The sequence below is a fragment of the Molothrus aeneus genome, chromosome 3, assembly GCF_037042795.1.
Source record: "Molothrus aeneus isolate 106 chromosome 3, BPBGC_Maene_1.0, whole genome shotgun sequence".
Lineage (NCBI taxonomy): Eukaryota > Metazoa > Chordata > Aves > Passeriformes > Icteridae > Molothrus > Molothrus aeneus.
Window position 1 is genome coordinate 17,541,460 of NC_089648.1, and position 284,620 is coordinate 17,826,079.

General features: G+C 43.5%; 10 protein-coding genes and 1 long non-coding RNA gene across 24 annotated transcripts; 5 read left to right on the forward strand and 6 right to left on the reverse strand.

The window, feature by feature from the left end:
* Nucleotides 1-7,552: 7,552 nt before the first annotated feature.
* HNRNPLL (heterogeneous nuclear ribonucleoprotein L like) lies at nucleotides 7,553-34,969 on the reverse strand. The gene is made up of 13 exons (XM_066546394.1): nucleotides 34,666-34,969; nucleotides 25,713-25,831; nucleotides 25,362-25,599; nucleotides 22,081-22,166; nucleotides 20,142-20,238; nucleotides 19,980-20,052; nucleotides 15,970-16,041; nucleotides 14,238-14,455; nucleotides 13,952-14,073; nucleotides 13,107-13,308; nucleotides 12,168-12,225; nucleotides 11,956-12,054; nucleotides 7,553-10,802 (listed from the first exon to the last, which is right to left on the reverse strand). Exons 1-13 carry the CDS (start codon nucleotides 34,867-34,869, stop codon nucleotides 10,747-10,749), a joined length of 1,644 nt encoding a protein of 547 aa, XP_066402491.1. The 5' UTR covers nucleotides 34,870-34,969; the 3' UTR covers nucleotides 7,553-10,746.
* Nucleotides 34,970-41,834: 6,865 nt separating this feature from the next.
* On the forward strand, nucleotides 41,835-62,420 carry GALM (galactose mutarotase). Of its 4 annotated transcripts, none has more exons than XM_066546401.1 (9): nucleotides 41,835-42,857; nucleotides 46,537-46,779; nucleotides 48,699-48,853; nucleotides 51,719-51,925; nucleotides 53,288-53,369; nucleotides 54,070-54,211; nucleotides 54,304-54,478; nucleotides 54,959-55,070; nucleotides 58,290-58,470. In XM_066546401.1, the coding sequence occupies exons 2-8, from the start codon at nucleotides 46,749-46,751 to the stop codon at nucleotides 55,034-55,036; spliced, it is 870 nt and encodes a 289-aa protein (XP_066402498.1). In that variant the 5' UTR covers nucleotides 41,835-42,857; nucleotides 46,537-46,748; the 3' UTR covers nucleotides 55,037-55,070; nucleotides 58,290-58,470. The 4 variants fall into 4 exon arrangements, with proteins under 4 accessions (XP_066402498.1, XP_066402497.1, XP_066402496.1 ...); XM_066546400.1 differs by lacking the exon at nucleotides 41,835-42,857 and adding an exon at nucleotides 44,441-44,818; XM_066546399.1 differs by lacking the exons at nucleotides 41,835-42,857; nucleotides 46,537-46,779; nucleotides 58,290-58,470 and adding exons at nucleotides 47,812-48,210; nucleotides 61,918-62,420.
* On the reverse strand, nucleotides 45,064-47,571 carry LOC136554444 (uncharacterized). The gene is made up of 2 exons (XR_010783332.1): nucleotides 46,100-47,571; nucleotides 45,064-45,917 (listed from the first exon to the last, which is right to left on the reverse strand). It is a non-coding gene; the product is annotated as an uncharacterized lncRNA (long non-coding RNA).
* LOC136554442 (serine/arginine-rich splicing factor 7) lies at nucleotides 57,001-63,951 on the reverse strand. Its single transcript, XM_066546402.1, has 9 exons — nucleotides 63,883-63,951; nucleotides 63,366-63,546; nucleotides 63,058-63,234; nucleotides 62,095-62,169; nucleotides 61,903-62,004; nucleotides 61,487-61,540; nucleotides 59,851-59,895; nucleotides 59,248-59,283; nucleotides 57,001-58,327 (listed from the first exon to the last, which is right to left on the reverse strand). The coding sequence occupies exons 1-9, from the start codon at nucleotides 63,908-63,910 to the stop codon at nucleotides 58,273-58,275; spliced, it is 753 nt and encodes a 250-aa protein (XP_066402499.1). The 5' UTR covers nucleotides 63,911-63,951; the 3' UTR covers nucleotides 57,001-58,272.
* A 45-nt stretch (nucleotides 63,952-63,996) lies between these two features.
* GEMIN6 (gem nuclear organelle associated protein 6) lies at nucleotides 63,997-69,084 on the forward strand. Of its 5 annotated transcripts, none has more exons than XM_066547833.1 (3): nucleotides 63,997-64,142; nucleotides 66,350-66,495; nucleotides 68,339-69,084. In XM_066547833.1, the coding sequence occupies exons 1-3, from the start codon at nucleotides 64,137-64,139 to the stop codon at nucleotides 68,712-68,714; spliced, it is 528 nt and encodes a 175-aa protein (XP_066403930.1). In that variant the 5' UTR covers nucleotides 63,997-64,136; the 3' UTR covers nucleotides 68,715-69,084. The 5 variants fall into 5 exon arrangements, with proteins under 5 accessions (XP_066403930.1, XP_066403933.1, XP_066403934.1 ...); XM_066547836.1 differs by having other exon boundaries at nucleotides 64,011-64,121; XM_066547837.1 differs by lacking the exon at nucleotides 63,997-64,142 and adding an exon at nucleotides 64,149-64,260.
* A 1,169-nt stretch (nucleotides 69,085-70,253) lies between these two features.
* LOC136554443 (serine/arginine-rich splicing factor 7-like) lies at nucleotides 70,254-76,478 on the forward strand. 3 transcript variants are annotated; one of them, XM_066546404.1, is made up of 9 exons: nucleotides 70,254-70,327; nucleotides 70,678-70,858; nucleotides 70,999-71,175; nucleotides 72,131-72,205; nucleotides 72,328-72,429; nucleotides 72,906-72,959; nucleotides 74,237-74,281; nucleotides 74,907-74,942; nucleotides 75,592-76,478. In XM_066546404.1, exons 1-9 carry the CDS (start codon nucleotides 70,306-70,308, stop codon nucleotides 75,614-75,616), a joined length of 717 nt encoding a protein of 238 aa, XP_066402501.1. In that variant the 5' UTR covers nucleotides 70,254-70,305; the 3' UTR covers nucleotides 75,617-76,478. The 3 variants fall into 3 exon arrangements, 2 of the variants coding, with proteins under 2 accessions (XP_066402501.1, XP_066402502.1); XM_066546405.1 differs by lacking the exon at nucleotides 74,237-74,281; XR_010783331.1 differs by lacking the exons at nucleotides 72,906-72,959; nucleotides 74,237-74,281; nucleotides 74,907-74,942; nucleotides 75,592-76,478 and having other exon boundaries at nucleotides 70,999-71,822; nucleotides 72,328-72,364.
* Nucleotides 76,479-77,533: 1,055 nt separating this feature from the next.
* DHX57 (DExH-box helicase 57) lies at nucleotides 77,534-93,326 on the reverse strand. Of its 3 annotated transcripts, XM_066546396.1 has the most exons (24): nucleotides 93,258-93,326; nucleotides 91,825-92,023; nucleotides 90,971-91,123; nucleotides 90,527-90,691; nucleotides 89,377-90,179; nucleotides 87,846-88,036; nucleotides 87,594-87,715; nucleotides 87,138-87,333; nucleotides 86,282-86,406; nucleotides 85,067-85,200; nucleotides 84,219-84,273; nucleotides 83,734-83,930; nucleotides 83,170-83,286; nucleotides 82,759-82,855; nucleotides 82,150-82,323; nucleotides 81,420-81,620; nucleotides 80,693-80,969; nucleotides 80,040-80,135; nucleotides 79,857-79,940; nucleotides 79,602-79,739; nucleotides 79,113-79,187; nucleotides 78,566-78,700; nucleotides 78,020-78,220; nucleotides 77,534-77,923 (listed from the first exon to the last, which is right to left on the reverse strand). In XM_066546396.1, exons 2-24 carry the CDS (start codon nucleotides 92,016-92,018, stop codon nucleotides 77,780-77,782), a joined length of 4,074 nt encoding a protein of 1,357 aa, XP_066402493.1. In that variant the 5' UTR covers nucleotides 92,019-92,023; nucleotides 93,258-93,326; the 3' UTR covers nucleotides 77,534-77,779. The 3 variants fall into 3 exon arrangements, with proteins under 3 accessions (XP_066402493.1, XP_066402492.1, XP_066402494.1); XM_066546395.1 differs by lacking the exon at nucleotides 93,258-93,326 and having other exon boundaries at nucleotides 91,825-92,560; XM_066546397.1 differs by lacking the exons at nucleotides 91,825-92,023; nucleotides 93,258-93,326 and having other exon boundaries at nucleotides 90,527-90,686; nucleotides 90,971-91,032.
* Nucleotides 93,327-99,741: 6,415 nt separating this feature from the next.
* ARHGEF33 (Rho guanine nucleotide exchange factor 33) lies at nucleotides 99,742-122,183 on the forward strand. Its single transcript, XM_066545762.1, has 15 exons — nucleotides 99,742-99,763; nucleotides 103,046-103,095; nucleotides 108,087-108,251; nucleotides 109,861-109,982; nucleotides 110,814-110,956; nucleotides 111,982-112,041; nucleotides 112,656-112,871; nucleotides 113,486-113,615; nucleotides 114,342-114,474; nucleotides 115,189-115,272; nucleotides 116,027-116,110; nucleotides 116,847-116,995; nucleotides 117,891-118,049; nucleotides 119,719-120,480; nucleotides 122,045-122,183. The coding sequence occupies exons 1-15, from the start codon at nucleotides 99,742-99,744 to the stop codon at nucleotides 122,181-122,183; spliced, it is 2,418 nt and encodes an 805-aa protein (XP_066401859.1).
* Nucleotides 122,184-128,029: 5,846 nt separating this feature from the next.
* On the reverse strand, nucleotides 128,030-171,113 carry SOS1 (SOS Ras/Rac guanine nucleotide exchange factor 1). Its single transcript, XM_066546406.1, has 22 exons — nucleotides 171,027-171,113; nucleotides 162,650-162,775; nucleotides 160,333-160,464; nucleotides 159,590-159,754; nucleotides 157,968-158,177; nucleotides 157,380-157,523; nucleotides 155,549-155,659; nucleotides 155,341-155,439; nucleotides 144,478-144,605; nucleotides 143,042-143,697; nucleotides 138,646-138,727; nucleotides 138,298-138,420; nucleotides 138,036-138,139; nucleotides 136,620-136,842; nucleotides 135,842-135,961; nucleotides 135,365-135,527; nucleotides 134,911-135,028; nucleotides 133,486-133,658; nucleotides 132,446-132,562; nucleotides 132,022-132,286; nucleotides 130,850-130,968; nucleotides 128,030-129,617 (listed from the first exon to the last, which is right to left on the reverse strand). The coding sequence occupies exons 1-22, from the start codon at nucleotides 171,111-171,113 to the stop codon at nucleotides 129,114-129,116; spliced, it is 3,969 nt and encodes a 1,322-aa protein (XP_066402503.1). The 3' UTR covers nucleotides 128,030-129,113.
* Nucleotides 171,114-174,140: 3,027 nt separating this feature from the next.
* On the reverse strand, nucleotides 174,141-239,787 carry MAP4K3 (mitogen-activated protein kinase kinase kinase kinase 3). Of its 3 annotated transcripts, none has more exons than XM_066546408.1 (34): nucleotides 239,587-239,787; nucleotides 231,645-231,702; nucleotides 229,434-229,524; nucleotides 226,715-226,779; nucleotides 224,414-224,469; nucleotides 221,579-221,626; nucleotides 219,441-219,483; nucleotides 218,719-218,791; nucleotides 216,238-216,369; nucleotides 215,875-215,937; nucleotides 215,712-215,793; nucleotides 215,497-215,607; nucleotides 211,434-211,509; nucleotides 210,427-210,485; nucleotides 207,801-207,863; nucleotides 200,336-200,394; nucleotides 199,166-199,204; nucleotides 198,832-198,885; nucleotides 195,737-195,779; nucleotides 195,362-195,524; nucleotides 194,267-194,376; nucleotides 193,242-193,283; nucleotides 192,925-193,009; nucleotides 191,810-191,889; nucleotides 189,257-189,317; nucleotides 189,054-189,165; nucleotides 187,149-187,207; nucleotides 185,183-185,286; nucleotides 184,262-184,433; nucleotides 182,094-182,162; nucleotides 181,884-181,976; nucleotides 180,193-180,263; nucleotides 177,724-177,779; nucleotides 174,141-175,643 (listed from the first exon to the last, which is right to left on the reverse strand). In XM_066546408.1, exons 1-34 carry the CDS (start codon nucleotides 239,695-239,697, stop codon nucleotides 175,556-175,558), a joined length of 2,691 nt encoding a protein of 896 aa, XP_066402505.1. In that variant the 5' UTR covers nucleotides 239,698-239,787; the 3' UTR covers nucleotides 174,141-175,555. The 3 variants fall into 3 exon arrangements, with proteins under 3 accessions (XP_066402505.1, XP_066402504.1, XP_066402506.1); XM_066546407.1 differs by having other exon boundaries at nucleotides 189,054-189,171; XM_066546409.1 differs by lacking the exon at nucleotides 207,801-207,863 and having other exon boundaries at nucleotides 189,054-189,171.
* Nucleotides 239,788-253,812: 14,025 nt separating this feature from the next.
* LOC136553990 (serine/threonine-protein kinase pim-1-like) lies at nucleotides 253,813-257,723 on the forward strand. Its single transcript, XM_066545773.1, is given in 7 exon segments — nucleotides 253,813-254,325; nucleotides 254,415-254,456; nucleotides 254,666-254,890; nucleotides 254,892-255,033; nucleotides 255,248-255,424; nucleotides 255,702-256,670; nucleotides 257,162-257,723. Coding segments are annotated over 6 exon segments (1,239 nt in total). The 3' UTR covers nucleotides 255,842-256,670; nucleotides 257,162-257,723.
* Nucleotides 257,724-284,620: the final 26,897 nt, after the last annotated feature.

The following is a 284,620-nucleotide window of genomic DNA, read 5'->3' on the forward strand; positions in this document are numbered from 1 at the left end:
CCCATGGCACAAGGATCAGGGATGTCCTGGAATGGAACAGGCTGAGATCCCGGGCCCTGGGTCTCTCCCAGGCCAGAAGGACAAGTACCATGGAGTTCACTGCCTGACACAGCTGTGGGAGTGGGAATGCCAGCAGCTGCCCTGCATTTTCAGGCTACTCCTGTCCCCAGCAAGGCAGCAGGGATGGCACAGAGAGCAGCCTGGAATCTGAAGAGAGAGGGCTGCCAAAAATACCAAACCAAGGTTGGTTGTTGGTTCTTCTCCCCACAAGTGTTACAAAATCCATGGCTGAGTTTAAACATCGAAGAGACTGTGACCTCTGGCTCTAGGCAGACCCTTGGAAACATGTGCCCTAGCCTGAAAGAAAGGAGCATAAACAACAGAAGAACCCAAAAGGAGCAAATCCAGAAGGAAAGCATTGCAGAAACAAGCCCAGCTGAAGCCAAGAGGGGAGGGCAAAGGAACAGCTTTAGGCACAACTACGCAACTGCTCTACGACTGTTGCAACATTCCTGTTCTGAAATGCCATCTAAAGCAAATTTTTCTTACATGTAATGAGGACAGAAACCAAAAAGAAGGTGGAAAATTCCCAAAATAACCAGTGTGGTTAATGTGGTATCAAAACAACTGTTTTGCTCTGGGTAGAAGTGGACTGTCTCCAAGTTTGAAGCTGCCCCCACCCTCTCCCAGGAGTTAAGATAACACTAGGGAGTCCAGAGAACAGCCAGAGCTTGACAGCACACGGCTGGCAGGACCAAGACTTTGCCCAGCTCCTGCTTTGGCCCATGGCAGCCTCCACCAGTGTTAGGGCTTCTCCTTCACCTATGTCTTCCTTCTGCAGCTCATCATTATGGAAATATGAGGCCCACAGCCTCTCCCTCCCAGCCCAGTCTCTCTTTTGAATCTCCCACTTGTTTTGCCGATGTGTCAGAGGCAGTAAAGTTCCTGAAGGCCCCCTGCCCCCCCCCCACCCCCCACACCCTCTATGGTCTCAGCATCCTTCCAACCCAGCTCTCACCTCCTGCTGTGTGTGTGGTGAGAGGGGGTGTCTCTACCCCGTGACCATCTGAAAACAGGCTCCTCCTTGAAAAAAGCCACCAAAGACCTCATCAGGTAGGCTGGGCTTGCTGCTCCCTGCGTGGGGGTAAGCTCCAGACAGAGCCCGCAGGGCATGGCTCAGGAGTGGCACCCTCCAGCAGCCAGGCAGGAGCCAGGGAGACAGTCACAGCCCCACCTCTGCCATTATTTCCCTGATGCCCCCACCGTGAGAAGTGGGAGAAGCAGAGCCCAAAGGAAAAGCAGAAGGAAAGGGATGGGACCCAGTCCCACCCTCTCCCTGAATCTCTTTTGTGAGCCCTTTGAGGCAGATGTCTCACCCCACGGGGGACCCTCCAAGCTGCACCTATGCTGCCATGGCAGTCACTTTTTCATGCCTTTCACTGCCTCATTGCATTTATTTAATTACTACTCTTCAGGAGTAGCATTGCTCACACCTTTGGCCATTGGATCCTTTCCCATTCTGTCCCCCCAGTGGAAGCAATCACACTTGTCTTGCAAGATCTGTTCTTGCTAAGCCAGGCTGCCATTTATCCATTATTATTGAAGTATCAAAGGCATTTGCACATGTTCAGAAGCACACCAGCTCCCTCAAGGAGGAGGGATGAAATATCACCTCTTGCCTGATAAATTGCTTACACAAGTGGAACCAAACCCAGGTTTCTGGATTATCCAGTGGGATTCTTTTGCAATGCTCCTCTTAGGAACAGGGGTTGTGGAGATGTCTTAGCTCATACCCCAGAGCTGGTAAGACTGCAGGAGAGATTCAGACATGGAGTTTTCCACCTTGGCTGCCTCTTGGTCACGCAGAGGAGATTCTGACGTCAAGGATGGGTTTCTGCAGAAACAATCTTACACGCTGCCCTCTCCAAAGCACAGCTGTGTTCAGCCACATGTGCTTGCTGCCCTTGGCTGTGCCCTACATAGTCTCTCTCCTTACCCACAGACAGCTCAGCAAATTCTGGAGTGGCCATTCTGGTGAATGAGAGTCCAAACTCAAGCACCTGGGAGTCCTTCTGCACGTCTTGGCAGGTCCTTGAGGGTGATCCAGTGCAGACGCTGCAGGACAGCATCCCATGACCTCACACAGACCCCGAGCACGTGCCAGATCTACTTCAGAGAGTTTGTCTAAGATTTCACTGTCCCCAGTTCAGCAGAAGCCAGCACAGCAGTCCCCGGTGCTGAACTCAGACCCAAGGGACGTGGATTTCTTGCTGCCACCTGCTGTCCCATATCAGCAGGGCAGGCCCTGCCCTGCTCCCTGCCAGCTCTGCCCCAGAGCCTCCGCCTGGATCCAGGGAGGAAACAGCAGGACCCCCTGAGCCTGTCCCCCAGGCCCCGTTCCCTGGGAAGTACTAGACAGACCCAAAGCCTGGATATGTACAGAAACACAAAAGCAGTGGTCTGTGTGTCCTGATTCTCCTGGTTACAAGAACACTCCAAAACTACAGTTGTGCCTGATTTTCCCCCTGGAGGACACAGCCCTGGGGAACAGTGTCCCACCTTTGCTCTTAGCCAGGACAGGCCCACAGGGGAGCTCCCTCCCTCCTAACTCAGCCCATCACAGGGAGGGAGGGAAGGTGACCGCTGCAGACATGGAAGAAATAACAACAATAATAATAACAACAACAACATAATCTATGCCTGCTACTTTGAGATAGTAAGTTTCCTGCTTCAACTGACAGAAAAGTAAGTTGAGTGGATGCCAGGACACATTTCGGATGATCAGGTGTATGGTCCAGCGATGCAAATCAGGTAAAATGCTGCAGAAACCTGACAACAGCAGAGCTGCAGGTGCTTGGTTTTGCAGGACCCTGCCCTTTCCTCCACGGCAGCCTTCTGTATTTCAGATAAACAGGGCAACCCAGGATTTTATCACCTGGGCTGTGCCTGGCATAAAAGGAATTTTTGACAACACATCATCTAAGACAATTTTTTCATTCTTGTTTAAAATATTGTATCATTTATTTCTAGGCAGAACTACAGGCCATGAAAGGAACCAGGAGAGGCAGGAGAGGCAGAGGTCTGTTGTGAAAGGTCTGTGGAGACGTAGTTGATAAATGTCTTTGTATAAGGCAGCAATAGCTGCCTTATACTTCACTGAGCTCATGTCCTCACTCTCACCAGATTCCTGGCAGAAACTGGCACCCCCTGGCCTTACAAAGCCCTGCAGGCAAAACCCAGGCACAGGTAGGTTATTCAGTGTCACCTCCACACAATGCACAACCAGTCCAGTGACATTCCCCAGCAAAGTCTGGACTTGTGGGAGGACAAGGACAGGCACTTGGCTGTGTACCTGTGAGGACCAATGCAATCTCCAAGGTCAAGCAAGCTGCATGGGCACACTGCAGGGGCAAGCTGCTCCATTTCATCAGGAAACCAGGAGGAACTGGCAAGAAAACAGGGAACTCAAAGATCCTGGGCCTCATGTATTCACCATGTGCAAGCCAGGTGCCACAGAGCTACCTTGTACCAAACCCAAAGCTATCTAAACTGCATACATAAAATCCATTTTGCCACAATCAATCTACCAGCCACCTGTGTGTAAACTCAGCCTGGCTCTGAAAGCTTCTCTGCTTTACAGGCCAGCAGCACAGGCACTGGTGTCAGTTCTGTGCTGCTGCCACAACCAGGAGCCAAAGGTGTGCTCGTGTTCCCCCTGCTCCTTTGCTCAACTGCCTGTTCACAGAGCAGATAAAAACGCTATCTCCCAGGTGAACACAGCTCAGCCTCTCCACCCACCCTTCCCCCAGATCTCAGCAGGGAAACTTGGTCTGGGCTTGGAAAGGACACAAAGCAAAATGCAGTTGTTATCAGCTTGGCCTCCGTGTTGCAAAGCCCTGGGTACAAGGCTGATTCAGGGTTCTTGGCAGGGTGTTTGGCTAAAGGCAAACAGACTCCTCAGCAAGCTGCAGGACAGGTGTGGACAAGTGTCTGAGCTCCCAGTGAAACCTGGAGCACTGGGCAATTTGTTTTTAGGGCTCTTTTGCCCTAAAATGTAAGAGCAAACTCCCACCCTCCTTGGCTCAGGAGCCAACCTCACAGCTGGCAAGCCTAAGCTCACCCCACACACACAACTCAAAGCAGGCACTTCAGTGAGTGACTCTTTGGAATACTGATCTAGAGTCCTTAACAGGAACCAGGCTAATGCAAGGTACAGGCAGTCACACAGTGACTGGGGAAATGGGGAATATCAGCATCTCAAGAGGACTACAAGATAGAAGCAGGTTAAGTGCTTGCAAAATGGCTTAAGAGCAGCTTCACATGGAAAGTGACTGCTGCTTAAGCAGTTTAAAGACGAGCCCCTCTCAAACATTGGTCAGCTATGAGCAGCTTAGTGCAGCAAGGGCTCCTGCCAAGGCTGCTGGGATGGCAGCATGCCACAGGAGAGAAACAAGTGTCCCCTTGGAGCAGGGAGCCTCACCCCACACATTCCACCCATGAATGTGTGCCATCCTGGCCTCGGAGCCGCTCTGTCCTCCCTGTGAAAGGAGCCTTGTCCTTGGCTGGATGTTCTCTGGAAAGGTCCACAAAGCAGAGTTCCTGGAAAGCTGAGTCTGCTTTCAGTAATTAAAAAAAAAAAAAAAAAAAAAAAAATTGCATTAAAAAAAAATAAAATAAGAAATTAAAATAAACTAGAAATAAAAATTAAAAAATAAATTAAAATAAAAATAATAAAATAAAGTAAATAAAAATTAAAAACTTTAAAAATAAATAAATTAAATTAAAAATAAAAATAAGATGTAAATAAAAATAAAATAAAAATAGAAATTAATAAAATTAAATAGAAATAAAAAATTAAATAAAATAGAAAACAAAATAAAATAAAAATTAAAAAATAAAATAAAAATAATAAAATAAAAATTAAAAAAATAAAATTAAAATTAAAAAAAAAGAAAATTAAAATAAAATAAAATGGCAGCTGTGCTGGCAGTCTCAGGCCAGGAGCTCCAACTCGCTTCTTCCTGCCAGTTTCAAAGAGTAAGATTAGGTTCTGTTATCCTTGCATCCTTGAATATCCCTGCCCTATTTCTTGGGAGTTTTCAAATTGTGCAGAAGACAGAAGAACAAGCTTCGTTTGAAGCTATGGGAGATAAAGAGGAAAGCCTCAATTTCTTCTTCTTTTTGTTTTTTTTTCTGCAATGCCAGGGTCATCAAAGGTGGGAGCACTGGAGGTAATGGCAGGGGCAGATTGAAGCAGCACTCGAACATGAACGTGTTATTTGCCTGTGGTGAAGAAAGCAAGAAAAGCGGAGCTGCACTCAGCTGTGAACTTGGGGACCACATACTCGAAGACCTGGTGAAGTGTTATCACCTTTTTTTTCTTCATGAGAGAAGCCTGCCCTTCAGACTACTTCAGGTAGGGTTGTTTTTATTATTATTGTTGTTGTTATTACATGAAAGAGCTGAAAAAAGTAAGACTAGAGAACATGTTACTTTGAAATAAACCAATAGCTTAGTCCTAATCTGGAATCCTCTGGCTAGCTCTCATTGCTTCCTGTTAAAAGGACACAAAAAGGAGGAGTTAGGAGCATATAAAGGATCCTTATCAAGGCACAGACAGGTCTTTGCCCATACAGCAATAAAGAGATGGAAAAAGCACTACAGAAATCTTGGGCAAGGGAAACATAATTAAGTGTAACTAAAATACTCCAGTTTGAGCTCTATCCTCAGAATTCAGGAGTTTGTTTTGGATTTAAAGTGCACCCCAAGAAGATAAGAGAACGAGAAGTTCAGTAAGTGGGATTCCCACCTTCAGCTACTGAAGTTTTAAATTACTGTGGTTCAATTAGAAGCCATGCAGCAACTTCAAAAAAAGATTGCCAGGTCACTGTCTGACCAGGCTATTTCTTAGACACTTCTGAAGCCTTTTGACAGGATGGTTATCTAAAGCTCGCTGATTTAATCTGATTTAGCAGTTACAGTGCTGTGGTTAACAGAAGAGAAAATAGAAGCATAATCTATATTACATACAAATCCCTGCATCCATGCCATTCAGTTTAAAATGCCCAGAAGTTTGCACTTTGCTGATAGAGAAAGCATCACCAAAATACAAACCATGCTTCCTGAAACATCCAAAGTCTATTGTATTAACAGCCTAAGAGACAGAAAATTTAGGATTTTCAGTAAGAAGCACTCTAATAACTTCTGGAGGCTTATTTGACTACTACCCACTTGAATTTTGAATGGAGCACAAGCAATTTAATTTTTTTAGTAGCTTGAAGAAAGATGAAACCACAAATGGAAAGAAAAGATGGCAAGAGAAAATAAACAGATAATGGCTTATATGAAATTGAGTAATTACATCCTGCATTGTGCTTCAACTGCCATCCTCAGCCATCCCCCATCCTACAATCCCATTCCAGTGTTTAATTCTGAATACTGCTATACTGCCCCTGCCAGGATTAATTTGTTTTCCTGGATCCCAGATGCTTTGGAAAAGAGGGTTAATTATCATGCCATAGTTGCTGGCTTCCTGGCACATTCCTGCAGGACTCACTCCCTTGCATGAAGACCCACTGAGGCTGCAGCTGCTTCATGAACACCCGAGAAGGAAAAGTTAAATAAATCATGCCAGAAATTAAGACCACGCTTCAGCAGCTGCAGCAGTGACAACGAAGAGCAGGGAACTCATCTGAAGTTGTATGGCTCCAACCCACGGAGCTGGCTGGGAAAGGCCAGGACAGGAAAGCTTGGCACAGGGCAGATAAAGCTTTCTGAATACAAGAAAAGGGACTGAGGGAGGTTACTTCCTTCAAAGAGCCATGGTCAAAGCACAGCACAAGTAATCTGGCTGCATTAGGTTCCTCCACATCCTGTGAGAATTACAGTCCTTGGAGGAAGAAATCCTCTATTTTTAACAGGGAAAGGCCATTATGCATTAGGAGACTAAACAGAACACAAATATTTTGCTCTTTTAACTTGATCATGCAGCTGTCTAGAAATGGATTGACCCTTTATCAAATCAGATGCTTTAGCAGTAGAACTTGGGGGCCTCATCATCCCAAAAACCCTGAACACCTATTTGGTTCAGGTTATTTTTATCTGACTCTGGTTTTAAGGAAACCAAATGGCAGCCTAGAAACATCACATTATCACAGGAGCAAGCACATCTGATCACCTCTCCTCACAAGTGTCAATATTAATGGTGCAACTGAGAAGATATTTGAATTTCACAACAAATCAGGCATGCAGCATACTTCTCTCTAACTGGTTTGACATAAAATAGACACAAAACCCTGGAATGGCTAAAAAACCCACATGTAGCTACAGATGTGGAAATGCCAGGTATTTTCAAAAAAAAAAAAAGGAACACACAAAAGAATCCCAAATATGTTTAAACACATCCCTGAGATGAAAAAAATAATTAAGCAAAAAGTGTTCATGTTCCCAGACCTTGATGCATTATTGAACAGAAGAGACTGAATATCTCCTGCTAAGCCACCAGCACATTCAAACAAGTTCAAGAGCTGTTCACAAGAAAACACACAGCAGGAAAAGGAGCAAGTTGCATTTAATTACAACAAAAGGGTTTCAGGCAGTAACAAGCCAGCTTGCCTCAAACATTATCCCTTTCTAAAAGACGGACTTAGTGACACCACATCCAGTTGTATCATTCCTTTCACAAAGTGGGACACCCAAACACGACCTCCACGTTTTCTTTTAACTCTTCTCTTTCATCACCCTAGCAATACACTCTATCTTGCTGTGGTGGTATAGAAAGTCAAAAACAACTCTTTATGTTTCTTGCATATAAGGAAAAATAAATATAAACAAGAATTAGAGTATGGTGAGAAGAGGAACATATCTCTACCTGAACACATCTTTACCCCCAATGAAAGATGATCAATTGGAAAAACAAACCAAACATTGTCAAAAAACAAAACCCAACAAAACAAACAGTGGGACAGACATGAAGATATTACATTGTGAATGACAGCTGCTTCCAAGCAGGGAACGTGCATAGCAATGTTCAATGTTTTGCTTGTGTGACTTAGGCAAAAGAGACAGGAAAAAACCCCTGCATTAAGAGACCTTGAAGGTTTAATTTCAATCTAACAAGTATGGTAATACCACTGCCAAATGAGAGACAAACTTCATTCCCTATGGAGCAACTGATTCCCCACCTGCCCCACTGTTTGGGCTCTGGTCTAAAGAGCAAGATTAAAGGTGAACACAGATCTCATGTGCGGAAGAATAACAACCTCATTCCTTCCTGAGGACAAGCATCCACTCTTGTAGGCCCAAGAGAAAACATTATTTTCTTTTAACAGCAAAACACCAACAAAAAAATCTGTCTTGTTCTCATGAAGACATGAATAAGATGATTACTTTGTGGAGAAAGAAGCTTGCACAATTCTTCACTCTCCTCTCTTTTCTGCCTTACATGTCACAGGCTACTCATTTTGCATGTGGGCCTTCCAGCTGCTATCAAGTTCTCTGTGATGCACCCAGAACCATGCTCCATTTGATCTGGGAAGACACAGGAAAGATGCCTTTCACCTGAACATCTTAGGCACTGAATGCTGTGATCCTCTGAGGAAACCAAAACAATAAAGTGCATTTCTTTTTCTTTTTTTGTTTCATGAAACCTGAATCTTTTAAGGGTCACTCATCCCACACTGCAATTTGAAAACAGACTGCTTTTAATGCTCAACTACAAACGACTTCTGAAACATTAACACAACCAGCAATGGAAATTGTGACAGAAGAAACAGGGTTCCACACAACATTCAAAGTGATAAAAGAGAAATGAGAGATTAGGAGAGATCTTTTACAGTTAAAACACTAAGCAGCAGAGAGCATTTCACCAGCAGCAAGTTATGGCACGTGGATTCTGCGCTGGAGCTGTCTGGAAGCAATTTCTGGGGAACGAGCACTGAGGCTGAAAGAGTCTCAGCAGTACCCCTAAAATGAAAGTCTCATTGCTAGCTCACAAACAGGAGGCTGGGATTATTCCAAACCCTGTGCTGGAAAGACCTGCCAAAGAGCAGCTGGTTTTCAGTTCCCAGTTCAGACATATGAAAAGCCCGATGGGAATACCTAAAACACTCGTTACCTGAAGCATGAACAACATGGAGGTACACAGGGCAAAAATGAATCAGTGTTGATGAGAAAACCTGAAAGACATCTGACATATTTTCCCTTGTATGATAAGGAATATTTGCCTTGAAATTAAGAATGGGGAAAATCCAGTCTATTGAAAGATGTGCAATGCTCACAGCCTGTAAACATCCTACAACATAACCTCTCAAGGACAAGCACTCTGCACAAATCACCTTGCATAAAGGATGGATATAGATAAATCCATAAAGACAGAACAAAGAACTTGTAGGAGAAAGCATAAAATAGCTGATAAAGTAACTTCTCTGCAATGACTAAGAACAGACCTGAAAGAAGCCCTCAGCAATCCACTGCAAATTCAGAAAGGAGAACACACACAGAGCCTAGGACAACAGCTCCCAGACTCCACTGCTTGGATTCCTCTTTCTGGGGGCTTAGCCCAAACAAGACAACTCCAGTTCCAGAAGAGAGGTTTCAAAGTACTGGGACAGAACAAATCATCTTCTCCAAAGTGAAAGATTTCTCACCTCATTAATTTCACATCACACAGTCAGTTACTTTACCTGAATCCCTCTGAGATTAACTCATCTTAAGCTACAGACAAGCCAAGACTATTCACTCAATGAATTCTTTCATGGTCATAATAAATGGTTAAGGTAAATCAGACAGAAGAAAACGTTGAATAAACTGTCCAGGTATGAAAGGATATGGTGGGGGTTTTCTTTTTGTTTAAATATTTTTACCACCTTGTTTTCTATTGTGATCCATGTTGTCACCTCCCCCATGACTTTTACCATTTAGTATGTCATAACCACTGCTTTAAAAACAGAGTCAGAAGGATATGTTAAACACCAAAGATTTAAGCTTAAATCATGGAAAATGAGGATGAACACATTGATACAGGCTTGCAATTTTAATCTTTAAAAGGCCCCTACGGTGGGACTAGCTGTAGATGGCATCATGCTAATGCAAATGGAAAATAGGATTAAAAAAAAAAAAAACCAAACAAAACCACTTTAAATAAGTATGAATTCATACCATACACGTGTACATACTTAATAATTTTCTACGTTAGCTCTGTTTGAAACTATAAATCAAGTCTGTACTACTAAAAGTTCAGTATGTGCAACATTAACCCAATCAAAGCATTTTATAAATACAAGCTCCTTTTTAGTATTGCAACATACTTCACTACTTAACATACTGAAAAACAAGTTCTACATTTAAAATTCTGCTAGAATAGTTCTATCTGCCAATTAAGACTACAAATGGAAAAATACTTGCTAATCTTTAACATTTTGAAAATGCAAATATATTTCATTTTTTGAAAAGAAACAATCTTGTTTATCCTACTGGTGCTTCTTTAGACATTTGAAGATACTACACTAACAAAATACAAACTTTGTAGTAAGCTTACAACATGTACTTCTCAGAGGCAAAAATAAAAAAAAATCTGGTTTGTATTTATGAAGGAACATCCATTTATTATAAAACAAGATAAAAGATATTAGAATTAAGTTGAAACAAGGCAACATTAGAACAACCACTTTAGAGCTTTGTGAACGAAGTGTAGTTTTTAACTTGCAAATCCAGGTGAACGTAGCTCTTAACATGCTGTCCTCTTCTCTATAAATGGGATGAAGTAGAGAAGCAAAGCTTCAAGGTGTAAGGGTTGGAGCCATCTGTGAGGAGACAACACAGAACACACCGTGGGCGCAGCTCTCCTGCTGATCCACCTTCCATACCCTGGCACGTTCACCAGTTCTGTGTGTTGCACACTCACACATCCTCTGGGGTTTGCCTTTTCACATTGAAAGAGAAAGCTTTTCTGCTGCTACCAACTCTCCAAACTGAGATAAAACTGAAATTGTGAACAGTGTGCTATCCATACTATCTTCAAAAATATCCTGCCCTTAAGGTCCATTATTAAGAAGGTGGACCAAAGGTGTGGGGGAATAGAAAAGATTTAACCTGTTAACATTTCACAGGGAGACAAATTCATAACAGTTAGGAGGAGGTAATTTAAAATAATATTAGACACTGGCCTGGATTCAATATTATGTCTGGGAACACTTGGAAAGATTCCATTTAATTCAGTAAACTATCTTAATTGTTCAGTGCAAATCTGGCCTGTTGTGTACTTGTTTAGCAGGTGAACTCACCCCACTCTATTCTTGCTAGTTTGGACCTAAATTCAGCTTGGCTTCACAATTTCTGGCTTCAAAGGGAACGTGCTACAGGAGCAGTAAATTGAGAGCAATGAGCTGAGTAACTTAAAGAATCCTCTGTTCAAGACATTGCAGATTTCTCTGTATTTATTGTGAAAGAATCACAGAAGGGTTTGGTTGGAAGGGATCATCTCATTGGATCATCCCATTCGAACCTCCTGCCTTGGGCAGGGATGCCACACACTAGACCAGGTTGCTCAGAGCCCCATCCAGCCTGGCCTTGAACGCTTCAAGGGATGGGGCATCCACAGCTTCTCTGGACAACCTGTGCCAGTGCCTCACCAGCCTCAGAGTCAGGAAAATCTTCCTAACATCTAAAACCTCAATCTCTCTGAGTTTAAAACCCTTACCCCTTCTCCTATCACTACTTGGCCATGTCAAAAGTCACTCTCCCTCTTTTTACAGGCCCACTTTTAAAGCACTGAAAGGCCACCATAAGGTCGTCCTGGAGCCTTCTCTTCTCCAAGCTGAACAACCTCAGCTCTCTCAGCCTTTCCTCACAGGAGAGGTGCTCCAGCCCTCTGATCATTGTCCTGGCTACCAGAACCCTCAACTCCTTCTCCACAGAAAAAAAATTCCAGCAGTAAGATCAGGAAAATTTACTTACTTGGGACTCTTATCTGGTAGTGATTAAGTACAGTGAGAGCTTCCACTGCATCTGTCTTACATTCCCATTCCAACAGCCCAGACAGTGTTTTGGCAGAAGCTGTCAAAATGAGAAACAAAAACGGAAAGGGGGGGATCAGTAACGTCTGACAGTGGATACTCAGATCAAAACTGGAATCAAGGCACTTCCCAAACAGGTCAAATTTTACTTACGTTTTGGGTCAAACACTTTGTATTTAATAAAGCTGAGAACTTCATGATCCTCACATAACTGTCACAAAAATAAAATAAGATATAAAACTCCAGCAAAAGTGCACATAAACAAATTAGCAAAAATTCCAAGTTCCTGGAAGAGACACACAAAAAGGAAGATTCTAACTTTTTAAGAGAGTTTGCAAGAATTTACAGCAAATCATTAAAAAAATATGTTTCGATTGGTAACTCTTTAGAATACCATTCTGTAGTATGTAAAACAAGGCCACTGTATCTGTGATATCACTGCTATCTCCAAAAACATATTAATATAATAACAAGTTCTCCTTTTTGGCACTCCTACTCCAATATAGTAGCTCTGAAGTTGTTCATACAAGGACACCACTTGGGAACCAGAGTTCACTTTCAGATAGAGTTGGAAAAACATATTTTATGGAACTGAAAAAGAACTCACTCAACTGTCAGCAATCTTGCCACTGCCTCCACTTAAAGAGGCCCAGTATTGCATGTTTTAAGCATCCAGAGTTCCTTCAGGATACAACTGTGCCAAGGGTCCCAGGTGCATGCTTGTCTCCATCCCAAAACATCCTAGCAGTCATTACAGGCAGTCAGTAAATCCTTTGTGAGTTGTAGTCCTAACTTTCATGTATTTGGCTTTGTGTCTTTTCCCTTTCCTCCAAAAAACCCCCAAATTAAGCTCCTCAACTCTATTTTCAAGATTTTGTTTCTCACATTAAAAAAAATATAAATAAATAAAATTAAGACAGTAACTCCAGAATTGTAAACATATCCAGATGGGCTATAAATATATTTTAAGGAACAGCTCTCTTCCAGTGGCTCTGCTACAAGCCTCCCAGTTACTTGTTTTTAAAAGCAGCACCAGGAAAAACCAGGACAGGGCCCAGAGAGCACTGCATGTCAGTCAGTCCAAGTGCTTACCTTTACAAATGTTTCCTCAGTCACACACAGGGGAACATTGTAATAATGCAGCACACAGGAGGGTGGCTGGATGATGTTCTTGGATGCTTGGCCAGCACTGGTGAAGCGATTGTTCTTACTCATGGCAAAATCCTTGTAACTACTCGTGCCATCCTCCAGTTCAAATATCTGGCTTGGAACTACTGAGTGCTGCTTGGAAACACTGGAATTTAAGGATAAAATTTCTTAAATAATTAGGGCTATCATACTTTGCAGGTTATTATCTAACTAGAAAAGACCTGATGTTTCTTTATAATAATTTGAAATAAATAAAGTAAGAACATGATGGGTTGGATTTGACACCTTCCTTAAAAAATGCAGAAAGAATGGGTAAGACACATTAGGGAATACAGTTTATCAGTGGCCAATCCATGTAATGACAATATGCTTTATGAATAAATAAAATAAATAAATAAAATTTTAAATAGTAAAAAATTTTAGAGTGGCTGGGGTTGAAAGGGACCCTAAAGATGAACTCCTTCCAACCCCCCTGCCATGAGCAGGAACAGCTTCTCCTAGACCAGGTTGATCAAATCCCCCTCCAACCTGGCCTTGAGCACTTCCAGGGATTGTGCATCCTCAGCTTCTCTGGACAATCTGTGTCAGTGCCTCACCACCCTCACAGTAAAGAATTTCTTCGTAACATCTGACCTAAATTCACCTCCTTCAGCTGAAAGCCAAAATAAACAGTTGCAAATTGGAAATCATAACTCCAACAATGATAACAGAGTAGTGTGATATTGTCCCTTTGAAACCTCATTCCATCTGCCCACTGGTGGACTATTAATCTGATAAAACATATTTACCAGACATTGAGTCTCTTTCCAAATAGCTTGACATTATTGAGATGTGTGACCGCTCTTTCTACAGCATATTCATCACCCATTTCAACCAGTGCTGTGCCCGGAATAGTCTTCATAAATTTCACCTAAGACAGATAAGGTAAAAAAAATATATATATACATTGCAACAAAGAACTCAACCAATAGTTTTATAAAACATTATATTTTTAGACAACCTCAGGCATGCTTTTTCCAAAGCATTTGAAAGAACTATAGCAGTTTCCAAGTTTCTAATCAATTATGCCTTTACCTTCTCAATGTTTCCATACAAGCAGAACAGGTTGAATACCCTTGAGCAGTTCATCTTGAGCTGATGCAACCCACTAACCATGACAACTGACCCAGAAGGATTTCCACCGTGCATGTAAGAGGAGGATGCCTGTGGCAATGGGTAAGCAACGAGTTCGGGAGTGTCCCGAGATCCCATTCGGTACCGGCTTGGCAAGGGCAACAAAGGACCATGGGAGCCTAAGGAGATGAGAGACCATGTTTTTATGTTGTTTGAAATCATTTGCACTACTTAATCATGCATCAAAGCCCACATACATAATGTATATTTAAAGGAGGGGTAGAAGGTTACAGCAAATGCTGAAAAAAGATATTCCACTAATTACAAAAATCATTATCTTCCCTGCAGTGTGCAAAATATTTGAACATAAAAACATATCAGAGGAAATAATTAAAATCAACATTCAGAAATATTCCCACCTAGTTACAGAGCTACATGGCACCAAGAAAGAATATTACAAAGTCAGAATAACAAACCAAAAGGAGCGAGACAAAGGTCAGGAGATGACACAGCTCTTTTTCCCCGAGACATGAGATTAAGTCAGAAGCCTGCCTTTATACAAAATGCTCATTTGGAAGAAACAGGAATACTTAAACCTCCACACTAATGCAAAATGAAGTGGTCCTATTTTCCACTATAGATAAAGTGACAAGTTTCAGTGAAATAGGTAATTTCTTTTTTTTTTCCTTTTAGTGATGAGACACTACTAGTAAGCAATACCTCTGTTCATAGAAAATGTAAGTATTACAGACCAAGGGGAGGATCCCTGTTTTTCTGAGACAAAAATAATGTGAAACTCACATAAGCCAAGTATAAAAGGAAGCTTTTGTCTTTTTTTTTTTCAGCAAAAAGCAGTAATGACAGGGAAAGAGTGGTATAGGAGGAGATGGACACATTACTTAAGGTAGAAGGATGTATCAGAAGAATGAAAAAAGAACTCCACTGAATCAAGGTGGGACTTGGAAATGCTGGAGATTTGAAGAACCTTTGGAAGGAGTAGGTAGAATATCAACCTAGATTGTAAAATATCATAAATACCTTTGCAAAGAAAGAGGCAAGACAAATCACATTGCACCTGACAGCTGAGAGTAACTAACTAGAGAAGTCACATGTGAGTGGGGACATTTGTTTCTCCACCCTGAGGTCTTGGCTCAGCACATGTAAGTGACAGCAGGTCTTGCCTTACAGAGTAGTGGTAACAAACACAGTACTTTATAGTACTGATTCCAAAACATCATTCCTCTAGAGTCACATAGCTGTACCTTTTCTGAATCACCTAAATTAGGTGCAGATGCCAACAATTCATAGCTTTGCATGCAAAAACATCAGAGCTCTCTGTTGTACCAAAGCACTGTTCACACTATGTTGCCATTTTTTAGAAGAAAACTGCTTTCCCAATCCAGATATCATTTTCTACCCATTGCCACAGTGATGGCAACTGAAAGGAAACTTTCTTCCAAGGAATAAACCTGTAGAACTGAATGCTTTGGGTGACAAGAAGAGGTGAGGCAATGAGTGCATATGGATTTCACTGAACCAGCAGTGTTTCAGTAGGCAGACTGACAGCACTGCAGGTATGCAGACTGCAGAACTGCTCATGCTGAAGGGAACCACAGCCAAGCATTGATTAAATATTTAGAATTCCACAGAGCATGTAAGAAATCATAACCAGCTGTCACCCCATGTTACTTACCATAGCCATCATGTCTAAAGGATGATGGGTGCTCTCCCAAAATAGCTTGTCTCTGCCGGCCCTTCCCTCTGTCTAACGTGGGAAGGGAAAGAAATCAGTTTAGTATGCACAACCAGGCACTTGATTTCTCCAGTTAAGACACAAAGCTTCTAGTTAAGAAGTGAAAAAGTAATTTGAGTCCTTGTTAATTTTATAAACGATTTCTCATTCACTCTATGTCTAAAAATACAAGCTGTAGCCCTGGGACACCAAAATTAAAAGACTGCCATCTGTATAACAAATTGCACTTAAGTTGATTGGGGGCAGTGGCCAATGAGGAGGTGCAGACATTTAAAGTTTATGGAGATACCCAATAGTTCTCCTAAACAGACATCACACATTAGTATAGAAAACACCATACAGCAGGATTTACCCATGTGTCTCTTAAAACAAATTTGAAATGCAGTACTTTTGAAAGACAGTACCTGAATCATAATATTAGCTTCAACAGCAACACATTTTCAAAGTGGGCTTCTTTCAAGAAGTTTCAGCATAAGCCAACAACAACCTGTATTACATGGTTTCATAATCAGTAAACAGAGAGCATTACATATGTGTACATATATATTTACAGAACACCTACTGATGTATGGGCGTGCTGAAAGGATTGTACATTGTGGCATTACCAGCAGCACATAACAGTTCAACTGGGGGAAAGCATCACTGAGTAATGCACTTACGCAACAGTCAATCCTTTAAGAAAACCCAGTTCTCTAGGATATAAAGTTAAGCAAGGGGTCTACATTAATGGAGGGAAGCAATGCCTCACAGCCAAAGCTGTATTTTCCAATCAGATCCATGCTGCATGACAAAATAAAAAATCTAAACTACCAGATTTCTTTATGGTAAGCAACAATTCTTTTCTTAAAATTAAAAAAAAAAAAAGCCACATTGAAAAGATGGGGCAAGGCATTTATCAGTTTTTATCAGTTTACAACAATTCTCAGGAAATTTGAGTATGACTGCTGAAAAGAGTGACTCCAGCCCAAAGCATTTGGAGGTATTTTCCCCAAAAACCAGGAACTATTTGATTACACAACAGTGGTAGATGAAAACACATGTGGCCCTCTCTGCTCAGGATTTTGAGGCCAGGTTCCAAGTCAGATATTTACTTTGGCAATAAAATCTGAAGAGAGAGCAGTCCTGAATACTTTCAAATCTATAGAAGAAAGATTACTGTTGTCAAGTTTACTATTCCACTTGCTTTTCAGGGTAACGGCTCTGGTTCTTGGCTCTAAAAAGCAAATAGCAGTCAGATCAAGTATTCTGAGCATTTAAACTGTATCCACTAATTATCTTTCAGAAAAATCAGTTTTGTAATTCCAATCTGTGGAATGAAACTAAATGCTTTGAAACTGCCCACAGTAAAATACAGTCAAGAATCACATTCTTCAAATAAAGAATTCTGTGAGAAAAGTTTGACAAATATTTCCTCCTCATGGTGGTGCAAGTCTCTCCTTGCCCCATGCTTATTCCTTCTTTGAACAAAGCCCCTGGATTGTGCCAGTACAAATACTTGTGTAAACAAGCACTGAAACACAAGAACCAACCTGTGTTAAAAATAATTTTGAAAGGAAAGGTTATTTATGATCTTCTTTAAGCTTGGGTTCCTTGATTTTTAGTTTTGTTTTTACATCAGGTCCTTGAGTCACTGAGCAAGCTGGTATTAGCACCAAAAGAAATGCTCCAAATGCCAGTTAGAGATTTCTGGCTAAAGACCAGTAGAATACTAAGTCAGGTGGGTTTATTTCATTCGATCTAATGCAATATGTGTTCACAGCAGCAGGCACATGTTAGGAAGTTTACTTTAGTGGAGAAAGATTATGGGCAATTTATTACCATAAAAAATTAAAAACAGTTCTTAAAAGAAATCATTAGTAAAATGCATTTCCTTCCTAACATTTGAAGGGCAGGTGTGAAATTCTGAAAGGATTTATTGGCATGTCTGTCCTTGGAATGAAATTCCCTTGGGATAAGATCTTTGCTGCAGTGAGAGCCCTACAGCTCAGGTCACTCTATGTCCAAAACCCAAATAGTGCTGTTGCAAGAGTGAGTTGAAGGACAAATACATAAACTCTTTCAAAGAAAATCCCAACTCCTGGATTACTTTATGAGCAAAACTGCTCTAGATGCCTGTTTTGTCAAGTACATTTTACTGTTCATTCAACAATTTGTATTCCCATTGTCCACATAAATGGATGTGGATCATAGTAAATGAAAAATCATACTACATACAATATGTAATGATTGAGATAGATATATATATAAAATACAAGTCTAATTTTTTTCCTCTTATGTGTAGTAGGGTGCTTATGTATAGAGAATAGAGGCAGTAATAAAAGAAAAACAAAAGAGCAGAGTTCTTGAAAAGAACAAGCCACACCTATCCTAAGTTTTTCATTTTCCACTGTTTGCTCAAGTTTGGGGACGTTTCAGTTCATACAGTCATACCTATCTGCAGGCCAATTACATAATGCATTTAGATGCACAGTGTTACAAGTCAGCCTCCAAACACTGCAATTATCAAAGGATACAAGGGTAAAATTAATCCTTTCAATTTTTCAAAATCATACCCTTAGATTTTTTTTTCTTGCCCTTGGATTTCTTCAGAATCCCTTTTCTTTGGCTCAAAAATTTGATAAAAAAAATTTAATCCCAATACAAATAGTCATAATCTAGAAGCTGCAACCAATACTGTAGCTCCCTTGTTAACTTTTTACAAGAACTTCATTTTGAAAAGCCAAGCCCTAAGTTTTTAGTTGTACAACAGTTTCACAAGCCCAGTGTCTCTGCAGAATTACTCTGAAAGTGCAAATCTCTTGAGACAGCCAAAGCCCTGGTTTTCATGTAGCCTTTGATAAGTAGATATTCTATCTTGGTCACATTGTCTTCACTTTTCTAACTTTACATTGAACATATTATTGTACATAGGTTACTGAACACTGCACTCAGTAGTTACAGATTTTTGGTTATTTTTAAATAAACACTTAACAGGAGTTAGGCTAGACAGCAGTTTGACTGTACATATATAATCATAGTTTCCACTGACATGAGTTAAGCCCTGAGAATTTTACAGCTGAGTACTCAAGAGACAGTATGCCTGTACCAATTATGAATTTCCCTATTTTATTACTTAAGTATAGCTGAGGGGACTTATTGGCATTGCACTGCTCAGTTCCAATTATCTGCATAAAAGGATTGAATTTCCCTACTACTAAACAATAGTTACACTGTTAAGTCTGAATGCAACTCTCATATACAGCAAGTAATAAAAAGATTACAACGTCAATGATATCAACAAAAGGTTCTTAATGTTGTAGGTTCTCGATTTTTCAGTGGTAATTTTAAGGGAAATAAGACCAGCATACATACAAACTTCAACAGAATGGGTACAGTCTATCATGTTATTCATCCCACACAAATCTGAAGTACTGAAAATGTCCTCCTTTAAAAACTTGTGGTGGTGGTGCATGCAGTATGCAGACAAGGTGAACTGCAAGTCTGAGGTTTTTCAGAGGGTTTTTTTTGTTTGTTTGGGGTTTTTTTGCTGATGCCGATGTGGTGCATGATGAAGTGTAGAGTCAGCCTGCTGAAGTCCTCTATCCTTCTTAATGCCTTGTCCAACATAGGGGAAAAGAGTCCTTTCGAAGGAGAAGCAGTGTGCAAGTTTGTAGTTTATAAGGAATAGTCTGTGCCAGGTTTCCTCTCCTCCAAAGAGAGAGAGCTGCTTGGAGAAATGCAAGTCCTTGAGAACTGCGAAGGTGCTTGGAGGTGTGGGCTCCTTGTTGCACTAAGTGGCTCAAGCACACGGCAGTAGGGGGCACTAGGGCTCAGGGTTAATTCCCTGCGGTGGCACAGCCTCCAGCAGCACTGGCCTGCTTTGGAAGGACTGCTGCCACACGGCCTGACACGTGTGAAGGGCTGGCATTAGTACAGTCAAAGAGCTACAGGGAGAATGGATCAGAACCTACCTCGGCGGCCCAGATATGGCTTAGTGTAGTCCCAACTATCGTTGTCGTTCCTAATGACATTAAGTCGAGTTGGCTGTTCAAATAAAGTAAAAGTGAAAGAGGTTAAGCCTTGACTATATGTATTTTTTTTAGTAAAATTAAAAGAGAAGGTCCAAGCATTACCCTTGCATATTCAATTTTTAGTGTGCAGCATCCTGCATAGATATCTGCTCCATTGAGTGCAGCCTTCGCCTTCTGGGCACAAAACACTGATTCAAACATACACACCATGTTAAGGATCTTTTTCCCCAGGTATCTCATTCACGTCCCTTTTATCTGATAGGGCCTTTTTACTTTTGTAGCCTGCAGGTATTTCACTAGTGTATACACTACAAGAACTCCACAGAGGCTCATCACAGTAACTTTACATCAAAAAGGATTAAGTGTACACCCTTTTTAACTCATTAGCCAAAAAACCCCACATAACTAAAAGAGAAACTTGGAGTGAACAAATACTCATCTTGCCTAAAAAAAATACAACAGGCAGATGCATGTACCAGGCTCCAACACCCAGGTTATTTCATATGCTGCTCATACTCCAAGATTAGTTTTGTGATTAGCAGAAAAATGTGCCTGAGCCTTGGCACATCACAACCCATGACCTCACCCATACTCAATAACATATGGTGTCAGAAAGCCTGAACTTTGCAGCAGAACAGACCTTTTGCACCATGTCTTGATATCATTTTGTGACATTTTAGAAAAAGTCTGAAACAACAGGATGTGCCTTGGTTTTACCACATTCCTGCTGCCTAGCTTCTTCCAAAGTGACGCAGGTTCACTGGGGAACTTAAAAATTAGGAAAATTAAGCTTCCCAGACCTATAAGGAACTGACACTGGCCAGAACTGGAGAAATAATGGGTACTTCAAGTACCATTTAAATTTGAGCAAATTTTTGAACTTTTCAGATAAGGCTTGTCTTGAAGCTCACTTTCCTTACCACCCCCAACTGTTTACCTTGCTGCTGCATTACTTCACTCACATTTGTGAGTTTTCTTTCAATTGCTGGCTGGTTTCATTTTCAATAAAAGGCATGTTACAGAATTTAATTCACAGAACATAAGGATGGTAGTTTCTGAGTGTGTGCAGGACCCTCCCCAAACTTCCCTAATCTCTCACAAGATGAAGAATAACCCCCAGTTGTGCAAGTCATCTGATGGGACAATTCCATTTATGACAAACTTAACATATACAGTAAGTCAAATTATTGTCTGTTAGGACACACAGTTTAAGTTTTCCACATAGACAAATAGCAATTAGTTTGATTTAATATAAGTTAGGTAGTTCCCCTTGCCTGGAAAATCATCACAGGAGCCATCACATTGATAGCATCTGAAATCACAAAATAATGCCAAATAATTTGGCAAATTCTGTCCAGATAACAGTTCAAAAATGGATGTAAATAAAGCTTTAGGAAGAGGACTGACAGAGTTTCATAAATTAAGGCCTAATCATATCAGACTTTGGACTTCACAAACCACAGCAACACACCACAATTCTGAACATTCAATCCAAGAATGACTTAAGACTGCAAATAGAGTAAACAGTAGGATAATAGAGCAGGGAATTTCTTCAACACATGATGCCCAAGAATCAAGGTCAAGGATGCCTAAGTTAGCATTTGCTTTATGAAGTCAAAATAGCAAGACAAGCAGTACATACTGGGACTATTTTAGAAGAGTCTGAAGAAGACAAAAGGCAACTCTGCAATCCCTTACCCATTCCTTGAGTATCAACACAGGCAGAAGCCATGAAACTTTTGTGTAGAAAAGTGCATATAAGGGGTTGTCAAATCTATGATATAAGTCATGTCTGTAATTATTAGGCCTGAGGGACTATAAACATGGTTATCAACCACTGTTGACAATGCCATTTTCCTAAAAAGATGGTATGTGCAACTACTACTTTGTCTTATAGACATACAAAAATTAGAAGTTACCATATCTTAGACAGAAATTAAGAAATTATTTGGCAAAATCACATTTTTCTGACATTTGCACGTTAAACCAATTTGGAGTCAAGAACCTACAGAAAAAAAAAAATCACACTCAAAAAGGATATTCAACCATGGCTTGTATTCCATTTCTCTTGAATATAACAATGCGCTGAACTTTCCCAACAGGGTTGCACACAGTGTACAAAACATCCTAAGGAAGAAGGGAAAAAAATTTTAGTCAGATGTGAAATTCCAATCACTTATGGTCCACAGAACATTCTCCTGCAGTGGCATTTAAGTGCCAAAGAGCAAAGAAAAGGCTTGTTAACTTTCTATTTCTTATTTCCCCCTCTACAATTAATACATTCATGATTGGCATTTTTATCAATCATACTACAGGCAATCAAATCTGAAAACCAGGAAAAGACTTCCATAAGAAGTACTCAAGCAAATACTGGTTTAACAAGTATCTTCAAGTGTGTCAAAACCCAGTAACTGCATCCACATCTCAAGCTCTGCTACCTTTGAAGCACTGCCCTGCAGTAGTTCTACCACAGCAGAGAGACAAAGTGACACTTGTAGTTGTAACACATTTCGTAGGTTTCCAGCAGCTGAGCTCATGTTCTTTTTCAGAGAGTAACCAGAAATAGTTCAAAATGTAAACTTAGCTTATCAAAATGAGCATTTCAACAGTTTTCATCCACCTGAAGCACGTGGGTGCTATGCTCCTTCCTTTCTTTTTATCTAACCCAAATACCTCCAGAATTATCATTCCGAGATTTTGGTGTACATCCTCAAGTTTATTTGGGGGTCCAGAGGGAGAAGTGGCAAAGGAAGTAGGTATAATATTTATTATTATGTTTTTCAGAGTAGAGGAGCAAGTGGGAGGCAAAGGAATAGAGGGCATGTGGATTTCTTAAAACTAAAACAAACACAGCCCACACAGCCTGAACCCATAAAAAATTAGACCTGTGACATCGCTTACAGCACTCTTGGCAGCACAAAAGGCTACCCACCATCTCTCCTGTTTGGGAGAAAAGATTCCTAGAAACTTTTCAGCTCCAGGTGACAATAATTTTCATATGACTTTCCTTCACAGTTTGTCCCTCAAAAAATTTCTTCACAGCCACTTAATTAAAACCAAAAAAATTGTCTTTCAAAACATAAGGTCTACTCAAAACCCTATCAGTGTCACTAGCCAGCAGTCACACACACAGCTGGATTTTTTAAATTATGTTTCATAATTCAGCTACTTTGTATTACCAAATCAATCAAGTGGTTCACCCAGACACAGTAACGAGGGCTATTTATTAAGAATTTAAGCACTTGTATTATATACACACTAGAATTTCATAATTCAGTTCCAAGGTACATCACACCTTCCTCATGAATGTGGGAAAGTCTCTTTGAATAGACAAATCTCAGAAAAACTTCTGCCCACAGGTAAGGAAAAAAGGAAACTGAACTTCAAAGACCTGTACATGACATCTTGGGCAAAACTCTTCAAAACACCAACACCCACTATCACATAGGGATGAAACGCAATTAGGAATTAATTACAGTTAGTTTTCCCTTCTTGCCCTTTGCTGTTACAGCCCTCAAAAAAACCCAAAAATGTTCTGTGAGAGAGACAAGCTGATCACAATTGTAATTTTAGGACTATTTTGCTTCTGCCACAAGAGGCCTCTAAACAGACCAATTTCTCTCCAAAAACTCAATCTTGTTTTTAAATTAAAGCTCGTAAAAACTTTACAACAGTTTACTGCAGATATTCAGACTTACCACTTAAAACTGGTTGCAATTTTTCATCTCTTTTTTCTAACTCTAGTTCAAATTTAAGAAGAGTGTTGAAGAGGAAGAAGCAGTATTGGGCTTTGTGGGTTTTTTTTTTTTTGAGAGGGAATGATGTTTTGCTGATTTTTGTTTTTTGTTGGGGGTGGGTTTTTTAAATAATGCAGACTTTGCCTGAGGCATTCTTAAATTTAACTAGTTTTTAACCCACTGGACAAGTGCAAAATTTGTATTTTTCTCATCACATTTTTAGCTGTTATGGGCACAGCTGCTCTCCCCAGTTGCTGTGACTATGCTGCCTTCAATGAGCTCTGCTGCTTGCCAGTAATTCTGGAAATGTGCCTGCTCCCAGCACTCATTTGTATATGCTAAAGAAACAGCTAGGGGCAGTGGGAAGGAAGAGGTTAGGGGTGGGTTGTTTGTTTTTAAAAGGGAGCTACTGTGCCAGAGGCTTCATCCTCAGAATTCCCATGGAATTCTCCTAGCCCAGAACCAGGCTTCTGCTCCCAGTTTCTTCAAGCATCCACCTTTAACTGAGCAGCTTATGCAAGGCAAATTTAAAATGTGTGAATGAAACAGAGTTTCCAAAATTTGTATTACAGTGATGCGCAAAGAGTACTTTAACTCAGTGGATTTGTTCACACAGCTCAGAGCAGGTTTGTTTTTAAACACTAAAAAGCAACTCATACCATGGCATGCTTTTCTATAAAGAAAATTGACAGGAAAAACAAAATTCATCATTCACTGATGAATCAACAGACAAAAAGGTACCGATACTCACAAGAGAGTGAAGCAGAAAGCACGACTGGAACTGACTACTTGAGGTAATTTCAGGAATACTAAGTTGCAGTCAATTTGCTCTCATAATATACAGCACATTAAATAAAACTTAATGCTTGCATTAAGTTACTTGGTTCCACACACCCCAAACACTATGACTGATCCACACCATCCTACATCCCTAAGAAAAGTGACTCATACTTGTATCATAGTACACAATTTAATTTTTTTTCCTGAAATATTTCTGTGCAATTTAACATCTACTATAAAATCTCCTATGAAAAATATAAGCATTTAATGCATGATAAAACATAAATACTTAAATAATAATAACAACAACAACAACAAAGACCCCTGTGTCTTAAAAAACCATGTACACGTGCCATTAATAAATGGCAATAAATTAGGATGCAACTGTATAAATGGTACAACCTGAAATACTAAAAAGGAAAATATGTTGGCCCAAATAAAAGTGAGGAAGATTCCATCAAGCTGGAGCTGATCAGCAGAAGATAAAGGTTTCACCTTTCTGCAAAGGAAATACTTAAGAAGGACTGCAGTAAAATAACCCCTCCCTACTGTAAAAAATCCTTGCTCTTTAAACATACACCACTCAGAGCCTAAAGGCTCAATAACAATCTTGATGTTGTAGCAACACATTTGGAGGTATTCCAGAAGCATGCAGCAACTTAAACATTTCAAAATCCTCACTTCCAAAGTCTTCAAATGTAGTGCAAAACATCTGTATGAGACTGAATTGTCTTTATTTAAGAATATGTGTGCTACCTGTGTGAATATACAAAAAAAGTAAACAAAAGAAGAAGACAAAACATACCACTGTAATTGGGTAGAGAGGATTCTGAATTGACAACAGGAGAACTTTATTCCCACCAGATGGGTCATCAGTGTTCCCTGGCCGAGTGATCCTCTTGCTTGTGGAGTAGTTGAAGAAGGCCTGCTGCCCAGCAATGTACACAGGCTCATCTGCTGCAAAGGTCACACATTTCTTTGCACTCTCCACGTTTTCAAACTCCACCAGAGCCTGGCGCTTGAACGGCATCATCATGACATAGCTGGTGAGGGAAACATCACACTAAGGTTTCCTGCTCACCCAAAACAACTGCCAGGCCCCATGATGGTCATTTATGACATGTTTTTCTCCAAACCATTCCCAACAAAGACATACCATATGGTTCCAAACTTCTCAAGAGCTTCCACGAGATCTGCTTCCACGACAGATTCACACAGCCCTCGGACATGGACAACAGGAGAAACAGAGACTTTGTGATGACTTCCCCCGGCATCCTAGCAACAAAATGACATTTTAAAATTCAACACAGAGCAAGAAACACTCCTATCATTAATTAAAATTAAATACTTGGTAGACACTACACTGGGTCCAGAAGCAGCCATCTAAATGCACAATCTAAGCAAGTGTTAAATAATTTAACTTTCCTTTCCAAATGGATTGCCAAGTTCACTTGCTGAAGTCTACTTAAAATAAAAAGCTTTTCAGACTTAATTAATCTGTTTGCACACACTGGATTTTTCTTGGATTAAAAAAAAAAGCAGCCATTTAACACTGATTGAATTGCAGGGGGTCTTACATACACCCTATTCATTAGAAGCATTAAAAAAAAAATTAGGACATCTCCAACAGCTAAAATATTTCTGACACTCTGCTTACTGATGCTGGTAATTTTTTTGAGACAGGCTAGGAGAATAAAAAAGCAAGAACAAACAAGGGCCATCCCCCCATTGTAAACTGAACACAAATTGAGAATTTTTCCAATGCTCCACAATGCAAGAAAATGCCAGCTCTGGATTACAGTTGAAATAAACCCAACCTCCCTTCTAATTCTGAACACACATTTTTAAAAACTCACAGTTTCTGTACATATGGGGCTCTTTTCACCCCACGGCTGACTATTATTAATGGATCCAGACATCATACATTAGCACACAGAGTTCCCACCTTAAATATTTTTCAGAGCTACTTTCAGACAGGCTCAATTCTATGCAGCTGAAGAATTTGGGCTGGAATCAGCTTATCTTTCCATGAAAACCCTGAAGTAAGGCTGAATTTTACCTTAAATATTCTAGGACACAGAGGGGAAAAAAAAAAGCCAATAATGAGAGATGGTCAAAAAAAGATCAGAGATAATAAAGGGCACACTAAAATATACTGCAAATACCCAGCACCCAAATTTCATATTCGTAACAGCAGTGTGAAGTTGACGTACTCAAATTTAGTGACTACATCAATGTGTTCCCATCTAACAGATCAAGTCTTGTTGATTTTTCACTTAAGCAGGCAGCACATCTTCTGGAACATGAGAGAGATTCTCATTTGTAGCACAAAGGAGCATTGAGCTCCAATAATTAAGTAACCACAATGATTGCTATTACTGTTAGACATTCCTCTCTTCTCTGTCCATTTGAACTACAGATGCCAGGAAAAAACATTCCAGATAACTACAAATTGAGTCTTGTGTGTTTAACTCCTGTGGTTCCATGCACAGTTGTCACTGAACAATTACAGATTTTTCTTCTAAATCAAGGATTTGACCATTCTGTTTGAATCAAAAACCAGCACTTCAGGCTTCCTCGCATCAGAACAATCAGCTGTGTAATATTTTAAGCTTACCTTACATTTTATTTGTTTGCAGTAGGAAAGCATTTTAAGTGGCAACACATTTCTTTGAATAAGAACTGTGGCAATGCTGGGAGAACAGCACTGGTGATATTTGTATAAGTTACCTTGTATCCTGAATCAATCAGCTCCAGTGTACAGCAGGAGCAGTGATCAAAGTAGTCAGGAAAGGTTAATACTTTGAACTGCAAATGCTTAGGCAATTGCAGAAGGAACAGAACTACAGAGAGATTTTATTTTCAGATTGCATGTTCTTAACCCACATACACATTTTTCAAAGCTGAAAAATGCACCTGAGGAAATCTTCAAGAGAAAACTAACAATAACTACCACTTTTTTTCTGCAAACCCTATTACTCTAAGATGTTGAAATAACAGGCACCTTTATTTACAGTCTACAGAACAATCAAAAACGATTACTACAATTATTCATTGCCTTGCATACTTGCTAATATATTAAGACCCCAGTTAGTGCTAGGGGGATGCATTTTCCTTTTAGGTTCCTTTAATACACTCAAGAAATCCCATCCAATATTATGTGTGTCTAATCACATGGTGAATGATTTACTTATTGAAGCAGACTCACCACAAGGAAGAGTTACTAGCTACTTACTACCTTTTTGAACTAATATCTCCATAAATCACATCAAGTTTTTCAGAGAATGGATGCTCAGAAGAGTATTTCTCCCTTCCCTTCCCAGCTCAAACTTCTGGTTTAGTCTCAGTTCATGTTTCTTTGTTATGCACATCCCTTTGTATTTTTATCTACTAGCAGGTACTAGTAGATACAAATATTTCTAATAGTGCAAATTTTCTCAAAAATTAAGACTTTTAACTTGCATCTTCAAATCCTTTATCCATGAATTATGTGAACATATACTAGTGTCTGCACTTCTGCAGAAAATTAACAAATACAAATTTTGCTTTCTGTTATCGTTAAAGCAATGTTTGGCTTTCCAAACCAAATTTTCTTCTCACAAAACACCATACAGAAGACATTCTTTTTAGCAAGGTTTAGCAAGAGATTTAAAAAGAACCAAAACCTGCCAACAGAAGCTTGAGAAGCATGGAATTAAGAAACCCCAAAAAACTCCCCCAAAACAAACAACAGAAAAACAACCCACCCACCCCCCCAAAAAAAATGCCAAACACAAACAAGTGGTATCTTGGCCACCTGCTAAGAACTTAAGGACTTACCTACAGAGTATTTCAAAACCACTCTTATTCACAGAAAACCACTGAGGCGGCCAAATCAGAGGGGATGTGCTTTACTCCAAATAGTTTCTAGCCAGCAGCAGTGAACAGCAGCACAAGAACCAAGCACAAATCGGCCAGAAAGCCTCAAACTAACCTTCACAGAGCACATGGACTGGTGAAGGATGGGGACACAGGTGCGAGAAAAGTCTTCACAAGGGGCAGACACACATATTATTGTCAAACAAATTTTGCAGCTACAAAGCTGCAGTATCAAGCAAATCTAGAATATCTAGAATGACTCTGGATTTCCTCTATGAGGAGAAATAAAACCACCAGACCACTTGAAAAATCGAATGTGTCTGCAGAGTGTAAAGTGCACAGCTAAGGTCAGAACATTCACAGCTCATCCATCTGCTGATGGAATTTCTCCCCAGAGAAGAACAATGCAGGATTCTGACCGAGATCTCACAGCTACTGTATCTTGAAAGCTACATGTGCTACTGCTGGCACACAGACAAAGGTTACATCAAAGCATCTGCTCACACACTGACTAACAACCACCAGTATTTCTCTGCCTACAAAGGAGTCTTTCAGTAACTCAGCTCCCACCAGAGCACAAAAGCCCCATGCAAAACTCCAACACCACACTTGCACTCCACCAAAGCCAGAACAGAGTAGCCAATATTACAACTGTACCATTAATGTATACATATATATATGTGTATATATATATATCTTAAGGGGATTTGAAACCTCAGCAATGATTTATTGAAGAATCATTAGGCTGGACAGAAAACACAGTTAATTTAAATAAATAATGGAACAGACTTCCTGCTCAAGACCAGTAACAAGGACAGAAAAGGTTTCCCTCAAGAAAGAAACCAGGAGCATAAAAATCCTTACCCTGAAACAAGGCTGAGGCACAAAGGGAAGCACTGACATATCCAAGCAGATGAAGTACAAACAAGTGACTTCACATACCTAAGACTGCAACAGAGAATGGCTGTGGCATTTTAACATCCATTTTTTTGTGACCTACATACCTCTAGACAACATTTGAAATGTATCAATGGTTTCTTGCCAACTAATTACAGTTTGCCATTCCAAAAAGGAAGAAAATCATCATGGGCTGTAGGATGATGCCTATCTTGCTCATCAACTCCAGATTAGAATTTTCTCACCAACTGTTTGCACAAAAACGTGTCCTTTATCCTTTCTCCAGTCAGACACTTTCCAGTCAGTATACTCATATTAGCCCTATTAATTTGTACTACCTTTTCTTGAGTATCTGCTTCTTTGTCATTCACTATTTACCTCCTCCATCTCTCTTTTTTCCCCTCGCTGCAAAAGGATGGCACTTCTCCTTCATATTCCCTCTGCCAAGTACCTAAATATACTCTTATTTAGTTTCTCACTTAGATTATCTTATTCACTCTCAACTTTCTCCCCTCTCTGCATCCCTCTTAACTGGTCTGAAATTTGTTTTACAGATACAACCGAAATGGTGGTGGGTGGGGGGAAGTGTCTCAGAAGAACCAAGCAGACAAGACTACGTTAAGGTTCCACAGCAGTGGAAGAATCTATTGGTTTTGTATATCCTGGATTTTGCTTTTTTAATTGTTGTTGGTTGGTTTAGGGACATGGGGGGCAGGGCTACACAGAAGGGGGTTAAGATTATGCATACCCATACTCTGGAAAATTACCTGGCAATTTAGTTTTGTTTTGGATGGTTTAGGTATCATTTCTCTTTGTTCTCTACCAGTGTGTCCTTTCAACTATTTCAACTGCTACAGAAAGAATGCCTGCACTATCACCCCTCCTGTTACCTCTGAATTTGACCTAAAATGCTCAGGTATTTGGACCATATCATTGTCCCAAGTCCCTTCCAACTGAAACAGTCTATTCTATTTTCATCTCTGCTCATGACAATCTCAATATCCTTAAAAATATATAAATAAATAAAACCAAGCAAACATCATCCCAGACGAAAACCCTACACAACACAACACCATCAGGAGATTCAGCCCGAGATACTGGGAGAAGAACCAGCCTGAAGGTAATAGTTTGGATTTTTTTTTTTTTTTTTGAGGGAGGACAAACGAGGGAAAATTATTTACATTTACTCAAAAATAGCTCCTAGGATGGAGTTCATTGAAGAAATGGACAAGTCAGTACAACGTAGGTGAAGATCTGAACTCATTGCATTTAGCTGCTGTTACCACACTGCCTGTGTTAGACACGAAGCAACTGAGTTGTGTGAAAAATACGTATTTTATGATTGGCTTTTTGCAAATATTAAAATGAATATTGTATGTGTTGTGTTAGAAAGTTATGCTGTAATACTTCTCTTAAGTAGTGTGTTAAATATAATTTTAGGTTATAACATAAGGTTAAAATAGAAACTATGCTATGTAAGATACTTCTTTTAAAGAAAGAACTCACACCAAGATAGCAGCCATGGGACACCTAAATCTTTCAGAGAAAGAGAATTTATTGCCCCATTATCAGAAAAAACTGGGAACTTCTTCCTGCCTCACTCAGCCCTGAAGATGCCGTCAGGATTCAGAGGAAGAAGCTGACACTGACCAGACAGAATCCTGTGTTTGAATGGAATTTATGCATCATGTATGAGGTGTATGAATATGCAACAGGCTGCTGTTTTTAAGGGTTAATCCTCTGTTAACGTGTGTGTCCTTTTTCAGGCTTATTTTGCCCAGAAAGAGGTACCCGGATGTCTGTAATTCTTTGTTTCTGTTGTCTCATATTGTCCAAATCCAAACTGTCCAAATTATTATTACTCTAATTATATTGCTATTTTTATAACCATTTTATTATTATAAAACTTTAAAATTTTAAAAACAAGTGATTGGCGTTTTTCACAGTTGCAAAGAGAGCTGCTTTTCATTTAGCACCCAGGAGGTTTCAACAGAGTGTCTGAGAAGCTGCAAGATCACATCCCTGTTTTACCTTGCAGCAGCTGATAGCTCTGTTTGTGTATTCAGACACCACATCTCACTTCCCCAGCTGTAAGAACAGAGATAACAGATCTTCCTGACTTCACAAGAATGCTTAGGAGTATGCCAGAGACAGTGAGGGAAGTGAATGCTACAGGTGGTACAAATATGACATTAATCCATAAAACCAGCATTTAAGGGAGGAACAGGAGATGGAGCTGAAAGGCCCTCAAAATTCCCTTAAACACAGCTCTCAGCCGACATTATCCCAGTGTCCTGACCCTCTGCTACACTGCAATTCTGATTCCTCTGACAGGGCTTTACCACCACTCAACAGTGCTTCTGTAAAGGTCATTCTTCCAAATCACACTCTCTCCCACTGAATACTTCTGCAGGAACACATCCTGCTCCTTCCCTGGTCAACATCCTGGCCTGTTCCTGGCTCTCCTGGCTCCTCAGCCTGGAGATGAGCCATGAAGGAAAGGGTACACCTCTGGCTTATGAGAAGTCTCCCCACAAGTGGGAAACAGAAAATCAAAGAGCAAAATAAATGTTGGATTCCCTCTGGATCTCACATAGAGATTTCTAGGTACCCTTTTCAAAAAATCAAACCAAAACAAGCCCCACAACAACAAAAGACACAAAACAAAACAAAAAAAATAGAGGCATGAAGGGATTCTTCAGCCAAATGCAACAATCCCAGAACAGGAAACTGCCACAATAATAAATACAGCCCAGGAGGATGACCCCACCAACCTGCCAGAGGAGTCCTAGCACAAAAGAGCTTTTATACAAGGGCATATAATCCATATGAGTGTACAGTTGACTGATATTTCAGTGCATAAGTGAGGGAAAAATAAATTAAAATAAAATAAAAAATAATTAGGAAAAAAAACCCCTACCCAACAACTCATATGGCTGCCAGACTCATATCACTCTTTACCCTGATCATCCACTCCCTATCATCATTTCACCATCATTTCCCATTTCTCCTCCTAATTCCCCATTCGCTATAGTTCCTCCTACTTATTCTGCTCTCTTCTGAGGAATCCAGGACACTGACACTTCTTCCCTCCTCTCAGCCTACCTCCTTCATCTTGTATGTCTGAACCACATACAACTTTTATAAGCTGAGAACATTTCCCTGCAGAGGAATCAGTAAGATACATCACAGAATACGTAAGTTTCCTGCACATTTTTGTATCTGTTAGAGAGGAAAAAACCATGAAAATTCACATTAACTAACTCAACTTAATAGAAGTTGGCATTTTGTTATTAAAAGCTTCACATAAAATTACTAACAAAAGCATTTGGTCATTCACTTTTCATATCTCCATTTGATGTTACAGCTTATGCTTAAGAAACCAGTTCCATCTCCAGCCTCAAGACAACTCCTGCCTCTCCAACACTGAATCTGTGAATACAGTTTTGCCAATAAATTGTCAATGACACTGCCACTGACACAACCAGCTGCCGAAAACCCCTCATGTTCTCCAATTGCTGCACATTTGTTTCAGTTTCTTTACTCACAAGCCTCAGCACATGCCATACTCAAGATGCAAAAGGTGAAATCAGATTCCCCATGGTGTCATTACCATGAAGGGTAAACTTGAATAAACTGAGACATTGAGACATCATGAAGACACTCTGAGCCAGAGCCCAGAAAGAAGGAAAAGGAGACATGTAAGAGCCAGCTGATTTCGTAAAGATGCAGAAAAGAGGAAAGGTAAAAGCAGAATTTCCTTTCTACTTGAAACACTCACTGCATGGCGTTCAGCTCTCCTACATGACAAACTTCCCAAATAACTTAAGCAAGTGTAAGGATTTCTTTCAGCACTGGCCTTGAAGACAGAGCACATTACTAAGTCTTGACTGCAACAGAGATGATGCTCTGTCACAAGAAACTTGAGAGTTAAAACACTTCTCTCCGGAAATTTATTCTGTTACAGTTTATCAGGAAACTTTTGTAATAATGTGCTGCTTTGGGCTAGGGCAAAATTAATTTTCTCCATAGTAGTATGGGCAATATTTTGGATACATGCTCAAAACAGTGTTGATAATACAGAGGTTTTCCTTCCTGCTGAGTAAGAATCAAGGCTTTCTTTGCTTCTCCTGTGGCTCCACATGTGACCACAGCTGAGACAGTGACCCCAAGCGACCTAAGGGATATCCCAGACCCTATGAAATCCCACTCAGCATATAAAGTGGGGGAAGAAGAAAGGAGAGCAGGATTTTCCTCACTTGTATCCTTTTGATTCCCTCCCCCATCAGCCCGGGCAGGAGTCAGCTGCGCAGCGCTTGGTTGCAGGAGAGGGTTAAACCACGACAATAAATTTAGCAGGCACCTTCTCTATCAGTAGATTTAACTGATAGAGAAATGGTAGCAGCAAATGCTCCCTCATTAACTCATCCCAGTGATAAGCAAGTTCATGTTAACAAATCACAAAACAAGCTTTGACATTAAATCAATGTTTTCTTGATTTGGCTTATTCAAGTAAGAAACAGAAAGAGCCATCAAGGAGAAAAATGGTTGTAATTAGATGGACAATTAGTTAGATAAGGAATCAAAGAGTAGACAGAAAAGTCTCCTTAGCTCAAATTTATGGGTCAAGGACTACCTTGATGCAAATTCACGAGAAAAAGGTACGTAGCAAAAAAAAAAAAAAAAAAAAAAAAAAAACCAAAAAAAAAACCAAACAAACAACAACTCCGAAGTGAACCATCGTGCTCATAGCAGTGGGGAGGGAGAAAGTAGAATTAGAAATTAATTTTAAAAGGAGGCAAAGGTTTAAGATCAGCCTTATCGCCGTGTGGTGCCAGACACAAAGGTAGAACGGGGGATGAAAGGATCGCTCGGCCGCGGTTTCAGCCCCCGCCGCCGCTCCCCCGCCCGGTGTTTCTATAGTTACACTCAGCAACAGGGCCGGCCCTAAACTTGCAATGGCGATACCCCGAGAGGCGCCCAGCTGCCCGCGGAACGGGGGCAATCCGCGAGCCCCCGAACCCGCACCCCTCACCCCCATCCCTCCCTCGGGCTGCCGGCCCGGCCCGTGACCGCGGGCCGTGAGGAACGAGCGCACGCCGGCGGCGGGCAGCGCGGACCCGGCCCGGAGCCCCCGCCACTCCCACCCGCCGGAAGGGCCTCCATGCCTGGGAAGCGGGCGCAGGGCCCCGACCCCAGGAAGGCCTCGCGGCCGTGGGAAGCCCCCTGCCCGGGAACAGCGGCGGGGGCGGTCGCGGCCTCGCCCGCGGTAGGGGCGGGGCAGGACGGGTCCCCTCCCCCCGCCGGCAGCCTGAGGGGAGCCGCCCCCTGCCCGCCAGTCCCGCGTCCCTCACCCCGCCCGAGAAGCTGCCGCCGCCGCGCGATGCGGGGGGCTTGTCCCGCCGGCCCTCGCTCTCCTCCGCGCCGCTGTACTCGATCTCGCCTTCCTCGGCAGCGGCGCTGGGCTTCAGCCGCTTGGCCTGGCTCTCGTAGGCGCCGTCTTCCTCCTCCTCCTCCTCTTCCTCCTCGTACCGCTCTCCGGACGACGGCGACGACATGTCCGCGGGAGAGAAGGGACTGCCGGCGAGGGAGAGGACGCGGGAGCCGAGACGGAGCCGGCGGCGGCACCGAGCCCGAGCGATGCTCTGAGCCCCGGCCCCCGCTCACGGCCCGCCCCGCGCCGGCACACGGCCCCGCCTTCCCGCCCCGCAGCAGGCGTCGCGATTGGCTCTAAACAGAGGAGGGAACGGGCGCGCCACGATGATTGGTTAGTAGGCGTGTCCATCAGGCAACAGCGCTGTTCGATTGGACGGGGAGCGTGCCCGTCACCGCGCTGTGGGGCCGCCTCGGCCCAGCCCCCTCGCCGCGGTGCCTGAGGGCTCGGTCGGGGGGAGGCGGCGGGAGACGCTCGGAGGGTCCCACAGCGCCCGCCCTGCGCCCCCGGCCCCGGGGCCTCTTCCTTGCCGATCACCGCCTCCGGCTGTCCCCGCCGCCTTTGTCTCCTTCCTAGAGCCACCGGCTGATGGGGCAGCGCGGGACGCGGACCCCGGCGCTTCGGTCCGCCCCGAGCGGCGCGGCCGGTGTGTCCCGGCTGCGAGGGCCACGGCAGCCGTGAGTTAGCAAGGTCACAGAGGCCTCGGTGAGCCGTGGGACCGCTCCTCACCACCCACACCTGGCCCTCGGCCCCGAGCAAGAAGCCGGTGCTGGTTCACGTGGGCCGATGGGGGCCGGTGTCCAGCGGGTGAGAAACAGCAGCGGCCATGGCGTGGTCCCTGCGAGCTCGGTGGGCTGGAGCCCTGTCTGGACAGCTGGCACTGCAGTGCATGCACGTCTGCTTGCTGGCAAATGGTGGGGCTGGGCAGGTTCCTTCTTCAGAGCGATGTTGGTGAAGGTGGCTACAGGAGCCCCTGCCTGTCTGCACAGAATCAGAGCCATGGAACAACCCGGGCTGGAAGGGAGCTGGCAAGATCATTGGTCCGACTTTTGTGGGAGGGAGACTAGATGAGATTATCGAGCACCCTGGCAGCTTGGAAACCTCCCTAGGGTGACGGGGACCATACCACCACATCCCCGTGTTTCAGTCACTGGTTGTTCTCACCATAAGAAAATTTATGTTGTGCCTTGTTTTCTCCATGCGGTCCTTTGAGGAGAGCCTCCACCCTCTTTATAGCACTCTGGTATATTGAGATTAGCCTCCAGCCTCCAAGCCTTCTCTCCTCCAGGGAGATAAGATGTAACTCCTTTGGTCTTTCCTCACAGGGCAGGTTGTCCTCACCACCCTGTTGTGTGGTATCAGCAGCCTAGCTGAAGGTGCTTTCAAATCCATCACTCAAATCCTTGTGAAGATGAACAGCATGGAGCCCAGTGGCAATCCCAGGGAGACCCCACTTGCAGCAGGCTGCCACCCTGAGTTAAAAACATTGGTCACGACCCTCTGAGTGCAGCCTCTTGGCCAATTTTCTACCCATCTTGCAAACCACCTTGCAAAACACAGTCTGTGTCTTGCCACTTAGTCCAAGAGAAGGAAGGCTTCCTCATCAGTGGAAGCAGAGTGAGAAGATTTACAGTGTAGTAAGTGGCTTACAGGACTTCCTAGCTGAATTCGTTTCTGTGGCTGCCAAACCCAGAGGGATGTGGAGGGAACCCTGCTGGAAGTAGATCAATGGAGAATGGGTATAGGATTGCTTTTTCAGTTGAGCAGCCATAAGAGGGAGGGAAATAATTCAGAAGACAGCCAAAATAAATAATATTTTCTTCTTCCTTTGCTGTGAGTATGGGGAAAAAGTAAGAAAAAGTAACCCCCCCCCCGCCACTTGTATCAGATAAAACGTTGTTCAATCTGAAATGGTGCTTGTTAGTTTTCTGAGCTAGAAAGGAAAGCAAATGGTGTGCTGTTTACTCATTTTCAGTTATCCTGAAACACAGTAATAAAGGCACTTCTCCAAGAAGTTGGAGGAGGTTCAGTTTCCCATTTGCATCTCTGAGATAGCTCATCTCATCATCTCCTCTGCAAGCACTTACAGCTTGCTGTGTTTCTCGCCTTCTTGTTTTCTCTTTGGTCTTTGTTTTTTAGTTTGTGTTTTCCTTTCAGTATTTCTTATACTTGTACCTATTTTTATTTTAAAAAAATCAAAAAAACAATAAAACAAAAAAAACCCCAAAACAAACAAACAAACAAAAAAGACAAAAAAAAAAAAAGACAAAAAAAAAAAACCCTTGCAACTCTGAGAGCACACAGCCCACAGGGCTGGAGCTGTGCACACATCTCTTGTGGTTGAAACAGTCAATGAGGAACATGCCATCTGTGAGCACGAAGCTTTCTTTTCTTGGCACTTCTTTCCAAATACACCACTGAAATTTCTGCTACGGACAAAAATGCTTACATGCCAGATGACATTTCTAGTAAATTAGTTTTGTGTGATAGGGCCCTGGGATTTTAGCAGACAGTTTCACCATAACACTGCAAAAAATAACAGCCTGAGAAATCACAGAATGTACCAGAGTCAGAAAATTGCATTGGAACACTGCAATAATCAGATTTCCTTGAATAATTAAATTTTCTTTCCTGCGTGTTTTTAGAACTGCTTTTCTGAAAATGAGGAAATGACATACATACTGTTTGACCAAATTCTCATTTACTCAGTGTTCCCTGAAACAAAAAAGTTTCACCTGCTCCTATGCAGCATATGGGCTCCAGTGTCACTGGGCAGCAGACCCTGCTGTGCTGACTTAGTACAGTGTTTAATTATCCTGCTGTGGAGATGTTATGATATTTTAAATAAATTGCAAGATTGAGGCTTCCACTCTCAGCTACTGTGAGCAGCCTTGGAGCAGACATTCCCTCTGTCTGTGCCTCGAGCACAGGAAAGGAGGGAAGGAATATGGAAATACACCCCAATTATGTAAGTTTGAAACTGAGCAGCAGACTCAGCAGAAGGATTTCACTGTCATGTTGCTTGTCAGACCTGCTTCTTTTGTATAAAAAGAGAGGGAGAAGAAAGATGCGAAAGCTGCCTGAAATAGATCTTTTCATACAATTTTTATTACTTGGAGCTGATAAACAGAATTCATGGTTTCAGTCCACTACCCTCCAATAAGAATAACAATTAGTGTTATTTGCTTACCACCATGCAGTGAAATACAAACACATAATTGCAGAAAGAGAAGAACAATGACATGAAAAAAATTCCCCAAATCTAGTTGAAATTTAAATCACATGATTATGCTCATAGTTTGGAAGAACATGTTGTTACTAGGACATTTTTATCTCCTCTTCCTTTTGTGCCTTGTCTTTCTTACATCCTTTACTGTAATTTAAATTACATTATTAGTTCACTGTGGCAGGGAATGTGTCTTTCAATGCTGAAGCATTACACTTGCAGAGTTTTTGTTCCTTCTTTGGAATTTAGTCTCAGCAGTTTAAAAAAGCAGTGCACTGATCACCCTCCTGTTTGAAGGTAACACTGCCTCGGTGGCAGAGGGGTGGTGAAAACACCAGCATACCTGGACAAACCAAACTAGAAATGTTTTCTCAGTTTCGTTTCTTTATTATTTTCTTTTCAGTTTGTCCATGCTCTCCTCTAGGCTGGACAGCACTTACTGCTCCTTGCCACTTGCTACTTGGCATCAGACTCCAAATAACTCTGAGTTTAATTCTCTAAGTAAATTTAGTCTAGTGAGTACTTCTGGAAAAAAAAAATCCTTTGATTGCAACTGAAAAACATGATTTTTAAATGCTCCCATGCCAGGGGAAACCCAACTGCAATCAGTCCAAGTACACGATCCATAAATTCCCAAAAACCAGAACCGAGTGCCAAATAAAATTGCATTATCTGTGAAATGAGGTCGTAAGCATTCTAAATGGTCCCTAAATAAGTACATGGCTGGAACAGATCTGACCAAAAGCTGTCTACACATCACTGCTCTGCCCCTGCAGCACAGTACAGCAGCTGCTCACCTCACATGGCAGCGCTGCACTTTCCCTGAGGCAATGAAAAGTACTCCGAAGAAAACAAGGCAGCTTTACCCGAGGAGGAAAGAGCTGAGGAGCTGCTCTGGGCACGGCCTGGGCTCCCTGGCTGAGTGGGAGGAAAGCAGAGCCTGAGCTCCTCTTTGCTGCCTGGGCTCAGCCTGCTCAGCACACCCGAGGGAGGCTGAGGCCCCACCAGAAAATGAACCAATGTTTGTAAAATAAAAGTCCTTGTCACAACAAGTGAGACACGAGGGGACAAAATCAGTCTGCTTTTGCAACTTTCATCTTGTCATTTTCCATTATGTATATTTTTTGACTTTGCATGCTTTGTACTTTTTCTTTGTTATATACAGGGTGTGTGATTAACCTCTGTTAAAAGGATAAAAGGGCAACCTGTCGGGTTATCCTGTGGGATTTTTCAGATGTGAATGCAACAGAGATACAGCAGCAGATAAGAGCCACTACGCTTGTTTGTACTAGTGCAGCCACAGCAGAGGTAAAAGTCCCATTGTCACAGCTCTACCCAGGTATGGGGCCCCTCGGTGGGGGGTGGTTGTTTTTTTACCTTTTTGGTTTCTTTGGTTACCGGCATTCCTGCTTGGATGGGCAGTGTAACCACTCAGTCTTGTCAGTACTTCCTCTCTCTGGTGCATGCCACTTTTCTCTGCATAAACACTAGACACCATTTGTTGCTCAAGACACTGCAATAGCACTTTCACTTCTCCATCCAGGGATGGCTTTGCTTCTTTGGAGCTGTATAATAGAATTACTGCAGTTCTGAAATGCCTTCCTTTTGCTGGCAGGTAGGTTGCTGAATTGTCGGCATCAGTTGCATGCCTCCAGTGACATGGATGTGCTACACACGTTTCCTGTGCCCTGTGTAAGGTCAAGTGCTTGGAAAGGAACCCAAACAGCTTCCTGGCTCAGGAAATGTGGACACAGAGTGAGCAGGACATTGGGGTGATGGAGAGAAAAGAGGACTGACCCACGTGGCCTGCAGGGGTAAGAGGTCCTGGCTACCTGTCGGTGTAATGCTCTCAGGACTGCTCACACAAAATAACCCTGGGGCACCTTGTCTTGCTGTGGAAGCCAAAAACCTTCCTGTCCCATGGACACAAACCATGCCCTTAGCCAGCTCTGACCTTTGCTTACACCCTGAACTGTCATCTGTGGGGACAGTTGTATCCAGACACCCAGACTGTCCTCCCTATCTTAAAACAGCTGCTCAATTTTAAAGAGATTTTGGAAACATTTTTTTGTTCCTGAGTATTGCATCCCCAGAAGAGGAAGGGGTAACAATTCTGTACCTACATTAGGCAACAGTTCTTAAAATTATCAGTGAAGCAGGGGTTGCTTCTCAGAATCACCATTTGGTAAGCACCTGTGAAGAGCTACCAGAAAGGATACGATAGACTAAAATAGTAAATTAATTGATGTCTTTGTCTTTTAGTTTTGGTCTTTGATGGTGAAAATTTAACAAGCATTAAGCTCAGTGTCAAAGCAAGAGAATTTCTGGGGGCCAGATGCTTTCCTATGAGTTTTTCATATTTCTAATCTTGATTTCCTTTTTCTCTTTCCATTCAGGATGAAGCAGCAGTCCTGGACTACTTTGTTTGCTGTGGTAGGAACACAAACTGGAGATGGATTTTGATCTGACTGGTACACAAGGATGTCTACAGGATGAGGCTGAGTACAATACAGGGGTTTTGTCACTTTTGTGCTGGCTGGAGATGCACCACCCCAGAGCACAAGCTTGTCTTTGCTTGGGTTCCCAGGGGGATTTAATGCACATTACACAGCATGAATACTTTGTAAGACCAAAGCAGCTCTGCTTACTGATGTCCTTGATGTGGTCCATGAGGATTGGTTCTATTGATTAGCACTAAAATGCTGTCTCTGCCTATTTTTGCCTATTCCAAAGAAGGTTCTGCTGGCTAAAGCCAAACAAAACATTTTGTACCATTCCACCCAGGTAGCTGCAATAGCCTTGATGTAAATCCCTTGTGATTTCCCTATGGCATTACTTTTGCCACGTTCCTGGACTCCCTGAGCCTGACACTAAGCACAAGGATTTTGACTGTAACAAAAGGGGTGAGTTCACCAAGTATTGCTTCACAAGGAGGAAATGAAATGAAATGAAATGAAATGAAATGAAATGAAATAAAATAAAATAAATTCCCACTTGTGCTTTGCCCTAACTGACGGCGTCTAGACCTGTGACAATGACATGGCTGCTGCTGGCAGCCACAGCTGACAATGCTCTGGTGGGTGTGGAGCATCAGGCTCAGTGAGTTCATGGTAGGTATCTCTGTGGACTCAGCTTTCTCTTGTGCAATTGCAATGAAATTCACCACCTGAGCTATGCAGGACTACTCATTCAGCTGGCACAACCTCCCTGGCTGAGGAAATGCTCTTTATATGAATAAGGGCTGTGGAGCATCTTTGCTGCCCCTTCAGAGCTCCAGTGACTTGGCTAGGAAGTTGCATTTAATGAAGCATGTCCCTAAAGTGCCATTGACACACTTACTTGGGTGCCACTTGAGTTTTTCACACTCCAGGAGCATTTAGGCATTGTCCAGCTGTTGCTACACTTTTAGACAGGCTACCTGCCAAAGATAAGTCATTTTAAAGATAGATGAGACAGCAAACTTTTGAGATTTTTTTTTTCATCTTTTGCTGTCTTTGCTGGAGAAGAGTTGCTGCTGAGAAGAAATGCTTATTATGCCAGCAAGAATACTTGTCTAGCACAAACAGTTTCTCCAGTAGAGAAAAGTTTTTGCAGCCTCCGTGAATTTTTAACGTGGCTACAGCTTTTGCTCTTAATATAACAAGGCTTCCTGAAGTATATGTTCTAAGTCACTAGCAGCTCATTGCAAATGCCAAATATAAAATAATTAATAAAAAAATTTACTCCCAAATTAAAGAAAAATGTAATGGTCCAGAAATACTCTCATTAATCATTCTGTAGGCCAGTAGAAATCAAAAGTCATGAATTAGCCCTGTCCTGTTCCTCCCCTAAGCCACAGCTTAAAAGTCAGGAGTCATATTTTTGTGGTTAAATAATTCTGAATTATTTTGTTCACTTTGTGGTAACTTGAGTCTGTATCTCATAGTTGGATCATGTTTTCAATTGTGATTTGAAGTCCCCACAACAGCTGCAGATTTCCTGTTTAAGGAAAGCCAAGATTCTCCTGCACCTGACCCATTGTGGGTAAAGAAATGAATTTTGTTACTTTGCTAAAAGTGCAGGTGTTGGCTGCTGTGAATACAGGTGGTATGTTTCAAAGACAAACAATAATCTACAGAATCAAGCAATACACTGGACTGATTGTGAAATTTTATCTTCACGTGCTTTTGAATTACTTTTTTGTTTCCTAAAGCATTTTGCCAGATAAATACTCTCTTTCCCCCCTTTGCATTAAGATTTTGCATCTTAAATATTTTTTCTACTGCTGTGCTTCAGGAAAAATTTAAGTTCTTGTATGCCACAATCCACCAGGACTAAAGATGAAGCTAAAATTTCTGATACAAAAGCAGAAAACAGCCCAAGAGGTTTATGAAAAGGCCATAGGAAACCCAGCTTTAGTTGCAGCAGTATTATTAAATTCAAGCCTCAAACAGAAGAAACAGGTGGGCATAGCAAAGGGTCCTTTATCCAGCATTACCTGGGGAGAGTGAGGATGCTTGTGTAGCTCCCTGCTGCTTGAGCTCTTTTGGTACAGCACTGTGCTTCAGCTGCAGAGCTGTGCAGGCACAAACCTGGGTGTATGCTCTGCCTAAATTGGGGAGGGGGTGGGGGGCAGATCTGCACATCTACACGTGGGAAGCAAGTTATCACCTGCAGCCTGCAAGACAAGCACATCCCCCTCACACATGAAGGCCCAGTTTTGCCCTGTGGTTTCCCCAAACACCCCCCTCCCTGCATCTCTGTGTAGCTGTTGCTCAAACAGGAACTGTTTTGCCTTCACAGCCTTTTGCAGATGATGCTTTAATCTCCCTTTGGCATCTCCCTGCCAGTTGCCAATGCAGCCATGTGCACATCTGAGAGCAAATTTTCTAGGACAGCACTGGGAGGTAAAATGCTTTCCCTATTTGTTTTCTTTCTGCTTTCATCCTAGCTCCTCCTGCTCCCTTCTCTGACCCCTTTTTATACCCTCCCCACCTTTTGCTGGCCTCTGACTGCAAAAGCAAACTGGTACTTGTTGCTGGTGCTAGGACCCTTATATAGGTCAGCCCCTGTGAGTCAAGAGTCTGAGCTGCAGTCAGCCTGCAGCTGCTCCATGATGCAGGAGGGTTATTGGGCTTACCACTTCTTGTGCCACTTGCCCCTGCCTCTCTTCTGCTTCCTTGGCAGATCCAGAAGGGCCATGCTGTGCCAGCCCACCTGGCTGCAAGCTGCACAGAAATCCCTGGTTTGTCAGTCTGGGAGCCCAAAGCAACTGAAAGACCTTTCCAGAGCCACAAGCATGGGGCTTGTCCTACTGCTGGGAAATGCTTCTGCACAGTGTCCTTTCAAGCAGACATCCAGAGGTGCAGTTTAAAATATCACTTGGAAATGCTCTGTGCCTGCAGATGGAAGGGAGGAGGTGGCATCTGCCAGCTGCTGGGTTGCCCTGAAAGGCTGTTTTGTCCACTGTGAGACCCCCTTGCCCTCTCCAGAGATTCAGGTCCATACAAGAGTTGCCTCACCAGAGAGAAAAAGGTTGAATGATGCAGAGCTGCCCTCCTTGTCACGTTCCTTCTTGGCTTGCTTAGGCATTTTTGAAACTCCTCTGAGCCCCCCACACAGTGTTTTGTAGGGTCCTTAGCACTGAAAATCAGTCTCAGCATGAGCCTCAGCCCCTCTCCTATCAGCTTTCAGTAACAATAAATTGAAAGCAAATCCAAATCTTTGCCCCATCAGAAACCGCAGCTGCAAAGCTGTCCTATTGTTTCATAAGCTACTTTTATTTTTGAGCCTTCAGACCTGTGGCACATTCTCTGCAAAGGTTAAATTCAAAATTTGCTGCACAAGCATAGTGAGGAAAGTCTGTTTCTCAGCATACTTGTGAGTCCCCAACCCCCTCCAAAACAAAATGGAAGTGTCTCTGGTTCAAGGCAGCCTACATGGCAGCGAGCTGCAGGAGCTCTAAGCTATTATTTTAGTTCCCAAGAAAAGTAATTACTATAGCAACCAACAAATCCGAATGGCTCTTTGGCTGCTGCTGAGACACAAACAACTTGCACACAAAGGCACATCAGAAACATGCTGTGTAAAATGTTCTCGAGTAGCTCTGTGTTTTCCAGAGCTCTATAAAGTGTGTGTAACAGGCTTCTGAGAAATGACTGCCAAAACAACAGCGAGCAATTGTGCCGTGCCACAATCCCAAAATAACCTAATCAATGGCTCAGTATATTTGCCCCTGAAGAGATGAAGCAAAAAAAAAGCAGAGGCTCCATTTTAAGCCTGTGTGCCGGGAAGTTCCTAGCAGAGCTGAAGATACATTCAACAAACAGACAATAAAATGGTGGGGGAACGTCTCTGCTTTTGTTCTGCCCGCTGATTGCTGATTCCAATTCCCTGCAGGCTTCACGTGCCGGCTCATCCCCTTGGGCTTCTACAGAGAATATTGGAAAAGGGATTTAATTACAGCCTTGTAATGCTGGAGGGTGTGAGAAGCAATGTCTGTGTTCCTTTCTGTGTCTGTGCAGCAACCAGCCCCCACAGATCACATCTCCAGCTGCAGTGCTGGGCACAGCACTGCTGCTCTTACTGAACAAGGAAGTTTCTTGAGCAACAGCAAGCTGTAACCATTGGCATTGCTTAAGTATTACAGCGTTTGGAGTGTCTCTGTCACATTCAAATCAAAAATGCCACTGGTGTGATAACAGCTTAAGAGCTCCTGGCCTCTGCCTGCAAAGCTGCGCCACTTCATGGTGCTGAGACAAACACCGTGGGTTCCCCAAAACAAGAGATCTGGTCCAAAAAACCTGGGCCAGGAGTATTGTCAAAGTTTCCTCACAGGACACACACGCTATCACCTGTCTCGAGGATGGTGAGTGGCATTAACATCCTTCTCCTCTTCCCTTGCAGAAGGCAGCTGTGATGAAAATGGAGGTTATGGGTCTGGGTAACTCAGAACAGAGTTGGATCCTATAAGTGAGCACAGCACATCAGAAACCTGAATTGCCCTTTAAAATTATTTTCTTAATCAGTTGAGTCCTCAAATCTTGCTCTGTGTCCAGAATGAACTGAAAATCACAGCTGGATTTAACATAAAGACAAAACGAAGGAAGGAAATGTAGTGATGTAATTTATTACGGAAGTGCCTGATGATCAAATAAAAAGAGATCTCATAGAGACAGAGTTTTGGTTGACTGTAGCCTTTTAAGCAAAGTTACTTTATTTTGGATTAAAGAAAATCATGGGGGGAAAAAGCAAGTATTTTGAAAAATATATTGAAAAAATAAAGTATTCCTACAAAAATAGCATAAGCATGTATAATATCCAATGCTTCACTTCTGTTATGCAAAATGGTAGCTGCCCTGCAGGCACCTGGAATTTCCAGGCTCCTGGTCCCAGGTAAATAAATTCTCCTCTGTAATTTTTCTCATAACAACTTTATTTTGTGATAGGAGTGGACTGTATGTTAAATGGCTCCCTAAAAAAAAATTAAAAAAATAAAAAAACAAACAAAAAAAACCCAAAACAAACAACAAAAATAACAAATTTCCTTTTCACAGTGTGCCTTTTTACGAGCTTTGTGGTGGGGGAAAGACAGGATCACTCACAGGCTGACTTCCCAGCTTGCCTCTTGCACTAAACAGAAATATCTTGCCTGGTGTAGAGGAGCTGGGAGCAGTGGGACCAGGCACATAACCTATACCTGCTGTGATAGAGCAGATAAATCCTTGTTCCTCACCAGCATTTTGCATTTTGGCTTGGGAAAGGCTGCTGCATTTCCAAGTGTGAGAGAGGGCAGACAAGGACTAGAGAGCTGATGCACTACCCCGCTGTTTGTGCAGAGCTGCAAGGCAGAGAAGTGAAACCAAAGTCTGAGAGATGAATAGCAAGCTCTTCTGAGCACTCCCTGGCTGTGGAAGTGCCCTGCTGCTAATGCCAGGTGTGTTCAGGCCCAGTACTGCAGTTTTCTTCTGGAATGAAAGAGGAGAAAATGAAAGGAGCTTGCATTTGACCATCAGTCTAAGCAAAACTCAGTGTCACAGTGAAGAAGGCCCCAAAACCCCACTTTTTTAAAAGTAGGAATGACTAAAAAGAAAATCCATTGTGGTGAGATGCTGAACACGACTTGTATCCTGCCCTCCCCCTTGCTCACCTCCCCCAGTCACCAGCAGCAGAGGGGCAGGATGAATGTGAAGGTCAGCCAGGAGAAATCCTCAAAGTCATGGAGCAGGATTCTTGGAATACCTTGCTCAGATCCTAAAGCTGACATTGCTCCTTACTGTTCTCTGCAGGATTCAGGCTTGTGCAAGGTGGTTTCAAGTCTATCTGCCAGCTTGAAAATTGTGTGGTTGGTTCATGAACAGATTGGTCTCTGGTATTTCTTTTGCAAGCACACAACCTTAGATGGTCACTGGGGCTCGAGTGGTCTTGTATCTGTGAAGGGAGGTGAGAAAATCAGTGTTCATGACTGTTACATCAGACAAAGAGGTGGATCTGGAACTTTTCTGGTGTGAATCAGAGAAGTAAATCAAAATGGCACCTCCTCTTGTGTTAAAACCCCCACAGCTTAATGAAATCTTATCTTTACAGAGCAGAAATGCTTCCTGTGTCTGGAGAAGTACATTAAGAGAGAGGTGTTGAGGGAGCTGAAGTGCTAAGGAGTGAACTTCTGGAAATGCTCTGCACATGAAAACACTCCATGAATCAGTTATAAATGAGACTGACCTCTCATCCATCCATCCATCCATCCATCTGGAGCATTCCTCGCTTCAAAATTTGGGCTACTCCCTAACCTGTCTCATATGGGAGGTGCTATTGATGAGCAGAAAAAAGGTATGTTTGCTTCAAATGTTTGTGGATAGAGAGCACAGGTTGTGAAGGTGCAGAAGGAAACACAGGAACTGCCTTTGCTAACAAAGAAATGCAGATTTCCATACCATCTCTGCCCAGCCCCACATGGGAGGTTTGGTTTCTGTGTTCGCTTGGAATTCGTAGTCGGTCTTGTCAAAAGATGATGGCTGTGTTGGAAATAATTATTTAGCAAACTCTGGTTGGCTGATTAAGTTTTTTTGGTGGAAGTTATTGGTTCTTTGAACAAATTTTGAAAATGGGCCCTCATGGAAATACAACCATACCAAATTGCAGTGAGCAATTTGACCACTAGAGAGGTCAAAAATGTGCACATACATCACTTCAATGTTGCTTGGGTTTTCCCTTGTGGACTGAAAATACCTGCAAAGACAGGCAGAAGTTGGCATTTCAGAAGATGATGATTTTTAATGGAGTCTGGGTCAAAGCCACAGCTTTGATAATAACAGCACCCTGGCCAGCAAATGTCCTGAGCCTGATTTCCAGCACCATGAGCAGGTGCTGTCTTGTGTCTCTTATGGAGGGGCTAAGGGAGGGCACAAGGGGAGGAAACAGCATTTTATCGTGCCACTCTTTGCACGGGCCGTGAAAGCCGTGCCGGTGTGATGCAAGTGGGTGAGAGAAGCTGCTGGAGGAAATGCTCCGGCCCCCGAATTTGCGAGGTGGCGGCTGGGCTGCCCGGCCTGGCGGCGCCCGCAGCCTCGCTCCCTCCCCTCGGCATCCTTCCCGCTGCCCCTCGGCATCCTTCCCGCTGCCCCTCGGCATCCGTCCCGCTGCCCCCGGCACCCTTCCCGCTGCCCCTCGGCATCCTTCCCGCTGCCCCTGGCACCCTTCCCGCTGCCCCTCGGCATCCTTCCCGCTGCCCCTGGCACCCTTCCCGCTGCCCCTCGGCATCCTTCCCGCTGCCTCTCGGCATCCTTCCCGCTGCCCTCGGCATCCTTCCCTCTGCCCCCGGCCCCGTCCCGCCGGCCGCTGCCCCGCGGTGACCGACGTTGAACTGTCACAACTGTTCCGCGCTCCGCTCCGCCGGACACGGCACGGCTCCGCCCCGCACGGGAAGCGAACAAGGATTGTTCTGGCTGCCCTTTGGAGCTGGGAGTGCTCCTCTCCCGCCGCCATTGCTTCTTCGTCCTGAGCGTCCTTCCCGAGCGGGGTTGCGGCTCCCGCCGGAGGTGCCGGTGGCCGGCTTTTAGGGAGCGATGACGACGGTGCGGAGAGAGGCTTTCGGGCGGATGCCCCCGGAGGAGGGAGGCGGAGAGGTGGAGAAGTTCGTCCTACAGTCGGACAGCGTGAGAGTGGAGATCCTGTCTTTTGGGTGCATCATCACCACTCTGGAGACAAAAGACAGGGATGGGAAGTTTTCAGATATTGTCCTAGGATTTGACACTTTAGAAGGTGGGTCTTAATACGTTTCTTTGAAAAAAAAAATTAAAAACCCACAATCAGGCAGTTTAACCAGCACTTACTGGTTTATTGCCACACTGCCTGACCTGCTTGTAAGGCGCCCCCCCCTCCAATCATGGGCTGAAGAGATACAGTTTCTGGTGCCTCTCCTGGGCTCTGTGGTGGACGTCGAACAGGGACACTGATGGCAGTGTTCCATTCTGTTGGGGCAGCTCTGAGTCATTCCTTAACTGGCAGTGACAGAGGCCTTTTCTTCAAATCTGCAAAGAATACAAAATCACATCAGGCTGTGTTAATCAAAGATGCTCACGACTAATGAGCTGTGTGTCCTGTGAAACGCTGGGACTGCAGTCACCTATTTAGTGCTGGAGAGAAGCAGAGAGGGACACTTTGGGTCCATAAGCAGGATGGGCAGGTCCTGGAGACCGCCCATCCCATTCCAGTGGTTCTATTTAACTGTGTGCTGTTTCTCTGGCCAGGTTACACGGGGAAGCACCCGTTCTTTGGTACTGTCGTGGGCCGCGTTGCCAACAGGATTGCAAACGGGAAGTTCAGCGTGGACGGGAAGGAGTATCAGCTGTTCATCAACAACGGGCCCAACAGCCTGCATGGGGGAGCCAAGGGATTTGACAAGGTGAAAATCCCAGTGTCCTGTCAGCATACAACCTGTGGGGCCGTGGCAAGAGTGTGTGATGTCTGCACCCCTGAACTCTGTAGCATTTTCTGGTGGTTACTGAGTTGATCAGGTTACTGAGTTAATCAGCTCAGGAAGTGCTGTGAGTGCAGAAACAGGGGGAAGTGAGACAGATCCTGCAAGCTGCTGGGTTGGCTTGTCTTTGCCTGAGTTTTCAGGACTCACTTATGTCATCCTTGGATGCTGAGCAGAGGGTTGCTGTGCTTCCTCTGTGTGACTGCAGCCCTGAGCCTCATGAGCCCCTGAGTTCTGACAGGGTTGTTCTGGGCAAGGTGCTGCTTCTGCACAGCCTAGGCTGGGACATAACAGTGGCTGGGACCTACCCTCAGGAGCAATGGAGGCTCCCCAGGCACCAGCTGCACCACCTGGAGTGCATCATGGAGTTGTGCAAGTGCCCAAAGAAAGTGTTCTGGGGAACAGTGGTCTGTCCATGCAGACTCATTTCCACCTGCAGTTTCTTGGCTGTTACCTGCCCATAGCTCCTCCCAGAGTCAGAAGGACATGAGTTTGCAGAAACTTATCATTGTTGCTTGCCTGTGACAGCACTCCCAAGTAAGGTGAGAGCAGGGTGGTGCTGCAGGTTCAGTCATTGCACTGCCCCCTTTGGTGCCTCTTTCATCCTGCAATATGTCGCCCAGGCTCTCATTCTGACTCACAGCAGAGGGGGATTAGATCAGGCCTGCAAAATGCCCCAGGATCCAGGATCACTGTCTCTCCTTCCCAGCCCTCCCCTATGACCTCCTGTGATGAAACAACTTTTCCCTGGCCCCAGGGCACTCAGCTTTTTCTCTGTCCTCCCAAGAGCTGCTGCTCAAGTCAGGTATTTGTGTACAGATGGTAAGAGCAGTGGAGGATCTCTTCTCTTGAAAGCCTTGCTGATATCCCTGCTCCATTGCAGAGCAGGCTCAGAAGTTTCTGCTTTCCTGAAGCCTTGGGTTTTGTTGGATCAAATGCATTTGTAACCAGCAAGTAGCTGATCCACCATTTCCCCCAAAGAGCACATGAATGTGCTGGTGCAACTGCTTTCATGGGTTTAATGGGATTTTTTTTTTTTGTGAAAGGAATCCAGGCTGATGAGAAAAAAGTCAGGGTGCCTGAAAAAAAAAATCACAGTGTGAACTGGCATCAGGTTGGGATGAAATGCTCCTCAGCAGCCTTAGAAAAAAGGGAGTACTGGGAATAGCTTGGCTGTTGTACCCCCAAAGAAGACAGTTTGGTTGGTTTAAAGTTCCTTTATACAGCCTGACACCTGTGATCTGCAGCTGAAAGCATGCATTTCCTCACACCCAGGGCTTCCAGGCTGTCTTCTGCAGGCAGGGGATGCGGTCTCTGCTTCTTCACTTTGCTTGCTTGCTGAAGTCTCACCAGCTTGCTGGGGACAAGGTAGTGACATCTCCCAGCTGGAGCTTTGTGTCCTCTGGTCCACAGGGCATGCTTGGACACCTGCCCAAGACCCTCTCCAGCCAGGAAACAGTCACTGTTCAGAGACAGTGAGCCCTAACTGGTCTACCCTAACAAAGACCACATACTGGCATTTGGCTGTGATTATCTTGGTCATCTTCTGAGCTTTTCCTGATTTTGCAGACATCAGTGCTGCGGTCAGCGTGTCGTCTGATGAGAGCATCTTGCAGCTGCACTTACAGGGCTGCAGTGTGTGACCACACTGCTGGGGGATTTTTGAAAATAACTCTCTTATCTTAGAAAAAAAATAGCGATACCTGTACATTTCCTGGACTTTAATAGCTTTTTTTTCAAAGGACTTAAATAGAAACTCGTACTTAAAACCCGCAGCATCCTTACTGTAGCCATGGGAGCTGCAGTCAAACTGCACGCTGAGTAGGAGGGCCTACTCTGCAGCCAGGTGTTATTTGTCACCCTCAGATTCTGTGTTTGGTGAAAATGCTGGCTTTTGACCATGCCTCCATATTGGTGATCTCTGTGTAGGACACGAGAGGGATCAACTCAACAGCATTGAGCTGGCCCCTGTTCCTTAATCTGTCCACTGTTCCTTAATCTGTCCACAGTAACTATTCCTCAGGGAAATGTGAAGGTTCAGAGAGCCTCTTGTTGCACATCCATCCTCCCAGCATGAGGGCCATGGCCAGGGCCAAACAGGCTGTCTGGGCAGCTGTGTACAGTGTGCTGGCTTGCTTCCCTTGCCAGCATGTTTGGCTCCAAGCTGAGCACTGGTGCTGGCTGCTGGCAAGGACAAGAACCGAAGAGGTCCCAGCTCTCTGGATGTGTCTGACAGCATATCTGGTGCTGTTTAACCCAACCCCAGCCCCTGGGCAGGAGCCCCCACTGTGTTCTTACACTGTCCTAGTGCCAGTGCTGGGTGGCAGCTTGTTGAAGTGTTGTTGCATATGAGAAAATCCGTGGAAAGGGAGATAAGTCCAGCTGCAGGGCAAAAATCAAACATGTGGACTCTGAGGCATGGCATAACACAGGCTGGAACAGACCCCCTCAGACTGCCAAATTTCCTCCTTTGTTTGGCTGCTCCGTGGAAAGCTTGTTCCCTGCTGGTGGTCCTGGCTGACCAAGTGCTTGTGTTTTATTTGGAAAGGTAATTGAAAAAAGCCTTTGTTTCAGTGGAACATCCCTTGTGTGCCTTTTGTCCCTGTTTTTAGCCCATCCTGGGGCAGGAGGGAAGGGCACTGTGCTCCCATTCCTGTCCCACCAAGGCCATCCTGGGGCAGGAGGGAAGGGCACTGTGCTCCCATTCCTGTCCCACCAAGGCCATCCTGAGGCAGGAGGGAAGGGCACTGTGCTCCCATTCCTGTCCCACCAAGGCCATGCTCCATGCAGGTTCTCTGGAGCGCCGAGGTGCTCCCGAATGGCGTCCGCTTCTTCCGGCTCAGCCCCGACGGTGAGGAAGGCTACCCTGGTGACCTGAAAGTCTGGGTCACCTACACCCTTAGTGGCAGGGAGCTAGCCATCAACTACCAGGCCCAGACCAGCAAGACAACCCCCATCAGCCTGACAAACCACTCCTACTTCAACCTGGCAGGGCAGGTAAGTGTGGGGAGATGGGCCCCATGGAGACACACTGTGCACAGGAAGACAGCCTGGGGACCCATGGGATGGTCATAGGCACCAACGTGCTGGTCTGGGGACACATCATGGTTTTGGGGACACAGCAATGAAGGTTCTCTCTGTGCATCATGGGCTGCATGCAGGAACAGGACTGAATCATGTGGATCTCAGCTGAGGACACATTGTCTCAGGGCTTCTTGAACAGAGACATCCAGCTGAGCATGTTGGTTCTCCTTTTGTGTGTAACTGGGGAATTTTGCTCTCTCCTTGTCTCTTGGGAAGACTAAGGAGGAGGTGCTGAGCTGGCATGCCCTAGTGGTGGCCTGGCATTTCTTAGTTGTATTCTGTTGGCATTTCTGAGAGGGTGATGCAGGTTGAAATCAGGGCCTGGAGTGGCAGTACCAAAATACCCAGGTCAACATGGGCAGAAGAAACATCACAGAGAGGGGGTGTGAGGTAGCCAGGATTGCGGACTAGCAAGGTTGCAGCAGCAGGATGCAGAGAGCTCCCACACACCTGTACAGGGTCATGTCAACCATGCAAGTGAATTGCAGCTGTGTTTTAATCTCACAGTTTATAACTGGGCTTGGAGGAAAAGGATCTGAGAAATAAAGTGTTGCTGGGCAGAGCCATAGGATAATACAGTGCAGTCACACTTGGGTGTGAGATAAAGGCTCTTAAAAGTGTTTGTGAGACACAACTCAGCCCCTCTGAGCAGGAGCCATGCCCAGGCTGCTGCCCTGAGAATGGCTGTGCAGTTGTTGGTGCTGGTGCTCCCAGGGGTGCAGTAATACCAACACTTGCAGTGTGCAACTCAGGCGTGTTCCACAGGAACAGGAGACCTTTGGGCATGAAATTGCTGCTCAGATTACATGGTGACCTGAAGGCTCAGCTTTGAGCCTGCTCCCCTTCCAGCCCAGCAGGTTCCTTGCCAGCATTCCTGAGGCTGTGGAAGAGGAGGAGCACACCCCTGCAGCAATGCAGATGAGACAGGAGTATGGGCTGCATTACCCCCTTGCTTGCTTCCTTCCCCTTCTCCCTGCTGCTGTGTGCTCAGTACCCAGCATGTTTTGGCTAGTCAGTCTGCAAGGTGGTAGCCCTCAGTGAGGTACAAGTACAGATTGATGGCCTCATCCCTGTGGCATTTACAGCTCCTAGGGCCCATGAAGGTTTTTGCCCAGGCTAGTACCTTTGTCCTGTGCCCAAGATCAAGATGGAATGAAGGCCAGGAGGTGCTCCAGGCACTACCAGATCAGCTGGGGCACCACTGTGGACTATCACTTCACAACTGTTCTTAGGGCTGCTTGAACAGGAATCCCAGCATTTCCCATCCTCCTGCAGGGCTCCCGGGATGTCTATGACCATGAGATCTCCATTGAAGCAGATTCCTACCTGCCTGTGGATGACGCCCAGATCCCTACTGGTAGGTGGTGCTGCACTTGTGGCACCAGGTGGAGGTGATCTTTCTGAGCAATGTTGGTGGGTGTGGGGAGCAGCACTGCCTGGCAAGGGGGACACACCAGCAGCCAGGGGACCCCAGGCACAGCAGGGCCCTCACCTTTGGGTGCAGTGCCACTGCACATGTGCCCCACTTCTCCCTGCTGCTTTCACCACGGAGCTGTTTCACATCTTAGTTGTGGCCAGCTTGCTACCCCTGCCTTTTGCAGTTCCTTCTTGTGTGGGTAGTCTTAGTCTTGGGGTGAAAATAAGATTTGTGCAATTGTTAAAGACAGACTCCTTGTGTGCAATACCTGCTGTATTTTATATAAATGCCTGAATTGGAACATTTTCATTTTTTTTTCAAGGCACTTATTCTGCCCTCCATGCAAAACCCCTCACCTTTGGGTTGGGATGACTGTTTTGCAGTGGGCTTAGTATGTCCTGGGGTTGTTTGTGCTGCTTTATCACAGGACACTGTATGCCCATAGCAGTCTTAACAAGGACAAGGGAGAAAATGCTGTGTTTGTACATAAACAAACTTTCATGCGTTTTCTTGCTCCTTGTCTGTGCTTTGTCCCTGCTAAGTACAGCAGTGTCTCCAGGAGCTGCAAGCTATGCTGGGGGACAAATAGGCTTTGCTGGCATGTGGCTGAGTGGCTGAGCCTGCTGTTCCCCTTGCTTAGGGGAGGTGGCCGCTGTGCAGGGCACTGGATTTGATCTCCGGCAGCCTGTGGAGCTGGGCAAGCACTTGCAGAAGTTTCACCTGAATGGCTTTGACCACAATTTCTGCCTGCATCAGGGGCAGGATCGACGCCTTGTGGCCAGGTAGGTTGGACCTTGGCAGGAGTCCCCAACCCTGGAGCCAGGGAGTGCCCATTCAGCCAGTCCTGTGTCATCCTCCACTGGCATCTCCGCAGGGTTTTCCACCCGCCCACCGGCAGGACCATGGAGGTTCACACCACCCAGCCTGGTATCCAGTTTTACACTGGGAACTTCCTGGATGGCTCCCTGAAGGGCAAAGGTGCTGCCACATACCCCAAGCACTCGGCTTTCTGCCTGGAAACCCAGAACTGGCCCGATGCTGTTAACAAGGTGAGCTATCCATTCCCCTCCCACAGGTTACCTGGGTCCTGTGGCAGGGGACATACCCCCACCACCCTCCGTGTCTCAGGGGCCCTAAATGTAGGAACAGAGTCTGCTTGTCAAGGGAGCACTGCAGATCCCAGAAGTGAGGCAGGCACAGGTCATAGTGGCTTTAGACAGGGGTCAGTCAGTGAAGCAGGGATTGGCCTTGTGCCAGCTTCCCAAAGGTGTGGGGCCTAGAGCAGATGGCCCCACTGGGGCCTTGTCACATCCTTCATATCTGAGTCATTCCTCACGGCCTGGATTCAACCAGCCGTGGGACTCACCCACTCAGCCCACTGGCAAGTGGTGGGTGGTTACACACTGCTGCTGGAAATGGCTGGGGGGAGCTGTGGGAATATGCCTTGGGAAGAACAAAGGCATGCAGCCATGCTTGCTGGTCCCATGGAATGTGTTCAAAGTCATTGATGTGCTGCTGCTTCTCCCCAGCCTCACTTCCCCAATGCCCTGCTCCATCCGGGTGAGGAATACAACCACACCACGTGGCTTGTCTTCAACACTGCTTGAGGAGAAGGGCTGCTGACTCCCAGCACTAAGAGCGGTAAGTGCCTCCAGCAGCTGAGCCAGAAATTCTGCCAGGTGCCAAACAGAGCTTTCCAACTACCCTGGGTGAATGCATCTGATATGGGAGCCTTTATCCTCCTCTCTGTTTTTCACATGTGGTTTCTGCTGGCTTTAGCTCCTGTTGCCACCTCTGCTGCTCTCTGGTCTGTGCAAAAGTCTCACACTCTGTCCAGCCTCTCACCCTGGGCATTGGGTTTTGTTTTGCAATAAAAATGCACTGAAAACACCTTAAGGGGCATGACATCACAGCTCCAACTACAGCAGGGGAATATCTAGTAATATTCATGTGGAGCATGTGGGAAGGCTGATGCAGTTGTGGTTGTTTGTTACAACATCTGCTCCTTCCATCAAAGTGCTCTTTCCAAGTGGTGTGCAGTGCTCATGCAGGATAGCTTTAAGGAGGACAGTGTGCTGGGATTATCCCAGCTGGCTGCCATGGATGCTCTGGTTAAACTCCTATGCTCTGTCTTGGTTGCTGAAGTGGCCACACCCATTTAGTCCTGAATATACAACTGCAGGAGAAAACCCATCATCCTAACACTGTGTTTCCACATGAAATCTCCAAAATCTTTTATCAGGGAACTATGTGATGAAAACCTCCGTGTTTCTGAGGGTTCAGAAAAATTGGCACAAGCCAGGGGATGACAGGACTGTCTTATTAGGGAGCTGATAGCCCACCCCCCAGGGAAACAGGCAGACAGTCCTTGCATTAGGCACTGTGTCCCACCTTCTCCTGCCATGCTGCTGCACCCAGGGCTTGCAGCACTTCACCAAGCTTCCTCAGCTGCAGAGATGCAGGAATGCCCTTGCCCCCGGGGGAAGTGCCTGGCCACTGGGCTTGCAAATGTGGCAGCCCTGTCACAGTCAGTTCTGCCACCCTGACACCGAAAGAAGGTGGCCTGCTACTCTCCTGCCCTGCACAGGTCACATTGCCTGTGAGGGCTGGTATCCCTTGCAGAACAAAGCCCACCAACAGGGAACACCAGGTTGGAAACCAGGGGAACCCCATGTTCCCTGAGAGTGGGGTTTGCCCACCACACTGGAGACCTCAGATACACTTCCCTTGTCCCCTGCTCCCAGCCGGCCTGTGTGGGGTGTGCACATCCTGCCCAGAGGCACAGGGTCACAGCAGCACCAGTCCCACAATGCACCCCTGTGGCAGGGCATCTTTTCCAACTGCTCCCAAACACTGCGTGGAATTTGTGGTGAAATCCTTCCAAACTCAGGCCAGACCTCAATTTTGGACAGCACAGCTGCACAAAAGCACAGATGCCATCTTTGTCACTGCTCCCCCTCTGCACCTTACAAAGTGCTGGCTGTCCTTTGGAGTGGCTGCCCGCACTAGCACAGCCCCACTCCTTGCTCAGGTTCTCATGTGTGGGTTTAGAGGAACCCCAGCCCCCGCAGAGAGAGCCCAGGCTCTTCTGCTCAGTCTTCTAGTGTCTCTGGGTACTGAAAAACAGGTACCAGTAGAGCTGTCGTGTCAGTCTGCAGGTTTATTGTGGAGCAGGTTTGCCTTGAGAGTACAGAAAAGAAAAGGTGATGAAATTCCAGAGCAGGGGCGTACGTGTGCCTCTCACCAGGTACACAATGCACAACCAGTAAAATATTCCAAACACATATCACAGGCTTCAGGCATTTGGGCTAAATCACTGCAGGGTAACATTTGTGTCAGCTCTGCCACAGTGGGATTTGGTGAGTATGGCCAGAATCCGCCTGGAACACCAATGGCCATGGTGAGCCCCAGAGAGGATCCAGGCACAGTGAGGACCAGGAATAAAGGCCAGAGGATGCTGCAGCAAAACAGCACCTTCAGGATCTGGACTGTTGACTCATCCCCCAGAAAAGCTCCATGCAGTCATTAACAGGAAATCTGTTTCTTGAAAACCATGTGTTAACCCCACGTGTAACCAAATCATCTTGCAACTTTATTTAAGCTGTTGTGCTGTGGTTTACACAGTGGAAGCAAACTGCTGATAGAGTTCATTAGAAGCCCAAAGAGGCCTGGCTTTCCATTTCAGTGCTTACTTGCTGCTGAAACTGGCCTTTACTTCTGCTAGACAGCCAATCCCAGCAAGAAGATGCTTTTCACCCCTCTGCCTACCAGCTTTTTGTTCACAGTCCAACATTGTTGCCAGTCCCTTGCTGTGATCTGTGTTGAAGTGCTTTATCATGCAATTCCTTCATACAGAATGAGGACAATTTGACACATCTATACACAAATAATCACTCCTGCAGGCTGTGTATTTGCTGTAAGAAATTGGGATCATTCAACAAAGCCATCTCCAGGATAAGGGCTGCTTGACAATCATACCAGTTTCTGTGAAGCAGGTTAGAACTCCTGAAGGCAGCTGATAATCTTTAATTTTAATGATCTTCCCCTCAAAAAAGGAAAATACGCCTTGAGGTACTTTAAAGCATTTTCTTTACATCAATAGCCCAAAGAACTAAAATATGCAACAAGTGAAAAGTAGCAATTGTCAAGTTATTAATCATTCCTATTACCTTTAAAGGTTTCTGCAGATGTTATTTGTTTAGAAGATGTGTTTTGGAGGAAAGTTTATCCTTAGATTTTTGAGGCATCTGGTATCAACAGTCTAACACCAGAGATTGAGCTTTGCAGAATAAGCAGATCAGGCAGAAAAATGAATGCCCACTAAGTATCAAGAAATGAAAAGGGCATATGCAAATTTTTATCCATCTGCAGACAGAGATGGTATTTAAATTCCATTTCAAGGAGAACAGGAACTGATCCTTTCACCGAAGACCATTCAACAGTAGGTGTGAAAAGTGACTACCTTGAGAAGACACCAGCTGGGTTTAGTGATTCCCATTTTAGACATTTTTCATCCACGTTACATGGCACACAGCTAAAATTACCCAAACGTTAACAGAAGCAGCAGGGTTACTACAGAGAAGTTTTAGTTAAAAATACACATTTTATTTCAATGTGCCAATAAAAAAAGTCCCACATTTTCATATCACAGGAAGTTAATTCATACAATAAAAAGAGACCTGTGCTAGTCTATTGGTGTGACTAACTCAGAAGACCCAGATCATGCCAAATTTTAGTTTATATACTCTTCTATCTACATTCTTACATTTACAAAGACACCACAAAATCCCTTATAATAATGTAAGCAAAATAACTTTCTTCCTAAAAGATTAATTTCACAACTTTAATCCATTCTTTCAGGACTTGCACTTCGTTGAGGGCTTCCTGATGGTGAACGGCTGAAAGGAAAACAATCCACAATTAACATTTCAGTAGAAATGCTTGGGAATCACAAATACAGGAAAAAGCAACAGGAGTATACCCAGACTCTGGCTCCCTTTAAGTACTTCTTAAATAAAATAACCAGTCACTACTGACGAAAGTTAATGGGCTGATGATCTGGAGATAACACTTTTTTTCTTTACTGTTATTTTTAAAATGAGATCACTGTAAGGCCATCCTAAGGGTATTATTAATAGTGACCTCCAAAGGGGCAAGATACTTCTTCACTGTTCTGATACAGCAGCTTGTCAAAACCTATCATGGTGATCACTCAGCATTTAGGAGCACTTTTTCATGCCCTTGTGATTGTTTGACTTTAAAGTTTTAAAAATGAACTATTAAAGAATTCTAATTAGGGAAAAATGCTGCTGATTCTGTCACTCTCACATACACATTACTCTGCGCATATACACAGAGAGAGAAAACTATTTACAGACTTACTGCAAAAGAAAAAAATAATCTAACAGCAGTGAACATAACAGGCCTGATCTTCCATTCCTGACTGCTGTGGCAGGGTACTCCACTCCATCTTCCTCAATGTCAATGTAGCTTTTAATGAGACTGAAAGCTGATTTCCTACATTTATTCTATGCTTTAAGCTCATCGGTCCCTGTGCAATAAAACTGTCAGTGAACCAAAAGGAGCAGGGGAGCAGACAACAAGACACTGCTACATAACCCCGAGCATTTATCACCACATATACATATTACCATATAGAAAGCCATAACCACAACATTATTGCTGTGAAGGAGATCACAGCAAAATACCTTTCCAGTACTTTCCTACAAGCAGCAGTCAAACTCCTCAGCAGAGATCAGTGCAGACACCAAAATGCCAGCTCTATGGAGTCTATGCTATTAGTAGGAGACCAACGTACCTTCTCTTTGGAGATGCTGACCGGGACTTGGACCGGCTGCCAAAACAGAACAGCACCAATGCAGCTTCAATGTCAAATCAACTTTTATGTTTAAAAAACCCCACCTACCAGAAAGTAAATTATAGGAATCTAGCCAGGTCTTTCCAATGGTAGTTTTCAGATCAACTTTTACTCTGCCAGCGATTCTCCATTTATTTAGTGTGGAGATGCTTTTTAAGCAACTTTCTTCAGCAGACAAACGGAAAAACAAGGGGCGGTACTAAGGTGATGCTTTGAGAAAAGCAACATCACCAGACTGCTGTTTTATGAAAAGCATTAACAGAGCTCAGGTCTTTATCTGATGGATAGAAAAATGTAACAGATCTGAGTACAAAGGCACAAAAAATTAGTACTGTGTTGGAAACTACCAAGAGTTAATGAAAACCCGGAGGTAAAGAACACACCCCAAAGAGCTGCAGAGGAAATGCTGTAATTTCTGTCATATCACAAAGAGATTAGCTGGGGACCCATGTTAGGAGGATATTTTTCTAAAGGACCAGGCTCTGTTAATCATGCAAACCTAAATTTGAGATGCTACTGCAGGCTCTATGTGTGTGTGCTCACCTCTTAGCTGGCGAGCCAGACTTTGATCTGCCATGAGACCTAGACCTGCAAGAAAAAACACAGCTCAGCAGGGAAACAGAACATGCAGGTTCCCACGTTTGGGACAGCAGGATTCACACCCAGTGGATGAGCACTGTCATGCTGAGTACACAGAATCCTGCAAGTTTCCAGGGTTTTGCTGCTAAGTTTCCAAAGAAGTCTTTTTACATGGATGCTGCACATGTTGCTCTGTACTTTGGTTTGGTCCCTAGCTGATGACCAGTGTTTGCTGATGCAAGTGGGAGGAACACAGGAACAACCCAAATCCTGACCAGTATTTTCAGAGAGCTAATAAAAAGCCATGCTCTAAACTTGCAGGTTTTATTAGACTTGAGCAACATCTGCCACTGCATTTGCAGACAGCTCATTCCTAGAAGTATCTTCTCTGTGAAGTTCATCTTATATATCCACTTCAAGTATTTTTTTTAATGTTTGAACTTAATCCTTATGAAAAAAATGTGGAAAATGTCCACCTTTGAGTGAGGCTGCTGCACCACAGGAACATTAATATTGCCTGAAAGCCTCACTGAAATTTTGAGGTTCCCCAAGAAGTGTTCTACATTCCACATCCAAGGCTTCCCACAACAATTTCCAGATGTGTGTTGTGACACTGTCAAACCAGCAAATGTCATGTACTCATTTAGTTGGTCTCCCTCATGAACCCAGAGCCTGTCTCTGGATGCAATGCATTCCTTGGGCTCTTCTGTAAAGAAATAATCTTTCAATTATATAAGCACAATTCTTCTGCCACTTCTGGCTAGTTGTAGCTCTGTAACTTCCTATGCCTCAGTCACTTAATCCCTACTTACAATGCAAAGTGTCACACAACAGTCCAGAAGTGTCACTACAAGTATCCTTAACCCTGCAGAAATCCAGCATGGTACCAGAAGGAGAAAACAATGGTGCTAAAATCAAGGTGTTTTCCTCTTAGAGAGTCTTCTGACTGTAGCTGTTTCTGGCCTCATCACTGACAGTGAACAGTGGTGAGCCATGAAGCACAGGCTGCTCTTACTTACTATCAAGTGAAGTTTAAGGGAACAAATAATATCCTGTGTTCCTTCAGAATCTGACTGTTGCTTCTGTGACACGTTTATTGGTACAAAATAATTCTGACAGGTGTTTATCTCAAATCAAAATCAGCTCCTGCAGATTTACACTGATATTCAACAGAGCTGGAATTGTAGCTGTAACACTCAGGAGACCAGCAAGCCCTTCAAGACTTGCCAGGCTGCAGACAACAAAACATTAACACACCACTGGAAGGGCATCCTGCTTTCTCAGAAAAATAGTGGGAAGAATCCCAATCCTGTGTGTGCTACACAAAGAAAACGAAACTTTTGAGATTAATTCTACATTTGTTAGCTGTTGATGCAACCTGATCAAACCAGGTTTCTGATGACTATGGGGACCTAGATGTTAGTGGTGTGCAAAAGAATAAAAAGAGGAAGAACAATCTTCTGTGCTGCTTTTCAGAACTACAGACCCCTAAGTTAGTGAAGGGAAAACACATCTTTTCCCGGAAAAAAACCTTAACAGTTGTTAAGAGAGCCTAATGAGACTTCTAAGCAACTTTTGCCAACTATCTATAGTCACGTACCTGCTTCGGGGCCATGTAACAGATCTGGATCTAGATCTGGATCTTGATCTAGACCTGAAATTAAAAATTAAGATAAATTAAAAATAAATAAACTCAAGAAGCAATGACAATTACAGCACTATATAAATTAATGTCTACTTGTGAATTAAAGACATACATGATCATAGATCTACATGATCATTAGACATTTTAGCCAGAGAAATTGAATCATGGTAGACGCCACTATCTCAAGGCAAGGTCTCAAAACATTAGCACTCCTGTGAATTTAACTAGGATTATCAGAAACTTATAAAAGCATGCAGACTTCTAGAGGTCAGCATCTTTTGAAAGCTACTATCCAATACCTTTTGGAATCTAATTAAAACAAGAAAACACCAACAAAAATAAATCACACAGTAAAAATCAGCACTAATTACCTTGATCTCTTCAAGGAACCCGACCGGGACCGGCGGGGAGACACGGACCTAGACCTACGAGGAGACACGGACCTGGACCTACGATAGGAAGCTGACCTGGACCTGCAGAGAAAGCAATTCCAAGAGTTGTTCAAGTGTAGCTTTTTCTAGGCAAAAGAAGGCAACAGGAATAAAAGACAAACTCAAACACACCTCCTACCACGGCTGCGGCTGCGTGACCGGGAATACCTTCTCCCTCGGGACCTCGAGCGGGATCTAGACCGGGACCTGGGTTTAGGTTAGAAAAAACAGGTATCAGCAGACAGCTGCAGCAACCCGCACGTGTGAGGCCCTGCTGAAGTCAAAACTTTTTTCAGACAACTAAAGAACTAGCATCTGTCAGTTGGAAAAATGTCTGGGCCTACTTGTCTTGAGCATTTTTACTACCTAGAAAAATGTTAAAAGCTGAATTACATTGCAGAATTACATTAGAATAGAAAACACTGTAATGCGTATTTAAAATAAACCTTGCAAGTTTGCAGGTCGACCCTCTTTGGCCCAAGGTCTAGCAGATCTAGACGATCTAGAAGTATCTATAGGCGAGCGCTGCATCTAGGTAGGTGTTCTCTTCAATCTAACGACGATCAAACTGACAGCCCAATGAGCCAGGGTGAGGCTTGATTGACGCAAGAAGATTTTTCTAGGTGGGAATGTGGTCAATCTGGTGTTCCTCTTTCTAAACCGGAGGGGGGCCCCAATTGAAAGCCAAATTTACTGTTACGGCGGTCACCGTCTCAAATTTTCTGCCCTTAAAGAATAAGGTGAAGCTACGTGTAGATGGCTCGAGGGGATCTGGCCTCTTATGCTGATCACCTCAAGGTCTAGGAGGATCTTAAGTGTCGGATTTGCAAGGCGCCTCAGCATGAAATCTTAAGGCTCGTGACATTCTGAATCAAGGCGACTGACTCAAACGAAGAAACCTGAAAGGTTTTGACCAGGTTGATTATTAAAATAGTAACATTTGATAGAAATAGCAACAAATTGTAATATACACCTATACATTTATTCTAGCGTTAAAGTTTAAAGAAAACTGGTGTAACATTGTGTTTTTTGCTAACAAGAACTACACAAAAGCGAGCTGGCGAAGCAACGCGGCCGCCCCGACCCCGCACGTACCTGCTCCTCCTTCGCCGGCTATAGCGGTGACAGTCATAGGCATAGTGGCCTTTCTCACCACACTCGTAGCATCTGTCGTTGGGGTCGAAGGGGCGCCGGGCGGGTGGCCGATCGTAGCGGGAGCGGCGCGGCATCCCTGTGGATACTTCCACTCTGACCCTGGAGCCGCAGATCACCCTGCAACGAGTCCACGAATGGTTTGGGTTACACCTTTCAGTCCATGACAGAACTACAAAAGCACAGAAACCAGCGAGATAAACCCCGCTTCTCTCTCAGAAGCCTCGCAAACACGCGGAATGGACACGTACTTCCCGTCAAGTCCACGGACAGCATCTTCGGCATCCCGGGGATCTTCGAACTCCACGAAGGCGAACCCCGGCGGGTTCCTGGCGATCCACACGGTTCTCAGCGGTCCGTAATAGCTGAAAGCTCTCTCCAGCTCGCCTTTGCCGGCGCCCGTGCCCAGGTTGCCCACGTACACCTTGGTCTCTGCGGGGACAAGCGGACCGGGGGTCAGCGCGGGGCCGGGAGCGGGCTCGGCATCAGCCCCCGCCCCGCCCTCCCCCGGCCGCCGCCATCTTGTCCGCGCGGCCCCTTCCCGCCTTCACCGCGAGCGCCGCGCGCCCGGCCGCGCGCCCTCCCCCACGGCCGCTGACGCAAAATGGCGGCGGCGACAACAGCGGCGGCGGCCGCATCGCCTTCCTCCCCTCCCCACCGGCGCCCGCCACTCGCGAAGCTCCCCGCGGTAATCGCCTCTCTCTCAGACCCGTCTCGCCTTCCCGCCCGCGCAGCCGCCCGCCGCCCGCGGCCCCCGGGAGCTCTCACCGCCTCCATAGCGGCCGTAACGCGACATCCCGACGGCTCCGCCGCCCGCGCGCACGCGCCGCCGCACGCGCCTGCCCCCTGGCCTGCTCCCCCGCCTCCCCCGCGCCGCGCGGAGGCGCGCATGCGCCAGGGGTGGGCTTCTGAATGGGACTTGGGGCCTGAAATAGGAATTGAAGGAGTGAGTGGGAGCGCCTTTTCTTGAGAAAACGGGAGTCCCTGTTCTGCTGCTGGTGCTGCAGGTGATCATCTGCCCGATGGAGGTAAAGCCAGCGGGGCCTTTCTGTCCTGGCATCTCCTGAGTGGGAGCAATCCTTGGACGCATCCAGTATTGGAGGTGATATCCCCATCAGCTGGTGCATAGCCGTCGCTGGAGTGCAGGCCAGTGCTTATTCTTGGAGCGAAAACTATTAGATTTGCTCTCCCTGCTTTCTAATAAACGAGCTGTGACTGAAAGAAAGCAGTAGCTGAATGCAGTGGCACAAGCTATTCACACAATCCCTGTAGTACTGGAGAGGCTGAATTGAGACCCCCCAAAAAGAAAGGAAAAAAAAAAAAAGGAAATAGCTCCTTTAAGCCTCCAAAACATGATTGTCTCATTTTATACCCTTTATATTTTTTGTGTTAGCACTCACAAAACCATTGCATGTTTGCGTTCACAAATTCTTAACAAATGAGCGAATCAGTGACTAGCAGCTTGTTTGGTTCATCCCCAGGAAGCTCTGCCTGAGTGCTGCTGAAACAGAGCAAGTGTGGGGTGGGTGTTGGAATCAAGCTTCCCACCTTCACGGCGGCACGGCAAAGCCTGCTAAAAGCAACTCAACAACCAGGCAGCAAAAATACCTTATTTTTATGTAGTAGATGCACAGAGCGTGCATCTACCCCTGTTAACACACACGGACGAGGCACGGCCTGGCATGTGCAAGCCGCGCCAGCAGGAGCAACCCAGGAGCAAATCCAGCTCCAGAGGGGCCGAAGGCAGCGGCATTGAAGTGCCACACGCGCCCCGACTCCTTGTTTTGCGACCCAGCCTGATGCGTGCAAGCCTCCGTGTCATTTATGTGCCCCCCCGCAGCTGTAAAACCCCGCACGGCAGCACTTGGTGCTAACCCGGGCCGGGGAAAGGCGCTCGGCGGCGGCGCCAGGAAGCGGCGGCACCGCCCGGGGCAGATCCCAGGGGCCCTCGGCGGGAACGCGAACGGGAACTGGGGCCGGTGAGCGGGAAAGCGGGATGGGGACCGGGGCTCCTGCCCCCGCCCAGCTGGGTCGTGCAGGCTCTTCCTGCCGGGAAGGCATTCCCGGGGACAAAGCGCCCTCCAGCCCTTTGTGCTCCCCGAGCCGCGCTGCACCCGTCGCTCTGCGGCCCCGCTGGGGGGTGCTGGGCTGGGAATGCTGCCCGGGGCGAAAGGAGTGGAATGGCACTTGCTCGTGCTCCAGCGCAGGGGATGAGGAGGAGAGGGTAGGATAGCGCTTGTCCAAGGCGGCGGAAGGGCTCGGGCACCAGTGATGCGCCAGTGCCCAAAACAAAGGCGCTGAACTTTTACCTCCAAGGTTTTGTAACAAAGCAGAGCAATAGATGGAGTGTTGGATGCAACGGGAAAGCTTAATGTTACCGGAACAGTGGGGTTTGAGGCTTTGCTGTGTGCCTTTAAAAACAAGTAGACTCCATGGGGAATTACAGAAGTGCAACTTTTTACAAACCACTTGTGTGAATGTCTGCTTTAAAAAAAAAAGCAAAATTTGCCTTTTTTTTTTTTAAGACAAATCTTTACATAGCGGTAAACACAGTCCTGACGTGAAGAGTGTGAAAAATGCGTATTTTATGATTGGCTTTTTGCAAATATTAAAATGAATATGTGTTATGTTAGAAAATTAATATGCTGTATTAATTTGCTTAAGTAGTGTGTTAAATATAGTTTTAACATAAGGTTAAAATAGAAACTATGCTATGTAGGATACTTTTTTTCTAAAGAAAGGACTCGCACCAAGATAGCAGCCACAGGACGCCTAAATCTTTCAGAGAGAGAATTTATTGGCCCGTTATCAGAAGAAACGAACTTCTTCCTGCCCCGTTCAGCCATGAGACACCGTTAGGATTCAGAGGAAGAAGTTGATGATGACCAGACAGAATCCTTTATTTGAATGGAATTTATGCATCATGTATGAAGTGTATGAATATGCAACAGGCTGTTGTTTTTAAGGGTTAATGCTCTGTTAATGTGTGTCCTTTTTTGGACTTATGTTGCCCAGAAAAAGGTACCCAGACATCCATAACTCTTTGTTTCTATTGTCTCATATTGTCCTAATCCAAATTGTCCAAAATTTTTATTACTCTAATTATATTGCTATTTTTATAACCATTTTATTACTATTAAAGTTTTAAAATTTTAAAACAAGTGATTGGCGTTTTTCACAAAGAGCAAACCAAAAAGATTGACTGCATCTGCTGACTGATCTGGTTGTTTTCTAGGTCCTGGATGTAGGAAATATGAATGACTGGCAGAGAAAAAGCCCTCTAGACTGGGAAACATATGTGAACAAATTGGTCAAAGTTGTTGCAGTTGAGAAACATGAATATGAAGGATGGGTTTTAACAGTTGACCCAGTTTCTGCCACGTAAGTACCAAAGCTTTTATGAAAAGCAAGATTTTTAGGAGGAGAAAAGATTCCAAGGCTGAAGCAAACTTATTTAGAGCAAAAATGGTTTGTTATCTTGTTAAGTTGCAGTTTCTGCTGATGGCTGCAGCCTCCTTGTCTTCTGGTTTGTACTTCCTGTGCACCTCATCTCTGGCTGAGCATGGGAAACTAAAAAACCCTCGATTTAGAACAAGCCCTGCTTAGCAACAACTAAAATATCAGTGTGCTAGGAATGTTATTCTCACTGTAAATTCTAAACTCAGCACTGTGCCAGCTTCTAGGAGAATTGCTAAAAAATCAGCTCTCTACCAGTTGAATGCATGTGTTGAAGGTGAAAGTTCAGAGCTTGCAGCTAAGGCTTCAGCAAACCCAGCTACTCATGCTAAACAAGTAAAGCTAAGTGAACAGCATATTAAATCACACAGTAGTATAATTCCAAGTGACTTACTCTAATTTAAAACTTAATATTTAGCTGTACTGTTACCTCTCAACAATCCATGTGTTAAAGATTGCTTTTGGTAATATACTAAACCCTGTTTCATTAAGAGTGCTGGAGTGTTTTCAGTGCTTTAGGTGTTGAAATCCTTAGCCTTTGTCCAGAGTTCTTACATTGATGCCTGGCTTTCCACTCCAGCCAGACATCCAGGAAGGTGTCAAGGCTTCTCTGGAGAGCAAGCAGGGAAAATCAGGGACACTGAACAGAAAGTGGTATCACACATCTTTAATATCCCAAGTGAGTAACTTGAAAACAGGGTTTGAAAGGCAAAATGCACCCGGGAGTAGGCAGAAATTTGTCTCCTTGCTGCCAGAGCTCTTTCATACCTTATTGGATGTGAGCTTGTCCCACATGAACACAGGCTGGAGGCTGAAAACTAAACCATTCAGCTTCTGATGTGTTTCAGCAGACTGGTTTGCTGCTTCAGCTCTGAAGTAGCTCCAGTAATCTCCTGAAGTTTCCTATCATTTTGGTAAGGAAGGTGCATGGAGCTGTGAGTGATTCTGGTGATGGTCCAGGCCCAAATCAAGGCATATCTCACTGGACACATCCCTAAAAAAACTCATTACTTCACTAGCCTATTACTGCCACTAATGGTGGCAGTAATAGGCTAGTGAAGTGCTGGTATCAAGTTCTGGAATTTTGCTTCCCACAAGAGGAAGAAAATGGTTTCTGATGCTCTTTGTTGATATATGAGGGAGAGATCCTAGAAATATAACCAGCTGCCTTCCTACTTGCATTTTAGGAGTTCTGGGATGCAAGTGCCCTTGGGATAACACGAGGCTTCTATAATGTAAGCCTGAGCCTTCTGTAGTGTGTTCTGTTGTATTTTCATTTCATAAACTGGCAACAGTCATAAAAAAAATATTCTTTTGGCAATGATCAATAAATATTACTTTCTTCATTAAAAGGATCTGGTGTTGTTAGCTGCGTTCAGCATTCAAAGTGCTGTATGTATAAAGGTATCACTGTTTCTGAATGTTGAAATGTTTTAGGTTCTTCAGCAGTGTTGGAAAGCTGCACAAAAATATTTAGATTTCCAGACTTGTCTTTATTTTTTTTGAAGCAAAGTGTACATTAATATTCTGCTTGATAGTGTCTGGAGTAGTTTCAAATTCAAGACCAGCAATTCTCTGCAGAGCCCCACATTTTTAGTATTTTAAGGGTATAGCAGCATGCTTTTCAAAGGAAAATACTGGGTGCTGGGTATTGCCTAAGTACCTGGGTTAGGCTGATGCTAATGAGCTCTTATCTCCAAAACCTTGGAGGCTGCTTCTCAGTCTTCAGTCAAGAACAGGAACTTACACGATCTTCTTTCCTTGACAGCATTGTCCTTGCAACATTCCCAGAGAACGAGAAAGGATCCATCTCATTCGTCATGGGCCACGCTGTCCAAGAGGTGGAGGTCCTGCAGGAAGGGGACAGTGACATGGAGCAGCGCCTTGCTCGCATCCTCACGCCCGAGGAAAGCCAAGCCTACAGCGCGGAGGAGCTGGAGAGGAGGAAGAACGCCTTGAAGACGTGGCTGGAGACAAACCACATCCCTGTGGGCGAGCAGGGGGAGCTGGGCAGGACGCTGAGCGTGGCGGGGGTGCTGAGCATCGAGCCCCCGTACGGCCCCGAGCAGTGCAGCAGCACCAACGAGATCATCCTGGCCCGCGTGCAGGGCCTGCTGCAGGGCTTCCTGCAACTGCAGCGCTGAGGGCTCCTGCTGTGAGGCCTTTGGACTCCAGGAGCTCTCCTGGTTTAGGAACCATCCTCTTTTAGGAGCTCTCCTGGGTGTCAATATTCACTAGTTGCAGAAATGCTGTATTTTGGGTACTTTCATCTTGATTTTTTTGTATGTAAAGGAAGGAATAAAAAAGAATAAACTCAAAGCACAAGCATTTTTTCATGTGCTATTTTTATTAGAAGCAAACTGTTGGATAATGCTGATGTATTAAACTGATTTGTCAGTTTGTCAGTTTAGAGTTTTTGTAACAATATTGTAAAAGATGATCTATAATACATTTAAACTTTTCCCTTTAAATGTATTTAAATTTTAAATATTAAATGTTTTCCCTTTAAAACTAGTTTAATTATCTAGTGCTGAAGGCGTGTTTATTTGAACTGCTTACCAGATTCTTTCCTTTTTTTCTTTAAGAAAGAGAATGATGACACCTAGACTTCCCAAACCAACTTAAAAAAATTCAGAAAAAAAATGTTCAGAAAGCTGTTTGTTTTCCTGGCTGGTTGGTTGGTTGTTTTTCCCATTACTGTTCTCCTAGTTTAGAACATAAACTACAATGTATGTCTGAGTTCGTAAAATTATTAGGGAAGATTAGCAGGCAAGTAGCAGGTTTTAAAACGATTACCTGTCTATATTTGTTATTTTAGAACAGCAGTGCTTGGAAAAACAGTGTTCTGTAAAAGGAAAATGTGTTGCAATTCATTAAGTTTGTGTTTTTTAATGCTGTTTCTAGTTTATGCCAACATGTGATGCAGGAATCATTATGTGATTATTCTTGAGATTATTAATGCAGTGAGGAACATTAGAGCCCTCATTTATCTCAGTGTATTTGTTCTGCCTTATTAGGAGATAAGCACACTGGTATGCTCAAAAGCAGCTGGAAAGTCTGCCTAACCCTTGTTCCTAAAAGGCTCTCCTCATTCGTGCTAGGATTTACCTAAAATTACTTTTCATCTGTCAGGTTTATGTTGATTTTTAATTAAAAAATGTCTGCTGCCCATCCATTACTGTGTCTCCCTGGAAAGGCTGGGAGATGCCAACACACAACAGCTTCAGCTGCATGTCAGATACGAGGGGAGAAACCAGGGCCTGAACTCCCGAGGCTGGTTGAGATGGAGCCAAGGTGTGAGAGAGATTCGGAGCAACTTGGGGATGCCTTGTTCCAAGGGAGGCACCGCTCCTGGCCGTGGAGTAAGGACCATGGATGGCGTCAGCTCCTTCACCCTCAGCACAGGCAGAAGCCATGATGGGTCACGCATGAGGGGTGCAAAATGCAACAAGGGGCTCCCGACCGGTCTGCCCCCTCAGAGCCGGACAGGAGCTCTCACTGGGGGCTGCCGGGGGCGAGTGTGTGCCCGGGAGGAGCGGGGGCGGCCCGTGCCCGCTCACGTCCCCTCACGCCTGATGGGCCGCCATGGCCGCCGCGCGGGAACCGACTCTCGCGAGGCCCGCTCGCGCCGAGGCGCGGCCCGCCTCGCCCCGCCCCCCGCGCGGCGCGCAGGCGCAGCGACGGTTCCTCTATATAAGGGTCGCGCCTGCCCGGGCTCGCGCTGTCATCGGGAGGATGTCGCGATACGGGCGATACGGTGGGGACGGCGGCGAGCCTAGGGTGTTTCACAATCGCGTCAGGGCTTCCACTGTGGGTAGGGGGGCGAGGAGGAAGGTGGCGGGAGCGGCGGCGTTCGTGCCGCTCCGGCGGTGGAAGAAGGTGATCGTTCCCTCAGACGGCCGCTGAGAGGGATGGTGGCGAAGGGTCGGGGCACGGCGGGGGCGGCCGCCGCGGCCGCGGGGTCTGTGTAGGGCGGGCGCGGCCCGGCGGGAGCGCTCTAAGATGGACGCGGTGTCAAAGATGGCGGCGGCTGGGGGAGCGGGGGAGGGGCGGCCGCGTGCCCGACGCCGCGCGCGGCACTGACATGGCAGCCGCTTGTCCCCGCAGAGACCAAGGTGTACGTGGGCAACCTGGGCACGGGCGCCGGCAAAGGCGAGCTGGAGAGAGCTTTCAGCTATTATGGACCCCTGAGAACCGTGTGGATCGCCAGGAACCCGCCGGGGTTCGCCTTCGTGGAGTTCGAAGACCCCCGGGATGCCGAAGATGCTGTCCTTGGCCTCGATGGGAAGTACGTGCATGTCTGGAACTTCTTTGAGGGCCGCAGCCCTCGATCTCCCTATGCCACACCAATCAGAGATTTCTCATGTTCGTTGCTTGAGCGTGTCAGAGGAAAATATTCCTTTCATTAATAGCTGCTGTATCTTGCAGGATAATATGCGGCTCCAGGGTCAGAGTGGAAGTATCCACAGGGATGCCGCGCCGCTCCCGCTACGATCGGCCACCCGCCCGGCGCCCCTTCGACCCCAACGACAGATGCTACGAGTGTGGTGAGAAAGGCCACTATGCCTATGACTGTCACCGCTATAGCCGGCGAAGGAGGAGCAGGTACGTGCGGGGTCGGGGCGGCCGCGTTGCTTCGCCAGCTCGCTTTTGTGTAGTTCTTGTTAGCAAAAAACACAATGTTACACCAGTTTTAACTCTAACTGTCATAAGTCAACAGGTGTATATCACAATTTTTTTTTTGCTAATACATATAAAATGTTACTATTTTAATAATCAACCTGGTCAAAACCTTTCAGGTTTCTTCGTTTGAGTCAGTCGCCTTGATTCAGAATGTCACGAGCCTTAAGATTTCATGCTGAGGCGCCTTGCAAATCCGACACTTAAGATCCTCCTAGACCTTGAGGTGATCAGCATAAGAGGCCAGATCCCCTCGAGCCATCTACACGTAGCTTCACCTTATTCTTTAAGGGCAGAAAATTTGAGACGGTGACCGCCGTAACAGTAAATTTGGCTTTCAATTGGGGCCCCCCTCCGGTTTAGAAAGAGGAACACCAGATTGACCACATTCCCACCTAGAAAAATCTTCTTGCGTCAATCAAGCCTCACCCTGGCTCATTGGGCTGTCAGTTTGATCGTCGTTAGATTGAAGAGAACACCTACCTAGATGCAGCGCTCGCCTATAGATACTTCTAGATCGTCTAGATCTGCTAGACCTTGGGCCAAAGAGGGTCGACCTGCAAACTTGCAAGGTTTATTTTAAATACGCATTACAGTGTTTTCTATTCTAATGTAATTCTGCAATGTAATTCAGCTTTTAACATTTTTCTAGGTAGTAAAAATGCTCAAGACAAGTAGGCCCAGACATTTTTCCAACTGACAGATGCTAGTGGTGTGTTTTTGTTGTTTTATTTGGTTTGGTTTTTGGTTTTTCTTTTTTTGATTTATTTTTAAATCCTCTTTTTAGTTGTCTGAAAAAAGTTTTGACTTCAGCAGGGCCTCACACGTGCGGGTTGCTGCAGCTGTCTGCTGATACCTGTTTTTTCTAACCTAAACCCAGGTCCCGGTCTAGATCCCGCTCGAGGTCCCGAGGGAGAAGGTATTCCCGGTCACGCAGCCGCAGCCGTGGTAGGAGGTAGGGCTCTGCCTTCTGTGTGTTCATTCCCACTCCTTCCTCTGTGGGAACCTCTTTCCTTGTCTGTATTTGTTGTGAAAAGTGCCTTGCAGTGATGGGTTGGTTTTTGCTTTGTTCTGTAGATCCAGGTCAGCTTCCTACCGCCGGTCCCGGTCGATGTCTCCTCGTAGATACAGATCCTTCTCACCCCGCAGGTCCCGCTCTGGTTCTCTAAGAAGATCAAGGTATGTGGTTGCTGCTAAACCCACAGCATTGTTGACGGGCACATAAGGTGGAGCTGAAATATCAAATATCTATATATATTTATAGCATTTATAATGTAATCAGTAAGTTTGTTTTGCAGTTCACGTGTTGATAGGAACTTTTGTGTTGTTACACGCACAAGAGCTATTCTGAATACTTTGTTTAAAATCTAAGCATGTAATTTTGGAGCTGCTGTTTCTGAGATGTTACTTTTTTCTTTTTAACATTTTACCAAAGTTACAGCCTCGCTCTGTGGTTAAGGTTTCCAAATTCACCTACAAGTGTACAGGGTGTAATTGCTTAGTCCAGTAAGACAGTAGAACTCATTTTATCTGCATGGCAGTACTGACCAACAGATCAACAAAGTTCTCAGTCTTCTGGGACATTTATAAGAACTGGTTTCTGTCTCACCTGTATGAAGCATGTGGTACTAGAGCTTCCATTGTTTTCTTTCCAGATCTAGGTCCAGGTCACGCTCCAGGTCCCGGTCTGTTGTATGGCCTCGAAGCAGGTGAGACACTCATTTTGGTTCAAACCAGTAAGGGATTTGGTGTGTTGTTTGTTGTTTGGTTGTGCTGATGTGTTGTTTCTTTGTTTTGTTTTTTTTTTTTTTTCCTTCCCTGGGGGAATTTGTTTGGAAGCACTTAAAAGGCTGTCCAGTAGAGCAATATTTGCATTTAATAATTTATACCTTTTCACAGACAAAAGCAGTGGTGTACAATTTAAGGTCTGTGGCGAGAATTTTTTAAAAAAAGTTAATGCTTAGGTATGTAGTAAATTGAGGATGGTTTCATGTGCTGTGCTGCCTTCTACTTAGCAGTGGAGGAGATGCTCATGCTGCTGAGTACCAGTTCTGGGTGGTTGTGAGCATTCCCATCCTCAGTGACTGTGACCCAGTAGGAAGTTACTTATTATGAGGGGGGAAATGGGCCAGACGGCACCTCAGGAGAGTGACCAGGAAGGTTTCAAAGCAGTGGCACGTAATGTTTTGTTTAACATGTGCCAGCAGTGTCCTTGTAGTATTTTCTGTGAGGTAATAGGCCAGGTAAAGGTGAATATTGATTACCTATCAAAAACAGTTCTGAGCAGAAATAGAGTAAAAGTATTCTGCTTTTTTGGCCAAGTGTGTTGAACAGAGCATTCTGCTGTTGAGTGATAGCTTGAATTCTGACACTCTACGAAGACATTTTTTAAGTAACAACAAACATTTGAGTTGATAAAGTAACATAATAAATGTAGGAGGAAAGTTTCACTGTCCAAGTAGATTTTAATTCCTGAGATAAACTGGGAATAGTTTACTCATTAGTAGCTAGATATTGGTGGAAAATATATATTATGCTGAATAAAATTGGCATTGGGAACTTGAGCTGAGCAATGCACCAGCCGTTCAGCACACACGCTTACTTGTGGCTGATTCCAGGCTCTTAATGTGCTATTAAAATACTTTCTAAGATGATACTTGAAACTATTCTTCCCTTTCTAGAAGGGATACTTGCAGGTAGGAAGGAAGTGTGGGAGTCTGGTCTGGTGTTTTGTGGAGCTGGCAGCTGAAGCTTTGCTGGGGAGCTTCCTGTGCTTGCACTTGTGCCTTTTGATGAGTGGGGTCTCTGCAGTAGGAGCTGAGGATTCCCTTGGAAGGTCCTGGGGAAGGCCTGCAGCACCAGAGCCTTCCCCCTGTGGTTGGTGCTGCTGCCTGGGGTGAATTTGCTGTTGCTGGTGTAGCTAACTCTCCGTGTGTTTGCATGCCCACTGGCTGCTTTGCTGAGCTTTATTTTTCTCCTGTTGTAGGTCTGAGTCTCATGGTAGATCTAAATCTGGCTTACCTGCTAAAAGGTGAGCGTTCAAATACAAGTACCACTCAGTTGGTTTTTGTTTTGGTTGGTGGGGTTTTTTGTGGGGTTCTTTGGTTTTTTCCCTCATGATTCAAAATCACTGTTTGGACTGGTATTTCAGTTGCAGGGTTGTTTTTTACTTTTGTAACTGATTTCAAAAGCATTTTTCATACATTATGGGGTTTTTTTGAACAGCTGATTTTTTGTGGGACAGTAGGCAATTCTTCCAGGATTTTGCATACAGCTGTTACACACTCATTATTACAAAAAAATACTTTTGACAGATTTGGGGCATGTTTTCTCCTACCTCTGTTCTTAAGTGTCTGTAGTTCTCCCTGTCCCTAACTCTGCTCGATTCACTGCTCCTGCTTTGCAGGGTTACTGTGATTACAGCAGCTTTGAAGCTGTGTGTTGCTCTTTACCCGAGGGCTCCAGCTTCCAGCATTTTTCCTTCTCACCTGCAGCTTCTTGCTTAAAGTACCTGGGTACACTTGATACCAGCAGTGTCAATGCATTTTTAACAACATCAAATTGTTCTGGTTTTAAATGGTCAGAAGTGGGTACTGAGAGCACCCAGGTGTACCAGCCACACTGACTGGTCTGTTTGTTTGTTTGTTTTTAAACAGCCGCTCAAAGTCCAGATCACCATCTCCAAAGAGAAGGTAGGAATGTCTTAAAACTGGAGTCTGTTCTATGGTTCAATAGCACTTGAGCTTGAGCAGTTCCTAGAGAAGTTAACTTGGGCAAGGATAAAAGCTCGGGATTTTTAGTTGCCTACATCTGAACTATGAGAAGATGAATTGTTTATGGGCATTTCCTGCTGCTGGCTGTCAGAATGTTATTGTATAGCTAAGGAATAAGAATGCTGCTGCTAAGGAAACCTTTAATGAAATGTTTCTGAGGAATTTAGAATCTAGGGAACAAGTGAGTAATGTAAGGTGTAGAGCAAGCCAATGAAGTGGTGTAGGATTAAATTCCTGCTGGTGACTTGTGAAGGCTCAGGAGTTGCACAGCTGCCAAGCTGTGCTGTGCTCCATGAAGGAATAAGTTTTCCTGTGTTACCAGAGTATGTGCTGGAATTGAGATATCTGAGCAGGCTAGATGTCTCAGCTCTCTTAGTCTTCAGCTTTCAAGCTTAAAGCAGTATTTAAGTTAAAGTGTAAAATACAACACTTATTATTTAAAAACTGTAAATGAAAATAGGGGCAGAACTCCAGAGGAAGCCTGGGGTAGCATGCACAGTTTCTGTTGGTTTTACTGTAAGAGTTGTTCTTAATGGTTTGTTGTCTTTTTTTTGTTTTTTCCTTTCAGTCACTCACCATCAGGAAGCCCTTGAAGGAATGAAAATCCTAAAAGAATGGGTTCAAATTTAAGAAGTTTAGTAAAAAAAATATTTTGTTTACATTGTAAGGGATTTTGTGATGTAAGGGCTTAGCCCTAGAAGGCTGTTTCTATTGACTAGCAATTGGCATGAACCTCTATCTTCTAAAAGTCTTGTTAGCAGACTAATACAAAACTCTTCTGTTGTGTTTGTGTTCTGTGATCTGAAAATGTTGGGCTTTTTTTTTTTTATTGGTGCATTGAAATAAACTGCATTTCTAACTAAGAAATCAGTTGTGATAAGCCTGCTGTTCACAGTTGGGATGGGGAAGCAAGCAGTGTGCCCCTGGGGTGAAAAACAGCAGGCAGGTTGGGCCAGGCAGCACCAGCTAGGGGGAAAAGGTACCAGTCTGTTTGTGTGTATGCTCGATGTCCATGTCTGTATACCTTTTTTAGGAAGTTTGAGGGGGTTTGTGGAGATCACAGGTCCAAAGCACAACCTGCAGGTTGTGTTCAAGTAGCAGGATCTGTGGGGAGTTGAGAGCTCAAGTTCCTCGTGTCTGCCACGTTCCATCCTGGCAGTGAAATGTACCCAGGGGCCTTGCTGCTGTGCTGATGTGTTGTTGTTTTGGGAAACCAGACTAACCCCATCTCACCATGGATAGGTTACTGAATTAATAAAATAGTTCAGCATTTTTGCCAATTTGCTTTATCTTTGTAGCTGATAATGGCTGTTACCAGAATAGCAAGGAAATTTTGGAGTACTGGGTAATTTTAGGAATGGTAGGAAGGACAGCATGCTGCTTTCCTGGAGTGGCTGAACACCTGCCTGCCCAAGGGAAGTAGGGAATAAATTCTTTTGCTTTTGTTTTATTAAACTGTATCTCAGTGTGTGAATTTCTCATATCCCATGCTTCTCCCTCTTCCTGGTGCCAGCTCATGGAGGTGGGACAGAGGAGGGAGTGGAGCCAGCTGGGGCTAATCCATCTCAGGAGAGCTGCAGTGGCCATTCTCTGCACAGCAATGTTGGGCTTGATACTCCTGTCATCTTCCTCACAGCAGTCTGTGTTGGTGTGAAACTCCTACAAACAATTCATGTGTATTTTTTAAAAAAAACCAAACTTCTCCAAACAATGTTCCTCCCTCCACTCATCGTGCCTCAGGCCGAAGGTTACAGATCAGACTGGTGCTGGAGGCAGTGTTCACTCTGGTGACAGAAAGGTGACAGCCCAGTCCTGTCACTTAAGGCATGTAGTATTTGAGCAGCTTGGCTGCAGCAGTGCTCAGCACTGCAATTAAAAGCAAGGCCAAAGGGAGGAAATAATAGTTCGTGATTGCTACAGCATTTTACCCCACAGTGGAGCAGCCCAGTCCTCAGAGCAGGAGTTTGGCTGAAAGCTTCCAAAAGTGAGACTTCATTTCAGCTGTGCCGGGTGGCAGGAGGACTACCCCATACCAGAACATGTTAGCAATTAACAATGGCATCTGCCAGTAATTCATTTTAATGCACTACAGCAGTCCCCTCTCAGCTGTTTTACTTACAGTGCAGGCAGGGCTGGAACAGCCTCTCTCAGGGAAAATGTCCGCACTGTCTTGGAGTTTTATCTTGTCACCAGAGCAACCTGCAACTGATCCAAAACCACACTGACTGATCCAGTGCATCTCCTTACCACAGGACATTGTCTGAATTGCAGAACCTCAATGCAAATCTAAAGGTGCTCACTTGTACAAGGACTTTGAGTTGAACTGTAAACAGAGGATCCCTGGTCAGCCAAACTGCCTCAGAAAAGTCTTAGTCAAAATGCAGAAGTGAGTTTAAACCAATTTGGGAGCAGCTCCCTATGCCACATGCTGCTTCCAGCTGTGACTATTACAAGAAACAGCTGGCTAGCAGGTGTTTGTGTGACCAGAAAACACTACTACCAGGGCATAGTCCCATAAAAGACACTCAGAGGTTTCTATTCCTTCTGGAAGAGTTGTCATTTCCCCAGCATATAGTGTAAGCCACCTTAATTTCAACAAGAAAACAAACCCAAAACTCAACAGTACAGTTGCCATCTTGTTTTTCCAGAGGTCAGTGCCACATTTTGGACCAATAAATATGTCAGGACACTGATGTTACTTGGTCTGTTCTCAGGCAGCAGCCATGGGTGATGCTTTACAGAGAGCTGTTCTGATGTCACTGTGTGGTCACAAGCTTGACAATCATCCCGATGATCCGAGAGCCTCGGGGGCACATGCACAAATCCATGCTGGGATTCTTGATTTTATCCTGCAGCAGCTGGTCTAGCTCGCAGCGCAGCTCCTTCACCAGCTCAGCCACCTGGCACAGGGTAAAGCACAGAGGCAGGGGTAAGGCTCAGCTGCAGCTCAGCTCTGCAGCTCTCCCGGGATGGCCCCTCCTCCTCCTCCTCCTCACCTGGTGAGAGGCAGCCACAAAGCGGATCCAGCCATCATCCAGGGAGATGACAAAGTCCCCCTTGAGCAGCTGCATGTGCACCTGGCCGCCGCCCAGCAGCACCAGCGGGTACACGGACACCATGCTGCAGTCCCGGATGAACACACGGCTCGTCTTGATCTTCTCGTGGTACACTAGGTACGGGCTCTCAAAGTGCCTGGTCTGGGACAGGGACACCGCAGCCTGGTCAGAGTGACACTGCTCTTCCTGCCTCGGCCACACGGGCCAACTCTGCCTCTTCTGCAGCACTAACAGACCCTCCTGGAGACCCAAAAGAGCTGCCAACAACTGTTGGCTCCAGAGGCTGCAGTTTAACTCTGTGCCCAGGAGGACACTCCTAACTCAGGAATGCACCATCATTTACAGTCCTAATGCAGGAGTGTTCAGTCATTAAGATTTTTTTATTTTAAACATCAATAGGGATCCTCACTGTAATTTTAAACACTCAAGCAAAAGTGATTTCTTTTATAAAAAGAGAGCATGCTTTACAGAAAAAAGCATCCTGACCTGATAATTCACAGACGAAGGATGAATATGAACATAACCATCATTTTTAGTAACAAACTTCAGCTCTTCTGCTTTTGGTTGCATTTTGACCGCTCCTGTACTGGTCTTCTGGTATTTACCCTCTGGCTTTTTCACCTGCATGGTAAGAAAAAAGGTTATAAAAATCTGCTGCACCAGAAAACCTTTTAACTTCACGTTTTAAAGTTTTCAAAACCAGAAATTCTGTAGTAGCAACATGTCAGGTCACTGGAGACAGGTATTAGACTCCAGCTGCTGTCCAACCCTGACTTCCTTTGTAACTTCAGCCTTCTAAACAGGTGCAATTTTAAGTGGCTTCCTCACATTTCCTGCTGGCTTCTGTGTGACACTGTAATCAGCCTCTAGGAGCAGCAGCAGTCAGGCAATACAAACTGGAGCTCTGATACCACAAGCAGCAAACTTTGGCAACCCAAGCCAGGCTCAAGGCTGCCACACTGAGCCCAAATGAAAGCAAGGGTGTGTGGATATGCTAGACCAAAGAAGGGAAAATGAAAAAGCATTCTTTTACCTGGACAACATTGGGATACAGTGCAGCACACAGCATAGCTGAGATCAGCTTGATGTTCTCTGCATTCGAATTTGCCTGTGAGATAATAGGGGATCATTAGGGATCCTACAGTTCAGTCTGTGAAGGTAAAACCCTGCTCCAGGAATGACTGAATTCCTGAAACTGCTTTGCTTTTACAGCTGCACTTCTCTGCTTTGTAGAGTAGGATGAGTCACTGCCCCTGCAGCCTCAGGTTGGACTGGGCTGTGTTTCCTCCTACTATCAATGGAACAAATTGGCCACCACTGTCCTGGTGCCCAGCTGAATTGTTCTCTGACATCTGGCTACAAAGTGGCTTGCACCCTAGAGAAAGCAAGCACAAGTTGTCCCAAAGCACAGGAATCCTACAACTACCAAACCCTGATCACCCTGACCCCAGTCTTTCTGAAGACAGCCCACATGAAAAACTGCAGCAGCATTGTGAAGCACCAATGAAATGCTGTGGATTACCTCCTCTCCTGTGGCATCCAACACGCCGTCGCCTCCTTGGGACCACTTCTTCTCAATATCCCTGGCTCTCAATCCCTCCTTCACAAAGCCAATGTCAGAAAGCAGCTCTGCAAACTGCCTCTTCAGACTGGCAATTTCCTACAACACACAGAGCTGTGATGGCTGCCACACCCAGCAGAAGAGTCTTCCCCAGTGGCTCATTTCTGTCACTGGGATTCTGCCAGTCCCTGTGCCAGGCCACAAACACTGACCTACCTGAAGAACTCTTCCTGACAGAAAGTTCTCCCTGCAGTAGTTGTAGCTTGCTTGAGAGCCCTCTTTGATACTTAAACGCCATCCCTGATTGAGAGGATGAGAGGAAGCCTTTAATAAAACATTTCTGCTTGGATATCAAACACATCACAAAACCCCAAGAGAGGCTACTGAGTTTGAACCCACCTTATAGGCCTGGAGAAGAGCCAGGTAGTCACTGTTTCCTACTGCAAACTCCAGCTTCTTTTTGTTTGCTTCTTCCCTTTTATCCCATGGTGACACCTAGACAGGCAGTAACAGGTTAGTGTGTTCTTCCCCTGACCACTTGGACGAGCCGTTCTAGAGCTACATGGCACATTCTCTTTGGTATTTTCACAGCACCTCACAGGTCAGAGTGCAAATTTTCCCTGTGGATAACAGAAAATATGAGGCATTCAAAAGAGCACCTGATTCAATAGCCAAAGTGACAGTGAAGACACAGAGACCCAAACTGAGCTCTGCATTCACAGCTCAGACGTGTCAGCTCCATCCATTATCACTATTTCACAATTTATATTACCAGTTATTTTCACACCAAATTCAGACAAAATGTCTGGACTTCTTAGCTAAAAATCAAAAATAACATTCCCTGTTTCTACTGTATATAAATACCACTCTTGCCGCTACCACATGGTTTTGAACTTCTGCTTATAACTGGACTGTTTTAACAAGCACTGCATTAACCATATAAACAATTTAGGCTAAAAAGAAGAATTAAAATATCAAGTGTAGCGTACTGCAAGTCCCAACAGCATTTTGCTGCTGCACAAAAACACGGCCCTCTGGTTAAGAATACTTACAAAAGGTGACTTAAAGGCCAGGCTGGCTGCTATGGTCAGTGCAGGATCCAGGCAGCGGAAGATGGTGCCAAACAGCATGAGCTTGCCAATCCTGACATCCACAGGCAGTGAAGCCAGGTGGTATCCCAGAGGAGTGAGCTTCTCCTCCGGAGTTAACGCTCCCAGGTCCCGCAGCCGCACCTTTGATGCCTGCAAGGACTCAGTTCTGGGGGGCTCGATCAGTCGTGATAAGACAGAGTGAAGACTCTGCTCAGAAAACATCTCCAGGATCTTAATTCTTAGGAAGAGGGGAGGGAAAGTTAAAAAGACAAAACAAAGAAAGAAAAAAAGCAGCTTAGTTCCATATACAGGATAAAAACCCCAAGCTTTTGTAAAAACAGATTGATAAAAGCAAACAGAAAACATGCATTGAAGCACACGCTCCCTAGAAGAGGGCCTGTAACACAAAGCTGAAGTCAGGGAGCAATGTGGAGTACTGAGTCTGTAAGAACAGATTTCTATTTAGTACACTGAGGTTTAAAATGAAGTTTTTACTGCAAAACTGTAATTGGTGCTGCTTTGTTTCCTTTCAGTACAAAGGGGTATGCAGCGTGCAGCAGGGACAGGAAGGCCTCTTCCTTCAATGTTTGCATGATGATGGTGCTTGCTGTGGGTTGTGGCAGGTGCTCCCTGCAGCAAAGGAAGGACATTCTGCACGCTGGCGTTTTCAGGAAACACAAGAGCTCACCTTAGACAGAGCTGCTCCAAGGGCACTCTCTGTATTTCTGGCAGCTGCTGTTTTACAAGCTGATGGTTGTAGTGGTGGCTGCTGAAGAGGTGGAAGCAGACGCCCGAGGCCACACGTCCTGCCCGCCCTTTCCTCTGCAGAGCATTGGCCTTGGACACAAAGGTGTCCTCCAGACTTTCCATTCCTTTGCTTGGGTCATATCTACAGGAGAGCAAGAGACAGGCTTGTATTCACACAGCCACAGAATGGTTTGGCTTGGAAGGGACCTTAAAGATCATCCAATTTCAACTTCCTCTGCCACATGCAGGGACAGTTTCCACTAGACCAGGTTGCTCAGAGACCTCTCCAGCCTGGACTTGAACCTTCCAGGGATGGGGCAGCCACAGCTTCTCTGGAAAACCTGTGCCAGTGCCTCCCAACAGTGAAGAATTTCCTCCTAACATCCAACCTAAACCTGCCCTCTTTCAGTGTGCAGCTATTTCACCCCTTGTCCTGTCACCTGCCCTTGTAAGGAGCACACAAAGAACAGGCTGGAGGCTGAGCAGGCAGGTGCTGCCAACTTCTGTATGGATACAGTTCCCACCCCTGCACTTGGATCCGAGCTTAGACTGGCTTTTTCCACCTCACAGCAGCTTTCTACAGCCCAGGTTTCCTTCCAGTTTTTCCCAGCTCTTTGGAAAACTCAAGGCTTGAAACAGTTTACAAAACCCCAAGGAATGAATGCCAGTACCTTTTCTCTTTCATTTTTCCAGAGTCAATCACATAGACCACATCATCGATGGTGACAGATGTCTCTGCAATGTTGGTAGAGATGATGATTTTGGTAACTCCTGCAGGAGGCCTGAGGAACACAGACTGCTGTTCTTCACTGGACAGTGAGGAATGAAGTGGATAAACCACACACCTGCAAGGACAACAGGACAAGATGCTCAGGGCATCTCCAGCCTCTTCCTTCTTGGTAACAATCTGCCTGCACACACTTTTGCCTCACTGGATACTGCCCAGAGTGTTACTGCTCCTTGTAACCATCCGAGGCCAAACACAACCACAACTAAATGTAACTCAGCAAACATTCTGAGATTTCAGCAGCCTGGATCACGCAGAGCACAAAATGGAAACCACTCCTCACTAGGATCTCTGAAAACTTCAACAAGTGACCTTCTTGAGCTGAGGAGAAAAACAAAAGGAGGGAGCCAACAAGATAGAAAAGGAATTACCCTGACTGGAGTCAGCTCACACATTTAATCAAGCTAATTTATCCCTGGATAAAGGCGGGCTTTGTGCAGGAAATGACTATTTATGGGTAAAGACTGACAGTTTTGGAGCTTTTCTGCCTTACCTCTTGCTGTGCCTGTTATTAAAAAGAGCATTAGTCTGAAGCTGCTCATAAAGCATCTTGATTTCTGCTAGGCCAGGCAAAAATATCAACACAGCACCTATATATGTAGATAAAAAAAATTAAAAATCACTCAACAAAAAGGACAGCACAATATTTTATTAATGTGCAGTTCTTGTACTAAAAAAGCACACAGGCTGTAACAGTTCTTCACAAAAGACTTCTCAAAATAGACAATTTTCTCACCTTCCCCCTCTGATGTATATCACAAACTTTGGAACTCAACTAGCAATTTATTTTTTTCAATAATAGTCAGTAGCTACAGAACCTCTGCATGCAAATCATTAGCTTTGGGCTTTCCAAGAAACTTCCAAGAATCTTCTTTCATTTATCTCCCAAGGACAATGAAATTACCTGGGGGGTATGAATGTCTGCCAGCAACTATCCATTCCAGCAAGGCTTCAATTAATTCTAGATTAACTTTGTCCAAGTCCATGACAGACATTGTTTTCAACACTGCCTTGCTAACCCCTGGGAAAAAAGATATAAAAGATGCAGTAAATCCGTGTCTTGTAAAAAACATCTGCGGATGCATGGGACCAATGACAGCTTTGTTCAAAGAGCACTTGGCTTAGACCTGAAGAGGGCAGATCCATGCTGTGCCTCAAGCAAAGCTGCTTCAGCAAGAACAGATACAGAGAGCAAAGTGGAACTACGAAAGCATCTGAAAACGGATGGAAAGAGACAGTAGCTGAAAATTGTCCATTTTCAGATGCTAAGAGCTAGTTTCAGCCAAGATCTTTGCTTGTAGTTTAAGAGAACAATGGGTTCTCTTTTATTTTTTTTAAACTAGCAGGAAGTTTCTCATCTAGAACTTCACAAGTGCAAAACTCCGAATTACAGTTAAGCATTCAGCCTACAGTGATAATATCCCATGTTGTCTGCATGCCAATTTATTAAATTTAAGAAGGAGTTCACCTTTATATCGTGTAAGGAGCTGCTTCAGAGTTAACTTCTGGTCTGGATCTGAATCTCTGACCACGGTCTCAGTGGTTTCCAGAAGGCCAGCACGCCTCAGGTCTTCCTCTACTTCTTCAAATGCAGTTCTTTTGTGTCTCCCACTCTGTTCTTGCTTTACCTTCCTCCTGTAGGGACTGCTGTCCTCTAAAACATACCTGGGCAGCAAAAGAACATTTGGTAGTGTGGAAAGAAGCCTAACAGTCTCCTTCTAATAATTAACTACAAATAGGGTATCTAAAATATTTTTAAGTCTGAGAGGAATTTTGTACAAATCATAGATAATATGAAGGTCAAGGTGCTTTAGTAGAGCCCCAAGAGTGCAGGTGATGAGGGAGATCTGAGAGGATTTACTTTTAAAATAAATGCACAGAACAGTCTCAAGGTCAAAAGTGTAACCTCAACCTCGCCATCCAAATACATCTGAGAACGTGTTTATTTCACACCTTGTCATTGCAATCACATCTTCCAGAAAAAACTGGTCCACAGGAAACGTTCGACCTGAAAGAAAACACGAGAATAAATCTATCTACACAATAAATCTATCTACACAACAGCATGGAGAAAAGAGGAAAAATACCAAAGACTATTGTAATTTTATACAGGTCATTATGACATACACTGGCTGCACAGCTCTCATCTACACTGCACTCTTTAACACAATTTCTGACTAGGACAAGCAGTGGGTGTCTTCCAAGCATGGAGTGTTCAAGGCCAGGTTGGATGGGGCTTTGAGCAACCTGGTCTAGTGACAGGACATCCCTGCCCACGGCAGGAGGTGAAACTAGAGGACTTCTAAGGGCCCTTCCATCCCAAACCAATCTAGGATTCCATGGTAACATGCACAATGCACTCACACAGGCAGAGAAGGGTAGATGCACCTAGGGGAACACACCCATGTTCCCCTCCAGCTCCACATCATAACTCAGCAATTTAAAAGGCACGTTGGGCTAAACATGTACACATCCAGCTGGATCCTCTCACTGATCCTTTTCTCACAAGGATACAGGAGAGTCTTCAGCTGTGGTGAAACTAACCCAGGGAACATGTCATGTACACACCATATAATGATTGTCTTCTGAGGAGGGAAATTCTGCTGGTATACAGACAGCACAAAAATGTCAACATTCCCAAGTCCTTTCTCTCCTAAATCTCATCAGTCTCTCCCCCTAAGTCTTGAGCATCGAATTTCTGGCATACATCCTCATCTTGAATTGAGAAACACTTTGCAAGAAGAAATAGTGAAAACAAATCTCTAAAACGATGAATGACAATAAAAATGAATGGTTTTCACCTGGTATGTTAATGATTGGACAGGAGTGGAAGTACTGAGAGAAAAGCTCAGCATTCAGGGTGGCACTCATCAGTATAATGCGCAGGTCTGGCCTCTGAACCATTATATCCTTCAAAACCAGCAGCAGGAAGTCACTGAAGAAAACAGGCAAAAGAACTTGAGTGTCTTCAGCATTAACTTTCAGATTATTTTTCTCCCCTTCTGTCTACCTTCCTGGTGTTTTCAACAGTACAGCAACACCATCACAGAAGCATGAGCTTGTTGGAACTGCCTAGTGAAAAGCAATCTGCAAATCTGACTCTTTTCTGGTTGTCCCTTACTGGAGTGTCAGGATTACTTAGCAAAACCATTTAAACAAAAAGTTTTATAAATTACTTACATTAATGAAAACACAAGAACATCAGATAAGAAATTAACTCAAAGTAACAGATGAGTCCTTTTTGCTCCTCTTCTTCACTAGAAGAGTTACTACAAACTTACCCACTCTTCCCTGCTCACTGTATTTTTCCCTCTATCCCTCTATATTTATAGCTTTTGTGGCATGACTACAAGACGGGCTTGAAGTGATTTTAAATGAGAAGGAAGAGGAATCTTTGAGACACAAGCACTCTTAAGTGGCTAAAATGCCACTTGAGCTGCAGAATAATGGGTAAGAGACAAAGCCTCCTAGAAACCCATTGCACTGCAGTGTTTGACAAGGAAAACAAACAAAAGGATGCTTTCCACCTAATTTACAAAGATACTGACAGATGTTATCTTTTGCCTGTGATCAGGAGGCAAGTGAGGTAAAACTGCAGGAGGCTAGAGCAGGATAGGATGAGACTGTCTAGTAAAATCTACAGACTGGAAGGAAAGGTGAGCATTTGTCCCTTGCTCTGCTGAAGCCTTCATGTGAAGAATTACGGTATTTGATAAAAGTTGAAACAAGAAAACCGTAAGGAACAGCTTTGGTTAAAGTTACTTAACCCTCCAGCCCTATCCAAAACCTCTTTGCAACATTGCTGCAATGTGAGGGCGCTTTGGAGGCACAGCAATTTCTGAGAGATGAGCTTTCTCACAAGCTGCTGCAGCACAATTTCCTACTGCTCAAAGACAAGAACCTAAACCCAGACTCCTTCCACCATCCCATACCACTGCCACAGGATCATCTACTTGCACCTTAGCCACCTTTAACTAGGTTTCTTCATTTTGCTTACAGGGTAAGAGATTATTTACCTTTCTTCTGTTCTTTCGTGAACTTCATCAACAATAACATGAGTGACTCCCTGCAAAGTCAGATCTCCTTCCAGCCTTCTCAACAGCACACCAGTAGTGCAGTACAAAAGCCTGGTAGCTGAGGACTTGAAGGGTAAGACAAAGCATTCAGTTGACTCTGGGCAAATTAACACAGTGCAAAGAGAGTATGTGCTGCTGTAAAGCATTTGGTTTCAGCTCAGTGCCAGGTTTGACTGAGAGGGAACAAGCAAGCCCTGCTGGAGATGGATTTTTATTTCTTGACTGACACTGACAACACCTGCTTCTTACCTAGGGGCATTGCTACCTATCAAAACATATGAACTGCTTTTCCTGTGGATACAGTTTTCTGATAAACAACTCAGATCTCTCTTCCTAGGAAGATTTGGTGAATCTCTTTTTTAGCATACATCTTGGAAAAAGCAATCAGCTTGTAACACAGACAAAACTTCACTTCCAACACAGCAGTTTCTGTCTGGTTGTAGTTGCACCCTCAGTCTCCACTTGGGAGACACATGGGAATGGCAACAGCCAGAAAAGCAGACAGCAGCCTTCCAAAGGACAGCAGGATTACTCACACTCTCAAACCCCCTCACCTTGCTCAACAGAAAACAAACCCACAAGACACAGCACTGCCCTCTCATTCTGCAAAGTGAACTGTGCAACTTGAGATGAAATAAAATACAGAACATGTTTCATAGTATTTTGTAAATATAGATGATACAAACTTGCTTATGTCACTGCATGGCAGGTTTAGGGCAGAGATTCTGTACACCAGAGAAGCACTAAACACATTTTAATAGGAGTAAATGAAAACCAGCAAGCAAAGCATATGTACCTTGACACTTTCCAGACGGATCTGATATCCAACAGTGAGTCCAATCCTTTCTGTTCTTTCCTTGGCTACACGTTCAGCCACAGAAATGGCAGAGATCCTGCGAGGCTGAGTGCAGATGATGTTTGCAACTCTGCTTGGAGAGCCTTGCAATGAAGCATCCAAGATAAACTGAGGAATCTGAGTGGTTTTCCCACATCTGCACAACAAAATCAGGAATTAATTAAAAACCCCACAAATGCAACACCTTCCACCCACATAAATTGACTGCATTCCACTGGAAATTTCCTTTGTTTCATTAGTGTGATCCTTCACATGAAGTTCACCTAGGACTGCTGTCACTGGTTACACTGGTCACAGATGAGCCACCACGCCAACCTTTCCAGAACATGGACCGTATTTCATGTTATTCTGTGTATATTTGAGACATAAAGTCTGCATGTGCAATCACACTCTTACCCTGTCATGCCACTCACAACAAGAACTTGGTGGCTCTCAAGCAAACCCAGAATGTTTTCTCTCTCTTGCCATGCAGGGAGCTTCTGTCTTTCATACAGCATGGACTGAAAGTGCCTGGAAGACTGATGGACAAAGACAGCACAGCAGTAAGAACACCACTGGATGGAATAGAACCATCTGAAACAACAGCTTGTCTCTGTAATGTTTTATTTCTCTAAAGTAAGCAACAAAACTGTGTTCTGCACATTGTACCTTTTTCTGCCGAAACTGCGCGCAGATTTTAACATTTTCATTATACAGAGACTTTGCCTGCACATCATACTTTTTGGAAAGCTTCTTCTTCAAGTTCACATAACTCTCATTCTCCACAACAACTTGTTCAGGCTCTTCCTCCTCCTCTTCTGCCACCACCTCTTCTTCTTGAGGCTCTGACACTATTGAGGCTTGAGACAGAGAGTGTACAGCTAAATATTGTTATTACTAAGGAACGGGCAATGAAGGAAAGAGAGACACGTTCCAGCAGCATTTCCAACAAAGAACCTCGTTAGACTGGGCCTGTGGGTCTGCAGGGCTGTTTCTGACATGCATTTAGCTCAACACCACCAGCACACCTCCCCTCACCTCCCCAAATCACCCACAGCTTCTCCAGCCCCATCCCACTTGTCCCTACCCCTGCACCAGGGTCCGGGTGGCCACACATGGTTAAGTGGTTTGCCTTCCTGCACATTTTCCATGTGCCTCAGCTCACTTCTCCAATACACAACCACTCCTATGCAGTACAAAATGCTTATAAATTAGGGTAGTTTTAATTAATTAAGTGTTAAGTCACTGCCAAATACTTTTAAACCAAAGCTGAAACTGGACAAGCTACTTCAGCACCTTTGCCTATCAACTGAAGCAGGATTTGCTCAGACTGTCAGCCAGCCCTTGAAAGTTTTAAGGCTACTTTTACTTTAAGAAAAGGTATTTTATAGCATAAGGAATATTTTATAACTAATGAAAATAATTTGGAATCTCAGTTTCTGGAACACAGCTGTTTTGCTGCAGAGGTGTTCAAACAATGGAATACTTTGTCTTACTTCAGAAAAGCACAGTTTGTCACTATTTAAGAGCTCTAGAACTCTATGCACTTGAAAACTGTCTTGAAAAAAGCTTGCCTTAGATAAAAGTAGTTTTGGAATTGAGAGCTGGAAAGTCACCCTCCCACAAGTGACACAGACTCAACTCTCCCCCTGTGAAAACAACCTGTCTGCACCAGCATAAATAGAATGAAATGATACTTGAACAACATTCTATAACCACTTTCCACATTTACTCAGCCTTAAATCCACCTTTGTAAGTTAATTTTGAGGAGCTGCTGGTAATTTTAAGTAATCTGAAAAAAGAGGTTTCTGAATTGATGAGTTGCAGATGCAGCAAAGCTTGCAAACAACCTTTCCTGTTCCCTTCCAAGCACACTTCTCTGGTCCATTCTGGCAAGCTCACATCTCCCAGTGCTTTCCATGGATTGTGTGACAATGGGCATCACTCACTCTGCCAAAGCAAACCCTGCTCCCAGAACTCAGTTCTGGCCAGCACAAAACCTCTCTGCTGCAGCTTGATTACAAAAGGAACTTCCTGAGGCACTGACAGATCATGGATCTGGCTCACCACATGACTTCAATCTCCAGAAATAGATTTGGAACAGATGGCTGAACTGGGGGCTCTGCCTTATCTCCCTTTTTTCCTTTTAAATCTTTCTGACTGTTCTTAGCCCAGAAACCATAAAGGAGATGTGGTGTACCTTCAGCCTGTTGATTTGAAGCAGGTGCACTCTCTGTCTGTGGCTTTACAGGAGGTGCTGCCAGCAGGGAGACAGGAGGAACACTGAACTTGTGATGAGTATTGCTCAGGAGCTCACTGATCTCGTGTTCATCTTCTAAACAAGTCACCAAGGTGTACACCACCGGCTCATGAGACTCTGCAGCTGCCAAGGCCTTTCCAAAGAGGAATTCAGCAATGTGCAGACGACAAGCAAGAGGCAGATTCTCGTCAGTGGAGTAAAATGCCACAAGAGGTGCTTGAAGTGGATACTTGTTCTCATCAGGAAATCTCACTTCAAGTTCATAGATGGGACCATCACTGTCTCTGACATGAGCATCGTCTACAGAGTTCTTGGATGTGTTTAATGGATGGTTTGGGGGGAATTCATGCCTAAATCTGCATTTTGAACCAAACCTGCAGCCTCCTTGGAGGTAAAATTTACATATTTCCTTTGAAGTCTGTTTTGCCGTGTCCTTTGTACTTTTTTGTTTAGATTTACTGAACCTGTGTGCTAGGTAGTCCAATTCCAAACTGAAAGTCCAAACACGATTTTTAATCCTTTCTACAAACTTTTCTCCATAAATTGACCGGAGGGCAAAAGCTTCTTCTTGTCTCTGCTCTAAACATTCCTCTTGACTGGCTTCAGCAGCTGCTGCAGAAACCTGCATCTTCTCTCCATACTTTTCAGAGAAGCACTGCAATAGCAAATCCTCCAATGAGGCCCCAATATTACCATTGCAGGATCTCAGCACTGCCCTACAGCGCTCGCAGTCAAAACCGTACCTGCACCAAAACAGAAAGAACAGGGCAACAAGTGAGTGAGAGGCTCGTGTGAAGCAAAATAACCACAGACCTGCTTGACCAGGCTCACAGCAAGGGAGCATGCATGGCACTGCCTCACACCTCAGAATGCAGCACTTAATAGTTTCAGGGTTAGACTTCCCCACTCCACTACAGAAATTGAACCCTTCAGAAAAAGCTGTCACATATAAAAAGCTCCCAAACAAGCAAAAGTATTGAATAACTATTAACATCTGAGCAAAATGGATGAAGAACACAAGGAGGGCTTACAGAGTATTGAGACCAGGGATCTACCTCTTCATGATACAAATTATTCAGTAAAGCATCACCTGGAGAGTTTGTGCACAGCAAATGAAGACACTTCACTGTCCACAATTCTGCGCTCAGCTGGCTCAGCAGACAACCTTGGCATTGCATCAGAAGCTTCCTGTTCTGTTGACCAGCACTGTTCATCATCCAGGTAATCAGGCTCATCATCATCTTCTCCAGCTACACTGATAAAAAGAGTTATCAAGTTAAAATGAAACAAAATTAAAATGTTGAGTAGACATAAAACTCTGCCTCTGCAGTTTTAAATCCTTCATTTAAATGGTAGATTTGGCTACGCCTTTCCCAGAGTTAATACTGTAGATGAACAAAGCAGAGTCAAAACCATAGGATTTGAGATATAATTAAAAGTTAAGGGGAAAAATACTGTTTCCATTTCTAACAGTATGCCTGCTAAAGCATGCTCATGTAGAGAAGATGGAAGTAGTGCCTCCATTTCAACTAACTCTGATTCAGGTGCCAGCTCCTGTCCTTGCAGCTCTTGAAGGAGTTCTTTCACTCTTCTCTGGTTCTCTGATGTCATGTGTATGGTCTGCAGAGGCATTCTTGCTTCAGGTCTCTGCTTCATTTGCCCTCCTCTTCTGGCAGGGGCACTTGATCTGAAAATTAAAATAGGACACAACCATGAGTTATCTGCTGGCTCAAATGTTCTTTACTGAATTGGGATGTTGGGGCCCAAACTTGTAATTCAAAACAGGAAAATCAAAATAAGATAAATCCATCACCTAAGGATTATTCAGCTGGAGTCACTCTTATGCGACCATGATTTGTGAGTCTTTACATGTGCATACATGTATTGTATCCTATGTCGAATCCAAAATGATTTACTGAACACTTTGCTAGGTAAAGCTGTTCTTAGACTACAATACAACCACAAATTTCTAAGCTAGATGGGTCAGAACTCACACAGGATACTAAAATAATTCTAAATTGCTGATTTTCAGTGGCCCAGCTTCTGTTTTGTAATACACAAATATTAATATCCTGTGTTTATTAATGTGTTCTGACCACAAGTGTCCTGAAATTACTTTATGACCAAAGAAGAAAATCAGAGGCTATAATCTTTATAAAATAAAACACTTAGCTAGGTATCAAATCCATAAAACATCAATCAAAACAGACATGTAAAAACTGCTTCATACTGAAACACTTTCATCACTCTTTCGCTCTTCTCTATATTCAAACACATCCAAAAACCAGCCCCAAATGTCTATGGATGTCAACATACAAAAAGTATCTCAAATGGTCCAGAGTATCCCAAACACCTCTATGCCAGCCCCCTCCAAACCAACAGAAATACCTGGATTCTAGCCTTGGTTCCTCAAAGAGACAAAAATCATCTCCATCGTCCCAAATTTTGGTTGAACATTTCCTACTTCCACCGAGCTGAGGCTTGTTTGAATGGCCACTGCCGCCTCCTCGTTTTCCACCGCCTCCTTTGCCTCGTCCTCCTCCTCTGTTGGGCTTTCCTTTTTTCCTCGCTAACCAACTCATGTTTCCTTGGAGAAGAAGAGGAAAAAAACAGTCCTTAGTTGTGAAGGTGATTAAGCCCATCACCATGTGTATGTCTGAGCACACATTATTTGTTTTCCTATGTGACAAGGCACCCTCTCAAACCACTGTTGATTGTCTGCATGTTGGTGTGTCTGTATGCACATGGAGCAAAAAGTATTCTGGAACATTGTTTAGTGAGTTCTGTGGCTTTAGAAAATAAAAGTATTATTCCTCAGCCAAAAGCTGCAAGTTTGACAAGACTCTCTGTCAAAAGCATGAGCCTACCACTCTGATGGAACCCTCTTGGACATGGAAGCCCACAGGACAAACCTTCAAGGGAAATTTCACAGAAGCCTCTGTCCCGTCCCTTTTTAACTCAGCAGCGTGTGCAGGGCTGAGGCTAAAAGGTGGAAGGGGAGCTAAAGCCCAAGATACAATGTTTTTTTTTCACATTATCTCACACTGGGCTCCCTTCTGCAGGGAGCTGCCCATGCTGCTGAGCCTGGCCAGGGGAGTGACTGGACTTGTCCTGGCAAACAGGCGGCCTCCTCCCCTTCTCTCGGCAGCGTCTTTCCCAGCGCTGACAGCCCAGCCCATCAGCGCTGCCCAGCATTAACACATCCTCCAGCTGCACCTCATGCTAATGGGACAGGGGAGCAGCTGTGGGCAGCCCGGCAGGAATTTATTCTCTGGATCTTTGCACTGGCACCTCCACAGCCAGGAAAAGACCTGATGCGGCCGCGCACAAGTATCAGCTCAAACGAGGGCTTGGGAAAGAAGCAAGTTCCCTTTTTTGTGGCCGCTTTCCCCACTCCAGCTCCACTGGGGCTGCCCAGGAGCTCACAGCCAAGCTGACCCCGCCCAGGGCAGTTCGGCAGAAGCGAGGGAGGGAGAAGGGAGACCATGGCAGGTGCCCCGAGGGAGGGAGAAGGGAGACCATGGCAGGTCCCCCGAGGCCTCTGTCACACACGGTTCCGTCTCCTCCCTCTCAGCTCAGAGCACAGAGCCCCGGGCACGGAGCAGCTCCGCCGGCTCGTCCCGCCCTTCCCCATGGCACCTTCCCCATCCCGGCTGTCTGGGGACCTCCATCCTCTCCCAGCCCCGCGCTCCCCGGACCCCATCCCTTGCCCACCTCCCCTCAGCCGAGCCCCCGCGCAGCCCCTTCCCCTCCACCCCCGTTCTCCCCGGAATCGTGACACGCCCCGCAGCTCCACCACTCCTTTTCCTCAGCGTTCCCACCTCTCTGCCCGGTACCTCCCGGACTCCCCGATCCGGATCCGCGGCGTTTCCCTTCCGGGCCACGGCACCTCCGCCCGCCCCGGCCCGCCCCGCTCCTGCCGCTCCGCCCCGCTCCCCGCGCACAGCGCCTGGCGCTGGGAATTCCGTGTGGCTTTAGGCTGCCGTGCGTTTGAATATCTCTCTGTGTGTGGGGCTGGAACAGTGACACCGGCTGTTTGTTTGTTTCTCAGCAGGCATGCTGGTTTTTAAAGTAGCTCTCGTATTCCCGAGTGAAGACGAGAACGATGTTTGGAAATCTTGGTTGGTGCTCGCTGCACCAAGCCACAGGTTCCTGAGGGAGCTGGGTGGGGGGGGGGCTCGGCCTGGAGAAAGGAAGGCTCGGGGGGTCTTTATCACTCTCTGCAATTCCCCGACAGGAGCAGCCAAGTGGGGGTCAGCCTCCTCCCCTGGGTTACAAGTGACAGGAGGAGAGGAAACAGCCTCAAGTTGTGCCAGGGAAGGTTTAGATCGTCTACTAGGAGATGTATTAATGGAAAGGGTGGCCAGGCATTGGGCAGGCAGCCCAGGGAAGCACCATCCTTGGAAGTGTTAACTCTGGGATGTGGCACTTGGGGACAGCCATGGGTTGTTGGTGGGCCTGGCTGGGTTGGGTTAATGGCTGTACTCAGTGATCGTGGAGGTCTTCTCCAACCTTCACTGCAAAACCCAGTGTGGGACTAAAAGGGAGGAAAGTGATACCAGTTTCAGGGTGAGGGTGACATAAGTGACAAGAGCCCCCAAAGCTGTGTCACTGAGGTGGGGAAGGCCTCGCTGCAGGTCCCTGCACACACAGGGTCGCCCATGACAGCTGCCCTGCAGCACATCCTGTCAGGTCTTGACTCTATGGATGGAGACTCCACAACCCCTCCAGGCAACCTGTATCAGGTTGGAGTTTAAAGAAAAAAAAATTACACACTAGCTTGGCTGTGTAAGAACCACCACAGCCCCCAACCCAGAGACAACACCTGCCATGAGGGTGTTTCCTCAGGGTCCTTCTGCAGATGGTAGCCACAGCCACCACTCTGGTGGTCCATTTGGGTCTGCTCTGCCCCAGAGAGGCAGAGCACCCCTTCCCCACCACCCCCACAAGGGGAAGAATGGTTCATAGCAATGCTGCTGACTCACATTTCGTGCCACCCAAAAGTGCCTGATCCAGCAGGGCTTATGTGCTCCATGGACCCACCTCTGGGAACAGCCTGTCCACAGGGATGGAGACTCAGTTCTGGGAGAAGTGGTTCTCTACAGCTGAAGAAATGCATTGCATGATCTCATGGGGTTTTGCCTCTCAGATGCCTTCTTGTCTTGAAGTGAAAATACTTCTATTCTCATACATATATACACTGTTCTCATTTTCTAGAGGCGGACTGCAAAAGGACATCTGAGTTTGTGCTTGAGGGGAACAGTCAATTTTGTTCAATTTTCTTGTTTTTTACTTCTGAAATAGCCAGCTCAAAAAAACCCCCAAAAAACAACAACAACAACAACAACAACAAAAACCCTAAACCTAAGCAACAACAACAACAAAACCAAACCAAAATAAACACACACACACACCCACACCCACACACACAAAAAAAAATTACTCTGTCCTCTGTCCCTAGACTTTGACTTCATAGGTAGCAGCATCTTCCAGAGAGCTTCTGTTAACTTAAGAGCCTGTCCTTTCAGCTCCTTTGCTAGGGCTCCACATTTATCTCACCTGCACAGCAATTATACTGATTTGGGCTGTGCAGTTTCACATTTCACATTTTCTGCCTGGAGGGTATCTTTGAAGCAGATCTTTGTCTTTCAGGGAGAAATCAGTCTACCTTTTGTTACTGTGCCTCCTCCTTTATGTCTCCCTGTTCTTATGCTTCAGAGTAGCTCGTGGACTGGCCCAAGCACTGCCGGGACAGCCCTGCCCTTGGGTTACTTGCATTCTCCACATGGTCCCTTTGGGGCAAAGAGCCGTCCCCTTAGGGAAGAAATTGAGCAGGTGTGGAGGGCTGCTGCTCCCCACCCTCCAAGCCCTTATTTATTTTTACTCAAAAGAAAATTTTTCATCATCTAGCAAGACACAGAAAATACTCAAGTGCTCGTTCGTGTTGCTGCTCTCCTGCCATGGCTACTTTGGCAGCCTTGCCCTTGGCCCCTGTGCCTTCTTGGCCCTGGCATCCTTAGGAAAGCCAGGGTGTCAGCAGGCAGGGAGGAGCTGGTCCCGTTTCCCTGTCCCCAACTGGAGGCTGTCTTTTTTGGATGCCACAGGAGCTCCTTAAGGTCCTCTGGGCCTGGCAAAGCAGCACGGCCCCAGCAGCCAGCGCACAGCCCCACATGGCCCCACTGCTGTCACTTCCCAGGGCTCCTTGCCCTCCCTCCCTCCCTCCCTCCCTCCCCAGCCCTGTGCTATGCTAATTAAAAAGTCAGAAATTCTGCATCGCCTTCCTCCAAGTGCACAGTCCTGGTTTTTGCATGGGCACATGAGGATGTGACCCGAAGATTATATAATTAGAAGGTTTTTGTTATGCTTGCATTTCAAATCAGTGATTAGCATGTGACAGTCCCATCCTGGGAAACGTCAACCCACCATTGCTCTCCTCTCTCTCTCTCTCCTTTCTTGCACAGTGCTAATTCCCAGCTCTAGCAACCAGCAGTGCTGAAGGATCTTCAACTAGCCTGGGGTAAGTTTAAAATGTACTTGGCTTGGGATGAAGAGTGGGGTTAATGATGCCATTTTCATGTTATGGATAAAGCTAGAGCCATAACTAATTATATTGTGTGTGCAGCACATAAAATGATATTTAAAGTGTTTTGCATCTTCAGTGTCCACAGTTATTTTTAGCTGATTTCTTCTAAGATTCTGAATGGAGATCTAGCTTCTTAGTGTGCTGGACAATCTTGTTAGGCTGCATTTATAGTGAGGTTTCTAAAATAGTTAAAAAGGCTTTTTTTTTTTTTCTCTCACCATTTACAAGCTAAATTGAAGTGTCATGCTGAATTGACTTATTTGGATGACAACTGCATTAGAGTTAGTTGGACACAAAGTGCAAGAGTGATGAGAGTAAATAACTGATTTTTTGTTCTCTTTAGAGGACTGGGGGTTGTTCTCCAAGTGGGATATTTAAAACAGCCAGCAAGATCAGCCAGCAGCACTGAGACACTCACCAGGAAGATCCCAAGCATTTATTTAGGAAAACTGTGGATGCTTAATAACTGAAGCAGCGAAAGTGCACATGGATTCCTGCACTGTTACCCATGTCATGATTTCAGAAGCAGAATGAGGCAGGAAGCCAGATGAACAGTAACAGTTCTGCTCCAAGCTAGGCTGTGGATGCTTTACTGAACCCTGCCTGCTTGCATGCTGAAGCTTGGTGTATCCCTCAGTCCTTTTGATCCGTGATCCTCTGCACAGCTGATTGTCTCCCCCAGCTGTGCCATTCCATGTGGGGGGAGCGCTGGGAGGGGGAGCACGGTCACACAGTTGCAGTTCAGGCTGCAGGAGCTGCCTCCCCTCTCTGCACTGTGCATGGCTTGTGCAGGAACCCCACTCCTGTGCTGCCTCAAGGGCACAACTCACTGGGACCTCATCCATCCATCCATCCATCCATCCATCCATCCATCCATCCATCCATCCATCCATCCATCCATCCATCCATCCCTCCCGTTTCCCTCAGGGATCTGATGGGAAGTGGGTGCTGGCCCAGGCTCTTATTAACAGGCTGGCTGCTGTGCTGGGCAGGAGGGGCTGCAGTGCCAGCTGCTTGTGCAAGGCACCAGGGCAGGGATCTTTGCTGGCCACCAGTGGCCAGCAGCATGGCAATCACAAACAGCAGAAGTTCTTTGGTTCCAGAAGATTTGGATGCTGGAGGGGAGATAGAAACAAAAGGGGAAAATACATCTTTTTGCCATGATGGAGGAATCTGGTGGCTTTAACACCTTCAAATTATTTTCTGGGCTTTGCTCTGGAGATATTATTCTGACTAGATGAGAACTGCAGGAGTGTAAATGAGTTTTAGTGCTCAGCTCTGAAGAAACAAGCATGTCTTTGCCATTTCTTGTCCCTAAGGCAGGGGACCTGGGCTTGAATGGGAGGCCAAGACAACCTGGGAATGGCTCCCTGTGACTGGGTACTGAGCCTGGCCAGTGGGGAGCTTGCAGAGGAGCAATAACATCTCCTTGCTGATGAGGGAACTACCCTGTGCTGGCTGGCATGTCAGACAAACCTTGGATTTGCCACAGGTGGAGGCCTGGTAGTGGTTTAGGAAAGGAGCTTCATGGAGGGCTTGCACTTGCTGCTGATGTGCACAGGGAATCATGTCTGTGTATACAGGGAGGGACTTGCTCAGGATTGAGACAAAAACATGAAGGGGGGGATCCTCTCCAGCTTTTAACTGCCTCAAGGGGGCTGGAAAAGATTGAGTCCAGAATCTTCCCTGAGGTGCAGTGTAAGGCACTGGGTGAAGTGAAAGGCACTGGGTACAAGCTGCAGCTAAGGGAAACCCTGACTGGATGTAAGGAAAAATATTCTTCTTCAGGGTACTGGAGGGCCCAGAGAGGCTGTGAGGATTCCAGTGTGGGAACTATCCAGACTGGAGCTGGACTGAGTCCTGAGGAAGTTTGACATTACTCTTGATTTGAGCAGGAAGCTGAACTAGAGCCATACAAGGGCTCCTGCTCACCTTCTGTTGTGAGTTTAGCACTTGCCCACTGCCAGCAGAGGCATGGTTTGACCAAGGAGCCCCCATCCAGGGTCTTAGGGCCAAGTACCAATCTTATTCTCCAACCCATTTTTGCACCCTTTAGGCACAAGCCAGACACTGTTCAGCCAGCTCAGGCTCCCTGAAATCCTGGTCCCTGGTGAGGACAATCTTAACAGCTTCCCCGCCCACAGCTGGGGGAACAGAGGACAAACCTTCACTGCAAACCAGGGCAAGGCTCATGTTCTGTTCCAGTGATGAGGAAGGATGGTTAGTTTTGCTTCTTATATTCAGCAATTCAGTAGAACCAGGGAGAGAAAGGCAATGTTACATATTCACCAAGTACAGCAGTGGAACTAAATCCTGGAAGTAGCCAATGTTAATGCAATTATTTAACATAACAAAGAACCAAGGGGTAACTCAGGAAATTGCAGGCTGCAGATAGAGGACACACAGTTACTCTGGTAAAATAGATAAGATTTTCTGGACCCACTTAACCAAGGTCAACCTAATTTGCATTGCAGTCAGATAGCAAAACTCCTGGTTTGCCTGGAGCAGGAGGGGATGGTGGCATCCCCGGTGTCCCAGTTTCAAAGACTCACTCTTGAGCTCTGCAGAGGATTTCCAGCAAAATGCTGATTTCTTTGTTTTCAGCAAAAACAGAGGACATTCATGTTTCTTACATATCTGTTTTGTCTTTCCAACTTGTTCCTCTTCCCCCAGCATTGCAAAAGCAATTCTGAATTTTAAACTAACAGTTTCTGAATTTTTAATTTAACAGAACTTAACAGTTCTCTATTAAGCACACTGGTCCTAGTTCAACAGCCCAGTCTCAGGAATTTTCTATGGTGCTGACTAATTTAAATTGGGAGCAAAGTTTTAACAACTTTGCTAGTGAAGTTGAATTTATAAGTCTGTTTTGCTCAGAGACACACACTTAAATACCTTGTCCTCAAAACTTCTAGAGAGATTTAGCTACATTAAAAACAACTCGCAGTCTTGTCATTCTCTGGAATACTGAATACCAAAAAAGAATGTTTTTTTTTACCATGGGATTGGCTTGGGCACAGCATCATGCCCTGTTGTCCCTGGTTCCCACAGAGGCCACACCTCTGCACATCGAGGTGCCTTGCAGCACTCCTGTGCCTCTCAGTCAGGGAGGCTGTGGACAGAGAGAGCAGGTACAGCAGGACAAGTGCCTCCTAAAGTGCTGGCAGAACTGTGCAGCAGCATTCTGAAGGCAGTACTTCTGTGGCCCAAACACAGGTCTCAAGCAGATTTTGGGTGACTGGTTGCCTAGCAAAAAGCTGACCTTGGATGCAGAACACCCGTGCAAGGTGTTCATGTGCTGTTCAAACTAGAGCATATTTTGATTCTGTGTTCATACTGGAAGTATCTTGCTGAGAAAACAGTCTCTGTGGGACTTCATAGAACCTTTTAGTCACCTTTCCATGGAAGCACAAATGGCTTTGGGCTAGGAGGGAAGTGTTTGTACCAGCATCCACTCTGTGGAGGCGCTGTGAACCCAAACAGATCTTTAGGATGCTTCATTCTCTCTCAAATCCCTCCTCCTTTCTCTGTTGTCTGAACTTTGAGCAGCTCTGCTCAATAAACCCTTTCTGCATCTTTCTGCACTCAGGGTTCAGATCAGCTGACCCAGCCCAGGGCTCAGATGTGGGCAGCTCTAAGCTATGGGATGTTCCCAGTGACCAGCCAGAGCCCTCCCGAGTGAGGACAGCAGTCCCTGCGAGGACGCACACCCCATAGCAGCCATGGACACAAACAAACACGAAGGTAAAGCATCCTCTTATTTCACTTCTTGCTAGAATGAAAGGCAGCAAGAGAGAAACATGCTCTCATAGGAGCTGTCTGCTGGCCACCAGCCAGGCCCTGAGAGTACCTCTCAACCATGGCAGCTGTGGGCAAATGTTCAGTACTTTCAGTTCTTAGAAATATCTGGGGGTTGGCATTTTTATTTATTTTAGAACCATCTCCCTCTACTCTCTGGAAATACTCCTGTGGCATATGTAATGTCCAATGTGGGAAGTCATTCCTTTTCTTGCCTCGTGCCCCATTTCTGCCTTAGGATGTAGAGAGACTTCTGGCTGTCCAAAGCTGTGTTTTACATGAGGGTGCTGTGATGAGGATCTGCTTCTCTCCCCCATGTACTTTGTAGAGAGGGGTTCTTGTTCTTATCGGTGCCACAACACAAATATCTGCACCATTCCCAATCTTGCAAGCACCAAGATGTATCCAGGCCACATTGCTTGCATGCAATCAGTCCTTGCTAAGGTTGGCTGCATTCTAGAAAGTCTGAAAAGCTCAAATCCAGGGTTTTAGTGGTTACTGACTTCTTTCAGAGGAATGTGGTACTTGCTTTCCACTCCAAAGCCCTTGCATTGTGCTTTGCCTTGCCACCTCAGAGGCACTGTGTCCATATGGTGAGGAACTCTTGGAACTGTGAGCAGGGGGAGCAGCTCTAGGAGTGTCCACAGCTGTCAGCTCAGGAGAGAGGCTGGACCACCTCTTTCCCTCTTAAAAGGTGCTTGGTGGTGCCACTATGCATGGCACAGTTATCAGAAAAGTTAATTTCTCTATTATTATTAAGATTATTCTAATTTGATGAAATTAGGTCTATGTACCTAGGCCCTTACACTACAGCAGGCTGAAAAGGAAATTATCTCAGGGATTTTTTCCAATTAATTGTTATGCCCTCATGGGCTGCAGATGTTCACTGCAGAAACTGGGAGATGCACAAAGTCCCTTGTTTCCCACAGTGAGACTGTGAGGAGCCTCCTCTGCTTCAGCTCTTTGCAGTGACTTTATAGAAATGATCTGGGTTTTGACTGGGTACATTCAGAGAGTGCTCATGGCAAAGGAGGCAGTAAAGTCACAGCAGCAGTGATCCTCTCTCCAATTCCGGTCTCACTCAGGAGCAGTTCCTCACTTTTAGTAAATCCAAGGACATTACAGACTGATGCACAATCAAATCCACATGAAAGATCCCTACAGATCTCTGCAGGACATGGCTCAGGCCCTCTGTGTTATGTATCAGATTGCAAGACACCCAAAGAAAATTTGAGGAGGCTCTTCTTTGCTGTGCTATGCTTCCACCTGACACCTCCAGTCCTTCACAGAGCTCTGCACTCAATACACCCACCCATGTTGTAAAAACAGCTTCTCTTTGTCCTCCCAGCACCTGGCTTGTGTTGTACTATTAATTCAGAAACTTGTCCTCTTGCTCTCTTTGAGTCAGTCCTTACTATCCTCCAGCAAGAGCCCAACAGACCTTGCATGGGCCTCAGTTTCCATGATTCAGGAGAGTCACTGTACACACAGCCCCAGCTCCAGGCATCAGGAGAAACTTCTGGCCAAAGGTCAGTTCCTAATTCAAGTGGTTGCAGAGAAAATCTGGGAAAAAAAGAACCAGAAAGGCCAAAGCTGAAGATGAAAACAACCTGTAGTTTAAAAATTGAAATGTGGGACTTGGTGCAGGCTGGCTGATGAGTTCTGACCCCAAACAGCTGGCAGTTTGCAGTCACAGTCTCTTCTCCCAGTCAGCCTGCTGCTTATTGCTTTCCCTAGGAGGGAGCATGAGAGGATATTCCCCAGAGGCTCAGTGTCTGACCCAGCTACTCAATCCCACAGCTGAGAGAGCCACTAGCACAGGCAGGAAGTGGCACATGGGCAGAGAGGAGCACACAGCCTCTCTGCCTCTCCCTTCTGCAATTCATGGGGGAATTTGCTCTGCAATTCATGGGGGAAGTTCCTCTGAATCAGGACAAATCCTAGAGACCAGAACAGGGCCATTTCATAGGTGTCCTTGCTGGTAACCCACATTCCCCCTCAGGGGTAAAGAAAATCAGAATGGAGCTATGCCTTGTATACCTCTGACTTCCAGGCTTCAACTTTCCACTGGCTGACTGTGCAGTCCTCCCTGCATACTTTTCCAGCCTCTGCAGAACTGCATTTCCCTGGTCTTAAAGGCCCAGGTTGGAAAAGCACCAAGCACCTGTAGCCAGCATGGAAAGAAGGAGCTTGGCTTCCCTTGGAGTTGGGCATGGGGTTACTGGTAGTGTCTGTGACTTAACAGCAGAGATGAGTGAGGCAAATCCTTGGAGGCAAGAGGAAATCCATCTCCTGAAGTGGCATTCCCAAGGGGAATGAGGAACAGAGTAGCATGGTGTTTTCTGGGAGTGAGATCCAGCCAGGGAGCCTGATGGAGGGAATAACACCAAGGCCATTGGACTGCAATTGCCTCAAATGGAGCACAGCCAGAGGTGATTTCTGTTGGACAACTGAAGGTTTCTGCACAAGACATTTGGACTACATGGCCTTAAAAAGGTCCTTTCCAACTGAAATGATTCCATGATTCTAGGATTAATGCTTAGAGATAATGTCTCTGCAGTGTCCAAAACACTTCTGCAAAATAGATATAATCTCCTCCATCAGCTAAGTCTGTTTCAGCAATGTTAAGCTGCAATGTTAAGATCAGCTGGGATCACCATACCACAAATCCCCAGGGAGGACAAAACCAATGAAAAGGTGTAATTTTGGGAGGTTAGAAAAGACATCATTACTGCTTGGATTGTATTTTGACAAGATAAAACTTAAAATATACAGATAAGGTATTTTGCCTTTTGTGGAGGTAATAGAAATATGTACAGATATAGTAGAGGACAAAATTGACTCTTTCAGCAGAGAACAGATCAGTAATGCTTTAGGACAAAAAAAGTGTTACCTAAGGCTGGTACACAGAACTACACTTCACAGGGAACAATTTAGTCCTAATTGCACATACAGGCTTTCTTACTTCCTTGCATGGATCAACTCTGGCCAGACAAGGACAGCAAATAAGGTGAATTTAACATCTGAATTTAGGTGAGTCATTCGTATTTTATAATTGTAGTTTCTTTTACAAACAATATGGTGTTCAGACCTCCTAAAGTGAGACTTGAGTCCTTTAAAACTGATTTGTTCCTCAAGAGGGACTTCAAACCCTGTTCAAACTGTTCCAGTTATTAATAGCAGCCATTATAAGTCATTTTAATTGACTGAAGTTCTTTATTCCCACAGGAGGGACTGAAAGTGTGCCTGTGAGTACCCCTGCAACACAGATTTCCCAGGTAAAGATGAGCAAAATGCCCTAAATAACTCCAAGAGTTTAAAGAGTTACTAATATATAAACAGTAGTTAAAAGCTAAATTAAGTTGAAGGAAAAATGTAGGCATTTACAAGAAACATGGCAACCAAAATGTGCACACTGCATGAATAAATACCATACATCTTGGGCCTCATCTTAAAAAACCTTTCAGTAAAATTTCTCTGCTCACAACCAGTTGTATTTAGACAGGTGATTTGTGAGCTCAGCTAATTAAGCAACTGACATCATTAGCACCAACTAGAGAATGTCAATTCACTGGGCTGGGGGAGATTTCATGACTGAGCTTTGATGAGCTTTCAGCAAACCTGATGAACTGTCCCAGGAGCAACGATCTGTTGACTGACATGGGGCAGGGGTGTCTTATGCAGCTGGGGACCAAGCCTTCTGTGGGGCTTTGGGTTATCCTGGCAGCCTCCCAGCTCCTCAGACCATGGAGTGCTCTTGCCTGTTAATCCAGAGCAGCCAGAGTGTTGAGTCTTTCTGCATGTCTTTGTCTGGCCTCCCAGCTAGAAACCCTGGTGATCAGTTCCTCCTGAACTCTCTGCCTTGTCTTTGGGCTAACATTTTTGCTGCTATTGGACACCACAGATGCAGTAAGATTGTCTATGACCACAGCCCAAGGAATATCTGTCCTGTAGGATGCAGTTTCAGCCTTTCCATAGTGATGTTTCCTACTCATTTCCAGTCTGCAGGAAATGTGACAGAGTTTTAAGCACTTTAATCCCTGGTCTGGTTCAATATGGAACTGTAATCTGAGAGAGGAAACATACCCCTGAAGTGGAAATCCAGACTATTTGAGACCTCCCTTGTCACCATTGCAACACTAATGTCCATAATTGCTTGCAAGTGCACCATGGCAAGTGGAGAAGGCACTGCTTTCCATGACCTACCCAGCACTTCTGTCATCTCATCCTCTTTTCCCATCCAGACAGCTCCAGGGGTCCAGCACAGTGCATCCAGCGTGCACATGGACTGTGTGCTGGAAACACCAAGCACACATGTTGTTTTCCAGCTCACACATGGGTACCTTCATGAGTCCTTACATGTCAGTCACCAGCTGGCTCCTCCCTTCTGCTTCAGCAAAGGCCCTGTGGATGATGCAGTTACCAAAAGGGACTGCAGAGATGTGGAACAAGGGCTAATGGGTACTTGCAGCTCCCTTTAAGTCATCCTTCTCTTCTGTACTTTCTCTGCTGCTCTGACTGTATGCCTACCATCCTTGCCTAGGAATATATATGCTGGATATACTCCTAGGACCAGCTTCTTTACCACTGTAAATGACTGCAGCTCTGCTGCTTTCCTGCTGTGAGGCACTGCAAGCCTTCCTAATGCTTGGCTGTAGGAGTGCTGCCCTTAAGCACAGGAGTTAGTAGCTGTTCTAAAAATTAGTTGTTTCCTGGTAAAAGCATGCATCATGCAACTCAGAGAAATCAGATCCAGGGCTTGTGTCAAACACTGGACTTTGTGCCAGATTGGTTTCAAGCAGTGTCCTCAGGCAGCCCTCCTTTGAGAGACACAGTGTCTATTTACTTCTTCAGAGCAGCCCCAAAAGATGTGCAGTGATGGACAGTAGATAAGCTGGGGAAGCACCACAGACAGTACTCCTTCATGGCCACAGAAGGTTCTGCTCTTTTCAAGGATATATTTATAATAGCAGAATTGTTCTATGCAGTATTTCTTTATCATGAGCCTGTTTTCTACTGCGTTTGACAGGCTCCAGCTCAAGGTCCCAGACAAAAGGTCCTGTTCTAGTGTAGGACTGAGGCAGCTGCCACGGGTGCAGATGCAAATGGCCATCCCTGTGGAGACAGGGCCCTGGACAGCCTGGCCAGTGCTGGGGGAACCTGTGGGGACACAGCTACTCAGAGAAGGCAGGGCTCCTTCTTATCCTTTCAGTGGCAGCCAGGATAGTGACCCAGCTCACCAAGGCTCTGCTGCCCTCTTTCCATCCTTCCTTCCATAAACCATCCCCATCTGCTGTGCAGAACCAGCCTCCCTGGGCTGCCTCAAAGCCTGAACAAATCTTTAGGCTGCAAGGACTGTTGTTATCTTTTACTAATGTCTCAAATTGCTGGCACCCACCAAGAGAGAGGGGGGAGACTCTGCAGTTTTGCTTCCTTGGCTCCAGGAAGCAGCATCAGTCCTGTGCACCCTTTGTGAACAGCATGATTTTTCCACACAGAGCTGAAAAACATCAGGGCAGCAGGTGAAATAGGAGGCATGGGGCCCAAGAAAGACATACCTACAGACACATGGCACTGGATGCCTCACTGCTCTGCTTTGTCAGGTTTGAGGGCCACAGTCCAAAGCTAGATGGGTGCTGAAATCTGTACCTGGTACTAAACTATTTAGATGCCTAAATGCTTTTTTTGAACAGTTGTTGGACAGGTTTGAAGGACTCCCTGTGACTGTGCAGATTCATTTATCCTCTAGGCATTAGTTCAATTTAAGTTATTTTTTCTTAAATTCCACAACTTAAATGTTAAATTTCATCTTTAGTCCCATGAATAAGTGAGCCAGGGCAACACATTACGGTTTAATTGTTGCTGTATTACACAATCTGTCTTTTTTGGTATGTGTTGCACTTAGAAACTTTAGAAACACAGAGTTGGCTTGACTTTCCAGAGGGTCACAAACCTGTGAAGTACCTCTCTGGTCCTGTAGGCATAGGCCATCCCTGTGGAGACAGAGCCCTGTCACTTGGCCAAGACATGGGCAGGGCCTGATACCTCAATGGCTTCCATCTGTTTTAACAGCTTATGGGATTTAAAGGATGGTTTTCTACAGCTTGCTTTTAGAAATGAGCTCAAACTAAAATCCATAGCTACACCATGCTTGGCAAGAGTTTAAAGATAATGTGCTGTTCCTGTACCACTTCACTTGATTTTGGATCAACTCTGCATCCAATGCAACAAGAATGTATTTCCCCTCTATGCTAACCCTGACCTGCTCATGGACAGCAAACTTTCTGCAGTGGTCCACTTTTGCTGATGCTTTGCAGCTTTTCTTACTCTGAAACCTCAAGATCAGCAATGATTCCCATCCCTATACCCTTCAAAGGATCTGAGTAGTTTACCCCCTTTCTGGAAGCATCTGAGAAGGAGATGACCAGGCTTGTGGGCAGAACCATTTCATTCTCAGCTATTCTCCCCAGACCATGTTATCTCCAGGGCCAGCTCCAGGACTGCTCCACTGCTAGCAAGACTTGGGGCTGTGATATCTCCATCCTGAAGCAGATCTCTAAAATGGATAGCATAGGTTAGAATGGAATAGATATTCCAGTTGGAAGGGACAGATCTTGCAAATGAACCCTTATCACTTGGAGGGCAGTGTGTGATGCCCAGCCCTGATGCAGGCTGGCAGACAGACTGTGCCTTGGCCATGTCAGCTCAGGGGGGAAAGTCTGTCAAGCACCTGCGAGCAAGGATGGGAATATTAACATTTTGCACAGTCACAGTACTTTATAACCCTCCCTCCCCCTTCTCCAGGCACAAACGTTAGGATGTCTGATGATGCCATGACCATCTGGGCTGAGATATCAGAAGCAGTGTGGTCATTGTCTGCCCTAAGCAGCCCCTCTAACCCTTCAGGCTACATTCACAGGTCACAGGATGACACTGTGGCCAGGAGGGGTGGGGGAAAGTGTTCATCCAAGGAGTCTGGAACTCCAGCTGGCTTGGGGACTCAGGGCTTCATCCTGATGGAGGAAGATGTCCTCAGCCTCCTGCTCCCCTCTGCACTGTCCCAGTGCCTGTGGTTCCTGTCAGTCCTGCTCCTCCTACCCAGGCACTCCGGAAATGTGTGTCCAGGCAGCTCAGAGTGGGGGCTGTGGGGTGAGTGCTGGGGATGGCAGGCAGACATCCTCTGGAAAGACACTGCCAGCCTTGACCAGAGGAGGCTGGTGCGTGCCATTGCCCCGAGGTATCGGAAGCCATCTCTGCTCCATTTGCAGGACTCAAGCGCCTGAGTTCCCGGGGTGGCTCTCCGCTTACCAGCAGTGCTCCCGTTTTGGACTCAGTTTATAACCAGATGTTAGGCCGCATTTCTGTTGTAAAGGTAAAAACCTCTGTGCCGAAGCGCCTTGGGCCGCGACCTCACTGTGGGCTTTGTGCAGGCAGCACGAGCCTCGCTCACAGCACTGGGGCAGAGTCAGGCTCACCAGCCCGAGCTGCTCCCAAGAGGGAATTCCCTGCTTAGCTCTGTGCCAGCTGCTGATCCCCCTCACTGCCCACCTCCACACCTGCCTTGTCTGCTTGCTCTGCCAGCCTGGCTTGCCCCAGTCCATCTCCTGCTTCACCCAGCTATCACTGGCTGCCTCCAGCTTAGGTGGTGAGCACCAGGGCCTCTAGGGACAGAAAACAGAGAGAGTGGGCACAGTGTCACTGTATGCCAGGGGAAAACCTCCTGTTCCCCCCCCAGCACAAGTTAGAGCTGCCTCCTTCCATGGAAAGGGCCTGTGGCAAAGGACAGAGCTTCTCCACAGCCCTTGGAGAGCGAGGGTTTAGACCTGTGTGGGGAGAGTACCAGCCCCACAAGCACATGTGGGAGGAGGACTTGCTCAAAACCAGACACGTTCTTGATTGCTCAGCTGCTTTGGAGATTAATAATCTGGCTGCTGTTATTGCAAACCTTCTTGGCATGTTTCAGGCTGTCCTCTCCTACTACAGGCTGACAGGCTGCAAACTGCCAGGGAGCCTGGAAAAACTCAAAAAAGTTTTTAAAACAAGTTCTGAAAAAAGGGCACATTGATTGCCCAAGACAAACACCTCCTACTCTGTACTGAGGCTGCAGCAGGGGCCAAACCTCTCCCCATGTTTCCCAGCCATGAAAGGAGGAGGAGAAAGAGGACAGCACCTTACAGGATGGGTTACACCCAGCCTTTGTGACTCTCGGGGACACAAACACCTGAGCCTGGGAGGAGGGACTGAACCCAGCTGTTTGTGGTTGCTGTAGTTGCAGGCATTGGCCTCTGAGCTGAAGGCAGGTTTCACAGAAGCAATGCAGGAGCTGTCACGCATCCAGCATGGAGAGTATGCCCTGGAAGAGAAGGTCAAGAGCTGCCGCTGTGCCATGGAAGAGAAGGTGGCTGAGATGAAGAATTCCCTCAACACGTTCAAGGTAGGAGTGTGACCTGTGGGGAACTGCATGCATTCCACATGAGTTTGGCTGGCAGAGGGAAGCATTCCCCTGCCCCTGCTCCATCAGTGCTCCCTGTTTGCAAAGAAAATAAGTGAGCAATTGTTTAGGATACACCTGGGGTACTTCCTTTGGCTTTGGGTCTCCCCTCACTGCTCCAACTCACAAGTATCCCACACTCTGGCCTATTTAGCCTTCTTGACTAGCCATGAGGCAGTGCTAAGATTTAGCTGGGCACAAAGCAGTCCTTGCTCTGGGCTGCACATGCCATGGGTTTATGGCCTGCTCACAGGCTACTGCTGGGCTACTGTCCCACACCTCTCCCTGGGTCAGGTCTTCTGCATTTCCTGCAGGAACCAAAGCCACTGGGGAGCAGCAAATTAACACAAAACCCTAAAGCCTTTTGAAGTCGCATTTCCACATGGCTGGGAGGAAGTACAGCCTGGTTTGATCTGGCCCAAGAGGATAAAGACAAAGGGCTGGAGAGACAGCCTAGCAAGAAGGCTTGATGTACACTTTAGACCAGCGTCTCCATGCAGAAACTGGATGGCGAGGCAGGCAGAGGAACTCTTTTATAGTTTTTATTGCAAATTTTCCCAGGGGGGTTTGCTGAGTCAATAAAATTTTGTGAAGGTAAAGAGGGCTGCCTACTGAAAAGGCCCATTACTAACCCTGTGACAAGGAGACAGATGGCACCAGGCAAAAGGAGCCCTCAGTGCCAGATGAGCAAGGAAGACAACAAAAAGGGCAAGGGCATATGGGAGAGGTTTCAGAGCAACCAGACACAGGGCTACCCAGGACATTGTCATAATGGGGAGAAAAGGGGATTTAAAATGCAGATACAAAGAATTATGCAAGCAACAGGAGGGGCAAAGGCTGCTCTCCCTCTGCCTTATGCCCATGTTGGCTATTCAAACACTGAGATCCCAGTGAAGTCACCTCCTTACTTGGGGGAAATCCTTTGATTTACATGAAACTCTTGAGTATTTTTCCTCAATCCTGCTGCTCACGTTCATGGAACCTGCAGGAACTTCATGCATCAGAGCTCTACGTCTGAGTAAGGCTTGGCTGAAACTGCTTGAGGGAGGATGGACAGGGAGGATATGGAGGGCCTCATTTCCTTAGAAAACCAGGCTAAAAGGGCAGATCCATGGCCTGATAGGCAAAAGCTTATACATGTGAGTGCTCACACTGGGATCTGAAGCAGGTGCAACGTGTGAATACACATGCTGCAAAACTGCAGAGGGAAATGTGCTCCCTAAGGCCCACCTCCAAATGCCATTAAGGGCAGGAGTCTTCCCAGTGCTTTCAGCTGGTGGTGGATGAGTCTCATCTCCCACCAGTGCCTTGATCATGTGGCACCACACTGGCTTGGGTGAGTGGCCTGTAGAATTAAGGATCGCCACACTGTGCCATGTTGTGCACAGCATGTGTCACACATGCTGGCCTTGCAAAGGAACAGTGTCTAATCACAGAGCCACTCCCCAGAGCACCCTGCAGCACCTTCTGTGCACACCAGCCAGCACTCAGAGCTGTGCCACGTAGGGCTGATGGGCATCCTGGGAATGCTGTGCTTTTGCCTGTTTCTCAGGAGGAGCTCAGCGATGCAAAGTCAATGATTGAAGAAATCAGTGCCAAGCAGGAGGAAATGCAACAGAAAATTGAGCAGCTGCAGCAAGAGAAGCGGCGGGAATCACGGAAAATGAAAGCTAAGTAAGGACCCAAACTCCAGGGTCCTGAAAACGCTAATTAGCAGTGGTGTCCATTTTGTTCCTTTCTGTATAGCATAATTTCTTAATTTTTTTCCTGGCTGGATGTGTGTATCAACCCTGTTTATGACCAGAAATGCTACAGTTCATCCCAGACTCCTAGACACATACCTCACAGAGCAAAGACAAAAGAAAAATGCTAACACCTCACTGTGATTCCAACAGCAAAACAGCTCCCGGCAGCTCCTTGGAGAACCAGGGCCTGGTGGAACAGGGACCCACTAAAGACATGCTGGGGCTGTTGAAAGTCAGAAGCCTCCACCATTCAGACAACAGCACTGCAATTTCCCCTTCCAAGCTTGCAGGACTCAATGGGCTCCTGATGGTGCAGTCCTGCCCTGCTTTCCTGTCACCAGCCTTTTCACCTCTGAGCAGTCAGAGAATGTTCTCACACTGATGCTGTGATGAAGCAGACACTTGTCCAGCTTGGTCCTAATTAGCCCCCTTCTGAAAAGAGAGTTTTGATCATGAGTCTATACAGCTGCCTTGATGCAAACACTTTGCAAATCTAGGCTAGCCCCTCAGCTAATTAAGCTATTTAATTAGATGAAATATGCTCTGCAAAATAATAGATCTGAAATAACCTTCTCCTGTAGCCAGTGGAAGTTATTTCCAGAACATTGTTCATGAACTGCCAATTCCATCAAAGCCAGCTCCTTTCCTGGTCTCTGCTAGAGTTGTCCTATTTCTGACAGTGTAGGCCACAAATGTAGTGTAGGAGCTTTACCTGTAGCATTCAGACTTTCCAAGCACCTCATTCTTTGTGTTTGTACAGGAGAGCACAGAAGGATGACCATGGGTCACAGACAGTGCCAACACCTCTCCAGGGCAGCCCGTTTCGTTCCATCAACCTCCCAGAACCTGTGCTGATCAATGAAGATTTTACAAGTCTTTTACACAACATGACTTATGAAAAAGGTAGGAAACAGAATAGGCAAATGCAGTGCCTTCCTCAGGAAAAAAAAAAAAAAAAAAACAAAAAAACAGAAAAAGATCACTGGGGTAACCTGGGTTCAGGAAGTATTTGCTTTGCAAACACTGCCTCAACAGCCATTTCTTGCCTCCTCCAAGGAGAGGGATACAGGCTGGATCTTCATTCCTGTAGTGCCAGTGGCACTGATACAGAACCAAATGGGGGCTCTTGATAAAAATCCTGGTTTTGTTTCTGTGTGAGGGAGCAGGGCACAGGAAGGAGGATCACACTTTGATGAAGAAAACACTGTCAACTGCCAAACACTTGGAAGTTGGAATCAAAGAAAAGGAGATGGATCAGAGCCTTTCATTATATAATAATTAAGTCTGGAGGTCTAAGCTGGGTCACTCTCTTGCTGTTCAGATAGGAAGATAATAAAAACATATTCATTTAAAATGTCAGCAAAGGCAGAGATTAGATGAAAACCATGTGCTGTTTTCTACTCTCTTTTGCTCAGAACCTCCTAACAGTTGTGGCCCTTCTCTGCCCTATGCTCTGAGGTGGCATGTCAGCCCTCTCCCTCACACCCCTCCTACACAACCACCTTTCTCACCCACTTCTCCCACTGCTCCTTTCTTTCCAGTCTCATTCCTCTTCAGTAAGTTCCTTTCTACTCAAAATATCAGCCCTGTCTCTGTGTCAGGTCTCCATCCTCTTTGTTCTGGTGGAGTACTGTCTACCAACCTGCACCTACATGCCAGGAGCAGCCAAGACTGCTCACATTCCTCTGCAGTCACACAGCACTGAGCACAGCAGGGACCCCACATTATCTCTCTGCAGGGACTACTGAAACACAGACCTGCGACAAGAGCCCAGCAGAAAAGATCCTCCTTACAGGAGAGTCCAACAGGGGTGTTTTCATAGCAAAACTGAAAGACTGGAGGATTTTACCCTACTGACAGGGCTTGGCAGGAAGAAGCAAGCTCTACAGTTGCCTTCTGTTGCTGAAGTTCCCTTTGTTCTTCAACAGTGTCTGACACCAGGATCATGCCCATGGGAGAAGGAGGTGTGAAAGTCATAGCAGGCCCAGGTAATAAAATATCAAGCATCAAAAGACAGCAGGACAATGATTCAATTAGATTGCTTGCTTTACTGCTCTGAAGAAATGCTTTCAGAGAAGGCATTTCACAGGGATGTCTTTCACTCTGCCCTGTACCTCCACTTTCCTACTTGCAGTTGAGATATGAGGGCAGACCTGTGTCCCTGAAGTGTCTGTGGTGGTTACTGTGAAGGACTTGGCAGAGAAAGCCTTTCTGCTGTTGCTTTCTTAGATAGAATGTGCTTTTGCAGAAAGGAAGAATTGAAGCTTCTTGATGTGACAAAGAATAGTGAGAGCACCACTTTTCCCACTTGGGAAAAGAAGGTGTTTCTGCTTCTCTAACATCTGTCTAATTTTCGACCTTATTTGGCTTGGAAATAAACGCTGGAAGAGTGCAAACCTTGTTCTGCTGAAGAACTTACCAACTGCACTTCCTTTGTTAATTAATTCTACAAGGCTACAGCCCTTGTGAAGCACAAAGAATGCTCCAAATTCACCTTCTAGTGCTTCAAGTGGATGGGAACACAGCTTAGCTGCTTGTTGCAGCATAACCTGTCCGAGAGATGCTGAGATGTCAGAGTCCATAGAGCTGTCTGTCATTGCAGGAGCAGCCATAGAGACAGATGACAGCCTCAAGCCTTCCCTGGCAACAGAGGGACAGTCGAAAATGCATCTGCCATCAACAGTATGGAAGCAGCCCAAGGACACCAAGGACTGGGGAGATGAATACATTTCCAAAGAGCAACCAGAGAGAGGGAAAGATATGGGCCAAAGCAGATACAGCTCAGCAGACAACATAATATGTGAACCCTCTTTGGCTGGTAAGGAGTAGAAAACTCTGGCTAGGGAGGCTCAAAGCTGGTGTGAGCTGGCTGGTGACCAGCATCCATGAAGGGAGACACACAGGCCAGTTTCTGTTGCTGGGGGTAATCTCTCAGGGTCTCACACTCCAAGACCTCTGGAGTATCTGTTGGGCTGTGTGACTGACAGAACTACTCTGTACCCAGGACAGCCCTTCTTTCCAAGACTTGTCAGGTTCAGAGTACTGATGGGATTGCAGCAGAGTAGGTGCTTAAGTGGGTGAAAAATACAACTGCTTATTTTGCAGGGTTTCTTCAGGATGGGAAACCCTAATATGAGTTGTTTTGCCTTTGATTGCTTGTTTTGTTATTCTTAGAAAAATTTTATATTCATACGGGGAAATACATCTGCTTTGGAGCTTTCTTAGCAAACTGAGGCACTGGTCATGACTGGGGCATGCTGTAGCATCAGGGTGAAGTTTTACATTTTCAGTAAAGAAGACAGAAAAAGATGAGGCATTGATATAATTTTTAAACAAGTTTCTCCTTTCATGATCCCCTCACCAGTCTAACATGCAGCTGTCCTTGAGGTCAGTATTTTCTTATTTTTAAACTTAACCCTTATCTTCTGGAAGCTAAAAGGCAGAACATCGCCTTGGAGCTGCTGGAGTCAGAAAGGAAGTATGTCATCAACCTTTCCCTCATCCTGAAGATCAAGGCCACACTGCAAGGGCCAGATGTGAAAAGAAGCACCAAAGAGAGAAGGTATTTGATGTAATGTGCTCTCTGTCTTTTGGAGAGTTTGCTTCAGTCAATATTACTTCTGCATTATCACCTTATAAACTTTTCTTACATCCACACAGAAATCTTTGAACACTTAGTTTATTTCTAGTTGAAAACTGGAGGCACTGGGAGGTTTTTGCAGTCATTAAAGACATTCCTGCCTGTCTCTTGCATCTTGTCCACAATCTTCTTTCTGATTCTGGGTGAAATCAACATGAAGTGGCAGAAAAGCAGTAGCACATTTTGACCAGCTCTGCATCAGTGGGTTGTCTTGTGAAAGGGCCTGACAAATGGGACAACACAGAAAGCTGTGGAGCTCTCCTCCAAGCTCTCAGTGGGATGGCTCAGGGCCATGGTCCTGCATCATCAGCCACTGCAGCATTGCCTGGGGCTTTTTAGTGCTGCTAATTCTGGTCAGCTACTCAATGCATTGCAAGGAAAGCCTAAGGAGCTTTCAAAACCCTTTATTAATGGCCAGCTGGAGAGGGTATTTGTGTGTACACAGCAGCCAAAACAGGATCCCTCAATGCAGCCAGGGCGCCAGCTACAGGAGTCAGTAACACCTGTGCTATTGTAGCAATAATAGTGCAGTCAATATTACATGTGCAAGGCTGTGCTGAGCACTCAGGAATGCCCACCTCAGCAGATTTCACTTATTAGGGATGAGGTTTTACTCTGTGTAACCAGTCTGATTTGGTCTCCCATCAGCTTTTTCCCCAACTCTTTGCGGTTCCTGGTGCAGCAGCACGTGGATTTACTGCACGCTCTCCAGGAGAGAGTCCTGAGCTGGCCACGACAAGGGATCCTAGGAGACATCTTCCTGAAGCTGACAAATGATGAGGTATGTTAAAGACCTCTCCAGAATCTTCTGTCATGTTTCATTACATTTTATTGAGGTGCAGGTGGACCAAGACACCTTAAACAGAGGGGCTGTGTTGTGCAGCTGTGGTCTGAAGGGCAAGGCCTTTCAGAAACCCCCTTGGAGCACAGTCCTGGGCCATGGCAGCCCCTCTGTTGTTCAGACCCACCTATGGGCAAGCAGCCCCATAGCACAGCTCCATAAACTACATGAGACCCAGACCTGCTTGCAGGAGCCACAGGTGAGCCTTGACAGCTTGAATGGCTGTATTTCCAGTGAGGGTGTGAAAAAAGAGGGGTTCTGATGCTCCCCTGCGCCCCAGTACACCTTGCTCAGAGTTCTGACAAGCAGGTGGGCAGGCACAGGCCCACATGATTTCTTGCATTCACTTCTGTTGCCCTGGTGAGCAGCAGGGATGTGTAAAAACTCATCTGATACTTTATAAATTTTAAGAATCTTAGATAAGAAGAGCCTCTCTACCCCTCTGCACCTGCAGTAAAGCTTTATACACTGTGCTCAACAGCTGAACACATTTTGTAAAACAGACTTTCCTGACAAGTTCCAAGCCCTGAAGGAATGAAACAGCAGCTCTGCTGCATTGGTGACCTTCCAGCAGTGATGGTGGGGAATTAACAGTTTGGTTGGCTCTGTGACCAAAAATCTCAATTAAGTTTGTGTGTTCTTCTCTTTTGTAAGAATAATTTTCTGGACTACTACGTTGCTTACCTGAGGGACCTGCCAGAATGCATCTCTCTGATCCACGTGGTGATCCTGAAGGAGGTAAACTTCCTGCCTGCTTCCCAGCACATAATGGCAACATGCAAGCCTAGATCTCTCCTGTTATGCCTGCCCATGATAGGACTCTCCTGCCAATCCACTTGTCCTGTTTCCTGGAGGTTGCCGTGGCTGACTGGCACCTACAAAAGGCAGCTTTAACACCTTCCTCACTGTCTGAAATCAAAGCAGCTTTTCTGCTGTGCCATGAAACAATGTCTCAGATTAAACCTCCCAAAAGCTTGCCCATGCAGGTGCTATCCAGACCTTCTCCAGGAACTGTCTCCTGGAAAATGGAGGACTCATCCAAACAGAGGGATTGAGTCCTTTATAGAGAAAAGAGTCTTCACTTTCAGCTTCATCTATTTGGGTCTGGATTTTTGGTTTAAACTTAGAAAGTTAAATATAAAGGTAGTTTAAAGTGCAGTAACCTAACCCCATTTGCTTGCTTCCAATATATTTTAATTTAGAAGTCAATCTCATTTTGTTCGATTAATTTGAGCCTAAACTAAGAACTTCATTCTGAGCAACAGTGTCTTCTTGGGATTTCACTGAAACTTAACTAGTGCACTTTCAACGTGCCCCCCTTCTTTATTAGGCTGAGTGTCTCTAGTAGATAATTCCCAACCTAAATGCCTCGTGTGCCCCTGTGACTGTTGTAACTCCTTACAGCACAACTACTCATTAAACCACAGAACCATCGAGAAGGAGATGTGTTTTATGGGTGGAAAAGACTCTTAAGTCACTTTCTCTATTTCAGGTAGAAGAAGAAATCAAGTCTGATCTCTACATTCTGTTCTTTCATATAGTCCAGCGAATCCCTGAATACCTTATTCATCTACAGGTAGGGCCCCAGGATGGAAACTGTGCTTTGAACTCTAATCACATCAGATGACTTTTAACTCAGAGCTGGTATTTGGGCCTGTACAGGTACAGGGTCCTGACAAACCCAGTGGGTTCTTTGAAGAAAAAAAAAACAACAAAACTTTTAAAGGGAAAGCCAGCTAACAATAGGTTAAGTTTCATCTTTTTCACATGAGGCTTACTTATACTTGCCAGTTTCTCCAGTTGGCCTGACAGAAACAGCTTTTGTCCCCTGGGAAGCCAAAGGCTCTGCTGTCTGCTTCTCTGGGAAAACAGGAGGCCAGAGATGGGATGGGACACATCTGAGAGGGCTCCTAGGGCCCAACAACCTATCCTACAGAGAGATGGCTGATAAAAGGAGTTCTGGTTCACAGAAGGCTTATCTGAATTGTACTGGAACATTTCAGACAAGGCAAATATATAGAAAGCAAGCCTTAGAAAATCAAAACACTGGTTTATTCCCCCTAAGCTAAACTCAACCATTGCATCACGCACATATCTTGTGATTACATTTACAGTGATTCCTTGTGCATTTGCACTGGGCTAGTGGGAGGCAGTCCCCATCCAAATCCCTCAGAAACTCAGGGTGCCTAGCAAAGCTCCCCCAGGGCACTGCCATGAGCACTCCAGAGCGCTAATCCATGGTTCCAATAGTGCCTTCTCCCCAGAAAGGGTCAGGACAGCCTCCAAACAGCCTGCTCTCCTCTGTGCCTCAGAATGTCCTGAAGTTCACGGAGCAAGAGCACCCTGACTATTACCTGCTGCTGGTGTGCGTGCAGCGCCTCCGCGTTTTCATCTCACACTACAGCCTCCTCTTCCAGTGCAATGAAGACCTGCTGATACAGAAGAGGAAAAAGCTGAAGAAGTAAGCACAACATCAGCTCATTCTCTCTGTCACCAGGGAAAGGAGGGGTGGGGGAAGCCTGGCAAACAGGGGGTTTAGGTCCAGGCAAGATCAACAGGCACATTGCTCTGTTGAAATAAAACAAAGCCCTTTGCATCTGAATGCTGGAGAAGAACCACTATTGGCATTTGCCCTCCAAACTGAGGTCAGATTTGGGGTGGGCCCTTCTGCTTAACTCTGAGAGCAAAAGAAAAATCACTTCTAAATCCTTCTAAATTAAGCAGCCACATGTTTCATGGAATCATTTGACTCCTTAAGCTGGTGGCAAAGTCACTCCCAAGTGGGAAAACACATGGGGATTTAGTGCTGGCAGCTCCAGCCCCTGCTGAGGGTGAGGACTGTTTCCCTTATGGACTGAGACTCCAAAAGAATGATGTTATTTTATTTTTCTGGGGGAGGAAGTAGGAGAAACAAAAGCCTCCCATAACCCGTTTGAGTTGAACTATGACAGAAATTACCCTGAATGTAGATTCTCAAGTTGCAGTTCAGAACAGTTCACTGAAATCAAGGCTTTTAGTAAAAATCAGAATCTGGTTGCCTTTGCTCTTTGTGATGATTTACCTGAGGAGTAGGACAAGATCAAATTTCAAGGGAAGCTTCCAAGTATGGAGAATGGTAAAGGGCTGGAGCAGATTGCTGGGGAGGGACTGCAATCAGGAGAGGTGTTAAGAACACCACAAAAAGCAGGATGCCCTGCTGGCTGGAGCAGAATAGGTGGAACAGGCTCTTCCTTGGGGTGGGCAGAGGTGAACAGGAATATTAAGGTCCCTCCCAGTCCTGTTTTCTGTGATTCTACATGCTCGTGCTCATTCCCTGCCTTATTTCTTAGCCCGACGATGGATTTCTCCTCCCTCAGGTCATCCCTGGTGAAGCTGTACAAAGGTCTCACCTCCCAGTGCACAAGCCAGGAGGTTTCTCCAACACCCAGTGCAGCATCAATGCGGGACAGTGGGATCCACACTGAAGAGGCCATCCAGTCATTCCCAGCAGCACCTTCCTCCGGCACAACCACCCCGTAAGCCTGTGGTCCTTGTGGGCAGCTTTCAAAGTAGGCTGAAAATTCTCTCCTCACCCACCCCATGCCAGTGACACCAGGCAGCTACAGGCTGTAATTTCCAAAACCACTCCCTGTATATGGAAAGAGAGATGGAGCGCTGGCTCCATCCTGCTATCCCCTGCTGTGTGGTTTACAAGGAGGGGATGTTTCAGAGCTCTAGCCAGGGCTGCCTGCTAAGGCAGTACATGAGGAAGGACATGAATTGGTTTAGGCCTGACAGTGGTGTGCATAATAACACTGTGCATTATTCACTGTCAACATTACAAGAGCTGGGAAACAGGACCAAGGTCTCAGAGCAGGGAAAAAAAATACTTTTCCACACAGCACATAATGGAATGATGTGATTCGCTATCACAAGATACAAGTACAAAATGGGTTCCAAAAGACACAAGACTAAGACAGACAGGGCTACTGGTAACACCTGGAAATCTTCACAGAATCACAAAATATTCTGAGTTGTAAAGGACAAGAATCATTGAGTCCAACTCATGGCCTTACACAGAACCATCCTCAAGAGTCACACAGTGTGCCTGAGAGCTTTGTGCAAACACCTCTTGAACTCTGTCAGGCTGGTGCTGTGACCACTGCCCTGGGGAGCCTGTTCAGTGCCCAACCACCCCCTGGGTGAAGAAACTTTTCCTAATATCCAACCTAAACCTCCCCTGACACAACTCCAAGCCATTCCCTCAGGTCCTGTCACTGGTCACCAGAGAGAAGAGATCCATGTCTGCCCCTCTGCTGTCCCTCATGAGGAAGCTGCAAACTGCAATGAGGTCTCCCCTCAGTCTCCTCCAGGCTGAACAGACCAAGTGTCCTCAGCCACTCCTCATATGGTTCCCCTTTGGCCATTTCCAGCCCGAGAGGTGCCAAATGAGATGATGATCAGAGAAGCACTCTAGACTTACCTTTATTCTTATGCCAGCAATTTGTGGCTATTGTTCTTTCTTATCTCATTTGATACTAACAAGAGTTTGGCTGCATCATTCCCAGTCCCCCTCTGTTAGCAGTGTTATAGATCAGTCCTTAGCCTCCTTCTCCCCAGACTGCCCAAGCCAATCTCCCTCCTCTCGCACACAGATTGCTCCAGGCCTCCACCTTGGCAGCCTCAGCTGGCACCACCCCCAAATTCATCCTGAGCTGAAGACTCAGCTGGAACACATGGAGGGTAGGAGCCCTCCAAGTACTCCTGACACATTTTGGGGACAGAGTCACTTTACCCAAGGGGTAAAGACAACCAGACCACAGGAAAGTGAGGCACAGTTCCTACATTACAGAGAAAGAAGAAAAGTTAGAATATAAAATGCAGATGAGCAGGAGAGAGATGAAGCAGTTGGCTTCTCATCTCAGTTTCTATTCATTTCATGCTGTAAAATACAAAAGTCAGACAAAGCTACTGGATAAGCAGTTCTGTCTTTCCAAGTTTGGTCCTCCTAACCAGCCAGGCCATTTCTATAAGAAACACCTGTTACTGTTCTCCAAGACAGGATAGTACCTTTTGGCCATAAAATCAACACAAGGAGGGCTGGGGGAGTGGAGGGGTGGGGGGAATTTATCATGCTGTCTCTGTCATCCTTTAGTATTCCACTTCTGTCTGTTTTTTTGTTTTGCTTTGTTTTTTATTTCTAAGGCATTTGATGCCGCAGATGAAGAAACCGCAGCCAACAGTGATGGAGAATATCCAGGCTGTAAAGCCCCCTGACTGGGAGATGGAAAGCAGAAAACACGAGAGGCCAGAGAACATCCTTGCCTCCTCTCAGCTGACAGAGCAGGAACTCAAGGCCTTGACAGCCCCCTTGCAATCCATCCCTGAAATGGAGTATGAAGCGCCGCCGGCTGACGCGGTGGGGAACACCGAGAGAGCCATCAGAACCTCCGTGGAGCTGCTGCAGGATGCCAGGAACTTTGCACCAAGCTACGAAGAGTTTGACTACCCTGGGGAGGTTTTCACCATGCCAGGCCCCTATGAAGATGACACCTTCCAAAACCTTGCTCTCTTTGAGAACTGCTCCCCGGCCTCTTCCGAGTCCAGCTTGGATATTTGCTTCCTTAGGCCTGTGAACTTCACCTCAGAACCGGAGAGGACAGACCATGCCTTGCAGCCACTGCCTAAGAGCTGCACTCCCGTGAGCAGCAGCACCTACAAGCGTGAGATGTTCCACAGCAAAGGGAAGCAGCTGAGCAGGTCCCTGAAGGAGCTGCCGCGCAGCGCAGAGGGCGTGAGCACCAGACTCTACAGCACACGGAGCAGCAGTGGGAGCCGTCTGCAGCAGAAGCAGGACAGGAATGTTCAGCCTCACATGATCTCAGCCTCATCCCGAAGCTCCCAAAGGAGCTACTTCCCCCCACAGAGAGGAGCGGGTGAAAAACCGAGCTTTTTGGAAGTAAGGAGGCTTAAATAGGAGGAGGAAAAAAAAAAAATGGCACATGGTGGTGCAGCAGCAGCAGGAGAAAGATGTGAGATACAGTTAGAGTAGAACATGCCAAAACAGCTTTCAAGCCCACACATTCCAAGACCTCAACTGCTCGTTTTCACACACATCTTCCCCAGAGACAAGCATGGGTTGAGGTGCACAGCTGGCTGAGCTAGAACACCTTTGAGACAAGGTAGCCTCTTGTGTGTCTCCACTGTCACTGAGCTTCCCCCCCTCAAGGTGAATGTTCTGAGCAGGTCACAAAGTTTACACAAAGCTGTTCAAAATTAGTGCTGTGGTTGGCACCCAGTTAAACAGGTGCCTTTCCATCTGCTGTGAGGAGTGCTGGGTAAGTGCTGGATAAGTCGTGCCAGTGTAAACCAGCATGACTTGGCCAAGCTCAGCCCATTTACGCCAGCAGGGATCTGGTCCATAGGTTTTGTTTCACCTGTATTTTTTGCCTGGATTGTACAGACCTATGCAAACTCTGTGTGAGAACAGTCAGAGCCCACAACTATGTCCCTCAGATGGGGCATGGCAAGCAGCACTGTAACCCTTCAGGGACACCAGGTCCTGCAGGAGCAATGTTTCTGTAGCTTGCAGTGACTGTTCAGAGTCAGCTTTGGGCTGTCACAGCCAAGGAAGTAGAGGCCAAGGGTGCTCTGAGGTGCTTAGATATGAGGCTGTAGTTGCAGATGATGATGGGAGATAGCTTCCAACAGCCTGACTGAAAAGGCAGCAAGGAAACTTCAAAAGAAAAGTGAAAAAAAGCCTAGTGAGTGAAGGAGGTGGTAGAAGGTTGAACAGGGGAGATGAGGCAGAGGGAAGAGCCATGGGGACACAGGCACCCCAGAGAAAGGGGACAATGAGCTCTTTGGCACTCACCTGCACAGAACTATGGCCCACAGCAGGGTGCAGATGTGGAGCTTGTCCAGAATTGCAGGACATGTTCTCCCCCCAGTGCAAAGGAAATCACCATGGCAGTGGTGGGCAGCATTGGAGAAAAGGGTCTTGTCCAGAGTCTTGCTGAGAGGAACTTGGCACTCTCCCAAAGGAGGGACAGCTCTTTTAGTAGCACATTTACCACAAGGTGTGTGTCCTAATGAAGCCTTTTGCCCCAGAGATATAAAACCATGCAGCAGCAGAGCCTGTAGAAGAGTTTTTCACATTTCATCACTGCACCAAAGCCTGATGCCTCCCTGGTCTAAGGGAGAAAGGAGAGGGTGGGAAGTTCTTCCAACTGCCCATGCTGGCTTGCTCTCTCACTGGCAAAAGGATCTAATGAGCTTCCCCTAAACAAAAAGCTTAGCAAGAAAGGCTCCAGTTCCCTCTAACAATGCTTATCCTTCTATTCCTCTGTCACTGCCTCAGCCCTAGAGCCAGGAACAGGCTCTCTGCAGAGGTACCAGTGTTGCTTCCCAGCCTCGTCAGCACCTCCTCACCCACCAGGTCCCTCCTAGCGCAGACAGAGAAATAGAAAGAGAGAGAAGGGAACAAGAATGTGAGGTTGCAAATGCTGGTTAAATTGTCTTTTCCCTTTTAGGAGCTCCATGCAGAAGACAACACCAGGTTCTGCCAGAAGGATGACAATGAGCAAACATCCTTCAGCGACCACAACCCGCGGCACGAGCCCAAGGGGGGGTTCCGGAGCTCCTTCCGCAAGCTCTTCAAAAAGAAATAAGCAGCCCCAAGAGAGGCAGGCCACAGCCAAAGCACAGCAGTGCTTCCCCAGGTCCCCGAGGGTGGAGACAGACAGCAAGGCCCCAGGATCCCCCTGGCTAACACAGAGGGTGGAGGGTGGGGGAGAGGAGACTCTCACAACTGCCTTACAAATGCATCCTGCTCTTTCTAGCACAGGGCAGGGCCAGGCTTTGGGTTGCAGTGGAGCTCAACCAGCAGGTCCAATAAGCACAGGAACTTGCTAGCTTTCATCTCTACCTGACTGAACTTCCCTCAGTTTTGGAAAGCTTTGGCCGAACCCTAATATCTTCTCCTCCCCCTCATCCCCCAAACTGCTTGATTTGCCATACATCTTTGCTCTTCCAAACTCAAGGCAGGTCTTATCTGGCCTCAACCACAACAGAAAGGTTACCTTTGCAGCCCTGGCATCCTGGCCAGAAGTCTAAAATTCCCTTCTTTCCTCTACTTTCCAAGAAAATCACCATCAAAGATGCATTCCAGGAGGCCAGCTCGCATTACCCAGGTGGTTTGAGAAGGTCTTAGAAGCATCAGCTGAAGCACCTGAGCATTGCACTGCCTAATCAGCAACATCCTTTCTTTTGGACTTCCATCACTCACCAAAATCCTATTTCACCTTTTATGTGAATGCTGTTTTCCTGAATTGTGTCCTGCTGTAGGAATCACTGCTTCTGCTCTCAGAATCGCCTATGTCTCCAGGCAGGTTGGGCCCAGGGCCTGCCACATGAGACTCTTCTCCACCTTATCCCCAGTGTGGATCACTGCAGACACTGTTAGTGCCAAACAGTGTCCTGGCTCCTGGTCTGTAACACACCTGGAATACACTCTGCTCACTCTTTGCCCTGACACCCTCACGAGCAACATCACGTGCAGCTTTGGAAAGGTTCTTCCAGCTAAAAATTGAGGCATTAGGGCAGGAAAGTTGGTGGTGCACCATGTTCAGAGCCATAGCCCTCCTTGTGCAAGGACAGATCAACGAGGCCACGAACAGGCCATCCTCCTCACACCTGGACGTGACAAACCCTCAGTTCCTGATCTCTGCAGAGGACTGAGAGAAGCTCTGCTGTGATACCCGTGTCACACACCAGCAGTGAGAGCACCACTGGCTCAGTGGGTGACCAGTGCAGTCCTGGTGAGCTCTGGTGCCACCAGAAGCTGGGACCTTCTGAGGGCAGTTTCAAGTGAACTCGGGTTTTATCACCTTGTTTTGACACACCTGGGACTCTGGTCTGTCCAAAGGACAGCTTCACCTTAAAAAGTTGTGAATTGTCTCCATGGGGCCCACAGCAATGCCTTGGGGGAAATCCTGTGAGACTGGGGGCTTGGGACTCCCTGCATCAGCACAAGGGTGGTTGGTTTTGGGGCCAAGAGAAGAGCACCCACCATGCTGCATGGCTCTCCTGGCCGTGGCAGCAGGACAGGGAGTCCAGAGCAGGTGTCCATGGATGCAGTGGCCAATACCTGCTGCAGATGCAGGGCCCAGAGCTCTCCAGTGTTGACTGACCTGCACCTACCACCTGTTTTTTCCTCTTCTGCTGGAGGCAGAGGGGTGTGTGTGAAAAGGGCTATCCAGACAGACAAAATCCATCCTTTACTGCAATCAAGGTTTTCCCAACATTTCAAGAATGTGACCAAGCAAAACCCCAAAGATGAAAATGTTTTAGCTGGTCCCTCTCCTATAGATTTTAATGAAACAAATATCCACTTCTCCTCCTTACAAAAAGGAAAGAAGTACCATACTTTCCTCCCCTAGCTTTTGGAAACTACTCTGGGAAGATTTTTTTAATGTAAGGCTTTTAATAGCAAAAAAATTCCCTTCCATCTCCTTCCCTTTCCCTCACATCCTCATAAAATTACAAATTCCATGTCCCTTTCCAGTCAGGACTGCTTCATGCTGACCAGCCACTGAATCACAAGGACAGTTCCTAGGACTTGGCAGCTTTTAGTCTGATCGTGCAGGGCCAGGATAGAAATTATATAGGAAAAGTCAGATACTTATAACTGAAGCATCAGCAAAGCCTGTTTGTTCTGCACAGGAATCAGCCACAGACAGAACTGTTTGTTCATCCATGGAATGAGAACTGTATCATTATGGACAAGTGTCCATTGTAATGCACTGATGCTGTCAAGGGCTCTGATTTTTGTGGTCTCAAGTATGTAATGACACTTTAATCTCACAAAACAAACCTCCTTTTCATATTTGCCAAGCAAAATGCCAGGACAGAAACAGGACAAAGGAAAAAACCCTACCTTCTAACATCTCCTGGGTGAGGAAATCCTTCCAAAGTGGCAGACCCTTGCTTGTAAAATGCATGTGGATTTCAGCTTCTATTTTAGTGATTTAAAGCACAGTCAGAACTGATGGTTATTTCTTTTTGACTCTCTATGAGTTCTTACTTCCATGCCTATACTTACCACTTGAGATGTCCTTGTACCTGCTGCAAATGTAAACAGTATGAATGAATGATGCTCAGCACCACACACACACAACCTGTCAGAGGGTCCATTTCAAATCCATCTTTAGTGTACATGTGTGCTCTGGATTATTTTTCTTCCTTTGCCAAATAAACGTTGCCTTTAAATACTGCTGTTGCCTCCTGCACTGAATCAGCCAGAAGGTTGCATCCATTAAGATGTTTCTCTGGTCCCTCTCTGAGGCAGCATTACTTACACAATCCTCTATCCCTACAAGTCCAGCCATGCAAGCAGACTGTTCCCTACACAAAGTTCTAAGGCCCTTATTCAGAACTCAGCTGATTCACTCTCAAGTCTCTTGGTCAAGATCCTGTTGTTGGTGTAGCTCACTGTGACAGATCTTCATCTCCTTAAAGACTCTTCTAGACCACACCTTTCATAGCTACACTCCTGTTTAAGTCAGCCATCCTAGACTCAAAACAAAAAAAGGCTTACTCTGAAATAGATGCAACAAACTTGTCCAAAGCAATTCCAATAATATGTGCCCTTCATCACTTACCTTTGGTTACCTTCTTTTTAAAAATATTACAGATGTTCTGTACATTTGGCAGCTAAATTGTCATGCATCTGACAAGAGGGTTTTTATTTTATTTCTCCCTTTCAACTTTTCAGCCACCCAGTACAGGATTTCACACTTGCTGGCTAGAAAGTAAGAAAAAACCTTATTCTTTACTTCATTTCCCTCATAATGCACTATTTTCCACTGAACACAAAAGGTAAATTTGCTCTCAGTGGGCAGAAAAATGCATTTAAGGGTGGCTTGTTTTTTTTTTAATGGAAAATAAGGAATGGGATTTACAAAATAAGTTAAGAGCATTTTGTCTTTACGCCTGTATTAGGCCACAGGTTTGTCTCCCAAAGAAAGCCTTCACCTATGCACTGTATGGATTTAGAAATGACAATTCAACAATCTTTTCAATGAAGCACAATAATCTACTATGTTCAACAGTGGTACCTCCAGTGATATCACTGGGAAAATCTAATTTAAAACACACACGAAAGAAAAATGATTAAATAATCCCACAATGTCACTCTGAAACATGAAGGATCTAAAATCCAGTGCATTAGCATGCTCTTACTGAGACTAACCTCTCCCTCCCTTATGAGAGGCATATTAGAGCACCAGGTTAGCTACACTGGAAATGGCTTCTTGAGGATGGAGCACTCCAGTGCTTCCATGGCATCAACCGTGAAAGAGGACAACATTCCCCATGAGCAGACAAGTTTGCTGCAGGGGCTGCTGAATGCCATCACAATAATGTGTCACCATGGGGTCACCAGGCAGCACAACAGTGACTTCCCACATAGCAGCTAGACACAGGGAAATGCTCAGCACCTGCAAAATAACCACAGAACCATGAACAGTCTGGGTTGGATAAAAATCTTTAAAGACCTTCTAGTCCAGCCCCCTGCAATGAGCAGGGACATCTTCACCTAGAGCTGGCTGCTGAGAGCTCTTCCAGCCTGACTGAATGTTGCCAGGGATGGGGCATCTTCCACCTCTGGGCTACCTGTTCCAGTGGTTCACCACACCCACTGTAAAAAATTTCTTCCTTATACTTTGTCTAAATCTACCCTCCTTTAGTTTAAAGCCATTATTCTCTGTTCTATTGCAAGAGGCCCTGCCAAAAAAAGGCTGTCCCCAACTTTCTTATAAACCCATGAACTTCTGCTACATAACCCTGCCTAAACAGCTTGCAGTGGTTTTGGATGACTTTTAGCCATATATCAGCTCTCTACAATAATACAGCAACGCTCCAGACCTCCACACGAGCCCCTTTCATTGTCCAGGCCACACCAGACCAAATCAGGGTCATTTTACCAAGGAGACAGAGAGCATCATTAAAATTATTTAATTTTCTATCTGAAAAGTATTGTTACTAATGCAAACATGATCCAAGTAAGAAGCCATTCCAGATCAGAAATTATTAACACACAGCTGCCATGACACAAACCACACAAGTGGCTTAGCAATTGTATTCAACTCCTAAATGCTACAGGTTTGATTCTGACCCTGTCCTTCCTGTTTGCAGCTGGGTCAACACCATGATTTGTGCACTGTGACTGACCCCTGGGCTCCAAAGAACGTTTACTTTAGGTTCTTGCATGGCCTCCATTGTCACCTGTTGTCTGAGTATCTCACCAGGAAAGCACTTTTAACCTCCACCACAAACAGGGAACAGCATTCTCCATTTCACAAAGGAAAGCAGAAACCTACTGACATTTAAGAAATCTGCTGATTAGCAGAAGCCATATGAGGTCCCTCCTGACTGAGCACCCTGACCACTGGGTGGCCTGCTCTGCCTTGGCTGCAAAACAGCACAGACAAAAATGTGCTGAAGAGGAAATATAGATCAGAAAGTCTCAATTTATGGAGTTTTCCTGGTAACCCACTGAGGAGCTAATAATTTAGGTAACACTACCAACAGTATGGCCATCATAGTGTTTTTATCCAAAGAATCCATAACCCAAACTACACCTCCTGTGGCTTGACAGTTTTTATAAAGCTCCCATATAACATTGTCCTCTGAAGCCAAGGTTTTGAGATTTTCACTTTGCTTTTCTTTTGCCAGAAAAAATGTTTCAAAACAACATTGTTAAAGACATCTAAGAAGGAATACAACTGACAATTTCAAGATCTGACTTTGGTGAAAACTGCCATTTCTGTTGAGGAAATGCTTTCCCAATGTAATGACCACACCAAAGGATCAAAGGGCCCTGATCAATGGCATTGCTGAAAGCATTAAAAAAGGTGATTTCTGCCATCATTCAACTGACACTATCTGTAAGGGACTCAGCTTTCCAAGATTCTGAGGTGTGCTCTTCTTCCAAAGAGGATATGTGAGGGAATTTTACTTGCCCCATGAGCCACGTGAACTGAACATGAGACACTTTATGCTTCACATACCTTCTGTAGAGGACATTACAGAGCTCCTTTTCTTCAACAACTGCCATCCATTACTGTCCCGATCTGGTCTGGAGTTGAAGAGCAGCAAGCAGGTTTATGGATAAACCATGTCAGAATAGTTACAACATACCTGTTTTGTCATGTGTATTTTGGAAAGAAAAAGCCACTGTAAAGATTAATAGAAGTTTGATTTTTTTCTAACATGTCATACAGGACGTGGGAAACATTTCATAAGGTATAATAATTCACTTTGGGAGTAACCCAGCCTCTCAAAATATTAATGAATTATTATTTGTAACATGCCAGAAACACCTCTTTAGTCTCTCATTACTAAAATACATACACTGAACTAGGAAAAATACATACCACAAGATGGGCTTTTATCCCCCTCAGTGCTTAACTGAAAAACTAAGTTGAACATTTGTCCATTAATAATTTAACGTATGTCAGCCAAACATATCTTTATCTTTATTTCAATTAAATTAAAAACAATCTGCAAGTATATTTATGCAACATTCACTATATACACACGATTTATGCAACTGCAAGGCAATCCTATGTATGCTGATTAATCTATTGTTAGTAAAACATGACAATAGCTATGGAAGTTGACAAGTGACTGTTTTCATGGCATGACTGAAAAAGAATAGCTACTAGCCATGAAATGGATTATCAGTAAACCTTAAAAAGAACATGACATAACCTAGCAGAGATTAACAGTCTTCTAAATGTAGTATATTTGCTTCAGATGATAGTGCTGCTTTTAAAAAAAAAAATTTGCTGTCACCTTAATGATGTAAGACTTTCATCAGCTCTATCTAAAGAAAGCAATAATTAGACATTATGCTTCCTGGCAAAAATTTATTTTTGAACTGGCACCACAGTATTTCAGAAAATAATAATAAAGTACCTCTTTGGTGAAGCCTAGGTACCCCCTACTACTCATTGTAACAACTTGTAAACAGGACCGCAATACAGTGCTTTGCCTTAATTCTAGCTCGGTTAGGTACCACAGATCTTCCTCACAGTCCTTCTCATAATTTTAGGAAGGTATTTTAAAGCAGGGAGTAAGTAAAGCAAAGGAAAATTAAGAAGGATATAAAGTTCCCTGTTTGAGATTTAAAAAAAGTGCATAATGTTTTCATTCCGAAAACTGTGCCACTGTATGGAACTGATAGATACAAGACTGTTTTTCCTTCCTGTACTGGGCATTATTGATCATTACACAAACACAGTCTCTGCTCATTGGCCAAAGAAGTCTCTCCAGATTGTTTTCTGGTACAATCAGCTGTCCAATTACTTTAGAACAAAGTCCTGCATACTAAAACAAGAATAGCAAGTTAACCGGGTTTTCCACTAGAAAGTCTGTTTTTGCAATTCCATTTCTGTACACTACATTTCCAACGCATTGGAGAGTTCTTAGTGTTTGGCATACACGTCCCAACTCCTTGACACCACCAGGTTCAGTGCATCCATTGCCAGCAACAGACATAGCACCAGGAAAATGCGACTCCCAGCGCGAGGGACAGTTCAGGAGGAGGGGGCGTTCTCCAGCAAGGGCGGCCCATCCCGATGCATCGATGGGTGCGTGTGCTCCCTTTTGTAAGTTTTTGGAGGAAGCTTTGGGATATGTTGAGAAGTGCTTTGTCGTGGAGGAATGGGTGGTCCAGCAACAGAAGGGAGGTCCACATCCTGCGGTATCAAAGGCGGCGATGGCAGGTGCCTCCGTGCTACATGTGGAGAAGGTGTCTGGGGGGGAGGGGGCGTGAAGGGAGAGGGGCTGTTTGGGAAAAAGGTGTTACCAAGTTCGCTTTTTCTCCCCAGGGGTGGAGGCTGGAGGTGTAGTGGTGAGCTAGAGAAAACATCTGGAGTTCGCACAGGTTCCCGTGGCGGTAACTCGGGAGGGTTGGCAGGGGTAACACAGGAGTCAGAGATGCAGGTCCGATCAGGCACCGAGTACCTTGGAGAATACACTTTAGAGGTTGGCTGCCTAGGAGGGATTGCTGGTGGGTTGTCCAGGTGTGCAGAAGTGATCTGAGGTACACAAACACTTTGGTCAGTAAAATTCCAGAGTGGCAGCAAAGCACAGGACCCTGCTGTCAAACAGAAGCCCCCTCCTGCACTGCAGATTGCTCTTAGCCGGTCTGCAGCAACAGACGAGTGAACAGCCAAGGATGGAAGGAATGAAGATGCACAGAGAGGGACAAGGGAAAGGCAAAGAATGGTCAAAGGAACAATTTCCATGCTAGTTCCAGGTCTGCTTGCTGGGGAGGTTTGGATATCTTCCAACACTTCCCCAGTAAAAAGCACTTGGAATGGGCTAACACGCCAGGAATTTCTTCAAGAAAACTAGAAAAAGGGAGAGGCTGATGATGCTGAACAGGGAAAAAAATAAGCTATGCTCAGAAGATGGAGTTAAGTAGTCAGAACTATGGAAGTGAGCAGCTCCCAAGTTGCAGACCATACTGACAGGATAACTGATATCCAACACCGTATCACGTACACAATGTTTTGAAATATATTTTGGTAGGATTTCAGATACATTTTGGTGATGTGTCAACTTCTGCTGACTGGCAAAACAGTTGCATGTAGTCTGAAAATAACTGCTGAAGAGCCACTTATAAGCTCTCTTCAAAGACATATCTGCTCTGAAGTAATTTTGTGTAGGATTTTCAAATCTGAAGTCACAAATGAGCTTCCACTGAAATCAGGTGAAATTTGACAGTGTCTGCAACAAAGGCTGGATCAGATCCCAGTTGCCAGACAAATGCAAAAGGAAAATGTAGGAATGCCTTAAGCAGGCAGGCAGACAGGATGGGTAAAGCAAGCACTTGAGCACCACAACATCAGGATCAAATATTCTGGTGAAACTTTCCAGAGGACTGAGTTGTGTACAGCACTTTTCATCATTACTGTTCATCAGTTCTTACTCTTATTCATATTTCCTAAACCTATAGTCTGGAATAATTAATCCCAGATGGAAACACCTGCCTGAAGCCCCAAGTTCTCACAGGCAATGTAAGGGCCTGAGCATAGCACATCAGTAGATGAGACATTTCTAACCCTAAATTTAGGTCCCATCTATTTTCATTTGTCTGAGATCAAGACAGTGAGGTAGAGCTGTGAAGGCCTGAAATACATGGCTGCTTACTCTTTCACATACAGTTCTTAAAAAAATAAATGTACTATCTTTGAGAGTTACTTTTCTATCATACCCTGTCCTTCTTCTCCCAGAAAAACAAATGACCTTTTTTCTGCTTACTTACTTTTGATGGGGAGGATTCAGCTGGGGCAGATTCTGGTCTTCTTCGTGGAGGAACAGGAGGAGGGACAGGAGCATCATCTGAAGTTTTGGTAAAGTTTATGGATGACACAGAAGCAGATCCTAAGGGACATAAAAAAACCCTGTAGATAATTATGAATTTTTGGCTCAATATTGCTGCCAATTGAGGTGCCATAAATAATAAAGCAATTGCTCATAAAAAGCATCATGAATCAAGAAGTGGCAAATAAAGACAACGAAACAAGCCTCTAACTTGCAGCTGCCAGAGAAACTGCTTTTCTGAATGCAAAGATCTCTGTGGCCATCAGCTCCTGAACTTTCTTAAGTAATCCTTGAGACCAAAACCACACCACAAACTTGTTCTTATATCACAATATCACTAAAATAATATCCTGAACCTGCAGCCAATGGACCCAACAACAAAGAAATCCTTTCTCCAGAGGCTTTCCAAAGACCTGGCTTGGACATTCAGCAATGGCACAGATCTGCTAAGGAACTTCTGCCTTTAGGAAGTAATTTCACCTCCCTGTGGCAACCAGCTGAACACAGGAGTAACCTCTGAAAACCCTTGTATGTGAAAGGAGCCTACATCCATTATTAAATATTGAGGACACACCATAAAATATGAGCTTCCTTGGATGTTGGAAAATACATCCAAGGAGAAAAAGAGGTGTGGATAGATCCTGATGGATTTAAAGCAAGCAAATACTGATTTTAACTTCTGCAGGAATACCATCCACGTACACAGAAATCAGTTCCGAACTGCAGGCAGCAGAATAAGGCACCTACAAACAATTCATTTTTTATTCTCAATGTTTACCATCAGATACTCACCAAATACATTCACACAAATACATATGGCACCAAATCCCCCAAGTTTGCTTGGGACATATATGGGCCCTAGAGATTACCTCTGCCTTCAGTTTTGAAGGTCCTCCAAAGACTTGTATCAGTCCCTATGTAACACATCTAATTCTGTTCAGTTTCTCCTTTACAATAAAAACTTTTAAAGAAAAAGTGAGTAAGAAACATTGAAAGTTTTTGATGCTGCAAGGAGACAAAAGCAATGATTTTTACAGTCACTTGAGAAGGCTAGACCTGATTTCCCCTGCCTAACACCACAAAATGTGAGTGGCACGTGCTGTGAGCACCTACGTGTATGGAAAGGGCTGGAGGGGTCTGAGTCGAAGACGCTGCAGGCGTCGGTGGTGCTGGACGTGGCGGAGGCAGGGGGTGGGGTCAGCGGGGTCCGCGGCGAGTTGGGCGCCGACGCCGTCGCTTCCGTCTCGCTCTCGGGGATGCGGCTGTAGCTGATTTTCCTTGGCTCCTGCTGCAGGGGCGTGGGATGCCTCATGGTGCCTGGCCTTGGATTAGAGGGACGAACACCTGGGGACTTGAGAGGGTAGCTGTACTTCTTGGGCTGAAATGACAGAAAATATCAACCAAAATCAAAAGGCTGTGGAATCGCTTAAATGTAGCTTTGTAGTTATGAAGTCAGAGATCTGAAATTACTTCTGCCATCTATGAAAGACAAAGGTAAGCACTTTTGGAAAAATAAATGCAAAAATTGAATACTAACAAATCTTGGAGGAGGCTTGACATTTCGTGGCTCTATCTCCAGTGACTTGTTGAAGAGATAATCTGTAAATTCTGTCTCCACGCTGTTTCCCATTGGATTCAGGTTTTCAAAAAATCTCTGCAATACATGAAGGCAGACAACTTGTCAGCTAAGATGCTTTTTAATACTGCTTGTTTCTACAGCACAAATGATCCCAGCTGTTCAAGAAAAGAGAGAAAATGCTGGAGTCAGAGGTAATGACAGACTTAAGCTATTAAATCTGCTTGTCACTAGGCCTTTTCTGGACATGGCTACTGCTATGCTTGGCCTGAAAACCAGCTGTGCAAGTACCCTAAATGCTCTCTGCAGTGCAAAGTCAGACCAGGTTTGCCCAAACACTTCCAGAAAAAGCTGCAAACAATCCAACTTTACAGTGATGCATGGAAGACTGCTCCCATAATGCATTCTGTCAAAGCCTGAGGAGAACAAATAAAAAAAACCTTGCAGAATCTCTTAAGATAACCTGTCCTGTGACTCTCTGAAAGCACACATCACAAAAGATGTCAAGAAAAAAAGAAAAAAGGAAGAAAGGAAAGCAACCAGAGAAGACACTGCTTAGACAACACCTCAGACCAAGGAAAACAAGTACCATGAGAAGGAAAGAAAGATGTGAGTATCATCTCCATCAATATATAAACATAAACACAGTGCTATCAGGTAAACATGGAACATAAAGGCAGTGTAACAGAGGAGGAAAAGACAACTGGGCAAATAATTGCAACTGAGTGAAGGACAATGAGAATCTGCCAGTTTCAGTTCCTGTCTAACACTGATCAATAAGAAGATCTACCAATGTCCCAACAGATGAGAAAAATGAAACAAACCCAAGAAACTGCAAGCATTGAGCTTTCTGCCCTTTCTTACACTGAGACCCAAGAGAGGTTTTATGACAGGTCCTCTGCTCATCTCTGATTCAGTCAGACCAAATCTATGTGAATTCAGTCTGTCCTTATGGACTGTCAGCTAACAAAATCACCACAGAAGGAAATTGTGTCACTTACCCTGATGTCAAATTCCACTCTTAAACAATATGGCTGGTTCTGGTACTGCTGGATTTCCCCTGTTATCTCAGCTACCTTCCTTCTCTTGCTGAAGTTTATAAGGTCTTTCCCATGGCGCTTGAGAAATTCAGGATTGCCTTCTTCTGTTTTCAAAATGTTGGTTAAGTAAATCCCTAAACAACAACAGAAGAGGTTTTCAACACAGAGTACAAAACAAGGAGGAAGTCAGGACTGGAATGCAAGGAATTCTTAAATTAATTTGTGCACTGCAATTATTTAGAAAACCCTTTGTTAGGGTCAACAAGAGAATTGCACCTCACCTTCCAACAAGGGCAACAATTTAAATATTTTAACATGCCTTTTCCAGAAAGATGCCTTTTTGCCTCAAAGTCCCAAAGTCTGTGCACCTTTCTATGGTTTAGGAAGCTCATACAACTGAACACTACAAGGGGACACTGAACAGGAATGCTTTCTCTTAACTCCTCTTCTCCATTAGATATCGCAGCTAAACTCCAAAAATTATTTTCAAGTTTTATCTCGGTTTCATAATTGCATCAAATAATTTGAAGATTAGGAAGTAAAAAGTGCTCTCCACTTCATAGATCATGTGTCTGGAATTGTCATTATTACTTGACAGAAATAACTAAAGCTATTCATGTGATCCTGCTAACCTCTACTCATCTCTGAAGCAGGACAGAAGGTTTCTTAGTTGATCTTATCTTTCTTTGCAGAGCTCTGGAGTATATCTTTCCCCAATCTGTAAAAGGCCAAAAAACACTATTTTCTTTCAGTTTTGGCTTGAAGCCTATGTTGGACAAGTGCACTGTCCAGACTTGGAACTGATCTGTAGCAAACATTTAAGTGGATGCTTAAGAACAGGAGTGACATGTGCTTAGCATCACAATCTGCTTAATGTCAGCAATCCACTTCAAAGAAAAACTGTTAAATCTGATGATAAAGAGGATGCTTGCTTTCCAAACTCTGTTCCTACAGAAATTAGACTTTTTAATAGAAATGAAACTCTAACTGTATTTCTTGGCACCCTTGATGAGGAAGAGGACCTTTCTTTTTCTCCCAGTCAATGGCAATAATATTTCTAATGTGACCACCTTCTATTGAGAGTATATCTGGTTGTAACAGTTCAAACCACACTGTAAACCACACAAAGTAAAAATCAGCAAATATGGATATTGCATCAAATAGGATATTGCAGACATACTTATTTTTACTGCAAACAGTATCTTCCTTGAATAGTCGCTTTAGGGTTTTTTTCACATATTCATGTCTGGGCACCTAAAATTCCAACCCATCTGTCCTGTTAAAATTGACTTTTCTTTCTATTGTTCATACTCTGTTTAGTCCCTTAGCTCAATACTTTCCAAATGTTAATGTGGGACATGGCTCATCCAAACCACAGGTACTCACCAAAAAAAGGCACACAAGGAGGATTAATGGACCTGAGTTTTGCCAAGTATTTCTTATAATGGTCCTCACTCAGCTCATAAGCTTCTTCTAAGATCTTCTTCTGGCGACTTGGAATTTGCTTAAAAGAGAGATCAAACAGGTGGTTTGGAAAGAGAAGATAAAGGCATGGCCCAGCAACAGTACTGAGAGTATGGTCTCCCACTGGCACTTGAATCAGGGACCATGAGGACACTGCCCCACCATCCTGAGATGCCTTGCTTAAGTGGGGGTGGATTTCTTGCTTCTGAAACCAAGGAAAAACCCTCTCTCTTCCACCCTGGTTGATTCATTTCTTGGGGGATTTACTTTCCTTGCTCCTTGGAAGCAAATGCTTACTGACAAGACAGGCTTTCAGTGCAGCCAAGGTACCCTGCATGACACTGCCATAGCAAAAGTGGAAAACATTTCACTGTACCTCAAATGTGTGATCCAACCTATAAACTGCTGCGGAGTTCATAGCACTGACAATCTCAAGGACACCATTAAAGTTGTTTAGCTCTTGAAAAACTTGCAGGATCTCAATTATCCGGCTCACTACAATTACTCTCTCCTCTAGGTTTTCTGTTTCTACAATGCATCTAAATACACAAGAACATTGGGGTTTGTATTAAAGCACTGATGAGGTTTCCAAAGTCAAATATTAACTTGTAACACAAACAAATAGGATTTTATCAAATTACTTGAGGTAGTTCTGAAAATGTCTTAGAGATTTGAAAATATTCTAAGAATACAAAGCTTGAGACCACTATGTTAAATTTCTCACAGGGACCAGTTTTAGCATCTAAACACCAAAACAGGAATTCTCCTAGAACAGAATTTTTCACAGCATACTTGTGAATGGTCTGTAAATGTCCCAATATGGAGCAGGTGCAGATTCAGGAAAGTCACTTACTTTTCAAACCACAGAGTTAGGTTAGTTGTATGCCTTATCATTTTAAGAAGGTTGGGAGAATTAATTTCTTTATCTTCCTTTGTCCACACACTTCCAACTAGTTCTGATGGCTGCACAGCTCTGGAAAAGTAGATGTTTTACCAACAAATGTAACTAAAAGCAGTAAGGTATTATTTTTCCAAACCCTCTTGATTTTCACTGAATTTGGAATTCATATTTAGAAATAAATTCTTAAGGTATCCCTTCTACAACATTAGGCTGTCCTCATGACTAAATGATATTTCTACAGTTCTTTTTTAGACAGTAGATATTTCTTAATGTATGTCACTCTTAAGCACCTCTGTACATCTAGATGAAGAATGAAATCTCTATCTCGTTCACTCTAACAAAATGTGAGCTTCCAATGCCTGAATAATTTCTTAGCTGATGAGATCTGACACGTTCCTTAATTTGCTACACAAAGCAGGATGTGAAGAAAACTGATTTAATAATTGTTCATACTTCTCAAAGTTTGATCTACTCAGAAAATACCAAGAGAAGGCTGGAGCACAAGACAATTAACAGTATGCAGCAATCACACATACTGTACATTAACTTGGGGAGGATAAAACAAATATTGTCTTTAAGAGAGCTTCCACTGAAAAATGGAAACTAATACACACCACTGGTAAAGTCCCTTAATTTCTGTGGGGCTTCACATCAGAGGCCCACAGAAACAATTTCAGGCATGGAGAATACTTTGGTTTGTGCCACGTGTTTCTCAGTGGAGGAAAGTTACCTGTAAAAATCTGACTCCAGCAAAGTGAGCTGCCGAGCGATTTCTATGGGATGCAGAGTGAGCAAGTCAAAAGTCTCTGTGTGCCCTGGTTTGCTGATGTGCCACTCAATTGCTGGAGGGGGGCTCTCAAAAGTGATGTTGTGGCTCGGCCCAATGGCTTGTACCTGCTTTTTCCTGTTGATTATCTTTGTGATGGATTCAACCCACTTCTTCATGGCTTTGCCTGGCACACAGAGAAAATTACTATTTAGTTAATACTGTATAATCAGTATTATACAGTATTAACTGTATCAGTATAATTCAGTAATCAGTAACCCCAAAACCTAATAAATTAAAACAATCATATATTCTTTAGGATTGGCATTCTCTACACAAATGTAAAGTATTCAAAGACAGAAAGAATTCCTCAACAGCCAATGCTGAGCACAACTTTGCCCAAGCACAAATCAGAACACCCAAATTAGACTCCTGCCCTGATTTAGGTGCTTTTCTTTCTTTTTTGAGTTTACAGTGAGTTTTTGGGAACAAACCTTGTTTTGCCCAAAATGCACTTCTACAAACACCTTGAACTTTCTAGTTTGGGCAAGAGCACGTGATTACCTCAGATAACCTAGAAAGTCAAAATAACAAACAGGGAGAAGCTTCTTCCTGTACTGAATTTGCCATCAAAGCTGAGAATAAAACTGAAAGGCTAAAAGCCTTTTTAGCTCTGCATCATAAGAATTTCATGCACCAGTCCATTGAAAATTTACCAGTAACACCCACTGAATTAGCTGCCTCATTCTCCTGCTTTTTAGTGGCTAAATAACCACTAAGTACTTCTCTGACACAGTCTTTTCCTACAAATTGCTCCCATGTCTGTCTTGGCTTCATTTAAAAGGAAACAGGAAAAGTCTGTACAATCACAACAGCAAGGTGTCCTACAGTTCTAATATGCACTGTGAAGTAACTGGAAACTCTTGTTTCAAAGAAATAATGGTTTCCACCATCCAACTTTACAAAAATTACCCCTGTGTAAAGTTTAAAATGACAATCAAAGCAATTATTCTGTCCTCATCATGACTCAGTTCTTATTATTTTTCACTATTTCAGTCCCTCTACAGCAAAACTCATTTATGTAATTAACATATTTAACATTATGTAAATTTAATTCCAGTCCCTCTACAACAAAACTCAATTTATGTAAATAACAATCATTATTCTGAACAAGAGCCAGATTTTGAATAATAGTGTGTGTGTGGGCTTAATGAAAGTCCATTTCACGCTCTTTATGAAGTATTTAATAATAATAGTGTTTATTATTTAATAAGTATTTAATAATGTCCTGTTTTTCCTGAAAGCAAAAGTGATCGCACTCTGTATCTCTGAAACGGGATGCTTTAGGATAAATGTCAGCACTTAAGGAACTGTAAATACCTCTTACTGTTCCAATGAACTCCTCCAAACGTTTCAGAAGGTCAGCATCTCTTTCAAAGTCATAGAAATGGTGCTCTACCCAGTGTCGACACACATTTAATACTCTGCAAAAGCAAAGAATAAATAAACACTCTAGAGCCCAGTCTATCTTCCCTTTCAAAGCAGCTGCAAGAAAGGCCTCTGGCAGCACCAGGAGCCAGTGCAGCCAAAAGGTGGCACTTCAGAAGCAATTCAGGGTGGCTCCCAGGGATGCAGCACTCACCTTAGCTGCACAGGTTGAATGTACTCTTTCCTAAACCTTTTCAGCTCTGCACTAAGGGGTTGGTCTCCGTTCTCCATGGCAATACGGTCGGCCTCCGTGGGCTCAGGCTCTGGAATTTCAAATCTAGCACAGAAGATGGGTGTAAGCACTAGGCCACTGTTACACCAGTCTTGGGCACAAGCTTCTGGATATAAACTTGTACATTTTACTGGCAATCCTTGAATTGGACAACTTTTTAAAAGGTGTCTGAAGTGACCAAAACCAACTGGAAAGCCAGAATCTTACACACTCCAAGTACAAAGAAAAAAAATGCACTTCATAAGAACAGTATTTTTAACAGTGGCATACCTTTCTATTAGCAAACTCAGCAACTCTTGAGGTCTACAGAAGGATCTATATGTTGTGAGAAAAGTCCGAACAAAGTTGGGATCTAAGACAAAGAATAATTTTACACTTATGTCAGCAATTACCTGTTTTTTTTCTTTTACAATAACTTCAATTATCCGTTAAAATTAAGGATGTCACCCTGTCAATTTACAGAGAAGGTGATGTAAACCAAAATGGCTTTGGTAACAGTTCAAAATCTCCTAAAATTAGCAATACTAAGCAGAACTTAAAACCAATGTTCACTCTCTTGAAGGTTCACAACAATGACTTTCCCTCCCCCCCTTCAGCTGTTAAAGGACAGGATTCTTTTCCAATGACTTTGAAATTAATGAAGAGATGATTTTATTTATGAGTAAACAACTTTGGTTTTGACAGTGATTGGGACACGAGAACTCAAAAAACACATCAAGTCACTTTGCACTAGATAGAAATGGCCTCTTCCAGGGGAGAATATTTCTCCCAAACTGGCACAACTGATAACCACTCATGGTTAAGGCAGCCTAGATATTTTTTCACCTGACAGCTATGTTAGAGGTTATATTTATTTCACTTCTAGAAAATCAACTGATTTCATTTAAATTTACTAACTACACAGATATTAATTTAAAATATGAAAATGTGTCTTAAAACAATCAAAACTATCAGAAAACCAAAGTGTATCTCATAATTACAAAAGCAAACCCATTTGTTTTCAAATATGAGGAAATGTAGTGACAGCTCACTGGCACTGCACAGAGCTGACTAGAAACAAGGCTAACACTGTTATCACTGAACAGAATTAATGAGCGCATTGCAACAGCTTTGCATATTAGATCCATATCCAGATTTGAAAACCAAACCCCAGCTGGTAATTGTCCTAACACAGAGCGGCTGAAGAGGGGCTCACAGGACTTGAAGCAAGAATTCCTGTAGGCTATAACATGTAGGATAAAAAGCCTGCATTATTTGACCTATTGCTCTACTGGATTTGCTTCCTGAAATATGGATTTTTAAGAGCTGCTTTAAAATCCTCCTTAACTCTTTACCAGCATCTTGTCCATTTGAATGAACATTCCAACTTCCTTAGATCCCACTGAGTTGTTCATTTGGGCAACAGTTTACTGTGATGTGCTGCACACCGTAACTGTGCCATGTAACACAGCATTTCCTTGCAATTTTGTTGCATGATAATTCTCATTCCTTAAACAATTGGCTATTCTGCTATACATGTCCTCCATTATCCCATTTTCCTAACCATAACCCCTCTCCCACCAGTCCTTGAAACTGTACAGTCCAAAATTATTTTCAAAGGCAGAACTCCAGTATTTTTTGCCCAAAGAAGGTCATCCCTCTTCACATCATCTTCATGATGAAAATACATAAATTCTGCTGTGCTAAAGAAGCACAGTAACTCATACTTTCACAGCTTGCAATCTGTACACAGCATCTACTCTAAATAAGAGATTTTGTTGACGTGAAAAAAAGAGCTTCCATAGCAATTAAGATCTTCAGATCACTGCAAGCTCTGAGTTGTAGCTATTGCTATTTACAGGTAGGGTCAGCATATAAATCCACAATACATATTGAATTTCAAACCAAGTAGATCAGAAAATCAAATCTACCTTCATTATCTTACTAGCAACGACTGTGACTCAAAATAGCGTACAATATATGAGTAAGTGTTAAAAAAATACAGTCAACACCAGTTAGCCAGGATGTCTGCTCATGTGATAATTCTCTCTTCAATGCAGCCAATTTGAAAGCTAAAAAAGAACAATAACTGTTCTACGAGGATTTATAAATAATCACCCTTGAATTCCTTAAGAAAGGAAACGGACACTATGATGACGCACAAACACTCTTAACATATCTAAGCTTTAAAAATAGAAGAGTGCTGCCCTATAGATAAAAAAATGCCATGACTTTAAAATGTTGGTACCACCTAATCCAGCTGCTCTGAAACAAGAATTGGGCAAGAGGAGATAATGAATGCAAAAACACATGAAAGCAAGGAAAACCCACCAGAATATGCAAATAGGGTCAGAACCTGAACTTCTAATTGCAGGGCAATTTCTCTCATGTGAAAATACATGGAAAGCTGCTTTTGAGGAGATTTCTCTCTGTTTTGCTACTCCACCACAGGATAGTTTGGACAGTCTGCCACGCCTTGTGACTGGGTGGCCATCAGGGCTGTCTCTGTCTGAGCTCTTGTAGAAGCTGGATGCCTCCCACCCCTGGCAGAATTGTTTCCTTAGAGCTTTCCCTGTTGCACAGTAAAGAAATTTTGGCTGATAAAATGGTTTCTCATTTGTCAGGGGGGTGAGGGATGACAAATAAAAAGTCCAACACCCATATCTACAAATGAGGTGGACTGTGTGGATCTTCATATATTACAAAAAATTGAGACCTGATTTGACTACAGCAACAACTAAACTGCAACAAATTTGTATGACCCTTGCAAAGTGTATCTGTAATTATTTCTTACACCACTTGACCTACAAAGATAAAAACCTAGGGAAAAGCCACAGCTATAGTAAATACTGTCTTTAGACTGGCAGATCAAGGGCTGCCATAACCAGCCACACTGAATTTCAGAAAAATTGCCTCAGAAAGGTACACACTTGCTGTTCTGGCATATGAATATAAAGCCAATAAAGACTTTAAAGATCGTCATCACAGACACACAATCCTGTGTGGGGCAAGAAAAGCATTTCTACAGACTGTAACAGTTTTGGTACATATCACCAAGGCACTCTTCCCAGGTCTCCAAGCAGAGGAGAAGCCTTGAACTCAGCTGATACATGTGTGAAAGAGCTAACCTGGTACTCTGGAGAATTGCTGCCCTACTCACTGCACGTCACAAGATGCAACAAACCCCTCAATGATTTACATCACCAATGGATCATGTTTCCTGTACAACAGAGCATTTTTGGTTGAGTCACTCTATCTTTTATTTCTTTGCTGCCCTGGAAAAGACTGCACAGAATGGGGAGAAAAATGATGTTTTTCCTCACGGATAACCAATTATAAAACAGAAGGTATAGAAGATAAGAGTGTTGAGAAATTATGCACAATGTAGCAATGCAGCATCACATCCACTAAGATGATTAAGGCTACAAAGACAAGCTACATACATTATAAGACAACTATTTTTATCCTTTTGGTCAAAGTCTTTCAGGTCACCTCTCAGAACCTATATTCTCAGTTTTCTCATACAATACTTTTTGCTAATTCTTTTGCAAAGGCAATGCTAGATTAAAAAAAAACCTAATAAAAAATGTCCTCCTTTCTCTAAAGCTGAGTTGTTTGATTTTACTGTCAAGACTTATGACATAAATTATGTCATAAATCGTGCCTATAAAATACAAAGCCAAGAGCTAGAAGTTTAAAAAGGTACAAGAAAATGAAGACAGCTACAAAACTGCCCAGGTAAAAACTGCCAGCACAATATTCCATTTGGCTTTCTAGTAAACATTAGGAAAATCAAAAGAAGAGCAAGAATAGTAATGAAAAGATTAAATATAAATATTTTAAAAAGTAAACAGAGTACTAAACTACAGAAATTATATTCTTCTTACTGCTCACTTCTTTCAAATAAATATTCCTGACCTATGCACGGTATCTAGGACTGAACTGAAGAATAACATTCTACAACAATTAAGAGTGTAAAAAGGAAGAAAAAAAAAGTTGTTGAATATGAAAAGCACTAATACCAAGATGCATGAAGTTTCAGAATAACTGACATACAGACAGAATCAGAAAAAAAAATTCCAAACCCCAAACACTAGACCATGCTTTGCAGCACAGCTTATGAAAATCCTGGGCTACTATCAAGAAGAACCCCACACACTGAGGTCAGCCTGAATAACCACATAAATGTCATAACTTCAACACAAACAGAAACCTAAAGTCAAAAGTCCTTAAATCAAATCCTCACTGAAGTTCTGATTAAGGCAAAGTTCTGAGGACAAAGTAAGCAAGTGACTGCATCTATCAAGTTGCTATTGGTCCTTCCATGGCACGCCAGCATGGACATAGCTGATAGAGTACAACCTTGAACTGAAAATGCTGGGCCCATAATTCTCTCCCACAATGCTGGCCCTTCCTGTGTCAGCCAGCTTTAAAAGTCTGGAGGGAAGGCAGTTCTTGTAGCTTGGGGCACAAAGGAAAAAGTATTGTCTAGAGCTCAATTGCTGCAGGCCCCCACCCCCTCCCTTGCATGAGAATAATCTCATGCACATGTAATATCCCATGTGAACTGCCAAACATACTCCCTTTTTACTCATTTTATGTATTTTGCTGCATGTATTTAACACAGAGAGAGAAGCATGAACTAGTTACTACCTTGAGTTTTGGGTGCACAAACCAAGTGCCTCACCTGCATACATGTGGTATGTCAGCCTCTCGATGAGCTTCACAACAGTTCCTGCCTTGATGATGGGGATTCCAGATTTGGGCTGCATGTTCTCTTCAAACACAATATTCTCTTCAGAGTCGGGTTCTGCAAATCTGTAAAGCTCAGGATTTGGAAATCTCATCTGCTCCTCTTTTTCTTCCTGTAACATTGTTACATCCAACATCCTTTCCAGCGTGCTTCTATATTGCAAAGATATCAATGCTGCCATCCAGTTGTTTTTCTCTTCAGCAGATTTAGCAGCAAAAATAACACTGTTCTCATCTTTTAAGATGATTTCAAAAGCATGTCTATACTCATTAGTGTCATCTTTATCATTGATTTGTACCTTTCGCATGAAGAACTTCTCCTTGAGTCGATATTCTGCATTGCTAGCACCAGGAAGTCTTGGCTGGCCATGATTTGACTTACAGCAAATCATCAAGCCATCAAACAGGAATATGTGTCTCTCGTGCTTTGCTCCTACACGTGTGAGTGTTCCTTCCATGATGAACTCGTTACAGCACTGTCCAATGTCTTTACCCTCCCAACCATCAATATTTTTCTGGATTTCATTCATTTTCTTAATTGCTAGCTGCTTCCCCTTCATCTGCTGAGTATAGAACCGGCATGCGGATTCACTTCAGTGGAGGATGGGAAAAAGGCATCCTGTTAGTACACATGTTTTTAAAAAAACACAACCACCACTAACACAAAAGCACCAGATCATCCTTCTGAGAAGTGAGGATTTCACTGAGAATGCAATTTCATCATTCAATATCAGCACCATTGCAAAGTCTTGACTAAAGCATCTCATCTGATAAATTTTCTACTAATCTTCAGCAATAGATGTTTTACCTAAACACAAACAACCAGAGGCAGGCAAGCTGTGAGTGCTTCTTAGCCCAACAAGCCACTCACTTCCATAACCAACAGAACAATTCTAGATGGCATTAATTTGAAACAAGTACATTCAGAAAAAAAACCTGTTAAATGTATTCATGTTCAAGCCTAAAGGTTACCCTTGGCAGCACAAAAATTGTCTGGCAACAAAAATATTGAAACAATTTTAAGAGTAGTTTCAAATTCAAGAACATTCCCTTCTAACCACACAGAAAGGTACTTTTAGAATATTTTTAGGTGGATATTTATTATCTGAGCACAATTAACCTAGCAATGCCGCAACTTTCTACTTACCAGTGAATTCTCAGAACGTCTCAACTACCAGTTTGCAAGGACACATAGAAATTAGAACTGTTTTAAAACAATAACAAATTATCTTGGCTTTGATGTCACTTCCTCTGAAAAAGCAGGCTTGTCACAAACTATTTTGTTCATTGTTTACTAAAAGAGGAAACCGGGAGCCCTGGATTTATAGCAAAGCATTAAGAGCAGAGAGCAGAAAAAGCGGAAACGTTTACCTAAGCCTTCGCTTTGCAAGGCTTTTGGAGCATATCCGTTCCATACTGCTTTGAAGATTTAGCAGGGCAGTTATTGCTTGCTTCAAGCACTCCTTATCCTCTTCATCCTCACTTTTTTCTTCCAATTGCTGTGAACATTGAAAATCAAAGACAGGAAGTGTTACAAGCATTTTGGTATTTGCAAATCCAGAAGTTTGACCCAGGAAGAAGAAATCTAACCTTCTGCTGATTTTCCATGCTCCTGCTTGTTATAGAAGTTAATGGTAATAACCAGGTGTGTTACTGACACAGGTGAGAGACAACTCTCTGCTAAGAGCTTAATCTCATTAAAATACAGCACAGTCACTAAGGTCTCCCAGATACAAACACACTCAGACGTGCAGTATTTATCTCAAACTGGTCTGATTTCCCTTACAGCTCCTTATTGGAACCCATTTCAGGTGTTAAATCTTAAGAAGAACAAGAAATGAAGAAGACCTCCATACACACCATACTACAGGACAAGATCAAATCAGTCCATAACACATAAACATCCTGGAACAGGCAAGCTGGACCCAAAGCTAAGCAGAATTCCTTCATCATATTTAAAAGTAGAAGATTACAAGGTCTCTCACCTCATGAATAACAGCCTAATTAATAAATCAGGTGGAAGCAGACCTTGGAAATTATCTCAAGCCAACCTCCAGCACAACTGCAGAGCCAACACAAATCAAGTTGGCCAGAGTCACAATTAGTTTTGAATTTAAAAACTAAACTAAAACTGGATAAGAAGGATAAGAACACTTAATATTTTGTGTCTAACTATTGTTATGAGACCTGCCATGTTGAAGATTGCTTGAAGATTTGCATCTCAAATCTTCATTTAAGCACTAAAATGTTTCACATCAGAGAAAAAATAGGTGACTACAGTTGTGGCTTAGATGTCAAACTGAAATAACATTTGTAGAATTATTAACAAGACAAGCATTTTAGACTATCACACACCAAGAATTAGCTCCACACAATTGAAGAATTTGTTTTGGTGGTAGAAGTGAAACAAAGGCCAGTATGAACCAGAATGAGATGCCCTTGCCAAAAGTAAAATTGCGCTGTTTGATTCCAGTGTAAAATATAAGTATTGTCCTTCAAAATTCAACAGAGTACAACAGTCACATTTGATATTTTAATGGGTCAGAGAACAGCACTAATTTCCCCCTAACTAGAGTTAATCATTCAATGCAACAGCTGTCAATGCCAAAGACTACTTTATTTGTTTTCAGCCATAAGCATGACCACAGTTTCTTCTAGGCAGCTTTGGTTCATGTAGTGTCATCTCCTGTGCTCTCAACCTAAGCAGCATTAGGTGGGAGAGCCTGCTTGAGTAGCAACCACTGAAATAGGTCAGAGAATGCACCACAGCAAGCATTACTCCCCACAAGATCTTAGGGAGATGACATCATCCAGGAAGGAACAGACCACCCTTTTCAGATTCCTCTACTCTCCAGATTTAATGGAGGTATCATCTCCCCTTTGCTTCAGATTTGCAGATCTGGGTTCAGAGAGGATTTCAGACCAAGGAGGCAAGTCCACCACTGGCAGAAGTCTTGAAAGAAAGCTTTGAAAAAGCTGTAACTACCTCTAAGACTTTGCATATTTCCTGCACAAGGATTCAGAGAAGGCTCTTTGCCTTGTGTGCTGCCTTTTTATAAGCTTCCATCAAAACAGTCTGGCTGGGTTTCCTACAATTTTTGGGTTGCTACCCTTTAGCAGTGGAAGAGATTGTTTAAGCCTGGTCTCCTTGAAAATAAGCCTTACTAGGTCCTACAATATTCTGTACATTCTCTTGAGAAACAAACTAATGAAGATTAACATTCATTACTGCAAAGCATTCTGCTCTTATGTTGCTTTTTACAGCAACCTCTCTCCAGTTGCAAAAATGTTGGTATTTATCCATGTCCCAAAGCAAAATACATATTTACATATAGAGAAAGCAGTTAATACTTAGAAACTAAATCAAAATCCAGTGAGTGTAATTATGCTCCAAGTTTAACATTTAGAAAGTGCTGTGCAGAAATGTGTGTTGTCTTCTGTGTAACACCAACACAAATGGCAAGTCAAGCAATACTCTGAATCACTATGAAGATACTTATCTGGACACAGGAATTTGGAAGTTTATATTCCAGCATGGTACTGTACAGTTACCAAAACCAGACTTAACCAGAACTCAGTGTAAATTACAGCAATGATTTAATCTTACACTGCCCCTGGACAGTTTAGAAAAGGTGGAAAGCGAAATGGCATAACTGGAAAGCATCCAGAAAGTTTCTCTGCAAATCCCACTCATTCTTCTATAGCTGTGCAGTGCCCCCTAATGAAGAAACCAGGGAGATGCTAAGTAAGTGGTGAGGGGGTTTTGTTTGTTTGGGGGTTGTTCACTTTTGTTTGGTTTTTTACAGAAAGTGCACTATACACTACAAAAAATAGTATAATTATTATGTGAAGGAAGTGCAGACTTCTAATTATCAGTAGTATTATAGAGATTGTGGGTTTTAACAATCTTATGAGAAAATACTGGCTTATCATTCATGTGATTCACAGTACTCCAGGCACAAGACACTCTTCATTCAAGGAAGAAAACTTGGAAAATAGACTGCTAAGGAAGTCTTTAACAAAAAGAAAGTAGTCTACATTCTAGACCACAATTTCTGAAGAGACACCAAGAAGTGAAAGACAAGGTATTTTGTTCTACCTGTTGCATACCACAGGGATTACATATTTATAAATTCCAAAGAGATAGAAAATAAATCCTTCTCATGCAGTGCACAATTAGACTGTGGCAGTTAACCTCTTACACTGTTAGAGAAGCATCTCTCTGGAAATACAGTGATAGAAAATACAGAGGAGAACCATAGCAGCAGGTGTCATGACAGACAGGAAGTCTTCTTGAACTTTAGGGTTTGCATCACAACCTAGACTTCTGTCTTCTTCCCAGAAGATTAACCACTGAAATTTGTGAACTGCAAGTTCTCCAACTCCTCTGGGAATCAAGACCACAGCTTCAATACACAGAAGACAGAGCTATTTTGTAATCAACAATAAAAACCAACAGGGTTTCTTCTCTGAGCAAGGCAGGCAGGTCTGCTGGCACTTAGCCACAAACCAATCCTGGAAGGTGGCTCAACAGCACAGGTACTTGAGAGCACTCTCTGACTTTTTGTAATTCCTAAAAAACCCAAAAAACTCAGTCCAAAGCAGCAGTGTACTGGGGACAAAAGAAAGTGTTCTCATATCTAGAAGCTTTAAATTTTTAGAAAGCATCAGGAAATCATCTGGGAGGGACAACTGCAGGGAGCACCATGCACTTCTGGAAAATGCTAGCAGACTAAAAAGCAACTCACACTTGAACCTTGAAGGAAACTCCACATGCCATATTCCTGAACATACATACATAGCTTCAATACACTGAAATTTGAAAAGTCATTTTTTTCTCATATAAACTCAGACAATCTTGAGCACAGTGCAGTAAAAATAGTCATACAGTTATCTGTTTATTTAGATCTACATTAGAGCAGGAGTGTCAGTTGCATTGACAGTGGAACAGAACTTAGTATCTTACTGAAGCAATGATAAAAACCTTTTCTCCACTCAAAGTTTAATTATGTCTTCTCAGTTTAATTTTTAAAAGCTACATAAAATAGCACATGACAAATATCAAACCCCAGATATCAGATAATTAGTTACAAAAAACCTTCAGAATTCTCTTGGAAGTACATTTTAGAAGACACAGATGCTAAAAGGCCCTCATCTTTTATTTCATGTTATGTTTAACTCACAATATAAAATATGATCAACCCATTGGGAAGCATACTGGACAAGTAAAGCATCAAAACAGAGGAAAACAAAAAGCATTTCAACTTGTAGTACAAGATTCCTTGTTCCTTCACCTCTTTACTATGTGACTTAAAATAGGTCCTAAATATATGTTGAAAATTCAAGTACATCAAATGTCATCCGAGCCCAAAAAACGTAAAAACATTTGGGCTAAAGAAACATGTGAATTTAAGGAATTGTTACTTTGATTACCCAATGTGAACGTTCTTATTTGGGAAGGGGTGTGTGTGTATGTGTGAAATTAAAATAATTATGTTTCAGAATTGAATTACATTACTCTGAAGTGCAATTTTGAAAATTAGGATGGACACTGAGGAGAAGTCAGGAAGACACATTGAGAACTGCATACTACACAAGTCTGTCAGCTGATGTTTCACCAATTCAACAGATCAAAAGGTTTCTTATGTGGCCAATTTGCCATTAGCATTCCCACAAAGGGGTACAGCCTGTTAGAAGACCATATTCCACATTTCCTCCAGGGCTACAGCAACCTGCTAAAGTGTTTACCTGGTGTCTCCTCAGCAGGAAGAGGTGCAATTTTGCTCTGTTTCTGCAAGTTTGCTCTCAGTTTCTGCAGCTGGGAAGGGATTCAAGTACGCAATCAATGTTAGGTTACACACTCAGCATCTCCTTCACCAAGGAAGGGATAGAAAAGCAAAGCTTTTTTTCAAATGTCTTCTCTGAGGTTTTCATGAAACTATTTCCTAAACATTCAGACTTTTTGTAGGCTACTAGCAGCCATTTATGCATTTTACATTCCATTACTGGGAAAGGCTACTTTGCCTATAGGAGGCCTTGACTTCTCAAAGTACAGAAAACTTATTTGCTCTGCATTTTTCAGAAATATGGGGTTTGTTTTTTTTTTTTTTTTTTTTGCATGTGCTGATGTCTCCTCCACAGCAGCATCATTACCTTTCTGCAACAAATGTACAAGTTCACACAGATCCTTCCAGAGCCTTCATGCTCTGAAACTCTCTTCTCTCCTACTGTCACTTTGGTTTGTCTCATCACTATTAGCAGACCTGCAGAATACATTAGAAATTTAAAACTCATAATTTAGTTCATAACATTTAGTTAGATCAGTATTTGAAATATCACAGAATATTTACCTATGTGCTACCACACTTGTAATTGAGGTCTTCCATCTTCTTCCCCCAAATTTTCCATCAAAGTAAAGACAATGCAATTTGAAAACATCTTCCCTTTCTCTTTTGTAATTCCAAAGTGGATTAAAATCCACTTTTTCTGCTTCAAAACAATTCAAGTCCGATCTTTGCCAGAAAATTTTGCAAGGCTGTAAGCAAAACTGGATGACACCTCTCTGTTTGGACAGAAATGTATGTATTTTTGAACAGAAATGTCTGAGTATTTCGATGCTATGTAAGGTGAATGCACAATTTCAGAGATCATTCTGAGAAGCAAGGGTAGAACCCTGTTGATTTTAAGAGGAACCCTGGTGTTAAGTAATAAAACCAGCAGGTGAAATGAAATGAAACAGCAGTGACAAGAACAAACCACAAATGGTGTTTGTTGTTCCACTTGTGTGTGTTATTTCCTTCATATTTCCATCAGTTTCCATTGAATATCTCAAAGTATTGACAGAAAACATAAACCTCCACTGTTATAAGAGAAACAAAGAAAGCTGACAGTGGGACTAAATCCATAGCTCCATATCCAGAAGTATTTCCAGTGAAGTGATGCAAGCATATGAAAATGTCAACCACTGCACTACCTCTTTCCAAGGATCTGCCTTTTGTACACAAGGTGCAGGAGAAGAGGACAGGGAAATACACTACAGTTTTGAAAAGATTATGCAACAGTATCAGAGACTGTATCATGACTGCCATAGTCACAAAAACTAGGAGTTGAAAATCCCAGCTAAAATAAGCTTCTTAACATTCAGTCCTCAATGGATTTTGTCAAAATTTTTATTTAGCAGGGAAAAAAAGAATCAAAATTTGTGCAAATTCCTGTAACACCCATCCATTTTCATGGGAGTTTGGCCTTGGGTGTTCAGCACAAGCTGCTGCCATGGAAGTTGAAGTGCTCTCTACCATCACTAACAGCAGCCCCTGAAAAGTGGGAACAAATCAGTTAATAGAGCTCTTCTAACTCCCACAGGACTACAGAGCATTTGCCACGCAGGTGGCTCTGGAAAACTGATTAGAAAACAGGACTTTGGAACCCTACGGTTAAACACGCAAGTGAAGTCTCAAGTCTGGAGTTCAGGATGTGCTTCATTTGACTTCCCAAAGAAGTCTGGCCCTGTGACATCCTACTCCTGCCTCAAGGGATCAAAGTACAGCCTTTGCTGTTACAGGGCCAGCAGGATTGACTGACACAGCTCAAGTGCCACTGGGGACTGGAAGGCAAAGGGTCACAAGGAATATTTTATGCTCACTTTTGTTATATTTTATCCAGTTTTTGCGGAAAAGCAGTTTTAGAGGGATAATAGAAAAAAATATTCTCAGAGGTACCTATTTAGGAAGGAAAGAAGAGTATTAGAAATTATTAGAAAATTTCTTGGAAAGAGACATCTGCTTCTCAAAATCTCAGATACATCCTGTGTGTAAGGAAAAAACCCTACGAAGCAAAACATGCAGCCCCATTACACCTCCACAACAGATGACATAAATCACTGACAAATGAAGTGACACCCATGTGCATAGACTCATCTGATGCAAACACAGGAAACACATCAATGAGTGCCACAGCTAGAAAGAAAACTAAGGACCAATTAATTCAATTAACAATAGCCAAATTTCTGGGAAAAGCGCACACACACCCACAAATGTGTGACAAAGTTTTTTTTTCCCCTTTCAACTTCTCCCTTTTGGCTGATGAACCCACAACTGACTTAAGCCATAAACTCACTACCACTTAAAGGAGAAAAGAAATAGAAATACTGTCAATGAAACCCCACAAGCAAGAAGTAAATACAGAATCTCATTTCCTCATTTCACCTGGCTGTAATCAACTCTGGCTTCTACCCCATGACACAACTCCTGTACCTTTACAACATTCCAGTTGTAACACTAGTCTTAGCTTAACAATATGAAGTTTCCTAAATTTTTTACCTACTGTCACATTCTAGGAAACCTCTTCTTAGACTTCAATCCAAATTTTACATCACCCCAGCTTTTTCCCCTAAAAAACACCCAAATACACTGGGTAGTCCTTATCACACATTAGCAACAGTTTGGTCAAGCTACACTTTCTTTATTTAACACACAGACCTCCATCTGTCACAGAGACCCAGAACTACACATTATCTCCAGTGGATGTAATAAGTCATCCACATCTGCAGCTACATACACAGAGATATGGAAAACTTTAATACTTCTGCTTTTTATTTATTTCAAATGGTACTGTGCATACAAGTTGCTGTCCTTGGAAAGAAGCACTGAAGAAAAAGTGATTTCAGGAAGTAAAATCTTGTGCTGATATTAAGTGAATACATTCTAGAAATAATTGACAGCTTTCAAGTCCATGATTTACTGGTTTTAACAGTAATTAAGGGATACTTTGCAAATTGACTAAAGCAACAGAACCTGCTAACCACAGTGCTCTTACTGAAGACAAGCAGTCCAGACAGTGTTGTGAGACAATGATCTATAATTGCAGATATTGTAAAACCTTAGCAGACTGACAAAGTTCAACTAATTAAGACTTTGATTCTCCACCCTGGGCTGGGTTACACCACTTACAGATGGCACTCCAAACCAAATTCACTCGATTTGTTACACTCTGGAACAGGACACTGGTGAAACAAGGCTGAGAATCAAAGTGAAGTCAAAGCCCAAAACACTTTTGGATGTGCTGCCCAATAAAACACACAGCAAGAAACTCAGAGGATCAAACTTGAAATCCCCTAGTCCTAAACTAACACTGTACTACCTTGTGCCTTCTTCAGCAACATGTAACAAATTTAATACCAACAGGTTGGGAAAGGGAGAGGTTATCATCTTGAAAGACCTTGCCAAACCAAAATTATTATTTTTACCATTAGCATGGTGGAAGAGGAAGACAAAAAAGTTCAACTGAGGAGTATTTTACTTGAGCTGAATTGCCAGTCAGTAAAACTTGAAAAGTTACTCATCATCTAAGAACAAAGTTTGAAAAAAAAAAAACAAACATAATATATGCTGCTGTGAAATGAAAGTATCCTTTCTTTTAGTATAAAAAATCTTTTAGATTTTTAGTATACTATAGATAGAATTCCAATTAAAATAGAAATATTTTAAAATATTAGCATTAATTTAAAATATTAAAATATATTAGCAAAGAGATGATAGTTACCATTCCTAAGTCATGGGACTCAAGTCTGCACTTGGCTTAAAAAAATCCCAACCACACAAAATCCCTACCAAGTTCTCTTGTTGCCCAAAATATATTGTTTTATATAAGCAAAGTTTATATACGCTTTGCAGCATTTCTACTTGGAAAAGAAAGAACTTTAAAGTAATCTATTCACCCAATGAAAGAGTATCATACATGCATACAAATGTGTACCATTTGAAACAGTGCCCAATTCAATTCAAAGGTCTTGAAAAACCCATTCTTCAATTACTAAATATCATAATAATGATTCTATGATTTAGGAAAGCTCATTTATTAGCTGAACACCTGCAGAAAAGTGCAGTTTCACACAAAGCTGCTATTTTACATAGTTCCTATATAAAGTTTGAGGACTTTCAGGTTGGGTGAAGGAAAACACAGCCCTTAGTCCAATGGTAATTACCCAACAATGTAACAGCAAGAAGATTCAGCTAAAAATAGAACATGCATTTGTGCATTCCTGGTACCCTGTCCAACTTCAGGAAGGCTTTAGTTTCTAAATAGGATAACCTTTAGTGAACAGAAATTTACTTTTTTTTTTTTGTAGTCTGGATGGTTAGAAGGTAACTGAAATGCATTTAAAATAGATTACTTCAAAATATGCAACATTATACAACACAGCTCAAAGATAAATGCTAACCTCTCTATCCTTACATATATCTATATTCAAGAGAAATCAAATTTTTTTTCCACCTGCTACTTTGCCAACATTTTGTCTCTTCATAACCAGAGGTCCATTTTCATAGTATTTTAAACTTGATTATTCATAGACATGCTTGCAATCACTAACTCAGGCCTCTCACCACACAAGATAATTCAATACCTTGTATCAGTGGAACTATCAGGATGATATAATTGCACAAATATCCTTCTGTGGCAGATAAAAATCAACCTGTTCAAAGATTCTGTTCAAAGATTTCAGATATAAGGAAGAAAATGCAACTGCTAGCATAGACTATTTGAGGCAGGGATTCATACTGAATTGCACATTGATGTACTCATTGACAGCTGAAGATGCTGCCACCAGAGCTGACACCTCTCTCTTCATGTGCTCCTATTATCCCTCATTGCCTATTCTGTGTACATGACATGTGTGTGCTGACAGACCACAGTGACAGGTGTCCAACTAAAACGTGACATGTGCAACACGGTGGGAAGAAAACCTGGGAGCTTATTATCAGATACAGAATAAAATCCAGCACAATAATATCAGACTGACACAGGGTAGAGGAGCTCTGTGCGTTTGTGTGTGTAGAGCGTGAATATGAAAAGAAGAATTTTTCCCGAAGCAGAGGTCATGAGTTGCAAAAAGACTGATAAACTTTGGAGGAGAGGGGTCAGCTTAGACTCCAGCCTGCCCTAGAAAAGGCAAACACGGGCTGCTCCCTGCTCCATAGGCACACATGCTCTCCTTTCCACCCTAAAATTGCCAGTGGCAAGAAGCAAGGCCGGATGGCTGGGTGTCAGACAGCCCTAATCCTTCATGCTTTGTCCATTAGGTAATACAGTGCCATATTCACATGAAGTATGCAAAGTACTGCATTTTGAGACTGTGAGGTAACAGTGTGAGCAGAGACACCTTATGTCTGTGCAGGCGTTTACTGTACAAAATGCAAACAAGCTGTGTCAAACCTCACTTCCAATGGACTGCCATGAAAGGAAATGCTTCATATTTTAAAGATGTCTGAAGTCAGACCAAACCCATGAATGAGACAAACAGATCAGGCACACATCCCAAAGTTTTTCAAAAAGCATGTTATACAAGACATACTACGTGCCAAAGGTGTACATGTAGATCTAAATCAATAAAAATGAAGTTACAACTGTAGACGCTTATGCTCAAAGATGAACTACTGGCTTATCCAAAGACAACCAACCAAACATTCAAGGAAACACAACGCATTTCTTAAAATTGTTTTGGTTTTTTGTTTGCTAGTTTTTTTGTTTACTTCTGATCCAAATTTTCATAAATACTTCTTTGGAACACTGTATAGCTTATGAATTTCCATTAAGCCCAAAAGAAGCTCCTATGGGAACATTTTCCTCAAAATGCTTTACAGTCCTTAAGGATCATTATGCAATACTGTTAAGTGACCCAGAGTAACATTCTGCAGCTATTATATGTGTATGTTATTGCTACCCTATCAATGCAAGGTCTAATTACAAATAGCCCAAGTATAAATATTAACCAAGCCTTCCCTTTGAAGGAAAGATATCACCTTTACAATCCTGTGGGAAGTGCACTGCAAGAACACTGAAGCTTTTATTAAAATAAAATGAAGTCTGAAGGGGAATCTTGCTGTGATTTCAAATTTACAAAGTAACAGCTTGACATTTTCTGTAATACAGCCATGTGCCATCACCTCCCAACTCTGTTGAAACAGTCATTCCAAGAATATGAGTGTGTAGATCTCTACTGCTTTCTAGACTGATAGATAATTTAACAGAAATAATTATCAGCTGATATTCAGTTAATTCTAGCATCCACCTGCAGAGCACACAGCCTGCTTTTCTCTCAACACAGCAGTTTTATTATTCACATTCTAGTAAAATATTTTACAATTAACTGAGCATCCAAAGCTCTCACCTAACACTGAGAACCATGAAAAAAACCCCAAAATCTCCAAACACATCAGATTTACACAATATTCTTACTTTTAGCAGTTCAAAATAATGAAGACAGTGGTAAACAGGGGCGAGGAGGAGCCGGGGTAGAACATACTGAACAGCTTCTTTAAAGCCTTCACCTATTGACTAGAAACAAAATAAGTTTCAGTCTTAAAACAATACATGTACTGAAGCAATAAGACAATGTAATTAACACAGTAATATCAACAACATGCTTTATTTAAAGGCAAGTTACCTGTAAATAAAATGCTGCTCCTGGCTTAGACAATTGACTTAGAAAATGATCGTGAAACCCGGGTCGTAAAATATCTTGTGCATATGATTCATATGGATCAAATGCTAGTTCCTAAAAAGAGACACAGAATAACTTTACAATCACAGAATCCCAGAATGGCTTGGGTTGGAAGTGACCTTAAAGATCTTCTAGGTCCAACCCCTCTGCCATGGGTGGGCATGCCATCAGTTTACAAAACTGATTTAACAGCTAAACTTCCATATTTCTTATAGAAAATACATATACTACACATGAGAGACTTTTCTGCACACTTTTCCCAAAACACCTATAGAGAAGAATCCATACTTTTACGTGCACAGACTTGTGGATTAATTCAGCCTAAAAGAGATTTCTGGAAGTCAACTGGTCCAGTTCTTTGCTCAAAGCAGTGCCCACCTCAGGGCCAAAGACAGATCCATCATTCAAGCTGGCTTGAGAATGCTCAGGGTCTCTCATCCTGTTGAGTTCTAACTCTAAGAACAGAGGCACCAAAACCTCTCTGGGCAGCCTATCCCAACGTTCAATTGTTCTCATTGCAAATGTCCCCCTCTCCCCCCAGTATCTAATCAGGATTAATCTTTTTGCCATTTTCATGTTCTCTCACTCATCTCTCAGTTCACAACTGAGAAGAATCTGCCTTGGCCATCCTCACACCTTCCTTTCAGGTAACTAAAGACAGCAATAAGGTCTCCTGCTTCAGCCTTCTCAAGAATCAACAAACCCAGCAGTCTCAACCCTCTTTCTGCATCCTGGGCCTCAACTCCTTAATCATCATGGCAACCTTCACTACAAGTCTATCTTGCCTATCCTGAAAGCCCAGAACCAGACACAGTACACCAGATTTGGTCTCAAGTTCTACACAGAACTGCCAGTGACACATTCCCTAATACAACCCAGGAGCTAGTTAGCCTTCACATCCATCTCCAAGGATCTCCCAGCCCTGGCAAGCAGTGCTGCTCCTCAGCTGAGACATTGCATGGGGTTATTTGTTCCTAGGTGCAGAATTTCATGTTTGCCTTTACTCAGCCCTAGGAGGCTCCCATAGGTCCGTTTCTCCAGCCTGTCAGGTCCCACAAGCAGCAGCTCTGTCCTTCTGTGTGTCCCCTCACAATTTGTCAGCACCTACCAACTAGATGAGGCAGACCTCCTCCCACAACACCAATACAGAAATTAAACACTATCAAACCCTGAGGAATGCTGGTGACCTTTGTGCTGCTGATAACAATCCTTTAAAAACCTGACAGCTCAGCCAACTGCCCACGTTCTACAATCCAACCAGCTAGGCTGAATCTCCCCCATGCTATGACAGACTGTGCTGAAGGCCCTGTTTAGTTCAGATAAGAGATAATAACTGCTCTTCCCTTTGTCCATGGACACAGCCACCACTGAAAACAGTCAGCTGGACAGCTACAGTTTGTCCTTTGGAAATCTGTGCTGGCTTCTGCCAACCACCTTCTAGTCCTTCACATGGCTGGATGTGAAGTCCAGGAAGATGTGCTGATCTTCTCAGGCACTAAGGAGAGGCTGACCAGCTTCTAGTTTTACAGAAACCTCCTCATCAGTGTTGAGTTTTTTTCACCTCCACTCTCTGAACTTTAAACAGCCACTCTACAAACTGAGATTTAGAGACTAAAAAAGAGCACTTTAAAAAATGGACAGTCCCTTCATCACAGTGGGGTTGGAAGAAGAGATCTGAAACTGAAGAAAGCCAGCTGGAACAGAAATCTAATTGCAAGTAATAAAATATGAATAGCAAAAAAACCCACCAAAACCCACAACACCATTCTCTTACCTCTGCCATATCTTCAAAACAGCTGCCTACTAGTGGGTGAGGACTACCTTCATCTGTCATTTCAACAGTGTCCTCTATATGACCCAGTAACTTCACACTAAGTTCATGGATGTCTGATATACGACTAAATATATTTTCCACATCCTGCAACAAAACAAGACAAAAGTCAAACATACAAAGCTACTCTGTTCAGATGTGAAAGTCAAGAACTTCCTTAAATAGAACAAGATTTTACAGTAATTTTATAATATATTTTTTCTGTGATTTATGTAAAATCATAAAATGTATTTGAAAAATAATGAATATATAAAAATATATCAAATGTACATTACTGAAACATGACAAAGAGCAGTGACAGATATCAAAATTACAGACCTGTAAGTGAACATAAGTAAATGGGAAGGTTTCTTCCACAGTCCTACAAAACCTGCAAGTGCTCTTTTACTATTTCCATATCAGAACTCAAGAAAAGTGCTTTTTCTACTACTGATACATTAGACTCAACAAGTTAAGTTTGGGAAGTATCCACCTATATTTATAGATATGATAGGAGGTGCCTTTTGTGTTTGTGGTTTGTACAATACTTACATGAGATGAAAACAGTTTGGAGTTGGAGGCATATGGCTCTCTAAAAACTCTGATAATGAGATTCAGTTCCCTTATATACTGTCGAACTTCTGCCATAAATGACTTCACTAGGTCATAATAGGTTTGCTCCCCTGAGGTGGAGGGTTCTTCATCAGATAAAGTTAGTGCACTTAAATCTTCTACATCTTGATGGAACATATCCATTAATACCTAGGCAGCAAAGAGAGGGAAATCTGCAAAATGAGAACCTTCTCGAGATTGACTACTAAGTTACCAATAAATACAGCCTATTATTCACATGAAATCAGACTGATGAGGAATAAGATTGATGTATTATCACTGCAATCAGGTGAGCATTACAAAACCAACATCCATTGCTATGAATTTGCAAGTCATTATTTGCAGTGGCAATTTCTGAAGACTCCCAGTCACTCAGACCAATCCAGGCATCTCTCCAAGAACATGGTCCTAAAATCAATTACAATTTTAAAAGGTGAAGTACACAAAACCAATTAGCATTTAGCTGTGTTCTATTGCTCTGAATCAGCAGTACACAACCTAAGTTTCTGAAGATATTCGCTGAAGTTAAAAGTTGTGTGTATTTTGGCTTTTCAGCTTTAGCTTCACCAGGAACTCACACATGATCATGCTCAGAACCCTGTGATCTATCTGCAGTGAACACTGGCCTGTCCACAGGCTGCACATGGCCCAGTTTCTGTCCTTAACTGCTGAGCTCTCTTGTTAAAATGAACCCTTGAGGAAGGGCAGCAGCTTCAGAAACTAGTCCTGTTGCAGAACTACACACACAACAGGAACTCTAAACATTGACTACCAGAGGTGCCAATTCATACCCAAGCAAGATTTACCAAGCAATCAGTAATGTAAAGTTCTCAAGAAAAGTGGATCACTGAACACTTCCTCCAAATGTGGGGTGTGAGCCAGGACTCATTACAATGACTCTCTACAAGCAGAAAAATGCAGGACATTTTGCATGAAGCCCAACTTCTGAAGCCCTAAGAACAGAAGGTGATTCATGTTTCAGAGTCAGTGACTGTACACAGAACTTGGGTTAAAATGAGAATCCTAACTAATTCTGGGGAAGGGGACATTACAGCATCACTACTGTAGGAAATCACACAGAATAATCCAAGTATTCAAGGAGACCCCACCATTTCTAACTTTCCTTCACAGATAGAGTTCTAGCACATTGCTAGGAGATTCTAGGCTGTATTCACCAGGCCCACATCTCACTACAAAGAAAATTGAGCTGAGATGCTAATGAGATGGGGGTTTTGTTTTACCCACTGAAACACTACTTTTTATGTGAAGTACAGTCTAAAGTTAGTGCTGCTTTACAGTAATTTTTAAAGTATTCACATGTTGCTGACATTAGGCAGGTACAATCAAGAGAAAGAGAGATTTAACAAGCATAAGCAAGAGCTTTATAAGCTCAATTAGCTTTCTGGTAGTTTTGTTCCATTACTGGAACCATATTTTATGACACTAATTTCTTCTTAGAAGATATAATATTCCATGTACTCACTAAGAAAAAGATGTTGTCCACTCAAAATTACCTATAGATTTAGTTGTTTGTTAACTTGACAAACCAGAGTTGTGCTTACCTTATCAGCACACATTGCTACTTTAATATCTTGTTTTGTAATCTCATAATGTCTTATATTCCGCACATAATTCCCAACCAGTTTTAAGATGTCTGCAGAAATGTATTCTAATACTGCTACTATGTAAACAGACACTTGGTGGTCAATTTTGTAGCCTAGAACTTCCTGAAAAGGAAAAAAACAAAAGAAGAAAACAAAAAAGCATTCCACTGTTACTCCATTGATGAAACAGACATTGTAGATTACAACTCAAACCAGTCAGTAAGCTTAAAACCCTGCTCAATAAAGCTTCACCACATACCCACAGCCTATTTTAGGAATAGAAAGAGGCTGCGTATGCCTACAGGAGTGTTTAGGCCTCGAGAAGAAACAGTCATATTGGAGATGCTGTTCTATTAAATGTGCAAGTGCCAAGAGCCAACTAACTGTCCCAAAAACCTAATTTAAACATTTAGGGCTATTTCCACAAGTTTCTTGAGTGTTTTCTTAGTCATGGAAAATGAAACACAAAAAAATCAAACTTATGCAATGGGTTCTTGGCCTTGTTTGTCCAAGAGAGAATTGAGTGATTTTTAACTCAGAAATAAATATATTCCATTAACTGGAACACTTAGAACTACACAACAAACACAGATATTCTTAATTCTTTTAGTTCACAGTTCAGGCAGCACACAGCCATTACATGAAACCAAGAGGTTGACCTCTAACTGCATTCTGAATTCAAAGACTCCATCACTGCTTACCTTTAATAAGGGATGGATTTTCTCTACCGGAAGAGACAACGGATTCCTTCGTTTCCTCTTCTCAATAGCAGACTGGGCATCAGCTATTGCCCACTTATCAATAGGATGGGGGAAACTTTTTTGGACACGATCCTTAAGACAAGAAAACATGACCAAGGAATAAATGCACCATCTGAATGATCTCAGCAATGTAACTGTGTTAACAAACTCCTTTCTATTACTTAAAGAAATGGTTGCTAATATTTGTATTTCAACTATAAAAACTTATACAAGATGTGTAAATGTTATCATTTTGGTACATGCTGCTCACCATGTGCATAAGGCTGTTTCAGAGTATTATCTACTGCTCAAAATTTAAGAATTAAGCTGCAACTGAAGGCACAGTTTGCTCTCCTTGCGCCCATGCCTCATCTTTGAATACATGACTATATATCTGACACTTTATTCCCTGCACAGGATGGTCACTGAATGAAATGATAACAGGCTTTTTGTTTTGCCTTTACTGATCAGCACATGGTCCAGTCTGAACACATGCAAACTGCTCTGATGATGACAATGAACATAAGAGGAGAAGAAAATGTCCAACAGCACCCACATATTCTAAACCAGTTTCAGGCTACAGGTGGGCCAGACACGGCCCAGTTTATTTACTCCTTCCAGCAGTGCCTCAGGACACCTGCAGACTCCCATGCACTGAACAACTCTCCTGCTGGAACTCACACACAGGTCTCTGGAGGTTTAAAAGCATCACCATTCTTTTTGGTAGCCCTAGTATCCACAGATGCCAGAAATTTACTTTCTCACATAATTTTACATTTTGTTTTTTCAGACCACAGTTCCCACTGACTGTTTCAGTTGTGAGTGCTCACTTACGTAAATATGGCTCCTGTTTGAGTAACCATGAAATGAGGAAGATGAAGTTAATGACCACTTACAGAGAGCTGGCACAGGAAAAAGTACACAAACAAAAACTTTCTAACAAAAAAAAAAGTGACAGAGTACTATTCTCTAAAGGTAATACCCAACTTTCCCACGTGCAGGCTTTTTTATTTCTTCACAACACTTTGGCAAAAGGAAAGCGAGGTCCTACCAAAAAAAAGTCTGACTCACTATCTAATACCTATCTAATATACCAATTCACACTCCTAGTGTGTTGACTGAACAAGGAAGGTGTCCCAGAGGAAAAAGGAATGTGTTTGACCATATAATTAAAAACAGCATCACTGTGCATGAACAGCAATGGTGGTTGCTTGATTGTCTCTACTTTTTATATTTCTCCTGCCTTCACAGCCATAAGACTCATAATACAACACTTTGTGTCGAGGTTTTTGTCATTGTTGTTTAAAACAGCATTAAACAACCTTCCCCAAAGCTCTCGTCTCTTGAGCTGCCAGACCAGAATGATGTTGCAAAACAAGTCAGCCATTAAAGAGGACACTGGAACACCACTGGAGGTGTCAGTGCTCAAAACAGAAGAGGAAGAATGAAATTCATCAATCTTGAGCTCTAAGACAACCACATTTTTAAGGTTTTTTTGTGAGTGAGGTTTTATTTGCCATTAGTCCACTTTCTTCAGAACGTGAGGAAGTCACTTGGCACGGGCCCTGGCGCCAAGCACTGGAAACCAACAGACACACAGACTCTGTGGCCTGGCACCAAAATCTTTAAATCATGGTTAAGCACCAAGTGCTACCAAGGTATTCATGGTCCAACAAATTTAAGTGATACAGCTTCACTAATTTGTTCCTCAGATGGAAAACTCTTCAGCTCAATCTCTCTTCTTAAACATCAAGCTGCTCTGCTGAGCAGCAGAGGTTGTAGATCTTTGAAGAGGCAATGGTAAGAGATGAGGTCTTTGTACAGAGGAAAGAAGTGTTCCTAAACTCCTTCTGAAAAAGTGACTGAACTGTTTTTGTTTTAATTTCTGGGACAGCAGGGGATATATCAGCCTAAATTACCATGCTGAAAAAGCAGCACAGAGCCTCAGACTAAGCAGCTGTAGTTTGCATACAATATCAGTGGGAAAACAAAAAGGTTTTTTGAAAGGAACCAGTCAGCTTTTTGCACAAAACGTACACTCACCATCTACTGAAAATAATACAGCACACAGACAGTTTTGCTGTGCATTGAACAAAAAATTAAATTGATATGAAAATGAGCTATTAGGGAACTCAGTAGGCTTTATGCGGAAGGCTGTGCTACATAAAGATACATAATTACTGGTTTCCTTTTTGCATTGTGAAATGGTTAATATAGCAGCTTTCATGTAATAGTTCAAATTATTTGCAATAACATGTGTAATAAGTGTTCTCTATACCTCTACATCCAGAAAACTTCTTGGCTGAGCTTGACACAACATATTTAACAATTGAAGAATTAACTCCTCCACATACTGCAATGCATCTTCAGTAGAGGAAAGCTTAGGATGGACTTGCACCTGAACCTAAAGGAAAGAAGAATTCAAGATTTGAGTTTTGTTCTTCCCCAAACTACATGCTTTACTTGCAGAAAAAAAAGATGACAAAACCCAAGCCAAACAGCCCAGAAAAATACAATAATGTAGCTCTGTTAAGGTCCAACAGACAAACCTGAGTGAAACCCTCGCACCTGACAGAAATAAAAATCTCAAATGCTTTATGTACTCAAATCACTATAAATTGTATTTAATGTCAAGAAAATGCTCATTCCATTTTTTTTCCAGACAGTCATGTAACTTCTGAAACTTGAGGTATAGTTTTCCTTTGCACTTCTGTAGTTCACAAATTAGCACAGATTTAACTACCCAGGTACACAAATTTCAGGTACACAAAGCTCAGTGCTTCAGAGCTTAAACAGACAGTTTAATCTCAGTTCTAAACCGATGGCAAATATTATGCCACAGCAAGCTGACAGCTGACTTTCGCAATGCATCTGTCAAGCCCCAATTTCATCATTTTACTGTTCCCCTGCACACAACTCAAAATACCTTCAGTTCTCTCAATCACTAACATGAGAGCCTAACAACTCTGAAGCAAAACCCAACAATCTGCCTCATCCAAATGTTAAACCCCTGTCTATATTCAAATAATGCTGCCATAATTATTTAATTTCACACCTGAGTCTTAATTCCTGTTTGCAGTTATAGCAAGAACTAAATGTTATGAAGTTCAAACACACAACAGCCTCAAACAGAAATCCACCTGCCTGCTAAGGCACTCATTAGTCTGAAAGCTTCATGTCTGGGCATAGTCCTGGTGCTCACTTAACTGCTGCTGGGATTCAAATGCGCTGGATCACGCGTTTGGCTTCTTGCAGACTGCACACCCTTATTCAGCAGGTCTTAAAAAACACCTCCAGAAGTCACTGCTTTTTAAACTTAAAAGCAGTCTGGCAAAAATAGAACAGAAGAACTTCTCTCCATTTGACTAGCTAATACAACTATTTTGATTATGCCAACAGTTTCACTTTTCCTAAGAACTTCACTATGCACAGCTAGAGTGTGTTTGTGGAGCTACATGAATAACAGCATGCCAGGCAGTCCCAAACATTATTTACAATTCAAACACTGACATCTGAAATACTGTACCAGCTTGGAACACCTTAACACCAGAAATTACAGACTTGCCAAAGTGTTCTCTTAAAGAGCAGAGCTGATCTGAGCTGTCTGGCAAATGCTGCCTTTAATGTGCGCTTTTTTAAAAGCAGAACTGAACAGATTTGTGTTACAGTGTCCCTGTATTATACTCCAGAACTTTGTATTTCAAGAAGTGTTAAATTACCAAGTCAATGCAACAAAAACACTCTAAAAATACAGAGCATGATGAACTGGAGTGATGAAGAAATTTTCTCCTTTACTTAGAAAACAGACCAGACTTTAATCACCTCATTACAACTCCTTTGGTCTGTAACACACAGCCTATAAGAATAAGAACAAACAAACAAAAATACCACATCAGGCCATAACCTGAAACACTATCCACAGTCAGCCAAAACAGAGTCAACAATGATAACCTACTCCGAGTTCAGGAGATAAAAGTTTCATTTTCCCTAAGCGTTTCTGTCTGGGGACAGTGACAACATCCTTCCCAAAGGCCACTGCCCAGCTCCACTTTAACAGAACATCCACCTTGGCAGAAGAAAGCATCATGAGTTGCCAGTGGCTTGCCAACACAGCTTATCTATATTAAGTAGATGGTAAATAACCTTCATTGCTACGTGACAGTACCAGTTAGGGTTCAAAGTCATGCAAGTGAACAAAAGAAAACAACCAGACTAACAAGGAAAAGTACAGCATGGTTTGGTGCACAGTTATCACAGAAATGTGTAATTTCAGTATCTGCACTACTGTAGTACCCAAAGGCTCAGACTGAGAATGACAGAGTGTTATTTGAGGGTACTCAGTGCAAGTCCCAAGTCCATTATCTAAGACATGATGCAAGACTGGGTAAGATGCAAGATTTAGTAAAAGAAGACAAGAAATGGGAACATCTGTTAGCATAAACCATCACATGATTAGTTTCAAAAAAAAAGAGAAGATCGAATTACCAGGGGCTTTCCATCTTTCTCATAAAGTCATCTCAGATTTTAAATTAAAAAACCTGGGCCACCCTGCCTTATCACCCTTGAAAAGGGGGAGTATGGCTAGAATCCCACCAGATCCTTCAATCCCACTTAGGAAAACACAGGAAAACACATGATAAAAACAGACTAACAACTTCTGAAGTGTTGTGATGTTTAGATCAGATTCTAATCTAAACATTTAACCTCTCCCTTAAATAATGACAGAACCGTTCCCTTCCCTCCTACATACTTATGATAAGGAAATTACTAAAAAAGCAGTTTAAAAACTTTTAAAACAAGCTTCAAATCTTCAAAATACCCCATAAATTCCAAAGGGCAAATACAACCTACATCAGCTACAAATCCCTGCCACTATGGGTGTTTTCACTCAACTCATGTATTCACTTTTTGAATATCCAATCTTCTCAATCTTTCCTAATTCTCCAAAGAGAAATGGCCAGAGTTTTCGTTATTTAAAGATAAGCAGAGCCAGCATTTCTTGAACAGCTTTTCAGGATCTGCTTAAGAACATCAGCAGAGACAAACAGTGCCTGCTTAAAAAATATATAATTATATCACTTAAAGAAAATGCTACAATATGAACACATGGCTTTTTTCCTCCCTGCCTTTTTTGTCCTCTTCCCTTAAAATCCACAAAAGCAAAGGATTTCTACTAGGAACAGCAAGACCTTAAAAATTAGGCAGCCATAAATCTAAACTGGCAGAAAAAAGCCAACGAAATCAACAACAAAGAAGGAAGTGATTAATGTATAGTACAAATATAGCTGATCTTTACTTAATAACCCATAGCAGCTTATTCTACATAAAGTCTTCTCAAACCATTTTTTTTTCAAACTCTCCATAATAAATTAGAATATAAACATTCCCACAAGCCTCATGGGGAGCAGTAGGAACTTTAAACCAAACCCTGAGAAACATTTCATTTCAAAGACTGCAGATCTAACAGCTTTGGGTCAGACAGAGGCTTGGTCTCCCAACAGGTCCAACACAACAACTCCTAGGCTGGTCACAAGATGACCCAAACCCCAGCACAGAGTGACACTCAACAGCTTGTTCTGCACTAGAAAGAGCTGTTTGATAATAGACAAGGAAGGAAGACACAGTGAATTTAACAATCTGAGTGATACATCCTCAGGAACAGTTTTCAGTTACCTCTTCCTCAGTGGCCGTGAGAAAAAGCCTAACAGGTTGCTCGCTGAAAAATTCAGTTCAGGATGAAAAATCCTAGTTCCAGAAACTTCTTAAAGCAGCTTCACATTACATAAACACCAGCTTTATGCTCCCAAATAATCATTAACAATCAACACAATCAGGTTCACAGGTGCTCTTTTAAATATAGAACACACCAGGCAAATCCTGCAGCTTCCAAAAACAATATCAGACCTGAGTCCATCAGGAGCAGCAGAAGCTCCAGCAGCTTCAGAAGACAGCATAACAAAAGGAAACAATTCTAAAGGAATTCTAAAGGAAGTAATTCTAAAGCTATGTAACAAACTGAAATAAAAATGAAGAATCAACTGCAGGTTACAGATCATTTTTTCATAACTGGGCAAGACTACCCCTGTACTGCAAGAAGTGACATTATAACCAAAAAACAATTCCTGCTAAAGAACAATTGTACTTCACTGCTGAGCATGGGCTGTGCTGCCAGTCTGCCCTGGTGGCAGCTGAAGGGCTTGTAAAAAAGGGTCTAAAGGGAAAAAAGCATCATATTTAGCACATCATACTGATCATGGAAGGAGTTCTGTAATGAGACAACATGCCAAACCACCCTCCAAAGCATTATCAGAGAAGATGACACTTTACTGACTGTACGTAGTTTTCTAAACTGAAAATTTTCTAAACCTTTGGAAATGGATTATTAGTAGACATAATCCATCGTAGAAACAAATCTGGCAACAGAAGAGATCATTCTGGCAAGAATTTCCTTCAATTCAGCATCTTTGAAAGTCTTCACTAATGCTGTAACTCTCATTTTCACTCAACACATTCTTTCTTTATTTTCCCTCAATGACTAAAAAAAACCACTGACAAGCTTACCACTAAACACTCCAGGACAAAGTACTTTATGTACACCTTGCATTGATGAGTGTTCTTATAGAGTCAGCACTCCTTAAAAAGCTTTTTCTTTTATTCTTGTACATCTCTGCTGACATTTGGTAACCCTGACCATGTTTTGTTACCTTGATCAATTAAAAATACAGGAAATTAAATCAAATACAAATGTCTTGGACACTCTTCAGCAACAATTCACCAAGGATGCAGGACTCAGATTTTTGCTAACATTTCTGCTGATGTCTCAAAAGGGCAGCAGTATTACATTGCTCCACTAAGCAGGTGAAAAAAGTCATGCAGTGAAGACTTCAGCTGTAGGAGGTTCTTAGTTTTATCCTCCACAGCCATTAGAAGAACAGATGAACCAGAGTGACCAGAAATTAGGAAAGCTCAACATCTTTTCTGAAGCAATGCTAAGAGTAAGAAGTGCCATTCTGAGTAGGAAGTGGCAACTGGTTCGTCACCAATTTGAAGAGCCAGGTAATTAAAAATCAGGTAGAAATATCTTTGTTAACAGAACTCTGTAGTGACTGAAGCAGCTTTTCCCATGCCTCTTGCTCCACGAGAGGTCCAGACAATACATGGTGTCCCTGGAAGCACGCTGTCAGGAACCTTAACTGAGGAAGCAAATCCCTTCAGCTGCCAAGCCACACCAGTCCAATCATTCTGACCACAACAAATTCCAGCAGAACCCCTGGTTAATTGTTCAACTGATTCAAAACAACTTGAGGTATGCAAAAAGCAGAACATTCTTTAGTTTTTCTCCATGATCAAATGGCTTAAGGTATCCATCAGTAAGGATGACATGCTTCCTACTAAACCAATGGATCAGGAACAAGTGCATCATACACGTGCAGAGAAATTCTGGCTCCATGAACAACTTTTACCCTTGAGATAAAGTCATAAAGAATGATGTGCAAGAAAAACTATCCAAAAGGTTATGACCAGAATAAAGTGTGCAAATTCACCAGCAGAGGAACACCAGTGCTGGAAGAGGCATCACATGGCAGGTGTCACTCCTGAGTCTGTTTTCCAAGGTGCAATAAAAGCTGAATGTCTCTGTCTCCAGGTACCCAAGACCTCTGGTGTTTCAAATATCTTGAATTCTTCATCTTCAGCATCTCCCAGCATCCCACCTTCTGTTCATCCTTGCAATTACAATTTCAGACACCTGTTGTTATTCTTTCTTCCCTCCTTTTCTTGTACCTCATCGCCACGATTACTGCCTTTCACCAGCAAACAAAGATGCCTGCAACACTCCTCTTTTGCAGCTTCAAATAACTGTGATCAGGCAGAGAAGAATCTCAGTTGACATCATTTTCTTCCTAATTGAGTGCACTGGAGTCTATCTTGACAGCATCTGAAGAAGAATCAGAAGAAAAGGGATTACATTAAGATCTCAGTGGTACAAGAGCTGTTCTTTGCAAATGCAGCTGTTCAAAGCAAATGCAGCTCTACTGCTAAGGTTCATGTCTAATGAAACACAAGGCATGGTCTCCTCTAAGAACTGCCTGATGTAGGAAGAGATTTATTCTTACTCTGTATTCTTGGGCTTGCTGCTTGATAAAAAACAGAATCAAAATAATCCATTGGGGAAAAGAAAGCTATTTGCAATTATTCAACAACACCCATTTTTTAAGAAAGCAATCCTGAGGCTGTAGTTTGAGCACTGCATTAGAAGCCAGCTCACAGTTACAAAAGGGCAATGGCATTTTAATGATTCAGTCCACGTGTGGCAGCTTTCCCTGAGAGCTGCAAACACTCCATTCTGGTATATGTGCTCTTACAACGTTAACTTAAATGCCACTCTCCTCAATGGACCTATTAATTCAACACAGGTCTCCACAAACTGTTAAGTCTAATTTCCAGCTGTGAAATCATCACAGTTCTGCCTCTAGAAGCACCTGGTTTCAGGTGGAGTTCAGCTGCTGTCACTACCTGAGAATGAGTGTCAGCATCTGGTCAGCTAAGGGAGAAGTGAAGGAAAGGTTCTCCCCTAGCAACAAAGGGACATACGTGAGCTTCCAAAAATCTGACTCTCCTGAGACAGCAATGCTCTGGCAATTCAGCAAAGTCACAAGGCACCAGCTGCCCTCCAGGAAAGTCCTGCCCTTTGACCCCACCGGGAATTGCTGCCACCCTCTCCACTTTACCAGTCCCACGTGCTGGCCTGTAGGTGCAGCTCAGGTCTTTGGTGAGCTACCCAAGGGGTCACTGACTGCAATGCTGCAGTGCTGCACCTGCCTTGTGAGCCACGACAGAGGACTGAACACCTCAAGGCAAGGGGTGACAGGTTCACTACTTTAGGGGCCTTTATCAGGGCAAAACACCCTACTCAAAACTATCTGTACCTCTGTCACATTAGGAAAATACACAATGTGGTTTGTCCATTAATGAAAAAGACAGTAAGATAATAATTTAAAATTTTCATCTGTCATTTAGTTTTGCTGTAACTCAAGTATTTGGCTCCTCAGTAAAGCTAGTGACAATCTGGACAGATCCTTTATTTCTATCTTTACAAAAACAGCAGTAGCAAGTAGCAACAGCCTGAGAGAAGGTAAGAAACAGGTGGTGATCTCATGAAAAGCTGAGGTCAAAAGAGCCAACACCTGCCAGACAGTGACAAGTTTCAGTGTGAAGCCTTCAGAATTAATTCCACCTGCCTCCTCTCACCCCTCTACCCACAAAGAGAAACATAGCAGACAAAATCGAGACAACTGTACCTTGCAGGGCCAGCTCGTCATCCTTTGTAGCTTGTCCTCATTGGCCTTCTCCTCACATTGCAGAATTCCTTTTCCCACTGCAGAATTCATCCAGCTCCTTCAGGAAGCATCTTTAAAGCAGGGTGACTTCACAAATGGCTTGTCCACTAGGAAGAAATCTGGCACTTCAGATGTCACAAGTTATCCCAAACTTTTAATGCTTGCTTGCTTTGAATCCTCACTCTGGGTATTCCAGTTGTCAGCACTGAGACTCCTTCCAAATCTGACAAACATTTGCTGCACCATGGAGTAAACCATCCTCCAAAGGAACAAGCTCTCTGTGGCTGGGACCTTGGGTAGCTTCACCTTCCAAGCAGGCTTCAGTTGGATGGGTGTCCAAGCGCTCACAAGCACCACAAGTGTGGTTAGTGCTGAAGTTTCAAGGAAGCAACTATCCAGGGATAAGAAATTAACAGCACGTGCTACGGATGTACAAGCAAAAAGACTTCCAAGAACTGGACAAAGCCACACAATGCTGGAGACCTCAAAGAGCATGCCCAGAGAAGAAAGGCAATACACTGCAAGGGGAAATTAGGAAGAAATACTGCATGGGTACAACTGCAGCGCCTGAGACCTCTCAACCAGCCCATGGAAGGAGCCTTTCAGGCAAAAGTTGCAGTTAATCGCTATAACTAGACAGTAACTCAGAAAGTGCTGCCGTGCAGGACTAAACCATGTGAAGTTCTGCAATCTGAAGCCAGCTCAGGTAACAGTGTCAGAAAACCTTTTTCTTAAGCCTTCTACTTTCTGGGTTCAGGATGGAAGAGGAGCCCTCACAATTTTTTCCTCTCTTCCGAATAAATTCTTTCCATGCCACAGGCACAAGCCTCACCGTCCTGAGGGAGCAAGACTTGCTAGTTTGTCCTGATTAAGCCTTCTCAGCAAAAAGGTATTTAAACTACGAGAAGGTTAACTAAAAGCCATTAGACACGAACACTAATTAACAAAAATTCTCTCAGGAGCTGCTCATAACAATGCCCCCCCTATTCCCAGTCGTGTCACCAAGGGAGACCAGCAGCAACCCGCAGCAGCACCACTCGCGTCCCTCCGGGCCGAGGGGGGACAGGACTGGCGCGTCCATCACACGGTTCTTATCTACACGGCTCCGTCTGTCAGAGCATCGCCCCGGGGCGGCTGCCGGGCCCCTCCGCGCCGGGGCACCCACCGAGGCAGCCGCCTGCGCTGCGGGACGGCGCCGACCGACCCCCGGCAGCCCCGGAGCCGCTTCCGGAGCGCGGGGAGCCCCGCGGCCCGCCCGGCGCCCAGCCCGATCCCGCGGCCGGGCCCCCGGGGCGGGGGCACCCGGCCGCCCCTCACCTTCTTGAGGGCGGGCACCAGCAGCCCCCGCCACTTGGGCGCGTTCTCCTCGCTGAAGAACTCGTAGAGCAGCGCCTGCGCCTGCATGGTGCCGCCGGGGCGGGCCGGACGGGCCGGGAGCCGCGCGGGAGGGCCGGCAGCGCTCAGCGGGAGCCCCGGCGCTCCCCCGCCGCCGGCGGGGGCGGCAGGCCCGCAGCGGCGGGGGGGGGCGGCGGCTGCCGCATTCCCCGCCCCGGCTCGCGGGGGCGGCGGGGGGGGGGCGCGCGGCGGGACGGGGGTCGCGCGCGGGCCGCGAGGGGCGGGGTCGGAGCGCGAGCGCCGCCGCCTCCCCGGTCCCGTCCTCGCCCGCTCCGTCGGCGGCCGCGGCGCATGCGCGGAGCGGCGGCGCCCCGCGCCTGCGCCCCGCCACGCGCGGCCGCGGCCTTCCTGGCGGAAGTGACGCCGGGGCCGGGGCGGCCGCGCGCGCCCCCTGCCGGCCGGAGGGCGAATGGCCGATCCTTGGAACGGCCGGTGGCCCCGGGGCCGGGACGGGTGGGGATGGATCGGTGTCGGATACACGGGGATGGATCGGTCTGCTGGGACACGCGGGGATGGATCGGTCTGCTGGAACACGCGGGGATGGATCGGTGTGGGACACACGGGGATGGATCGGGTGGGACACGCGGGGATGGATCGGGCTGGGACACTCGGGGATGGATCAGGCTGGGACACACGAGGATGGATTCGGCTGAGACAAGAAATTGGATAAATATTCCAGGAGGCCTTGTGTGGATAGACGAGCTCTTGGACAAACTCAGACACTAAAAGGAGACCTATTGAGGGTGGAAGCAGGAGCTGAAGCCTGGCAGGAATACAGAGAGGCTGTCCGAGCAGCCAGGCATCGGGTTAGAGGAGATAAAGCTCTGAGAGAATTAAACATGGCCGGGGACATCAAGGACAAGAAGAAAAGCTTCTGCAGGTGTGTGGGTGATAAAAGGAACACTAGGAAAAATGAGGACCCTCTCTGGAAGGAAAGGGGAGACGTCATTACCCGAGACGTGGCAAAGGCTGAGGTGCTCAGTGACTTTTCTGCCCTTGCCTCCACCAGGATGTGCTCCAGCCACACTGCCCGAGCTGCAGAAGGGAAAGGTAGGGACTGGGGCACTGAAGAGTCACGTGCTGGAGAAGATCGGATTCAAGGCTATCTAAAGCACCTGAAGGTGCACAAGCCCATGGGACCTGATGAGATGTATCCACACGTCCTAAAGAACTGGTGTCTCCCTCCCCAGACAAATTTCTACAGCTTCTTCTACACCATTCATAGATGACACAGGCATTCCTGTATTTTAGGTGTGTTTCCTTGGAGGGAAGCAAGAAGTTTGGGCACACTCCCTATTTTTACCAGCTGTTTTCCCATGCAATCCTTCAAAACCCAGCAGGGCTATTGCAAAAGCTGAGCCCTGTGGGGTGTAAGAAATGTCCCCTGCCTGGGGGACACATCCACCCCCACCAGTGCTCAGCATTGCTGTGCTCCCCCAGACCCACTGCAAGCTCCCTGTGGCAAAGCTGCAGGCAGCCAGCACTGTGCTTCACCTTGCACAGCCGTTGCTTCCAGTTAAGGGCTGTGGGATGCAGAATTTGAATCTGAACCCCCTCTTTTTTATGTCACCAGATCCAGTTTCTGACACAGGCAGGCAGCACTTCATGGAGAGATGGGCGGGTAAAAGATAAAAGCAGTGTTCGTTGCCCTGTGATCCCAGCTTCCAGGAGCACTTGTGTAACACACACACAGTGCCGCTGCTTCCTTTGTTCCCTGTAAGGAGGCTCAGTTTGGCCCAAGGCCCAAACTCAGCCCCTGCACTGATCAGATTTGGCTGCCAGGCTGGTGAGTGCCTGATCCTGTGGTCACATCAACCCTCCTGCCTGCCAGCAGCTCCTTCCAATTGTTATGAACCAGCATGGAAGGGACCAGAAGGCGGAAAAGGGAAGCACAGAGGTGGTTGGAGGAGCTGTGTCCATCATCCATGGCAGAGGCCTTGCTGTAACCTCATGGTGCCTGTGATGGGGTTTTCTGGCTCTGACTGGGCTCCCAGCAGTCAGCCACACACTGATCCCAATCCTACATCAGGATTCCAGTCATAAGCTCCTACCAGGCATGGCTCAGGAGAACTTTAGTTCAAGGCAGCTGCAGGTCTAGCAAAGGAGACCTTTTGATTTACCAGACATCCAGGCTCCTGGGCTCAGCTGTCAGCAGAGCAGGGAAGCAGCCTGAGATGTAGGAAAGGCAGTTTTGTGGCACAAACCCCAAACCCACAATCCTGCAACAGGACAATTCCTCAAAAAAAGCAGAAACTCTTCACTTCTTGTCTTTGAGGCTGGAGAGCAGCATGGAAAAAGCAAAGCTGTTCTGATTATACCAATAGACTGGAAACATACCTGCCCTAGCACAATGCTCCCTTCTTCCTACATGCTGCTGCTCTGTCCTCTATCCTCAGCCTTTCCAGCTGCATCCCTGCACGCATGCTCATACCAAAAATGCCCAAGCAGAGTAAAAACCAATAGCTCTCAGCCTCTGGTGCCTATAATTCAGCAATGGCCTGGGGAACCTGGCCCCAGCTGCTACAGGACCCCCCCAGGAGGAAGCACGTTCTCAGCACCTCAGCTGTAGTGCACTCTGCTAAATCTGAGTGATTTTCTGCATGTCCAAGTGAGGAACAGTCCACAGGAGGCAGCATGGAAATTGCCCTTGGGGATTTCACAAGGGTGCTGTGAAACACACACAACTTCTCAGCTTTTCTGAGAACTCAGCTGCTCAGCAGTGAAGCTCATGCCACCACCTCTTCCCCCACAGGGTGAGGTGACACTCAGGACAAGGAACAGCCACGATGGGGCTGGCAGAAGCAGCGAGCTTGAGGCTCACAGGCAGAAAAATAAACCTGCTGAAAAAAAAGAAAAAAAATCTGTTTTGCAAGTGGAACAGCAGGAAATGGAGGGAAGAAAGCACACAAGATGGAATTTGGAAAGACTTAGCTCAAATCTACATCTCCACTGCCCAAAGGTCAAAAGGGTATTGATGCCAACCCAAACTGAGTGGAGCTCCAGCAACCTCTGTTCATACATTCAGAGACGCCCAGCTTCTGTGTTTGGCACAACCATTTAATAGCAGAATTGAAAACTCCGTATGTTCCATTTTAGTCTTATGTGGAAAATCAGTGCAGGTGATAATCTAATTGTACAACAACATGTTAAAAAAATTTATTTTACATTATATACATTAGGGAACATATTTCAAAGCATTACCCATCACAACAATAACGCAGGCCATAAATCACTTTTAATTTAGTTTGGTTTTAGTGTATATTATCACAATAAAATATAAAGAACATATACAAAAAAAGGAGTCAAATGTGTGCATTTTGCTTAAAACTTGGCATTTACACACTCCATTGGAAAATAGCAATCAAAAATACTTCTGATCAAAACTAAGTTCCCGTGATGCGTAGTAACCATTGTATTGTTTCAATGAGGTAGTAACTAAATTTTGGCCATGTGTTAACATCCTAAAATCAAGAAAAGTGTGAAAATGGTTATAAGGCCAAAAAAAAAAAGTCAAAATGGCAACATCTCTGAGCCATTTCCACAATGTGGAATGTTGCTCCTTTTCATCGTGATATGAAAATATTTAGTAAGACAAACAGTAATAACTACTTTTTATCATTGTATACACTAATAATTCAAACACCTATTGCAGAATTACAGCCAGGTACCACTAGTCTGGGACTGACACCCATCCATAAGGTATTGTTTTCAAGCATAGAGAAGTAATCATAAGGAAAGTTTTAATTAAATATAAAAATACAGGTGTTTAACTGGCTTGTTTCACAAAGGAATCTACCCAAATAAACAAAACAAAAAAGGAACTTTGAAGCCCAAGTCATATCCACAAAGTCACAGCTTACCTTTGTGACTAAATACATCACATCTCAATACATTGTGCAAACATGAACACCAGTGTGTTGTATTGAAATTAAAACAAGATTGTAATCTGATTACAGCCTTGGTTACAATTTCTAAAAGTTAATATTTATTTGTATTAGTAAATTACTTATAATAAAATACAATAGTGTTGCTAAATGTACTATATTTGTTGCTAGAATCCCACTTTATAATAAACACATGAGACGTCCTTATAATAGTACCCCAATTTAATTTCTGCATCCTCAGTGACTTTTACATCTGTACAGGTAAGACACTTGTACTTAACAGGAGGACCTCTATCTACAGAAAGTCAGTGTAGGGCTTCAGCAAGAAGTTTCACTGAAAAATACTGCATATGTACAAAGATTACATAACAGTAAATTAAGCACTTCTGTGGTATCATAATGCTTCTGTGTCCATACCACAAACAATTCTCATCTTCCTCTCATGCCACAATAAATTATAAAGTAACTGAAGTGGGGTTACTGCAGCTTTTGTGCAATTCCAGCCAGTCACGAGTGCTGCTGCAGCAGGAGTGTTCTCCTCACAGTGAGCTGCTGCCAGTGCTGCTCTCAGTAGCTGTTCTCATGCCCTGCCAGGATGTACAAATTGCTGTTGGCTGTTGGGTTGTCTGTCGGCCTGCTCTCCAGCACCACGACCCTAAAATGGAAATTAAGAAAGCCACAGTGTCAAGTGATCCTTCATTTAAAAACAACCCTGGGTTTAATTAAATATTCTTTCCTAGGATCCATGTGATTGGTTGTTATTTCTCTTTCCCTGGATGCCTTTAGTCCAAAAGCCCCTCAAACCAATGCCAACCTCAAAGCAAGCTCCTGGTCTTATCCAGACAAGGTCTCCAAGGATCTCCCAGAGCCTCTCCTCTGGGTTCCTGCCTACAGTGTTGAACCATCCTCACCAATCATGTTTATCCCCTTTATGCAGCTGGAAATTCCCTTGCTGCAGTGTATCCCTGTTGCCTCTCATCCTTTTGGTGAGGGTCCCTCACTCCCCTACCGGGCTTGTGCTTTCCTGGAGCTTTGCAAAGCAAACCCATTCATCAGGCTCCAGTTCTGAGAGCTGTTTTTCTGCCTCTTGCCACAGGAATCACAGATGAACAAAGCTGATTCTTCTGTGAGCACCTCTGGTTAATCTCTGAGGCTGTATAACCTAATCCACAGAAACTGCCTCTGCTCTGAAAGTTGCAGAGACAAAAATTTGCAGGCAAAGAGAATCCTCAAGGAAAGGACTACTATGTGAAGAGTCTTTTCTCTTACTTTTTCTTGCCACCCAGTTTGGGCCATCATTGGATACAAGAGACTGGGTTACATGGGCCTGCAACTGCAAAGATGATCAGGGGTGTCCTAGACCAGACCTTTCTCTTCAAAGAAGAGAAATTAGCCATCACAATTTTGTTTCACCAACTATTTAAATTTTTTTCATCAGGCAAGAACTGCTAAAACTGCTAAACAGACCAAGACGTTCATGATTGACTTCTCCTCCACAAACATCCTGAAGTGAAGGCAGATTGTGGAAAACCCTCTTGTGGATTCAGACAGGAAAGTTTGCTTGCTGCAAAACTAAAAAACCTGAAAAAAACTGACCTCTACTCAATGTGCTCCACAAAGGGAATGACACCTCATGCAATGAGGCAATTCCCTGCCCGTGAGGAGAAAGCAACACACAAGCTTTTATTAGACTGACATCAGGGTTTTTGCTTCTCTGAACACCAGCTCCTATGAACTGCCTAGGACAGGATCCTGTTACTGGAAAAAGGCTTCATACTCAAGCACAAAACAGGACAGAGCTCCAAGGAAAAGTGTATATGAAGAGACTGGGATTAATGTTTGTTGCAGAGCAAACTCTTTAAACATTGTCTTAGACCTGAAAACTATCAGAGCAAGCCAGAAATAGATGGGAGCATATTTGGGGAAGAGGACACTCTTACAAGGCAATTTTTTGCAATGTCATTCTAAGATGCCACATGGGTTTACTGCAGGCAGTGTAAACAAAGGCAATTCTCAAAAGAAAAGTTAAAGCCTGTCTTTGCAGTTCTTGTGAATTCATTATTGGTGAAACTGTCATATCAGCATGCACTCCCCTGAAGACAAAACAGTTGCTGCTTCTGTGGCTCCTACAGAAGTACAAAGTTCAACACCAGGGCAGAGAAAGTTGAAGAAGTCAGTGACACTCCTAAAAGAGCACTTGGGTCACACACAGACAGATTCCAAAAGCAGATGTCAAAGAACAGCTACACCAGGAGCTATCAAGAGCTCCAACAAGACCTGAACTGTCATGTTGGGAGAAGAACTGGTAGATTTCCTTTCTGGGGTCAAAGTGAGATATTTAAATTTTTAAGTATTTTTTGCACTTATCTCCAGAAGCAGATTTTGATGAGCTACTGCTGCAGAACATCTGAAAGTAAAGATTTCACCAAGCTAAACAAAGAATTACAATACAAAAATGAAAACACTCCTGGAGATTGTGACTGCAGCCAAGGAAAAGCTTCTTGCCTGGCTGAGTACTTCTAGAAGCTCACAAACACTTTTAAAGGTTTTTATTTTTTTAAATTTAAGAAAGATAAAAGTAAAAGTGAAGAACTGGAAGGGAGACCTGTATACAGAGGAATGTCTAAGATGACTAAAAAAGAATTTGCAAGAAACATGCAAAAAGAACTTTTACAAGGTAGGAAAACACACATTATTCCTTTATTTTAGTATGTCCCGTTTACTTCTCATCTTACCTGTCAGATCCCAGAAGCCTGAATATCCTTGTATTATCAGAAATTTCTTGTGTGATCTAGACAATAAAAAGAAATATTTACATGTTAAGAAAACAAGTGTTTTCATTTTGTTTTTAACATTAGTTGAGAGAAAAGAATTGACTGCGACTGATGTTAACAAATGACTGCCAATTAAAATCCAATAGAGATTATAATGCAACTGTCACTTTTAACTAAGATATAAAAGTTTTCTGTAATTCCTCTCACATTACTTGAATTCCTCTGGTAGCCACTGCAAGCAGAACAGCAGGGCTCAGCTTGGTACTTGAGTTACCAGTGTCACTCTAGAGTGTATATCCAAAAATGGGTCAGGCAAATCACACATAAAATACATTTTGTGGAAATGCTAAATTATAGTAAGAATGCATTAAGTTCATATTCTGAAAACCTCAGCAGAGAAACAATCTAATCTGTGGTACTTATGCCCACTGCAAAAAGAAAACTTCATCTTCTGACATTTCAGATGAGTGCAACAGACCTGTGTGTTCTGTTGGTGAATTGCACTTGTGTGATACATCTTTATGATTATATGAATATCAAAGCACCCAGAAAATCACCATGTTCATTAATGAAGTCAACCAAAGCCTGGTGCATACTCCAAAGGGTATTAGTCACTTTGTGATCAGGCAGCACTGTTTACAAAGCTCCTCTTCTACACAGTTGAATTTCACACTCTTGGGCAAAGTAGACATTCTTATCTCCTTTCCAGACCCTAGTAATATTAGCTGACTTAGTGAATTCACTTCTGGTGCAGAGAACTTGCAAGAGAATTTCAATTCACAGCAATGAAATCCTTCACTTTTCTAAGAAAATTAATTTCTACTTTCTGTGAGGCTAAGGCTGTACAATCTTTGCCCAAATTTTGAACTTCTTGTGTCAGAATTCACAGTTCCCTCTTTCAATTTTCACACTTGATCAAACCATGGCCTAAGGTCACAGCTGTGGAAGGAAATAACTTTGCAAGCAGCTCAAGTCATCCCCAATTGGGCCAACTTTATTAGAATAAGGAGTCTGAACTAATGATGTCTTCAAAGAAAGAAATGCTGCAAGTTAAGTCAGTCAGCTTTTTGTCCCAAGCAAAAACTTCCTACCTGCTACGTAATACAAAATTTCCCCCAAAGTAACAAATATGGTCAAGACCTGAGCCTGGCACTGAAGGCTTTCCATATTACAGCAGAAAATATATTTATTTCTTTTAGCTGCAGCTAGTGGGACAGCTAGTAGAGATAAGGAATTTAAAAAGGCCCAAAAGCTTACCCTAGATGTGTTCTACAGAGAAAAAGTTCTAGGTGGCTTGCTTTTCTGTCAACAGCCCAGTTCTGCTTTCAGTTCTTTATTTAGGTTCTGGCTTTGGCTTGACAGGAATAAAACAAGCCAGTGTCCCTGACATAAACAACAAAATGCATCCATTTGGGCTACAGCCCACTAGGACATGGTCTCTCCCATCTGGAGCAGAGCCACTGAGTGCTTTACCAATGGGTAGAGCAATGCACAAATGCCACAATAAACATTTGCACCTTGGAAATAAGAAGCAGTCTGACCCCAGCCTTTGGTTCACACAGAGCAAGCTCACTGTTAGCACAGACTGGGTCAGCTGAGGCTTTGTGCAAGTCAATGTAGTGCTGGAACAACGTGAGATATCTAAGCTTGGTGTGGTGTGACTTTATGTGTACCTTAAAATACAATTAGTCATAATGAGCTTGATTTCTCAGCCAATGAAACACTGATGGAACAACTGGTAATATTTGTAAATATTTATTAATAACCAAATTAATTAAATTCCTACAAAGTACAGCATTTTCACTAACAGGTACACAATGTTTGCAGCAAGGAAAAATAAAAACTATTGGGGAAGGTAGTTATAATGGTTTAACTCTGTCTAAAAATCACATCAAATGGGCTAAAAAAGTGACTACAAGGAGATTTTAGGAAAAAACCAAACCAACCATGTTTAGGTCAATTTGGTATTCTTCTACTGAAGATGGAAAAATATTTATTGTGAAAGCTAAAAAACATCAGGCAACTCATTTGACACTGTGACAAAAAGCTGAAGTTTAGCAGTAGAACCACTGGCAAAGCCTAGATTTTCGCATCCATATGTGAGAAGCTAAGGAACTGACAGTGGTCTTCAAAGCAATTTAAGGTGAATATTAATATCACCAAGAATTAGACTTGGATATTTTCTATGGCATCCTGGCCTGGTCTCTTGTTTCTGCTTTGCTTGTCAGATGTGAGGGGGTTCTTGTTCAGCTCCACCAATGTCTTAGAGCTTATGAAACAAGCTTAGAATGAGAATCCAGCTCCTAGGTCTAACTAGGAAGTTACTGAAATGTTTCACTCTTTTTCAGACAACAGCATAGTGCATCTCTCTTCCATATGGCTTAATGACACATTTAGAAGCCAGAATTTGAAGCAAAATGTAGTACTCACCTCATTTGATCTAAAACTCCTTCCTTGCATGCCGTGTTTCCAGAATGCTAACACACTGTCTTGTAGACAGACTGGTAAGAAAGAACACTGGAATCAGTTTTGAGGCATAAACTCAACCCTTGCTTTTAAGGCCAAAAGCACAAGACTATAGCTTTGAAATCTGTGCATGTATGTTCCATTGTATGACATCCACCCACTCAGACAGAAGAATGTCTCCCAGAAATCACTCAGCCTGCCTCAAAAGTAGCTGCATTTATACATTTATTTGTTTAATGAGCAGGGTTTAAAAACATTTCCACCTAACCAGAAGATATTCTAAATGTCTAGTCCTAAATGTGTCATTTTCTTTGAACAGGAAATTCCTTTAATACTTGCAGACAATATATATGGAATTTTAACAGAAAAGTTCCAAGAGTGTCTTTGGAGACACTGCCAGGACAGTAAAGGCCACTGGAAGCTCATTTTGTGAGAAAAAGGATGAGGACCACAGTACATGCAGAGGTCCCAGAGCAAGAAACTTCAAGTACATTGAATCCTTCTTTTCCCCCCATTCCAAATCATCAAGAGCCATAAAAGTAATGCTTTCAGTGGCCATGTTTTCTTGTCTTCTTCTCTGTGGGAGGTTATCTTTGGACAGCCTGAAACTTTAAAGCTTCTCCTCAGAAATAAACTCCCTGCAACTTCTGATGATTTTAAAACCCACTGTTCCTCCTTTACTGCTGCTACCCGTCATCTGTGCACACACCCATCCTACCCCTCTTTCAACAGCAGGTGGTGCAAACCAGGTATGTAACTACTGGAGAATTGCCAAAATAATCTATTCTTTCTGTTTCACAATTCATTCAAATTCTACACAAGGAAACAAAATTTATGCAACCTGTGACATATCATATAATTTAGTCTTTGAGCTGCTTTATAAAAATGGACAGCACAAACACACATACAAAATGAGTTATGGGTGATTTAGGTATGGGTGATTTAGAGTTTATGTAGGTTCTTTTAAGGTATTCCCTTAGAGGCTAGAAGTCTCCATCATGCTTCCAAGACATTTAGCTTGATCTAAGAAGACTCCAGGATTATTACTCCATTCCAGTTGTTCCTAGGAAAGCATATGTTGAACCTTTCACTGTGTCTTCTCACACAAAGTGAAATGAGTGAGGTAGTGCTCCAAATGCCAAAGACTAGATAAGCAGCATACCTAATTCTTTACTGTAACATCGAACAGGTTAATAATAAAAGATCTCAAGTTGGAAGGAACTCATAAGGATCACTTAGAGCATCATCCAGATGTTGCATGAGCTCTAACAGGCTTGGTGCTGTGACCACTTCTCTGGGGAGCTCAGTCTAGTGATCAATCACCTTCTGAGTAAAATGAATTCTCCTAATGTCCAACCTGAATTTTCCCATATGCAACTTCACATAAATTCCATGTCCTTACTGGTGGTCATGACCTTTGGCTGCCAGAGCACACTGCTGACTCATCTTCAGCTTGCTCTCAATCCCAACCCCAAGATCTCTTTCTGCAGAGCTGCTCTCCAGCCTCTCATCTCCCAGTTTGTACACATAACTGGGACTACCTCATCCCAGATGCAGAATCCACCACTTGCTCTTGTTAAATTTCATCCAGATGGTGATTGCCCAACTCTCTGACCTACAGGGATATTCAAGACTAATAGTGAAACCCAGCTTACCTATTGATTCAATCTGAAAGTCAAACGTGAGCTCTGATGACAGTTTGCGGCTGGATTTTAACCTGCCTTGCAGATTCACTATTTTTATGCAGCCTAGACAATAAATAAGGATATGTTAACCAAGGATTATCTTCAATACAGAACCTAATTTGAAGACAGTATGCATGTATATGCATACATGTATATATATTTAGTTGACTTTAAACTTACAATCCAAACACACCAAAATGGTATCTCTCTCCAGCTGTGTTACATGGACAACACTCGTCTCCGTAGTGTCTGTAAAAAAATGGCAGTGTTAGTTCATAACATACATTAGCATGAAATTTGAAATTCAAGTTCTAGACATTGAGACATTTTGATGGATTAGTGTGTTTTATCTACTTAAAATCATCATCTTACCAGTGACATTACTCTTCTCTTAGAGATGCATGTCCACTTATCCAACATGTTGGCTGTGACAGGAAAACTGAAGCTACAATACTGAAGTACGGATTTCATTCAGCCTTTTTTGAGCCATGTCACAAACCAAAACTGACATGTACATTGCTCTCCATTTATTCTCTCTTGGTGCAATTGAATATTGCTGTTGCAAAAAGCCAGATATATGTGATTGTCCACACCATGCTGTTTCACTGCACTTTTCTTCTGTCTTTATTTCTAAATCCTGACAGGGACTTATATACTATTACTTAATTCTTGCTGCTATTTGCAGACGTTCCATCCCCAGATATTCCAAAAACAGGGGCTTATTTCCTTCTCCAAAACTTCAAAAGAAGGGCTTTTTTTTCTCTTCTGGGTTACAGCTGCAGCAGTCTCCATCACAGCAAATGGGAATTTGACCCACAAGTGATTAGTGGACATGTGAGCTCAAAAGAGAAGTGTAGGTTTGGTCCATTTGTTTGTTAACATTAAAGTTACATACAAAGCAACTCTTACTAATTCAACATTACTGCCAGATTCTGTAGGCATCTTTCATATAGCAAAGAGAAACTCAGTAAATCCATTAGACATGAGAAATTAGAGCACATTACCTAGAACACAAAAGCAGCTTCCAGTTACAAGCATTAAAAAGAAATAAAAATCTGTTTGCATCATTGCTCTCCTGCCAGCAGGGGACAGGAACAAGCTTATGCAACAAAAGGGTTTAAATTTAATCACAAAAATAGGAGAAAACAACACACAGACACAATGTGAGAGCACACAACTAATGAAGGAAATTGTAACAAAGTATGGAAGGCATAATGCAAAAAAAGAACACAGAAGGGATTAGTACTCTTGTATTTATGCACTAATGCAGACAACATTAAGAGAGAAATGACAACAGGACATTTCTCTTCAGCATGCTTCTTTTATGGGCTGTGCTATAAATTCACACGGTTACAGGTAGGAAGGAATGAGAATAAAATGCATTGTCTGAAGTAGTAAAGCATGTTAATTGGCCATCCATTGCTCACTTTGGTATTCTAACTATGCTTTAAACTGTGTCAAAATCTGATGCACTTTTCAGCAGCAGCAAGGTCAGTGGGTATCTTCCTGGAGGAAACAGCTCTTCCTAGTGAATTCCACAGTACACACTCATCTGGACTTGTGCACATGTGTATGCCAGCACAGAGCTATGTATAAATTCACCATGAACCAACCAGGGATCTGTGACAGGCAAAACCAAACCTGTTTACTGCTTATGAACCTGCCAGCTATGACTAGCAATGGTTCCTTACTACATCTAGGTTCAGGGGGCAACTTTGTAACTCTAAAAAAGTAATTCTTAGCACACTTCCATGAAAGGATGTCTATTGTTGCTCCTCCTATGGTGGCCATGTCAGCTCATGGTGCCCACAATGGCGATGGGCAGGCACGTGGTTTCCTGCTACCAGTGGCCCTAATCCTTTTTGCTTTCCACAAACACCAGAAGAATGCTCTATCTCAGCAGGAGGTGACAACACCATTTCTACCCATAGTGACACATTGTAGGAGAGCCAAAATACATCTTCCAGAGATGTCAAAAGGAATTGCTCAGAATGCAATTTTACTAAAACATATTAAATAAACAGAAGTCATGGTGCCAGGGTAGAGCACAAACAGCACAGGGGGTAATAAAGTGCTGCCTAATATATGGAAATGCAAGAAACTATAACTCCATCCTCTGCTATACCAAAAATCTCAAGGAATCCAATCAGTTCAACAAAGAGAAACATAAAAAAAAGAAGTGCATGTGCAAGCAGGTTCAACCAGATGTTCTTCCTTTAAGCAGAGAACTTGCACTCAGTCTTAATGATTTAACCATTTACTTCCTTAGAGAAGCCTGCCTTTTAGTGCTTCAGCTGTAAGAGAAGAGCAAAGAACATTTTGGAATGCAATGACAACAGCACACAAACCTGTTTCTGTAAACCACGAAGAGGTAGAATTTGGGTTGACAGTCTCAAACTTCACCACCTGGTTGAAGTCTCTTCCTCTACTGACACCAACACAAACTAAAGGGAATTCCTGCTCAGGGACTACCAGCATTTCAAACAATCTCAGTGGACAAGGTACAGGAAAATCTATGTGCTAGATGAATAAGCAAAAATAGATATTAGAAGGGAAACAAATGTAGTCTGAGTTGCTATTAGGTATTCAAACTGTATGGTAAATTTTGTGACATACTTTGTAATGTTAGGTTTACTTCTTCAGATAACAGGAATTGGTAAATACAAAAGGCCTGAGTTAAGAAGCTTGGAGCATCTCATGCCAATTCAGTCAAAATAAAATAGCATGTCTTTATCATGTGTATCCTTTGCAGCTGCCCATGGACAACAAGAGTGCTCATCACTGCTCTCTCTGGCTACTGAGCCTCTAAGCCTCCTCTTCCAGGCTGATCAAGTTATAGCAGCTGCCTTTTTATAAACATGAGCCCATCCTGGCTCTGTCTCTTCAGGTGATGTCAGATGGGGAGATAACAAGCATTTCTGGGCACCTCAGGGTCCAAAAACATAGAATAAATGGTCACTTTCTCTCTAATATAGGAGCAAGCCCACTGTTAACCCATGTCTCAGCCTGACAGCCTCAGTTTTCTGTTGTGCAACTGAAGGGCAATGTTCACAGAGAAAAGGGCTTGGTTCTCTAACTGAAGTGCACCCCAAAAACATGAACATTTAGTTTGAGTCAGTTAATACATGACACATTTAAATAGTTATTTTCAATATAATATAACAGAAGCCAAGTGAAAAGTCTAATAAATCAAGAAATGGCTAATACTTATTCTTAACAAGTCACTACAAGATAACTAGAAGACAACATGAGAGTAATTATAATTTTACCTTGATTAACATAAATTTTTGCATTGGTTCAACCCATTCTAACAAAACAATGCTAGACTGTAGTGCTCCACAAAGGTACTTGTGGCCTGTGTAGGGATTTCTCACTGCCAAGAAAGGATAGAGAATATTAGTGTACTAAGCACATGCAAATTATAAACAATTTTCAACTATGTAACAGTCACTTTACTTTTGGAAAATACTCACTACCCTCACTCTAATCTTTTATATATTTAAAAAGTAGCTGATTGCATACACATTTGGAGTGCCTTGGGTCTCCTGTGTTGGTTTGCCTAAGCTATCTCAAAATCACCACAAGCAAGCTGTTAAAGAATGGCTTTTTCTACAACACACAGTTACCTAGCAGGCAGTGAACAGTTCAGCTGCCTTTCAAGCACTATCACAGCCAGCGTGAAATCCAGGAGCTCTGTAATTCTGACGAACAATTCTAGACATCAGGAAATCCAGTTGAAACTGAAGAACAATAGAAAAGCAGGAAGTGTTGCTCTTCCATTGTCAGAACTCAATTAAAAACTGGCAGAGAACAATAAAGTTGCAAAATTGGGCCCTGTGAAGTTTCACAACTTCAATTCTACAACACTGACAAAATTTCACTCCTTAAGCCCTGCCAACATTTCCTTTAAGACAAACAAATGTTATTTTGCACTTTGTACAAATACATCTAAAGACTAGATTTTACTGTGCAGCAAAGTGACTGTGGGCCATCAGGCAATAAACAACACCATTTAGATAACAAGCTTCTACAATCCAGAACTATCACAGAAGTGAAATATGCTCACACTACCTTATTGCCACAGAAACTTATCCCTTGGCAACCTCTTGGCACCTTAAACATCAGTGCTTTATTTCATTAATCCAAGTTCTCACTCAACATCAGACTGACTGCAAAGTGCAATAAATAATGCTTGGTGTGACCCTGAGTAAGGCTGAACTCAGCAACAGAAACCACAAAACAATCACCAACACCTGTAAGGTGCAGAAAGAAGACCAGAAGTTCTTGTCTTTTTCTGCCTCCTGTGGCACTCCTGCTGCCCCAAGGCCAAAAGCAGATTTATGTGCCAGCAGGACCGGAGACTCAAGTCACAAAAATTAAGACTCTTAGAGCCACCCTTGCTGTGTTCACAAATTATCACTCATACCTATCATGCACAAAGGGCTCCAGGCTTAGGAGGCCGAGCTATCTCTGAATATGAAGACTCCCCTCATAATGTCAAGTACCACAGCACCCCTGTTAAATTCTGTGCCTGGCAGGACAGCAATCACAGAATCACAAAGGAGCACACCACAAGGCTTCTTATTTTATGAACCTAGAAACACAGGGACTTCCAAAATTATTTTTTCTGTCAGAAAGTCAGAGTTTTTACATCCTCTGACCCCTGTCACTTCACCCCTGTTATGCCATGAGTGTTCCCTGCAGCATTCATTAACTATCTCATTGGTTTGGGTTTTTTTAATCTATCTGCCTCCCTTTTAGAACATGTCTTAACACAGTGCAGCTTTGAGACTTTGGTAGCTGGCACATTATTAAACACTTTTTATAAAGGTTTCAGAGACAACACTGTCCTCAAAGAATTAAAAATACTCTTTTGCTTTTTACTCCCCAATATTGATAACTGAAACTTCTGCTAGGAATGCAGGTGACTTAATCATGATGGCAACTTCTCTAAGTTTCTCCATCCATGGAGATTAGGTTCTGCTTGAGAAATGGTTTGAATTTTGACATCATTCTGGTTCTCTGCATTTCTTGTAAATTGTCTTTAAATCTAAAGAGCTAAATGGGAAAGTTTCTACTGCTCAAACCCAAGGACTAACTTGAATGAGCTCACCACAGCTTCATAACAATGACAAAAGTCTCTTCTCCCTTTACCTCCTACACTTGACTCAATAATCTTAATATTGCCACCATTTGTGCTGCCCCTTCACATTTATTCTCCAGATCTTCACTTACCAACACAACACTTTTGACACCATTTAGTGTCAGGAATTTTCGTAGATACTGCAAACTTCCTACAAAAGATAAACACAAAATTATTGATCAACTGAAATAATTGAGTGAATTTTCTTTTTAGACATACACTGATAGAAAAACATCTGCTACATCAAAAAACTAAAAAAATACAAGTTTAATATTTCTTGTGAAAGCATGGAAACAACAATGTGAAAATTTATCAGATAAGCCAAAATGTTATTTCCTGGTAACAGGACTCAGAGTTTCTACATGCATCAGAAGACAACAGGCACTATTGAGACTGGCCACAGTACTCTTAACAATAAAAATAGGTAATCTGATACTGTAGAAAAGATGGGAATAAATAGATTGATAGACAGATGCTGCACTCAAAGCTATGAACTGAGAAAACAGTTGTGTAACATTTCAAATGGAACTATCCAGAAGTGACTGATAATGCAAAAGGACTGAACAGCATGAAAACTGAGTACTGGCCACAAATTTTCATTGGAACAAGTCATGGAAGGTTTGAAAGGAGCTGCTCAAGGACACTCCAGGGAAAGAAGCTGGAAAGGAGACTTATCCCTGACATATTTTCTGCTACTGAATGTCTGCCTACCAAGTATCATAAACTGAGGTTAGAACATTTTGCAAATGAATATATAAACCTCACAAATTACTTCAAGTTCAATTTTTCTTTGCCTTTTTTCTACCAAACCTCTGCTTTTACCATTTTGCATGTAGCACTCACCATCACAGTATCCAGAAACTTGTTTAAGAATACACTTTATGGTCTAGTAGGAAAAATTACATTCTCTCCTACATACTTCAAATGTCTGTCTTCTGCCTGGCTAAATGTGGCTACCCTGACACCCTATAATCAGAGATAAAACAGGAAAACACATTATTTAAATTAATCTTTCCTGCCTTTGAATGACTGCCTTGGCACGCACATTCAGGTTGTGCTACATTTTTCCTGGGAAGTGACATGACTGGACAAGAAATTTTCTGAGTCCTCTGCAACTTAGGTGAGGTACCATTCCAGGAAGAATCTAGTATGGTTTTCCTAGCATGATCCTTAAGGTAATTATGGTTATTAGTCCACTGCCGATTCAGTCCTCAAGTCAAAGTCACCCACCAAAGTCAAATTTGGAAGAGAGGAGCAGAACAATAGTGCATGTACACAGAAAGTAACAATTCAAAGCACAAATTATCTCTTAGTTATTTAGAATTTCCCCTCTAGGAAGAACATAATTTTCAGACAAGTGTTACACCATTATATTTGCAGGTAACTGAACAAGAAGAAGCCTTTCCTGAACCCAAGCATTACATGTTAATAGGCCTTTAATAGAACCAAAGGTGGCAGAGAATCAAATTTTCTATAATACAATTTCCTAACAGAAATCCTATTCTATTAGAAGAACCAGTGTGTCACTATGCACTTTAAAAATCAAAGATTTTTTTGCAAACTAAATTCATATTACTACCTGCTTCTGCTGGGATTTGAATGGGCTACTACTAAGGCTTGTTTGGCAGTGTCCTGGTTCTGGACAGGACAGGGTTACTTTCTGCAGCAGCCAGGAGGGGCACGGCCAAAGCTTTTGTTCAGCATCAAATACAAGCAGGATCTACCACACTAGACTATACCTGAAAAGAGCTACACCCAGAAACAAGAAACCTTCATAACCAGAAGGTAAGGTGTACCAAAATGCATTTCTCTAACAAGAGTAATTCACATCCTGATCCGTGTAAATGTAGGGCTCAACACTCTGATTAATGCACATGAGTCATTCACTGCAATCTGTGAACAGAGCCCCCCACTATTTGGTGTTCCCAGAGCTTCACAAGCATCTCCTGAACTCCCAGAGATAAGATATTTTGATATATCCGATGATGTGTATTTACCTGGGAAGTATTCGGTCAGGGAGTTTATGTGCTGGAATAGCAACAGGTAACTTTTGCATTTGCCTTGCATAATCAAAGAGTCCTGGTAGATTATGGGAATAAAGCTGAGAAGCTTTACCTGGCAATTAGAAAACAAACCACACTTCAAATACGAAACCAAGTGTTTACCAGCGCTACCACTGAAAGATAGCACAGTAACTTACCAGATATTGATAACAAACAATTGTTCATGACATATAACCAGGTACATCTTCGAGGAAATAGCTGATAAATGGAAGGAAAAACAAAGAAGTAGCATTGAATTTGACATACACAAGACAACTATCATTTAGTATCTGCTTAGATGACAGGACAAAGCTAATATTGACTTGCTTTTTGCAGCAGAAGTAAGTTTAAGCCAAGTAATGTTTACCTGGATTCCAGAGTTAATTCAGAGTAAATCTTAGGCACACATACTATATTTAATATATGAATTAACATTTAGAGAATTAGCACATTTTATACTCAAGTCTTCAGGTATATTATATTCCATAAGATGTCATTATAAAGATCAATCAACCCTTTTCCAAAAAATTCAAAAAACACTGAATTTTCTCCTTCAAAAAAGAAAAGCTCAATAACAAACTTCAGTAAACCAAGCGTGGTCAACAAACCCTGTTCTAAACAAACCATGCCATTCTGAAGCCTGTGACAGTCCAAATCTCTTGAAACAATTAAAACTGGCACTTTGAAGGGATTCTTCACCTTCACCTGCATGATCACACATTTCCCTTAAATGATGAATGAGTGCAACAAATTTTCAAGGTGGAGCTGTTTTTTTGTCAAATCCCGCAATTCCTGAAGAGATGGGGTTGAAAGCAACAAGACATCCCTTAAAAAAACCCCAAAATCCCACAACCACTTTTTTCTTCCTCTCACCTAATTCTGGAACTTACTAACACAAGATGTCATGGAGGTGGAAAGTACCAACACAAAGAAGGGATTAGACATACTCATGTTCAAGAGGTCCAAAAGGGGACAAAAAATAGGCAGGGATCTTCTAACATCCCTGATTCAATGACTCTAGTGGAGACCAAGCTCATTGACACTTCCCACTGCCACTTTAGGACAGAGACTACTGGGCTAGATCAATCACTCAGGAGAACAACTATTTTCCTTTTAAAAAAAATCAACCACAAAAGAAAACAAAACACAACTCTTCCAAAAAAAAGCATAAAATATTAACCTTGAAGCTATTCTAACTCCTGGAAATGTGTATTATGTCTCCTTTGTCCACTGGTGAAGTGAAATACAGAGAAAAATAATCAAGGACAGTACTTTTGCTTTTATACTGAGTTGTATCAGAGTGAGAGTAAACAATGACATAAAACACAAAACTTGGAAATGCTATTAAAGCCCTACTGACTGTTATCATAAATAATGATGCAATAAATGGTTAGCACAGAGGGTGCACTTCTATTCCTGAAGTCTTCTCACAACCTAAACACACTGTAAGAAACACCTATGGTAATAATCTACCACACTGCTTGTTTCAAAATTTAACATGCAAGGTTGATTGACCTTCTGTAGGTACATGAGCATATTGTGACTCAATAGGTTTGGACCTGAGGATTAAAGAACAGCAATTCTTCAAATTAGCAGGTTAATTGACCTGTCACTCATTCCTTGTTCCACATACAACTGGCTGCATTAGCAAGCATTTCTTCTTTTCTCTGAGTGCTTATTAAAACATTTCCCTGACAGCTCACTAGGCAACACACTACACGATTTTCATTACAGCTCCTCTCCTTCCTTGCCAGTTAAACCAAACCAAAACCAAACCCCAAACAAGTAAAGAAAAAATCCAAACCCTTCCTTGGTCTGCTTGGCCTATAAAAATTATTATTACATTAGTGATCTTTCTCAGGGTAATTGTTACAACTGCAGTGCAGCAGCAGAGTGGCACCTGAGCTAAGTTTAAATCAGGTAACTCGAGCACCAGTATGATTATGGGTTACATTGAGCTCAGTTCAACTAGGCCTCCCTCTCAACAAAACAGACACCTCTAAAATGTCTGGGCCCATGGAGGATGAACAAACACCAGTGCCTCTAGCTACAGTGTGAAGGCTGTCCTTGCAAATTCCTCCATCTTGATGGCAGGTGCACAGCTCCCTATGGCAGGGAGAAGGCAGGAAAGAAACAAGTCTCTTAGAGAGTAACAAAAGAGATGGAGAATACAGAAAGGCCTGCAACTTGCATTATCTCCTCCCCAGCAACCCTTTAAAAAAAATTACTTCTTGTACGACTTTGCAAAGACAGAGCTTTAGGTGGAATTCAGTAAGCTGAGTATCATCAGCAAAGCTGCTTTTAAGACCACAAGAATGGACTCCTGTGAATAAAGGATCTCCTTTCTTCCCTGTGGCTGAATCACAATGTTTGTTGCAAAAATTCTGCATTGTAATGAAGTTTTAAGGAAAATACAAACTTTCATCCAAAATGCACCAGGAAAATTCCATACTATTTACCTAATCATTTAACTGCAGAACAAGGCACTATAATGAGGTTCAAAACACAGAATAGATGAAGATCTCCTATATAAACACTGCTCAGCCTACAAACACAAACATGACTGAAAAGTATCCTCAACAGCAAATATTTAAGGTAATTCTCAGTGTAGCCAGTGCCCATGTAAATATAGTAAAGACCATTTTTACAAGGTTTATGAAACATTAATCTGAGGGGTTAAAAATGTGATTTTTTTTAAACCAGAAATATACCTGCTCCATTGATGTTTCATGAAGTTCATTGAGGTTCAGTGTGTAAATACCTTCTTCTGCTCCAAATATCAAGTACTGATCTGCAAACACAACCAAAAGAGGTATAAATATTGATTCAGGAAGACGTGTACACCTTTACCAAAAAGCAATGTCTACATTGAAAATGGAAACAAATCAAACTATAATAGTTATGGTGTCTGAAAGCATGGAAAATTAATCCTGATAAGGAAGATTTAAATTATGAATGGGGCTGTTTTAAGTCATTAGGAAAGCTCAGAAGGTTTTTTGAGTAATAACTGAAATTTAAAAAAAAAAGGCAATTCAACCACAAGCAGGAGATCATGTGAATAATTTCAGCATATCTTACTTAGACATTTCCATATATTATGGAAATATCCATTGACTTCTTTGAGAGTACTTCTACAGCAGTAGTGACTTGAACATTTTCTCAGTAGCCTGTGGGTGTCTCACCTCTTGAACATAATCAAATCCCTGGATTGTACATAGGCATGCAAACAAGGCAGACATCTCCTATGAGATGATGTCAACTCCTAAGGATTTACCCTTCCCTAATTCCAGTTTCTAAAAAAATCCAAATATTTTCTTGCTGACCAGCTCACAAGTATGTGTACAAAGCTTATAATCAAAGGGTGTAACAGAAGGCAAAGTGAGTACAATATTACCAATTACCCCTTTTATCAGGCTAGATATTAAAGCACTAAAATTCATGCAAAAACCAGCTGTAGAATCCTGCAGGGCCAGAAAGATCTCAGCTAAGAAATCAATCTCAGCTAAGACCTCCAAAAGTCAGATTTTTTACAGATAAATTAGGATTGTCTTCTTTTGGACTAAAATGTTGAGAAGAATCTTTAACTTCAATATGTAATTTATTCTTTTTAATCAAAGCAAAAAACTTCATCCAATATATTTAAAAACAACACACCTTTAGATAGCAGTGGCATAATTAAAGAATGACTCCTGCTTATATGAATATATGTCTGTTTTAAATATATGAATATATGTCTGTCTTATATGAATATATGTCTGCTGATCTTCTAAGCACTCTTGAAATTCAAGGAGAGGACAAAATGGGTAAAATACTCATCATATAGTACCTCTTGTATCTGGATTTATCCAAGATGTTGCACAATGAATTTTTAATGGACAGCCATTGAAAACCTTTGAAAAGCAAGCACCCATCTGTAGAAGTAAAAATATTAAATACATACATATGAAAAATTAAAATGTGACCTTCCCAAAAGGATTATTTTTACTTCAAGTAGTAGCAAAAGGTTAAGAGTCATACCACTGGCTTAGCATTGCTAAGTCATATTAGGTTTTTTAAGTAAAAAAGCAAATACTACAAACATTCCAAAAATGTGCTCTTTCACCCTGCCCCCTACATGCATTTGTGTGACTCAGCAATACTCACATGTACTTTAGGTGTGGGAGGAAGGCCATTACTAATTGGTTTCTAGAAAATAAAGTTTAAAAGTATGTTTACACTCACATGCACACTATGCTTGACCATGTATATTCGCTCCCCACACACAGCATAACCACAAACATTCAGCATAATTTTCTTTTCATTAAAATCTCCACTGTGATTCCCTAATACCTGCTCATTGAATGTTTGCACAGTCTTACGCAACATTTTCACACTACAGTGGTGCCTGTAAGAATGCCATTTCCGTTACCAGAGAATTTAAGCAATATTGTAACAATTGCTCAACTCTTACAGTATTACAGCATTAAATGTTACCACTCAGTGCTACATGCACTTTCCTGGTCAGTATCAATCTCTCCTAGCACAAACAAGCTTCTGAACAAACCTCTTTTACAGGTAAACTTCTAACACACAATTTCAAATGACAAGTTCAAAGCTGTCCAGGTAACCCTATTTTTTGAAGTATTGCCAGTATTACTGACACTTCCTTAAAACAAAACAAAGACTTATCATCATGCTTCTAGTCTATTTCCTCTTCACTTCTCACAAAAAAAATTACATTTCCAGACTCACACTTGGAAGGAGCCCTCAAAGAGGGGAGTCTCATGTCACATTTCATCTAGTCTAACTACAGCATATTCCATTCCCTCATTTCCCTGTTTGCTTAAACAGTCATTGCTCAGTACAGCACAAGACATGGCACTCATTATGTCTCTCAGGTGTTGTGAAAGACCAGGAAAATTGCATAAATTTGTGATGATGTTTGTTTCTGAGGAAAATTAAACACTGACAATATGATGTTTGTTTCTGAGGAAAATTAAACACTGACAATCTTCAGACTAAGGCTGTATCACAACTAGACAATCAAGGAAAACTGTGTTTTGATTCAAAGTAAACAAGATGCCATCCAGCATAACTTCCATAGTAAAGAGCACACCTGCTCCTTTTCCTTGCACATGTAGTAAAGTAATGACAACTCTAAAAGGACACACAGAAGCTTAAATACCTACCAGTATTTCCTTCTTTTCTTTCCTTGAAAAGTTAGTGTCTCTAGCTTCATTCTGTTGATGTGGCAAATCCTCTCTTTCACCATTTAATTGCACAGAAGTGACTCCATTACCTAGAAAGATTCATTGTTAAGAATGTGTTTCTCTGCCTTCACCTCAAAGAGTAATCTAGCCTCAAAACTCTTTAAGTGGGCCAGAATTTCCAATTAAGTCAGAACATATACTATATACAGTATAGTGTAAAATACCCTAATTTATTTCTGAAGCATACATGTTCTTACATCTGCACATATCCATCAAGCCACATTCAATCTCAGTCCATGACTTTTGGTATTTAATGTAACAACTCTAACATAATAACTCAAATCTAACAACTCTAACAGGAGCACAGAAAGGGATGCAGTCACAGTTACGAGGGAAAATGTGTTGACCATACCTAAAGAAACACTTGCCAGTAGTTAACACTTCAATTATTGATTCCTTAGAATCACAGACTTGTTAGAGTCAAATCTTTAAGAGAGCAACAGCAGTACTAAGTATGAAGCAAGGAAAAGCTACCAAAGTAACAACTGAGAGGCAGACATTGAGCTTGCTTAAGAGAAGCCAGTCCAAGACAGCTCTCATGGCATCAGACTGACAAAGGCATAAAATGAACAGTCTGAGCAGACAATAAACAAACACAATTACCTCCTATACTCCCCAGCCCAGTTCATTACAAAAGCAGACTTTGAAAGCAGAACTCTGTTCTTGACATGACAAATAACAGCTGACACACTAAACCTGAAACCTACAAACATAATTTACCAGTCTTGATACTCTACATTATATAAGCCTGTTGCTTAGGAAAGCAATTGTGTCACCAATGGCATCAGCAGGAATTGTGTCAGTGGCTTGGACAGAAGGCACATTTGACCCTTTTAAGAGTTAAAGCATGCTTTTTTTCATGACTTTTGGCTTTCATGCACTTTCTGTTACTTGCCCACCATAGAAAAATTACCTCAATATCTTTTAATGTGTGCACAGCTAAGAATACAGAAATAAAATCCCATTACATTATTTAAGAAATACTGGTATACTCCTTGGGGTCACGTTTATTACCTAAAGGATTAGATTTCTGTGGAGGTAACCGAGGAGGTGGTGGTCTGGGTGGAACATGAGATGTAGATTTTGCTGGACTCTCTGATGTTGGGCATCTCTTGATTGTGCCTTGGTTTTCATTTTCAGAAGAATAAGTTTCTTGGGGGATAAATATGGATTTAGGCTGGAAGAGACATAGTAATAAACAAAACATAATCAAAAAAGATTCAAAGCACCCATGCCACTCATCAATGAGGAAAAAGCCCTACATGCAGCATTTTGATTCTGAAATTTTCACAAGTAAAGAGCCACCAATACAGTAATTTAAATATTCTCCATTTATTTGTTTATTTAAAGTGCATTTTTCTGGTGAGCAACAAAATCCCCCTCACTTACCTTTGGTGGTAAAGGAGGTGGCACTTTAGGTTTCATAGTAGCACTATAAAGAAAAGAAACAAAACAAAACAGAGAGAAAACTCAAATAGCAGTCTTCAAGAAGAGACAGGATTTTATAAATGCCATACAAATAAATACCATTAACTTGTCAAGAGCACTATTATATCCAAGTAACTGCATCAGAAATACTTTCAAACATTTTGTTATACCTCAGATACTATATAAAAACAAGGATCACATGTTCCCCTCCAGAGAGCAGAGTGTCATGAACTGATTTGTTGAAGATGCACAAACTTGTGCAGAACAAAGTAGGAAGAAACAGAAGAAGCCTGACATTTGCTCTGTTAAGAGGAGAAAGTTAAGGGTATCAGTATGCTGAAGGGGAGTTACAAGAAGACTATTGAAGACCATTCCCTGGAAAATTTACACTGATGACTTAAAACAGCCTTATACATAAAAGTAAAATCCATCTGCAGCAGACAGCTACCCTCATGTTTAGGTTGGTGGTTGATTTTTGGTTGATGAGTCTCTTTTTTTAGGGAAATCTTGGGAAAGACAACTTTTCATGCTAGAGCAGTTTGATCCAAGAGTACAAGATATTATCAGAAAACAACATAGCTGAAGCATCACAAGCATTCTTTCCCTCCTGGCTCTGTGGTTTAAAAAATATGCTGCATTTAAAAAGAAAACACTAAACTCTAAAATTTTACATGTTTTTAAAACCAATTAAAAACTGGTTCCACCGTCCTGTTTCCTACTCTTTCAGGAACATAAAAGTATTTCCACTAAATAAACTAGGAAACCTGACATTCTCCCATAGTACTTTCCTTATTTTTAAATTATGTTCAAGGTAGTAAGATATCTGCCTGTTTGTTTATAGGCCAACAACCTGTCTCCTTGGCTTCATTCTTTCCAGAAGTTTCTATCCTGGCATCTTATCTGTTGTTTGTATTTCAGAGAAGCTGGAAGGGGATTTTGAGAACAAGTTTCCCTGTGTCATGCATTACAGCTGCTTTGGTGGAAGAAATTATCTTCTCTTAGTAATATTGGGCCAAGTTTAAGTCCTCAATCATGAAGGTTCAAGCTCCATTTCCATTTCTTTTGTATTCTTCCTGCACTTCAGACAACCAATGTTACTGGGCAGCCAAAGAAAGCAAAAAGGCAACAATCTAGCATGCATGTGACAGATGTGTGTACAAAGGACTGTGTGCCCTTGTCTCAACAAGAGGGTTTAGGTGCAGTTTGTCACTGCTATTCATGCAGGGCAGTGCCCCAGTAATTGCTGCTTTCCATAACCAGGAAATTCAAGTATTGGCAGCCTTGCTGCACATGAGAGAAACTGAAATATCAAAACAATCAAAATTATTAAATGAAGAGTTATAACTTTACATTGTTCTCTGAAACATGGATTCTCTGCTGCTACTATCACTCGATTTCATTCAGTGGCACCAGTTTGGGCTGGAAGAGGTACACTGGATTCACTGGCTTTGTTCTGGATCTGAAGGGAGAAGTAACTGATGTCACATGTGCTCCTCAACTGCAGCTCCACCTCACGGAATATAGATCAAACCAAAGCCTTGAATCTTCAGTGGATTCCACAGAAAGATACTCAAGACCAGGCAGATGAACCAATAATTGCAGCAGATGAACCAATAATTGCAGCAGATCTTTGGGCTCCAGCAGATATCAAGAGAAAGGCACAGATGCAGAATTTGTCTGATCCAAGGTTGAGGGATTCAAGCTTTTATACACTGTCAGACCCTCTCTGTAGGGCAAAAGTACTTAGGATGATACATCAGAAGAAACAAACAGTACCAAGACAATTCTGGAAGACCATCAGTGACTACTGGTCCCCAGGGTCAGATGAATTAGAACCTCTCCAGAAGCTATCTCAGGTTCTTTCTTGCCTAACGTAAAAAAGAAAATCTACACAAACACAACAGCCACATAAGCAGCTGAAGCCAATGCTGTTTGAAAGTTCTGATGGAGCTCAGGCAAGGAACAAGGATCTCAAAGCACTCAAAGAAATCAGTGCTAGCACTTCAAGACAGCAGGGATCAAGAGGTTCCAAGCCCTGGAACATTACTGAATTGATGGTACTGGCTGCAAATAGAGCAAGAAGTGTGGGGGGTAAAAGAAACATTAAACAAAAATGAACAGACACAGAGCTGTACACAAAAAAACATCCAGAGGTTCATATGGATAGAGGAACCAAGCTGAGGTGGTTCACAAAAGCAGTAAAATGACTCAAAAAAGAAAAAAAAAAAAAAGAGAGGTTATAGTTTGGTTCTCTGCAAGAGAGAGATGCCAGCAATAGATAACACATGCTTTAAAGGTTTCTTGTATGAAGCAACAGCTTTCCAAATTACCCATTAACAGAAAGCAAACAAAAATTATGTCTCAGTGACATAATTCCTTTTGGTCTTTACACCAGATTTCTTTAGGAATGCAAATCTATATGTACTGGTTTTGCTTTTTAAATTGTTTCAGCTCTCATCTATAATCAAATGGAGCCCAAGAATATTTATACCAGTGGGATTTAATATGAACATCATTAATTTGACACATGCCTTTGCAGTCACAGGTGCTCTCTCTGTAACATTTGCTCTCTCTGAGTAAAGGAAGTCAGCTCTATTACAAAAACCAAGCACCCATACAAACATCCCCCTAGTTGAGAACACGGACAGAACAAACTCAAACATCAGAGAAGCCTGTAATATATATATTTCATCTACTTTTCATGAGCTTTATTTTAATATATAGTTATCAGTTATAAAGAAGGCACACTAGGACTGTAGTTGGATATATTACTGGCTCAGCATAATGATGCCAAAATTTTGTTCCATAATAGAAAATAAAAAGAAAATTGTATCACTCAAGGAACACGATTACCCCCTCCTCCTTATTTATAACAATCAGCAGAATGAGATGACTTATGGTGATGTAATCTAGCAACAACATGAAAATACCTATCTTTAAGAATGCCATTGCAAAAAGAATCCTGAGTTGTTACAGAATGTGTGATTCAGCCTTTTTTTTTAAATACTCATCTTTTCAAGAATCTGATTTTATTTATTTTTAGAAGAAAGACTTACTGTTTAGAATCATCGTCTGCATCATCATCATCTTCTAAATGTGCCACGTGCCCCCTAAGAAAATGAACAAAGTACTATGGTTGAGTGAGTTCTATTAAATTTACCTTGACTGTTGTGAAAGATTCTGAGCTCAAAATCTACCTCTTTTATAGAATTTTACTGTCTTTTCAAAAATCATTATTGTTCTTTCAAGTACAGCTACAATCTAGGCAACTATGCCTCTCTCACAGGCTCTCAGCAAGCACAGGGACAAACAAGAAGCAGTTGGGACAGACAAAAAAATCAATGCATTAATTACTTTTGAAACACAAGAGGAAAAAAGAAATAGAATTACCGCTGATGTAGTTCTTCTTCAACTGATTTTAAGAGACTCCTTCAGCATTAAATAAGAACAAGAACATGATTTAATTGTGGTACACAAGCATGATTATCAAAAGCACCTACGATTCTTTCAGTAAATAATTCAAAGTATGTTATTTCAGCTGACTTTCAGAATATTCATCCAGTATCCATATAAAAACCAACACAGCTGCAAATTTTTAAAATTTATTGTTCACACAACACCCTTTCATGTGTGCTTATTAATGTATTGCCATTAAGTGCAATGGTCCTTTTTCCTCTTACTGTAAAACAAGGACTGTGTTACTTTAATCCAATTTAAAAGAAATCCTTAAGAAAATCTTAATACTAAACAAAATAAACAGACTTTCAAGTATGAAACTACTCTTGGAATAAAATATTCTTCCCTGGTTAATTTTTTGTAACATTCTGGACTTCATACTCATGTTTTTGTCTGAAAACACAGAGAAGAATCACAGGACTAAGGAACAAGAGTATTTCAAAAATTATGAGTACTGATTTTTTCCCAATTAAAGACTGCAAAAATAGCATGCTCTATGCTTAGGTTTTCTGCATTTTTAGTATGATTTAATTTAGCAAATCAAAGGTAGGCATCCTAATTCTGGCATGCATAAATGTAATTAAGTAATTGTGTGCAAAGGGAAAATTACATGGAGGATTATTTCATATGATTAATACATCAAGATGATTAAAGGTATGAGCATGAAGTTAAAGGGCTTACTAAGAAAAGTAAGTTTTATTTTTTAACGCATCTATAACTGCATGTTCTAGTGCCCTACAAGATAAAGAAGGGCATAAAGTAATTTCAAAGAGCAGCACTGGCAGTTCCCAGATGGGGTAAAATTGTGCTCTGTGGGACCTATCATGCAGAATATTCCATAAACAAGTAGACCAAGATAACAGCTCTTAAAAGGAAGCCTATACCACCACAGACAATATGGTCAATACAGCCCCTCATAGTGCAAAGTGCTGCAATTCTCTATCATTAGAGTTAGTATTATTTTAGAAATAAATAAATGATTTTGGAATTTTAACTAATAGAAACAAGTTTGACTTATTTTACTACATCTATTTCAGCTAATGAGTCTTTATATTAAAATAGTCTTGAATGAATTAAAGACAGAAAATGCAGTTGCTTACTCACTTATTTGCACCCAAAAAGTAGCCACACTGAGGACCATGACCATATTCTAGCTGTAGATCCTAAAACATAAGAGAATCAATCTTTTAAGATGAACAGTGAGAAACCAACACACACCCTGTGCCATGCTGCTGTTATCCCCTCTGCAACATCTGAGATACCAAATAAGCTGAATTCTCTGGCCTTCCTGCCCCCAACACCACTTTCAGGCCCACTGCACCCAAAAATCTCCTCTCTGCCAGTTTGCTCCACCTCTAATTCCTTTTAACTCTGACCTTTGCCCCTTCCTTGCACACAAGAGATCCTTTGCTCAAATACAGTCAGCTGCATAAAAGGGGAAAAAAACCAATGAAACTAATATAACAGCAAGAGATGAAAAATTCAGGACTTTGCAATCTACCAAATTCCATAGAGAACCCAGCTACCCCTCAGTGGAACATTTAGTAGTCATTTCAGAAGGGGAGTAGTTCTGGTAGGGAGCCTGAAATCCTTTAGCACATGGAAACATTTAACAATAAGCAGATTACAGTAAGTGTTTTTATCACTCTGGTTATACCAGTATGTGTATATGTTAGGAAGACCTTTTCTTTGGAAAAAAAAAGCCAAAACAGAATCAACAAAGTCAAATGCTCCAGCAGTCATGGAGTGCAGACTACACAGAAAAAGATGTGCTAATAGGCCTTCAACACTATTTTTAAATAAAAACCATAATGGTATAAATATTTAATGCATTAATGGAATACAGGGACCCCATAGAAGCACAATCAAATCACTACCTGCTGGAAGAATACTGCTATAATTGCAGTCTATTTTTTTTCTTCAGGTGGATCACAACAGGAGAAATATGAGCATAAATCTGCTCCCAAAATAGTGAGTGTATTCACCAGGAGAAACAAATTATTGATCACCTAAGTTAGTGATAAATGGAGCTACACTCTTCCTTCTCAGGAAACATTTTAAAGGTCTCCCAAAGACCTTCTGTTGAACAGGCCCCTTTCAGCTGTAACCCAAATCAAAAAGTATGTCACCCTTCAGCAAGAGGCCCAGATATCCAAGCTTTAAGAGGAATAAATCTGGATTAGATGGGGATGATCTTTCAAAATAACATTTTTAAAAATGAGAGGAAAAGTCTCACACTAGATTTATCAGTCTTCCAAGCTGATGAAGTAGAAACCACTGCAGCCCTCAGTTCCAGGCTGAAGGGCAATCACATTAATACAAAGCTGTAAATATTGTTTTTTGCTTGCCGAGGAGTTTCAAGTTGTTTACTGCACCCTTTAGTCTGCCCTGCAAAGCTAAGTAGTAGTTTGCACATGGGTGTGTCTACCACAGCTGTCAGTAGCATTTGGTTGCTTCAGTGACTTTGTGTATTTTCCCAAAACAAGTGAAATACTGTGGAAAAAAACACTATGTAACTGGTAATTACTTGACATAAAAGAATGTATAGATCAGAGGGCTGAATAAAAATTGCAAATGCAAGCCTGGTGCTGGCATTTCCTGAACCATGGAAAGACTGACTTTTCAATCTCTTTATCAACTTTATTATACATCTTTATTCTAGAATTAAAAGATACCCCCACACCACCAAATTCCATCTACATCTATTGATCTGACTCCTCACCACCAGTGGATGTTCTACAATCCACCAGCAAGAAACAGATGCAGCTTTCTTTGCTCCAAGTACTTCTATTACTTCTATGCAATCTCAAAAACTTCCACCTGCAAGCACAGATATTTTGAGGATTCAGGCTCTAGAGCAGAAAATCACAAGACTGGAAACAAAGTGTCACCAGAGTCACAAGCAAATAGGTTAAACAGGTTGTGTGAATCTCTGTAACAGAACAAAGACTGGGAAACTGTTGAGATAAGTAACCCTGGAACAGTGGGGTTACTGGTGACAGAAATCTGAGATTTTTCACCTTGAAGGGACAAGCCGTCGATGTTGCAAAACGCTGGGCAGACCCAAAATGTCTGTTCATCTGAATTTACACACAGTAAATGTATGGATACAGATAGACAGATACACTGCACACCAATGACAAGGAAAATATTAAGAAAAAATAAATAAATCCACCTAAAACAAAAGGAGCCCCCCTCTGCCACCAGACCTTTTAAGAGTTACTAGAATTTTCCTTATCAAAGATGACATCTGCCAGAATTATTTATGTCTAAATGTTTTAAAGGGCAAAACCTATCTTTTGGTTCCATTTACTGTTGTGTAACATTCATTTGACTATGATTTTAATGGGACATGTATACTCTTCCTAATCCCTTTAAATACTTCTGGTTTTCTCTCCAAAGCTAGGGTCAAGTACTCCATTACCAGGGAAATTTCTCCTTTTGATCTCTTGACAAATACTGAGAGCTAGAGAGGTTTTAAAAGTGAAATATATTTTTCTTCTACCTTCTATTTCAAATACGCACAGAATTTATAATTTTATATTAACTAACTAAACCTATTCTAGCTACATATTTGATACAGAAACATTCATAAAAACTGCATGTATCCAGCAAAGCCTCCAGTGAGCTGTTACACTGCACCAGAATACCCAGAAGAAATAGATTTCTTTAAAGCCACACATAAAGCCATCAAATCTTCTAAGTTATGGATTTCTACTGGGAAGAACATATTAGCATCAATTACTAATTTATGCAAAGTTACCCATCAACTTCATCAATCTACATTAATATTTTTATTTAACACACATACATACAGTGCTGGTTAGTTAACTCAAATTCTCTGATTTTTGATCAGACAAAATTGACACTGAATAAATCTGAGTGACTAGACAGATGTATTCCAATACATCTTGAGATCTACAACCAGTAGCAATGAGAAGAGGTCTATGATCTTGGTATTGAATCAAAGATGAAACCCCAGGTTACCAACAACTCATTCCTGAAACAACTCATCCATGTGCAAGACCAGAGTGCTCTTTGCTGGTAGGGATTGCTTTGGAAAAAAAGGTAATACAGGGAATAATCATCAGCTCTTCTCAACAGCTTAGGTAACATTAAAGGAAGCTGCCATGTAGAAAGCCACATCATACCCTTAGATAAATCACATGTGCAAAGTAATCAATGACTAAAAAGAGTATTAAAAACAGTACAGAGATTTCCACAAAACATTTCATGGTAAGGCCATGCCATGAAAAAAAAAATCCAAAGGAATGATCAAATCTACAATACCTTCTGTGGCTTAAGTTTAAAAACCTGCTATTTAATGTCTGTAGAATTTCACTGTAAGCTAACTGCAACTGTATCTTTAACAGTCTTATCATCCTAATTTGTTCTATAGGGCTGGGCTGTCCTGGAAATCTATTTTTCAGTGTTCAGGCCTTCAAAAACAGAATGTATACAGCAAACCAGGAATTCACAGTTACTTCCTACATTTGCTGTTCTTGAAATCTAACAAGACCAATCAAAGTGGCAAAATTAAGAATTGAAATATACAAAATGCTGTGGGAGTAACTCTGAATTTCAAAGAAAGCAAATCACCTTTGGACTACTAACATATTAAGTAAGAAGGCATATACACATCTCTATCTCAGTAAAATGACAAAGCAATTCCTATCTCATTGCTTCATCAAAGAGGAAGTTAATTTTTAAAAGAGCCTAGCACTACCTAAGGCATATTCTATATTTTAATGCCTTTATTTCAATAAAAAGTGCATTCTTGAATTTCTCTGGACAGCCTAATGCATCAGAAAAACATCAGAAAAACCAAGTTGAATGTATTTTCTTTTTTGAACAGGCTAAATATAATTCTTCCCTGGTGGATGAGTAAGGTTTTACTGTGCATTACTGCTACACAGCTACTGTTCCCTTCTTCCTTTGTATTTCAGTTCTCCATGCATTTTGTCATCCCCTTGCCTCCTAGCAGTAAAACTGAGCATCTCATTTTCTTAATTACTTTTTCCAAGCAGAAAATACCCAAAACATAAAGGGGAGGAAAACAAAAGACCAAAAACCACTGGTACTTTTCCACCATTTCCACTTATTTTCTTCTGATCTAAGTATCATGCTCCATTTCACTACCTAAAGATGGAAAAGGTATGAAGACTCTCTGAAATCCAATACTGATAGCTGCAATATGTTTTTAGAGCTAGGTTAGCTAAAGTAGGACAGGAGTCTTCATGGCTTGCAGCAAAGGAAAAGCATATGTATGTATGTGTAGTGAGGAGAAAAATTACTTAAAATAAAGGAAAATGCTCCTGGGTAAGGTTCTCTGTTATCTATGTCAATCTCTTCAGTTCAATCTTTTCCTACCAATATTTTGGCTTTTCTGCCACACTAATTAAAAATCACAGAATAGCTATGAGAAACATTACCTTCCTAAAAGTAACTGCTACCAAAAATGATCACAAATTATTAAACCCAGAGCGTATTTATGAGGCAAAAGAAAACAAAAACCAACCATGACAAAAGTATTTAAATAGGATCAAATGTGTAAACGCACCTGGCAAGGACAACAGTGCAGACAGCATGGGAGCTGCAAACCTCTAACTGAATTCTTTGCTAAAGGAGTCCTGAATGAATGTTACATTTGTAACAAGTGAAGACAATTATAGGTTGGAACCTGAGATACCAAAGTCGAGTTTTATTCAACTCCTCTGTCACTTTAACAGTAGAATTCCACACTTTTTACTGTGTGTTATATCCTTCAGGTTAAATTACTCCAGGCCCCTAGTTTAAAAAGAAGTAAGCCAAAGAAAACCAGGGGTTCCTTCCCACTTCATCCTTTTTTTGGAATTCTCTGATGATATTTCTCACTTAATAAGGTGTGCAGAACAGTTCTCCATGTATGAACCAGAATTATTTTTCAGCTCACTACAAATGGGAAGAAAAATGTTTTCCCACAGAATTTCAATGTAGACCAGGATAAGCTAAATGAAAATATTTTCATTTGGTTCAATGTGATATTTTGTTTTGAGTCAGAAAAACAATAAGCTTTTGTGACTTGGGTTCAATAGCATAGGTTAAAAATGTCCCAGAATAAGGAACACATATTTTTAAAGGTGACTTTGATTTAGACCATTTCCTGAGCTCACTGCAAATGCAATGCTCAGCTCTGCAACTTATTTGAGCTAGGATCCAAACAACTGCTTTTAAAATATACAGAAAGATGGTGAAAAGATCTACCTTACACAAAGTCTAATGTGCACATAAGACTAAGAAGACAAAATAGGAACATGAAGAACTCTAAATGACAGGAAGTAGCATGTGCAAAAGAATCTTAAAGGATGGAAGGTACCCAAGAAAGTTTCTGAGAAACTTGTTGCCTAGTTGCAGAAAAAAGAAAAAATATCTATCCTGAAAGACAGAAGAGCCTGTATCTAGAGCAAAACAGTCTGTTATTTATTTAGCTATGAATCAAAGGAGTATATTTGTATAAGATGAAAGAGAAGCACTATCTTGTCCTTGCTGATTGCAATTTGCATTTAGGGATACTGGGGTTTGGATACAAAATTTTCTGTGCAAACAAGATCTGTACTCAATTTCTCCATTTTTTGGCAGATCCAGGTAGGTCCCTCAAAAAAGCACAGGCAGAAGGAGGGGAAGAAGAAAAAGAGAAAAATTATTTTTAAGGGGAGCCACATCATAGGCATCAAATGTTTGAAAGGTAATGTGCACAAACTGCCATATGATCAATCCAGCTGGACAAAATCCTGTACAACTTTGCTTTCAACATCAACTGTATGTGGCCCAAAATACACCTCAATCTATGGAATTTTTTTTAATGATCTTAGCTCTGCAAGGGAGTTGTTACTTATGAGGTATTTTATAAAACCAGTACAACAGCAGGGAAAGAGCCTCACAGTAGGTGATACATCATGCTTCTGAAAAAATGTAATTGTTTCCTCTTGATAACATTTGAAAAACTCACATACCACTTCTCAATCAACATATCTGAAACCAATACTGTCAGAGCAGGAGTGGGGAAAGGAAACAGAGAGAGAATCTCTGATTAGTGCATCCTACAGAAGAATGAACTAACTAGTAATTATCTCCTCTAAGGGTTAGACCTCACTGAAGAATCTCACAAATAGGTGATGCACTACCACCAACTCTAAATTCTCCACTTTGATTCAAAATAAGCACAGGAGGATGTGAAGGAAGCAGTGAAACAGACAAAGTGCTGTTGTGTGACTTTAAAAACACATCTCACGACTGTGACAACAACACTACTTGCTAAGTTTTAGAATAGTCACAATTTTTGAAGAGTGTATTGAACAGCGAGGAGTAGAAGAAGGATGGGAAAGGACAGTCCATTTATGAGACATGTTCTTATTCTGCTCTTAGACCCACAGATACCAGGCTAGCAAGATATGTGACAACACTGAAAATAGCCTTAAACAAAAAAAAAAAAAAAAAAATTAAAAAGTGTTAAACTGCAAAGAGTAAACCAAATGCAAACCAAACTGAAAAGCCAAAACCACAGTCTCAAAACGAGAGGAACTGCACAGGATGGGGTGTTGCCACCAGGTAGGGAAATCTAAGCTACTAATCTCAAAACAATTTGTGAAACATTCTTATAAGGAAGCAAGACAGAAATTTCTTTCCAAGAAAGGCAAAGACAGTCTAAGCTTTCACTAACTATGTTTCTGGCAGAATCAAGTCACACCAGGCTAACAGATGATGTAACAAATAAACAAAAAAAACCCTTAAGAACAAAAAACATCACATAAAAGCCAAGACATTCTCAAACACCCCAACCTCCCATCTTCCTCTCACTGCACTTATATTAAACATCTCACAAATCCAAGAAAGTTAGCAGATTAATCCTCTTAATTTACTACAGAATGTTTCTTCCTTTTTCTCAATAGTCTGTGCTTAATTACACAAAGAGAAATAAGAAAACTCACTTTCTAGAGTAATTTCTACAGTGTGATGCTAACAAACCAAATTTTTTAGCAGTGTAACAACAGAAAATTTGGAAAATTTATCAGACTTTAAATGAAGCCAAATGCCATTGAAAACAGTTTTGAGCACAGTTTCTGTTATTTCTATTAAGTGTATATTCATTCTGCAACAATTACCACTTGGAGAATTCACAGACTTACATAATTTTATAGTTTTGCATGGGATCATTAAAAAAAAAAAACCTACCAGACAGAAATACAAAGAAAATGTTTCTTCTATATTCAATCACCCTCCAAAAAACTAACAAATTACACACAGCATGGCAGTAAAGAAATTACAATGAATGCATGAATGCATAACACTGAGCCCCTTCTATAAGAGTGATTCAAGTAAATATGAGTACAGGTTAAATACTGTCAATGCTGCACATAATAAGAATTTCTTTCTACACTACAGAAATACACATACAGACTAATAGTTACATTTAATGATTTTTACAGATGAAAACATTACTACTACAACAACAGGACAAAACACGAACTTTGAAAAAGGAAAACAAGGACAAAACTGACACTGACAAAGAAAGGCATAAGACAAAAAATACCAGGTTAGATCTTGCAGTGTAGTATATGTCTTCTGAATTGTCCAAAAAATTGCTACTGTCAGGCTGTTCATTAGATAGAGATCAAGAAAAGCAAATTATTTATATTGTGACTGAAAGCCAGATGCACATAAAGGTAAATTTTCTTGCTAAAAAAAAAGAGATACTGAAAGTTAGTTAGTTGAAACTCAAAACCATGTTAAGACAGTTCTTTCAATGGAGGTAAAACATTGCTAAGGGAATGGTCCCATCATCAAACACCAAAATGATGAATTATTGTTCATCAGCTGAGCTGTGATAATGTGTGACAAACTGTCCCAGCAAGAGTCCAATTCAACATCTCACTGCAGCACTGACAGTAACTTCTCATGCTGCAGGGGTCCAGGGCTTTGTGCACTCACACACATAAGTAACTGAGTGTAAGTTTAAGCCTGCTTGGTGAGACAGAAGCAAAAGCATCAGAACTGCTTTAATGAAAACAGATCCACACTGTTACTGCTGGAGGAAGAGACAGTCATCTCCCACTTCCATTTCAAAGACTTCCTCTGCCAGAGTGGGCAGATTGTTACAAACTTCTCCGACAGGCTGGTTTGTGCTGAGGCTCTCAGCTAAAGCTTCCATTCTTTGAATAGGTCACTTGTTTGCAGTTTGCCATGCCAATTTAAATTGTCCATTGGTGCTTCAGCTAATCTATAATATATGTTTTTAATTTGGCCTCTGGACCCAACATCACGTCTATATCAGGTATGCATGCTTCTTTCTGACATAAAGCATGGAGCAGTTAATTTTCCTCTTCAGAAAGATTGAAACAGTTACAGGTGTTCTGTATAGACAGGGAGATGAGGCAAGTTCCTTGGACAGGTTTCACATATGCAACATCTGACCAGAACAAACAATGCTAAGACATTTTCTTATCGCAGAATTCGTCTGGATGGTTCCAGTCCCTTCACCGAGCAGCAAGAACTTCTGAGATTCCAAAGTACAAAGGTCCTGACTGCTAACACACAGTGCAGGAAAAGGCTCAATTCCTCCCTTCCAACAACACCTGTCAAAGAACTGCTCTCAAAAGCTGTGCTTTCAACCCCTTAGAAAATCTCTCTCCAGTTTAGCAACGCAAGTTCCTGAGGCGCAATAAAAGCACCACTGCTCCGTGGAGTTATCCACTATGGTTTATCCACCACTGCTCCATGGAGTTATCCACTGTATCATCAGTGACCGATCAAAAGAAAGAAATGGGAAAAGTATTTTTAAAACTTCAAGCTTTCCACTAACATATTTTTACGATTATAACTCTGTGTGTGTATAAATAAAACTCTTAATGAGCAAAAACATGACAGTTTCAACTATACAATGCTTCCAATTGTATTTTCTTTACAACAGGGAAGCAAAGAAAAAATAACTTGGAATCAGTTCAAAAATAATTTTGAGTTAAATGATGGGATTGTAGTAGAAGCACTGCCTTCATTATCATCCTTAATAAAAACTTACATAACCAGGGCTCCTAAATAATGCTGTTATGCAGTTATGCCAAGGTCTAAGTAACACATCTGAAATACTTGTCTAAATCCCATGTGTCATTTGGTAAGCTGCTCTCCTCCATCTCAAACAGGCACTAGAAACTAAGGCTCCCTGTCCAGCCAGTTCTGAGGACAAGCAAGATTAAATACAACCTCTTATACCCAGAGTCTGCTGACCCCCTAGCAAAAGGCAAAGCACTTGGAAGGATTATTTCAGTACAACCACAGAGCACCACAAGGAAGTCTGCGTCAGAAATCCGACTCTCATGTGGTTTGTAGACTACAGAAGTACATTCCTAAGTACACACCCTTCCAAAAACCAACTCTGAGCAAAGTCAGTGTCCCTCCCACATATTTACTAAGCCAACTTTTTCTCCTTAACACCTGCCTTAGAAAAACAGAGAGAACACATAAGTCTGCAGTGAGGAAGCAAAGGAGTGTCTTTTTATCTTGAAGAAATTGCCCAAGTGCACAAATGTGGAAAGCAACAGTCTCCATAGAAGAGAGGAAGCTACTGCAATTGTGAGACTGCACAGACACCTCTTCCCTCACAGCCTGAGTTCTCACACCCCTTGTACTGATGGGTCCACAGGAGGAAACCATTGGCAACACACCTTGACAGAAAATAGCTGCCAGACTCAGCATGGCTCAGCTGTGATGCAGGGCCACAGAAGGATTATTCACAGAGGAGTCTTTCAAAATGCATCATACCTCTTCCCCAAGCTCTCAATTTTATTAATTCCATTGTCAATACAAGAACAAGGGGGAGAAACAGATGAGTACACACAAGAATTCTACAATCAAAAAAATAACTGCAAATACAGGGAATGGTATACTGGGCAGTAAGGGATAAAGGATAGAGGAAACCTGCAACACAAAGGGCTGTTGCTTAGCACATACAGCACACCTGTCAGAAACCACAAATAAGGCAGTTTGCTGCCTATAGTGAATATAATGGCACAAAAAACCCACTATGTTACAACTTGTCAGTAAACTCACTAACAAGTTCAGTAGTACCAAGGAAACATGCTACATATCTTGGATTTCTCCTCCCCCACAGATATTTGTAGGGATTAATGTGTAGTGCACAGCCCATGCTGCTTGTTACTCACAAATTCATGATGTGGCTCTGTCTCTTTCCTCAATGGCGGATCAAACTTTACTTGGCCAACTAAAGAGGAGAAAAGGAAAACAAGAAGTTGGACTCCAGTTAGAAAAGACTTAGCTCCAAAGGCTAACAAAAAGAAAAAATCAGTTTAATGAGTGTATCATATCCCCACTGGCAGAAACTTGTGACACATGGACATATCAAACCTGCGACTGCTAGAGAACCTAATGGGCACAGAAAGCACTCTTATCACAAAGACAGCCCAATTGGCATTTGCCTCACCTTCTTATTAGAAGGAATGGGAAAACCACTGAGCAAAGTGTCCTCCTCAGAGGTGCAATACAGCTGTACTTTACAGAAAAAACTGTCCATGATGTGAATTCACTGTTGGATCTGTTCTTCTGAGAGACTCACGAGCACTAAAGAGTCTTGAATGAAGTTTGGTGTGAATTAACCAAATCTTCCAGGACAACTCTTTGGCAGGACTTCTTGAACACTCCTACTCTTGATTTTACCTTAAGAAAAGACAGCTAAAGCTCTAAGTATTTAATTCAAGCAAAATAATTACTAGAATTGGGGGAATGGAGTCTGCTTTTAATGGCAAATCAACCTCCTCCCTTTCTGACCTCTGTGTGGTTGTTTAAATTCAAAAGCAAATCCGAGATACTAAATTAAGGAAGAAAGAATAATCCATTCTGTTACCCAGCTGAATCTGGCATTGTTCTGAATATCTTTCCTGGAGTAAAATATAAAACAATGTCTATAAGCTCTCAGAAGAGCTCAGGCTGTGTCTTGTTCAGTTAAGATGAAACAATAATGAACTCTGCTGAAGTGCTGACAAAGGGTGTATAAAAATATTTTACACATCTTATATCCTTAAGTGAAACAGCCTAAGCTTTTATTTTCTGATGTATCACTAAAAATGTTTCTATGTATGTCAGATACCCAAAATACCAGCAGAAATAATATCAATGATTAAATACATCATATTGTCACATTACACATGCTTACAGTTTATTTCAGAGCGTGTCTTTTCTTCTCTCCCATTTCTGCTTGTTGAATGAATTCTGTGAGGCACAACGAGAGGCTAGAAGGGAAAAATAAAATATTTAATACCAAAATATATTCACTTGAACCTTGTATTGTGCAATACTTTTTAGCAGTATTTAGCAGGCTTCTTTAGCATAACATTAAAAAAAAAAAATCAAGTGAAAGCTAAATGTAAAGATTGTATGTATTTTTTAATATATTAAAGTTAGAATTATTTGGAGACATTTTAACTGTTGAGTGCCTTCAGTATAAGGGATTTTAGAACACTGCATTTGAGCAAGTAAAGCTAATGCTGGCCAGCTTTTCTCTTTGCTCATACAGCATTTTCTTTTTTCACTATTCAGTTTAAGGGTATTAGTAGTTTTTAAAATAAGCAGTAAGACATAATCTGACTTACTGGCGAATTTCACTCCATGAGATTCTGAAATAATTTTCCCAGCTTTTAACTTAAACTGATTTCTAAAATGTCATCAGTTACATTATTTAAGCAGATGAGAAATTTACCTGAGGTTTTCAAAGCTGACTAGAAAGAAGTATTCCTGGTACTCCTGTACTGTGTGGCAAGACAGATAGCAAAATTTCTACAAATTCACCTTCATATTTATATTCCACTTCTATTTTTTCCCTGAATTTACATTTACTTCTCTACAGGATGAAGTGTTCTGCACTTCAAGACCTGGCTTTCTTTTTTTGCCTCTGTTGGATTTTCCCTCTTCTTTCTACATTCACCACTGCAAGTTCCCTTAGAAATGTGGGGGCACCCTTGTTCTGCATTCTGCACCCTTGTTCACTGCCTCAGAGTCCATGGTGAGCATCTTTGCATGTGAATCACCCTTTTGTTACTAATACTATTGTTGCTGTACTTTCACAGAGTCATTAATAGCTCAGAGACTCTATTTATTCCTAAAATACAATCTGCAAACAATTTCCCTTCTCCCCTTTGCACCACACACTACTTCCTTCATTCCTGTTAGGACCCAACACATACACATGATGTTTCACCTCCCATTTTTGTTCACTTTGCTCTTTCTTCAAATTGCAGAGATTTACAGACTGTGGAAGTGTATTTTCTCCACTCTCACCAGCAGTTTTTTTTTGTTTCTCACAGCTTGTGTTAATCTTTCCACAATTCCATTTTGTCTATTGTGCACTTTTCGGGCTTTGAAAATGGCTGGCTACAGCATGTCAAGATTTGATCTGATACCATGTCCTGAAAGGTTGCTCATTTGTAATCTTTCATTAAGAGGCACTGTCTGGTCATGTCTGATGTGTGTGCATCTGCAATTCCAGTGCCAGGAGCCCAGCTGGAGCAGGGCTAGGAGGTATTTTCACCTTTGCAGCAATACCGTGTGAGCACTTGCACCCTGACACAGATGCCTATGTTGCACTACAGACAGAGGCTGTTCTCCTATCATCTTCTCCATGACCACAGAAGTACATTCAGGATCAAATCTTCATCCCTCAGTCATGAGGACAAAGTCCTCCAGTCATCTTGAAATACCTGCACTGACAACAGGCTGATACAAACACCTGACATCTGAGCTGTGTAGGAGAACAAAGGAATGTAGGTTAACTTCCGGACACAATTGCCATTTGGGCACAATTCCCATCATGGCACAGATCTCAAAAGCATCTTATCCCCAAAATTTGCAGTGTGCTAAGCATAAAACACGAGCACCTTCCTCTTTGCAACCTTTTCAGCTAATATCACATTCATCCTGGGAATCACTGTCATAGAAATAGGGAGAACAGGCAATCGTCAACATCTCCTAAGCCCAGAGTACCAAAGCAGCAATCCCGCCCATGACTGAATAGGAAATTAAGTGAAGCCCTCCATGAGCTGAGGTAAGGAAAAATACTGGAAATGCCAGTTTCAGATACAGTTGCTAAATGAACAACAGCTGCATGAACAGAAGAACCTTTTTAATTACACCCAAATAATGGGATGAGTTTTAGTTTTCACACATTAAAGACTTCCCCTTTGAGTTTCGAATTATTTAAAAATGTAGTATGGTACTCCTCAGAGTGGTGGCAAATTCAGATGTGCTTCACAGATCTGCAGACTATCCAAGCAGTAACAGATTGCATCCTCCTAAAAGCAGCACAGGCCAGGTGAAGACCTGTCACCACAGTGGGCGGCAGACTGACCTTCAAAGACCACTGACAGACAGAAAAGCTCTCTCATCTCCAAAAAAAGAAAAACAAGCCACCAAAAAACTTCAAAACATAAACACCACCACCCAAAAAAATCCATAGCTGTAAACAAATTGGGGAGTAGGTCTGAAGCTCTCAATTCTCAACGGTGTTTTTGGATATGATATGTTGTACCACATTTTGTCACTTCTTTTGATTTTTGATGGATGCATTCAGGCAATTGTGACAAGCACAGGACTGGCCAATCCCTATATTAACATCTCCAGCTGCCTGTGTGAGCAGGTGAGTTTTGAAGAATGTTAAATTGTGCATAAAAGAAGCACATATACTTCCTACTACACTTGCTTTTATTACCAGAAAGACCACAATGCCAAGATTGCCCTGCCTATCATCTGAAATACAAAACTTGCTGAGCTTCTCCCCAGAAAAGACACAGCTTTTGCTCCTGATACCACACTTCATTACAGGGTAATTGATAAGTCACACAGCAGACAACAGAAGAGCCCTCTTAATGCTAAGTCACAAGGGACATATAAGAGGGAACACTATTTTGTAAGCTAAGAAACACCTCTTAAGGGGCCTCACAGCTCTCACTAATCACTGAGCAGTGAGAGAACTAAAGGACAGCAAAGAGCTTATGCTGAGAAGATCCAAGTTACTCAGTGCAGACTCCATGTGGAATCAGACATCTTTCTCTTAAGTGACCTGAAAGTCAACCACATTAAGGGAGTTCTTGTGTGTTTGATTTTTAATTTTTTTTTAATCAGAAAAAATCTACTAAATTTTTCTCCCACTCCCACCATGTACATTTGCTTTTAGAAGTACTGACTATTATTTCATCCTTATGCCTTCATCTCTTTCCCTCTTTGGAAAATGTGTAAGCACTGCACTCTATAACACAAAAAAATATCTATTTCACTTTGGCTTCTTCCCACACTTTTTATTTTAGCTTTTAAGAAAGACTTGGTGAAAGTCAGCTGGTCTTTGCTGTTCAAGTGCCTAAAAGCTCATTTAACTTGTAAAATCTGAAAAGTCCCTTAAATTAGTTGCCTCTTCTTAGCTTCTTAAAAATGCCTCTGAAGGCATTTTTAGATTAGTTTCCCATTAAAAAGAACCAAAAATATGTAATTAAAGAATCAATGGCATTTGTGTTAAAAGGACTACATTTTTTCTTTAAAAGAAAAGGCCATCAGTTAGGGAACTGTAAATATTTGAAAAGTATTCACTAATGTGCAGGAAAGTATGAAGACAGGATGGAGTAACAGAGTATCTCTTTTCTCTTATTTATTAAACACTTCAGTCCTGTGCTGTTTATCATCTTACATAAGCAGACTACTCTTTCCCAGCTGTTTGAGCAGAAAATCAGAAACTCTTTGATAAAACTGTAGGTGAAATCAAGTTTCAGAGTATTCTAAGATGGAAAAATACAATCTGCAAAATACACACATCAAACTACTGAACAAAATCAACTACAGGATCATTCTCTTTTACAAGGTTAATGAATCAGTTTTATGAATGCCTTCTTTGCAGATGGAAACATAACTTCACAAAGAAACATACAGCAGAATGCATGACAGAACTCAGGACTGGAAAAGCATATCACATAAATGCTTCAAAATTTTGTTCATTGCTGTTCTTCAACAATTTTGAAATAGTAAAATCTCTTTTTCTTCAATCTTCCCTTCCCAAAAATATAATTATTTTTGCTAAATGCCTGTATGAGTGAAAGAACAGCACAACTGAAAGTAAAAGCAACCCCTGAGACTATTCCCAGATGACAAAAAGTCCTGGGGCTCAATAAATCACAATAATTTAGTTTTGTTGGCAAACAAAAACTTAATCTGATACTATGATTAGAAGATATTCCTACCTCAGGATCATCATCATCAAAATCATGGTAAGTGGAATGATCAGGATTATTCATTTTATCCAAAAGTTCAATGGCAAGACTTCGATTTAATGGCTGGGTAACAAAGGGATGCTGAAAGACAGAGGGAAACACAGAGATTAAAATTCCAGCCACTCACACTAAGCATATTTTAATTTTATAACTTTAGAAAAGACTCCTCATACATAAATTTATACCTGTAGCAACTTTTCAGCTGTAGGTCTTTTTTTAGGATTTTTTGTAAGTGCCATTTTCACAAAATGATGGAAACTATTGGACCTGCAAAACAAAGTGCTAAACATTAAAATCAATTTCCAAGTACAGTACATTCACTATCTACTGAAACAAAAAAGCACTTACCATTTCATTTTGTCCTTTAATTTAGGAGGTTGGAAGTTGCTTTTTGTCATTAGAAAAAGTGCTCTGAAAAAAAAGAACAACACCATTTCTGTGGGTATGCTGCAATACATGAGATAAATTATTAAACACTTTATTTAATAGGCAAGAAGAAGCCACATCAGTTTAAGAGACTCAACCAGGACTTTATACATTTATGCACCAGAAGGAGTTGTTACAATTTCTGTCCAATTTCTGTTCACTCAGAACACTCACAGCCCAGTGCCCTTGCAGTACACCCAAAACCCACGAGCACACACAGCCATTTCTTCAAATGGATTATTTAATTAGCTGCATTTACCCACCAAGCTCTAACCCTTTACTAACCTCATTGGATGTAGGTCAAACATTGGAGGCTGAAGTTCAGCAAGCTCTATTGCAGTTATTCCAACTGCCCACAGATCACAGAGTTGGTTATAGCCACCTTTCCTTTCTACTGCAGCAACTTCTGGTGCCATCCTGAACAGTAAGAGACATTTTTAGGTAAACTTCTCAGCACAAATCAAACATTCTTTGTACACATAGTATTTTCTTCCTTAAAGCTCTCAATTGATAAGGTCACAGTATATTATAGATATACACACACAAGTGAGTGTGTAAAAAATTATGCAATATACACCTGAAGTTTCCCTCAGTCATCTTCTGATAACTAACAGACAGTTTCTACAATGGTCATTCAGCAGTAGTGGATGAAATCAATCTGTCTCAGACTAAATACTACTCAAAAACCAAAGACTCTGAAGTATAATTATTCAACTACAATAAAATCCACATAATACCCAAATTTATATATTGCCCAGAAAGTGATCAATTGACTTTGAAGAAAAGAATTCTAACAAGAGAAAAAGCAATAAAATGTCAGCTTTCTTGTACCCTGAAAGCATGAGACTCATTGTCACCTCAGTATACAGCACTCCCTGTTTGTAAAGTCTGTCTCACTCATGTCAGGTGACCTCTTTATGTCAACAAAGTGGTTTCACATTCTTAGGTGGCAAAAATGAACAAACATAACTGGCACATAAATACCTAAAGGAAATAATTCACTTGGAATTGTCACATGTTTTTAATGGCCAAAGTGAAGTATGAATTTGATTGTCCTATGTAGCCCTACAAGGTGGCCAACATGTTAGTATTTCTTAGCTTTAAGCTTTATCACTCCTGATCACCTGCAAAGTAGCACTAAATAACTCATAAATGTAACACAGATGTAACAGTCACTTAGAGAGTGCTCCAGGAGATCATCAAGCAGCATCTCAACTGATGCACTATTCAAATACAGATATCCTGTGGTCACAGCACTGAGCCTGCCAGAGCTCAAAAAGTGTTTGGACAATGCTCTCCCACACATGGTGTGACACTTGGGGATGTCCTGTGCAGGGCTAAGAGTTGGACTCAATGGCCCTTGTGGGCCCTTTCCACTCCTTATCTGTAGATCTGAAAACATCAGCAGGTTTGGTGGTAGAACTTACTTCATGTTTGTAAAACTAAACTATATTTAGAAACATTTCTTCCAGAGTTCATTAAAATCCCCATCACTCTAAATCAAAAATGAGGGAGTTACCACAGGAGAGGGGGAACATGAGTTAAACATTTAAATGGAAGGGGGGTTACTAGCACTGCAGTTCACCTGCCCTGAGACACATGTAGATCTAATGACCACTAAAACCTTCACATGGCCTGTTTCAACTAAATTTTCTTCTCTGCAATCTCAAAAATTTTGCTTCCTTGATTCTGCTCTCAAATCTCTCAGAAGCTTTGCAAAGAACAACTGATGTTTTTCATCAGCATTTAACCAATGTAATACTTTCAAAGTTATTATTTAAGGTCATTTGAGAAGCCTGGCAGGATTTGAAAGTTACAGGACTTTCAAGCACTGAGGTCACCCAGACTTCTTGGGAGAGAGACACAAACCAATCACATAATCATGACTGATGGGTGTTTGTGCTATTCTGAAAGGGAAGTGAAGCCTTGGTGTGAAGAAAAATGCTAAAAATACTGTGCTTGGCTATTTCAAGTCAATACTTGAACATAGGGTTTTTCATTATATATATTTTTATCTTGCACCTACTATGCTGTCAGACTACAGAATTTTAGTATTTGTCTGTGAAACATATCACAAAAGTGCTGATTTACAGAAGAGAATGTCTCATGTACTTCAAGGTGAAAGGAGACAACCACTTTCAGCAGGAAAAGGATTAAATGAAAGGCAGAACTCCAGATAAGAAAAATTACACACACTAGTTTAATGGGGAAGAATAGAGATGCAGCATAGGTAGAGCTGTATCACAGAATTCAATCAGTTTAGGTAAAAAAGGGAGAAAATGGCTTAGTGAAACAGTTCACAAGTGGCAAAAGTCTGTGCATCTGTGAGGACAAAGGAAACTCATCAAGTAGAAAAGCTGTATCTAGGCTGGAGGGGAAATAACATAAAATACCAAAATGAAAAATCAGGGAATAAAAAATACTTAAGATTAAAAGCAAGATTAAACTTGCTTTAAGTTAAAAGCAAGCAAAATTGCTGTTAGTTTTTAGGTTTTACTAAATGAAGATAAATTAGTCAACAGTGATATGGCACTACAGAGTCTTTCAAGTTTTCAGAGCATTAAAGCCTCTTCCCTGACACTCAGCTAATTTAGGAACTGGATATTACTAATTTGGAATACGTAACACAGATATGATCACCAGAAAGTCTGACACAGCCTTTAGAGGTTAGTCTACCCAGGAATGACAGAGCATGCCTTTATCACAATTTTTCAACAGTATTATATGTGTTACCATTATATTAATGGTCAAGTAAAAAACAGTTACCAATATGGGGTGCCAATGAAGGATTTCCTTTTGGCAATTGTAGCTGTTATCTGTGCAGATACTCCAAAATCAGCTATTAAAAAAAGAAAGCAAAAACAAAATGACAGTTAACAAGTGATATGAAGTAATTAATTGTTAATGAACACAAGTTTAGTTTCCCCACTGTTAAGAGGTCCTTAAATATACTGGAAATATTTAACAAAAAATAAAAACCAGAAGCAAATAATAGAAATTTGGTCTGTCTCAGATACCATTGGTCAGCTCCCCTCAGTCACTTGCCAGACATGCACACCAATGTCCCTTATAGACACAAGGAAGAGCAGGCTGGCACAGAAGACATAACAGGTACATGAAGGGTTTCATAAGACAGAGCACCTCATTTTGTGTTATCAAAGAGATTCTTTCAGATAAGCTTTTAAGGTACATTTCACATTTAAGGACTCTGGATGGAAGATTTTACTAAAAATTTATAAACCCCTGTGATTTAACTTTTTTTTTCCTTTACAATATCAGGTCTTTTACCTCACTGTTCCAAAATTACTCCAACTAATCCTCAGATACTAACTCAATGGTTTAGTTAGATACCACCAGCAAGATAAAAAGAATTCTGATATTCAGTAACTCCTTACATGAACCATCACCTCATTAAACAAAACAGAGCATGCTGCTCCTTAGAGCACATAAAAAGATTAATTTTTAAGCACTAAGATATATTAACTCACCTAATTTTACATGTCCATTATCCGTTAAAAGAATGTTTGCTCCCTTTAAAAAAAGAAAAATTTACTTGAATTAAAACATGCCAATTCCTCCAATCCAACATTAAAAAAATAAATGTGTGGGATCTTACAGCAAATTAGGGGCCAAATACAAAGCAAGGATTGCATTCAATAAATCTGCAGCCTTATGAAGGAAATGTTTGTGAAATTAGCAAGGTGCCATTCTGTTATTAAAAAATCTCCTTGGATATACAGTGTTTTTCATTAATTTTTAGTTAAGCCTATAGTACTACAGAGTTTGCATTGCACACAAGCCTCTCAATAAACAGTATTTGCCTGGGCTGATTATTTCTTACTTTTTTCTATTTACAATGACTCAAAGGAAACAGGAACTCAAAAGGTCAAAGTAGAAACAATTTCATTTTCTTTTCATAAGTAGGAGTTCATTTTGTCTTGTTTGAGAGCCATGCTTATAATTACAGCCTTAAGGACCTGCCTCAATAATCAAGCATTTAGCAAAGCTACTTCCGTCCTTATGCAACAGAGATTCTGTTCCTGCTGGACTTAGAGGTCATTTTTGTGTGGCTGTGTGTTCCACTCACTTCAGCTCAATAACCAAAATTAACCCAAAGCAGAGGTTTGTATTACAAAATTACAAGGTAAAAGGACTGAGAAAAACCTGATTTGAAGACTGAAACCAGGTACAGGTTGAGCTGAGTGAAGATTAGAGCTGGCTAAACACAGTTCCAAACATCAGCACTGCACTCCCATCAGGTAGATGGAAAGGCAGCAGAGATGAACCTCCAAAGATCTGTGTTTTTACAGATTATGGCTTTTCCCAGAGCACGAAAAGTCAGGCCTGCAGCTAACTTGGCCCACACTGCACAAGCACAGTTATTAATGAGCTTGGCAAACAGTGTAACAGCCCTGCTTACATGCTCTTGACCTTGTTCACCTTTCAAGCTAACAGGACAGGTACTCTAAACATGGAACTTAGCTACTGGGGGAAGCAAACACAGTTCAGCAGTCAGGCAATCTGCAGATGAAGACAGTACTTTCCCATGCTCATGAGAACAGATTAAAAAAAAAATAATCTTCACAATGCGAGCACTGGAAGCATTTATTAGCACAGTTCTGCTTAGAAAGAGTATCTATGGACTGTATCCTTACAAGCATTCTATGAAGTATAGTGGAAAACATTTAATTTGGTGCCTGAAGTAATCTTTCATTCAGAAATTACTTTTTTGATTGCTCAAAACCCAAATTACTTTTGTGATTGCTCAAAACCCACATATTCTTCTGCAGCCATTGAGAACAACTTGGAATCAGGCTGCATGAAGGCAACTACAGTTAAAGCCGCTGGGGAAAAAAAGAAACCAAAACCAGCCAAAAAACCAGCACACAACAACACAAAAGAATATGATGATTTACTGTCAGATTTCCAGGAGGAAGCCTGCCAGGTTTGGAAGGGCTTTGGAAAGACTAGGTAGTAAAACTTCAGGAACAAAAAGTCAACAGGAAGCACCAGAAGGAAACTATAACAGAATATAAGAGTCTGAACAAGCCACTTTTGATGTAGCTTTGCTGAGATGGAGATTTAAGTAAGTCAGTACTAATAGCCTGATTTGCAGCACCCTCTCTATTTTTAGCATGCGAGGGAGGGGACAGAAGTAGTCTCCAAGAACTGCACAGAACAGCAGCCTCTGCCCTGCAATCTGCTCACCACGATGCAAGAAGCCAAAGCAAGAGCTCTGCTCACTAGCTAGTTCAAAAAGAAGGATATATGGAGCTCCCTGGAAAAGCTGTGGGAAGAGCAAACTTTTCTTTTGCACAGAGCACACACCCTGACAGCCATCTGAATACCTACTGCTCTGGACACCAGCTCGTGGCTAAATTCCAAAGCACTGGTCCACATAAACAGTTTGTGTGGTTCCAAGGAAAAGAACAAACTATTTCCTTGCATATATTTTAAATAAAGATTTTTTTTTTTGCCTTGGGCAGAAACTTTTATTTCATTCCAATAGATTAAAAATCCCTACATATTCAGAAATGTACTGAAAACTGATACAGAACAGTAAAGACCACTGGAGGTGATGTAACCTATTTTTAAAGCACCACAGAAACCTTCAGCTTTTACTTACCTTTATATCTCTGTGCATTTTTCCTTTACTGTGAAGGTAATATAGTCCCTGCATAAAATATTTAAATAGTAATTTAGTACAACATTTTTCATTTGACATACATTTCTTATTTAATTACCACATATATTTAGGATCCAATTTAATCATCTAAATGACTCACTGACTGAAGAACATTTTTATGTTTCAGTGTAATTTGCTGTAAATTTGAAGATTCAATAGATGTAACAGCATATCTAATATCTTTATATAAAGCAGCATACCTAAGCATCTTTGTATAAAGATATTTAGACATTTCTCTAGAACACAGGATAGATGGAAGTAATACCAGTCACCACACCTACTGGAAGAAGAATATTCCCCAAACAAGTTTTTCTCTGGACATGGTAACTGTCACCTTTTTAGACCAAAGTAATTACTGGCAAATGGCCTAGGAGTCTTCTACTCAGCAGTCAGATCACTGGACCACTAGTAAAGCTACCTCCTGTATCATTACACCTTTCAATCAAGCCTAGAAGTGCTGGCAGGCAGTGCTTTGGGTCTAACACCAGACTTCAACTCTATTTCATGGATTTTTGCAAAAGCATTTGGCCGCCTGGGTCTTGTACCAAAACATTTTAAGACTCAACCCAAGTTAGGAACTAAGTTTAAATTCTGGAAGAACTCTGTAGAACCAAATCCCTGCATGGCAAATCAAAGACTGTGTCATTTTGGACGTTCTAGGCTTATCTCTAAAATTCTCTTCCAGATGTAAAATCACACATAAATCTTCCTTGCTCTGTGACAATGAACCTTCACAAGACTCCATGTTCATGGGAAATATCCATGTAAAGATTCATATTTTTTGGCCAGTTCATGCAAAACATCAGAGAGTTGACTGCAAAATTTAAAGCGTAAATAATCACAGCATCTATCAGACCACTGCAACAACTGGCATTAGGCAGAGTAGTCCCATGTACACTCCTTAAATCTCTGGATGCTACTGACATACAAAGGCCATTAATTCACACACTTTTAGTACTGTCCTGGAAAGAATGTGAAGTCACCATTTTCAAAACTGAATGTCAGAGTTTTATTACTTTAAAAGTCATATTTAAAAGATCTATCTTTTCAGAATCAAATCCCACAGATTCCAGCAAAATGGACAGCAGGTATATTTTTAAAATGGAGGATTCAATGGGCTTCTAAATACGGAAACTGAATGTTAACATCAGCATCCAAGTGAGACTCTGGATTCATGGACACTGGTAGCAAAATTAATGTTGGACAAATTACTTCTGCGGATGGACAATAGCCTATATTCTCGGGCTTCTTACTTGAGAGAAAGGTGTTCCATTATAAGCTGCAACAAGTTATCTGAACTACATGCATTATATTTGGTCAGAGTATTATAAACATGTATTTACAGACAATTTAAAATATAGAAAAATGGGTCAATGAATAACATTTAGAAAACACAATACAGTAAGCTTTTTTCTCACATACAATTTATACATATTAACCAAGATATCTTCCCATACAAATAAATGGCTTCATAAATTCCATTCCAGACTACTTACTCCTCCATATCTAAGAAGATTATGGAATTGATTGATGGACTATCTGGTGGGTAATGAATTGCTACATGATTGTATCCAGAGAGCAGTGGTAAACAAGCTCAATGTCCACAGTGACAAGTGGTGTCCCTCAGGGTCCCACACTAGACTTTTCAGTATCTCCACTGTTGATACAGACAGTGGGAACAAGGGCATCCTCAGCCAATGTGCAGAGGTCTCATAAGAAAAATGAGGAGAAACTTTTAGCAGCGCCTCTTGTGACAGGACAAGGTGTAATGGTTTTCAAGTAAAGGAGGGTAGATTCAGATTACATAAAAGGAAGAATTCTTTTATTGTGATGCTGATGAACTACGGGAGAGGTTGCAGAGAGAGCTGGTGGATGCCCCATCTCTGGAAACATTCAGGGTCAGGCTGGACAGGGCTCTGAGCAATGTCATCTAGTTAAAGATGTCCCTGCTCATTGTAGGGGGGTCTTTAAAGGCCCCTTCTAATGCAAACCATCCTACAAGTGTCTAAGAACAAAAGGGTTTAAAGACTCAAACCCCTTAATGCTCCCAGATGTCACATAAGCCTGATCTGTAAGTAAAAAAAAGCGCCACATCCTGCAAGTCAGAAGGCAGCAGTGTCTGGCATAGCACAGGGAGATGCTAAGTGACAACCAAGGGAGATGGCTTGGAACAGAGCCATCTTCAAAGAGTGAGAGGCAGCAGATTTCAGCTGATGGCATTCAACAGGTTTGCCCTCACTACAATTCAAGAACTGCTCTCTCAGAGGGAAGTAAGACATCCATCAAAAAAGCAGTCTCTGGTTAAGTTTTACTGCTGTATTGAACCTGTAACTTAGGAAAGAAAAATGAAAGCTAGCAAACCCACAAGGAGAGGCTAATGGCTTCAATATCTCAAGCACACAGGCATTTTTTTTCCTATTAGCACAGATCAATTATTAGATATGCAAAATGGAGTGTTTTCATTTTCCTTCAAACATGCAGTAACTAATTTATACCATAAATACAGATTAAGAAAACACACTGCTTCCCCCCTTAAAAAAAAATTAACAGCAGAAAGATGACAAGAGCTTTCTTCAAATGATCCAGGGTAATTGAGGTTATGCAATTATATAAATTTCTAGGCTTTAATATGGGACCTCCCCAAAAGTCCGAGAAAAGCGCTGTGTCATCCAGTTACCGGATTTCCATGGCATCACAGGTTATTTGTAGCTTTTATTCTTAACTTTTAATACTTTTACATTAAAAGACAACCACAAGAACCTGAGGAGACACTACCTGTAGTGTTTCTCTGCTAACATAAGCAATCTGTTGCTCTGATAGTGGTCCAGTCACTGAAATAGAAGGGAAAAAGAAAAAAAAAAAAATCTCAAAATTGGGTAAGATACTGCCCATTCCAAATCCATACCTCAATTACTTTCATTCAAACTGACAGGACCTTACACTACTAGTCTCTAAGTTAATGTGCTTAGTCTTTATCCCAGACTGAGCACCCTAAAGATCATAGCATTTTTTAAAGTCAAAAATGTTCAGTATGGTTAGAATGGAAACTACTAATTCTTCTGTATTTAAATCTCACAGTACTTAGGAAAAAGAAGCACAAGTAATGATTTAAGCCTAACTCTTTCCCCTGAACAAACCCATTGTGTTCTTCTATAAAGGGCTGGACTTTCAACTCAGTGACTCAGAGCTGCAGCCAACTCTGTTCAGTCCCCTTTGAGCCCTGGGCAGTTCTTTGTACCATTTGTGACCTGATCTCTCCTTCCATCCTTCCCACTGCCAGAGAAACTGTTCCCTCCAGCTTCTCAGCCTTTCTCTGAAATCAGCTGGCAGCACTGCTGCTCCTGGGCCTGCCACACCAAGCACCTTCTCAAACTCCCCCTGTAAACAGGTTCAGCAGTTTCCCAAGGGAAGGAGAAATCTTTCTCTCCCTCAAGGGTCCAGCTTCACTTACATCTCTTAGAGGAAGACAATTAAATTCTGACCAAATACGCAAACAAAACAGCGAGCGGCAAGCAAGGAATGGTCTGTGACTCGTTCCAGTCACTGGACTTTGATCCTGAAATTAAAGGGGTTTAAGACCAGGAAATGCAGTCCTGACTGTAAGCTTTTCAGGTTTTGCACAGAAAACAAAGAGAAGGTGGATGGAGTTTCTCAAAGGACACTGAAGGAGTAGAAAGTTAAGAACCAATCTAGATTAAAGAATCTAAATGCTTAGCTTCTACAATGCTGGTATCATGCAACATATCTTCAAAGTAAGTCTACACCCAACTTCTCTTTTCTGAAAGAAAAGCTCCAAACCCACACAAAACTATATATACTGGCACCCACAGTAGGCAGATCTAGGCATCTATTTTTGTTTTGAGGAATTTCATTCTGATTAACTTAAATGACTCGAGGTTACAGAGGCCTATAGTTCAACTGGAATAGGACCCTCTGAAACATAATAAAGAGCAGAAAAGAACCTTCCATTCTAACTACCAGCAGAGAAGCCAAAAATCAGCTGCAACGGGAAGCCACTCCTGTAGACATCTGCTCAGTCATTTATGTGGCATGAGCTCATTTCCTACTCTACAGGTGTCCCACAAAACAAAGCCTATTAAACATGATGCTTTTCTCAAAATTAGCAAAGAGTTAAAGGATCACCAAGGCCACACTGAAACAACTATGACAGGAACAAGGCAGGAACTTGTGAATTGGTGCTTCTTTTAATTGCACCCAAGGTAAATGTAAAAAGCTGTTTATGCACAGGAGACCCTCACACGTAAAATCTTCACAAGTTAGAATATAAATAGACTTCCTCAATAAAAAAAACATCACCTGAGAACCCCAAAGCCATTACTCACTTAGAGCATACTCCTTTCCTACAAAGGTCTTAATTCCAGGGCAATAAAGTCCTTCAAAACTGATTTTGTCTCTTGAAAAATAGCAAGCAGTTGATTGATCCTGTCTTTATCCAACAGATTCACAGACAGCCCTTGTTTCTTTGACTGCTCACTGAAGCCAAGCCTAAAGCAAATATAGAGACCACCTTTCCTTTTCACATGTCACATATCCAGCTTAAAAAAACCCTGAAAAAATTCAGAAATATCCTCATGGAATACAATACTGGTATGCAAACATCCAAACAGTTTACAAAGGACAAGAGCATCCAAGCTAATCAATCCACATACCTAGGTTTCTGTAGGAAGATTATATTAAAATAAAGGTCAAAAGCTCAGAAACAAAATGGCTATGAAGCAAGACAGCACAGATCAAGACATCAATTTTTTCTTTTTACAATGTAAGATTGTCAAATATTTTACAAATATTGCCAAAAATTTTACAGTCTTTGAAAAGCAGTGATGGGCATATGAGGCCCTGAAGGATGGAAATAATTTCTGCAGCACACCCCCCCACCCTGCCCCACTAATGTTATTTACAAAACCCAAACCAATTAAGTAAAAGATAAGCTAAAATTAACCTTCAATGAATTATTATGGATAATAAAATTCCTCCTCTAGTTCCAAAACACTGCAATCATTTCAATTTTTGAAAATAAGCTGTACTTAGATTTTAAGGAATAAAGTCTTAACTTACCATGATAAATATCCTGTAGAGAGCCACCTCCACAGAACTCCATGCAGATCCATAGCTTGTCTCGTCTAAAGAGTGAATAAAACCATTCATTAGCTGTCAGATTTGCAGAGGACTTGTAAAAGATAAGTCAGAGGACTCAAACACTATAAAGCACAACACAACATGCTCTGTATTATGGAAAGTACAAGTCAAATAATGAGTATAATTTAGTCCTCATGTGACACTTCACTGTCTAAACAGTAACTAATGAAAAAGTCAAAAATATTCTACTTTAATGAAAAAATAAAAACAGCATTAGTGAAACAGTCACACTGATTTTTTTTGAAATACATTTTTCTGAGAGTAGAGACAAAACAGATGTGGGTTCTTATTTCTTCCTTATTTTCACTTCTCCACTTTTTTCATAGCACAGGATTTAACACAAACAAGAAAAAAAAATACAAAACAAAAAGCCCCAGGAGTCTCTCAACTAAATTTCTTTCACAGCAAATTAAATGAAACTGTAGTGCTTTAGTCAAAGCTAGGCAGAGCACAGCACTGGCTGTGGGTAAGTACTTGCTCAGATAAAGTCTTTTCCTTCAAAAAAACCTATGGATATTTTTGGTGGCAGGGTCAGAAGGTAAGTTATTTAGCTCTTCTTCCCTCACTAAGGGAATCAATTCAGTGTGATTCACTGTACCTCCACAAAAGGTGCTTTCCAAGAATAGATAACGGGCTGAAGGATTTAAAAGTATCTTCTATCATGGCCATTAACTATTTTCACTCAGTAATTTTCATTGCTAAGATGTGGCCACAAAAAGGCACTGTGCAGAGCAAAAAATCTGGGACTTGCCTAGTCATTCCTGGCCATCAAAGTGCTCAGGTGGAAAAAAAATCCCATACAACCACCTTAGAGCAGACAGTAACACAGGAGAACCAAAAGAAAGACTGATGGTTGTTCTGCAGCTCCCTGATGACCTGGTCTTGCACTCCTAAGGCTCTGTTAGAACAGCTGAGACATTTGTGTCAGGGTTTTTGCAAGGCAATGGGGGAAGTGCTGAGCTTATCTCCTGAGCTGCAAACTGCAAGTGCTCTCACCAGCAGGTGACAGCTAGAATAGCTGCTGCTCCAAGGAGAACTCTGTCTTTCTTGGATGTCCTCCCCTTTTATGTCCAGGGTGCACATGGCCCTCACAGCTACATTCCCAGCTGCTTCCTCTAGGGGTGGGAAAGGTATTGTCCAAGCATTACAGGAGTTTTAAGCAGCAGAATTCCCTGGCTGTTAACTCCATACATTTTAAGGGCTCAATTAAAGCCTTGCTTAAAATAATATTAAAATTTTCCACTGAAATAGCTGACCAAAGCCAGACACAGAAGTACTGTGACAACCCGTGCAAGAAAGCTGAGTAAGAAAGAACCACTGAAGAGGCATCTCCAAGTCCCTTTTTTGTTCCCCACAATAATGCAGGACTCAAGATAGGGACACTTTTGGGGGCACTCATGGGCCCATGTGGCTGCATCCTGTTTGCTGCCAAAAGTAGCAGCACTGTGAAAGTGGGAAGAAGCCAAAACTCTCCCAGCAAAGTAAAAGACATGAAGAATTAAAGTATTGCAAATTCTCACTTGCTTACTGGGCATTCACTTCCCAGTGTGCAAAAGCCCTACAGAAAACAGAAAAAGAACATAAGAGGATCAGAAGAGGTGACTACATTTCTTAGTTTCAATCTAGCCTTTTATCACTGTGCCTAAGCACTTTGAGACAGGTAAAGATCCCTGTAACAACTAAGAGCAACAGTGTAGAGTCTTTCTACAGAGCATATGGCCTGAGCAGCAAGCAAAACAGAGACAGGACCAACAGTACCATTGAGGGTCTGCAACTTAACACCCAGGCCAACAGGAAGGCAGAAATGTCACTGTCTGAAAAATCCCTACACAAACAAAAGAAATCCCTGGGGAACAATATGCTGATGACTAGCAAGTATAGGACAATGGTATTTTCCTTATTCTTCTTAGCGTTGAAATATGCTTAGAAAACAAAAGGTCAGGCAGCAAAAGATCTCAAAGAGAGTGACTTGATTGCCCAGACAAAAAAAGAAGCACTCTCACCTCCAGCTTGTGAACAGAAGAGTCAGTGTTTCAATACAAAAATGGTCAAGAAAGTTGAGTGCAACAATAGTAGTTGTTTCTGCACTGTCTTCACATGAAATTTAAAACATCACCAGAAGCAACTTTTTATTAGTTATGCTAAGCAAGCTGTTCCCACTACAACTGGTTAAAAGAAGTAGCTGGTAAGACAACTGAGTACATTTGTCAATGTTTCTACAATGCAAATAACCTCACCTCCAGAAACAAACACAAAACCTTCACATTCTGGTCAGAAGTTCACATGTTGGAAAAACAGACATTCTACTGAAACAGATTTACAAGACACCATATACACAGACACTTCATACTTGACATACTTCTGCTTAATTTTCCACTTATATATTAGATTCAAAGCTTTTAAGCATCAACTTATTTGCAAGAAAACATGACTATGTGGTCACTGAACAATTTTGCTGGAAGAAAGATTATTTAGAGAGCGACACTGCAGTAAATAGAAGATATTTGAAGGTGAATGAAAAAAATACACAAGTGGATAATACTTGGTAAATTATATTTTGCCCATGTCACCTTATAGATTTGTCCTTTACAAGGCAACGGGGACACATTTTTAAGTGAACAAAAGAAACAAACTGTACCTGAGATAGCTGCCAAAATAAGCAACAATGTTCGGATGTTTACAGTCTTTCATCATAATGATTTCCTGCTGCACAACAGCAAAATCTTCTCCTGAAATGCAGTAGAACGAGTATTTTCTTTGGCCTGGGTTATAGTCACATCTTAACTTTCAGCACATGTTTATAAAACAAACATTCTTAGCAATTAAGACTAATTATCTGCAAGTCTCACAGACATAAATCAGCTGTAAATCAGTATTTATTAGCAAGGGCTTAGCAATAAGTAACGATATTCTGAAGTTTCATTCTGGGACAGATGGACCTCACATCTGCTGATAGCCCTTTCTCAAGTCATTATTTTCCCCGAGACCCCACTGTGTCCATCTGCATAAGCCCTGCCAATAGCCTGGGTTCCTAAAAGCATAACAAAACTTTGCTATTTTTGGCCACATGCCCATTCTCGTTAGCTCATCTTCCTAAGCAAAAAAAAAAACTCCAAAACCAGTCACTAGTAGACTGCTGCTGCAACATTTCAGACTCCACAAGAATGTAAATTTATGGACTGTAACTCACATCCAGAAAACATTGACACAGGGGTGATATTTACCTGAATCTCACCATTTGGTACCATGGTTGTCCCAGTCTTTCTATTAAAGGTTCTTACCAGATGTGCACACTGAGAAAATCATGTGTGAAACTTAACACACAGCTGAGATATTTTTCTTTTGGGAATGTTTTAAGTTTTTCCCCAGTACATTAACATACTGATGACCTATCCATTGAGTTATTTAAAACCAGAAACATGATACTCCCATATGTTTTATTTAACTGACAGCAAATTTCAAATCATAAGCTGCAAGTCAACATCTATCTGTAGTGTGCTGCTGATGGCTTCCTGGCTAGACTTTTAAACACACAGACACTAAAGAACAGAGAAATTTATTTTCACACATGGACCTCCCTGAAAGGACACAATTCCTCCAGTGACCAGCATTTTCACTGCATTCAAAATAAAAGTAGCATAAAGCCTTAAAACAAGTCCCTAAACATTGTTAGCCCTCAGTCTGCACACTGTACCCCAATCTGCAAAACTTCCAAAATTGGGCAGCTGAAGTCTACTCTCTGAGCACCACTCAGGTGTCCAAAGGCTGCCAAAAATACTGAAGTGCAAGATGCCAATCATTCACCCATCACCAGAGCATGGGGGTAAGTTTCCCCAGGGCATCTCCATGCTCTGCCCACAGCACAGTTAGCTGGACTGATAACCCACGTCATGCACAGCCAAGGACTCCAGCAATGGGAACTGACATAAGAAAAACAAAGAAGCAGAACTAGACAGAAGCATTTGAGATCACACTTTCAGTGTGAGGAAAAGAAGTGTGATTAACACACACTTTTTGAACTACCTAGTAACATACTGTCCTGTCTTGAACTTTTAAATGTGTACGTACTGTGAAAACACAACATTTCTAACCCCATCCAGAACTGTAAGGGGAAAAATGGAAAAAACTGAATACCTTCTTTCCCTTCTTGCCCACACAGACTTTAAGGATCAAACCAGGCAGTTAAAATATTACACACACCCCAACATTAAATCTGGAAATGGAACACCAGCAGTTAGAAGTTAGACAAAAAGTCTGGATGTTTTACTTCCCAGATTAATCCTATTCAACAGGCCTACTCTTATTAATAGAACAGACTGCAGGCTGAGAACTGATCTGTAGGGCACATGTGCTTTGTGAAATCACCACAGAAGCACAGTGCAAGCATAAATCTAGCAGTGATGTCCTAATCAGACTCTCCAAAAGATTTTCAGGAAATGTACTCAACTCCCAGATACTAATGTTCAGCTATTATTTCACCCTTCTTTTAGTTCTTCCTCTACTCTTTTACCAGGCAAGTTTTTTGCCTTGCTGTCTTCCTGTGTTCCAGAAATTTTTATAACACATGGGTCAAACACAGGACAAAAAACCCCACAATTCTCAATGAAATTTTAATCAGCTTTCACTTAACTGTTCTCCAATTACATTTTTCCTCTTACATCTTGTTTCCCATGATTTTTTAGAGCAGTGTACTTTTTCCTACAGCAGAACAGTGGACTTTTTTTAGAACAGTGTACTTTTTCCTACACCTTCTTTCAATAAGTGGACTTGATTGATTTTGTACAATTGTTATCTTAAGCACAAAAATATTTAAGTTTCTGTGTCCTACTTAAGTTAAGAAACTACTTACCTGGTTCTAGTTTTATTACTTTAATTGCTGCAAGCTCACCCGTGTTGACATTTCTAGCCTATAAAAAAACAAAAAAGGAGTATTTAGAAACCAGAATGCAGCACCCACCTCTGCATTCTTGACTTATTGCTCTCTGACAGCAGTAGTCAAAAGAGCAACTGAGGCACACAAGGGTTTAACACAGTGGAACCACTTGTTGGGGAACACTAAACAGCTGATTTATAATGAGAGCTGAAGCTTTAAGTCTGCTCAGGAAGCTACAATGCCACACAACACTTGAATTATGCAAGCCCTCAACCACGCTCTGCTTCTATGTGAAAACCCATAAACAAACCAACCACTGAGAGTCTGAAAAGCAGGTGTAACACACGTGGGTCTCTCAGCAGCCAAGGGATCCAGGGCACACCAAGGGCTGTTCTCTGCAGCATGTGGGACCACTTGCAAGACTCCTAGATGAGCAATGCAATGCTTCTTCTTCATTTTGCTATGTGCGAGACCCCTTGAACCTTCTCCAAAAACAGCCTCCCCTTGCTGCAAAGGGTTGAAAAAAGCAAGGCAGCAATAAAGGATTTAGGGAGCATTCCCCTCAAAACATTCCCTTTAGACACACAGCAGCCAACTGCAGCAGCAATGACTCAGGAGCTTCACTGCATTTTCACACATGGAATGTTCTGAATTGGAAGGGATCCACAAGGATCAAGTCCAGTTCCTAAGTGAATGGTCCATAGAGGGATCAAACCCACAACCCTGACGCCACTAGCACCATGCTCTGACCAACAGAGCTCTGTCCTGCTAAGGCCTTGGTTCTACTGAGCAACCAAGGAAGCTACATTTTTGAAAAGCCATTAAGCAGCAACATAAATTACTATAAAAATTATTTCTCTTCTACAACTGTACCAAGGGACTTCTAATTGAAAGCCAAGAAGCCATTTGCCCAGGCCTTTCAGAGCATTTCTGTGCCCGTGCACCCAGCCATGGGGAGTGGTGGGAAGCAAAGCTGCTTCCCACCACTAAAGCAGCAGCAGCAGCTCCTGAAGGATGCCCAGCTACAGCCTCTTCTCTCCCCAGGGGAGGCTTGCTACCTGTAGGAGTACAGATTGCAGTGCCCAGGCAAGCAGGGCTCAGAGGCTGCTTTTGCAAAGACCAGAATTACAGAACCTAAAACATGTAGCCAGGGATCCACCTTGTAAGCTGCTAATAGTCTCATTTAAGTCACTTCAGGATGTCAGGACTCAGAGCCTTTATGGACTCACCAAGTATGTGCAAGGTTTGTTACATGGCAGCTTGGGACCTAGCTGTGGAACGGAAAGTGGAGGGGAAAATATCCCTAAGACTATAAAAAGTGAACAAGAATAAAGTCTGGAAATAAATGCAGAGGGTATTCCTGTGTTTAGAGATTTACTCAGCTCACTCCTTGGACAGCTATCTCAAGCTTCTCACTATTCTTTGGCGTGGCAACACTGCTGCAATGCTGGGAGCGCTGGCATTTGCAAATCATTTGCAGGCAGAGAGATTCTGAGACCAGTGGGAATCATATGGAAGTCAAGGAGTAGTCCAAATCTGATTGACTGTGGAAGAAAACAGTTAACAAATAAATTTTCTCTGGCAGCCTTCCCTGTAACTCATTATTTATCCACCCCACCAATGGCAGCAATATCTCCAACCCTCAATGGTGGAAAAGATGCATAGACATTTAGAACAGCAAAAACATGAGTTCCTTTCATCTGTACCACAGAATAAAGGCAACACATGAGAAAGTGCCACCACTGAAGCATGAGCTAGGATTTTTACTCCTTATTTCTTTTCCTAACATACTCTGTTCACAGCAAGAAACAAACAGAAGCAAAATGTTCATTAATCAAACATCAGCATTTTTTAACCTCCAAGACAAACAAGAAAAGTTACTGAAGCTTTAACCAAGCTGACCTGTGATCATCAGGGGGACTTGTTAACACTTACAGACTTGTTTTAGGGCAAACTTGTACCAATAGTATGATCAAAGAGATACAACTGTAGTGGATACAAGAGAGAAGATCCTGAAGTTACACACTCTGCACAAGCCAGTATGAAAACACTTCACAGGCCCCCCTGCTCATGATTTTTTTGTTTTATTTATTTTTAACAATTCTATGTCCAGCTGTCAGGAGTTTGTGTCACTGACTATGGCTCCATAGGTCCCTATGGAGACACTGGGACAGAAAGTTTTCCTGGGCTTATGAAAGCCAGAAAGGAGGAAGAAAATCTGATTTAATGCAGGCCACCAACACCTTCAGCAACAGCAGCTACCCTGTGCTTAAGGGCATAGATTAAAAAAACATGATTCCAAGTGGAGAGCCTGTATAAGTTATAATTTTGCATCTTGTTCCATTTGGGTTATCAGCATTGAAGGTGTTATCAACAGCAGGAATATGAATTGTCTTTGTTAATCTGAATAATAAAAAGATTATTCTGATTGTAGTGACACAAGGGCTCCTTGTAAAGGCTAGGGATGGGAATAAGATACCCCTGACAGGTTTTACTAGATCCCAAACACCTTTCAAATAATCAGCTGTGAAGCAATTCCTTCTCCAAGCTCACTTGAATGAGCGACTGAGAATGACTGAAGCACCGTATGGTTTTGAACACCTGCTGGAGCTGGCTGTGACCCTGAATTTGGGGGTGCCTAAGTATGTACCACACAGCACCTCAGAACGTGGAGGACACTGTCTTAGACTTTTATTTAGGAAAATCCCACTGAAATTGCCAGTTCCTTATGGGTTTTGAGACTGGAAAATCAATAAGCAGTAAGTGGGTGAAGAATGATTTCAAACAGGTATTTCTGAGCTGACAAAATGCAACTAAAATTTTGAAGATGCTCAGGTAAGAAAACCCTGGCTCATTTTTTGTTACCAATTACACTGTTACCTGCTCTAATTCCCAGCTTTTGTGATGCAGGGGTTTACAGCACCACCCATTTCCATGAGCAGCATCCTTCAAATGCACATTTCACTGTGTCAATGGAAATATGGGTTTTCCAGAGGCAAAGATAGGCCTAGAATGCTTTCATCTACATGCAGACACTATACCAAATGTATACAGCATTTATAGAATGTTTGCTCTTGAAAACTATAGAAGGATGCTAATTCTATCAGCAGCTGAGAGAACTATACTCTTGCAGAGATCTAGACTGCCATCTGAGCAGGAGTTCCAACTGCTAGGTCAAACTGAAGGAGCACTACCGAATTAAACAGGAAATAATTACTAGTGTAGTCTCTAACAACAGCAGGATATCAGAAAAAAAATTTATATAAAAAATCACCACCAACTAGAAATAAAAGCTAAAAGCTGTCAGGCTTTGATTATCCTTCAAATGGAAACTGATAATATAAAGCAAATAATGCTGCAACAAAGCCGAAAAAGCAAAGTCTAAGACAGAGGCTTCTGGTTTTGACCACTTCCTGTGTGAACTATTGAACAAAATGATTTCTAAACAGGTTACTACTCCATGGGAAAACTGGTCCCAATGTACAAAGAGGCTTCCTGAGTCTGATTAGCTCCACTCTACAGGAAAATGCACCCAAGCGACTCCCCAGCCCTTAGAGCCCTTCTCTTCAGCCTCTCTCAAACCCTCACACCTCCCCCAGCTAAAAATAATTAGCTTCCACATTCTAGTAGAAAGTGTAATATCACAACCCAACAGAGTCACAGTTTTAGAAAGCAATGCTTTGATAAAGTTGATGTTAAACAAAAACCTCTGGCACAGATTACTGGTTAAGGAAACCACAGTCCCAGAAACGAAGCCCCATAGCACTTATTCAGTGCAGTAACAACAGGATGGCAAAACATCCACCTCACTCTCTGCCTACCTGACAAGCTTCAAAAACCAATTAAAGCTGAACAGAAAGATGTCAAAATATAGACATTTATTCCTAACAAAGTGAAGAAGCTTTCAAAAGCTGTAATGTCAATCAGGAAGAATGGAAGACTAAAATGCCTATCAAAAAGCATCGTTTCAACATTTCAGAAGCAGCAAATTGAAGAGGAATTAAAGCTCTTGTGGATCACCCCGAGAAAGAGGAGCAAGGGCACACACATGTAGAGAAGAGGACACCAAAAATTAGAAGTTCATCAAAATTCAGGTTCATCTGACCTGGACACATTCTCCCCCAGCAACACACAGAAGCTCTATCAGCAACCAGACACCCCAAAATATGGATGGTAGCAGAAAGCAGTAATAGTCAGAACCCGAAGTTTTCAGCATGAGGCAGGTAAGCTGGTGGATACACGACTTCCCTCACCAAAACCAACCTCCCTGCCCAAGGGCTGGTGAACAAAAACCAGGCTTTCCCCTCTGAAAAATGAGACCTCAAACAAAGTGCACCCCAATGAGTTGTGTTGTCTTCATTTGTTATCTGGTTGAAGCCATAAATGCCAAAAAGAACTGAAAGAAGACAAACACAGTATAATATATAACCTCTCACTAATTATCACAACTGTCCGAATTTCAGCAAAATAAGGGCCTTTTTTGCAGTAAGGTGATGAAAATCTTTGGAAGGGTCCACCTGCACTAGACAAGTGACCTGTGAGATGACAAATGAAGCTCAACCTTTATTAAACCAAAGCAATAATTTTTTTTAAAAATATGCTACGATATAAATTAATGACATGAACAAAATGGTCCTACAATCACCTCAGAAAATACTTCCAAGCTCTGTGCAGTTACTCCCAAAATCAAACACACAGGAATAGGGACAAACAGGAAACCTAACAACACAGTCTCTGTCAGAAAACCCTGGGAAAGCTTTTGTGACCCAAACCTTAAAAGAAAGGCACAACTTACAGAGTATCTGGGACTAGAGATTGTTACAATGCCAATTTCATAGCAAGAAACAGAAAAGTCTTCCTGAATGTGAGAAGGGTAACTGCAGAGCAAACAAAATTAAGCAACTACCTCATCTGACTTTAGGAATATTTCCTGAAGCTGAGCAGGACAGGACATTATCTCTGATTCACAATCAATAAACCCTAATTCTTCTCTTACACTTTGCTGACCACTGTATACAACTAAATTCTTTGCAAAAATGAAACATAGAAATACAAAAATCAGAAATGACCCACACAAGAAATACATGCAGAACTAAGCAATTCACATAAGACTTCATCTCTTACAACAAATTTGCACTGCTGCAAGCTAGAATATACACAATATTGTTGACTGTGAATATTTGATAGACAGCTAATAGCATGACATGTTACCCATTACCTTTCTTGCAATGAATCCATTATGATTTACTCCAAGGCCCTTTTGAAAGCTGAACTTCGGTGGGAGTGCAGACAACTGCAAAATATTGGCTTGAGCCAAAAATCTGCACTGGCAGTGCACTGACATGCCCCTTTCCAGATACCAGCCTAGAGAGCAGGACTCATAGCAGCAAGATTGTATCCATCTGACCACATCCTCCTTTCCTTCCAACCCTTGTAGTTCAGTCCCCACCATCAGCTCATAGGTCAAATTCAATAAACTCCAGACCAGTGACTCAGCCTCTCTTTAATATATATATTTTTTTCCTAAACAAGCAAACATTTAAACCATGGCCTGCCCTAGCTCAGCTCAGCTTAGAACAGAGTAAGAGAAGTAGATGTCACTCTGCTCTGCATTCAGGTCCTGAATGCTTTGCCAGGAAATAAGGTTGCAGAAAGTCAGCATTTAGCAAGACTCAACATAACAAGACTGTCAGCTTATTAAGGCAATAATCCCTGCTTGCTAACAGCAGAAACCCTTTCCTACATGGCTCTCTCTGTTAAGGGGGCAAAACCACAAATTACAGCTTGAAGCTGCCCAAGCACTCTGCTGAAACCCCACCACAGATGAGCACTGTTGGCACACAGCTGATTTCAGCTCCACACAATTATTTCATCCACTCAAAGTTCACCTACAGGTGACAGGTGAAGGCAAAAGAAAGGGCTTTATGAAACTACTCACGAACAGAAGATAAGGCATTAGTAAGCTCACAGGTGGATGACACTTCAGACAATATTACTACTTGCCAGAAGTAACTGGCTTTCATTGTTGTTTTTGGGCTACTTTTATGCTTCACTTTGAAGACACCTTGGGCAAGACCTCATCTCAGAATGAAACAGGCAATAACCCCCACAAGAGCAAAGCACCTCTCATTTTCCCTACAGGGTCCACAATCTAACCAGAAAACACTTACTTCTCATCTAGAAGAAATAATTGTAATACCAGCCTAGTGTATCCTGGTCCTGCTATATCACCATCTATCTCAGCTGGTACAGGCATATTGTAAGCATCAACAAATCCACTCTGTGCCTCAAACAAGAAAAAGTCACAAGCAGTGCCAAACTGAAGGATACTGCAATCTAAGTGTGATAAACATCAAGGAAACCTTCACAAATCTTTAACAGGTTTCACATGCACAGTGGTATTGCATACATAAATATTCCAAACTCTGCGGTTGAAGGTAACATCCTTAAAATGAAACCAAAAAGACAGATGACTTGGTTAATTCACATCCTTCAGTCACACACAGAACATTGAAAAAAATTCAATTGATAAGGTATCAGAGTCAATATGCCAGTTAAACCTGCAGCAGAAAGATACACACACAACATAAAACAGTTCGCAGAAAAACAAAAACCCAGAGCATACAGCAAGCAGACCTGGACAAGTAAAAGGTCAGCACAGTACACAAATACTCAAAGAAAGCCAGCAAGGTGGGGCAAACAACACAAAACACCCTTTCAATTAAACAATTAATAAAGCAGGGAGTTAGCACACCAAGAGTGCAGTAACAAGAGGATTTAGGTCCTAAAACTTCCATGACATTTAAGAGAGATGAGATTAAACCAAAATCAGCCCAACTCCAACAAGACTTCATTCTAGGCACATTCACCTAAAGTGAAAGGCAGCATTAGCACCAGTTCTGCGCACCTCAAACTGTGGAATAGCTCTGCATGTTTCTCTACAGTCCTGCCTCCCAAAGCAAGTTTCCTCACACAAACCCTGTGATGACAAAAACAGGCCAAGAAGATGCTTGGAAAGTACACAGTTCAAACAATGCTTCCACCAGGCTGCACACGACAAACTTCAGCTCTCCCTCTGCTCCAAGGCCACACAAGAGCAGGTTACAACCAGCGTGATCCTATCCCAGGGAGAGGCTGCCACATCCCAACAGCCAGCTGGATACACAAGTAACAACATTCACTGGCAGAGCAGACAAAAATTACAATATGCATTATAAAAAAAAAAAAGAAAAACCAGCCCAAATTATGTTTAGCTGCTTTTGCTTTAGCTTTGATTCTCCTACGTTTGCTGAAGTTAGGTCGGAATTCTGAAAGACTCTCATCCTAACAGATGAGAACAACTGAACAACAGTTCGCCCTGCCCAGGGTCACGCTCACGTCTCACACCGGCACAAACACAATACACCGGCATTCCCACACAAGACGGCGACGGGAGCAGCGACCGGGACTAATACGATGACATTTGGGCTGGAACGGAGCTAGTAAGCTCCCCACACCCCTACACCCCCCGGCTCGCTCTGGAAGAGACCCGACCCCAAGCTCCGCCCGTGACACAGCCGCCCGAGCCGGCACCCAGCAGCAGCGGCCACAGCCGACGGCCGGGGCGGCTCCACGGCCGCCGGAAGCCGGGACGGGGCCGGTCCCGCACCGCCCGCCGGCCCCGGGGGTCGCCCCCTCTCCCGGCTCTGCCGCCCGGGGGACGCGGCCGGGCGGGGGCGGCAGGGCCGGGCGCCCACCGGGGCCGTGCCGGTGCGGCGGCGCAGACCCCGCCAGAGAGGGGCGGCCTCTCTGCCCTAGGGAGGGCCAGAGCACGCAGCTGGGCGACGGAAGCCCTCCCAGATTTTGGAGGACCGGGGTGCTTGACAGCGGAGAGGGGGACACAGGCGACAACCCCGCCAGGTCGCGGTGCAGCGCCCACCTTGTAAACGTCGCCGTAGGTGCCGCTACCGATGCGCTGGATGAGCTCGAAGTCCTCCTGGGGGTTGCGCCGCGACAGGTCGCACACCCGCCCGCCTCCGCCGCCGCTCATGGTGCCAGGGGAGGCCCCGCTCGGCCGGGACCCCCCGGGCCCCGGGCGGAGACGGGGAGCGAACGCGGCGGCCCCGAGCGCTCACCGCCACCGCGCAGCCCGCCCCGCCAACATGGCGCCCTCCGCCGCACCGCGCAGGCGCGGGGCAGCGCCCGCCCCCCCTTCTTCCCGGGGCGACGCGTCCTGCGCGTGCGCGCGGCCGGCCCGGGCTGTGGCGGAGCCGGCCCCGTCACGGCACCGCGGGCCCGGGGACCGCCCGCGCCCCGCCCCAGCAACCCAGCGCGCCCTCCCGCTAAGGCGGAGCCGGAGCGTGCAGCCGCCCTTTCCCGCAGCCGCGCTCATGGCGCGGGAGCCCGCGGCTGCAGCTGAGGACTCGCAAACTTAGCAACCCCCGTGCCCCTGGAGCACCGGAGCCCAACGACACCGCGGTGCTGACCCCGTGCACCAGGAACCGCCGTCCCTGTTCCCTGGTATCCATCTCCGGCTCTCCAGCTTGGGACAGGGCATTTGCCCGCAGCTGGGTGTGCGGGAACCCAGCGCTCCTTGTCCTAGCGCACACAACTGGGAAGCCACTGAAATCCCAGCGTTGTCCAGTTGCCCACATCCTCCTGCCCAGATGGATCCTGCGGGAGTTCGAGACGCTCTTGCTGGCTTTTGGGAGGTATCTGCCTTTCCCCAGTGGGACATGGGAGCCACACGTTACAGATCTCCCCACATCTGTGCACATGCCAGTTCCCTGCCACAGCCTCTTTGGACACCCATCCCATGCACTCCGTCTGGGCAACGTTTTCCTTTCTCCATGGGATGGCTTCCTCTTGTTTTGTGACTTTTTGGAGTTCTGTGCATGTCCCCATGGGATAAAGCCCCCCCTCCTCTCACACTAGTGATGCCACTGTAAGATTTTCACTCTTGCACACAGGTTTCCACCACGGAGGAGGCATGTGAGGTGCTTGCCTCCATCCCTGTCTGCGCTCCCGACCCCCTCTGTGTGGAGAGCAAGCACCAGACAGCTGTGGGAACCCTTGTCCCCAGATGTGCAGTCCCTGAAGTTGTGTGGTGAGTGGGTGCTAGGGCACATCTTGGGCTCTGTGCCAGTGAATCATACACAGCTTTTCCCACTGCACTTCTGCTGCCAGTGACTGATGGGTGAAATAAACAGAGTGGGATGAGGGGGAACATTGGACAATAGGATACGCCATCTGCTCGCTGCCCCTGCCTGCCTTGCCAAAGACACTGGTGTGGGGTCTTCCCTCTCTGCTGAAAAGGACTGGGACAGGGGGCTGGGATTGGCCTCATTTCCATGTGTGATTATCAGAGCAGAAACAAAGCTGTGAGGAGCTCAGGAGGAGCTTGAGCTGTGGCAGCTGATGCCTGTGAAATTGCAGATTGTCTATCAGTGTGTTTGTCCTTCCAACCACCCTGGGCCATGTATTACTGTCCTTGGCTTGGTTTTATGACCTTTACTCTCACAAGCAAAATGTTCTCAAACCTGCCAGATTCAGGTGTCAGTAATTTTTCCTGGCGCGTCACCGAGGTTTTTGCAGCACACTTTGCCGCTTTCTGCAGCGGAAGCACCGGGATAGGCACAGATTAGCTGTGCAGGGCTGCCACAGATGCTCTGAGAGGCAGTCCAAGGGGACTGGGCTCTGTGACAAGTTCAGAAGTAGCAGCAGCTCTGACTGAGTTACAGAGGGAAATGCCAGGGAATTTGAGCTCCATCCAGAAAGGCTGACAGATATCCTGCTGGGGAAAGCCGATAACCTTGTCACCCTTCTGCTCTTGCAGTCTTCATTTTTATCCCATTAGAGGGGAACTGGCTTATAGTTGTTCCCACATATTGTGTTCTTGCCAAGTTCTGCTTTGGTAGAAATGGTTATGAATGAAGAAAGCAGGATTATTTTCCCTCTTAAATCCTGCTTTCTATCCATGGCAGCTGCCTGTTCTTCCTCTGCTCTTGTAAAAACACCCACAGGTTTCTCTGGGAGTGTCTGTGTCCCTTCTCTTCAGTAAAAGAGACAGATGGAGCTGAGAGGTGTGTCCTCTACTGCCTTTGGAAACAGGTCAGATCAAATTAGTATCAGGCATCATTTGCTTTCCCACGCTTTGGGAAGACTTCTCTCGCTTTCTCTTTTTCCTCCTATTCCTTGGATGTGGCTGTGGTAGGACAGTCAAGCCATATGCTGCAGAGAGGCAGGCTGGGCTCCTCTTCAATACCATGGAGGAAAGTCAAATGAACTCAATAGAACTGCATTTGGGTATTGGACATTATCGTGAGAGTTCAGTCACTGCCCAGAGCTTGAGGAGTTTTGGTGCCTTCGGGGACCACGAGCCCCAGCTGCAGTCAGTGGCATGGCACCCCACAGCCACAGAAAATACCCTGCTGAGACTGGATGCCTTGTTGTTTCCAGCTGTGTTCACAATCCATCCATCCTGCTGCTGCTGCTCCTGCTTTGATCTGAAATGCTGGTTTGTGCTTTACAGCCCCAGGTCCTGGCCACTGCTTCAAGTGGGAGCTCTGGTTCTTTCACCAGCATGCATTGGCAGACTCCACCTGGCTCCAGCCAGGTGACACCAATGCAATTTGTCACAGTTGAAAGCCTCTTTGCAACTCTCTGGCATCTTTCCATGCCAGACTAAAGGGCAAGGCACTGCATCTGATGGTGCTGCAGAAGGAAAGTGGCCACTGGCCTGCCTGTCCCTTTTGTTTATGGGACTGGAGCTGCTGTGAGAGGGAAGGTGTCCTTAGAGGGTCCTGTTTGAGCCAGGTGGGATCAGACATTGAAGCTGGAAAGTTATTTCTGGAATGCTGAAGGTTGTCTTGATCAGGGAAAGAGCTGCATTTTTGTTAGTCCCAGGGCAGGTTGGTTTAAAAAGTGTAGGAAAGAATTAATGTAGAGGTATGAGCAAGGGAGGGAGGGAGGGAGAGAAGGCAGGAAGGCAGGAAGGCAGGAAGGCAGGAAGGAAGGAAGGAAGGAAGGAAGGAAGGAAGGAAGGAAGGAAGGAAGGAAGGAAGGAAGGAAGGCTGGCTGTGGGATGCCGGTGTATACTAGTCCTATACTGATATAACCCTCTAGCAGTCACTCCTGATATCCAGACAGAAGAGCTATGCCTCACACTTTCAGGGATGACTCTAAGACTGTAAAAAAGCAACTGTACAGCCTGGTAATTTTTCCACTCTCCTCAAAGATGAGACTTCTACATTGTACTTCACAGAAAAAAGACAATAAATCTTTCCAGCATGATGCCAACAGTCAGAATACTTGGCTTCTTCTATGCTCTCTTCCTGTTTTAACAGTTCCCAGAGCAGTGTCTGACCCCCAGCTCTTCCTGACCTCAGACAGCATCTCCTTGGTACCTTTTCCTTGTATCCCATGTCCACTCCCATCTGCTCCCAAATGCCTTTTGCTGGTAGCTTCCCATTCATCTGAGCAAGCTCAGCTCCACTTCCCAAAGCACCCAGCACCCTTGCTCCAGGAGGGGCACCCTGCAGGATGGCACCCTTTGCCCTGAGTACCTGCTTTATTTGTGAAGTGACTGCACAGCCTTTTAAAAGCCTTTTAAAGAAGCCACCTCCATGGTGTCAAGCTAAGGAGCGAGGTGCCAGCAGTGAGAGCTCATGCTAGCATTTGTTCTGCAAAGAACATGGAAGGCACAAATGGCTTTTTTGAGGTAAATGGTGCCCCAGGGCAGCAATGGCTGCAGGTGCAAGGTAGGTGACATCTCTGTGGCATTTGCCAGATGGTGGCCCTTCAGGGATACCAGCTGGTGGTGCAGCGTGTGGCAGCTGGAATCCAGCCAGACCCCTGCATCACTTTTTCCTTCTTTTTTCTTACCCTGCCCCCCTTCCCCTCTTGCAAAAATAAAGCCTGCATGAGGTCCAGGCTGATCCCTGCCTCCTTCTCTCTCGGCAGCAAGTTCATGTTTCAGCCAGCACTGCCAGTGGCCAGCATGGGCTGCTGGAGGGAAGTTAGCAATAGCCAGTTCCCAGCAGGCAGAGTTCCTGCACACAATTTTGCATTAGTCAGAGCCTTGTTTCTCCTGCTGCAGATCAAGCCTTTTCTAGGAAGGTTTTTCTTTACCAGGAGGGCCATGACTATAGTGTGAGAGGAAGCACACTGATCATTTTTCCCCAGAAGCCCAGTAGTAAGCATTTCCTCATGTTTTTACATTTCTGGGAAATACTTGTTTGTGTCTTTCAGAGAGAAGCAGTATCCTTTTGGAAAGGACAAGGGGAAGGGAAGAAATCCAGCTCCCATGTAATAGGTTATGTTTTATGAGTGCTGCTGGCCATCTGTGCACTGGCCATTGCTGCTGGTGGATCCAGGGTAACAGCTTGAAGCCCCACATTCTGATTTCCCTGGGAAGGGTCCAGCAGGAGCCATGTCAGAAACTGACAGCAGAAGCCACATGCTAAAAATAATTATGGCAGGACCTGTCTGCATGGAAACTCCACAGAATTTAGAAACTGGAGCATTTCTTTCCATCCAAACTACTTTAGATTTGAACTCTAGAAGGAAATAAAGAACAAGAAGTGTATCACTGCACAAAACCATGCTGCGCCCACATTCTGAAGGTCATATGGCTCTAGCTGTATGATTATATGGTTTATATGATAGTGGGAAGTTCATAGCATAACCACAAAACTGCTGGTTTGTAGGAGCATTGCTGCAGCAGCAGTTTCTACTTACAGGTACTCACTCATAGGTGTGGGATCACTCCTACTGCAGGTCTGCCTGGAACTGACCAGCTGCCCTCATGGCTATTTCTAGATGTTCCTCCACTTCCTCCTGCTTGCGTGCCCACTCTTAATTTCTTGGGTTTGGTAGAAACAGACTGGAGAAGGATCATGGCTGGATTTCTGGCCTGCAGCTGTTCTTTGCAGGTGTGTTCTGGCAGCCAACAGCTTCTTTTGAAGCAAATCCTCATCCAGCATGTTGCTGGTCTGCTCTTCCTGACTGTGGTGTTTCTTCTTCTGCTCCTCTAGGCCACTCTAAGATCTCAAGAACTCCCATTAGGCTTTGGCCTTTGTGTAATATGTTGGACAGTATCCTGTGGACCACACCAAGAGCTCTTGATGGCCAAGGTGGAGCTGCCATGACTGACTGTACTAGGAACATCTATTGCCTGACCAAGGTAGGGAATGAGAGCAGGATAATCAGCCATCCCCTCACAGCCTTGGGATATCACTTACCCGAGTTGTTGCCCAAGTGAAGTGGTACAATTTTTGGTGGGCTTCAGAAAATTCCATTAACTGCCAACATGGATTGTGGCCAGGATGGAAATTTACCAAACTAAAGCAAATCACCTTGTGACCCTATAAACATCGGTCCTAAGTGAGACTCTTTGAGCTGAAAACCCTGCCCCTGCCATGCTGTGGGTGGTATGGAATCAAACAGTTGGTATGGTTAGAAGAAAAAAGGAATAGGGAGGGAAGAACTTCAGTGTTTAGTGTTTAATACCACCATGTCACAGCTGGAGGATGTGGTTTCCAGCATAAAGCCCCTGGAAGTTCAGGGACTCTTCCCTCAGAAGCAGAGAGGTGAGGGAGTGTGGGACCTCAGCAACATTGACTTCTTTCAGACAAACAGAGTTTTTCCCCGTTGTTTTTCCCCCATTCCCTATTATTTGTTTGTCTGGAGGAGGGAGTTTTTAAACTACAGAGACTCATTTGCCATATGGCCCAGAGTGGGAACAGTGCCATCCCTTATTTGGGGACAAACTGGAAATACCTTTTCTGCATTTGTGGGTTGAGGCTGAACCATTTACCTTTGTATCTTGTGGTTATTGCTATGTTTTCTTTTAGTAAATTGTTATTTTTTCATTTATATCTCTTTGCACTTGTCTTATTGGTAGAAGGGAGAGAGGTTAAACACTGTCAGGAGGCAACTTAGTTTGGAGTCTCCACTCCATAAATTGTCTCAAAATGAGACAATAGTGGTAGAGACTCCACCCCTTTTTTTATTACCCAGGACAGAATGTCTCTCAGAGCTAGCAAATCCTCATGTGAAGCTGATAATAGGACCAAAATCCTTGAGGTTCAGCCATGGCTCATTGAGAAATGCCAAACATTTCACTGAACACGAGGGGAGGAGATTCTGTCAGAATTAATCCAAGGTTACAATCCCCCCCCCTCCATCACACAAGCGCCAGTGTTGCCCATGATCCACAGCATCCACACATTCATTGCTGGAGCAGTGTTTCACACCTATGGAACACAGGGAAAGAATAGGACAGGCCCCTGGAGGGTCCCCTGGGCTGCCCTGCAAAGGGCATGAGCTCTGTCAGGAATGGAGCAGGCTCTGTTGATGGAACAGAGAAGTCCATTGTGCAGTAAGGGTGGATGATACAAGGTGAACACGAAAGGGAATGGCAGAGGGAAAGGGTCAGGTACAGATCACTGCGAGCATAGGACTGGGAAGAAAAGAAGGGAGATGTGAGAGAAAGGTTGCTTGAAGAACAAAGGGGTGGGAGAAGAAAGAAGGGGAGCTGAGAGGCAAGGGTGGTGGAACACCTAAGTATTGCCTTAATGCAATAACCATCAATTAGATGGTTATTAGACGACAGCAGAAAAAGTCACTGCCAAATGAGGCTAGGAAGCACTACCATACAAAGCAGACTAAAACCCAACAGATCAATTAATTGATCTGGGAACAATCAAGATGCCTGGAAGCAATGGTAGGAGAAACCAGCAACAGCACTAAGTAGAGCTTTGTGGTCAGCCTTCCCTGGACTTCCATGCTTGGCTTTACCACTGAGCACTGAGGAATGTCTTTCAGCAAACAGGTAGGTCCTGTTGGAGTCATCTCATACCCGTTTGTGTGGTTGTCTTGTCCTACGCAGGTCAAGACAGAAATACTCCCTCCAGGGGGTTTATAGATTCAGATCAACATGAAGTTTCATCTTGGTTCTACTTTGGGTGAAGAGCATGAACAGCCACTGGTGACATTAAACTGGGAGGGTGGCCACCTAACAAATGGCTGCCCAGAGGGGCCTCAGTCAACATGAGAAGTAGCACCCTGTGGTGTCCAAGCAGGAGAGGAGCAGAGCTCTGCACAAGGGGTGACACAACTCTGTGCATTCAGCCAGGCTGGAAGATTCAATCTGCTCAACAGCCCTTCTGAGAAGGACCTGGGGTTTCAGCAGACAACAGGCTGACCATTTACCAGAAATATGTTCCCATCACAGATAAGATAAACAGGCTGCACTAGCAGCCACATGTCTAGCACAGCCAGAAGAGTGATTTCTACCCTCTCTGTCCAGAGCTGGTGGGACCTCTCCAGGATTTGTGTCCAGCATTAGGTCCTCCAGTTCAGAAGGGATGTGGCAAAAGAGTAGAGGAGCCACCTGAGACTACAAAAATGGTTAGAGACCTGGAACACAGTGCCTCTGAGGAGAGAGGGCTGGTCTTGTGTAGTTTGGTGAGAAGAAGGCAGAGGGGACATCTTCCAGGAGCCTGTGACTGCTAGAAAGGTAGTGACAGACATGAGAGCAAAACTCCTGCAGCATCAGGCAAAGCAGCAGGGATCACAACCATAGAATGCAGCTTGGGAGGTCCAGAAGTAGATCTCAACAACAGGAAGTTTTAGTCTCCTGAAATACAATTAGCCTTTAAAGTCTCTTCACTTACCCACCCAAAGCACCTTGCCAGAATCAAGGGAAAAAACAAACAAAAGAAAGCAACAAAAACCCAAACAGTCCAGACTCCAGACACACTACTAATTGTATCTCCATCCTAATCATAGCAGAGGAACACAATGCATGAGTCCATCTCAACTTGCCAAGTTGCAAATGCTTGTCCAATGTAGCATCTGAAAGCAATTTGCAGTAATTTTCTATAAAAATACTTCACTGTCAGATCAACAGCAATAGGAAAGCCTTGAATTAGACCATCCCCCTCCTACCCCACAAATACCTTTTGTATAGGCTGAAAGAACTACTAAGAGCTCTCTCTTTTTGGTAGAATTTTTCCACATGTTTCTTTGCAGGTAGACATCATTCTCAGTTGTTCATCCACTTGGCAAGTTTTCTGTCTTCCACACTGTGCCCTTGGAATAACATTACCAAGTGAGGAAAAATGTTCTTTTTGCTAGAAATCTCTTCACATGAAAAAGCTAAAGCATACCCAGTAGACACATGCAAGTGCTGCAAAGAAATAACACAGAAAATAGTTTATTTTCCACTCCAGGAGATCTCAATAACAACATCTCAAACTCACCAGAAATAAGCTTTAAAGTAATGCTGCAAAACACATGGGAAAACATACATCCAGCTCTCAAAAAGAGCAGGAAACTGCTTCAGGCAAGATGTGCTTCTAAAAATATTGCTGAAGGCGAAAATACATTTACATTTAATATTACCACATTTGGTTTTGCAGTTTAATTGAATCATTTAGGTTGGAAAAAAACCATTAAGACCATCCAGCCCAACCATTAATCTAACACTGTCAAATCCACCACTAAACCATGTTCTTATGTGCCACATCTGCATATCTTTTAAACACCCCAGGGCTGGTGACCCAACCACTTCCCTGAGCAGCCTGCTCCAATGCTTGACAAACCTTTTGGCAAAGTCTTGCTTTACGAAAGAATCTCCTCTCAATACCAAAAGACTTTGACTAAACAAGGATTTTGGGGCTCTTATCACATAACACTATTTTACAATACAAAGATTTTAAAGACTTTTAGGCATCTTCCACCTCTCCTTTAAATGAAAGAGAGAAAAGCAGTACCTTAAGATGCCCAAAGAAAGTGAGGTGAGCTAACAAATGGCACATGATTTGTTCCAATCAGCAGTGTTCCACTGGATCACTGCCATACTGCTTTTCAAGGATTATCAGGATTTACATTATGAAGGTTAGGTGTTCATCCTGTTCTGTCTGTGCAGAACTCAACACCACTGAACCTTCAGATGCCAGCTGCAAATATTAAAACACCTAAGCATGTCAAACATCATGGCTCTACTCAGTAACCTGCATCTCCAAATGGAATTTAAACTCCATAACTTCTTAACTTCCTAAATGGGATAAATAGGCCCGAACCTAACTCCCAAACATTTCTAACCTAAGGAGTTCTTTTCATTAGTTTAGCAAGGAATATGGATCCAGCTTTTTCAGCCTTGGTATTCTTCCATGGATCAAAGGCAATATCACCTTCAAACCCCATTTTTGGGTTGCTTGAGCCTCCCACCAGTCTGCAAATGAAAACCCTTCCCAGGGCAGAAAAAACTTCTCAGGTTGAAAAGGCAATTCTGAAGTGAGCTTTTGCTTTGGAAACTTTAAAAGGTCTGTCCTTTCCCCATTCCACTGATTCTTAATGGCTTTCAAACTCAGAAAATGGGAAAATTGACCATTTTTTGCAATCCACTCTTCCTAGTATATGAGGGGACTTTGAAAGAGGGGAAAGAAAAGAAGAGTAGCCTGGTTCTGTTCATGACAAGTGGGAAGTCTTACTGATGGTGCCAGCCATTCATGGTGATGAATTCCCTTCCTCACCTCCAACTTCCCAAGGAAATATTTTTGCTTAGGATGGCCCAACAGAGTAAATAAGACCAGAAAAGGATGGGCCAAGGGACGGATGATCAGTGGAAACGGACAGAAGATTCTCCTGCCATTCTGTGGGGCTGCCTCACCTTCACCATACTGCCACCACATTCCTGCACTGGGTGAGATCGATCAACACTTACTGAAGACCAGTCCTACAGAAGGGGCTTCTTTTCAGCCAAGAAATGAAATAAAAGGAGCAGATGGTTTGAAGTGCCCAATTGAAGCAGCCCACTATTAGCTTGGCTCAACTCTGAGGCAAAATGACAGAGTGAGGGCTGAAAGGAAACACCTAAAAGCAGATCAGGTGGTGAGCTGGATATCCCAATATACAGGAACAGAAAGGAAAATACACACCAGTGTTTTCTGGTTTGAGATCCTTCCTCCCAAGGGGGACTGGTGAAAGCCTGCTAGTAAATCTGCAAGGAAGGCCTATGATTTTAGAAAGTAGACCTCTTCCAAGAAAGATTATTGCTTTATTTGCCTGGCCATGCTGTCATCCTTCTCTCTTTCTCCTTTCTGCTGTTACCATGCCTTTTAAAGAATATTTGTGAGTGTGGCCTCTGCAACAAACTCATTTCTTGTTAGCCTGCACTGCCACTTCCACAGCTTGCAAGACAAGACACAACAACCTCCTTGGGACAAGTAAAGGATTCAGACTTCCCCAGCCTGCACAGGATCAGACCACAGAAGTAGAGAATCTTTGGAATAAAGCAAACCTGAAGCTGATGAATGTCACAAACCATCATGATATTTACACAAAACCCCAAGCATGTGAAAGGTCTCCATTTCTGGGACAATATCCAGTAGGAGCTGTATGTCTTTTGTGATCTTCAGCTTCTTCCCAATAGAACATTCAAAGTCACAGAGCCAAAGCTTTCTGAAGGCAATGGCAATGCTGCAGAATAAAGGCAGGTCTTTATCTGTGACACCCTGAGAAATGAGCAGCAGCTAAGCCCCTGCTCACCTTGCAAAACTGCCTGCCAGCTCTTCCATGGGTTATGCAGCCAGGTTCATGCTCTTATTCTTATTCTCACAAACAGCACTATAAAGCCACCAACCCAATGCAGACTGGGAAGAGAAAAATGCATGAGAGTGTGGTTTAGCTTGCAGGTTCCCTGTTATTAGAGCTATGAGAGTATGACTCCTAACAGTGGGCTGCATGGTTGCAAATTAATTGCTGCTTCTGAACATTTAGTACATCTTTGCAAGCAAAATGCAAAAGAGGAGCTGATCTTCAGAGCACTTAGCACAGATGTTCAGATACACACTGACAAATGCCTAGGAACCCCATGTTAATTTCTCTTCATCCCCTTTTTCTCCTTCCAAGGATTGGTTTACAGCCCAAATCACTTGGCATCTGCCAGAGCCAGAGTCTCTGATGTATTTCCCAGGAGCTTCTGCATCCTGGGAACTGTCAGTTCTCTTGACAAGGGTGCTACACTGCACCCTTGTGATGATGAAGGCTGGTCACATGCTAGGCTGTACTGGCCAGAGTGTAACCAGCATGTGAAAGGACAAGATTAAAGGTCCTCCATCCCTCCAGGTGCTCAAAACTGACTGGACAATGCCCTGAGCAATCTGACGTAGCTTTGGAGTTAGCCTCACTCCCAGCAGATGACAGGATGAAAGATCTCCAGCAGTCCCTTCTCACCTAGACCCCACTGTGATTCTATGCCAGCCTTTCCAGAACTAGAGATGCTTCTTGGATCAACACTTGCAACACAACAATTTTATCTACAAGAGAAAGGACAAATAACCTACAGTTCTTCTCAAAACATCAGAAAGTAACAGCTTCTGACCAGTGATAGAGACAGAAGTATTTGTTGCATATTAGAAAAGCTTGACATTAAAGTAACTCATTATCCTTGACACCAAAGCAAATCACATCTCTAAAGTAAGAAATTAAGATACATATATTGTTATTAATAGGAAATAATATTTCTTACCATTCCTGTAAAAAATAATATTGCAACATAGCAAAAAAACCCCCACATACTTCATCATCCATGCACATGGGAAAACCACCTCGCTTTTGTCTGAATTTTGTGAATTTCCTATATAGGACTCACCTAGACACAGGCTTTAAGGTCCAGAATGAGGTAATAAAATTATTTCCTTAAATCCATCTCATGAAGGAAAAGAGATTCCACCTTTTAGGAGTAATGTCTCTTCATTTACAATACTCCTACTGCAAAACATCAACAGTTCAACACTGAGCTTTATGAGCTCATGTGTACATTTAAGTTACAAGCAACATTTTATCTGGATTTGCCTTGTGTGTGGTCCCATTAGAGAGAAAAAAACCCTCTCATTATATGCATTTTTGTGATATTTACAAGTTTACCATTATGGTCTAGGATGAGTGTAAAGCCACACTCAAGATAACCTTAAGTTAATTAAACCCCATGAAAACTGAAAGACACAAAAGGGGATCAAATGCCCCACAGTTTTATTTGTTCCCCCACAAAGCTGTTAAAATGTCATTCAGAGCCCTCATCTTTCAGCAATGGATCTTAACCAATGACAACTTCAGCCTATTTACATGCTGAATTTTATGTGTATTGGATTTTGAAATAACTGCTTTTGATACAAACAAGCCTATAAAATAAAACAAAGATTTTGCTTAAAATTAAATAGTGGTTTAGGGTTTTCTTCTGATTCATGGTGGTGTCTGATAAAAAAATTACATTGATTTATCCTCTTAAGTACAGGTGCAAGTTTGCAGAAGTTTGTGGGTTGAGTGGTAGAAGCCCGTTTATAGCGCTTCTCTTAGCCTTCCTGGGAATTTCAAAGAAAGGACACCTCTCCATTTCTCCCTTTGTGTCTTTGTGCAAGAGTTGACAGATCCACCCTCAGCCTGAGAGTTTGTTCTTTGAATCAGCTCTGCCTTATGGCAGCTGCTTTGTTCAGCTGCCCAGCGAGGTGGGCAAGGCAGATGCATTTTGCTCCTCTTTTTGCTCCACCATGCTGGGGCTCCAAAAATAAAAGTAATATTAACTGTAAAAATACATTCATTAACACTAGATTTGTGTAGTATTATTGCACTTTCCCAAAAAGCTTCTATTAGAAGTCCATTCAAAACAACAATTTAATGTAATCACGGGATAGAGCCTATGGGGTAATGCACAGGAAATGAATGTTGTTAATTTCACTTAACGTGAACAGGACTCTAGTGAAAATAGGATCATGACTAAAGCAACAGTAGTGATAATTTTGCTTACAGAAAATTACTTACCACAGGTAATAAAAATGTTTGCTTAAATTATTTTTATCATAGCTCAAGAAAACCTTATCAGAGACACAGTTCCTGTCTCTTGTGGTGTGAAAGCTGTTTTGGGGAGTCAGTGTAAAACCTCCCCAGTGTGAGGATGGAGAATATATTGCACTGTCTGTACATAACTGTTCTCTGCTGGAGAACATCCTCAATATTAAAAGAAAATACTGTGATAGTGCTTTTATATTTTTAATATTTCAGAAAATCTTAATCAGAGAACACTTTTTTGAGGGGACTTATTTTTCCACAGCTGTTCTACCTTTTTGTATATAAAAAGTAAGCAAGCAAACGTTATGGAATATCACGAAAAAAATATTTTGTGCCCCATCATGGAACTGAGGAAAGATTTAGAAGAAAAACCTGAAATTTCAAAGCTTGATTGGTGCTCCAGTTGCATTTTTTGAGGGGTGTAGGTAGGTGTCATATTCCCATTATGTCAATTTATCATCCATCTTTCTCCTCAGAACACCATCCAGCACTGTAGCCAAATGTTTCAAGTAATTTTCCTTTGGTACCTTGAAGCAGTTTGTTCCTCTTCCACCTGAACCGGGATGGGGTAAAGACACGATCCGTTTGCAGTCACAAGCAGAGGGATTACAGCAAAACCTCTTCATGTCTTTCCCAGTGTTTGCAGATCCAATTGCAGACGCTTGGTGGAGCAGGATATTTACAAGTTGCAATGAACGCTTAGTTCTGCGTGTGCAAAACGAACAGCTCACATTGCTGTTGGAAAAAACATACTTTTTCACTACAACCACTTGTTTATTTGCCTGCTCTCGGCATAAAGGATGGTAAGAGGACAATAGTACAGGGAGCTCATGTACCCTTCAGTTCCGTTCTCGCCCTCAGCTGAAGAAAGGAAACCTGCATATGCAGTCGCACTGCCTTTAAAATGAACCAAAACAGTAGGTTTAAACTAGATATTCAGAAAAAACCTCTTCACTGTGAGGGTGGTGAGGTGCTGGAACACCGCTGTCAGGACCTCTGGTTACTTCTCTAATAGGAATTGCTTTGGGTTTTTATTTGTTTGTTTCCTTCTTTCGTTCCGCGGGACGCGCGGCGGCTCCTCCGCTGGGTCGCGGAGGCAATGGAGGAACGGCCGCGAGCTCCGGCGGCTCCGCAGCAGCAGCAGCAGCAGCAGCAGCAGCAGCAGCAGCAGCAGCAGCAGCAGCAGCAGCAGCAGCTCTTCTCTCGATCGGTTTTCCGCTCGCTCTCCGTCCCCTTCTCCGTCTAACACTCCCTCCACTCCCGTCCCGTCTCGTCCCGTTCCGTCCTTGTTCCGCCTTTCCCAGACCGGCTCATGCCACGTCCCGCAAGGCGCCCGTTGGTGGGTCGGCCCCCTGCCCGACCCTGCCCGGCCCGCCGCGGTCTCGCCTCCGCCAGGCTCCCTCCGGACTGGCTGTGGCGCCTCTGGAAGAGTCTCTGGAAGAGTTCCTCCCTCTGGGTGTGCTGGGGCAGCACCGTCCTCTGGCTCCGCCTGGTGCGGGCTCTGGCCCGGCCCCGGCCCCAAACAAAGCCCCTCCCACGGCTCCGCTCGCAGCCGCCCCGCGGCCGCCCGGCTCCCGCCCCGTCCCCGGGAGCTCCCTCAGGAGCTTTCCCGGTCCGAGCTCCGCCGCTCGTCAGTTCGGCCGCCGGCCCCGAGCCGCCGGTGCCCGGGGCGTTCGTGTGCCCCGGGCAGAATGGCGAGAGCGCGGTGCCGCCCTCACGGGCGGAGAAGCCTCCCCTGGAGCAGCTCTACCGGGAGGGCCCGCTGCTAGGCAGCGGCGGCTGCGGCATCGTTTGCTCCGGGACCAGGCTCGCCGACGGCGCCCCGGTAAGAGACGGGGCCGGGTCGGAGGAGACGGTGCGGGGGCGGCAGGCGGCGCGCAGCGAGCTCAGCGCGCCGCTCTCCTTAGCTCGCAGGTGGCCATCAAGCGAGTGTCCCGGGACCGCATCTCGGAATGGGCGAGTGAGCGGGGCCAGCGGCAGCAGCCGGCGGGGCGTGCCGGGCGGGGCTGAGGCGGGGCCCGGCAGGGTGGGAGCCGGGGCGCTGCGATGGGAGCGGGCGTGTAGTGAGCGGGGGCCGCGCAGCGTCCCGGGCCGGGCAGGGGGTGCCGAGGGCGCGGCGCAGCAGCAGCCCCGCTGACGGCATCGCGGTCCCCCCGCAGCACAAGGGCGCCCTTGTGCCCCTGGAGCTGGCGCTGATGTGGATCGAGTCGTGCCCTGGCTTCCGCGGCGTCGTGCGGCTCCTGGACTGGTTCGAGCTGCCCGACGGCTTCGCGCTGGTCATGGAGCGTCCGGAGCGCTGTCAGGAGCTCTGGTACTTCCTGGACGAGCGGGGGTTCCTGACGGAGCCCGTGGCGCGGGGGCTGTTCGGCCAGGTGCTGGAGGCTGTGCGGCGCTCACTGCAGCAGCCGCGGCGTCCTGCACCGCCACATCAAGGCCGAGAACGTCCTGGCCGACCTGGCCACAGGCGAGGCGAAACTCATCGGCTTCGGGTGCGGCACGATCCTCCAGGACTCGTTCTACACCCGGATGTCAGGTGCGCCCAGAGCCAGGGCTCAGCCGGGCAGCGGAGGTTACCCCCTTTGCTGGCAGAGGAGAAAGAGGGAGGGAAAGACGGGGAATCGTTCTTCAGCCGGCTGCAGCCAAGTTGCTTTTCGGCGGGGCAGGGACTGGCTGTTGTGGAACGGGAGCTGGCTGGCAGGGAGGGAGGGAGCACCATGGGCCTGATGAGCTGCACCCGTGTCCCATAGGAACGCTGGAGTACAGCCCACCGGAGTGGATCCTCTTTGGCTGCTACCATGGCCAGCCAGCCACTATCGGGTCCTTGGGCATCCTGCTGTATGAGCTGGTCTGTGGGCACCTTCCTTTCCACACCAGTGAGGACATCATCCGGGGCCGGCTCTTCTTCCCATCCTGGGTGTCTGAAGGTGGGGATGAGCCTTCAACACATGGGAGGAAGAAAAGGATTGGGAGAGGGCAGCTAGCACATGAGCATCTTGCTAGTGAGGAGGTTGATCTCCTGGGCTTAGCTGGAGGGGATGGCACATGTGCCTCTGTGCTGCTCTCCTCTGAAAGGAAGGATTGATGGGAAGCTTTGTGTGCAGCCCCGAGCCCTCCTAGTGTGGCCTGGGCACCGTTGAATCCAGGAGAGCATGGACAGGAACCTTGTCCCGCTGACCAGCGGTTTCTGGTTTGTCTCTGCAGAGTGCCAGCACCTCATCAGGTGGTGTTTATACATGGATCCCACAGAGAGGCCATCCTTGGAAGACCTTTTTGAGCATTCTTGGCTGCTGGACCCCCATGTGGCCCAGGAGACAGCAGAGATCCATCCTTCTGCACAGTAGGATCCAGCAAGTACTAGCTGCATGTGTCTTGTGGCACTGGATGAAAACCCCAGAGCATTTCCCTGTGGCTGTGGCACAGAGTGTAGCCGAGAGTGCAGCCGAGGAGATGCTTCCACTGGTCCCTGGCAAGGTGTGGAGGGAGCTCAGTGCTCCTTGTCCTGTTGGAGAATTGGTGGCAGTGCGGTGAAGTTGCCACGGACTGGGACAGGAGAAACATCCCCCTGCAGCTCAATGACATTATGATGTCCCCACAAGGCGAGGCACAGCTGGTGTGTTCTTCTGGAGTACGACGTGGAGCTGGGAACACCATCCTGGAGCTGGCTGCTGGCAGGGCAGAGCTGATTGGCTTTGGCTGCGGCCCCTGCCTGGAGGACACTGTCGGGTCGGCGGAGGAAAAGCGGCACTCAATATGAGTGAACAGCAAATCCCAAAGTTTATTGATAGCTCACACATATTTATATTGGTGTTAATGAAGCTTATACATATTACAAAGCTGAGCTCATTATTGGTTAAACACACATAAATCAATCACACCTACTTCTATGCTCTAATGATTATTTTGCTTCTACATCTACATTCCTGTGGCTATTCTACCAAGTCTATCTTCATTTTTCTGGCAAAAGATTCTCTCCCCCATCTTCATGTTGCAGCAAGGTCACCATGACTCTTGTCAGTGATTGGACACTGACTACTTAATCCCCAGTTTGTCTCCTTGAAACTTATCCAACGGTATCATATCAAAGTGACCTTTCTCAGCTAGCCAATTATCCACAAAGCTCTCCACACTGCACCCTGATGAAATCAAGATGAGTCCCCAGCCAGTGCAAGGGTGGGGGATGCTTGTGCTTCCAGGCATGGCAGGGCTCAGCTGGACCATGTGCTGGAGGTTCCCTGCTCAGTGGCGGTGGGGAATATTAATTTTTCCACTGGTCCCCAAGCTGCTTTGTGGCAGGACAGGGGATTGGATGTTGTGGAAGGGGAACTGGCTCCTGGCCTTGCTGACAGCTTCTGCCAGCCAGCCTGGGGCAGGGGCAGCCAGCCTGACAAAAGCATCCATCCATGTGGATTGGGGGCAGAAGAGGGGGACAGGTTCCGAAGCTGTGCCCCAGCTGGTCTGATTTGCAGGCCCTTGAGGAAGGGGTGGGTTTATGGGAGGGAAAGGTGGGGTTTTTCTCCACCCATGAAGAGGTTAAATTCTCACGTGGAGTGGTCAGACCCTCCCTAGGCTTGTGATACAGTGATAACCTTTGACAGATTTTCTTGTTTCCAGGTCTTGTTTTGAATTGATTTTCACACAATTGTTGTTTTTTTCTTTTCCAGGAAGATTGCACCTGGTGCCCAGACCAGACGGGGAAGCACCTGAACTGTCTGTGGAGCATGTCCAGTGCTAGCGCTGTCCCTGTGGGGGGCATCCCCTTCAAGAAGGACAAGGATCTCATGTGGGATCTGCTTCTCTCCTGGCAGCAGGTCACCAGACGGGGGTACCCGGCTCCACAGCTGGGCTGGCAGAAGGGCTCCGGGCAGATGGCAGCGGGCACACGGGCATCATCACACTCTTGCAGCTGCTGAGGAGGTTGCCGTGCTGTGCTGAAGCAGAGCGGGTGGAACGTGGAATGCCACGCTGCTCTCCTCTAAAAACAGAGAATGGGTTGGGAAGTTTGGGCTCTGAGCACAGCCAGCAGCCTGGCCCGGGCACAGGCTGTGCTGGGACAGGGGGGACAGGAGCCTTCTGTGACTGACCATGGCTCTCTGGTTTCTCTCCACAGGCTGCCAGCACCTCATGCCATGGATACAGCACTGCTCGGCCTGCCGGTCTGGGAGGGCTGGAGGGTGGCGGGTGTTCATTTGCAGTCCAAAATAAATCACTATGTTGTTGTCATCATTGGAGCTTTTCTTTCATCCTTTTCTGAGCTTTTGTCTCCTTCAGGGTATCAGCCATAAATAGCATTTTGCAGAGGGGGTAAAGTTACCTAAAAAATTCAACAACAGCTCCTGTTGCAGGCCCCTGGACACGAACACTAGCCCTTTTCTATGGGAAACAAAACTCACCACCCCAGTTTCCTGATGTCAGTTTGCAGGAGGTGTTTGGCACTGCCAGGGCAGCCCGAGTTGTAGGTGGTGGCAGGTGGGGTCAGGGAGACATCCTATGCTGTTTTGAATTTGAGGAGGTGGCAGCCCACTCAGGGCCAAAGGCCCCTGGATGATAAAAATGCTGGCCCTTTTTGGTGTCAAAAAACCTCATCCCCCCAGTGTGGTGTTGCCAGTTTGGAGGAGGCATTTGGCAATCTGAGGGCAGCCTGAGTTCTTGGTGGTGGCAGCACTGGTCTGGGAGAAATCCTGCGCCATTCAGAATTTTAGCAGGCAGAAGGCCACTCGGAGCCACAGGCCCCTGAACATGAACACCAGCCCTTTTCCATGGGAAACAAAACTCACCCTCCCCAGTTTCCTGCTGTCAGTTTGCAGGAGGCATTTGGCACTGCCAGGGCAGCCTGACTTGTAGGTAGTGGCAGGTTAGGTCTGGGAGGCATCCTGTGCCGTTTGGAATTTGAGGACTGCACTTGGCTCCTTCTCTCCTCATTGTGTCCGGCACACACAGGAGCCCAGAGCTCCTGCAGAAACCATCACAGCACTCAGTGGGAGCAACTTGTGTCCAGTGCTCACACAGAGCTGTGGTGTCCAGCACTGCACCTCATTGGGATGAGGAAGTGTTCCAGTCCTCTTGGAAGGAGTTAAGGAGCTTTGGCCTTCAGATCAGCTCCTTCCCAGCTCTTGATTTGCTGCCCTGGGTGAGCTGCTGCTTGTGGCAACACTTGTTTCACAGCTGACAGCCCTGCTCTGCTGGCCAGCAGCCATTGCAGGGGCTCGTGCTGGTGACATTGAACCTTTCAGATCTTCCTAAGGAAAGCTCAGGGCAGACCTTGTCAAAAGAGCATTGCCTGGGCGATGCCTTTGACATGAAATCTTTCCTCTGTGCCACACAAAGTAAATATTTGAGGAAGCAAGTTTGCTGCTCCAGAAATTCCTGAAATCAGTCAGTTAAACCCTAACAGAACATGATCTGGGATGTGTAATCTCATTTTAATTCATTGTGCAGAAAGCTGCAGGAGCACTGCTTATGAGCTGTGTGTCTAACCTAAGTGACCTTGCCACCAAGAACTTAGAAAAAAGGGGAGAGATAGAATCAGTAGCACAAGGATCTGCATTGTGATTCTCTCACAGGCCTGAGGACATGGCCCACTCCCACTGGGCCATGGCTTTTTACCCTCCATCAAAACTTGGTGCTTCAGAATGTGGTGGTGAATGGGCCCGGCCTTGTCCGGCCCCACAGTGATCTGGGAAACGCTTGTCAGGCCTGGGCCTTGCTGAACAGCCCCTGGGCTCAGCTCCTGCTGAGCTTATCAGGGACACGGAGTGCTGCCAGGAACTTGTGCTGTCTAACGAGCTCCTGGGGTGTCCTGGGAACAGCCTTGGAAACCACTTTTTCTTGCCTGAATGGCACGGCATCCTTCTTGTCCTGCTTTCCAAGACAGGCTGCTGCCCCACAGTGCAGCCATGAGGAAGCATTTTATGGCTGAGGCCCACTCTCTTGTGGCCCCTAAAGAGCGCTCCAAAGGAGGCCCTTGGAGCTCTCCTGGACCACAGTGGCTGCCAGCAGCAACCTCCCTCTGAGTGGGGCCTCTGGAATGTTGAATGCAGCTAGAGAGGAGTATTGCTCATTAAAGAACTTGCCAGTTTTGCTCAATTAATTCTGGACCAGGAATGACCTATCTCATTAATCCTTACCTGTCTCTCCTTTATTACTTATCGGGACATCCTACAGAGGGAAAGTAATTCAGTTTTATGATAGGTGTTCCTCTCTAATGGCTTGGATGCCACATAATTTTATCCTTTGTGAAACCATATAAAGAATTAACTCTCTGAGTGTTAACAGGTGAGTTGGAGAGTATTTCAGAATGACTTCCCCTCTGCAATTTCCATTAAGAAAATTTTGAATTGTCAGTATTAGCCATGATCAGAAATGTTTTGAGGCAGGTCATGTTTTATGTTGGTTTTGGTTATGTCTGTGGGAAAGAAAGTAGAGAGAAAAAGCCCATGGAATAATGAAGCAGAGCAAAAGTGGCAATTTGCAATTGGATGGCCACGTTTTTTTCCCTGCAGATACAGACTCCTTGAATACTGGGGATATGTAATGTGGATTGCAAAGCTTTTTCCCACATGAGGTGCCACTGCTTATGTGCCAGCACTTCCTCTGTTGTGAAGACAAATAAAAACAACAAACAAAACCCAACCCAGAACTGAGTGGCAATTACAGAAACAAAGGCCATGAACAGCAGCTTGGGAAAGCAATTACTTCCTAGGTGTAATTGTCAAATTCTGGAGACCACTGTGGATTGCCAACAGTGTTGATGAAAAGGAATTTCAAAGTAGTAGATGAGCAAGGAGCAACACATAAGCAAAGCTGTAGAAGCTTTCTCTCCTGGCTTGCCAGCTCCATACAGTTCAGAGGAATTGTAGTGAGGCTGGTTTCATGAAAAACAAAACCAGAATGATCTTGTGAATAATGCAAAGACCCCTTGGATGCCTCATCCATGAGATGGATTGATTGGAGTTCACCCAACTAACTTCTTGCCTTGTGAGCATGGCTCAGCCTCACACAGAGGTGAGGTGGGAGCTGGGCTGCTCCCTGTTGGGAGGAAGGGTCTTGTGTCAGCCCAGAGAGGCTGTGCACATTGGCAGGGAACAGCTGTGGCCTGCATGTGCCCCCTGCAAGGAGCTGTGCTGCTGGCAGTGCCCCTGGAGCTGTAGGGCTGCTGAGCTGTGGGGCAGGGAGAGGAGCAGGAGGGTGCATGTGCAGCTGAGGCATTCCTGGAGAGCACAGGGCTCTGGGCTCCCTGCTGTCCCAGGGCAGCCCAGAGGCCAGGCTGTGCCTGTGGAAGTGCCTCAGGGTTTTCCCCCTGGCCTGCCTCAAGTGTCTGCCAGCAGGAGCATGTTTCCCTGTGCAGGTGTTTAGGAGTTTCCCGGATGTCTGTCTCATGAAATATGGAGCTTCAGATGCCTTAGATTTACTTAGTGGGCTCTGTTACATTCTTTGTCTCCACTTTGCAGGCCTGACTGACTCCAGTTTTTCCAAGAGTCTTCCCCAGACATGTCCCTCTTCACTCCTTCCGTATAAGCCCCTGCCTCCCATCCGAGAGAGCTCTTCTTCCAACCAGCCAAGTGCTATGCATGACAGAGAGAAAGAGAAAGGGAAAATGAGCACTGGCTACAATGATATCAGAAGAAGCATCCTGGCGGAGAGTTCAGAGGGAAAAGGATGTATGGTAAGGAGACCAAGCAAAGTCCTGTATGGTAGATGTTCAGTTTATGTGCTGTTGGCAGAGCTTGGAGACCTTTTCCTGTGCTGTGAGCCCAGGGAAGCTGCTGAACCAAGGAAGAGCTCAGCTGGACACTGCGCTTCAGGGTGTCTTTGCAATGGGTGTGCAGGGCAGACTTCATGTCCTCAGCATGTATCAATAACAGGAGAGGTCTCAGAATGGTTTCTGGGCTGTGTTGTGGTTCCTTGTCTGTCTTATGGCTGAGAAAACACCAACAAGCAGTCAGAGCAGCTCAAGTTGTCCAACCCGGAAAAGCAATCCCTCTCCATTCAGTAACCTACATGTCTCTATGAAGCACCTCTATGTCTTGGTGGTGTTTTCTGTGTCAGCTGTGTCTGCTTTGGATGGAAAAAGGTGTTTGCAGGAAGCTGCCAAGTCAGGTTGTCTCAGCTTGTGAGTTGTACAGCCATGCCCTTGGCACAGTTGTCTCTGAAGCTATTTCCAGACTCCATCAGGTCCTGGGCACCTGTGTGCTCTGGCATGGCTTTGTCCAGAGGGAAGAGCTGGGAGGTGGCCATGGGGAGAGCAGCCCAGAGCCCAGGCACACAATTGCCTTTGAAGCAGGGCCAGGACCTGCAGTTGTCTTGGGTTTGCCATGGGGTGCAGGAGGAGGCAGATGAGCAACAGCTTTGGTAGAGAGAATGTGCAATCCAAGGCTTGGGTACTTGATTTCAGCCTTGCAGAGAAAGGGCCCAAGGTATCCCTGACAGGAACTGACCCTTTCAGTGAACTTTGAACAGGTCCTGATTTGGCTCTTTAGCTGGGCCAGCAATGATGGGATACTAAGGGTGGGTGTGCATCTACGCCCAGTGCCTCCAGCCCCATTCCTGGCCATGGCATGGGGGCCCTGGAGCAGCTTGGGCAGGCAGAGAGCTTGCAGAGAGCAGCAGGGCAGGGAGCTCTGCTGAAATTCTTAAATGCCAGTGAGCCTGAGAGGATGGATGTGTGGGAGCTGGAGAGCAGCGAGCATGCCGAGAGCTGAGCAGCATCTGGGCTCAAAGGCTGCTGGGGAACTGTAGGAGGGAAGGGCAGCAGCAGAAGAACTGAGGGCCTTGAAAAAAGCAGGTTTTGACATCCTGCAGAATGGCTTTGTGGGGCCATGGCTGGAGATCAGCAGTGGCTGTGAGACACCTTAGGGGCAGGGAGAGAACAGTGATCTAAAGCCACTGCCATGCCATCCCAAAGGCCAGTGGGGGCAGTGGCACCCCAGAACATCTTGATGTCAAACATGAGGATGGCAGCTGGGAATGCAGGCACACTTAGCCACACTTGCAGAGGAGAGAGCATGCAGGGAAAGGTGTCAAATGTGGGACATGGTCTGTCCCTCAGCAGTTTCCTTTGCATTCCCCATCCTTTGCCAATCTGCTCCACCACTTTGACGTGTCCTTTCCTGCCAGGTCCCTGCTGAGGGCATATCTAAATAATCTTGAGGCAGGACTGGGGCCAAGGCTGTTTGCTTGATCTGAGCACTGTGTTCTACTCTTTCCAGACCACCTTGCCATATCCCAGTGGTGGGGAAATGAAGAAGGGGTCACTGAGACTCCCTTTGATACCCCCAATACGCAAGGCAGGAAGTCTCCCTGTTGACAGTGCAGCAGGGTCTCTGCCAAGCTCTCCCCAGCTGGATTTGCAGGAGTCCCGGGAGATGAGGTAAGCCAAGGTGTCTGCTGCTCCAGTGTGCTGTTCACCTCACTCTTCCCGTCTCCTGTTCATTTTGCACCTGTCCCATGTATTCTGGCAAACCCCGGTGTATTCAGCATTTTTCCCATGTATGATGATCCAGCACAATGTCAAACCCCACAGCAATGCCCCAAGAGCAGAGGTGGTGGTGGGGAAGAGGAGGCAGGGCTTGAAAGCACCTCCAGAAGGGCCCTGTGCTGGACTTGGCTATTACTTCAACCACAGCTTGGCCAGTTCTGTGTGACTGCAGCAACTGAAAGCTTAAGGACAATTACTCATCTTTGCATCCTTTTGGGTTTATGTGTTGCATTCCCTCCTTCATGGAAGTGACCATGCTAAGTAGGTTTGTCTCCTTTGATGGGATGCCCAATCCCTCCCTTCTCTTTCTACCTCCTCATATGTTCTTTTGTCCTCCATTTTCTCCAGGCCAGGATCCAGCAGCAGAAGCCAAGAGAAGACCTCTGAACATGCAGGTATGTACAGGGCATGTCTGTCCTAAAATGACCCTTGGGATCTTGACTCTGAGGTGACATTCTTAAAGCTTGGTTAAAATGCAAACTTTTGAAAATTTCTTTAAATTAATTTCAATTCCTTGATGGGCTCAGTGGATTCTCCCAGAACCCAGTTCCCTTGGGAGTGTTCTCTGGTGGAGCAGTGAAAATTCCTCCAGTGTGAATGAAGTGTTGAGGGGCAGGAAGTGGGGTGGTACCTTGGGGTCCTGAAAATGGAGCACTGAAAAGAAAACATTCCTGTCCATCCTGCACATGCCTTTTATCTTCCTGCAGCCTTTCTAGTGTCAAAATGAGACTAGTAAAGGAAGGAATTTAGCAGGAAATGAGAAATGTTCCCACTCCTTCCTCCTGCTTTTGAAGGAGAAAAGCTTTCCTTGCGGCTGTTTCTGAGCTGAACTCTTTGAGTTGTGAAGGAGATTCAAGGGTATTGCCTGGTTAGACACTGTCAGAATCAGGGGAACTTCCTATGAGAGAAAGTCCTTTTGACTATTCCAATGAAGGAGAAGGAGACTTCCAAATGGATGCAGCCTAGGCAGGGTGTGAGTTTGTCATCCTCTGACAGCACAGTCCCAAAGCCACCTATGGCAGGGTCACAATGACAAATCTCTTCCCAGGCTGTCTCTGCCAGTGTCAGTATTTTAGTCTGAGGCTGGGGCAGGAGATGCCTTGTGCCTTGTGCCTGTCCCTGCCTTGCCTGTTCCCTGACAAGTGGAATTGTGCCAGACAAAAACCTGGTTCAGGGAATGCTTTAAAGTTGAAAGCCTCATTGACACTGTTGTTGTGCCTTTGGCATCTCAGGGCATGTAATGATAGGAGAGGCGAGACTTGAAGAAATAATTTTGCTGATGCAGAGAAAAAGATCAGATCCCCTGGTTCCTTGGCTTAGGGTTATTTCTGCCAAATCCTGGGTATGGCCCCTTTGGAATGGCTCCTTCATTGCTGATCTGCTGTTGGAATGCTGAATGCAGCTAGAGAGTAGCATTACTCAGTAAGTAAGGTGACATTTTTTCTGGATTAATTCTGGTCTAGTTTGACTTATATCATTAATCCTTTCCTGTCTTGTATTTGTCACTGACCCGAGCATTCTGCAGGCTGAAAGAATTGAGTTTCTAGACAGGTTTTCCTCTCATAGTGCTTGGCTGCCACATGATTTTATCCTCTGTGAAACCATGTAAAGAATTAGTTCTCCTAGTTCTAAGGAGAACTAATGAGAGTTCTGTGTTGAGAGGTAGTTCAGAATGACTGGCCATCAGCTATTTCCATTAAGGACATTTGCAATTGTCAGTATTAGCCAAGATCAGAATTGTTTCAAGATGGGTTGCATTTTTTTGGATTTGGGTGTGTCTGCTGAAAAGAGAGCAGAGAATAAACCCCTGGAAGAAGTGAGTAGAGCACAAGTGGAACTTTGGGATGAGCACTTTGTTCCCTACAAATACAGGCTCACAGAATACTGGGCACAACTAATGGAGAAAGCAAAGCTGGTTTTACGTCTAACATGGGGTGCCATTGTTTGTGTCCCAGACCTTCTTTTGTTGTAAAGAGTAATATAAAAAGTCCCCAAAACTGCAAAACCTGACCAAGAATGGAGTGAGAAATACTGAAACCAAGGCCTTGAAAACTCCTTTTGAAAACAAAGACTTCCTTGCCAGTGTCAGATTCTAGAGAGCGCTGTGAATTCCCCAAGTGTTTGGAAGGAAAGGGATCCTGTAGTAGTGGGGAGGCAACGGACAGCCCATGAAGTAGTAGAACCCTTCTCTCTTGGCTTGGCAGCTCCATATTGTTGAGAGAAATTAAAGTGCTGCTAGTTTCATGAAAAATAAAAAACCAAGCCATCTTTTCAGTAACTAAAATACACTTGAATTCCTCACCCATTAGAAGGGCTGATTATAAAGGCATGTGTTCAATTAACTCACTTCTTCTCTTGGACCTGGTTGACAGCTTCTTCTGAATCTATCTCAAAAACCCAGAGGAAGAATGAGAAGAGCTCTCAGTGTAACACAGGACCTGGGATGCCTCTGTTCCCAAGGGATCTCACCGAGCCCTTCAGTTTGGAGATTCATGTGCTGGACCCCGGCCTTGGGAATGGAGGTCTGGGCTCCCAGCCGGCTCATGGGGCCTTGGCCCAGGAGCCCCAGGAGCATAGATCCCTTTCACAAAAAGGTAAGGCTGGAGCTGGCCACTCTCTGGTGGGAGGAAGGGTCTTGTGTCAGCCCAGAGAGGCTGTGCACATTGGCAGGGAACAGCTGTGGCCTGCATGTGCCCCCTGCAAGGAGCTGTGCTGCTGGCAGTGCCCCTGGAGCTGTAGGGCTGCTGAGCTGTGGGGCAGGGAGAGGAGCAGGAGGGTGCATGTGCAGCTGAGGCATTCCTGGAGAGCACAGGGCTCTGGGCTCCCTGCTGTCCCAGGGCAGCCCAGAGGCCAGGCTATTCCTGTGGTAGCTCTGGGGTTCTGCAGTCTGGAACCTGTCTTGCCTGTTGGCCAGCATGGCATTTTTGGGAGCTTGAAATGCGCCAGAGATTTACAGGAACCTTTGCTTCCATTCCCAGGCCTCCCACTGAGCCAGGCCAAGGAGATGGATCATCCCAGCAGTGCAGGTGTTATGAGGGACAAAGAGCTGAGAGACAGCTCCGGAAAGGTAAGGGATAAGGACAGGGATGAGCAGACTTCCTTTCCAGTGGCTGTTTATGCCTAAAATGTCACTGAAAATCATAATCTTCCACTCCTTGGGGGATGGGGATTCTCTTGGAATTTATTTGACATCTCCAGGGCAATTGCTTGGCCATTTCCAGTGGTGCCACAGTCACTGGTTTGGAGATGGTGCTAAGGTCATGCCAGAAGCATTCTTTATGTGCAAAGGCTGTTTTAGAGAAGTTCTGAATGGCAGCGCAAGCTACACATCAGTGAACGTGGGCAAAGTGCATCCTTGGAAGCAGAGAAGCAATGATTCTGATGTTGAATGTAAGCAAGGCTGCAAAATCAAGTGGGAGAGTTTGATTTTTCCTGGTTACCTTTGTGGCTGTATCTCACAGCCCTCTCACTCTCAAGTTTTCTGCTCATGAACATCAGTGCTTCTGCAACTTGTTTTCACAAGAGTCCTCCTTTTGGTCTCCTGGTCTCAGAGACCAAGTCCTTGAGAGCTGAGGCCTTCAGAAGCCAGGAAGTGAGAAACAGCTGCAATTGCTGGCCATGAGTGTTAAGCAACAGCTCATTAGGCCTCCTTGCTGGGTATTGCACATGGTTTTTATTCTCCTGCCGTGGCCTGTAGGAACTGAACTGCCTGCTCACTGTCATGTGAGCTCTTCATCTGTCTTGGAGCACTCCTATGAGTTTCATGCTTCAAGCAGGGCTTCCTGACATAGGTTGCAGTTGCAGCAGTGGAAGGTTGTGGCACTACAGTGTTCCACCTCACTGTGTGTAATTGCCAAGGTGAGGACTGGAGACATTCCTCTGAAACTATTGGAATGTATATGGAGCTGCCTTGAAGCCTATGGCACTCTGTGGACTCTGTGCTCCTGATGAGATGTTGTGTTTGCTTTGTGTGTTTCTGCTTCCAGTCTGTGATGTATTTCCATTGCACCTAGGTCCGTGATGCATTGGCAAAATTGGCTGAAAAGAATATTGAGAGGAAGAAAATGGAGCTTTTGGAAAAGGAGTTGAAGAGGAGGCAAAAGGAAACATCCTTGCAGCTTCTTTCTAAGGCAGTTGAGCCTAGGCATGCAGTTGGACCAAGTAAGTGGTGGCTACACTTGTGGTGGTCCTTTTTGAGCACTTGCTTGCCCTTTGCACAATGTTGCAATCAGACTGGGGGGCTGTTCTGCTTGCATCTGAGTGGAAGCTTGCATAGGATTTAATTCTGTTTCCCAAAGAAAGAGGTATGAAGTGTCTTGCCCATGGCCTCACTGAGTCAGTAAGAGAATATCAGCTTCCCACCTTCACCTCTAAATTCTTTCAGAGTAGAAAATTCTGTCTTGCAAAGTACACTGGGGCTTCAGACTGTCTCCTGGAGAGCAGTCTCCAGGGAAGGTGAGGCCAAAAGAATGCTTTTCAACCAGGCTGCAACCTGGAAGAAACAAAATTCACCTCCAGAGATCCTTCTCCTGCCGCTCCCTGCTGAGGAGCTGGCGCTGTAGAGCTGTGCTGAAGCCCCAGGCAGGGCTTCTGTTGTAGCCCCAGGAGCAAGCAGCGTTCCCGGCTGAATCCCGGCTGAGGGGCTCTGCCTGCAGGGCTGTGAGCGCTGCCCGAGGGCAGCAGCAGGGCCCTCAGGAGGCAGCACTCAGCCCGAGGGCATCACGCAGGGCTATCTGCACTTTCTGTGGGAACTGCCCCTGCCTGCCTCTGGAACAGAGCAAAAGCAAAGCAATACTGGGTTTTTCTGGTTTCTCAGGGGAAGCATCACTGCAGTTTGCTTTTAAGCTAGAAGAGGGTAGATTTAGATTAGATATTAGGGAGATTTTTTTTTTAATGGAGGGGATGAAAAGCTGGCAGGGTTTGCCCAGAGGAGCTGTTGTTGGTCTATCCCTGAAGGTGTTCAAGGCCAGTTTTCATGGGGCTCTGAGGAACCTGATCTAGATGAAGATGTCCCTGCTCACAGGGGTTGGACTAGATGGTGGTTAGAGGTGCCTTCGAACCCAAACTCTCTAGGATTCTGTCATTCTGTGATCCCTGTCCCATGTTGGTGTGCCATTGTTATACTTGAAGTTCTTTGGTATAACAAAGAGATGTTACCAAGCTCCAGCAAGTTTTCTGGCCATTTCCATCGTCGCCCGGTCCAGCACCCTCCACTTACAAGCTCCTCTCTGGTCCCTGCAGCCTTTAGCCTACCACCTATCCATGGCACAGCTCCTAGGCTGCAGAGGAAACCCCCTGGTAGTGCCGTGAAGGAAACGGTCGTGAGGAAGCAGGACAACATTCCCTTCCTGCCCAGTACACCCACCCACCATGGGGATGGCAGCTTCCCACGCAGCTCCTCAGGTAAGCCTGCTCCCTGGCAGCTTTTTCCTGCAGGGGTTTGTCCTTGCACAAGGAGCACAAACTGCCTCCTGCCTCAGCCAGCACAGCCGGGATCTTGGGTCCATAGTCTGTCCTGAGAATGAACAGCAAATCTAGTTTTGAGTTACTCCAAAAGTTGATAGTCTAGAATATTTGAAGTCAATGGAAACAGAGGTGCTGTGAGGTGTGAAGGGTCAGGTATGGCTGTTCCCTGGTTGTTGCTCCATGGGGATTGAGCCAGGCCCAGCCGGGCTGGATTGTTCAGGTTTGGCTTGGTGCTGTCACAAGGCAGCTGCAGGTCTTTCCTCAGGAAGGTGCAGAGTGCCCCTGTCCTCATGGCTGGGGGAAATCAGGGTGCTGAGACAAGAGAGGCCCCTGAGGGGTTTCCTCCTGGGCTGGCCAGTGCTGCTGTGGGCACTGTCTCACAGGGAGTGGGAGCTCAGTGGCCTCAGGAAGCTGCCGCTGGCTCTGGCACCTGTGGCACTTGGGAGCTGGTGCTGTGGGGGCAATTGTCAGGTTCAGCCTGGAGCTGTGGCCAGCTGGGGGAGGCTGGGAGCAAGCAAGGAGCCCCAGGATCCAGGCAGCAGGGAAGTCTCTGAGCCAGGGGCAGTGTGTGCCACACGGAGCCCTGGCTGGGAGATGGGGCTGCAGGCCACGCCATGGCGGGTGCCTCGCCCGGGGCTGCAGCGACCACGGCCGACCCTCTCCTTACAGTGACCCCGCAGACGGCCACTGGTGCCAAGTGGCGGGAGGAGCTGCTCTGTGGGCGTGGGCAGAAGGACAGAGCATTTTCAGACCCACAGCAGTCCTTGCAGGAGGCACTCTCCATGCTGGGCAGCGATGACTGGTAAGAAAGGCCCCGCCGTTCCCTCTGTGTCCCTCTCGGCGTTAAGGTCGGTCAGAAGCGTGTCTTGCTCGTGCCTCGGAGCCCCGAGAGCCCAGAGGGCCAAAGGGCACTGGTGAAACCCCTGCAGAGCAGGGAGAGCATAAAGATTGGAGAGCAGCCTTTTCTTGGCCTTGCTCTGCAGCAGTGCTGCAGCTGCAGCAGGTCCGTGCTGTTTCCTCGCTTTGCCTGCTGCTCCATGGAGCTGCAAGGGAAATGTGGAGGGAAGAGAGAAAGCTGTGGGATGAGTTCATCTGCTGGCTGAAGGCAGAAGCAGGATGGCAGCAGTTTTGAGTGTAGAGATTTGGGTTCCTTGGGCCGCTGGCCCAGTGGGACTGAGTAAGATTCCTCTCTGCTCCCACTGCTGTCAGCAATGGCAGGGACTTGTGCATGTGAGTCCCAGAAGCAGCTCCAGGGAGCCCCTCTTTTTGAGAAATGGACTGAGTTGTTGTGGTTACAAGTCCCTCAGCCTGCCATTATTTGAAGGGGATGTTTTCTTTACTGGCAGAGTTTCTCTTTGCAAGATATGGTGGAAAAGCTTTTTGCTGAGTGTTGAGCGGCAAGACACGCAGAAGACGCAGATACGCAGCTCTCCGCAACTAAGTGCCGGTCCCGGGCTTCGTTCGGCAGAAGCCGCTCTTAGGTGCTCACCGCGACCGGCCCAATGCTCTGTGTGCGAAGAAGCTGCTTCTTCGCCTCCGGGAGAATCGGCGAGCGGCAGCTTCCCAAAGGCGAAGATGCAAGCCGCACCATGCAGGCACAGTGTGGGCAGCATTCAGACTTAGAGAAACCAGTACTTTACCACTCTCCTGCCTTTTCCATTGCTATTATATTGGAAAAGAACGAGTTTTGGACAACTACCTTTCATTCTTGCCAAACTCTTTGCAGACCTCCGTGCAAGCTTTAGAACAAGATTTTGGATGTTTTCTTTCCTGGCAGAGTTTCTCTTTGCAAGATATGCTGGAAAAGCTTTTTGCTGAGTGTTGAGCGGCAAGACACGCAGAAGATGCAGATACGCAGCTCTCCGAAGCTAAGTGCCGGTCCATGGCTTCTTTCGGCAGAAGCCGCTCTTAGGTGCTCACCGCGACCGGCCCAATGCTCTGTGCGCGAAGAAGCCGCTTCTTTGCCTCCGGGAGAATCGGCGAGTGGCAGCTTCCCAAAGGCGAAGATGCAAGCCGCACCACACAGGCACAGTGTGGGCAGCATTCAGACTTAGAGAAAACAGTACTTTACCACTCTCCTGCCTTTTCCATTGCTATTATATTGGAAAAGAACGAGTTTTGGACAACTACCTTTCATTCTTGCCAAACTCTTTGCAGACCTCCGTGCAAGCTTTAGAACAAGATTTTGGATGTTTTCTTTACTGGCAGAGTTTCTCTTTGCAAGATATGGTGGAAAAGCTTTTTGCTGAGTGTAGAGCGGCAAGACACGCAGAAGACGCAGATACGCAGCTCTCCGAAGCTAAGTGCCGGTCCACGGCTTCTTTCGGCAGAAGCCGCTCTTAGGTGCTCACCGCCACCGGCCCAATGCTCTGTGTGCGAAGAAGCCGCTTCTTCGCCTCCGGGAGAATCGGCTAGTAGCAGCTTCCGAAACGCGACAAACAAATATTAACAACACCGGCATTGTGTCCTGGGCGTCTTTCGGCACAAGCGCCCCACCGGAACGTACCGCCACCGGCACAATGCATTGTGCGCGAAGAAGTCGCTTCTTCGCCTCCCGGGAACTGAAAGAATAAGCCTAAGCTTAAAACGCCTTTGCCTCAATTGTGTACAGGTTTGGGCGCTCCTCTCGATTAATTGCGCCACTCCTGACAGCAGGCGTCGCTGTTGGTCAAGCTTTGAGTTTGCTTAATAAGTTGCGATGCTGGGTGGTCAAACAACTCAAGATCAGCGATTTTAAATCGGGTTCTCACTGGTGTAGATACCATTAGTCATTGCACACTGCAAAATAATGCTGCTCTAGCTTTCTTGTTAGCACATGGGCAAGAGTGTGAGGATTTTGAAGGAATGTGTTTTTTGAACCTCTCTAACCATTCTGCAGTCATTCACTGGAAACTCAAACAAGGACAAGATAACATGAAGAAATTGATTGGGAATGAGAGGGTTACGCCTGAATGGTTTGAGAGATGGGAAACAACTCGATGGTTGAAAGATCTTGTAAAGGGAACTTTGTTGTTACTAGTAGTCATTATTATATTGCTTCTTGTTATTCCATGCATCATGAAACTGGTGAGCTTCTTGGAAGAAAATAAGGTGGGAAAGGGTTTAGCTGGTGCAAGACTAAGAAGGGGGAAATTGTAGCAATGTATCTGAACCTCTTAGACTAAAGGGTGCACCAGCCATCCAGCTGGAATATGTTCTTATCAGAATTTTCTCAGAGCCCTCTGGAATTCATCAAGGTTACTAAGACATAAGCCGTGCTAAAATACGAAAGAGAAGCTGAGAAACCAAATTCCAAGACTACAAGAACTCGATAACGGGGGGCAGCAAAGCGCCTGGACTGTAACCAAACGTATCTTCTGAGAGGTGCACACAGAATGCGTGGACATAACAAAGGCACCAAGATAAAAATGCGGGCCTAGCGTGTGCAGAGATTTAGAATGTGTAAGTGCATCATGTCAACAATCAACGGCTTCTGCTTAATCCTCTTGCTCCGTTGTCCTGGAGTCCTGAATTTCCCACAAGGAAAGCCCTACTAAAAGGGCTCTGATTTTAATGATAGTTGCTGTCTAGACGATGAATAATGGGAAGAGTTCTTTCAAATCCTTCCCTCGCTGACATCTGTAAGTTTCATCTTTTCCTGATTGTACTGGTGGCTATACATTAGTTATGACTAGAAAGGAATGAGTTTTAGGGATATGTTGCAAGGAAATTGGTAGCTCTGCTTCCATTTCCATTGTCTAAGAAGAATTCTGATTAGTTTTGGACTTTTCATAGACCTCTGACTAGATTGCATTTGTCTTTGATTGAGCCTGTAAATTTTAGGCTACTAGGCTTGACCAATGAATAGAAAAGGGAAAGTCACACAGCTTAGGTGGTTCTCTTGTCAACAACTTCTCAATAGTAGGGCGATTTCTGTCCTCAAGTTTGTTACTTCAGCTAGCAGATTATGCTCACTCCAAAAGAAGGTGAGAAGTTTGCTACCCTAAATGGTCCGATAATTCTTCCTGCTTCTTTGTGACTCTTTCGTATGACTGGATTCTGTATTATTGGAGTTTGTTATAAAAAGTTGGATTAAATTGCGTGCGTCCGCTCTTGGGGGAAACAGTATTTAGCCAATAACATCTAGGCTTTTATCGACCTGAGATTGTCTGAACGGACGGGACGCTTTAAACACAGTAATTCCTGCTAGTTCCAATTCCATTTTTAGACTCGACAAACCGAATGGTAAACCTGCACCAGTAGGGAGGGACATTGGACTTTCTCCTTTTTAGAGAGAAACTAATGAAAAAGTTTCAGCAGAATCATAGCAGGCTGTAAAATAAGAAAAGCATCATGAAAAGAGGCCAATCCTATCCTCTTAGTATTGCCAGTTGTGATTGGACATGAATGAAATATGTCAACTCTGTGTTCCTGGGTATCACATCAGTAACAGCTACTTCAGCTGCTGTAGTTGTCTCCTAAAGCTAAGAACAGAATCCAAAGAATTGTGATTCCATGGTCACAATTCACCCTGTGATGGTGACAGGTGAAAAAGGAGTGGAAGGTGCGCGGGTAAATTAACTTGAATGGCCTATCTAAATCAGCAGCCACTGATTTCCTGAAAACTTCAACAGGTCAGTTGACCTCTTGGGATTCTTTTAATCCATGGTCATGTTTTTCTTGGGATTCTTGTAACCTTTCCCCATTCGTTCAGCCTTTGCCCTCAAGCCTTTGCTGACATTTCAAGTATCTCGACAAGCTGGAAATGTGTTATCTTTCTTTATCATGTCATAATTCTCTTCAAAGGGTTGTTTGCCTCAAGTCTTATTTTTGCTGGTTTTCTGCTAGTTCATTGTCAGAGGGCAGCAGGTGCTTTGTAAGAGCAAGTACACAATCCTATAGCTCGCTTTTCTTTTGTTTTGGCCTGTCTAGAAAACTGAATGACTGAACATTTCCAACAGGATTTTCTCTCCCCATTATGTTTCACCAGAAGGGCAGATGCAAATCATCTACTTAAACTCTTGGCACGGAAAAAAATAGTGGTTTGCTGCTGCATATAGGTAGAAGCTTACAAAAGGAAGGCCTTGGGCTGAGGCCCGATACTTTGGCTAAGCAGAAAAGGACTATGGGAAGGTGAGGCCGCTGAATCAGAGGTAGATCAACAAGTTCTAGAATGGTCACGTGTTCACAGCGTGGTGTATGATGGTTGGTTGAATGAATTTTGTTATGGCTTAAAGCTATGGAACTGATAAAGGCCTGAGTGCTTCAAAAGCCTGGTTTTTGCAAAAAAGCAGTTCTCCGCTGCACCTGCCTGGGGACTCTGCATCACTAGGGACCCTCACTCCCAGTTTGCCAAGGAGATGATCAGTAGGAATGTTGCAGAGCTGCCGTGTCCATATGAACGGAATGGCAAAGAGTGAAGCGGTGGGTATTTTTGGGCTTTAATACAATGCTGCTGCATTGGTGCCAGTTTAGTCGGTTTTCCATCAGTGGCCTTTCTGTCTAGAAGTACACTGCCCAGTCTTTCTAGCATGTGATGCCATTTCCTTCCTGTTGTTTTAATACCTTCCTTCAGTTGAAAGGATGATACAATCTTTACATTTTGAAGATCCCTGTTAGGAAACACTATGCCAGAGGAGTCATTGCTCCCTTTTCTTCTGCCTCCTTTGTAATTTTCAGAGCCTCATTTCAAATTTCTGCTAATGTCGAGAAGAATACTGAGACTACTCAGCAGGGTTGACGCTCTCAGCTGCTTTCCTCTTTCATACTGCTTCATACTGTATGTGACTTAATGGCCTGGTTTTGTCATCCGCATTTTGCTGTGATCTGTGAACACAGAAAGAAGTCTTTGTTTTTTGCAAGAACTGCCCCTAGGAGGATTTGTGTTCCTTTTGATTTCTACGGTGTTAGCCCTGTTGCAGAAAAAAAGGAGATTGTACCCTCTTCTTGTGCTCTCATTCCCTCCTCTCTGCTTTGCATGTCCTAGTTAATCTACTGCCATGACTCATTTGGCATCATCTCATAGTGCAAATTCTGCACAGTTTCATGGACTTACAAATGCCAGTTGCCAAGGAGCTTATATAACCATTCAAAGATTAAAGAATTGTAGGGCTGGGCAAGTCCAGCTGCTGAAACTGGAAGTGGTTAAGTCATGCCTTATTAAAGAGACAGAGCAAATCAGTTCATCTAGGACTTTCAACTGGACACCTCTGAGAATAACAGCTTGACAGCAATGACACAGCCATCTTCCTAGCTGTATTCCAGAAAGAGAAAAGGGACACCTTCAATGGTTAAGATGTTTGGCATGAGAAAACAGCAAGAAATGTAGCACAAAATACTTGAGCCAGATAAAGTGCGTTTTTCTCGTGAGAATTTTGCAGTTGTTCTTTCTTGTCTGTGCCTTTACTTTTCACAGAAGACAGGGAGGGCGTTTAATTATTATTGTTCTTTTGTTTTCTATTCTTGGCCTCCCTCTTTCCACCTGCCATTAACAATTTTGCCTTGCTTTACTGGCTTCTCTTTCTTTACTTATAGAAGGTTACATGAGGTCCTCCAACCTTGTCATAAACATTCGCATACAGTGGAAAGGAGTAGAAGGTACATCTAAATGCACAAAACAGACCCAGAAAAATAGAGTTTTTTTACAGTCTTCTGTGAGAACAAGATCTCTTTGAACTGAGTAATGCTTTAACTTTTAGTCCACTCATTACTATTATTACAAGTGTTTGGCCTTTAGTACATAGCCTTTGAAATCATCCAGCCCAATATTTTTGGCTAATTTTGTTTTATTTCTCTCGGGGACTTTGTTTCTTAAAGAATAGTCCAGAGCCAGAGCGTCCACGGTAGAGTTATGCTGCCATAATAAAAGCGTCGTAAATTCTGGTACAGTTTGTGCTGGTAATACGTCTAGGAAAGAAAGGTTTTACATCTTTTTTGACTTTCAAATGTAACCATTATTTGAAAAAGTTAAGAGTTGGGCTTTCCCCCCCTCCAAAATACTTCTCTCTGGAATGTTACTCAGGGATTACACATAAAAGCTCACCCTGTAAAATATGTTGCGGATAATCTGCAGTAAGCGCAGCTTAGCAGCTAGAGATGATTATGTGGGTTAAATGACATTCCTTCCTTCTGCGGTGATGGAAACTCTGTCTACGCAGACATACTCAACAAAAGTTACCATGGCTTAGCTCCTCTCCTAAACTTCATGTGCATTTTAAAACTTTCCAAGAAGGTGAATTCAAGCTCCTTCATTGCTCTCTGCTGGAGTCCCAAGAAAATATCAGTGTGCTTTTTGTCATTTACAGCTGTCATTGCTTAGCTCTTGAACATGAGACTCTCTCATGACTGATGAAAGTTGTCTAGTTAAGAGTGGGTCAAAGACACGCTCCTGCTCTAGAAGGAGATGAGAAGGTTTCTGCAGTCTTTGTCATCTCTACTGCTTGTGATTTCTATACAAAACCAGTGGGAAGTTTTCTGAAGGCAGTCCAGAAGCTGGCAATATGGACAGCTTACAACCAAACACTTGCTGCACTGCTATCACGGTGATACCAGGAAGGACTTAAAAAATTTAGAAGGGCAAAGAAAGCAGTTGGAAGGAAAAGAACATTAACCATTATTCCATTCTTCTAATATGTCCTCCTTTAAGTCATCATTTTCATGCAGTTTAACGGCTTGTGTTGGTATCCCTCAAAAGGAATCTGAGACAGAGTAAGCTTTTTAATGCAGTAGATGTGACACGGGCAGGCCAAGTTGCCTTTGTTGACATCAAATGCCAGTTATGCTTGAGCTACCCTTTGCTTAAGGTACTTCGCTTACACGAAGAATTTTACTCATCATTGAGCAAATTTTGCTGTCATGATTGAGTAAATTTTATTCATGATAGAGTGAATTTTACTGTCACTCAGAATTTTACTGTCATGATTGGCATTGAAACTTTTCAAGGAAAGCTCTGGATAGCAATGTTTGTGTAAAAATAGCAGTTTATCTCCTGTATTTGTGTGAAGCAGGTAAGCCTTTTGCTGTCACCAGTGTTGCTTACCCTTTCATGTCATATCCCTCTTCATATCCATATTCTGCTGAAGGCTTATTAATCTGCTTTAAAATTGGCACGTGGAATAAGACTACTTTTCCTTTTTGAAAGCTAATGTCATTTGACCTAGTGACAGTAAATAATTCATTAATTGTAAGTCCCCAGCTAGCATCTTTTACGCATATTCTAACCTTCTAAAGAAGTAACAAAAACACTCTCCAATACTTGACTTTCTTAAGCACACAAAATGCTTCCCTCCTTTGCAGTTGGCATCTGGAAAATGAACCACATCTCTGCAGTATTTTAACGTGCACCATATTTAGCCAAGTAATTCAAAAGAAATAAAAAGCAGCCCCTTCAATTTGGAAATATTTTTGAATTGTTTTTGAATACACGAAACATACCCTTACCGTATGCATTGCATGCAGATTTAATCGTCGTGAAAGCAAACCCTATGTTTCTGTTGGGATAGCACGGTTTTCCAGTTTCCACAATTGTTCTTGGCACAGTTTTCTACTTATGTGACTGTTAGGACACTTGTAGGTACTTCTAAGGTACTGTAGTAAGCAGAGAAGGAGGAGAGGTTGTGCCTTATTTCTGGCTTCCTTTGGTTTTCTTTTTGGTTTTCTTCCTCTTGCTCTTTTTCATGTCACCTTTCCAGATACTGTGATTTAGATTTGCAGTTTACTAAGCTGTGTTTTCTGTCTGGAATTCTTTGAAATTCCGAGAGGAACCCCACCGGTAAATATGCATCTTTTTATGATTTGCTAGCTACATAGAAAATCTTCCTGCTGCTCTAAAATGCTTTTATTTGATATGCATTTTTATCACCATTCCAATGAAAAGAAAAGTTCCTCTATTCACTGCTTTTGTACTGGATTCAGTTCAATGTGCGCTAACGGTGCAAAAAAGTCCTGCTGGAAGAAGGGATCTGCATACAAATTGACCAAGACATGTGCTACAAGGGTCTTGGAAAGGTTCAAAGTTTCTCTACCTTTCTGGCAGTCTGTCTTCACAGCAGGACTTGATGAGGGATTTTGCTGGCGTTTCTTTGACAGAAAGCAATAACAAAGCAAGCAAAATGGAGCAGCAAAAGAAGAATGGAGCAGCAAAAGGTACATTATCCCCTCTGTTATTATCATTGTCGAAACAGATTTTTTCACACCATGTTACATCAAATACCTTAGTAGAGCTAAAGACTAGAAAAACGCAGCTCTGTTCTGGTTCATTAAAAGCAAAGCCATCTGTGGACAGAAGTGCCCAGCGTGATGCTGGGAACTCCTAGCTGGTTTCAGTAAGCTGTCTGGAGAACGGCATTTTCGGTGGGCTTTACTAGCGTGTCTGTAAGGAGAGGGAGTTTATGTGCAGCTTTGAGCCCTGAGAGTGCCATAGGCAAAGAGACCCATCGTGTAGCTCTCTGACCAGCCACAGCACACTGAGGCGTGATGGATTACTCCCAGAGTTCACGTGGTAGAAAGGTTTTCTGCCCCCGTGAAGGACGACACATCCATTTGCTTGACTAGAGCCATTCTGTATGTTACAATGGTAACTTGAATTCATCAAGTTTGTGCTATTTGTACAACGGCAGTGAGCTTGGATTCTTAAGCTTCTCGTGTTTGACCTGTTTCCTGTTTCAGTAAATAGCAAAACTTCCAAGGACTGCAGCGACAAGAAGATGAAGCTGCTAGTGTATTTCAAATCTTTGCCTAATAAAATGGTGATTTTTGCACATATTCGCAATGGAAATTTACGGTACCGAAACACCAGCTCTGCTCAGGGCAATTCTGAAATTGACTTGAGCTCTTTTCCCTGTTTCTTAGCAGGTGAACTGAGATACTTCTAGCTTCCAAGGCAAGGCGTTTGACAGCAGCTTCAAAAAGGCCCAGGCTGTTGGATGAAAAGGTGAAAAAACTGAGGGAAATGGGGGGAAATTTCACTTCTGGTTTATGTCATAGATTCAGCCAGATGATCAACAAGCATTAGTTTTATGAGGTACCAGCGTAGTCTTTCACTCTTGCAGATCCCCAAAAGCTTAACCATCCAGCAGCTTCTTCCTTGCAACAAGTGCCACAGCCAAAAGCCAGGCCTGGCCGTCACCTTCTCCTCGCAGCCTACAAACTCTGCCAAACGTACCGGTGATTCTCACTTTCCTTCTCAGCTACATGGACAAGCACATCCTCTCCATGTCTCCGAGTCCTTAGTGAAACCAAACAGCGGTTCACCTTCAAACAGCTCAGTGTGCCAGGACAGAAAGATTTCACTGGCCTGTCCCCTTGCTTTTTCCTTGCAGCCTTTTATTTTCAGAGCATACACCGAGGCATTGCACTTTGCTTCTCAGCTGAGTGTGCTAGGACAGAAAGATTTCACTGGCCTGTCCCCTTGCTTTTCCTTGCAGCCTTTTATTTTCAGAGCATACACCAAGGCATTGCACTTTGCTTCTCAGCTGAGTGCATTGCCATATTGCTGGAGTCCCACACGTCCATCTCCTTCTTGCACTAACTGCTTCTGTTGAAACATGCTGATGTGATGTGCTTTCCTGCTCAGCTATTCACACAGTCACATTCTATGTCCTGCTTGCAGTCTGAATCTAAAAGGAGACGTTTCTGACTATGTCTCACAGACACAGATGTACCAGGATGAAAAGGTTGCTTGGACCTTGCCACTTACGTTTGAAAACATCCATTCACTCCACAATCAAGAGACACCTTTCTTTGCTTTACATCCTGCAAACTTCACACAGACACACACACACGAGAGCTACGCACTTTCTTTCTTTCTTTCTTAGCTGCACACACTCACCTATTTCCCACCTTGACCTCTCTATCACTTCTCCTTCGGCCTTGCTGTGCATGGACATTTCCTGTTAAGATACCCATTGTGTTGCTTATCCCTCCCCCACATTGCCTTGCCTTTCCTACCCAATCTTGCATTTCCTTGTCATTGCTGACAATTCCTTTCTTTTCCCTTGCCTTCCTGACCCATGCATGTCCTTCCCTTGCCCTTCATACCAAGCCAGTGCCTTGTATTGACTTGCTCACCTATCCTTCTTTTCCTTCCCATTTGTCCAGCTCCAATCTTTCATTTCCTTCTCCTTCTAGGACTCTTATTGCCTTGTCTCCCTCTCTTTTGTGTTGCCTGGCAAAGCCACCACTTGTCTGGCCTTGTCCTTGAACCCCTTCCTTGCCTTGCATTACCTTGCTCACCAGTCCCCCACCTGGAATTCACCACCTCTCTTTTTGTGGAATCTCTTCCACATGCATTGCCCTGCCTGCTTCTCCTAGGATTCTCCAGGCTTCCACTGGCTTTTTTTTCTCAAGGCCCCAACGTTTCAGGAGCTTGTGAGAGGAAGCCTGGAGGAGGCCACGTGCAAGCACACCTATCTGTCCTGACAGCTTTCTTCTGACACCTATGCTTACATGTCTTGAATTTTGGACACAAAGTTCATCTTTCACCCTTGGGCTTCAGGGGCAGAATGACAGTTCTTTTGCATACAAAGGAAAGCAGGCAACTCAAGTGTCTTAGGTGCAGATTAAACATGACCCATGCAAGATCAAGGCTGGACAGAGCGGTCGGTCCGGGCCGCTTTTGTGTACCAGCAGTCTTTGAATGGACCTACCACTTGCCTTGCTTTGGGCAACCAACCAGTTTCCTTGCCATGCCCTGCTAATTCTCCATTGCTTTGCATTCCCTTGCATACCCATGCCTCACATTTGACCTGCCTGCAGTTTTCCTACAGGGCTTGGCCTTGCCTAGCCCTTCCGGTTACCATCACCTCCTATGCCCAGCCTTGCCTCTAACTTCTGGGACTTGTCTCACCTACCACTCCATTTGCTTTCCCCTCACGGCTTCAGTCTTGCCAACCTGTCCCTTGACTTGCCTACAATTGCCTACACTTGCTTTGCATTGCCTTACCTGCATGGAAGGCAAGGCAAAGAGTGGTAGACAAGGCAAAGCAAAGCCAGGAAGTTATTTGAAGGGCTAGGCAAGGCAGACATAGGCAAGCAAGCAAAGCTAGGGTAGGGTAGGCTAGGAAAACTAGGCATGGTACTGGAGGCAAGGCAAAGCCAAGTGACTTGGAGTGCCTTGCCTTGCTTGGGAAGTAAAAGATACAGTGGCAATGTTGGTAGGGCTGATGATAAGGTATCGTGGGAAGGTATAGTACAGCAAGACATTTCTGTCCTGGTCCTTTCTGTGTAGGAGCCATTGTTGGACAGAGTCAGTACCGGACGTGGTATGCAACTTTTGCTCTGTAAGTTCCTGAAGGAGAACAGCAATGCTTTCTCATGGGAAGGAAAGAACTTAGCCCCAGTGTTGGAGGTGCAGATAAGAAGCTGTGTCGTGCAGCTTAAGGGCGGCAGCAACTTTCTATCCTGGCATATTTGGTTTGGAAGCACTGACTCAATTTGTACAATCATGGAGTCGGTATCCATCTTTGGAAGGCAGTCTCCTTCCTGAAAGAATCCATTTGGCATGTGTTTTCCACTTTCTCAAGGCAGCCTTCTTGAAATTCTGCCAGCACGCTTCTTTTGGACAAGGTAAAGAGCTGCGCTGGGTCTTGGTGTGCAGCCTAGCTAGTGCCCCGCACAGGTAATGCCCAATAGCAGTGGTCTGACACCTTTGTAGAGGATCAGGCCCTGGATGCTTTGGATTTTGGAGGAGGGGATGCCATTTCTTTTGAGATGGGCTTCTAGTTCCTCCTCCCTTTGGCAAAGTTTGGGTGGCCACTTTGGGTGGTCTCAGTGAATTGAAAGGCTTTTCCCAATAGGCAGTTCTCTGGGTTAGAGTTGTTGAACTGTCAGTGGGAATGCAGAGGCCAGGCCAGGCCTCTGCAGGACAGGTTTTTGTCCCTTGTAGCTTTAGGGACTGTGTGAGCAGTCCCTGGTGCCATCCCATTTGGATCCTGACTCTGAGAGATTGAAGGCTTACGGTGGTACCTAGAGCTGAGAAGGAAAGTGGCGATAGCAGGGTGTGCATTTATAGTTTGATGGGTGTGCATTTATAGTTTGATGGGTGCAATTGAAATTGTAGGCAGCAAAGAGCTTTCTCCACCAACAGTTTTGCGAGCTCGGCCGACATTTTCAAGTTTGTTACCAGGCTCTGTGAGAGAGAAAAAGTTTGTTAGGGCAGAAGATCTGGTGTCGGCCTTTGAGTGTGGGGCAAAGAAGAGTATCCACTTGGAAGGGGAAGATCGGTGAAATCTTTTTGTCCTGACACAGTTGATTGGAGAGCAGGGACGTTTCTGACTTGGCTGGGTCCTGGGGGTGGTTGTGAGCTGGGCTCGGTGCGTGTCCTGGTTTTGTGAGTTGACAATGCTGTGGTGTGGTTATTTAGAAGAGCGCTGACAGTGCCCAGGAAAAAACAAGCACTTTTCTAGCCCAGCCCCGTTCGTGTGGGAGCAGTGTAGGGACAAGAGCTCCGCTGTGGATCCTGGCTCTCGGGTACTGACAGAATGGGATCCTGCATGTAGCAGAGAAGGAAAAAGAATCATTTCATTGTTGGCTGCACAGTTTAGAAGCTTCAAAATAAAAGGCAATTGCAGCATGGCCTCTTCATTTTAGAAAGTTTTCTGGGCCATCAGCTGCTCAACATGTAACTTGCACCCACTGAACTGCATTCAGCTTCCTGGAGATATGCACTTTCCCTCAAGATCTAGGTACCATCTTGCACTCTAACGCTTGAAGATCCCAAATCGCTTCAAAATGTCCAGCGGCGGCTGCTCTCAAAGAAAAAGTCCTACAACAAAAAGGCAGTGCTGGCCATAACGGTCCCTTTGCAGTCTGTCAACCAAACGAAACTTACTAGCGATTCTCACGTACTTTCTCAATGATATCTATACGTGCATCAGCACATTCTCTCAAAGTGACAGAGACTATCGCTACAGCCAAGCGTTTTCAGCTGCACTTCTGACTGACAGATGTGCCAGGACAGAAGGCATTTGCCAACCTACCCTCTTTCCTGTGCAACCTGACATTGGCAGCGCAAATATTTTCACATTCTTTCATTGTGGCCATGTCCAAAGCAGCTAAAGATCACACAGGTGGAAGTGTCAAGACAGAAGATGTTCTCAAAGTAACTCCTTTTTTTTCTAAACAGCTTTTAAACTGCGCACAATGCTTTGTATCTTCTTTCCCGCATAGACCTGCCCTCACTTTTTCACACTCACATCTTTGTTGCAAACATCCAGCAGCTGTTTGCGTAGAAAAAGGCTCTAGAAATAAAAGCGAGACTTGGGCTGCACCTTCTGCCTGCCCTGTGTAAGCCACATCAAACTCACCAGTGCGCTCTGTCCTTCCCTTTTCCGCTGCAACTACCATTGTGTTCTCTGGATCTCGGAACCTAAAGGTAGGCACATTTGTTTCCACAGAAGGGCCATAGGTAGCAGCACAAATAGCTCTCACTGAACTTTAATCTTTACCACTGCCACCATGAGTTTGGTTGGTAGGCCAGTAGGAGTCATGCTCCTTTTACAGCTGGTATGCGGCAGCCACCAGCCCAGTGCTCTTCGACTCTTGTAACCAATCCTGCTTTTACTCTCCCGGAGGGGATTAGGCATCTGTTTCTCACACAGATCATTGTGGCAGCAGCCAACGGCTCTAGTGCACTGCTTCTGCCAAAAGACACTGGGGCCAGGCACTTACCTTCTCAGCACTACGTAGCCCCGTATTCTGTGTCTCTTGTCGTCCAGATCATACCACAAAGCGTTTCACAGAGAAAAAATGTGCCAGGACAACAAGCTTGGCTGAAGTGTACCCCTGAAACTGGTGGAAGTTTGTATTTGCACCACATTCAAGGGGCAGTCCTCTTTCCTATACAACCTGCAAACTGCTGTCTGTTCGCAGTGCCCTCTGCCCGCTCCTTCTTACCTTGAAGTACCATGCCAAAGAGGGCTCTGTGCTGAGGTCTCAGAAGAAGAGGGAAGCATATGTGTTTGTAAAGTGGACTGTCTGTTAGTCACTTCCCTCTTCAAAGCAGCGTGTTCCATGCCAAGCAGACAACAAAGCAACAAAGGATGAGTGTGACTCTGCATTCAAATCCTGCAATGTTCCCAGAAGTGAATTTCTCTCTTCTAGAGGACTGACTTGTATGAAGTGGCGTGGTTGTTTCCTTCCATTAGAAGGGAAACTCATCTAGCCAGGCTTCATCACCCCCTGCATCTTTTGGGGTAGTTCTTGGAAGAAAATAGATAGCAACTTTTCCACTCCACATGATTCATGTTTCATTCTCTTCCTTCTGTACTTCAGGGAACAAGCTATCAATTCCCTACTCTTTCTATGAAAAGGCATGAAGCTATTAATTAAATTCCCATAGATATAATAAGGAATCAAAGTCTTTTATGCCTGCAGGCAGGCCCTTATGGTATGAAAAGTATGGATTGTCAGGGGTGGAAGAAGATCTGCATGAAAAGGGAGAAAGCCCAGAAGCATGCAGGGATTTTCAGGTATGAAAGGGAAAACGACATTAAATTGTCAAGGGAAAGAAATTGAAAGAGGGAGGAGGGAGAAGGGAGGCGGAGGAGGCAAATGCTGCCTTTGAGGCAGCTGACACAAGGACCGTCGGCCTCATGAGCAAACAAGAAAACCAAATGAAACTTCACAGCAATCTCATCCACAACTCAGTGGACAAATGTGCAAACCCATTTCTTCATTTATTATGTGTCTAATATATATAGAGATGTTCTTCATTCTGACCGAATTTTCAGGGAGCAAGCTAGTGTAAGGCACCTGGAACCAATGGTGTATTGGAAATGGCCAACATGCAGAACACGCTCCATCCTGAACGCTACCACAGCAGAATCACAGGATCATAGAATGGCCGGGGTAGACAAAGACCTTAAAGGCCATCTAGTTCTCTGACATGGGCGGGGACACCTTTTACTTGCTCAGGTTGCTCAGAGCCCCATCCAGCCTGGCCTTGAACACCAGGTTGGGGTGTCCATAACTTCTCCAGGCTGTCTGTGCCAGTGCTTCACCACCCTCACAGGGAAGAATTTCTTCCGAGTATCTAATTTCAACCTGCCCTCTTTCATTTTGAAGCCATTGCCCATTGTCCTGTCTCCAGAGTTCCTAATGAAGAGTCCCTCTCCTGCTTCCCTTCAGATATTGGAAGGTGTTGTGAGGTCTCCATGCAACCTTCTCTTCACCAGGCTAAACAGCCCTCATTCTCTCAGCCTGT

What these genes read in the sequence shown, in the direction of transcription:
- HNRNPLL (XM_066546394.1), bottom strand. Translation starts at nt 34,869, where the DNA reads ATGTCGTCGCCGTCGTCCGGAGAGCGGTACGAGGAGGAAGAGGAGGAG. An exon ending in TAAAAATTGAATATGCAAGG is followed by an intron (nt 20,053 to 20,141) that starts GTAATGCTTGGA and finishes TTATTTGAACAG; the next exon opens with CCAACTCGACTTAATGTCAT. An exon ending in CTGAGGAAACATTTGTAAAG is followed by an intron (nt 12,226 to 13,106) that starts GTAAGCACTTGG and finishes TTTTTGTGACAG; the next exon opens with TTATGTGAGGATCATGAAGT.
- GALM (XM_066546399.1), top strand. Translation starts at nt 48,015, where the DNA reads ATGACGACGGTGCGGAGAGAGGCTTTCGGGCGGATGCCCCCGGAGGAG. An exon ending in GATCGACGCCTTGTGGCCAG is followed by an intron (nt 54,212 to 54,303) that starts GTAGGTTGGACC and finishes GCATCTCCGCAG; the next exon opens with GGTTTTCCACCCGCCCACCG. An exon ending in GGCCCGATGCTGTTAACAAG is followed by an intron (nt 54,479 to 54,958) that starts GTGAGCTATCCA and finishes GCTTCTCCCCAG; the next exon opens with CCTCACTTCCCCAATGCCCT.
- LOC136554442 (XM_066546402.1), bottom strand. Translation starts at nt 63,910, where the DNA reads ATGTCGCGTTACGGCCGCTATGGAGGCG. An exon ending in TTACGGCCGCTATGGAGGCG is followed by an intron (nt 63,547 to 63,882) that starts GTGAGAGCTCCC and finishes TTGTCCCCGCAG; the next exon opens with AGACCAAGGTGTACGTGGGC. An exon ending in GTTACATGGCCCCGAAGCAG is followed by an intron (nt 59,896 to 61,486) that starts GTACGTGACTAT and finishes TTTTTCTTGCAG; the next exon opens with GTCTAGGTCTCATGGCAGAT.
- GEMIN6 (XM_066547832.1), top strand. Translation starts at nt 65,111, where the DNA reads ATGGGGACCGGGGCTCCTGCCCCCGCCCAGCTGGGTCGTGCAGGCTCT. An exon ending in CAGGGGATGAGGAGGAGAGG is followed by an intron (nt 65,339 to 66,349) that starts GTAGGATAGCGC and finishes GTTGTTTTCTAG; the next exon opens with GTCCTGGATGTAGGAAATAT. An exon ending in GTTGACCCAGTTTCTGCCAC is followed by an intron (nt 66,496 to 68,338) that starts GTAAGTACCAAA and finishes TTTCCTTGACAG; the next exon opens with CATTGTCCTTGCAACATTCC.
- LOC136554443 (XM_066546404.1), top strand. Translation starts at nt 70,306, where the DNA reads ATGTCGCGATACGGGCGATACG. An exon ending in GTCGCGATACGGGCGATACG is followed by an intron (nt 70,328 to 70,677) that starts GTGGGGACGGCG and finishes TTGTCCCCGCAG; the next exon opens with AGACCAAGGTGTACGTGGGC. An exon ending in GTTGTATGGCCTCGAAGCAG is followed by an intron (nt 72,960 to 74,236) that starts GTGAGACACTCA and finishes CTCCTGTTGTAG; the next exon opens with GTCTGAGTCTCATGGTAGAT.
- DHX57 (XM_066546395.1), bottom strand. Translation starts at nt 92,084, where the DNA reads ATGGTGATGGGCTTAATCACCTTCACAACTAAGGACTGTTTTTTTCCT. An exon ending in GCTGTGCACAAACTCTCCAG is followed by an intron (nt 90,180 to 90,526) that starts GTGATGCTTTAC and finishes GTTTTGGTGCAG; the next exon opens with GTACGGTTTTGACTGCGAGC. An exon ending in GCTCCTTACACGATATAAAG is followed by an intron (nt 83,287 to 83,733) that starts GTGAACTCCTTC and finishes CTTTTTTCCCAG; the next exon opens with GGGTTAGCAAGGCAGTGTTG.
- ARHGEF33 (XM_066545762.1), top strand. Translation starts at nt 99,742, where the DNA reads ATGGACACAAACAAACACGAAG. An exon ending in TCCTCCGGCACAACCACCCC is followed by an intron (nt 118,050 to 119,718) that starts GTAAGCCTGTGG and finishes TTTATTTCTAAG; the next exon opens with GCATTTGATGCCGCAGATGA. An exon ending in AGCTTTTTGGAAGTAAGGAG is followed by an intron (nt 120,481 to 122,044) that starts GCTTAAATAGGA and finishes TTTTCCCTTTTA; the next exon opens with GGAGCTCCATGCAGAAGACA.
- SOS1 (XM_066546406.1), bottom strand. Translation starts at nt 171,113, where the DNA reads ATGCAGGCGCAGGCGCTGCTCTACGAGTTCTTCAGCGAGGAGAACGCG. An exon ending in CCAAACTGTTTTCATCTCAT is followed by an intron (nt 157,524 to 157,967) that starts GTAAGTATTGTA and finishes GTTTTGTTGCAG; the next exon opens with GATGTGGAAAATATATTTAG. An exon ending in TCCTTGTGTGCCTTTTTTTG is followed by an intron (nt 133,659 to 134,910) that starts GTGAGTACCTGT and finishes GTTGTTGTTTAG; the next exon opens with GGATTTACTTAACCAACATT.
- MAP4K3 (XM_066546407.1), bottom strand. Translation starts at nt 239,697, where the DNA reads ATGAGCGGCGGCGGAGGCGGGCGGGTGTGCGACCTGTCGCGGCGCAAC. An exon ending in TTAAAGGACAAAATGAAATG is followed by an intron (nt 215,794 to 215,874) that starts GTAAGTGCTTTT and finishes TTTGTTTTGCAG; the next exon opens with GTCCAATAGTTTCCATCATT. An exon ending in GACACGCTCTGAAATAAACT is followed by an intron (nt 210,486 to 211,433) that starts GTAAGCATGTGT and finishes TCTCCTCTTTAG; the next exon opens with TTGGCCAAGTAAAGTTTGAT.